Source organism: Peromyscus maniculatus, chromosome X (genome assembly GCF_049852395.1).
Source record: "Peromyscus maniculatus bairdii isolate BWxNUB_F1_BW_parent chromosome X, HU_Pman_BW_mat_3.1, whole genome shotgun sequence".
Lineage (NCBI taxonomy): Eukaryota > Metazoa > Chordata > Mammalia > Rodentia > Cricetidae > Peromyscus > Peromyscus maniculatus.
In genome coordinates, this window is record NC_134875.1 from 3694944 (window position 1) to 3983301 (window position 288358).

A 288358-nucleotide genomic window follows, 5' to 3' on the forward strand; every position below is an offset into this window, starting at 1 on the left:
TGGAATGAATGTAATTATGAAATGTTCCTAATTTTTTACAGAGATAAAATAGTGTGATTTCTGGGTCTCATATTCTCCATTAGTTTACATGTCTTGTTTTAGTAAGATCATCATTTTAAGTGTTTGCCATACTAAAAAAGACAAACAGCGTATGTTTTATCATATATTACTATCCAGATTTAAAAAAAAAACAGATAGGACATAAAAACAGAAGGATTATCTGAGTCAAAGAATAGAATCGGTGATTAGACAACAGAGAGTATTTGTGGGTCAATACATATGAAAATGTCACAGAGGAAGAAGTCTATTGTTTTGTATAATGAATATTTGATAGAATTATATGACTTAAGGAACAGTATTTGTTTTGAGAACATCTTCAGCTAAATAATTTGTATTAAGATATATACAAAGTTGGAAGGGCAGTGTATGCCTTTAATCCCAGCACTCTGGAGGCAGAGGCAGGTGGATCTCTGAGTTAAAGGCCAGCATGGTCTTCAGAGCAAGTTCCAAGACAGCCAGAGCAGTCACACAGAGAAACCCAGTCTCAAAAAAAACATAAACAAACAAACAGAAAAATATTATACTGTTGGTTTATTTTTTATTCAGTATTTTGTACAAAAATGAAAAGTTAATTGAAGTGGATTGAGTAGTGTCCTACTAAAATCCATAGCTGTTCATAACCTCAGGTTATAACTATGTCTAGATAGTAAGTCTTTGTGGAAGTTGTTAGTGATGATGAACTCATCTTGGGTTTAGTATGACTGTAAATTTGCACACACAGGGATGTAAGAGGAGAATTGAAGGCACAGGCAATGATTCGAGTGATGTTTCTGTGTGACAAGGAATGCCAGGATGCAACAGAAAGAAGAGACAAGTTTGAATTTCCTCCTAGACCTTGTGGAGGGAGTGTGGTTCTGCTAACATCTCAAATGGGCTTCTGTCCTTTAGAATAATGGCAGAATAAATTGCTGTTAATTTATACTATTGAAAGGATGGCTATTTATTATGGAAGTTCTAAAAAATTAACACCCCATCCTCATGATAGTTACATGCATTTTTATTGGGTTACTAACCCACTACATTAAGTGGACATTTGTATAAACAAATCTATATATAAGAAAATAGGAAGGCACTTGCATAGGTATCTGTTCACAAACACACTTTCTTTTATGCACAGCTTATTTGTTCTTTTGGTGGATAAATATGCTAAATCTGGAGTTAGTAGTCTAGATGTTGGTCCTGAGTCTACCATTAATGTACCATGATATTGTGTGTGATTTATTTTTCCTTTAGTCATGTTTGCTTTTGTACAATGCTGCTTATCTGTATGTGTTCTTTCAGCTCCATAACTCCAAGCTTATGTGTCTCCTGCTCCCTACACAATCAATATGATGATATATACTTTGACAGAAATGTACAGTTGTGCATATGCACTTTGGTGGGTAGCAGTAGAGAGTATTGGGCATTAATGAAAAGATAATAGCACTGTAGTTTAAATAGAAATGGAACACTATGAAAACTTTAAATACCTACTCAGATTTCAGTTACTGTTTCTTATTGAGGAATAATTAATTTCCAGTCAAATGTCCTTTAAGTTTCTCTGACTGAGTAGGCCAGAAATTACCATATGAAGGTTTGATTTTCAAAAGGTTTAAGGGAGTTGGAGAGATGGTTCAGTTGTTAAGCACTTGTTGCTCTTGCAGAAAACTGAGGTTTGGTTCCCAGGACATACATGGCAGATCACAAACTTCTGTAACTCCAGTTGCAGGGGATCTGCCACCCTTTTCTGGCCTCTCTAGGCACCAGGCACACAGGTGGAACACAGCCATACATGCAGGCAAAAACAACCATACACATAAAATTAAAAAAATGGTTTTAGGCTAATCATTCTGAATAAGTAGAGAGTGATTTTTTTGATAGCAGTAATTATTTACACTAATGTCCATATTCATGTTGCTTCTGAAACACACAAAACAGTGGAATGGTCATTGAAAACTTATTTTTGGAAAGCCTTTGAAATCTGGTTGTAGCATGAATCCTAAAGGGTCTTATAAATAAAAACAAACCTGGAGCTGGGTTTTGGGGTGAATGCTGGAAGATCAGAGAAGCAGAACAAGCCTCAGCTACCTCACCTCACCAGTTCCTCAGCTGATCCTGTTTCCTCAGACTGGAAGCCTCTCAGTCCTCATCCTGAATGAATCTCAGCTGAACTGTGCTGCTCAAAGCCTGAAAGCTTAAACAGGCTAAAAGCTTCTAGTTCCTGGTCCTCATGCCTTATATACCTTTCTGCCTTCTACCACCACTCCCTGGGATTAAAGGCTCACTTCTTGGGATTAAAGGCGAGTGTCACCATGCCTGGCTGTTTCCAATGTGGCCTTGAACTCACAGAGATCCAGACAGATTTCTGCCTCTGGGATGCTAGGATTAAAGGCGTATGTGCCACCATTTTCTGGCCTCTGTATCTAGTGGCTGTTCTGTCTCTGACCCTAGATAAGTTTATTAGGGTGCACAATATTTTGGGGAATGCAACACCACCACATCTGGTAATTTTCTTGCATATGTGAGTTTCCTGTCTTTAGGTCTTAGATTGCTAGATCTAGAATGGTCTTTTAAGACAATATACTTCATCACCTTTCAATTAGTCATTGATGGTTCTGAAGGCTAGATTGAAGAAATGAGTTGTTCAAGACAACAGCAATTTCCCCTCAAATCTAAGTTTCATTGTTTAATCTTTCAATCTCCTTCAACTATGTTACAGCTCCTTTATAATCCTCAGACTGCTCTTCCTCCTTTTGTTTTATAATTTGAATCAGTCAGTTTTCTTCTCTTGGGATTGCGTATTTTTTTTTCCATCACTATGGACCTGCTGTTGCCCCGTTTTCCCTAAAGGAAAGCTTCAGCTGACAGTTTTAAATTGGGTCCACACATCTTCTTCATTGGGGTGGCATGGAAGTTAGGTCATTAGGGCATCAGCATGGCTGGACTCTTTTCCTTAGTGGAGTGTGAAGAGTAACTTTTTTTTTAAAAAAAAAATGTATATTTGTTTTGAGCTCATTGTTATCCTCGGAGATGGAATCTGAACAGACAAGATTATCAAACCTTTATTCGGAGCCAGGGTTAGAAGGCACGCCCATAGGGATGGAAGGAAAAGAAGAGAGAAAAGGAGGAAGCTCACTCTTCGGTCCTGAAGAGGGAAGTAAGCATCTCACAGCGATTTGGTAATTCATACTTCCTTTATCTTCTATTTGCTCTCAGCCTTTTGCTCTTTCTCTCCGCTTTGCTTGTCCTGCTCCTCCCCTTCTCTTTGAGCTTCCCTTGATTTCTCTGCTGGAAACCTCAAAGAATGAAATACTACTTTAGTCTTTCGTAAAACAACCACAGATCTAAAGCGTTTGCAGCTCTGTATTTAGAACCCTAGCTTAGCCCTGTGCTCAGCACTAGGCAGTGGTAAAGCCAGTGAAGGGGGTGGGGAGAAGGGGAGGAAGGTTGGGAGGGAGGCAGAAAGGGAGGGAAGGAAAGAGGGAGGGAGAAAGGAGAGAGTGAAAGGGAGAGGGAGAGACGAAGGGAGGGGGAGAGAGGGAAAGGGAGGGAGGGGAGGGGAGAGAGAAAGAGAGAGATTAGACAGAGGGAGGGAGAGAGAGACAGAGACAGAGACAGAGAGAGAAGGAGGGAAGGAGGGAGGGAAAGAAGAGGGGAATAGCGTGAGCGCGCGCTAGCTAGCTAGCTGGCTAGCTAGCAAAGCAGAGAGAGACAGACTGAGATAGGGACTAAGACAGAGACCTAGAGAAAGAGAAGAAGCCTCGTTTTATCAAGGCTTAGGCTCCAACTTGTTTCAGTTCATTTATCCTTTTTTCTTCTCTGCTTCGGGGAAGTGACTGTGGCACTCGGTAAGAGACAGAGATGTTCCCTTCTTCCCCCTCCCCCAAGCTTAGGTCTCCTTTCCAGATAGCATCCCTCTCCCTTTAGGAGAGTCTCCTTGGGTTGGTCGGGAGGCGAGACATGCTCTGCAGCTGTGATGCTATCGTGGGTTTCCCAGTGGGGCTGGTGGAAGCCCAGAGGTGGCATTTGGGCTGGGAGGCGCTGGGGTAAAACCTGGTTTGAGGAAGACGGCGGGGGGTGGGGGGTTGGGGGGCGGGTTGCGATGTGGTCATAATATGCGCGATTTGCTTCATTGTCAGTGAATTGTTGTGTTCCTCTTTGGAAGCAGGTCAGCATTGACCTTGCAAATTGCTTGGGGGGCTGGACAGCTGCTGCAGAAAGCCACAGAGTGGCCCCTAGCCAGAGCAGACAGCACTGTCATGACCCCCTAGACAGCCCTAGGCACCAAGGATGGGGTAATGGCTGGAGCTCCCTCCTTTAACTCTTTCTCTGCAGCTGTGTTTGGCTGCTGGAAATCAAAAGGAAGGAGGAGACTAAACAGCCCCTTTCCCTCTCCCTATTTCAGTCCCTAGATGCAAGTGAGTAGAAAGTTGTAAATAACTGCTTCCTTTCAAGCAGATGGAGCCCTCTCCCCATTCTTTTAGAGGTTCACTGTGGGGTTGGACCCGAGTCCTTCTACAAACTTGGGAAGCTTTTCTTGCTTCAGTGAGGGAAGCCCCACTGCCAGCCCACCCCTAATCCCAGGTAGCTGTGCTGCCAGCCTAAACCATGAATTCAGATTTCACATACCCCGCACTGGTGGGCATCCTCTTAGGTTCAGATATGTCCTTGGGAGGAGGACAGAAACACCTGATTGTTTGAAGAGCTTTCTTCCCAATAGACTGCCCCGAACTGTGTCTGGGGAGAGGGGCTGCTGGGCAGGAAAGGAGAGTGTGAGGAGCTAGAATTTCCATTGTGAACGGTATGGATTATTGAGGGTTGGTTCCTCAGGTTTGGTTTGTCTGAAGCTATGAGAGGACTGGCTGAAACTATTGTATCCCTGCTGAACTTGTAAAGGACAGGGTCTGGTTGCTTGATAGAGGCTTCTCTCTGGAGTTAGTGACATTGTCATGCCCCTGGTAATGATTGCAGAACAAATTGTACCATTTACTAAAATTTTAAGTGTTTAATGTTTCTGAGTTGGGCTGTGGGTTTAATATGTATTACCTCATTGAATTTTTATGTCAAACCTATGAAGCAGCTGATTGCTATTATCTTTGGTTTACTGATGAGGAAACTGAGGTATAGCAAGCTTAAGTAGCTTGTTCAATGACAGAGCACAGTCACTTCCAATGGGAAATGAAAGCACAGGCCCCTGGATCACCAGTGCTTCTCTGTTGGCCAAGTGCAGGAGCAGCAGAAATGACAGCTCTTGGCTTTGAGGAGCAACTAGAGACCTTGTGTAGAGCAATAGGAACTAGGAGTGGTATAGAACCTAGGCTTCCTCCCATCTATTTTCTGTTTTAGTTTTACTTTACTTTTCCATGGTCACAGCTACAGTCATTCTGCATCTAGCTTCAGACTGTATCGTTTAGAACTGGAACCTGCTATCTGAGAGCTTGGCCAAATATTTGTGAATTGTAGAACTTTCCAATTAGAAGGTTTCCTAAAAGCCATTAAGCTCTGATTTGCACTGAGTTCTTAAATTTGTCCTCAGCACCCCATTTGTTGACTGCTGTCTATGTAAATTCCCTGCAGTGAAAGGGAATTCATTAGGTGGTTCTTTGTATTTTTGAGCAACCATGTCAGGGATTTTGTAAAAATTACATATGACTTCTTTTCATTGTTTCTTTAGAAGTGTCTGGAAGAAATTTGCTATTTCTTAATAATTTTTCTTCAGCTCGTTGAAGATGGTGATCATACCTTCTCCTCAAGTTTTAAGTCTGACAAGACTTACAAATGAAAGGATCAGGGCTGACTTCTGGAGACTTTTAATTCATGTTTGTCAGCTTCAAACTCACATCCCACAGCTTTCTCAAGAAGCTATGATAGTATAAGTTCTGGTCCTTGGAAGAGCTAGCTATCTGCTGTCATCTGGACTGCTGCAAACAAAGTTCTCTTTTGTATTTCTAAAGACCAAGGACCCTTTGGCACTAGTCATTCCAAAACTACAGAAGATCAACATAATACTAGACAATAGGTATAAGGCATGGGGGATTCTGGAGTCAAAGATTAAGGAAAAAATATTAGAAAAGAGATATTTGAAATGGTGATGACTTTAAGATTCATACATGATATGGGAGCTAGAAGAAAAACTGTTAGAATGACAGCTGTCACTGAGGGGATTCAGTATAATCAGAAAGGAAGGAAGTTAACCCTGCTAGAGCAGAGTGCAGGTAGCAAACCTGAGTTCTACTCCTAGCTCTGGTGATTTGCCAGCCCTTAGACACACTTCCCCTCCAAGCATCTCAGTTTTTCTATTCACAAAATGATTTGGTGCATGATAGCCCCCAGAGTATTTCACATTTCAAAGTCGTGGTCTGAAGTTTATAAAATCTCAGAGGTGTGAAGGTCTTCAGAAGTCATCCAGGGCCAGTGCTTCTCAGAACTTAACATATACTAATGCACAATAATGCCCACTGGGGTGGTTTTAAAATGCTAGTTCTGACCTGAGGTTTTAGGGTGGGGTCAGAGAGTTTCAATATGCTGTTGTTTCACTGATCACAGTTCAAGTAGTAAAGTTCTAGTGTGGTCTTTGTGAAATTATCTTCATCAATTCAGTTGTTTATAACTTGTTTATTTCTCACTATCAATGCATTTGGTTATAGTTAGCCATTGTGCAGAGGCTAATAAATGTGAACAAAAGAGACATGTTCTCTTCTTGTTTGAGGTTTATCATTGATAGGGAAGAGGCTGGTGCTCATGTAATCACACAACTATGCCATTTTAGTTAGTGGTGAATGCCATGAAGCATAAATATGGGAGTGAGTTATGAGAATATATAATTGAGAACTTGGAGTTTAAGCAAAGCTTAAGGATATAGCAAGCTTATCATTTCCATAAGGAGGAGGTATTGAAGCTACATAGAGATGCATAGAATCAGGATGGCTCTGGTGAAGCAGTTTTGTTGATGGACACAGAAGGGGTATGGAGGGAGTGGGGAGAAAAAGAGGAAAAATATATATTGGGAGCTGAGATGAGAGATATATAGCCTTTTGAAGGAATTTCAATCTTTGGTCAGGAAGCATGTTGCCTGATAAAAGGGTTTTAAGTAGGATTACTGACATAGTCTAAGCTGGATCCATTTGACATAAGGTTACTAAGGGTCTACAATAGTCTAAGAAAATGTGGGAGACACAGAATAGGTTAGACTTAGTCTCTGTTCTCTGAGAGGACAGAGTCAAGTAGGAAAGAGAAGAAAAATGCAAGCAATGCAAAGGGCTTCAAGGGGAGCAAAGACAACTCCTGGAAGTGAACTGTGCATTGAAGATCAGATAGACTTTAAACAATAGTGCTTGGGAATAGTCAGTTGTACATGATGAAATAAGATACATGTGCAGAATGTTTGGCAAATAGGTGGAAAACTTTACTATAAGCAATATTGCAGGTTAGCTTGGAAAAAGGATTTATATGCAAAAAAGATGTGGTGGCACTACTTGTGAGTAATCTGATCTAGACAGGATGAATGGCTTGATTTGCCTGAACTAATGCAGATAGTAATGCTATTGCTGAATCCCAAGAAGAGCTGTTGAAATGCAGGCTTGGAGCTCAGCAAAGAAGCTATGTGGAGACAGCAGTATGAGAGTTGGTGCCTTGATTTTTGAAATAGGAAAAGAGATCCAACTTTGGTATTTTGGTTAATGTTTATCTTTAAGTTATAAGGGAAGGAGATAAACCCATATAAATGATAGAAAAGGAGAAAGGGAGTAAAGTTGCAAGAGAGGTTTGGCCTCAGCCACTCACTATTTGGACAGATATTCATTTAATGTATATCCTTTTCCTTCAGTGGAGAATATGGTGTTGAACAAAATAGGGCTACTGTTGCCACCTTTGTTTTGATGGGGAAAAAGGACTTTTTACAAACTATTGAATGACATGGTTATAATTTACATTTTTATGTGGACCTGCTCTAAGAGGGAAGATGTGATCACCATTAGTATATTTTGCAGAAGAGTTGAGTACTGACAAATGATACACAAATTTGTGCAAATAGTCCTTTATACTCTGAATCTCACATGATCACTAACATTTAAGCTGGATGATGCATAACCATTTTTGTAGATATCTGGTAGGTGATAATACATTTTAGGCTTTGTCCACAGAAGCATAACTTTACTTTAAAATCAGATGATATGTATTAGCTTAACTTATACTCTCATAGTGCCCATGATCTCCTTAGATCCTTGACTTGGTATAGTCAGCAATTTATAGAAAAATGCGCATGACAGAGAAAAGATTTTTGTGAAGAATCATATATTTTTAAAAAAAACTCTCAGCCTGGCGGTGGTGGTGCACGCCTTTAATCCCAGCACTTGGGATGCAGAGGCAGGTGGATCTCTGTGAGTTCGAGGCTAGCCTTGGCTACAGAGTGAGTTCCAGGAAAGGTGCAAAGCTACACAGAGAAACCCTGTCTCGAAAAAACCAAAACTAAACCAAAACAAAACAAAAAACAAAAAAAACCCAAACAACAAACAAACAAACAAAAACAAAAACAAAAAAAAAAAAACCTCTCGCAACATGGATTTCTGATAGCCTAGTTTATAATTTATTCCTGAGGTGGATACTGACTTAATTTCCGATGACAACTTATTTGTCTTGTGTGAGCTTCAGTTTTGAAAACTATGTGATTAGTGGGGGTTGAATTATTTATAAACACTTTCTTAGCTGTAAGGTTCTGAGGTTACTGTCATGCTATATAGAATATCATGTTCCAACCAGTTTATGCACATATTACAAGTTTAGCCACTAACTGACACAACATTGAACATTTTGAAAGAGTATTTTGAGGCTTTGGAGGAGGCAATGGGGAGGTCTCTTTGTTGTTGTATTCCTAAAATGAATGAAATTGTGACTGTCCTGAGAGCTAAAAAAGAAACTTTCTCCTAAGATCTGGAGTAAAGCTAGATATTAGCTGCTATTTCCATTATGGGCATTTTGAAAGCAGTGAAAGTAATTGTAAAAAGGTGCAGGACACTGGGAAACAGAAGTGCAGTGGAATGTCCCAGGTGTTCTCTTCCTAGGGGGTTATGCTGGTTAGTAATAGAAAAAAATTTTTATACTTGTACTTGAAACATGATTTTAAAGTTATTGATGTCTGCACACAGTATGTCTCCTCACTATCCAAATAAGGAAGAATAAAAATCTCTAGGCTGTGTATTTAGAGGGGAGATTTTCTTTCTTGAAAGGAAAGGGTATTACATAGGGAAAGGACGTGCTTGCAGACAGAATTATGTAAGTGATCATGACATAAAATAACTGTTCAAAATAGTACAAGATGGAGCTCGGAAATGGCATGATCCTTAGTGATCATGTACAGCACTCTTATTACTGAGTGCACATGGACACTTGTTTTCAGTGTGAATGGTTCCAGAACTATTTGATGATTTAATCACTACCCAGTGGTATGTAGTTGTTTTTGTTAGCAAGTTAATTTTCATTTTTACTTGAAACACGTTTTCTAAATCTAACCTATTGGCCTTGCTCCATGAAGCAATGGCAATGCTAATTTCTATTTCCTTTCCTATAACAGCCTTTTACACAGTGAAAGAAGGTTCAGTCCTCTTCACACCTTTCCTCTGCTCTATATACCCCTAGTTGCTGTTGGATAATGCTCTTGTATACTGTAAATATTTGTCACTCATACTGGTTTAATAAAATGCTGATTAGCCAGTAGCCAGGTAGGAAGTATAGGGACAACCAGACTAGGAGAATTCTGGGAAGAGAAAAAGCAGAGACAGAGTTACCAGCCAGATGCATAGGAAGTAAGATGAGAATACCATACTGAGAACAGGTACCAAGCCACATGGCTAAACATAGACAATAATTATGGGTTAATTTAAGTGTAAGAGCTAGTTAGTTATAAGCCTGAGCATTAGACCAGACAGTTTATGTTTAATATAAGTCTTTGGGACTGAACAGCTGCAGGACCAGGTGGGACAGAAACTTCAGTCTACAACTGGTGCTCACCATCAGGCATTGATCTACATAGACCTGATAAAGCTTAAAAAGGATTCTTAACACACAGAAACGGAGCTGCACAGGGCTTCCTGGTCTTGAATTCTCATGCCAGAAACCACACCTCCCAACAACTGCCTGAGAGATGGAGATAAATGCTAAACAAGCATGGTGTATTTCTTCAGTCTCTCTCACAGGCCATGGTACAAAGAGGATTCTCCTAGCTGCTGCCTATGAACTTGAGAGTGCAGTAGTGGGCTTAAAAACACAGGCATGCTACTTAATACTGCTTCCCAGAATTGGGGAGATAAGCGTTACTCCTTGGTACCTGCACCATGTTGAAAAGGTGAGTGGGGTGGAGCCAACAGCCAGGGCTGTCACTTCGATTCTAGCAGTATAAAGCATGGTCAGAAAATGATTATAGATACACACACACACACACACACACACACACACACACACACACACACACACACACACACACAAACAGATTCAGATGGATAAAAACCCTAAACGGGTTACAGTATGTTTAAAAATATACATAGGCTTGAGAGAGAGAGAGAGAAAGAACATGGTAGAGAAAGTCCTTAGAAAGAAATAGAGTACAAAAAGATGGAATATACACAGAGAATCTAAATGTTGTATATTATTGTGTTGTCTTTGGCATTTTTAACCGCAGAGAGACATTTTATTATGGGGACTGCTAAGCTAAACCAACATATATATTTTAAAGGTATCTTAACTTGAAAATTTGGGTCTAAGGACATGTTGCTTTGGAAAGAAGTTCTGCTTTTGTTTCCACAGAAGATGAGAATCTGTAGATTGCTTCCAGGTTAATATGGTTTGATCAAGGAAGACATCCTGAAAAATCTACAATGGGAACAGATGGCCCAGATGATTCAATGTTTCAGAGCACCTCTGTTGCAGTTTCCTCTGAGTTCTGCATCCAGAAAGACTTCCAGGCTGCTGGCTGGGATGATCCAGCCTCACAGACTACTCCAGTCAGGACTTGACAATAATCCTAAATTTTCTTTGGGTCCCCATAAGATTACCCATGCCCCCAATCAGCAGGAAGTAGCCTAGAAAACTATGTCCACGTTCCCAAAAAATGGATTATGGATGTTTGTATTTGTTTAGAATGTTGGTTACAAATTGTTATGGATAATGGTCAGGGAAAAAGATGAACAAAGGAGATTAGATTTAGGGTTTTTGTTTGTTGAAAAAAAAAAGGGGAAATGCTGTGGGATAATGCTCTGATACACTGCAAAGATTTGCCACTCATATTGGTTTAATAAAACGCTGATTGGCCAGTAGCTGGGCAGGAAGTATAGGCGGGGTGACCAGACTAGGATAATTCTGTGAAGAGAAAAGGCAGAGACAGAGTTGCCAGCTAGGCATGGAGGAAGTAAGATGAGAATATCATTTTGAGAAAAGGTACCAAGCCACATGGCTAAACATACACAAGAATTATGAGTTAATTTAAATGTAAGAGCTAGTTAGTTATAAGCCTGAGCAATAGGCCAAACAGTTTATAATTAATATTAAGTCTCTGTGTATTTGTCTGGGACTGAACAGCTGCAGGACAAGGCAGGACAGGAACTTCTTTCTACACTCAAGTCCTTCAGCTCATATGCTATATGGTTTTGGAATACCTTCTCTATTAGTCCCTTAATTTCCAACATGTCTTGTTTGTTTTTAATATACTTTAATTGATTGAGAATTTAATATAACATTTTAATTATATTCACCCCAACTCTTCTTATGTCTAACTTCTCTACCTATCCACCTTTGAATTTTCTTCCTTTCCCACCAAAAATTAAGTCCAGTTTGGGTTGACCAACTACTTGGGAGTGAGGACTGCCAGAAGTGCTGTCACCTTACCAGAGTACTGTCATTAAAGAAAGCTGCCTGCCTGTCTCCTAGTACCTATCAAATGTCAATAGCTCCTCGGTTAGTGGTGAGATTTTGTGCCTACCTGTCATCCTCCATGCTGGCATTTGTCTGGTTTGAGCTTATATAAGTCTTGCACCTGCTATCACAATTTCTATGACTTCATATGTGCAACTGTGTAGATGTAACCAACTGCCTTATTAAAATAAGAAAAACAGAACCAATGTAAATGAGAAAGCCAAGAGGTCAGAGCTCAGAGCTAAAACCTTACCCTTCCTCCTGGGGTGCTCCTACCTCTCTGAAAGAGAGCTACTTCCTGTGTGTTTGTCTTTAATATAGTATTTCTGTTCTGCCTTCTCATTGGTTGTAAACCCAAACACATGACTGCCTCATCACTGCCTGTAAGTACAGCCCTCCAGGTCTTAAAGGCATATGTCTCCAATGCTGGCTGTATCCTTGAACATACAGAGATCTACCTAGCTCTGTCTACCAAGTGCTGGGATTAAAGGTGTGCACCAACACTACCACACTCTTGCTATGGCTCTAATAGCTCTGACCCCCAGGCAACTTTATTTATTAACATACAATTAAAATCACATTTCAGTACAAATAAAATACCACCATACAATTGTCCTGTTGTATCCAGAAAACAGTTTTCTTGATGTCGTCCACATAGGTTATATGGTAAGTAAAAGGATCAACATGACTCTTGATGTGTGATGGCTAAATCTGACCCATTCCCCTATGCACAACTTCCCAGAAATTTAATTTTAAAAGTCCTGGACAACTTTCAGTATACTTCAAGACTGTAAAGTCTACCTTTATATTTTTTTCATGGTGTAAAAACAAAATAAACTTAAAGTGGGGATTTAACAAGGCAACTTCACATAGTTTATCTGGTAGTTAAAAGGAGGTTTATTTTAGGGTAACTTACAACCAGTAAAGGGGCCAGTTATAGGATCTAGGAGAGGTGAGGTGCAGTCCAGTGTGGTTCTCTGGAGAACTCTGACTTGGTCTATGATCCAGCATCCTGGATCACAAGGAGCCAAGAGGGCCAGCATGTATGGATCTCAGGTCTTAAGGGTCCTCATCTCAGCCACACCCCAGGGGCAGGTCATCAGTAGGCATGGCAGTTACCATTTGCCTCACTAGGGGCAGTGTTTCAAAGTCAAAGCTGGAACAGCTACCCACTTCATAAACACATTAAAAAAATTTAGAAATTGTGTCTAAGATCCAACTCCAGAAATAACTGGTAATGCTTCCTTCCAGATTATGTTTCTGTGTTTACAGGATCATTAGGTGTGTGTGTGTGTGTGTGTGTGTGTGTGTGTGTGTGTGTGTGTGTGTGTGTGTGTGTGTGTGTGTTATTTTTCATTAACACTACATTCTGAGAATTTCTACCTCATTAAGCAGCTTTCCAAAATTTTTAACAGCTGCATAATTTTTATGCCTTCATTATCTGACAGCCACAATATTGACTGTTGAAATTGTTTTCAATTGTGAGTAGCTCTGCAGTATATTTCTTTATGCATATCATATATCATTATTCTTTGAACTTTACCTCTTTAAGGTCTCCACTCAGATGCTGCTGTGATGAAGTATCTACAATGAGCTTATGTAAAAATGCAAATTCATCTCCCCCAAAATGAACCTCCTTTTTTTCTTTTCTTCTTCTTTAGTTTTGCATCATCACTCAACTAGGTTCTATACTTGATGTATACGTTAGAAAGCAATAACAGGATTTCCCCCATTTTGCTGATAATTTTATCCCGTAATATCTAAAAATTGCCTAAATGTACATAATAAGTACTTTTTAAATGAATCATTGAGATGGGTTGAGAGGTGGTGGGCCTCAAGATGCTAAATTTTAAAATCACTTGATGTTCATATGAGATCACTGTGCTGTATAAAACAGGCTGTGTCTGTTTATACAGCTGCACCAGAACTACCCTTTTATATTTTTGCCAACCTGACATGCGAAATAGTAACATCTCTTTAGTGTTTGTTCTTTTTATTATAGTAGATGTATTTTTTTTATATTTCTCTATTTTGTTTCCTTTTTGTGTACATTGTTTCTGTGAGAATTTAAATGATTTTTACTCATTTTTCTGTATTTGGTACACATAAGGCCATTCTTACCACTGTGAAAATATCTTTTCTGTCTGCATTTTAAAAGAACTTTTACATATAGCAATCTTAATTTGTATGTAATTGTATCCATCTCTCAATTTATAATTTCTTCTCATGAATTATATATATTGCAGTTCTTCATTCAAAATTTAATAAGTACTTGAATAGATTTTGTTTAGTTTTCATTGCTTCTGCTTAATCCCGCTGAATTTTATGTTGCTGTATTATGGTGTGAGGTAATTTTTTAAGTTGCTTCACAGCAGCAAATATTGAATTATTCAATTTTTCCCACTGTTGTGGAAGATATCTAAATTATTATACAGAGTATGCTCTTTGGGGGGAATTTATCTACTTTCCATTCCTGTGGTCTGCCTCTTCTTGTCCTAGTTATAAAGTTTAAATATTATTGTAACTTTTAAATAATTTCTATCATCTCAGCTCTCCTACTTACTGTAATTTTTGTTTGTATTGTATATATAATACACCATTATACCTTTAATTCTGTAAAGGAAAACTTTCTACTCTTGTTGCAGTTAATTGCATATTGCTGGTCTACAAAGAATTTGATATTAATAATTTAATTTCTATTTTCTCACATTGTTCAAGTGTATTATAAGCTTATGGCTTAAAAGTTTATCTTTTTATATTTTGAAGATCAAAAAGTATGTAGAAAAAAATCAATGTTAGCATTTTTAATTTTTTTTTTGAGACAAGGTCTTTCTAGCATAGTCCTGGCTGTCCTGGAACTCACTCTGTAGACCAGGTTGGCCTCAAACTCACAGAGATTCTCCTGCCTCTGCCTCCAAAGTGCTGAGATTAAAGACATGCACTGCCACAACCAGTACTAAATTTTTGTTTTTGATGTTTTAATATAAATAAAAAATTTCAGGCAAAGTTTAACTTCTCCTAAAATTAATAGGTTTTGTTTTAATTTTAGTTTTACAAGAAAAATTGTAAACAGAATTTCAGAAGGTGACTATATAAAGACCCCTCCTTAGTTTTCTGTCATAGTAAGTGTAGTACATTGATGTGTAGTACATTTCTTAGGTTTGATGAACTGATATGTTATTACTAACTAAAATCCATAGTTGGCATGTGGGATAAGTATTTCATGCAGTTAAATATGAGTTTTAATATGCATATTGCCATATAGTTACCACTATATTACTTTATTGACTAGCTTTACAGCCTCAAAAGTTTCCTGTGACTTACCTATTCATTCATCTCACCCATCTGAGCCTATACCTATTGTTGATGTTTTGTTTTTTGAGATTATAATATAATTCCATCATTTCACCCTTCCCTTTCCTCCTCCAAAACCTCCCATACATTTCTTCTTTTTCTCTTTCAAATGCATGACATTTTTTCATTAATTTTTGTTTTACACACACACACACACACACACACACACACACACACACACACACACACACATGCTTAAATGACTAAACACCTAAATAAAACGTACTCAGGCAGTGTAATGTTACTTATATGTAGGCGTTTTCAGCACTTTTTTTTTTTTTACTAAATATTATATTGTACAAAATAAGTTTCATTTTGACATGTTATCTTCTCTTGTCCTCTTCCCTCTTCCTACTGGATGACTCTTTCTTCCCAAATACTTCCCATTTTGCTTTCATTTTTTTTTATTTTGGATTATAAGATAAAATATGACATGAGGCACTTGTCATTTATTTCCTGTATACTTTTGCCTTTTTCAGAGTAATTTTTTTCACTTGTCAGTATGGGTTTAAAGTTCTTTAATGTCTTTACTGGACTGGTGGCTCATTTATTTCTCTTTATTAAAGAGTAATATTCTACTAAATTGGGGTGTTACAGTATTTAAAATAAACTATTCACCTATAGAAGGACATTTTGTTGTTCCCATGTTTTGACAATTAAGAACAAAAGTGTCACTAACATTTATGTTTAAGTTTTTTAATTCATTGGGTGAACTGTAAGGAGTTCAACTGCTAGGTTACATAGTATAAATTTGTATAGATTTTTAAAATATTATTTAAAAACATATATACATTTAATAACAATTAGTGAAAAAAGAGGCCATGAATTTGAAGGAGAGTGGGAAGAGATATATGGGAGGGTTTGAAGTGAGGAAAGAGAAAGGAGAAATGTTGTAATTAAATTATAATTTCCAAAATAAAAATAAATAAAATAGAAAGATAATACATCTATGATAGTGCATATGTAATGATATTATAATAATTTCTCCTTAATATGACATAACAGAATATGAAGGAGAGGAATAAAAAGTAGAAAATTTTTCTCATTTTATATCCCATCTACTACTACCTTTGCAAAAAATAATAATATGCACATATATGAAAAATTTTATATTTGTGTGCGTGTGTGTGTACGTGCATATACACATGCCAGAGAGCCTACATGTGGAGGTCAGAGGCCAACTTGTGGGAGTTACACAGTGTGTGTGTCCTGGAGGTTGAACTCAGGTCATTAGGCTCAAGCCTGACAAGTGCTACTGAGCCATCTCATTGGTGTATTATTACTATTGTTTTTATTATTTTATTAATACAATAAATAACATTGTATTTTAAAATTTCATTGTTGCTATATTAGAAAGCAATTGTCTATTGTGTATTAACCTTACATCTTGACTTGTCAGTCTTTCTAGTGAATTTGTAGTTATAGCTCATGGTTCAACTTGTATTTCCTTGTTTCCTTATGATTGAATATCCTTTTATGTCTTTCTCAGCCATCTGCATCCTTTCTTTGGATAAATGTCCATTTAAATAATTTACACATTAATGTTTGGAATACTTACATTATTGCTATACACATACACATTATTGTTGTACACATGCACACAAACGCTTTAAAAGCTGCATTCTTTGAAAATATTTTTCCCTTCTGTGGTTTATACTTCCATTTTCTTGATTTTTTTTTAGTATGACTGTTCTATTTTGGGTTCTGAGAATTGTTTGCCTTGATGGTCCCCTTGACTGTTGTCTACTCTGAGGACTAGAGAGTATATTGCCCTCCCCTTTACAATGAACTCTGGCTATTTTCAATATCAAAAGTCTTGGACTCAATTCAAAATGCCTGCTCACTTTGTTGTGGAATTCTTATAGAATTGCTTTTTAAGTCTCTGATTTAGGTTCAGATAAATTATCCATTCATCTATTGATGGACACTTGGGTTGATTTCATTTTTTGGTTAGTGTTATCCATTCATCCATCAACCCAAGAGTTGATGGATTTGGGTTGATTGCATTTTTTTTTTTTTTTGGTTAATGTGAATGCTATTACAGTGCATACAGTATAAGTGTTGACACACTGGTTTCTGCAGCATGAATATTAAAGAGTTCTTATTAATAAAATCAAACCCAGAGTCAGGTATTGGGGTGAATGCAGAATGATCAGAGACGCAGAACAAGCCACAGCTTCCTCTCCTCGCCAATTCCTCAGCTGGTCTTGTTTCCTCAGACTGGAAGCTTCTGAGTCCTCATCCAGAATGGATCTCAACTGAACTGTTGCTCAGAAGCCTAAAAGCTTAATCAGGCTAGTTCCTGGTTTTCATGCCTTATGTACCTTTCTGCTTTCTACCATCATTTCCTGGGATTAAAGGCTCACTTCCTAAGATTAAAGGCATGAGTCACCATGCCTGGCTGTTTCCAGTGTGGCCTTGAACTCACAGAGATCCAGATGGATCTATGCCTCCGGAAGGCTAGGATTAAAGGTGTGAGTGCCACTATTTTCTGGCCTCTATGTCTGTCTAGTGGTGTTCTGTTCTCTGACTCCAGATAAGTTTATTAGGGTGCACAATATATTGGGGAACACAATATCACCACAAGTTTCATTTACTTATATATACTTAGTGGTTGTCTAGGTGAATCATATGGCAATTCTGTTTTTCAGATGTTAAGGAACATCTATACTGTTTTCTGTAGTAGTCATACTAATTTACATTCCCACCAAAAATCTGTTAGCACTCATCATTATGTGAGGACTGAGATGAAATCTTTTTCAGGGTTTTCATTTGCATCTCTCTGGAGATTAGTGATATTCAACATTTATCTACATACTTGTTGAACATTATTTACAGATGTCTTGTCAAATTCTTTGCCAACTTTTAATCAGACTCTTGGTATTTTTGCAAGTTAATTGAATTCCTCATATATTTTGAGTTAAATGAATTCATATATTTTGCATATTAATACCTTATTACATATATAGCTTGCAAATTTTTTTTGTTTTCCATTTTGCAAGCCATTTCTTTACTGAATGGATTTGTTGTGTAAGTTTTATTTTGAGGGAATTCCATTTTGTTTATTCTCACCTTAGTTGCTCATGCTTTTGAGGTTATATTAAATGTGGCACAGAATAACTCCATGGCATTCTTTCACTGTGCTTTCTGTAAGGGTTTTTATAGCTGCAGTTCTTACATTTTCATGCTGAATGCACTTGGAGTTGATATTTGTATACGGTGTGAGGTCAAGATCCCTGTGTTTTAGATTTGCTGGGTGCCTGTTTGACAGCAGTTGTGGCACTCTTTGGAGGTAGTGGAACCTCTAAGTGGGACTTAGCTGAAAGCACTTATATCATTGGAAGCACCACTCTGAGAGAGATTATGACCTTTTTCATGGGGACATCAGCTAGTTACATGAGAGTATAGTGTTATAAAAAGAACAAGCCTGGTCACCACTTATTTCTCATTGTGGTTTCTTCTACCTCTGAACCTGCCTTGGTGATGCCATCACAATGAAACTCTCACTAGTGGCTCTTTGGCAGGGTTTCCTAATCTCAGACTTTCAGCCTCTAAGTTCTATATGATTAAATTTTCTTCTTAAGCTTCAGGATTGATATTTTGTTAGAGAAATACAAAACAGAATAATACAGAAAATTGGCACTAAGAGTCAAGTAATTACTATAACTGTCTGAAAACATGGAAGCTCCTTTGGAATTGGATATATAAGCAGTGACTGAAGTTGTCCAAAGGAGCTGGTTAACAAAAATATAGAATTCTGTAAATAGCATTACACATAATTTTCATGAGGGTTCAGAGGATACAGAGTTCATGTAATCAAGTCATATACAAATGAGAATATTAGAATATTAAAATATTAGAAGATTTTATAGGTGCTTAAGATTGCATTCAGCATGGTTTTAGAGTTAAAGGGAGCAGAGCATGAAGATTTAGGATTATGACTTAACCAGGGAATGTGTTAGGAGAAGGTGTGCAAGTGTGGCCCAGTAACTACTTGCTAATGACATAACCATGGGTAAAATGTCAAGAACTATCCATGAAGACAGTGGACTGAAAGGCACCTCAGAAATCTGTGAGGTATCCCTTTTATTACATGCATTATATTAAGGAACAGGCCCAAGGGCTTCCTTTGATTTCACTGCTAGACAGCTCCTTTGAACTCATCCAGTGGGTCCCAAAAGCAGGTGCAGAGACTGAAGAGACTAGTAAGTGATTAAGGCACTTGGGATGCTTCCCTTGATGGCAAAATACTAGCATATTTCTCACAGGAGCCAAATTAGTTCCTGTGAGTGCAAATCATTGTAACAAGAGCAAGATTGGCACCTGAATCTCTTTGACTTTCTTCCGATCTCCCTATTCAGCTTTTACTACATTCCCTCCAACCTATAGGAGGATTTCACCAGAGGCTAATACGTGGGGCTGTTTAGTGTTGGGCTTTCAGCCTCCAAACTTATGAGCTAAATAAGATGCTTTTTTCTTTATGAACTATTCAGCCTCAGGTATTTTGATCTAGCAACAAAATCTGACTCATATGGGTGTTGAACTTCAATCTGCATCTAGATATTTGGTCATAATAGTGTCATTAACTTTCTCCATCATATCTTCTTGGTACCTTTATCAAAAACTCCAGTTTTCTCTAGATACATGAATTTATTTCTACCTTATGTATTATGTTCCATTGGGTTATGTTTCTGTTTTAAATCAGTACCTTGTTGTTCAGCTTGCTAAAGCTCCAAATTACAACTTGAAGTCAGATAGTGTGGTGCTTCAGCTTTGTTCTTTTGGTTCAATATTGCTTTGACAATTTGGGTTCTCTTTATAGTTATTCCGTGGCACTTTTTGTCTATTTAGTGATGTCATGTTTTCTTGATTGCACCTGAACTTTGTTCTCCTGCATTAAGTCCTGTGTGATGAAGAATTAGGTACTTACACCAGTCTTTTCATTCTAATATTGTCTGAGACTCTCAACAATAAATCTGTCCAGAAATTCTGGGCATGTTGTTTGTTGTGTGGTTTTTAAGCCCACCACTACAGAAGCTAGTGCAATACTAGGGGCTCCCTAAATACAGGACCACTGAGACCCATGCCATACCAGGTTGGGATCTAAGCTCTTAGCTGCTTAGGTCCTTGGGCTGAAGGCTATTCAGAGCCTAAGGTCAATGTCCTGGCAAGAGTGTGGGTTGGATCTCAAGTCTGTCTTGCAGCAACAGTTCCTGTGTAACACTGGGAGGTGTTTAGAGGCTCAGGCTGTGTGTACTGACATGGACTTACTAACTATGAAAGGGTGTTCAAAGAAGTTTTTTTCTGTGGTATGGCCAATGTTGGGAATTATGATTTAAAATTATGTTTGGCTATTTTTTTTTGTCCAAAGTAAGTGATCTCTCTTTGTCCAGCCTATGCTGCTTGGGGTTGGTTGAGTGCTGATATAGGTAATATGAGATAGTTCTTGTTCTCTTTAGTACACCTTTTCTTAGTACTATAGTATTACCAGGTACTCTCACCTGATTGTATGCAACTTTTATGAAAATATTTTTATGTGTGGATAGTTGTTGAAAAGGATACTTTGTGGGAGGGAGTGGTAGATAGAGAGTCTAGACAACCATCTTTCTCTGCCTCATGTCAAGTACTGCCTGCTTTCTAATGCCATGATAAGTGACATTAAATATTTCAACTTATGAATGTTTATCATTATTGTATAAATCGAATTCTATTTTGTGAACTGACTATACATCTTATGAAGCTCACTTTTTGGTTTTACTGTCTTTTTGTGTTCTTACTAATTTCTATATGGATAGTTAAGCTGCCCAGCAACAAAGATAGCTTTATTTATTTTTTCAGTTTGTATCCATCTGTCTTACTATCTTTCTCTCTCTACCTCTCTTTATATATGTTTATCCATCTGTATGTCCATCCATCCATCCATCCATCCATCCATCCATCCATCCATCCATCCATCCATCCATCCATCCATCTACCTTTTGCTCTACTGTATTGTAGCTGGAGAGAATATCTATTAGGATGTTGACTAAAGCAAATCTTGCCTTGTTCTTGATCTTATTGCAGGAGCTCAAGATGGCTGTGATGCCAACTTGAAATTTTTCTTACTTGCCATTGCTGAATTTGTGGAAGGTGACTTCTAGCCATTGTTTGCTAGAGGGTTTGGTTATGAGTGTGTTGAAGTTCTATAGATGATCTTCCTGTATTTCTGGGATCTACTACTACAAGGAACAGTGATTTTTAAAGTGATGAACCACCCTTGTATTCTCTGGCAAAACTCTGCTTGGTCAAGATATATCATGCTTGGTATATATTTCTGGGATCTGTTGACTACCTCTTTGTTGGGGCATTTTTTGCATGTGTTTGTTGGGTATGTTGAACTTTTTATGTAATGAATTTTTAGTTTTGTACAGAGTTATTCTGGCCTTATAAATGGAGCTAGAAATGTTCCTGCTTAGATTTTGTACAAAGGTTTGAGTGTAAAGACAGTATTATTTCTTCTTCAAAATCTTCACATAATTTGCTACTCAAGTCAAGGATTTAAACCTTGGAGTTAGGTATAAGTTTGTTTTCTTTAATAGATAAAGTGCTGTACAAGTTATTTATTTCTTCTTGAGTGAGAGTTAACAATTGACAAGAAATTTCTTCATGGGATTTCCTTATCACCCTTGTAATGTTTGGAATGTATAGTGTCACACTTCCATTTCTAATAGTGGTGATTTTTATTTAAGTTGGTTTAGTCTGGTAGTGTTGAAGATTTGGATTCATTCTTGGAGTTTGATTCTTGTCAGGTATATGTTTTCACAGCCTACAGATATCTATCATTCTATCCTTTAATATTCTTATCTTGATGCATTAATTTTTCTTAACATTTTTTGGATAGACTATACAATTTAATATTGATTAGCCATAGGAATAGAGAAGTCCTCTCTTGTTCCTGCATTGAGTGACATTATTTCTAATGTGTCCCCATGGGTGTAGGATTTGCTGTAATTTTTGGTAGTTCTCATTTATCAAATGAAGAATGTTTCATTGTGTTTGTAATCTGCTAAAATTTATTTTCATAGCTGAACTAATCTATTTTCATGCCTTTTCACCTATTGAGATGCTTATGTACTTATTTTCTTATAGCATGTGCATATATTTTAATAATTACTGTGTTCTATTCAATGCCTTGCTTCTCTATGTGGTTGCTGGGAATTGAACACAGGTCCTTTGGAAGAACAGCCAGTGATCATAACTGCTGAGTATTCTCTCTAGCCTCCCACCTTTATGCCTTAATTTAATTTTGTTTTATTTTATTTGCTTTTTTGAGGCAAGGTCTCTCTACAGAGCACTGGCTGTCCTGGAAGTTGCTGTGTAGACCAGGCTGGCCCCAAACTCACCTGCCTCTGCCTCCAATCTTCTGGAATTAAAGATGTGTGACACCAAGTCTGGCCTAGATACATTTAGTAATATAGCTTTAATGAATTTTAGCCTTGTAGAGTCTTTTCTTTCCAAATTTCTTATAAAGAAGTATGTTTGGTCTTTGTTTTTCATGTGAGAGGCTTTCCTGCTGTATCCTGTGTTTTTTCTTTATGTGTTCTTATATGCAGCATCCTCTGAATGGAAGGAGGCTGTTAAGGGTCAAGAAGTTAAGAAAACTTACCAGGAAGGCCAGAAACTTACAAGATCTGCAAGGCCCCTACACAGTGTTATGAAAGCAATGAACAATGTCTGGGGAGCACAGACTCTCTGATTCTCCTTGCAGAGCTGCCTGCCAGACACTGAGCTCCAGAGATGCAGCTTTTATGAATCTTCGTTCATGTGAGGGTGGGTTTTTCAGCGATGCAGCTGCTTTTGAGTCACCCATGCTCTTGAACAACCTGTCACTCCTGCTCCTCCTGTAAGTACCCAAAGAAATTCATTATCTCACCAAGCTACACTCCGGTAAAATAATGTTTACCATTGGTGCTATATTCATTAGATTTTTTTGTTTGTTTTTGTCAACTTGACACAAGCTAAGGCTACTGGGAAGAAGGCACCCTAACTGAGAGAACATACCATTGGATTTCCCTGTAGCAAGACGGTGTGGCTCTTGGTTGTTGATTGATATGCAAGAGTCCAGACCTTGTGGGTGTTGCCACTCCTGGGTAGATAGTCCTGGGTTGTATAATGAAGTAGGCTGAATAAGCCATGATGGACAAGGCAGTAAAAAGTGTTCCACTGTGACCTCTGCTTCAGTTCTGGCCTCCAGATTCCTGCCTTGAGTTCCTTCATGATGAACTACAGGGTCTAAGCTGAAATAAATCCTTTTCCTCCAAAGTTGCTTTTGGCCAGAATGTTTTAGGACAGAAACAGAAACCAAACTAGAAAAGGTGCCCTCTGTGATATAAATACACATTTGTTTGTGTTTTCTCAGGAAAGGTTACACAACACAATATGAGTGAAACATTAAATACTGACTAGAATTATTAGAATTATCGTTAACTGCTGAGAATGGACTTTTAATTTTTTTTTTATGTAGTGCAAATATCTTTAGATACTTTCTCTTGGAGTGAAAAGATTTAAAATATATGGATAATATATGTGTCATTTTCAGAGAAACAGACTTATTTTTTGCATTCTTGGTGATAAGGTTGGAGGTGTCTTAAACATTGTTATTTTGTTGTTGTTGTTTGATTCATTTTCCTTTCTCTTTATCCTTATTTGTTTGTGAATTAAAATAAATTGATTTACTGTCACTTCAGTGTAATTTTATCTTGAAACGAGCAAATTTAATCATTGTTAACTACAGATATTTCAAGGTTCTGTTGATAATATTTTGTAGATTTCCTTGTTATCTCTTACAGTAAGTTCCTCTTACCAATTCTGTAAGTACGTACACTCTTCTAGTTTGTCATGTATGCAAGTGTCTGTCTTTTTGCCACCACTACTGTTACATGATGTTTAAATCAGCATACAAGTTCATATGTGAGATTACACACACACACACACACACACACACACACACACACACACACACACACACATTATATGTATATACAGTGTGTATGCATGTGTTATTGGCCATTATCACTGTTCTATACCTACTATTTTCTATTTCTGGAACTCCTATTAGGCTTTGGTTGGAGTGTCTAAGTCTTGTCTAGATGCCTTAATTTCTCTTTAATTTTTATCAATTCCTCTGATGTGTTTTGTTTTAATTTTATTTTCAAATAGGTCTTAAAATTAACTAATTCTTTGGCTATATTAAGTGTGCAGTTTATGTTGACATTTGAACCTTTGTTTCAGAGTCTCCAGTCTTGACTTAGAGTATTCATATTTTTCATTTGAAAAATGAGCATTTCTTATTTCTGTGGCTTTTCTATTTTAAAACCTGTTGTTCCTGCTTTTCATAGCTCTTAGTCCCCTAGTTTTATGATGATGCAGAATCTATTTGCTGTTAAGTCCCTCCAAATGCTGTGTTTCTCCAGGATTATAATTTCATGTTTGTTGGCTATTATTTTCTCATGACATTCTTGGTAGTCTTGGCAATTCTATCTCATTTCAAATTGAAAAATTAATGGTTTTTCTTTCCCTAGCTGTCACTATTTTTATTCAATCAGTCTGTTAGTTCAGAAGCAGTTCTTATACTCACAGCTTGAGGCTTTTATTCCTTCAGGATAGCCAAAGTCCAGGTATTGAGCTCGTAGGTGGTGTGATGTGAGCCCTAGTTATATAATTATCTGTCTGACCTCCTAGACTGTACCTCAGTTGATTGCCTTGGCTTCTTGTATTGTTCATAACATATTTAAAGTTATTCTGTATAGAGGTACGTGCCTCATCTTCTGGCTTCTTGCAATGACTTATTTTTCCTAACCTGTCACTTTTTCAATAATACTGATTTATGGTACTCCACTCTGCTTTAGCTCCAACGGTGAGTGAGCTAATTTTTTCTAGCTTTGTGGATATGTTTCATTTCCTTCTTCTTTTACAATTGTGATTATGCTTTGGTTTTTAATGTATGCCTTATTATTTAGCAATAATTCCTATAGTTTATGTTTGGAGCTGACAAAGGGTATTTCTCCAGTATGAAATGTTGCTGGCTTGATGTGATCTTGGGATTTCTAGGTGGATAACAAATTCTTCAGATAATCATGACTCATTATCTGAGTCATGAATTAAGGCAAACTGCTCTTGGTTAGTTTTCTCTGTTGAACTTGCAATCACAGATACATTGTTCACATATCTGAACATTTATTGTTCTAGGGTGTAAAGCAAGAGAGACATGAGTCCACTGAATTTGAATACAAGCAGGTATTTTTTTTAACTATGGGAGAAGGAATATTGGGCTTGTCTGAAACTTGAGGCTCAAATTAATAGCAAGGAATTTTGGAAATTGGATGGGTGGCAATTCCTACCTTAGCAAGAAACATTTTGTGTAGAAGGAAGGAGAAATGACAAAAGTGTGGGAAAAATCATTGTGAGAGCTTTAAGCAGAAATAGATCTGAAGTAACTAATCCTTAGGTTGAAGGTAACTATTCTGGTTGGTTTAGAATGAGACTATTGGAAATTTTTGCTATAGTTTCAAGAAATTTCTAAATCGGCCAGACACCATGCTGTTGCAGTAGAGAGAGTGAAAGCAGTCTGGCATGAGAACTGAATTCAACAAGAATTGACTTCAAGATGTAAGATTTTGCTAATTCTTTAAGGACTTTGTGGGCCAGATTCAATCTTTCCTCCAAGAACAGTAGGGGGCCTTCCAGTTGTTTTAAGCAAGGGAGTAAAGTAATCTGATTTGCATTTTAATGGTCCCTTCTGGTTGCTGTGTGAAGGATGGATTAATGCAGCAGAAGGGTAGTTAGAATGAATGTGAAAAGACCAATAAGGCTGTTTTAGCTAAGGTGGCATGTGGAGAGAGAAGATAGGTTTGAAAGTTGGTGGCAATATCGAGTGGAATATTTGGCAAACACCAGGACGTCTGGTGTAACTGAATTTGCACTTTTGCTTGCATTTTTACTAAGTTGATTTCCTACCAGTTTTTCTGATCTTTCTGTAGCTGGAGTTTTCTCCATTCCTGTTCAGCACCATGGACCCCACAATTGCTTATAAAATAGTCACTCAGAAGCTTATATTAATTAAACTGCTGGGCCATTAGCTCAGGCCTACCACTGACTAGCTCTCACACTTAACTCAGCCCATTTCTGTTAATCTAGATGTCGCCATGTGTTCTGTGGCTTTACCTGTGTGCCATTACATGCTGCTCCCTGGATGGCAGGCTGGCATCTCCTGACTCAGCCTTCCTCTTCCCAGAATTCTCTTCTCTCTTTGTCCTGCCTATACTGCCTGGCTACTGGCCAATCAGTGTTTTATTTATACAGAGGGATATCCACAGAATCTGTCCTTAGCACTCATATCAACTGACTTATTGTTCTTTCTTGTCTTTAATTTTACTCTTTTTCAACATCAGCCTTTTGCTTTCTTCCACTGTCACAAGGGCTCAGCTGTGATTTTGTGCCAGAATCCCATAATAACATACTTGTTTTCTCTCTCTGCTTTCTACATTGGTCCATTAATAACATTGTTCATTTTCAGTGGTCTTTTTTTTTTTTTTTAATTTCCCAACTTCTTGTTTGTTTTCAATCCATTTTTCTCAGTTTCCAGCTGGAACTAGCTTGAAACAAACTCTCTTGCTCTTAGGGAGTGGGTGTATGCTTGCCAAATGTTTACAAGAACTATCTCATTGTGCAAGTGCCATTCCAGCTGCCTTAACACCCTGGCAGGAAGAACTAAACACTTAATTTTAGAACCCACTCTCATCTTTACTTGTGGAGTGATTTCTTCCTGTCTTCTGAGTGCTGGTACAGAAATCTAAAACTACTGCAGTCTCTAAAAGCTACAAAATTGCTCCCGGTTATATGCTTACTGGGCACTGGAGGCTGGAAATTCATATATATGAATGAGTCATTCCTCTCTTTTGTTTCAGGTCTACAGATTCCCCATTTTTAGATAAATGCAGGCTTCCTGAATTATATACATTACACATTCCCATTTATAGTCCCTGAACCCTAGGGACAAACTACAAATCTGTATTTACTCTTTAGTCTACAACGTCGTTGTCTCCCTGCAGCTTCATTTAGGACTACTATTGAAGGAAGTTTTTTTGGAATGGGGGTGGCACACCACCCATTGCATAGGCATAGCAGCCCCAGCTCTGAATCCATGTCTGCATGTATTGGAACCTGGGAGCTAAACTCCAATGGATTATGTCACTCAATTCACTCTTAGGAGACCAGTGGTAAATCAGGTCAGCAGCCTAAGGAGAGTGTGCAAATGAGACAGGGTGTTGCTCCTTCTTTGATGATTTAGTTCTTGAATTACTGTTTCTAATTCTTGAGTCTGTGAGTCTCTAGATTTTTTTGCTTTGCCAAGTACAGATAATTTAGCTGTTAACTATATCCTTATGTAAAGATATGCCATGTAAGATATGTATATGTGCTGTGGATATCACTCTGTATAAATAAAATGCTGATTGTCCAGTAGCCAGGCAGGAAGTATAGGCTGGACAAGCAGAGAAGAGAATTCTGGGAAGTAGAAGGCTGAGGCAGACACTGCCAGCCACCGCCATGAGATGTTAAGATATCAATAAGACATGAGCCACGTGGCAACTTATAGATTAATAGAAATGGGTTAATTTAAGATATAAGAACTAGATAGCTAGAAGCCTGAGCCAATGTGCCAAACAGTTTAAATAATATAAGCATCTGTGTGTTTATTTTATAAGTGGGCTATGGGACTGGCAGGGCTTGGCAGGACCCGGAGAAAAACTATTTAGATATATATATATGAGTGATAGATGTCAAGATACTTGGATGTGTTGCCCCCCAGTCAGAGTTTGGCTATATTATGGGTAGAACTGACAAACTCAATGTTCATTTTTTTTTTGAACTTCTGTGTGATTGATCTCTACAAACTTCTTAGAATATTCAAAATCTTTTTGGTTTTTAGTTTTTTTGAGACAGGGTTTCTCTGTGTAGCCCTGGCTGTTCTGGGACTTGCTCTGCAGACCAGGGTGGCTTTTAATTCACAGAGATCTGCCTGCCTCTGCCTCTGGAGTGCTGGGATTAAAGGTGTGTGCCATCATGCTCTTGGGACCCTTTTCTTCCTACTGGATTGCCTCCTTGAGCCTTGATATGAGAGTTTTTGCCTAATATTATTATAACTTGTTATGATATGTCAGTTGATATCCCTTGGAGGCCTGCTCTTTTCTGAAGAGAAAAGGGGGGAGTGGATTTGGAGGACAGGGGAAGTGGTGGGGGAGGGGAAACTGCAGTCTGGCTGTAATATATGAGAGAATAATTTTTAAAAACTACTCAAATTCTAATCATATTAATGAAATTTTTCTTGGGAATCAAACTTTTTCCCCTTCTCATCACCTCTTCATTGTATGAACTATCTCAGCATACTGAGTTAGACTTTGAGGAATTAATGGTAAATCAAATAGACCTACCTTCTTTCTGCTCCCTGGATCTTATCATCTAAAATGCAAGGGACACTTTGAACAAGGAATTTTCAGGTGATCTTAATGCTTTGGAGATGTAACAAAGGGTGTTCTAAAATAATAAAAATTCAGACCTAGCCTAGCTTGGGACACAAGAAGGCAGCACCATTTCTTACTGAAGTAATACTGAAGCATAGAATGTAAAGATCTTGAGCTTCTAGCAATTCCAGCAATCGTGGAAAAGGAAGCAGGTAAAAATATTTCAGGGAGAAAGGGACAAGCTCTGCAGAGGTTTTAATCATGGGAAACACAGATTACATTCTAGGTGGTAAGAGGATAAGTGTGGAGAGATACAGTATTATGCAAATCATGTCATGCAGTGTTTAGACTCTATTCCAAACTCATGGAGAGTCACTGAAGGGCTTCAAAGAGGGAATGCTATAGTCTAATTTGAAGTTCCAAAACTAATTATGGCAGCAAGGAATGAATTGGTTGTCAAGGTAGTCAAAAGTAGAAATGGGGAAGAATTAGTTAATGTGGTCTAATAGTGATACTTCTGTGTATGGTGGTGTTAGGGTGGATAGAGAAGAGGGAGATAATTAGAAGCTACTTATATTAAAGAATATTTTAGCCTACTCACCTAACAGAGTTATTGCAAGGGTCCAGTAACTTAGTAAATGCAAAGGGTTATAACAGTGTCAAATGCAGGCGATGTTATATCAGTTTTAAGAAGCGCTATTTTCTCTTATATTTTAACATTTCCAAAATCGAAACAAGTCTCAATTATCAATGACATCAATTATTCATTAGTCAGCATATTTGCTTTTTTTGGTGCTATATAAAATATCTTAAATTGGTAGAAACCCAGATTAGATGAAATATGATAGTGCTATAGACATGCTGCTGCTGTCATGATTTTATTGTATTATCATGTCAAAATTTGGTGACAGAAAAAAAATTCAAGAATGACAAGAAAGTACATGGAAAAGGAATGACAGAGAATGTGGATGTATACCTACCTATTTAGAGATACTGATTTTGATTTAAGGAAGCTTTCAGAAGGGAGATAGTGCTGACTTCTGTAACTAGAGTTTTCCTTCCTTGCCCACAGTCAGGACAAATCTCTGTCACGTGCCAGTTCCACAGCTGCTCAGACCCAACCAAGTAAACACAGAAACTTATATTGCTTACAAACTGTATGGTCGTGGCAGGCTTCTTACTAACTGTTCTTATAGCTTAAATTAACCCATTTCTACAATTCTATACCTTGCCACGTGGCTCGTGGCTTACCGGCATCTTCACATGCTTCTTGTCCTGGTGGTGGCTGGCAGTGACTCCTTCTGCCTTCCTGTTCTTTCTTTTCTCCTCTCTGTTAGTCCCGCCTATACTTCCTGCCTAGCCACTGGCCAATCAGTGTTTTATTTATTGACCAATCAGAGTAATTTGACATACGGACCATCCCACAGCACTTTCCCTTTTCTTTTCTTTTTTCTTTTTTTTTTTAAAGAGGAAGGTTTTAACTTTTACATATCCCCAAAGCCAGCTTGATATATCTGAGAATTTGGGTGTAGCTTCTCTTATTACTTCCTGCTGGAGGGGGAGTGCTGTATCTTATGGGGACACAACGAAAATTTTAGGATTATGGAGTAGTCCATGAGGGTGTATCATCTGAGCCAGTTGCCTTGAAATGGTTCTGGATGTTGGATCATCTGGGCCTTGGTGTCATCGGAGACCTTTCAGGGGGTCTTGGCTGGTCAAACCTGATGTATCTTAATCTGGAACAAATCCATAGCCTCTGGCTTTCTGTGGAAACAAAAGCAGAGCCTCCTTTCCAAAGCAACATATCCTTAGATCCAAATTTTGAAGTCAAGGTACCTTTAAAATATACATTTGGGCATAACTCAACAGCTTTTGCAATCAAATGTTTTTCTTCAATTACTAATATCAAAGGGAACATAATCCAGATTCTCTGTGTGGTAGCCATCTTTATATGGCTTATTTTTTATATTACCTTGAGCCTATTGCTTTAAACTGCAGCCTTCTAAGCCTGAAACAGTGCTGGTGCTGTGGCTGCTGGCTCTGCCCACTTCAGCTTCCCAACATGGTGGTGGTACATTTTCTGCCAAATCTGGGAACTATCAACTCTCAGAAATAGTGGGTCTATGCTTCTATCAAAGCAGCGTGTAGCACAGAAACCTCTTTTTGTTTTGTACTAGCAAAGGCTAAATCCACCACACAGCTTAATGTGCCACTTGCAAAGGCCTCATTCCTGCCATATTGCAGGTCAAACACACATGCCAGGAACCTGCCGTAGTAGCTCAAACACTCAGGCTGCTGCTAGCTTGAAAGAGACAACTAGGAACTGTTTTTAGCTCCGTTTTAGAATCTTTTTACTCAGGTTTTAAGTGGAAACTCGTGCCAACATGTTGGGTGCCATTTGTAGCTAGAGTTTTCCTGCCTTACCCACAGTCAGGACAAATCTCTGTCACTTGCCAGTCCCACAGACACTTAGACCAAACCAAGTAAACACAGAGACTTATATTTGCTAACTGTTCTTACAGCTTAAATTAATCCATTTCCATAAATCTATACCTTGCCACGTGGCTCATGGCATACCAGCGTCTTCACATGCTGCTTATCATGGCGGCAGCAGGCAGTTTATCTCCTTCCACCTTCCTGTTCTTTCTTTTCTCCTCTCTGTTAGTCCCGCCTATACTTCCTGCCTAGCCACTGGCCAATCAGTGTTTTATTTATTGACCAATCAGAGCAATTTGACATACAGACCATCCCCCAGCACACCAGTGTAGGCCTTGAGCCATGCTGTCTTAGTTTCTGTGCATTATTAATATGTGTGTAGATCATGTTGATTTGTGGGTCTTTTTTCTTGTTGTCCTCCATCCTCTTTGGATCTTACAATCCTTCTCCTTCTTCTAACAGGGTTCCCCAAGGTCTGAGGGGAGGGGTTTGATAGAGACATTATGGCTAAGTGTTCAAAGGTGTCTGATTCTCTATATATTGTCTGGCTGTGGGTCTGTGTATTTGTTTCCATCTGCAAGAACAGGAAGATTATCTAATGATGGCTCAGCAAGGAACTTATCTTTGAATATAACAAAATGTCATAAAGTCATTTTATTATTACATTTTTGTTGTTGCTTTTGTAGAATGGTAGTATTTGGTTTTACCCTAGGTCCCTGGGATATCTAGACTCAGACTCTTTGTCACTCATGCAGTGTTGGGTATGTGTTCCATCTTGTGGAGTGGGCATTAACTTGAATCAGATATTGGCTGGTTACACCCACAGAGGGTTTGTGGCTAGGTTGGTGTTTATGTTTCTTCTTTGGTAGCATGCAGAGTACCTTCCTGTACCAAATACACTAGCATGTTGGTGTGAAGGATTTATGTGGGCACCAGCTCATGTTCTCCATGTTCAGTGTACGCATTGTCTTTGGCAATAGGAGCTTCCTGTGAGTTTGTGGAGAGCAACCTATAGTCTTGGCAATAGCTTGGATTGTTTGAGGATTTCTATGGGACTCCTTTGGCCAACAACTCAATTTGTTGCAATCCAATCCAGGTACAGGAAGGTTAATTTGGTGACAAGAGATGGATAGTTGGGACTTTATCTCCTCTGTTACTTGGCAATTTCATTTATTTATTCATTCTTCTATTGAAAGACATCTAGGTTTTTCCAGTTTTGAGCTATTATGAATAAAGCAGCAATGAACATGGTTAAGCAAATGTCTCTGTGGTAGAATGGAGCATTCTTTGCATATATGCCCAAGAGTGGCAAAGCTTGATATTTGTGTAACATAAATTGCTAATCACTCTTATTAATAGAAAACCCAGAGCCAGATATCAGGGTGAAATCTGAAAGATCAGAGAAAGAGAGAAGCCAGCCACGTGCTTACCTCTATGAAATCCTTAGTATCAAGAGAATAAATTCTTGTTTCCTCTTGCCTTATATACCTTTCTCTGCCTACACATCACTTCCTGGGATTAAAGGTGTGTGTGTGTGCTTCCCAGCGCTGGTATTAAAGGTGTGTGCCACCACTGCCTGGCTCTGTTTCCAGTGTGGTCTTGAACTCACAGAGATCCAGAGTGATAGGATTAAGGGTCAGGGCCACCACTACCTGACCTCTATGTCAAATCTAGTGAATGGCTCTGTCCTCTGATCCTCATGCAAGTTTATTAGTGTACACAATATAGCCACATATTAGGGTAGATTGATCCCATTTTCTTGAGAAACCACCACACCATAGTGGCTATACAAGTTTGCACTCCCACCAGCAATGGATGAGTATTTCTCTTACTCCACATCCTCACCAACATGTGCTGTCATTTGTCTTATTGATCTTAGCCATTCTGATGGTAAGTCAGATGAAATATCAAAGTAGTTTGGATTTGCATTTCCCTGATGACTAAGGATGGGAACATTTCTTTGTTTCTCAACCATTTGAGTTTTTTGTTTTGTTTAAATCTGTATCTAATCTTTAATTGAGGTTACTTGTTTTCTTGATATCTAATTTTTGTGTTCTTTTAGATATTCCTAGATATATAGTGTTATGTGATACTATTATAAATACATTTAAAACTAATTTTCAATCTCTTTTTGTTATATACAGTTTTATTTTGTACCTTTATTTTTATTTTTTATTGTAATTATTAACATAAGTTTATTGGCTAAATGTACAAAATAAACGTTTTACTATGATAGTCCTATATATGCATCTTATGGGTTGAGCTAAGCATTTTTACAGTTGCATAGAAATATTACCAATTTTGAACAGTTGATCTTACGCTCAGTGATAGCAATAAATCTAATTACTAATGATATTCATTTATCTATAGTTTCATTGATTGTTAAAATTATTTTCTATATATTTCATATCATTTTGTTTCTCTGTCTTACTATATTGTCTCTGGCTTCCAGTACAATGTTGAAGATAAGTGGAGGTAATTGTCATCTTTTCATTTATTTCTGATCTCAGGGAAATGTTCTGTTAATTCATTATTAAATATGGATTTTGCTGTAACTTTCTTTCCCCTTCATTACTTTACATGAGATTCTGTTTTTGTTGGAAATACCTTTTAAAATTCATAAATGGGTATAGACTTTTCATACTTTTATGCATTGATTGAATTGATCATATGACTTTTCCTTTTTGTTCATGTGTGCATAACATATTTAATGTTTGTGTGTGTGTGTGTGTGTGTGTGTGTGTGTGTGTATGTGTGCGTGTGCATGTGCATGTGCAGGTATTAGTATGCATGTAGAGATCAGAGGTTGATATCAAGTGTGTTTCTTAATTGTTTTCTAATTATTATTATTTTGAGACAGCTCCTCTCACTGAACCTGAAGATTAAATTCAGATAGGCTGTCTTTTCAGTGAGTCCCAGAAATTTTCCTGTCTTACCTCCCCAGTGCTGAGATTAACAGGTACCTGCCACCATGTCTGGATTTTTCAGTGTTATCAAGAATCTAAACTTAGGATCTCATGCTTGTATTGTAAGCACTTTGCTGAGGGAATATGGTTCCAGGCTCTCATATTTCATCTTTAATTTATTAGTATGATAAGTCACAATGATTGATTTTTAAGGTTAAACTAGCCTTATATCTTTAATCTAACACTTGGTTTTTATAATAACTTGTGATGCAGGATGTGAAGTATGTGTGTGATGTGTGTGTGTTAGAATTCTTATGTTCATTCCATATATAAAATTTGATTACATTTTTACTTTTATATGTTAAATTTTTGTTAGGTTTTAGAATTAAAATCATGTTAGGTTCAAAATGAATGAAATTAATTAATTGTACATTTTAGAAGATATTATGTAATAGTGAGGCTATTTATTCTTTGAATGTTTAGAGGAACATACTTTTAATGCCATCTGGGATTCAAGTTTTCTTTGGGGAGTATATTTTTTTACAGAGTTGAAGGAATATTCAGATTATATTTTTTTATTTTGTCAGTGTTAACAGATTTTTGAAATGTCCACTCTAAAATTTCACATTTATAACATAAAGTTCATTTCATATGTGTTGGATCTTCAAAGATGCCTTCTTCCAATTCACAACACTGGGTTTTGTTTGTTTATTTATAAATCTTGAAGGTACCTTTCAATTTTATTTGTTCTTTTCTCTTTGATTGCAAGATTTTTATTTCATTAGTTTTAATTTAATATTTATTATGTTCTCTTTATTTTCTTTGGTTTTAGTTTGAATGTATATTTTTACTTCAAGTATACTTAAATAATGTATTTTTTATTTTTACTTTTCAAATATATGCAACCATGGAAATAAACTTCACTCTCATAATGAGTCTGTTTTTTCCCAGAAGTTTTGATTTGCTATATATCTGTTCTCATGTCATACAAGGTATTTTTGGATTTTATTTTCATTTCTTCTTTCTAACTGCTTAAATTAAATTATTATTCAAATTCATTTTATAACTATTTGTTTCTGATACAGTCTTGCTTTGTAGCCCAAGCAAGTTTAGAATTTGTTAGTAATGCAAAAACAGCTTTTAGCTTGCAATCTTCCTGTCACAGCCTCCCAAATACTGGGGTTCTAGGTGTGTGCTACCACCATAGATTATAATGGCATTTTAAAAAACAGTTGTGTATTGGAGATAGCTTTTTGCTTAGGTATAGCATGAATCTTAAATGGTGTTATTAGTAAAATCAAACCTGAGGCCAGTTATTGGGGTGAATGCTGGAAGATCAGAGAAGCAGAACAAGCCACAGCCACTTCACCTTGCCAGTTCCTCAGCTGATCCTGTTCTCTCAGACTGGAAGCCTCTGAGTCCTTATCCAAATGGACCTCAGCTGACCTGCTTCTCAAAACCTGAAAGCTTAACCAGCCTAGTTCCTAGTTTTCATGCCTTATATACCTTTCTGCTTTCTGCCCTCACTTCCTGGGATTAAAGGCTCACTTCTTGGGATTAAAGGCGTCAGTGACCATGCCTGGCTGTTTCCAGTGTGGCTTTAAACTCAGAGAGATCTGGATAGATCTCTGCCTCCCAAATGATAGAATTAGAGGCATGTGTGCCATCATTTTCTGGCCTCTATATCTAGTGGCTGTTCTGTTCTCTGACCCCAGATAAATTTATTAGGGTGCACAATATTTTGGGGAACACAAAACCACCACATTTAGGGATGTGAGTTCATGTCCACTTCCACCAATCAACAGTAGATTTCATCTGATTGGAACCTACACAGGCCCTGTGTATGCTGCCACAGGCTCTGTGGGCTCATGTGTACATCAGTCTTACTGTGTCTGGAAGACACTTCTTAGTAACACCCAAGCCCTCTGGCTCATGATCTTTCTGCCTCCTCTTCCACATAACTCCCTGAGCCATTGAATTCTCATTATTTTGTAGGTCATCAGAATAATACAGTACCTAGATTGTGTCTGAGACTTTGTTTTTGTACATAACACTTTTATTGGTTTTAAATTATTTTTTATAAGTTCTGTTTGAATAAGATTTTAAATGAAAATGGAAAAGGTCCTGGCTGATGAAATCTTTTGACTTGCTAATTTTGAAATAATAGATTTATGGAAACATGCATAAACAATTATAGATCCTTATGAACTCCACACCAATTTCACATTAGTGTATGCAGATATGTAAGAGTATTTTATGTTTAGCCTGTTTTTGGTATCTGTGGGTATACATTTATGCAATCTAGTAATGTGAATATACACACACACAGACACACACACATACACACATACACACATATGTAGCAATTATTACAATCAAGATACAGAACTGAAACTGTCATGTTACCCATTTCTAGTAGTATCCATCCCTTCTTTTTTCTTAAAGCTACTAATATGTTCTCATCTCTGTAGCTTTCCCAGTTTCATAATAGTATAAAATTTTAATGTCATGTAACCTATTTGAAATTGGCTTTTAAAAATTTAATAGACTATATTTTAGAGCAGTTCTAGGTTTACAGAAAATGGGGCAAACTGTAAAGGTTTCTGTATATCTTCTATACTTTTTTCTGTTATTAATATTAATATTGAATATTAATGTAGTATATTTATTACTATTGATGAACTAGTAATGAATGAGTACTGTTCCTCCATAGTCTTCACAAGCATTTGATGTTTTCAAAGTCTTGTATTTCAACCATTCTTAGAAATGGAAGAACTAACTCATGGATGTTTGAATCTTTATTTGCTAATGACATATAAAATGTTTTCTTATGCATATTTATCATATATTCTCTGTGATAAGATATTGATGTCTTATGCATGAGCCCCTTGAGTTACCTGTAAATTGGTACATGTATCAGTAGTTAGCTTTCTTTTCATTGTTGAGTGTTATTCTGAAGAAAGAGAATAGCAGAATTTGTTTATCTAGTCCCTCAATGAAATATTTTCTGTATTGTCCCAATTTGGGGACTATTAAGAGTGGAGCTAATGGAAGACACCTAACACTGCTGTCTGTCTTCCACATACAGATATACAAGTGATTAATATATATAATATTCACATATACACATGAACAAGAATGCATTTTTGTGCATATATTACACACATGCACACACAAAATCTAAACATATGTTTGTATGTTTGTAAAAATACTATAAAACTCCAAAAATTTACTGATTATCATCTATAGTGAGAGAAATATTCAAATATTTAAAAGCAGATTTAGCATTTTTTTTGGTGAACAACCATTTTAGAAATGTGGCTAGACAGTATTTGATTATAAAATCACTTTAATTTATGTACATATTGTTAACAACTAAGTATTAGAAGAATGTGTTCTTAAAACTCACTGTATTGTTAAATATACAGGGAAGTATACAAAAGTGAAAATAGTACTAGTATGAATTGCTGTGGGATGTTCTGTATGTTAAATGTGTTGCTTTGATTGGTTAAGAAATAAAACACTGATTGGCCATTAGCCAGGCAGGAAATATAGGTGGGACAAGGAGAGAGGAGAATTCTGGGAAGTGGAAGACTGAGGCAGAGAGACACTGCCAGCCACCACCATGAAAAGCGAGATGTAAGGTACCAGTAAGCCACGAGCCACGTGGTAACTTATAGACTAATAGATATGGGTTAATTTAAGATATAAGAACTAGATAACAAGAAGCCTGCCATAGCCATACAGTTTGTAAGCAATATAAGTCTCTGTGTTTACTTGGTTGGGTCTGAGTGGCTGTGGGACTGGTGAGTGACAAAGATTTGTCCTGACCATGGGCCAGGCAGGACTGGAGAAAACTCCAGCTACAATGAATATCAGTGTATAGACTTTTGTGTATACATGATTTCATTTCTTTGGACTCTATGCCCTGAAGTGTGACTCTATGTTTGGTAGTGAGATATAGGAATCTGACTTTGCTTTACTTTCATCTTTTCCATTCCCTTTCTTTCCACTTTGTTATACTGCTTGATATTCCAGTGTTATGGTAAGAGTTTTGAGAATAAATACTATGAGCTTGACTTTAATAGGAAATAACTCTTTATTTCAACATCAAGGAGGAATTTAGTTCATTTTCTTTCTTCAAATATTCTTTATCAGGTTGGGTATGTCCACCATTTACAATTTCCAGATTTTTTTTAAAAAGCTACTACACTTATTTATTTAATTTTTAGTATGTATACATGCATATCATGATATACTTGTAGATGTCAGACAACAACTTTGTGGGAGTTCTTTGCTTTCACCATTTGGGTCCTGGGGACCAAACTCAGGTGGTCAGCCTTGGCAGCAAGCATGTTTAACTGTGGAGCTATCTTGCTGGCCTACAATCTCTTGCCCCAATTTTCCACTGTTTTGGTCTTCCAAATCATGACTGATTTGTTCTCTAATTGCCTAATAGCACAATGCTTAAAGTATTGTTTAAGTTATTTAATTCTGACTTGAAACAAATGTTAGTTGTTCTTTTCTGTCCCTGGAAGAGATTTCCCTTTTGAAAACAATATCTCCTGTTCTATTCTTGGCATAGTATCAGTTACTTGCAATATAGTTAATAACTATTTAATGGGTTATCTCATTTATAATTTGTTATTATATTCGACTATCTACATTGTTTATTTTCTTTTATTATGACCATACAATTGTTCATGTTGGAGATTTCTGATCATAAGGATAGCTTAGACCTAGGAAAAGAGTGGTCATGTTCTTGTCTAATTCTCATGTGATGTACCTCTGACTTACATAATTTTAGACCTGGAAGTCTAGACCTTATATTACTTGAATTTTTTCATTAGTATGACCAAATTACTAACAATAGTATCTGGAGGAAAGGTGTTTATTTTGGCTCATGGTTTAGAGGTCACAATCCTGTCACTACAGGCAATGCATGGTGACTGGGAAGATAGGAACTTGATTTATGGCTTGCTCGTGTCTCAGCAGTTCAGACATAGAAAATCTCTAGCAAGAACCAGAAGAAGATAGCATCCTTGAAACTCAATCTTAGCAGCACACTTTTGCCATCTGGGTCACAGTCTCAAAGATTCCAGTACCACCCCCAAACAGGTCTATGAACTGAAGACCAAGTACTATACAATGTGAGCCTTTCGGGGACATTTTCCATCATTGTCTAGTTTGATTCAGTCATCCTTCAAACAAGAAAACTGGGATCTAGTTGAAGAAGTGAAGTGCCTTAAACTCAGAGTAAATATATAATCTACTCCATAAATTTATCTTTATAGCAAAAGAGATACATTAATAAAGGAATAAGCTTGTCTTTGCTATGTGGTAATTTCCTACCTGGGTATGCAGACAGGGTTAATGGTGGTGTAGAGATTAGCATTGGCTTAAGGCATTGATTAGTCTGCAGAGAAGGAGGAAAAGGTTTTTTTGTTGTTGTTTAGTGTGTGTATGTGTGTGTGTGTGTGTGTGTGTGTGTGTGTGTGTGTGTGTGTGTGTGTATCAGTTTCTGGGATAGCAAATTCTGCATTGGTTCACCATTTATCTTGATGCATACAGTATTCTTTGGGTTAAACTCTTAGTCTTGTGTTTTTTTTTTTTTAGATATATGAAAGTACCTTAGATAACTTTTGTGTTTGTTACCTATGGTTGCTTTATAGTTTCAAGTATCATTCTGGGTTTATATCTGAGATTCTTGAACTTTGAAATAAACCCATCTGTAGAGCTGTTGGGAGGGGTGTGAGAGTGAGTTGAAGAGGCAAGTAGCAGAAAAGAGGATTACTGGCTTTGGCTGAAACCTGGGTTTAAAAAACTACATGGTTTTGTTCTTCAGACAGCTATATCAGATTTTTAAATCCTTTAGTGCTGGTTTGTACATAGCCTTATCCAAATCTTTCTATCTTGCAGTCTCTGCTGCTCTCCTAGAATACTTTCCTAGCAGATCCACTGTGAAATTATATTTCTTGCACATGCTTAGGATTAATTTCTAGAGACTAGGCTGGTTCCTTGCTCTATGTGAAATATCAAATAGCAACTTGGCCAACAAGTATTTCTTTCCCTCTCAAAAGTATAACCAAATTCTCCATAAGCCTATGAACTCCTTCAATGAGTATTCATACTTTAATTGAACTACAGAAATAACATGTGGCCAGAAATTATTCTATTTGGGCTCAGCTATTTATATGGTATTGGTTTCTGAGCAAGCAAAAATCTCATGTTTAGATCTTTATATTTTGGGGTTGAAAAATTTTTATCATGCTCACCTATCCAGATTGTGATAAGGATAAAATATGACAAAAGATGCCAAAATACATCATGAATATAAAAATTATCAGTATAATAATATAATTTTAAGTGCTTATCGCATGCCTATTATGTATGGTCTACTCTAATCAATTCATATATTGTATGCATCTCTTAAATCATCATGCATTCAAAAGAAACAGAAAATTACCCTCCTCTCAGAGCTGAAAAAAGCAAGTCTATTAATTTTCTACTGCTGGTGCAAAAAAAAACCTATCACAAACAGAACACTTTAAAACAATAGACATTTTTTTAAATATGTGAAGTAAAACTTCTGTCAGCAGTGTGTTGTTTTTAGAAGTTTTGGTGAGAAATCTGCTTCCAGGCTAAGACTGTTGATAGATTTCAGTTTCATGTGATTGCTGAACTTAGTCCCAATTTTCTTGCTGGATGTTGACCAGAGGATTTTGTCAGCTTTTCAAGGCCACCTACATTTGCTGGCTCATGGACCTCTTCATCTTCAAATAAGCAGTTAGTTCTTACCACTCTTTGAATCTCTTCTGGCTCTTATTCTGCATTGTTCTCCTCCTTTTAATGATCCATGTAGGTATACTGGACCTACTTGGAAAGTCCAGGGTAATCCTGGTATGTTACAGTTATTAGATTACTATTTAATTCTATCTGCCAAGTCTCTTTGGCCATGTGATATTAACATATTCACAAGTGTAATACTAGGGGTTAAAGATCATGGGAAATATAATCTTGATACTTTGCTAAGAACCATTTTTGTTCAATTTTACTATTTATCTTTGTAGACATAATTAAAATAATATTATTAAAACATAAATTAATGCTATTCATCACTCAACACAATGTACTATGATTGCCCCTTAAGGCACTTAGGTTGCCTATTCATGTACTTTTTGCATTGTTTTGTTTTATAATTTTCTTTCTAATTGTATCATTGTCTACTTATACATAAAGATTGTCTCCCCAAGTATCATGGTTGTTTATTACAGTGACTTTCTATATATAATAGTGCACTTAGTACTCATGTATCATTACATTTTTCTCATTTGGAAAAAAAGATTACACCCCTATAGTCTTTAAGGTGTGCTTATCTTCTGCTATCTTTAACTAGTTTATCATTGTACACTAGTGTTACTGCATCACAAACAACAAAGTAAACAGAAGTTGTATATGATCATGTAGTCTCAACTGCTGCTGATGTATTGTGGTCATTTTAGCAGTCTCTACTATTGTGCAGCATCTCTACTTCAGCACAGTGACCTCATGAACATGCACAAATGTTACATGTCACGTTAATCTGAATATGATTATATGGGAAGTAGTCTGCATGCTTAAGCATGGTCATCTTGACACAAATCATAGGCAACTGACTATGTATTTCTTTATTTTTGTATTTGTATGAAAAAAAATTGACTAAAAATGGAGTACACAACTTTGTCTTACTCTTTATAGGGAGCAAGGATCCAATATTTGACCATAGTGTATTGTATTAACTACAATTTCAGGTTACTAAAAATAATTCATTATACACCTTTACTATTTTTGATTTTTTAAAAATAATTATTTTACTTCTTGAAATTAAAATATAGTTACATAATTTCCCCATCCCTTTCCTCCTTCCAGCCTCTCCCATGTAACTTCTTGTTCTCAAATTTACAGCTTCCTTTTAATTCTTGTTACATATACATGTCTCTCTCTCTCTCTCTCTCTCTCTCTCTCTCTCTATATATATATATATATATATATATATATATATATATATATATATATATATCTGTATATTCATAGACATATAAATACTACCTACTCAGTGTGTATAATGTTAGTTGTATGTGTATTTTCAGGTCTAACCACTTGGTATTGGATAACCAATTGGTGTGCTCTTCCCTGGGGAAGACTGTTTCTACTCTCAGCACTCCTTAAATGCCTGTAGTTTTCTATGTTGGATTGAGGCCTTCTTAGCTATTTCCCTTCCATGTTAGCATATCTATATGTGCTACCCTTGTTCAGGTCATATTTAGGCAGCCATGTTGGTGAGATGTCATGGGTGTAGCTTCTCTGACATTTCTAGTAGACATGGTCTTATGGAAAGCTTTCTGTCCATTTTGTCCTGTTTGTCAGGAGTGGATTTGAGGATACTTTGTTGCCCAGTGGCTAACTTTTGACACAATGAAAGTTAACTCCATATGCAGTTTCTTCAATGCCCATATTTTCTCTGAAGTAGAGTGGTACTGACAGGAGCTGATATGTCTCATAGTCATAACAAAAAAGAAAAATTTTCTAAGTTATTAAAACATTTTAAATGCCACATTCTGTAGATCTCTGAAGGGTTTGAAGATGACCTGTCTATCTAAAATATATCTGCTCAATCTTGAAAACATACCTAATATGACTACAAGTTCGATTGTAATGTCTAACTACTAACTTTCATTTCTTTATATCCTAATAGTTGGTAATAATAATATTCAAGGACCAGAAAATTGCATTATTGTTAAATGAACAGTATAAGTACAATATCTTGAACAAAATTAGAAATATACATATAGCATTTTCTAACAATATCAATTTCAATATATATATATATATATATGATTTGTATACAATATAAAAAATCCAATCCAATGTAAAGTATTTAAAACTAGTAATTGTCTTTTTTTAAAACAAGAACCTTAAATCTAATCTCCTTTGCTTAGCCCTTTTCCTAACCCTTGACAACAACTTGTAACCAACCCTCCTCAACAATGAAAATTATCCCAGGCCCAAAACCCATTAAAAGACCAAAACAACCACCCACCCCACACCACCTCTTTGGGAATGTGGGCATTGTATTCTTAAAATTGCTTCCTGCTGGGTATGGGCGAAGGTATCTTTATTCTGAAAAGAAAAATTTTGAGTTAATCGTCCAATTCTTGGATAGGTAGCTTGTTAATGTAACCAACCGTCTTATTAAATAAGAGACACAGAAACAATGTAAAAGAGAAAGCCGAGAGGTCAGAGCTCAGAGCTAAAATCTCACCCTTCCACCTGCGGTGTCCCAGCTTCCCGAAAGAGAGCTACTTCCTGTCTGTTCGTTTTTTTTTTATAGTATGTTGTTCTGCCTTCTCATTGGTTGTAAACCCAAACACATGACTGCCTCGTCACTGTCTGAATGTACAGCCCCCTAGGTCTTAAAGGCATATGTCTCCAATGCTGGCTGTATCCCTGAACACACAGAGATCTATGGGATTAAAGGCGTGTGCCACCACCGCCACACTCTGTCTATGGCTCTAATAGCTCTGACCCCTGGGCAACTTTATTTATTAACATACAATCAAAATCACATTTCAGTACAATTAGAATACCACCACAGTAGCTATATCTTTTTTTTTTGTGCAGAGCTAACAACCCAAGAGATCAGAGCAATAGGTAAAAGCTATTACCCTTTACTGCTGCTGCTGTCCTCAGCAAGAGTGCTACTTTCTGTGTATCTTTCTTGTTATAGACTTTCTGTTCTGCCTTCTTATTGGTTGCAAACCCAACCACATGACCTCCTTGTCACCCTTCCATCTATACAGACCTCCAGGTCTTCTATGGTTGGTATTGAGGTTAAAGGCATGTGTCTCCATGCTGGCTATATCCTTGAACACACAGAGATCTACCTATCTCTGCCTACCAAGTGCTGCGATTAAATGCATGCACCACCACCCCCCACCTTCTGCTATGGCTTGCTATTAGCTCTGACCCCCAGGCAACTTTATTTATTAACATACAAATAAAATCACATTTCAGTACAAATAAAATATCACCATTAGCAAAACATTCATACATATAGAGTGATATCCACAGGAAGACCCACTACTGCAGTTTATCTGATTGTACATTATACGTATACAATATTAACCACTGTTGTTTTCTGTCCATACATAATGGATACTACTACCTATCCTGAGTGTGTAAGAGACAAAACATCATGACTGGCTTCTGAATGCTGAATGATTACTTTAGCATGAATATTAGTTGTAATATTGTGGCCATTAAATCTTGTGCAAGAATCACTCAGTTTCTGTTTACTACTCCTGTACCATTTCTATTATCAGTTTTAATAGTTGTTCCCTCACATAATGGGATAATTTTGGTACATACCAGAAACAAGCACAAATCCACATATACCATGGCCAGTTTTCATAATGGATCATGTTCATATAAGTCTTCTTTTGTTTCATTGTCATCCTGTTGAACCAAAGTCATCCACTGCTTGTGTTGTGATATATTATTTGTGTTCTAATAAATAAAGCTTACCTGGAGATCAGATGAAAAAGCCAGCCATTATAAGTAAACACAAAATTCATGCAATGTTAGTACATTCCTTTAATCCTATCACTTGGCCGGCAGGGATCTGTCTGGATATATGTGATTTCAAGGTCACACTGGGAACAGAGCCAGGCGTGGTTGCACACACCTTAAATTCCAACACTAGTTAACCATGGAAGTCTGGAAGTCTGCACAGACAGATAAGAAGTGACAGACCTGGGTGGAAAGAGGAAGTGATATAGCTGGACAGAGAGAGCAAATCAGATGGCAGAACAACAAGGTATATAGGCATCGGTAGACAGGAAATATCTTGCATTTGGAAGCTGTGGAGTTGGTGAGGTGAGGTTAGCTGTGGCTTTCCCAATTTCCCTGATCTCTCTCAGGTTTTCACTCCTATATCTGGCTCCATGTTTTCTATTAATAAGACCATTAAGAAATTCATCTACATACTTGTATGTTTTTCTTGTTAGCATACGATATCCACCCAAATAATTATCATATCACAGTTTATTTCTGTATTATGTCCATATGTACTAGCATTATAATTGGTAGCTTATCTGTATGTATATGGCTATGCACCACAAATACATATTCAAATTATGGGTTTTTTTACATCTTAGTCATCTAAACACCTTACATCTTTTAGATATGCTCTTAGACCAACAGCATAATTCTTTCTTTTTAATCAGCTGAATGATTTCATTATTTTGTTATTTCTTGTGATATCACATGTATCCCATCTTTCATATGTGAATTGACCCATTATCTATAATAGTGATGTGTTTAAACACTTTTTGTCAAGTACTATGTTTGAAATTTTCATATGTATTTTCGCTTAAACACCAATATTTGTGAAAATACATAATGACAGTCTAGTATTTTTTTCAGAAACTGAATATTTTGTGCCTTTTATGTTAATCTGTATATTCACTGTATGTTTTGACAATAACATGGGTTTCTCTCTCCTTTGTCATTGGTTCCTACTTTGTAACATGGAATTAGCACATGTTGCAAGATGTTCTGTGTGTGCATTGTGGTCAATGCTCAGACTCCTGTGGTGGTTGTTTATGTACTGTGGATGTTTGAACATGTGCTATTGTATCTACATTTATAACATTGCCATCTGCTTCTGGACCAAGACCATTCATTTCTCTACTCTGTTTTCAAACTGTTACCATGTCTTTCTGTCAGGAGAATTACAGCATATTGTCATTTATTATTATATTTAAAAGGACAGATTATGGAGCCAAAATGTATGGGTTTCAATTTCAAATTATTGGCTTACTAACAATGGGATCTTGAACATCTCAATTTGCATTTCTGTTCTTTGGTTTCTGCAAAATGGCAAAGATAATACCTCATAAAATTGTGCAGATTAATTAGTGATTGCATATAAACTATTTCAAACACTGAGTATAATGTGAGGTATATGTGACAATGATAATTATGGTGATGATATCATATCCCTTGTTTCTTACATTGACTGCCAGCCTAAGTTCTGGAGCTAAATACAAGTGCATTATGGTCAAACAATGATACTTGCAATAGTATTTAAAATAGTGTAGTATGAGCTTATGCAATGGAGGACTGACTCCCTTTGAGTCAGTGCTATATAGAGTATTCTATTCTAATACTATTATTTTCTGTTCTTCTATCATCAGTTTCTCCCCTAATATATTTACACATCTTCTTTTAGGCTGTAGTCATAAATTTATTTGCTTGTAATGTCTGAGAACATACCATGTTGAAATGTTCCAATATCAGACAATTTTATAAATATGTGTTATTTTACTGCCTTTAGCATAATTGTGATGCCTTGCTGGCCTAATAATAGTATCCTTATGAATGATATTACCTTTATTCCTATATCTTGTTCATCTTGGCATATTCCTCATTAGATTGTTTGCTCATGTATCACATCCACCTACTATTGTATTACTATAACTGTATATATAGGTTTTTGCTCATGCACCATAATTGCCTGAGCGTACAACATGCTTGTCTGCTCATACCTCATGGTTCCTGTGCAGGAATTCTAACTGCAGGAAACAGTATTTTATGCATAACCTATATATAAGTTTATGTTTTCTGGTTGTTTTTTACTAGTACATGGATCTATGCTCCTGGAACATGCCTACATTTTCCTGTACCATTTCTATCAGTTCCAAAGTTAGAGATATTATCTCTTGTCACTAGACTTCCTGTGCATCAGAGTCCAGTGCTCAGATGCATCCACATACCATGACTGCTTAAGCATGTACAATGATTTCTCAGCTGTTTGATAAGTTTCATCTGCTCCTAGACTAAAGGGAACCATGATTTATTAATTTCAAAATGTTTGTATGTCTACTTCTTACAGCATAATTTTAATCCATATCATGAGATTGTATAACTAAGCAACATGATCAAATGCTCTAGTACAAATGATGCCTGTTTGTGCATCATGGTCACATGGTCATCTGGGCATATGCTGCCATGTCTCCCTTATCATATGTGACATCTACTCATGCAGTAAAGATTTTTGCTCCTGTGTCATGGATCACTTATAAAGCACAAAACCATCTGACTGAGCATCGCATCATGACTTTCTTCTTCCATACCATATCTAGTATCTTTGCATATCTATGCATCTTAGTTCTTGTGGTATAACTGCTATGTCATAGTATAGATTATTTTGTGGAGATTCTGATCAAATGGACAAACACTGCTCATGGCTTTCATCACTTCTGGATGTCCATTGGATCTCTTTATATATCTTGGCCACATGTTTCTGAAGTAAATGTTCATATATTGAGATTATTTTTCAGCTTCACAACTTATTCACTTGTGAATTACCTACTCATAGCTATTTTCTACTATACCTTGTCTCTTGGATCAATGTGTGTGTGGACTCATTTTCAATAATTATATGGCTAAGCATAGCACATTATGCTGTTTTATTGTGTTTGAAGTTTTACTATGATCTTGTGCTCATTCTTCATGATTACATGAAAATGTAGCCATCGTTGTCTGCTTTGTAATAAAGCTAGAAATTTCTTTACCTTGACTACGATTTTGCACACCTTAATTATTTCTTACTTCAATGTTTTTGCCTCCTGTTGCCTCCTCAGTATCTACTACTATAAAATGGATATCAACTCACATTGCAGAACCTTCAGTGTGAGCATCGTGGTCAAATGCTCAGATTCCTGTGGTGGCTGCTCATGCACCATGGATGTTTGAGCATGCACAACGGTGTCTACTTTTGCTACATTGCTATCTACTTCTGGACCAAAGCCATTTGTTCTGTGCTCTATGTTTTTGATCTTACCACATTTGTCTGAGGAACCATGACATCATCAGAGTAGATACAACGCAAACTCTGAAGCCAGACTCTTTGGATTTGAATCCTGGTTTTGTCATTTAACAGTTTGATGTCCTTGAGCAAGATATTTTTCTTTCCAGGGCTTATGGTTTTTTTCAACTTTAAAATAATGATAATAATATTATCTCATAGGGTTATTGTTAGGACTTGACAATTTGAATGTAATATGCTTGGCATAGTGTCTGACACATAGTAAATGTTAAATGCTTCCTGATATTGTTGTATTATTTGTGTCATATCTTGTTCTATATGGTCCATTAATATCTTAGTTTCATATTTTAGATGAGTATCATCTACTCCTTTTGCAAAGCTAATCATTGATTTATTGGGTTTTTTCATAACTGATAATGGTTCTCTGAGCAGAAAGAACACCATAGTTAACTACCATTTCTTACCTATATCATAATTCGTATCATGTGTTTAAAGCTATGTTTATGTGTATTATAATCAAACACTTGTACTGTTTTTCTTGCACATGGACATCTGATTATAAGTCATTGTGTCTCCCACTATATCTTTTGTTCCTGCACCAGCATATTCTTACCCTATTATGCTTTCTTGATCATGTATTATGATTGAACTAGCTCCTTTTCTAGTTGTTATCACAAAATACTCAGCAAAAGCATCTTAAGAAAGCAGAGGTTTGCTTGGCTTACAGTTTAAGAAGGTATACTTAATTTATCATGGTGGGAAAAGGATGGCAGCTGGGGCAGCCTAGTCTGTGGTTGAGATAATTTATAGAGTAGTTTGTTCTCATTTTGGCAGATCAAGAAGCACAGTGAACACTCCAGGAGCAAGGCCCACATATAACTTTCTCAGGCCCACCCCAGTGACTGATTTCCACCAGTCAGTTCTTAACTTTCCCCACAATGTGCCTCCACCTGGGAACCATATGTTTAACTATATGAGCCTGAGGGGAATATCATAGACAAGTGGTCATTCATGCTGATTCCATATCCCTGTACCATGGTTATCTCTTTGGGAAACTGGGGTTTTAATCACATTCTGTTTCTAATGGTATTGTTACTTTGGTGAAGTCTCTTCTTTCACTGAAAATATGACTTACTTATACCCCCCCAAAATTACTCCAGCCGGGTGGTAGTGGTTGCACCCCTTTAATCCCAGCACTTGGGAGGCAGAGCCAGGTGGATCTCTGTGAGTTTGAGACCAGCCTGATCTCGTCTACAGAACGAGATCCAGGACAGGCACCAAAACAACACAGAGAAACCCTGTCTTATAAACAAAACAAAAGCTACTTCAATTAATAGATGTAGTGATGTCTCATTGCTTTTATTGCATTTTTCAGTCTTAACAATGTCTTTTAAAGAAATGCATTGGTGTAATCAATCTTCAGTATTTAGCACTCATTGGACTTATTTTTCTGTATTTTAAATTTTAAAATATAAAATGCAGCACATATTTATAGTTACATAAAGATGCACATTGTTTAATAGTAGTTATAAATTGAACATATGTTCAATCACCATAAAAGTGAAGATCTAAAAATTTGTGACTATTCCTGAAGCTTAGAAGAAATACATCTCTGCTCTCAGATACTTGCTTCATCACTAGGAGTAACCATTATTCTTAATCTTATTTGTTTTCTTAAATTAGTTTATTACATGTATAATTAAATATACATTAATTTTTATAATTTTGAATTTGTGAATATATTTATAAACTTTGTAAGTGGTATCTGTTTGTGTGTGTGCGTATTTGTTTATGTGTGAGCATAGGCATACCACAGCATGTACATGGATGTCAGAGGAGATGAAAAGTTCTTACCTTCCATCTGATTTGAGATGATACTTTATTTATTTATTTATTTATTTATTTATTTATTTATTTATTTATTTATTTATTTATTTATTTATGTGTGTATGTGTGTTTGTAGGGCACAAATGCTGTGGAGGTCAGAGGACAACTTCTTGGAACTGGATATCTCCTTCTACCTTTACATTGATTCTAGGGATTAATCTCAGATTTCCAGGACCACATAACAACACCTTTACCTGCTGAGCTGTTTTGCTGGCTTAAGATAGTCTCTCTTGTTTACCACTGTGTAAGCCTGGTTAGCTGTCCTGTGAGATTCTGCATATTCTTTATCCACCTTCTATATCACCTTAGTAGTCTTGATGTTGTGAGGTTCCTGATGTGGGTGCTAGGAACTCAATCTAGGTCTTTTATTAAGAGCAGCAAGTATGCTTATCTGCTAAGCCACCTCTCCAGCCCCAGACTTAAGTTGCTTTTATGAATGATGGTTTTATGAATAGTTTTTCATAATTAACTTGGTGTATTTGTTCATGAGTTTCTTCACAGTTTATAAGTCATATAGAAATAGTGGATCATGGGTATAGATATTAATTTTACAATTCAATGCCAAATCGTGCTTCAAAGAAGTTTTGTATATGCTCAGCAAACTTATCATGAGACTTTACATTTTTTTGTCAAACTATGAGTATTATAATATGAGCTTATTTTGGATCTGATTTTCTTTTCATTTCTTTTTCAAGACAAGGTTTCTTTCTAGAACTTGCTTTGTAGATCTTCCTGTCTCTCAGAGATCCTCCTGCCTCTTGGTTATGATTTTTGCTATGTTTATTAATGAGGAAATACCCTTTATTATTAATGGTAACATGGAATCACTGTTTTGGGGAGTACATTTTCAAGTATTTATTTTTGTGGTGCTCAGTATGTAGGCCAAGAGCTTGTACAACATGCTAGGCAAACATGCTTTACCCATTTTCTACTGGATTTTCTTCTTTTTTTCTTTTGTATTTTGTACTGATATTTTCTTGTCAGGTGTTTCTATGGTTCTCTTATTGACTCTTTTCATTGTGTCTTTTCAAAAACAATGTTCTGGTTTTTAATACAATCCATCTTGACATTGATTATTTTATAGTTATTACTAATGCTTTCCTATTCCAGGTTTGTGAAAATACTTATTTATGCTGCATAGGTTTTTTTTTTTTTTTTTTTTTGGTTTTTTGAGACAGGGTTTCTCTGTGTAGCTTTGCGCCTTTCCTGGAACTCACTTGGTAGACCAGGCTGGCCTCGAACTCACAGAGATCCGCCTGGCTCTGCCTCCCGAGTGCTGGGATTAAAGGCGTGCGCCACCACCGCCCGGCTGCTGCATAGGTTTTTATCATTGTTTATATTTAGACCATCAACTCATATGTAGTGAGTTTTTGTATATTATAGATAAGGTTGTACCTATTTGTGTGGTGCTTAAAACAACTCATTGTCCAAGCACCATCTCTTGAAAATCCATTGTCTATATTTGCCTGTTTCTGAATTTTCTAGTGTATATTCTTTCTCCCTCTTTCATGACATTAATACCACTCTGCTCTAAATACAGTTTTAAAAATGTAATAATTTTCTTCTATTTCTGGTAAAGTGTCATTGAAGTGTGTATAAGAAGTACCTTGAGTCACTTTGGATAGTATGGAGGTTTTTCTAGTAGTCATTATTTCAATCTATGAATATGAGTTATCGTTCTATTTATTTGCATTTTATTTAATTACTTTAATCAAAGATTTATTGTTGTCAATATATAAGTATTTCACCTCCCAGATTAAATTTATATCTCAGTATCTTTTGTTGTTGTAAATTTAACTGGGATTTTTTTTTGGATCTTTAGACAGTTCATTATTAGTGTATGATAATGCTAATGATACATGTGAGTTTCTTTTGTATTCTTCTGTGTTACTAAATTAGTTATCATATCTAACAGTTTTATGACAGAGTCTTTAGAATTTAATATGTGCAATATTACATTGTCACCTAATAGAGTCAGTTGAGTGCCTTCTTTTCTATCAGGATACCTATTATTTATTTCTCCTGCCTAAATAGCTTTATTTAATTTCAGTACTATATTTGAAAGAAGTGGTGTACATGACTATCTTTGTTCTTAATCTTAGAGGAAAAACTTTAGAATGGGATATGAACTAGAGGTGTATCATATAGCTCCTTTATTGTGCTGAGGTACATTCCTGCTATACCTGGTGTGTTAAAAAGTTTCTTCCTTTGAATCATGAAAGCATATTTATTTTGTCAAATACCTTTTTGATGTCTATTGACACTATTTTGATTTTTACTTTTCATTTTGTTAATTTGCTATAGTATATTTACTGATTTGCTTTATGTTGGGCCATCTTTGCATCCCAGAGATCCTTTGATCATGGTGAATTACACTTTTACTGTTTGGATTTGGTGAGTTGAGGATTTTGTATCTGTTCATACCCCAACATTACAGAAGAACTTTGGGTGACTGTCCAGATAGCCAGCTGTCTCTATCATTCCAGATTTTTGGGAGTTGCTTACAATGCTCCTCCTGTTTACTTAGGTAATATTATATCTTTGGGGTCTTTGATGTAGTTGAAGACTAAATAGTTATAGTTATAATTTTCCTTGGTTATGATAAAGGATAAATTAGATATGAAACTTTAGACTCACAAATATAGGATAGATGATAAAATATTTTCTTTAATTTTGCCAAATACAAATAGACTAGATATTGTAACTGTAATTCTTGCTTGATAACTATTCTATTATATGTAATTTTACTATGTTAAAGTTAAAACTTTCCTTTAATTAAACAGAAAAGGGGAAATGCTGTGGGCTAATGCTTTTGTACAGTGGTTTAATAAAATGCTGATTGACTGGTAGACAGGCAGGAAGTATAGGTGGGGCAAAGAGAAGAGGAGGATTCTAGGAAGAGGAAGAGCTGATTCAGAAGTCACCAGCCAGACACAGAGGAAGCAAGATAACAAGGCAGAACTGAGAAAAGGTACCAAGCCACATGGCTAAACATAAATAAGAATTATGGGTTAATTTACATGTGAGAGCTAGTTAGTAATAAGCCTGAGCTAATGGCCAAGCAGTTATAAAATAATATAAGCCTTTGTGTGTTTACTTGGGTCTGAGTGGCTGCAGGACCAGGTGAGACACAGAAAAACTTCTGACTACAAGTATTTTCTGTTTTCTCTTTATTCACTTATGTTAATTGTGATATTTGAATTTATTCATTTTTGCTAGCCTAATCTGTTGAAAAATGAATGTTGTATTTGTTTACTTCAACAGCTCAATTTATTTCATTTATTTTTTCTTTCTGCATTTCTATTTTTGTTCTCCAGTAGTGCCAATGAGAACAGGAAGTTTTATGAGTTGCTACTAATATTGAGGGTGAATGAGAATAGGAAATGTACCTGTGTGTATTTCAAAGAACAGTGCAGTTCAAAATATATTCTTTCAGAAAATGATCACAAGAAATTTTTACTTATTTAGTCCTTAGTCTTCTAAGTTGCTCTTTATGTGTAAACGAGATTACCTTATTAGTTTTTATAATCATTGGGTCTTGTATACAGTGTTTTAGAGGAGGAAATATGTCTTCATAGTCCAAGGGAATTTATTGTAATCCCTCCTTTTGTTCACATTTCTCTCTCTCTCTCTCTCTCTCTCTCTCTCTCTCTCTCTCTCTCTCTCTCTCTCTCTGTGTGTGTGTGTGTGACATGTGTGCAGTTACCTGTGGAGGGCAGAAGAGGGTGTACCTGGAGTTTCAGGTGGTTGTGAGCCACCCAATGTGGGTGCTGGAAACTGAACCAGAATCCTTTGGAAGAAAAGTAAGCATTCTTAATCATTGAGACATCTCTTCAATCCCCAGAGTCTACTCTTAATACCAGTGTATATAATACAATTACCTTTAGACATTATAATTAGGCTTCACCCACATTATCTTTGTGAATCAAACATCACCCTCCCACTATCTTTTAGTGTTACTGCTCATTTTTAGTGAGCAATTGAAAGAAAATATTTTGAATTGCATTAATTCAGAGGATAGGGGTCTCAAATTTAGAAGTTATCAAATTAAAATCCATAAAAGGCATCCAAGAGAAATGAAATGAACATGGCATGACTCATATGAAGATGTTTTTGTATCAAGTGTTCATTGGAAAAAATACTAGATTAGAGAAAGGCGAATAAAAGCAAGCTGCCATAGAAACTGTTGTCATACCGATCAGTGAACAGAAATATTTACAACTTTTCCTTCACCAGTCCTGCTTTAAAGGCTGTTTTACCTACTGGGGTTCAAAATCTGAAGTAGTTTACCTGTTTATATAAATTTGGTAGTAGTGATGGGGATTGAGACCAGAGCATTGTGTATATTAGGCAAGCACTCTAAAACTGACAAAGTCAAGATGCTACTTTTTACTTAAAATTTTAAATCATTACCCCCTTCCTGGTCCTCCCTTCATCTCCTCTTCACTCTTTATCAAATTTGTTGCCTTTTATGATCATAATGATGATTATTATTCCTCATGTACATATATAAATGCATAAATATGCAAATACAACCTGCAAAGTCGATTTAGTGTGGCTTGTGTACCATGATTTCAGGACTGACCACTTTGTATTGGATAGCCAAATAGGGAACTCATCCCTGGGAGAGGCTATTTTCCCCCTCTCAGTAGTCATTAGTTACATATGGTTCTTCATTTAGGGGTGGAACCCCTTGAGATTTCCCCCTTCCACATTAGCATGTCTATTGGGGTTCTTATTTAGGTCTTGTTTAGGCAACATTATTGTTGCAGTATCATGAGTATAGTTCCCCTGATATTTCTAGAAGACAATCTCACAGCAGACTTCCTGTTCCTCTGGCTGTTATGATCTTTCTTCCCCTTCTTCCTTGATGTTCCCAGAGCTTTAGATGCAGGAATTGTGCTGTAGATATATCTATTGGGACTGGACACCCCAAAGTCCAGTTGTTGTCTACATTTTGATTGGTTGTGGTTTTCTGTAATGATGTCTGTTTGCTGCAAATAGAAACTTCTTTGATGTGAGATGAGAGCTACACTTATCTGTAAGTATAAGGAAACAGTTGGGAGTTATTATGGTTTTATGAAGTTCTCACCATTACCATTTAGAGAAAAAATGTCTGCAATGTGAGAGTCTGCCTATGATAAAAGTTTTGAACAGTTAAGAGGAAATAGGAAAAGAAATTCATTCATGAAAATTCAAATCATTCACTTGTATTGGGTGTATAGATGGTGAATATGCTGTGCAACTAATTCAAATAATTGTGTGATTTTCTTCAACCACATTCATCACAAACTTTGTATAAATTGATCCAAAAAATATATTCTAAGTAGGAGGTCGTTTATGCAAAATGCTGGTGAAAGAGTAGTTTAGATGATTTGCTATTGGATCTAGCCAGCCCAAGAGTCTGAAAAACATTAGAGGAATCAATAGATTATAATAGTAATTTCAAAGAAAAAAGACTGGGTTTACAAAATAGAAAAATAATAGAGTAAGGGTGTAGTTTAGAGATATTAAAATTTAAGATTTGTGACATGGAATATTTTTCATAAGATACACAAGGTATAAATATAGAGTGCTAATATAGAATGGGAGGATAATTACTAAGTATTGTGGAAATAAAACAACCATTCTATGTACACTACCGACACAGATAAATGTAAGATAGTGACAGTGACATAAGGACATGAAAACTGAGCTAAGCTCTGTTTTGGAATCAATGTGAGCATGTAGAGGAGAAAGGGCTTTGAAATTACATTGATATAATTATGATCATGTCTCCAAATTACATATATATATGAGGACACACATGCCATAATTCAGAGTAAAGCTGCTAAAAGAGTTATTTTGACAGAAAGCTTAAGTGTTTTTAATTTTCAATGATTTATTTATTTCTATTTTATGTGCATTTGTAGATGAATGGTCTTATTAAATGAGAAACACAGAGCCAATTGCAGAGTTAAAAGCCCAAGAGGACAGAGCAATAGCTGAGAGTTGAGCTTACCCTTCGCTGCTGTCCTTCCCCTTAGCAAGTTACCTACTTCCTGTGTGTCTGTCCTTTTTATTGACTTTCTGTTCTGTCTTCTCATTGGTTGTAAACACTACCACATGACCTCCTTGTCACTGCTTGTCTATACAGACCTCTGGGTCTCTATGGTTGGTATTGAGATTGAAGGCGTGTGTCTCCATGCTCTCTGTATCCTTGAACACACAGAGATCTGCCTAGCTCTGCCTCCCAAGTACTGGGATTAAAGGTGTGCACCACCACTGCCTAGCTTCTGCTATGGCTTGCTATTAGCTCTGAACCCCAGGCAACTTTATTTATTAACATACAAATAAAATCACATTTCAGTACAAATAAAATATCACCATATGCATTGGTGTTCTGCTCACATGTATGTCTGTGTGAGCGTGTCAGATCCCCTGGAACTGGAGTTAGAGACAGCTCTGGGCTCCATGTGGGTCCTGGGAATTGTACCTGGGTCCTCTGGAAGAGCAGCCAGGGCTCTTAACCACTGAACCATCTCTTCAGCCTGAAAGCTTATTTTTAAAGCAAAAATATTGGAAGGAAGGGGAATTGTTTTTCATAAATGAAAGATTTAAAGGCCCAGAAGAAGGTTTACAAGAGAAGACTATCTACAGAATTTATCTCTGAATAGAAAAGGGTAGTCAGAAGTGTGTAACCATGAATTCAGGAAAATACTCAGTAATTTTTCCAATAAATATTTTATTGAGTGGTTACCATGTGCCAGGCATTGGCTAATAGAACAGAGATGGAGATAAAAATCCCACACTAATGAAGCTTATATTTGGTAGGGGAAAACAGGCAATGAAGAAATAAACATTATTGTAGGTGATAACAAAGGCTTAAGTAAAATGAAACTGAATAAGTGGGGAGAGCAAACAAGTGGACAAGAGTGCAGTTTCAGATTAGAAAAGCATATGTGAAGTTCTGTAATCTGACTAGCCTTCTAAAGCAATTGAGAGGTTGATCCAAATTGATACATGAAGGAAGAACATTATGACAGAAGGAAGAACAAGGCAATGTGTCTAAAGCAGGAGCCATGGGCACTTTTAGGAAATGCCAGGAAAACAAGTGTGGCCTGGTGTTAAGGAGGAGAGTGAGGAATAAAGAGATGATTTTAGTGGGAGCTTGTGGTCAGATCATGTAGATGGCTCAGGTCATAGCAAGTACTGTGGAGCTAATGCAAATACACCATGCAAGCTTGAGAAAGGGTGAAGTAGAATCTCTGTTAACAGTGCAGACAATGGACTACAAAGGGGCAAAAGTGGAAGCCTAGTGACAAATTAGGCTATTGCCACAGTCAAGATTCTGCTGCTAACACAGAACTAGAACACCTGAGATGCAGTGACCTAGAAAGGAAAGTTTAATAAGGGTCGTGTTCTGAAGCCTGAGAAGTCTGGGAGCCTGGTGTCAAATCTGCTGTTTCTGAGTAAGGCCTCCTATGTCTTAAGCTCATGATGGAAAGCCTAAGACAAAGAAAGGGCTGTGTGCAGAGGAGGGCAATCACCAGAGTGGGCTTACTTTGTAGTAGCATGCTCTCATGGTACTAAATCAGTCTCGTGAAAGAAAAGTGTTATTGATTTATTTATGAGAGATCTACCTCCCAAACTCAGACATCTCCTATTATGCCCCACATCCAGTGTCCCAGTGTTCCAAATATCAATATGAATTTTAGTGGAAAAAAATCAACAAAGGAAGCTGTTAACAGAGAATAGAAGAGAAAACTGATGTATGTATGTAGATTGGACAGTGGATGGAGAAAGAAGACCTTGGTATATTATTTGTGTCTTCAATGATTCTATTTTTGGCTGTTTTGCTTCCTTGGAATGGTGCCTGGCTTATAAGATGGTGCTTCATAAGTTTTGAGCTAAGAATAAGAAGATAAGTTTCAGTGGGGTACAGGTGAAAATAATTGACAGTTATGGACCACTGTAGTTTACACATTAAGCTTGATGATTTAGTCTATATTTGATGTAGATTTATTATTTATTACTATGTGATTATTATAACTATCAATGTTTTATAGGTTATAATGTTGAATCATATAATTTTCCCAATATCAGATTTCTATGTGGCTTATTAAGGACAGTAACTAACATCTTATTGATTCCAAAACTTTGAATGACAGTGCTTTGAGGCTAGGGAGGATTGCACAGCCTTAGACAAAACTCTGGTGACAACCTTGGGCAAATAATTCATAATTTGGTTTGTGGTATCTGGGAAAATTCTAGCAGTTATAACCTCAGATCATAAAATCGGTGGAGTTGAAATACATTTTAAGAATTCCAGTGGAAGACTTGACTGTATCTGTGTTGTGTTCACAGCAGTTTCTCAAATATTCATAAGACATATTTGTATTTGTATGGGGATTTCTCAGTGTGCTCTTTTTGGTAACAGGTATTGGGCTCACCATATTATGTATGTTATTTTATCTATTCTTTATAGTCCTTATATTGCTATCTCTAATTTTCATTGAAGAAGGACAATCTTTAAAAGTCTAACATGGCTAGGATTTGTCAGTTCCCAATAGCTTCTGGATCAAGCAGGTTGCAAAGTCCACCCTGCAACCCCACCCTTTATAGCATCTTACTTCATTTATTCTGCATGTTTCATGATAACATCCATCTATTCAGTTGCTGTTCTTAAAATACTCATTATTTGTCAGGCACTCTCCTATGCGTTACTCATGCAGTAAGCTCTCTGTATTGGCAAGTTCTGGACCCACAGATTCAATCAACCACAGATTGAAAATATTTTCAAAAATCACATTTGTGCCAAATATGTGCAGACATTTCCCACAGATTCAATCAACCACAGATTGAAAATATTTTAAAAGTTCATGTCTGTGCTTATTGTGTGCAGATATTTTTTTCATTTTTCCTTCAGCAGTATAATGACTTGTGTTGAATTACATTGTAATATATGTGATCTAGAGAGAATATTTAAACTATTTAGGAGGGTGTGCATAGGTTCTAGGTAAATGTTGTGCCTTTCTGTGTAAGAAACTTGACTGTCTGAGGAATTTTGGTATTTGGGAATCCTGGAATGAATCACTCATAGATACTGAGGAAGAATTATGTATCTCTGAATAAAATAAATAAAAATAATAGTTCACACTGACCTTAAACTGTTCCATGGACAAGGATAATAACAAAACACAATTATAAAGGTGACATTTAAATAAAAATTTGAAGGACTCAAGGGAACAAATATTCCAGAAATTTCATAAAAAATGTTCTAGGTGAAATATATAGCATTGAAAATGCATTACGGTAAGAACATGCCTGATAGTGCAATGGATTGCAAGGAATCCACAGTGGCCAAAGTGAAGGGCCTAGCAGGATGGTAGACTAGGGTCAGATTTACAAGCTGCTAGGGGTTGAACTGTGTTTGGTCTTATAAATCATAGGTCAGTTCTAAAAATATTTTAAAGTTTTATGTTTATGCTGTCTTTTAAATTCAATATATATATATATATATATATATATATATATATATATATATTTCGTTTTTTGAGACAGGGTTTCTCTGTGTAGCATTGCGCCTTTCCTAGAACTCACTCTGTAGCCCAGGCTGGGCTCGAACTCACAGAGATCTGCCTGGCTCTGCCTCCCAAGTGCTGGGGTTAAAGGCGTGCACCATCACCACTGAGCTAAGATACAATTTATCTTGAGCATATCCACCCTCATTCCTCTCCTCCAACTTTTCCTAGATCCACCCATCTCATCTCCCTCCTAATGTCATATTCTCCTTTGTGATGATTTGTTTAATTATTTTTAATTATCCTTCCTGATCTACTTCATGGAGCTATCTCTTGGTTTTTTATTAATTTATGTATTTTAAGATCTTGAAAGTAATACATTTATTTAAATATGGACAAGTATATGTATATATTTTTATTTCTTTTATTTTTGACATTACAATATGTCAATATTGCATCATGTCTCTTTTCCATTTCCTCTTCCTAAACTATCCCATGTTATTACCGCTTGCTCTCTTTCAAATTCATGCCCTTTTTCCTTCATTGTTCTTGTGTTGGTGGTGGTGGTGGTGGTGGCGGTGAGTGAGTGTGTGTGTGTGTGTGTGTGTGTGTGTGTGTGTGTGTGTGTGTATGCGCACACGAGAGTGAGTTTAGTCATCTCTAAAAACCTACAAGCAATATTATACATAGTAAGGCTTTTGAAATAAAAAAAATGTCAGCTTTGGACAGCGTAAGACATGATCTAACTCAATAACCAAAGTTTACCTTGCCTCCTACATGGAGAGCAGATTTGCTGCTTACATGAACAAGGGCAGTCTCAAAAAATTCAAGGTATTTTGATAAGATGTAATGAATCAGATTGTATTGGAGGAGGTGATGACTACTGGTTTTATTCTGGATATGTTTCATTTAGAATAGAGCTGCTGATAAATTGAATACAAAGTATGAATGTAAAAGAAGTCAGGAATAGCATCAAAGTCTGCACACTGAGCAAATGAAAGCATGGAAATGCTATTACTTGAGGAAGAAAATTGTGAGAGGTCTAGGCCTGTGTAGGTATGGGTGGAGGGTAACTGAATGCCATGTTGAGCCCATATGGCCTTACTGTCTTCTATGGACTGTACTCTTATGAATGCACACCATTCTTGTCTCCATCTTACAATGTAGTAAGTTGACTTTGTCATACCAACTAAAAACAAATATTCTTTCTTTCCTTGAATCTTAGTTTTCTGAATGTTCATAGAATTATATGTACAACTACTGTAATTGACAATTCATTTGCCATGAATTTGTACATAATATTTGTATGTTCATACATTATAGGAAATTATTCACCATAGTCATTATTACCCTAAAAACATCATTTGTTCACTACAGCCACTTTTTATGTGTATCTGGGCTGTCTGCTCTTTTAAAAAAAAATGACCATGTCTGCTCACTCATGGATGGATACTGAATTTTTGTTGCTGTCTCATAATGGTCTACTGTCATGGCTATCTCCTCCTATATCATGTTGCCTAACTCCCGAGTTTTGTTATCATGATACACACACTGTGTTCCTGTATTATGTTGAGGACAAGTATACCAAATATTTCATGGATCTCAAAGTTTTCAGTTTATTCACTATACTCACTTGAAAAAAGCTACCACATTTATTGTAAATATTTTGGTTATTTTTCTACAATCATTTTCTTTGACTATGTAATAGTTATCTGAGCACATGCCTTGACTATATGTTCATCTAATGCTAACTGTTAATGTGAAACATTTCTCTATCCATATATCAGACATGAGTTCTGCTCTGTGAATATTTCCCCCCCCCAATTATACTTCAGAGCCCTTCATATAAAAGGTGTTATCTTAGCCATTTTTTAAAAAATAGTATATTTACTTATTTCTGAGACAGGGTCTCTCTCTACATAGCCCACTGTCCTGGAACTCACTGTGTACACCAGCTAGCCTCAAACTCACAGAGATCCACCTGCCTCTGTCTCCAAAATGCTGGAATTTAAGACATGCACCACCATGTCTGGCATCATCTCAACCATTTTTAAGTACATACTGCAGCAATGTTGAATTTATCCATGTTGTTGCCGGTTATTCAATTGCATGTTTTAATTATGCGTAATGACTTTTGTATGTATGTTTTTGGTTTGTACATCTTTGTGTGTGTATATTATGTTAATTTGATCTACTCTTATGATGTATACTAATCAAGCAAGTATAATAAACATTTCTTTATAATCAACCACTAATCACTTTTATGTAATGGAAATTTCATACTTGTCTATTCATTTGTGAAAATATTGTAGATTGAATGCATGATTATCCTACTGTGCTATAAAAAACAAGAAGTTTCCTCTTCTCTGTGTTTTGGTGTCCCTTATTATCTTCTTCTTGTCTCTCCTCCCCTTGCCCTTTCTATTCTCTAGTGACCACTGTTCCATCTTTTCTCTTTCTCTCCCCCCCCCCACATCCTAGCTGTAGTTCATCTCCCTCCTGCCCTCCCAGTTCCTCTCCCCTACCTCACTCTGTCACCATACCCCAATCTGTTGGGGACTATTGGGGTCCAGCCCCTAATAGTCTCCTTTCCAGGGTCCGCGGAAGGATCTATCAACCAGCTGAGAATCTATTCTTTAAGGTCGGTAAATCAGTCTATGCACGCAGAGTTCTTTGGTCCATTCGCTTTAATTCTCCTGGCATAACATCCTTTATACACAGCTTCAGTTCTGTTCTCATGTCTAGCTCCTTTCTTGCCTGATTTCTCTATATTTATCTACTGTCCCCTCTAGGTTCTATCTTAATTCCTTCATATAGTTCTGCCCCTTCTAGGTTCTCATCCATCTTGTTCCTTCCCATATCATCTCCTCTCCCGTCTCCTTCTCTCTCATCTGGCTCTTCCTCATCTTCCATCTCATTCCTCTAGAACTCTCCTGTAGCCCTTCAATCTACTTCTTCCCCATCTCAGTTTGTTCCTCTCAAGTTCTTACCCATCTAGTTCTTCCATTCTCTTCTCTCTCCTCTTCCTGTCCTCTGTTTTACAGTTATATATCTCCCCAAAATCACAATCCTCCCCTCCACCCAGGACACTCAGCCTGAACTTCCTCAGGCAGTGATTGTCCACTATCAGGATCAAATGGAGGGTTGATAAGAATTACAAAGAGGGGCACTAGTTGTTAATTACCATTTGTGACCCAAAAGGGAAGTGACTAATGAATTAACTAAAGGCTAAATATGGGTAATATCTAAGAAGAGGGATCTTACGTGCACAACTATAATCTTAAATGTGTTTGGTAAAGGATGTTAAAAAATCTATAAGTTGCTAAGTCAATGGGAGAAAATAAAACTGTCTTCTTTTTCCTGTGGCTCCTATCTGTCCAAGCTGTCTGCCGTTTTTCTGCAGGGTGGGGGAAAGTGAGCTCAGTCTCTAGGCAACCTGTGTACAGCTAGATGCCTCTGGTGATAGTTAAAGGGAGATCTGGAACTGGAGGTAAGGTTTGGGAAAGGAGGAAGTTAAGCTTAATTAGCACATCCACCAGGCCTTTTCAGACAGGTGGCCTGGATGCTTAAGTCTGTTCTTAGAAAGTACAGAGGTATCTCTGATAAGGTACTTTCCTCCATCCGGTGATGGACCTGGCCGGATGCTACCAATAATGATAATTACAGGGAGGCTTGAACTGGGAGTTCTGGCTGAGCATAGCTGTTAGCACAGAAGGTTATCTAAATATTCCTAGAAGTGGTTAGGTAAGTAGTTAGAGGTCTATAAAGTTAGTAAGGCTGTAAGAAAGGAGGGGTCTGAGCTAAATTGTGTAAAGCTATTACTTAATGTCTACCTGACCTAGGCGGTGTCCCCTTGTGGAATTTACCTTAAGTCAGGAGACTCACCTGTGGGTTGTTATTACTGTTAATCCTCGGAAATTGGGTGACCACCTGGGTGATGTCTCCTTTAGTCCTTGAAAGTGGGTAGGGGAGATATCTGATTCCAGAGAAAGCCTTTCCTAAGGCTGTTCTCCAAATGCCTGGAATGTGTATGTCTAGAGAGTGATCAGTCCACATTGTTAGCCCTTCTTAGGGAAAAATCAATTGGGAAAACTATGAAGGCACACATGATTTTCATAACAGAATACAGCTGATATATAACAAGCCAAGTAACACCAAAAACTCCTTGGGATTTGGCTTCCTCTGGAGGAATTCCCTGATTCCTCCAGGTAGTGACTTTGCCATAACCAGCTGAGTTCTTATGATATTCCTGCGGCCCGCAGCAGTTCCCCTTTTTTCATTTAGTTAAAAAAATTTTTTTTGTAGGACAGTGAATATGTAGATAAACTTAAGTTTGGAGATTTCTGAAAAATGATAAGTAATGATTAACACTGATATTTAATCAATATTGTACCTATGATATATATATTTATAATCAATAGTCTATATAGATGGCAGGCTGAGGATTAGTTTAACCATCTAATTGGCATAGCTGTATATAGTTAGAATAGCTCTGTCTCAAAAAGGGAGCAGGGGAATAACATAAAAATCTATCCTTAGCAAGTATTGCATGATATGGTCAAAAAGTGTCTGAATACTATGATTGTGACTTATCAAGAAGAAATGGTTAGTTTAGAACATTAACTGTATCTATTAATCTTTGGTTAGTGGTATTAATTTGGTTAACCTGTCTTTTAAGGAGGCATAGTTAAAGAGTTACCTGAGTAAGTCATGAGCACCTGTGGGACCAATGTTGCAGATGAAGCTTACCTAGTTTAAATTTGTAATCAATGCAATATTAAACCACTAGCTATGAGAAAACAGTAATAACCTGTGTCAGGGTATACATAGCAAGACTTACATACATATCATAAGTACATGAGGAGAATTATCTGATAGTACATACATTTCAGGATCATGGGCAAGACTTATACAATTGATAAGAGAGCATTTTTAAGGGCAGTCCAGCCCCTGGGCTGGAGAGTTCAGTTCACAAAGAGGGGTCCGTGACAAAGGGGGCTGTAGAAATCTCCCATGGTTGCTTCCTGCAGATATGGGGGCGAAGCTGGGGGTCTTGAGTCCTGGAATGCAGTGGAAACCCAGGAAGCACAGGCTGTCTCAGGCTCTGTGAGACAGGCAGTGTAGCAGAATTTTCTGTCTCGTGGGCTGCAGGGCGTGACGCAGGGTTGGGCCGGACAGCACATCGGTGTGGGTTGGAGGGTGGGGTGCAGACCTGCAGCTAGACAGCATGTCCATGGTCCAGAGGATGACAACCTGTAACTCTTTAAATGGTTAGAATTTCTGCTGGAAATAAATGTGTATTAATGGTAGAACATGCAGCCGAGGAGTTTTAAAGATGAGGAGTTTTAAAGAGGAAACTTTTTCTCTTAGGTGTACCTATAGGATATTAAATGCATGGTTAGCAAATGAGAGAAGGGGATACCAGGCCAGGGAGAGGGAAGGCTCCTCCCCCACCCAGAGAAGAAAAATTTTGTAAGTGGGAGATAAGAACTGTAGTTAGGTTGTATTCCTCCCAGTCCTTCTAGGCTTGTGAGCATTGGCAAATTTTGATCTCCTGAAGCTTATAAGAAACTTCTTAATAAGACAAAATCTTAGACATGTTAGCAATATAACAGTGGTAAATTTTGTAGAAGAGAATTATTATTTCTAATCATATTTCTATGAGTTTTATATCATTGATGAACAGTTCATCAAAAGGATCTGGAATTGTATCAATTTATTTATATTTAACACTCAATATTTAAGAATCTAGAGGTAAATAACAGTCTGTATTCAGTCTGGCAGCTTTAGAGCGCCTTTGTCCTGCTGTGGCCTAGTATATGGTGTGACCAGGCGATCCAGGATTCATAAAGGCAGGTCAATGTCCTGTGAAGACATGTAGGCATATCCTCCTCCTGACAGTATGAAAACATGAAGACCTTTTTAAATACCAGTGAGAAGATCACAGAGGCTTAGGTGTGACTTTGTGGCTTGGCCTGGGAGTAATAAGGAATGCCTGTAGTGGGAGATATGAAAAATCTAAGCTCCAATTCTTAAGAGTTCTTGAAGTATAAGTAAGGCTATTGTCTATATATGAGTTCTAGGCATTCCTAAAATTGAAAAGCAGTAAAAATAAATGGTGTATTACTCCTTATTTCATAAACAGAAATCATAAGGATGTAAGCCTCATGGTGAGCTTCCATAGGGAAAGAATTTGTAATTGTTGGACAGACATAAGAAAAGGTGCCAGTATATCCTGTAGTTATTTGCCATTCTATAGACTCATAAGTTTCATAGTTTGACATAAACATATCATCTGTGCAATAAAATTATTGTAAGATACACACACACACACACACACACACACACACACACACACACACACACATATATATATATAATTATTAGGTTGGGGGACTGTGAGGAAGCTATAACTGACAGTTAGTTCTGAAAGTTAATCTGTATTGATAAAATGAGGAATTCTGTTCAAAGAATGAGTCCTGGATAAACAGAACTCGCGTTTCCTGTTCTATATGTCGGCTTTGGCCTCCATCATGGCAGGGTGAGTAGCAAGCTACGAGTATTTGAAATGCTGACAATCTTTAGGGTGAGGAGGCATGGTAAAGAAGCAATCGTGTACATCTATGACAATTATTTTTTGGTTTCTGGGGATGGCCGTGGGAGATGGGAAGCCAGGCTGTGAGGTTCCCCTTGGCTTTAATAAATTATATTTAACTTCTTAAGGTCTGTAACAGTCTATAATCCTGATATTCCTAAATAAAAAGATATTGGGGTGATTTAAAGGCTGGTGGGGGGCTTTATATGCCCAATATTTAAGTTTTTCCTCCACCAGACAGGTAGCAATTACAATTCTCTCAGCATTTAAAGTCATGGCTTAACCCAGATAGGAGCATCAGATTTACAAGTAATGGGTTCAGCAGTGGACAGTGGCCCCTAGGATAAATTTTGATACTTTAGGCCACGTCTGTCATTTATAATTTCTGGAATAAAGGGCCCAATTATGCCTTGAGCTTGTTTACTCAAGTTCCTTTAAGTTTAAAACCCATCTAATGCATTTGAGATGATATTAGTTCATAGCAGAGATTAATGGTACATCCATTTGTTACAGTATGTCTCTTTCCCATAGTGTGTTAGGTATGGTGGATGACATGGGCAAAATATGTCATAATTTTATCTATCTGACCATCTTAATATTTTTGAGTTGCTAGCAATAATATTAGGTTGACCTAGGCCTATAAGAGATGAAGGAGTAATAGTCATCTTAAGTACTTGGCAAATCTTTTCCTGAAATATAAGAAACAACCGTGCTTATGCCTAGCAAGCCAATTACTTTTCCCCCTGTATTTTAAGTGTTTAGTTGGTTTGGAATATTTAATTTCCTGAACCCAGAAGGCCATATTGCTGGAATCCATACCAGCAGCTCCCTTAGGCGCTGCCCTGCATGAATCCTCCTCCATTTCTGTTTAGAAAAAAAAGCAGATCTCCCATGAGTATCAACAAAGCGTGGCACCTCCCCATGAATTGACACTGGGCAAGGTGACCCAGTATGAGGAGTAGGGTCACAAAAGCCTGTAAAAGAGTCAGAGACAGTCCCTGTTCCCATTGTTAGGAGTCCCACTAGAGGACCAAGCTACCCAACTGCAGCATATATGTAGAGTGGCTAGGTCAATCCCATGCAGGCTCTCTTGTTTTTGGTCCAGTCTCAGTGAGCCTCTATGAGTCCAGGATAGTTGATTCTGTGGGTTTTCTTGTGGTGTCCTTGACCTCTCTGGCTCCTTCCTCCCCTTCTTCTGTAGAATTCCCTGAGCTCTGCCTATTGTTTGGTCTGCATCGGTTCATCTCTTTATTTAGCAAGTTAGCTGGCTTGTTTTATTTAGCATAATTTATTATGTTTACAGTGGTCTGCCTGCATGTATGCCTGCAGGCCAGAAGAGGGCATCAGATCTTATTATAAGTGGTTGTGAGCCACCATGTAGTTGCTGGAAATTAAACTCAGGACCTTTGGAAGAGCCTCCATGGCTCTTAATCTCTGAGCCATCTCTCCAGCCCTATTTAGCAAAATTACTTCCCATTATATCCTTGTTGCTGCAAATGTCAGGATTTCATTCCTCATGGCTAAATAGTATTCCACTATATAAGCATAATACTATTTTATTTATCCATTCATTTGTTGAAGCATCTAGGTTGATCCACTAGCTTAGCTTTTATAAATACACTTCAATAAATGCAAGAGTGTAAGTATGTGGTACAAAGATTTCTACCGTTAAATAATACCTGATTTTGGTTCTTATTAAATTTTCTCTGGTGGTCGCTGAAATTGACCAATTTTCTTTTATTTTTTGGCTTAGTGTATGTCTGTTTAGTTAACCCTTCCATAGTTGTCTCTTAATTCTGTTAACTTTTTTTTTTGCTGTGTAGAAGTTTCTTACTTTTTCTGTTTTTACTTTTTGGGAGCTGTATGCACTATTCCTTGAAAGGGAACATGCCCACATCTCTACATCTTCTCTTGTTTTGTGATAATACAACTTGTGGACTATGATTTTCTGACATATGTGGTGACCAAATGGTTTTATTTCATAAACCTATTCTCATGCATCACAGTAACAATATTTGCTGACAAAATGGTATGCCCAATCCCTTCTGTTTATATATAAATGCATATATGCATAACACATAATGGTTATTTGAACATGTTTGTTAGTTATGATTTCACATGTTATTATTGCCTTCTTATGCATCATATGCTATATCATAATCTTGTAAGTCATGAGTAGTTATATCTGTGTAATTGTGTCATTTATTTTAGTATGATGGTTTATTGCTTTTTTAAGATCATTTATACATATCCCATAGTTACATACATTAATAGTATATTTGAATACTGATTGATGACATTTTCATTCATGTAGAATGTCTATCTTTTCTTTTAACCCAGGTTATTACTAATGAATCCTGAACATGCATCATGATTATATTGCTAGTATTCTAAGGTAGGGTCATCCCTGGGGATTCCTGGGAACTTCCCTAGCACCATATTTCTCCCTATCTCCATGATGTCTCCCTCTATCAAGATACATCTCTTTCATTGCTCTCCAACTCTGTCCCTTTTCCAGCTTGACCATCAGCATTCCTTAGCCTCTGCATTGTCTTAGTTAATGCTTTGGGTGTTGTGGTTAAGTTTTTTCTGATACTAAGATTTTGAACTCCTAATTGTTTAGGTTTCACAATCTTTCCACTTTCACCTTTTAAAAGTAACTTGTTGTAGGTTGCGCCCTTGCATAAATATATCTAAAAGTATGCTTTGCACTGTTGCATAATCTGCAAAATTCATTGTTTTAAAGAAAAAAAGAATAAGTGTATTTTTTTTTACATTTACTGATATAGGAAACAAATGTAATTTCTTTTTAAGATGTTGAAAACTCTGTTTGTCTTGTGTAATATATGCAGCTTTGAAAGTCATTTACAAGCCGGGCATGGTGGTGCATGTCTTTAATCCCAGCATCCCAGCACTTGCGAGACAGAGGCAGATAAATCCATGAGTTCAAGGCTAGCATGGTCTACAGAGTGAGTTTCAGGACAGTCAGGGCTACACAGAGAAACTCTGTCTCAAAAAAATCATTTAGCAATGTGTCATGCTTTTAATTTCATATATAAACCTCAATCTCCGGTAACTTTGGAGTGTTTATTGTTCCCTTGTGAGTAGATCAACCCTCTGTCAGATATGGGGTTGGTGAAGCTCTTTTCCCATTCTGTAGGCTGACGTTTGTCTTATTTACCATGTTGTTTGCATTACAGAAGCTTCTCAGTTTCAGGAGGTCCCATTGATTAATTGTTGCGCTCAGTGTCTGTGCTACTTGTATTATATTTAGGAAGAGGTCTCCTGTGCTAATGTGTTCAAGACTATTTTCTACTTTCTCTCCTATCAGGTTCAGTGTAGCTAGATTTATGTTGAGCTCTTTGATACACTTAACTTGAGTTTTGTTCATGGTGATAGATATGGGTCTATTTCAATCTTCTTCATGTTGTCATCCAGTTATGTCAGCATCATTTGTTGAAGATGCTTTCTTTCTTCCATTGTATAGTTTTCGACTTCTTTGCCAAAAACCAAGTGTTCATGGGTGTGTGGATTAATATCAGGGTCTTTGATTTGATTCCATTGATCCACATGTCTGTTTTTATGCCAATACCAAGCTGTTTTTATTACTATAGCTCTATAGTAGAGCTTGAGGTCAGAAATGGTGATGCCTCCAGAAGTTGCTTTGTTGTACAGGATTGTTTTTGCTATCCTGGGTTTTTTGTTTTTCAGTATGAAGTTAAGTATTATTCTTTCCAGGTCAGTGACAAGATGCATTCGGATACTGATGGGGATTGCATTGAATCTGTTGATTGCTTTTGGTAAAATTACTATTTTTACTATGTTAATCCTACCTATCTATGAGCATGGGAGATCTTATCATTTTCTTTTATCTTCTTCAGTTTCTTTCTTCAATGACTTAAAGTTCAAATACAAGTCTTTCACTTGCTTACTTAAAGTTATCTCAAGGTATTTTATATTATGTGTGGCTATTGTACATGGTGATGTTTCTCCGATTTCTTTCTCAGCCCATTTATCTGTAACACGAATTGCTAAATGCTCTTATTAATAGAAAACCCAGAGCCAGATATTGGGGTGAAAGCTGAAAGATCAGAGAGCAGAGCAAGCCAGCTAGATCTTATCTCTATGAAATCTTCGGTCTAAAGAGACCAACTTCCTGTTTACTCACACATTATATATCTCTCTGTGCTCTACCATCTTTCTTCTTTCCTAGTGCTTGGATTAAAGGCATGTGCCACCATGCCTGACTCTGTTCCCATTGTGGCCTTGAACTTACAGAGATCCAGATGGATCTCTACCTCCTGAATGCTAGAATTAAAGGTGTGTGCTACCACTGCCTGACCTCTATGTTTAATATAGTGGCTGACTTTGTTCTCCAATCCCCAGGCAAGTGTTATTGGGGTATACAATAGGTTGCCACATTTATCATTTGTATATGGGAAAACTACTGCGGGTTTTTTTTAAGTTAATCTTGTGTCCTGCTGCACTACTGAAGGTATTTATCAGTTGTAGGAGTTGATAGAATTTTTTGGGTCACTTATGTATACTATCATATCATCTGCAAATAGCTTCCTTTCCAATTTATATTCCCTTGATCTCCGTTTGTTGTCTTACTGCTTTAGATAAAACTTTGAGTACTATATTGAATAGATATGAGGAGAGTAGACAGCCTTGTCTTGTTGCTGATTTTAGTGGAATCGTTTTGAGTTTCTCTCTATTTAATTTGATATTGGCTGTTGGCTTGCTGTAAATTGCCTTTATGATGTTTAGATATGTTCCTTGTGTTTCTGATCTCTCCAAGATTTTTATCATGAAGGGTTGGTGGATTTTGTCAAAGGGATTTTTGGTACCTAATGAGATGATCATGCAGGTTTTTTTTTCTTTCAGTTTGTTTATATGGTGTATTACATTGACAAATTTTCATATGTTGAACCATCCTTGCATCTCTGGGATGATGTCTACTTTGTCATGGTAGATAATTTCATTGATGTGTTCTTGGATTTTGTTTGCCATTATTTTATTGAATATTTTTGCATCAATTTTCATGAGGGAGATTCTTTTTATTTGTTGCATCTTTGTGTGGTTTGGGAATCAGTGTAACTATAGCCTCATAAAAGGAGTTTGGTAATGTTCCTTCTGTTTCTATTATGTGGAACAATTTGAAGAGTATTGGTATTAGCTCTTCTTTGAAATTCTGGTAGAATTCTGCACTGAAACCATCTTGTCCTGGGCTTTTATTGCTTGGAAGATTTTAATGACTGTTTCTATTTCCTTGGGGGCTAGAGGTCTATTTAAATTGTTAATGTGGTCTTGATTTAATTTTGGTATGTGTTACCTGTCCAGAAAATTGTCCATTTCTTTCAGATTTTCCAATTTTGTGGAACACAGGTTTTTTAAGTATGTCTGTTATGTCTCCCTTTTCATTTCTGATTTTGTTAATTTGGATGTTCTCACTCTGCCTTTGGGTAGTTTGGATAAGGGTTTGTCTATCTTGTTTATTTTTGCAAAGAACAAATACTTTGTTTCACTGATTCTTTGCATTGTTTTCTTTGTTTCTATTTTATTGATTTCTGCCCTCAATTTGATTATTTCTTGGCATCTATTCCTCATGGGTGAGTGTGCTTCTTCTTGTTCTAGAGCTTTGAGTTGTGCTGTTAAGTCACTAGTGTGAGATTTCTCCAACTTGTTTATGTGGGCATTTAGTGCTATGAATTTTCCTCTTACCACTGCTTTCATAGTGTCCCATAAGTTTGGGTTTGTTGTACATTTATTTTCATTGAATTCTAGGAAGTCTTTAATTTCTTTCTTTATTTCTTCCTTGACTCATCAGTAATTCAGTTCAGCATTATTCAGTTTCTATGTGATTATAGGCTTTCTGTATTTTTTGTTGTTATTGAAATCTAACTTTAAGCCATGGTTGTCCGATAAAATACAGGAGGTTATTCCAATGTTTTTGTATCTGTTGAGATTTCCTTTGTGGTCAAGTATGTATTTGATTTTAGAAAAGGTTCCATGGGGTACTGAGAAGAAGGTATATTCTTTTGAGTTAGGGTGGAATGTTCTGTAGATATTTGTTAAGTCCATTTGAGTCATAACATCTGTTAGATCCTTTATTTCTCTGTTAAGTTTCTGTCTGGCAGATCTGTCCACTGGTGAGAGTGGGATGTTGAAGTCTCTCACTATTAATGTGTGGGGTTTGATGTGTGATTTAAGCTTTAGTAGTATTTCTTTTACATATGTGGGTGCCCTTGTTTTGGGGGCATAAATATTCAGAATTGAGACTTCATTTTAGTGAATTTTTCCTTTGATGAATATGAAGTGTCCTTCTCCATCTCTTTTGATTAATTTTATTTTGAAGTCTATTTTGTTAGATATTAGTATATCTACACCAGCATGCTTCTTAAGTCCATTTGATTGGAAAGTTCTTTCCCAGCCTTTTACTCTAAGATAGTGTCTGTCTTTGAAATTGAGGTGTGTTTCTTGTATGCAGCAGAAGGATGGATCCAGTTTTTGTATCCATTTTGTTTGCCTGTGTCTTTTTATAGGTGAATTGAGTCCATTGATATTAAAGGATATTAATGACCAGTGGTTGTTAATTCCTGTTATCTTTTGGTGTTAGTGTGTGTGTATTTCCCTTCTTTGGGATTTGCTGCTATGCAATTATCTATTCCCTGTGTTTTTGTGATAGTATATGATTTCCTTAGGTTGGAGTTTTCTTTCTAGTGTTTTCTGTAGGGCTAGATTTGTGGATAGGCATTGTTTAAGTCTGGTTTTGTCTTGGAATAGCTTGTGCACTCTGTCTATGGTAATTGAGAGTTTTCCTGGGTATAGTAGTCTGGGCTGGCATCTGGAGTCTCTTGGTGTCTGTAATATATCTTTTCAGGACCTTTTGGGTTTCAGAGTCTCCATTGAGAAGTTGGGTGTTATTCTGATGGGTCTGCCTTTGTAAGTCACTTGGCCTTTTGCCTTTGCTGTTCTTAATATTACTTCTTTATTCTGTGTGTTTAGTGGTTTAATTATTATGTGGTAAGGGGACATTTTTTTGGGATCTAGTATCTTTGGTGTTCTATTAGCTTCTTGAATCTTCATAGATATTTCCTTCAAGTTGGGAAAGTTTTCTTCCATGATTTTGTTGAATATATTTTTCTATGCCTTTGAGTTGGTATTTTTCTCCTTCTTCTAACACTATTATTCTTAGGTTTGGCCTTTTCATGGTCTCCCAGATTTCCTGGATGTTTTGTGTTATGACTTTTTTGGCTTTAGTGTTTTCTTTGACTGATGAGTCTTTTTCCTCTATTGCATCCTCCACATCAGAGATTCTCTCTTCCATCTCTTGCAATCTGTTGGTTATGCTTATATCTGTAGTTCCTATTTGTTTACTCAGATTTTCTATTTTCAGAATTCCCTCAGTTTGTGTCTTCTTCATTGTTTCTATTTCAATTTTCAGGTCTTGAACTGTTTCCTTCATCTTCCTTTTCTTCATTTTCTTAGATTTCTTTAAGGGATTTATTGATTTCTTCCTATTTTTTGTCTTTTTTTCCATCAATTTCCTTAAAGGAATTTTTCATTTCCTCTTTAAAACCTCTATCATCTCCATCAAGTTATTTTAAGGTGTCTTTCTTCTGCTTCTTCTATGTTGTGATGTTCAGGTCTTGCTGTTGTAGAATCATGAGGTTCTCATGGTGTCGTATTGCTCTTTGTGTTATGTGTATTTTTCCACTGGTGTCTATCCATCTGTTCCTCCAATTGTTGCAAGTGGTGTCTGTGTCTGAAGGAGCTGCTCTTGGTCCAATCTGTGCTTGCTGTGTTTGTGTGTCAGGGGCCCACTCTTCGTCCAATCAGACCTCTTGGTCTAATTGGAGCTGGCAGATTCTGTTTCTCAAGGAGCCCCTGAGATTGTAGGGTAGTGAGCAGGTTTGAGGTAGGTAGTGGGTCTTGTAGACTGCAGGGTCTAATGGGGGGTGTTTGTGGGGAAGCCTATCTGCAAGAGTCTTCCCTGATGGCCTGAAACTGAGGCAGCAATGTATGGGGGTTTGGGACTTTATTCATTTAATCAATCAGAATTCTTCTCCATATGGGGGTGTATTTTATGGATTGATCTTTTGCTTAAACCTTCCTTGAAAAATGTTTAATGTACCTACAATGTCTCTGAAATGTACTGATATGACTTAAAAAGATTAGTTTTGATGTGGAATGTTTAATGTTTCAAATGTGAAAAAAACAGTTTAGAGATAATAAGTAAGTACAGTTTCATTGGGTGTTTTCTTAACCTCATATATGTATTTTAAAGTATAGAGTTCATAAAACAATGCTTGTCTTCTGTACATAATCATTATTTATCATTGGTATAATTTGATAATTTAAGAAAGTCTATGCTATGCAGTTAGGCTTATATTTCTTTTTTTATGTTGTGAACCCTTTGTAAAGGACTCAGCCTTATCCTTGACTAACTCTTTATGGGGAAATGAATTGTTATTCAAGATCCATCATACTGTGTCACCCAGCATTTTTTTTTCATTCTGGGGATCTGATCTGTCTACTTAAGCTTTTCAATATTTTGGAAAAAAATTAACTCTAGAAAGATGAGAAACAATATTCACAATGCCATGAGGAGACTTCAAGTCTTAGTTTTACATATTTTTTGCAGTGCTATGTAGTTAACTAAATCAAAGTCCCCTGTGATGTTAAAGATCAAACAAGTGATTAAGGGAAATAGAAAAGAGACAGGAGAGATTATCTTTAAAAATTATTTTTAGTTTTAGTTTATTTTATGGGTATGGGTGTTTTGCTTACCTGTATGTCTGTGAAATGTGTGTATGCCTGGTGCCCACAAAAACCAGAAGAGCGTGTCAGAACCCCTGAAACTAGAGTTATAGATAGCTGTGAGCCACCCTGTGTATACTTGGGATTGAACACAAGCCCTTTGAACAAGAACATTATGCTATCTCTCTAGATTTATGGGAAACTATTTTAAGCTTTTATATTAAAAGAGGTAACTGAGGCTCAGGGAAGTTCTACAACTCACCCAGTCATTCAGGAAGCCTGGGACAGAGATGCAGCAGAAACTTCATTTTTCTGGTGACTGACCTAGAAGAGCTTTGTTCTGCCTTTTGCTCTTTCTTGGGAGAATTCTGTTATGTTCAGAAGAAACATATATTGGGAATGAATCTTTTTGACCTTGATCAGCTTTGGAATGTAAAGCAACTGGCTGGATACTAGAGAAACTTAGGAATTTTAAATCTTTCTAAACCTCTTCTTTCCCTTTGTTTTCTATTCTTTTGTTGGTCCCCTTCCCCTGTACCGTGGATCTCACAGGTCTCTCCAAGCTGCTGTCTAGTCTAAGAAGATGATAATCACACAAATGTGGCATTTCTATGTGACCAGATTTGGACTTCTTTTCCTGATTAGTATTCTCCCTGGAACCACTGGCCAAGGGGAATCAAGACGACAAGAACCTGGGGACTTTGTGAAGCAAGATATTGGCGGGTAAGAAAACTTAATCCTCGAAAGAAAATATGAATATTATGAATGCTACCTCCCAATTTACCTCTAGAGGGCCTAAATTACTCTGATCTCTGGTACTTATATATTACATTGCATTTGGAAAACAAATCATCAGTTCAGGCTGTTGTTACCTTTGAAAGAAATTTTGAAGGTCCTCTTGTACAACTCTCTACATCTCTCTAAAGACCATATTGTGATGTCATAAAAGCAGGTCTCTCCAGTCTTTTATTATTGATTTTATCTACTCTCTCTTAGAGTCCCTTTGGGGGATCACATCTACTTAGCATTGAAACAAGATTGTGAATCTCTCATTTTAAATAACTTTCTTATAGAAAATTCCTCAATTCTCTGCTCACTTTTGCATCCATGCTTCTTGAAGGAATGATATGTTTATCATCAGTACATTTCTCTCACCCATTCTTATACCCATTGATGTCAGAATTCTGACCATAGGCCTCTAAGGCAACTTCTGTAACTAAGATGGGTAATGTTTACTCTTGGTCAAATGAGCAATCAAATCCTCAAGTTACTCAATGTCTTTAAAATAAGTAGCAATATCCAATGAATTTTCCTACCTTAACTTCTTTCTATCATGAAATAAAACATGCATATATAAATGTACATAAATATGACCACAGAATAAAAACAATTCTTTTTGTTTTACTTATCTTTGACAGAATTCCTGGGTTTTTAGGATAGGTTATTTAAAGTAAGAGCACCACTCAAAGTCTCTGGAGCAAATGATTTGTAGAAGGCATGCTCTCAAGAACATAAGGGGAGCAAGGGCAGCAAGATACAGAAAGGGATAAATTAAAAGGGATATAGTTCTTTGTGAGTTCGAGGCCAGCCTGGTCTACAAAGTGAGTTCCAGTAAAGGCGCAAAACTACACAGAGAAACCCTGTCTCAAAAAAACAAAAAAAAAGGGGGGGGGGACATAGTAAAGTTGTTACCTATCATATCAAAGTATTACATTTTATTTTCTATTTTTGATGTCTTTTATATCCACCTTTCTTTTTGACACATCCATTTAGGTATTCCACAAACACCTCAAACTAAGGATGACTAAAGTATCTCCTCTACCTCTCACTCTTTTCCAAAGAGTAAACACAACAAAACACTCCTTTTCCTTTTCCTTTTTCATATTTGAGTTCATAATACTATCATGTACCCAAGTGTTTAAGTCAGAAAATTGTAGTCATTTTTGCCAATTTCCTATCTTTCTTCTCCAAATTGGAGCAGTTACAAAATCTGCCAATTTTACCTTCTATATCTCTTAGATTATTTTATTTTCCTTCTGCTATCCCAGTTTACTTCAATGCTGTTTTCCACTTGGACTCCAGCAAGAGATTTTAGTTAGCTTACTGCCTAAAATTTTGATTCCATTCATCTCTATTCTGTAGCTGTTTTCTTCAATAATGCACACTAAATTATATATTTAAAGAATTAAATGCCATTTTCTTGTCTTGAGAGTAAAACCAGACCTCATAAACATGATGTTATAGGGGTTTTACTTACCTTGTTAACCTTATATCTTAGTCCTCCTACCCCAAAACTGTTTTTCAACATTCTTTACTTTCTTTTTTCAGGTTTATTAATTTATTATTAGTGATATAAAACATGTTTGTTTTATTTTAATTTTAAAATATTTTAATTAAAATATAATTAAATCATTTTTTCCTTTCCAGCTTCTCCCAAGTCCTCTCACTATAACTTCTTCCACATCATTCCTCTCAAATTGATAGCCTATTCTTCCCTATTATTGTGTGTGTGTGTGTGTGTGTGTGTGTGTGTGTGTGTGTGTGTGTGTGTGTACAAGTACATAAATACAAACTTAGCCCATTTTTATTGTTTATTTGTATATGCTTTCAGGACTGACCACTTTATGTTGGACAACCAATTAGAGGGATCATCCATAGGAGAGGTTAACTCTCCCTCTATCAGCAATCTTCAGTTGCCTGTAGTCCTTTGTCCAGGAATATGGCCCCCTGAGACTAACTCCCCTCTCCTTCTACATTATCATGTCCATTAATATTGCTATTTCAGTCTTGTTTATATTAACATTTTTAGGATATACTGTTTCACAACAGACTTCCTAGTATTTTGGATCTTACAAACTTATCATCCCTTTTATTTGATATTCCCTGAGACATACCAAACTGCTGTGGATGATTGATTGATAAGTAAAATGCTGATTGACCAGTAGCCAGGCAGGAAGTAGAGGCAAGACAAGGAGAGAGGAGAATTCTGGGAAGTGGAAGGCTGAGGCAGAGAGCCGTTGCCAGCCACGGCGATGAAAAGCATGATGTAAGATACCGGTAAGCCATGAGCCATGTGGCAAGATATAGATTTGTAGAAAAGGGTTAATTTAAGATATAAGAACTAGGTAGCAAGAAGCCTGAGCCATTAGGCCAAACAGTTTAAATAATATAAGCCTCTCTATTTGTTTACTTTGCTGTGGACTGGTGGGTAAGAGAGATTTGTCCTGACTATGGGCCAGGCAGGACCAGGAAAACTTCAACTACACCAAACTCTTATCTGAAAACTATCACTGTTAGAAATGACTCCTTAGGCTTGGAATACTTTAGTATTATCATAATATTATTTTATTGGAAATGATTATTTAAATAACCTTATTTTGGGTTTTCATTTGTTTTGTTTTTTACCTTACATTTTTGTTAGCATATATTTAAAGAAATTATGACATTCTCATTCATTGTATATAATGTATTTTGTTTATACTCACCCCATTGCCCTCTCTTGCCCCTTTCTATCTCTTCTTACCAATTTCTTTCCTCTTCATGAATGGAATCTATTTTGCTTTCATGTATCTTTTTAAATTCTAGATCTCATACATAAAAGAAAACAGCTAGTATTTATCTTTCTGATTCTAAGTTTTAGCTATTTTATTCCTTGGTATTGCCCCTCTAATTTTTTTTTTACATTTGACTTGTCCAATATTCTTGGAAATGGAATTTGCTCCTCATTACTTTTGTGAGGATGGTTATTTTAATATATTCTGTTTCTTTCTATCTTTTATCAGCATTTTACAGTAATCTCTGGGTTTGAGGGACACAAGACTGGACTTGTATTCTTAGAATTTTTGCATATTTATAGTCCCAATATGGGAAATTAAACCATTTCTCTCTAATTAGTTCCTTTAGTCTGATTTTCCTGGACTAAGATAGGTGTTCTAATAAGGTAGAGATTCTAAATGAATAAAACTCACCTCTTTGAGTCTTGAAGCTTTTATACTTTCACTTGTAGGATCAAGTTTCTAAAAATGTATTACATATTTTCCTATTGTCTTAAAGACTTTGAACAGAGTAGTTCCCTTTCTTGGTTAATTTTTGTTCTAAGAAAGAGCATTTATTATATTTTCTCCCACAGCTGCTTCTTATTTTTATCCTCAGTGTTGTCACCTTTCCTGTTTATATTGTTTTCTAACATCCTGCTTGAGCTTAGAAAAACAGATATTCAAGCATCTTAGCAATTATGTTAAACAAGAGGAAAATAAATGCTTTCTGAAACAGCAGAATAAAGTGTTTAGTTTTACAGCAAGGGAAAAATGATTATATAGATACCTCTTCTTGTTTATGCTCTTTCAAGTTAAAAATAACTCATGTTTTGTATGGATGAGACTACCAAAGACTTGGGTCTGGATATTAACTTTGACACTCTTTATATTTACTAGAAATAAATGAACTAACTCAAAATATATGGTGTATATTGACAGTTCTCATACTTAAAAGAGCTATTGTTTCCTTTTGTTTGTTTTTATATCTTCTTTATTATATGTTCGAAAAAATCCATTTGCTATATTACTTTGTCATTTATTTTATTACATCTCCTGTGCTTGATCTTCTAGCAGCTTTGATAGTCAATAATGGCCTATTCACTAGTTCTTAACTTCAATCATATGTTAGTACCAATAATTCTCAGTGTTTGGTGTTTGCAATTCAGAATTTGGGTTGTATTTGCAGAAGGTTGTAATACCAAAACTTGGAGGAAACCTCCCAACAATTTGTATTCAACCAGATGATCCAGATCATTCTAATGTAAAGTATACTTTGGGAAGACAGTTAATGTTTTCTAGGAACTAACAGTATAGTCAGAAATACTAGATCCTGGAGCTTTAGTAGGGCAGTTGTTGAAAAACACACATACAATATCTAATTTAATCTTAAATTTTATACTTAAATTGAGACTTGTAGCTAGAGTTTTCCTGCCTTGCCCACAGTCAGGACAAATCTCTGTCACCCGCCAGTCCCACAGCCGCTCAGACCCAACCAAGTAAACACAGAGACTTATATTGCTTACAAACTGTATGACCGTGGCAGGCTTCTTGCTAACTGTTCTTATATCTTAAATTAATCCATTTCCATAAATCTATACCTTGCCATGTGGCTTGTGGCTTACTGGTGTCTTCACATGTGGCTTGTCATGGTGACGGCTGGCAGTTTTTCTGACTCAGCCTTCCACTTCCCAGAATTCTTTTCCTCCTTGTCCTGCCTATACTTCCTCCTGCCTGGCCACTGGCCAATCAGTGTTTTATTTATTGACCAATCAGAGCAATTTGACATACAGACCAGCCCACAGTAGAGGCTAAGAAAGAAAAAAAATTTCCTAAGACTTCATAGTAAGTTATTAGAAAAGTCAGATCTAGAGCATAGTTCTCTGATACTTTATTATAGAGCAATTTCTCCTGAGGTAAAACCTTTCATCTTTGAAGGAAGCTTGTTATAAAATACAATTTGAAAAGGAAGGTAAAATGAGAGGATGTTCTAAAAAAAGGTAAAACCCTTTACACTGCAGAGAAGTTCATTAAGTTCAAGATGTAAATAATGTAATAGCTTCAAGAAGTCTCTGAAACTGACTAGATTCACTAGGTCTCTCCCTCCCTTAGTGTATATAAATAAGCTCTAAAGACTGCTTAGAGACACTTTCAGACAAGGTGAGATATCTGGAAGAAGCAGAGACCAGCTGATCTGACCAGAAAAGGCTCATGCCAACTGAAGTAACTGGAAAGGACACTATCCAACCTGTTGAGTTACCTGAAGGTTGAGTAGTGCACTCCAAGTTTCCAGCTTTTGTGAACTGTCACCCATGCTGAGATGGGCTTTTGGTGATGCCATTGTGTAAGTAATTCCCATAAAACTCATTAGTTCACCACGTTACACTTGGGTAATATTCATACTTTGGTCTGTTGTCAGTTCCTATCTGAAGTCAGGAGATATTTATTCATACCTCTCTGGAATAGTTTCACACAACATCCCTACTGCTATATTTTTGAGGCAAAGCTACAAAAAAAAGTTCAGATTTAAGTAACAAATACAGTTTACTACTTCTATTTTCTGATTTGATAGTCTGGCCATCAATAAATTAGAACTATATATATAAATAATATTAAGTTTAACTATCATGTAAGTATTCTTTTCTGGATACAAATGATCAACTATCAGTAATTAAGTAAAGGTTCAACAGGCACAGTCCCAACTAGTAAGTGAGTACCAAATGAATGTTATATCAAGATTTTTCAGTTTGCTGAGTCAGTATAGATCCCAAATGAAAAAAAATGAGGCACTTCATTGGAAACTATTTGAACAGGGTGAATTTGCAAAATGACTCACTGTGGTGTAGGTATAAGGAAGCCACAAGGAATAGATCAAGAACTCAAAACAAGCAGATGATAGATCATGGAAAGCATGTTTTCTTATAAGGTATGGAGATCTTTAGTTGAGGGAAGGAGGGAGCATAAGGAGATTTGAAAGCTCAGTAATTGTAAGCCTTAATTTACCTTTCTTTATGCAACATTTTAGCCATGGTGGACAAACTAAGTTGAATTCAGGGAACCAAGGAGCCTTATTAATATATTTACCACATGCCAGAATTCTGGAAAGAGAAAAAAAGAAAAATGTATCTGTTTTCTGGGTATTGTGGCACATGACTATAATTTCAGCACTTAGTAGGTGGGAGCAGAAAAATCAGAAGTTTGTATATATGGCATGGGATATATAAGACCCTTTCTCAAAAATTGTATCAAGGAGGGTAAATGAAAAACACTGGGGACTAAGAATCATAGTTGCACAGTTCAATGTGCATTAGAAGCTATAATCTAAAGTGATGTGACACTTGCATCAAGATTATATGGTAGTGCTGGGTGGTAGTGGTGCATGGCTTTAGTCCCAGCACTCTGGAGGCAGTGACAGTTGGATCTCTGTGAGTTCAAGGCCAGTTTCATCTACAGAGCTAGTTCTAGGACAGTCAGGATTGTTATACAGATAAACCCTGTCTCGAAAAAACAAACAAAAATGATTATACGGTACTGGCTGATATTTTAAGTTGAATTAAGGTGATGGGGAGTTCATTATTTCTTGTTATGTAACATAGCCTGACTTGGTGTCATTGCATCTTGAAACTTATATTCTCATGGCTAGAGAAAGGTATTTGGGATTAAGAGTATGTATTGCTTTTACAGAAGACCTGAGTTTAGTTCCCAGCACCTACATCCAGAGGCCTACAATCACCTACAATTTCATATCTAGAGGATCTGGAATTATCTCCAGTCCACCCAGGCCTGCAGCCACTCAGACCAGTAAACACACAGAGACTTATATTACTTATAAACTGTATGGCTGTGGCAGGCTTCTTGTTATCTAGTTCTTATATCTTAAATTAACCCATTTCTATTAATCTATCTTTACACATTGCTTCTCATGGTGGCAGCTGTAGCATCTCCTGACTCAGCCCTCCTGTTCCCAGAATTCTCCCCTTTCTTTGTCCTGCCTATACTTCCTGCCTGGCCACTGGACAATCAGCACTGTATTTATTAAACAAACAGAGCAACACATTCACAGCATACAGATATCCACAGCACTTCCCCTTTTCTTTTTTTTTCAAAAAGGAAGGGTTTAACTTTAACATAGTAAAATTATATATAACAAAACAATTATCAAGCAAGAATTATAGTTATGATATCTACTTGGGAAATTAAAGAATATATATATATATATATATATATATATATATATATATATATATATCTTATATTTGTGAGTCTAAGGTTTTATATCTAATTTATCTTAATCATAATTAAGGAAATTATAACTATCTAGTCTTCAACTACATCAAAGACCTCAGAAGGATATAAGGTTACCTGAAAAATGTAAGAAGGACAAAAGCAACTTTTGGGAGTCTTGAGAGAGTAGACAGAGACGGCTTGCAGCCTGGACAGTCATCCAAAGTTCTTCTGTAAAGTTGGGGCATCTGTCTTCAGCCCACAGGCCTAGAGTCTCTCACTTGCTTCTCTCTGTGTCCTGTAGAATGTCTGGCAGTTTCCTCTGTGAAGCAGGAACCTGATTTTGCCAAGCAAAGTTCAGTTGTCACCTTCCTATGGGTCCTGCATGTCCAGTCAATCAAACAGTCCAGGCAATAACAGTTTATTTCCCAAATGACTATTTTTGCCAAGAAGAAGATAAACTCCATATAGAGTGTCTTCAATGCCCATCCTCCTCTCTGAGGTAAATCAGTTCTGCCAGGAGCAGACATGTCTCACTGTCCAGAAAGTCTAAATTTTTTTTAAAAATTAAATGCCATATTCTGTAGGTCTTTGACATGTTTGAAGATTAGCTACCTAACTGAATTATATCTATGTATTCCTAGAAAATTTAACTAACATGGCTACAAGTTTGACAATCATAGAAGACTAATTATTAATCTGCATTTCTTAATTATCCATTACAATCTAAATGAGTTACATAAACAATATCTCAAATGAGAATAGAAATATATATATATAGTATAACAAAATTACGTTTAAACTTGTATCAATAAACTAAAATCTGTACCAATGTAAAACATTTTAAACAAGTTGCTGTTCTTTAAAACTAGGTTCATTAATCTACCCTTTTATCCTACCATATCTATATCCTATATATCTATATCATACCCCTTTTTTCGTTAGAAAGAGATCACATTCATAATCAACCTGTTTTAAATAAAAATATTTGTTTTTCTCGGTCCTATGCCAGAGGGATCTTCTGATATGGGACACAAGAACCTCTTAACCTTTTCTTTTAGCAATATGCCTGGGTTTAGAGAAGGAGTGAGACAATTCCATCTCTAAAGCCAGCTTGGTATATTTGGGAATTTGGGTGTAGCTTCTCTTACTACTTCCTGCTGGAGGGGGGTGCTGTATCTTATGGGGACACAAAGAAAATTTTAGGATAATGGAGTATTCCATGAGGGTGTATCGTCTGAGCCAGTTGCCTTGAAACTGTTCCGGATGTTGGATCATCTGGGCTATGGTGTCATCGGAAACCTTTTAGGTGGTCTTAGCTAGTCAAACCTGATGTATCTTAATCTTGAACAAATCCATAGCCTCTGGCTTTCTGTGGAAACAAAAGCAGAGCCTCCTTTCCGAAGCAACATGTCTTACATCCAAATTTTGAAGTCAAGGTACCTTCAAAGTATACATTTTGGCATAACTCAACAACTTTTACAATCAAATGTTTTTCTTCAGTTACAAATATCAAAGACAACATAATCCAGATTCTCTGTGTGATAGCCATGTTTATGTGGTTTATTACCTTTACTGTTTCTTTAAAGACTTTATTTTTAAAAACTATTTGTTTATATAACTGTATATATTCATTTTCTCTCTCTTTTAAGCCTATGTACATTTTTTACACACATTGTAAACTATTCCATCTGAATCAGTCTTATTGTGAATCTATTGCTTTAAACTGCAGTATTCTAAGACTGAAACGGCACTGTGGCTGCTGGATCTGCCCACCTCAGCTTCCCAACATGGTAGTGGTATGTTTTTTGCCAGGTCTGGGAGCCTTCAACTCTCAGAAATAGTGGGTCTACCAAAGCAGTATGTAGCCCAGAAGACTCTTTTTGTCTTGTACTAGCAAAGGCTAAATCTTAATGTGCCACTTGCAGAGGCCATACTGCAGGTCGAGCACACACACCAGGAACCCGCCATAGTAGATAGTAGCTCAAACATGCAGACTGCTGCTAACTTGAAAGAGACAACTAGGAACTGTATTTAGCTCCATTTTAGTATCTTTTAACTCAGGTTTTAGGTGAAAACTCTTGCCAACATGTTGGGCACCATTTGTAGCTGAAGAATTTCTCTCCAGCTTCCACCAAGTCCTGCCAGTCCTGGAGCCCACTTATAAAATAAACACACAGACTCTTACATTATTTAAACTGCTTGGCCATTAGCTCAGGCCTATCATTGTCTAGCTCTTACTCTTATATTTAGCCCATTTCTATTAATCTTTACTTTGCCACATGGCTTGTGGCTTACTGGTACCTTACATCTTCCTTGTCCTGGTGGTGGCTCCAGGCAGTCTCCTCCTTCCCTTCCAGTTCCCTCAATTTTCTTCTCTGTTAGTCCCACCTAGACTTCCTGTCTGGCTACTGGCAATCAGTGTTTTATTTATATAGAGCGATATCCACAGCACAGATATCCATAGCATGACACATTTAGTCTTAGTGGTCTTCTGTATTCATATTCACATAACTCCATGCAAGTATACATGCATACATATAATTTCACAATAATTAAAAACCATATTTCTCAGTTCTTTTAATCAGCATTGTAGCATGAAACTTAGACAGTCTTATTAATAAAAACAAACCTGGAGTCAGGTATTGGAGTGGATGCTAGAAGATCAGAGAAGCAGAACAAGCCACAGCCACCTCACCTTGCCAGTTCTTAAGCTGATCCTGTTTCCTCAGACTGGAAGCCTCTGAGTCCTCATCTAAATGGGTCTTAGATGAACTGCTGCTCAAAGCCTAAAAGATTAACCAGGCTATAATTCCTCATCCTCATGCCTTAAATACCTTTCTGCCTCCTGCCATTACTTCCTGGGATTAAAGGCATGAATCACCATGCTTGGTCTTGAACTCACAGAGATCCAGGAATGCTAGGATTATTATTATTATTAAAGGTGTGTGCTACCACTGTCTAACCTCTATGTTTAATCTTATGGCTGTTCTGTTCGCTGACCCCAGATAAGTTTATTAGAGTGCACAATATTTGGGGTAACATAATACCACCACATAGCATAAACTGACACCTTTAGTCACCACTTTATTAATTATGATTTGGAGTATAAGGGTGAAAAGAACAATCCTTTTATAATCACAAAATCAATACATTAGTATGTTTAGCACTAATTTGTCAAACCTTAAAATTTCAAAACCAAACTTTACACCTAAGATACTATCAATACTTAGTATATTATCCTGTGTAGGAATATCTTCTGCATTATGCTCCAATGAACAGTAAGTTACATTGCTAGCACAGAGTGTAGCTTAAGCAGAGAAGTGGGAGGTATTTCCTATACTGATCTAAAGGCTGCTTTCTTACAGTATCTACCAATTACAGGGCCCCATACAATTTCCATATATTTCTATGTAATAGCTATAGCTGAAAGTTTTACTCTGTCTCACTTGGCCTGCGGTCAGGACAAATCTCTCCTATGCACAAGTCTCACAGCTGCTCAGACTCAAGTAAACACACAGAAGCTTATATTAATTAAAACTGCTTGACTATTAGCTCAGGCTTACTACTGACTATCTGTTGCACTTAAACTCAGTCCATTTCTGTTAATCTATATGTTGCCACATGTTCCGTGGCTTTACCTGTGTGCCAGTACATGCTGCTTCCTGGATAGTGGGCTGGCATCTCCTCACTCAGCCTTCCTCTTGCCAGAATTCTCCTTGTCTGCTTGTCCTGCCTATACTTCCTGCCTGGTTACTGGCCAATCAGCGTTTTATTTATCAACCAATCAAAGTAACACATTCACAGCATACAGAATGATATTCTACAGCAAATAGCTCTTAAACTTCCTCCTTACTTTGTAATCTGCTATAGTAATTCTCATTTCCTTCAGATCCTCTCCTGATGTAATATGGTTTATCCTAGCTGGTTACTACTTAATACTTTTGTTAATTAGAATTGAAAGGCCTGTTTTGAGACAAGGTCTTACGATGTAGCCCAGGGTGGTTTTCAACTTGCAATTCTTTTGGCTTAGCCAAACTAGTGTTGAGATTTTAGGTGTTGGTGCCACCATGCCTGGCTTTTTCCTAAAAAAGAAGCAAAGCAAAAGAAAAAAACCCTGTGATTTTTGATGTATAACCCATGATGGCTTTACACTTGCTATACAGTGTAGGCTGACCTCAATATTGGATTGATCTCCTGCCTTAGACTTTTGAATGTTGGAACTACAGACAAGCACCAAAGATCTCAGGCTTATAATTAGATTTTTGAAAATTCAAATTGAAATTTTATACTTGTATTTATAGTTTTTTTATTCCATCATGTTAATTTAAAGCTTATATTTTACTATGTATGAAACACTATTCTAAAGGCTTTCTATAGGTTCATCTGTATGTAATACAACAAAACAATTAGTTTGGTGATTCTGTTAGCCCATTTTAGAGATTAAATATGGAGATAGAAATTGAGTTGACATAGCTAAAGAGTTACAGAGCTCAGATTGAAACCGACAGAGCCTGGTGATAGTCCCTATTCTATCAGTCACTTACAGTGTTTTGTTTTTCACAATAAGAATTAGCTGATATATAGTACTCTTTCAAACTTGACTACTTTATTGTCTTAACCACATGACTTGGTAGAGTGTAGTTTTCCTATAGCACCTGGAGATCCAGGAAATGCCATTTGATTATTTTTACCTTGTAAAATGGAAATGTTGTATTTGTGATATAGTACAAAGATATGCTGTGGGATGTCTTTCTGCATGCTGTGAAGGTACTGATCTGATTGATTGATAAATAAAATGATGATTGGCCAGTAGCCAGGCAGGAAATATAGTGTAGGTGGGTTAAGGAGAGAGGAGAATTCTGGGAAGTGGAAGGCTGAGTCAGGAGACACTGCCAGCTGCCACCTTGAGAAGTGAGATGTAAAGATACTGGTAAGCCACAAGCCACGCGGCAACTTATAGATTAATAGAAATGCGTTAATTTAAGATAAAAGGAGTTCCTGGGCTAAGCCTAGATCCCATCCCTGGGCACCAGCCACTCCGGGGAAGACCTGCCCAACTTGGCCCCAGGTTCTGGCCACCAGGCAGGTTCCCTTCTAGCCCTACCGGGAAGGCTCCTCTTCTCCAAGACCCCCGGCAGACCCTGCAATCTCAACACCCTGCCCCCATGCCCATCATCGCCTGAGAACGCAGCCACTTCCTGAGGCTTAGAGACCAGCCTCCAGCTCCCATCCTGCCCTGGCCTTCCCATCTGGACAAGAGCTCCCATCCTGCCCCAGACCTCCCATCTGGACAAGAGCTCCCATCTGGACAAGAGAGAGAGACTTCCTGAATCTGTCAGCTCTGTTTGAACCAAGTGCGCTGATAAGACCAAGAATGAACCACTAGGAGATGGGCAGACATCAAGACAGAAGTACATACAACAAAATGAAGAGCAATACAGCATCACCAGAACCTAGCCCTCCTCCAACATCTAGAACTGACCATCAAAAAATGGAAGAAGCAGAAGAAACCAGCCTTATGAATAACATCATGAAGAAGGTAGAGGCTTATATAGAGGAAAAGACAAACAAAAAATGAGAAGAACTCTATAAATTTAAGATATAAAAGCTAGATAGCAAGAAGCCTGCCACAGCCATACAGTTTATAAGTAATATAAGTCTACATGTTTACTTGGGTCTGAGTGGCTGTGGGCCTGGGGAGACTGGAGAAATCCCCAGCTACAAAGATGGGTATATGAGGCCATGAGTAGGTAAGCTCCATAGATGATGCTTTGACTTCTTATTGCATAATGTCAGTTTTGCTGATGTTTCATTTGGTCATTTGTTTAAGGCAATGACTTTCAGGAATCTCCAGTGTAAGGATTTCAGCCTCTAGGATGGACTGAAAAGCTTTGAACTAGTGTCCAGCTTATTGCTTTAATCAGAGTGGTGGGTATCAGATAAGGATCAAATAGTGGTAGGCTAGATAATGCTTCTGATACTATAGCTTTCCTATTTTATATTATTTTTCTACACAGAAACTTTATTATAAATCATTTATAGATTGGTTTATGAAAGTTCTCTTATCAGAATGTTGCCTCATATATTAGTACCATTGTTATAATGATTCAGATAAAATATGAGAGACTTGGAAAATTATGCACCCCTATAGCAGTGTTTTAAAGTAAATAAACCTTGACTTCTTTGCAAACTTTGGATTGTTAGTCATTTGAAGTTGATCTCTGCCTATGTTTCTTTGTAGAATCATGTATCCACAGTCTGTTACTTTGCTGTTTCATCATCTACAACACAGAGTAGTTAAGTATTCCAGGGTGTTGGCCTCCTCTTGACCATTTCTCAATCCTGGAGATACCACTTGGGCACGTTCTGAATCCTAAAGCATAAATTGGAATTCAGTTCAAATGCCCAAATTTCTAGAGCTCAAAAACAAGGAGAAAAAGTAGAACAGTTTTCTGTATTTATTTCTAAGTAATGGAAAGAAAAGCAATTTAAATGAAAGTGAACCCAAATCATAACAATAAATTCATGTGATGTGTCATACTTTTGAGTTCATTTTTTGTTTACTTATTTTGAAGTTGACTCATGAAACTGCTTTAATAATGAATAACTTGTATTGACTTTTGTCAGTCTTTGTGATTATATACAGAAATTCCTTTTATGTGCATAAGAAAACATGAAGAATTTAGTCTTTATTTTAAATAAACTTGGAAAGACAAGTTAATGTGTACAGGTGGGGCACATGTTGAGTCGTTGTGTCTCAAGCCGAGTTTTCTAGCTTACCAGTCTGTGTAAGCTATTTACAAAAAAGAACAGCTGTTTTTGAGAAAGATCATATGTCACTTTTTGTCTCTGTGGAAAAAATACTGAAGGAAACAATTTAAGAGCAGAATGATTTATTTTGGCTCAGAGTTTCAGAGATTTTAGTCTGTGGTCACTTGGGTGCATTGCCTCTGTACCTATATGTAGTGAATCAGAGCATTATGGCAGCAGGATGTTGTGGAAAAGCCACTTATTTCATAGTTTCTAGAAAAGAAGAAAGGTGGGGGACACACACACAGACATAGAGGCAGAGAGAAAGAGATGGATGAGAGAGAGATACAGAGACACAGAGAGAGACAGAGAATACACACACACACACACACACACACACACACACACACACTCACACACTCACATACCATTCAATGGCAAACTCCTAGTGGCCTGTTTTCTCCACTAGACCCCAATTACTAATAATACACAATAAAAACTAATATAAACTATTCAGATCACTTTTCAATATGACTATCAGCTGAGGACAAAACCTTCAAAATATGAGCATTTGGGAGGACACTTTATATCTGAACCATAATAAGTTATATACACATGTCCTAGTCAAACTCCATTCATTCTTTATCAAATACCTTCTTACAGATAGTACAATGTGTGCAATTGGATTTCAGGTGTTTCTGATTACTACCTGAATAATGTGTAATGAATGTTCTTAGGGTTGAATTTTCAGTTTGATTTCACACTAATAGTAAAGACTGCTCTTGAAGAATGAAAAACTTGAGAATACTAAGAAATGAAATAAATTGACCTGTCTATAATTTCTGATCCAAATGTGAAGTAGTGGAATTTATAACTGTAAACATATATTCAGAACATATATAGAATGTTATGAATGTCAGACTAAGGAACTGGGATTCTATTTGATAATCCTTCAAAATTTGTGGAAGCCTAGGGAAAAGTAGAGAGAGATGATCTGCCCAGTATTTTAGAATCATTTTTTAATAAAAGTTTATTTTCTTCTAGGAGATATGCAGAATTAGGGAAATTGCCATTATTTTATTGAAATGCATTTTTCTTCTCACTGGATGGTTGTATGAACTGCATCAGCAACTCTACAGCTGTGCTTCTCTTGCTTTCCCTAAACATAAACACACTGTGATCCTTAATGAGGTTTAACTAATACTTGTGGTACTGGCATTCAGTATTTAATCTGTACATGGTCTATTAACTTTTTCTCATAGCCTAAAATTACACATATTTTAAAGGCTTCTCATTTCATTATTAAAAGTTTTGGGGTAGAAATTAAACAGTTCTCACTTGCAAAGTAATTTACTTACCCCTTCCCAAGCTTTCTAAAGTAGGGAATATTGTTTTACATGCAGTTGACCTGCCACCAAGAATGGGGGACATCTCTCAAGGCTCTATTCATAGGTGAAGAGCTACAGACAATTAATAGCTGCTGAGAGAAGGAGAATCAGTCTTCTTCAGGGATGAGGACCTCCAATAGGTTATCCAATCCCAAGTGTTTAGTTATAAACATATGCACATATAAGGAACATTTAGCATAGTATATTTATATGTACAGATGTACACCATATCCTATATAACTAAAGATTTGACAGGGAATATGGAGGACACAGGAGGAGTTGGGAGTAGGAGGCGGTGTAAATGATTTAAGTACAGTACTCACACATTAAATTCTCAAAATATAAGCATTTATTTTATTCTATTTTATTTATTTGTCTCTCATATAATACATCCCAACTACAGCCTCTTCTCCTTTTCCTTCTTCCAACTCTCTACCTCACTTCTCCCCCAGATCCATTGTTCTTCTGTTGCTCTTCAGAAAAGAGCAGGCATCTGTGGTGGTATTGTGTTCCCCAAAATATTGTGCATCCTAATAAACTTATCTGGGGTCAGAGAACAGGACAGCCACTAGATACAGAGGCTAGAAAATGTTGGCACTCATACCTTTAATCCTAGCATTTCAGAAGCAGAAATCTCTCTGGATCTCTGTGAGTTCAAAGCCACATTGGAAACAGCCAGGCATGGTGACACACGCCTTTAATCACAAGAAGTGAGCCTTTAATCCCAGGGAGTGATGGCAAATAGCAAAAAGGTATCTAAGGTGTGAAGACCAGGAACTAGACACTTTTCGCTGGTTAAGCCTCAGGCTTTTGAACAGCAGTTCAGCTGAGAGCCATTGGGATGAGGACACAGAAGCTTCCAGTCTGAGGAAACAGGATCAGCTGAGGAACTGTCAAAGTGAGGAAGCTGTGGCTTGTTCTGCTTCTCTAATCTTCCAGCATTCACCCCAATAACTGCCCTCAGGTTTGATTTTATTAATAAGACCTTCTAAAATTCCTGCTACAGGCATCCATGGAATATTAACCAAACACAGCATAACAAGATGCAATAAGACTAGGCCATATACCCTCTTATCAAGGCTGGACAGTTGGAGGAAATAGGTCCCTTGAGTAGGCAAAAGAGTCAGACACACCCCAGTTCCACTGTTAGGAGTCCAACAAAAACCCCAAACTAAAGAATCACAGCATGTATGCAGAGGGCCTGGTACAGACCCATGCAGGCTCCATGGTTGCCTGTTGCTGGAGAATTTCTCTCCTGCTCCTGCTGCCAAGTCCTGCCAGTCCCAGAGCCCACTTATAAAATAAACACACAGACTCTTACATTATTTAAACTGCTTGGCTATTAACTCAGGCCTATCATTGTATAGCTCCTACTCTTATATTTTGCCCATTTCTATTAATCTTTACTTTGCCACATGGCTCGTGGCTTACCGGTACTTTACATCTTCCTTGTCCTGGCAGCGGCTCCAGGTGGTTTCCCTTTCCTTTCTCCTTCCTCAATTCTCCTCTCTCCTTGTTCCGCCTATACTTTTTGCCTGGTCACTGGCCAATCAGTGCTTTATTTATATAAAGCGATATCCACAGCACTTCCCCTTTTTTCTTTTTTAAGAAGGAAGGTTTTAACTTCAACATAGTAAAATTACATATAATAAAACAATTATCAAGTAAGAATTACAGTTACAATATGAAAGAAGATATTTATCTTATATTTGTGAGTTTAAGGTTTTATATCTAACATCTTTTATCATAACTAAGGAAAATTGTAGGTATCTAGTCTTTAACCACATCAAAGACCTCAGAAGGATATAATACAGTCTCTGCAAGCCTTTATATTAAAAAAAGAAAGAAGCCATCTATATTGAGTGGTGGGGATAGAACTGACACCTTAATTATTATCAATTATCTTATTCTAATCCCCTGAAATAACTACCAATATATTTTTATGACTAAATAATTATTAAAATTGCTTAACCCACAGATAGTGTGTTGGTAGCCTAATTGTTATTATTTATGGAAAATTATCATTATCTTATTTGATCTAATCAACAGTGATAGATATGAAGAATAATGGTTATGGTTATGGCATCCATCTCATCAATTTAATATGCACATATCTCTGTATAGTTTCTTTCTTTCATTGGTGCTACTGTTTCCTAGGTAAAGGGAAAAGAATTATGTGATCTCTAAGGTCCTCAATTATCATGATGTACCATGGCTATTTTCCTAAATTATCTTTGGATAAGCAAAAGCTACAATATCTTGTTCTACTTCAGTTATTGAAAAGAAGGTTCCAATGAGTGTTCTACTATAAAACAACATTTGGTTCTCTATGCAAGAGAAAATGTATCAGTAAAAAGTATAAAAATCATAGAGAAATTAACTAAAAATATTTTTGGCTTGAATTTAGCATTGACATTTTATTAGTTCCTTGAGAATCTTGATCAAGTGTAAAATAGAGAAATTCACTGAGAATATTTGAGGCTATATTTAGCATTGACTTTTAAAAAAATATTTAGTTCTATGAGAATCTTTGATGTCTTGATTATACTCACTACCTACTTCAGCTGTTCCCAGATCCACTACTCTCTTCTGTACACATCTAATTTTGTGTCCATCTCCCTTCCTTTTTCATTTTTACAACCATCGAATCCAGTCTACACTACCCATTTATTCCTGAATACGTGGTCTTCCACTGGAGCATCATCAACCTATCAGGGGTCTCATTCTTAAAGAAAAGTGACTCTTCCTCTCTCAATAGTCAGTAACTAACAATACCTCCTCATGAAGTGGTAGAATTTCATGTTAACCTCCCCTCTTCATGCTGAGATTTGGTCTGTCTTGAGCTTTCACTAGTGTGCATGCTGTGAATCCAGATAAATTTCCTTGTCAGTCACCACCTCTAACACTTACAATCTTTCAGTCCCCTCTTCCACAATGATCTTGGAGCATTGGGAGGTGGAGATGTGATATTGATGTCCCATTTAGGGCTACAAATTCTACAGTCTTTTATTCTCTGTACCCTGATCAGTTGTATGTCTCTGTATTAATAGCTATCTATGGAAAATAGAAGCTTCTCTGCTGAGGGTTACAAGATGCATTAAGAATACAAACCCAATTAAAATTAGGTTATAAACCTGAACAAAGAATTCTCAAAAGAATACAAATGGATGAAAAAAATTTTTTTTTAAAATGACATCCTTAGCCATTAGGGAAATGCAAGTTCAAATTAATTTCAGATTTCATCTTACCCTACTCAGTATGGCCAAGATGAGAAAACTTAAATGAAAGCAAATACGTGCATGGATATGGGGAAAGAGGAACATTCAGTCACTGTTTGTGGCAGTGAAAACTGGTGCAGACACAATAGAAATAATATGGAAATCACTGTGGAGGTTCCTCAAAAAGCTAGAAGAAGATCCACCACATGATCTAGCTAAACTACTCTTGGGTGTATACCCAAATCTTGTATAATATTAGAGGGACCAGCCTTAATATTATACATCCCAGGGGCTCAGGAGAGAGAACTATTAACAGCTAGGACTCTTTTCGGGAAATAGAATCTCAGCACACGGAACTCTATAGTCCACTTGCTTTAATTCCTCTTGCATAACATCCTATATACACAGCTTCAGTTCTGTTCTCCTGTCTAGCTCCTTTCTTGCCTGATTTCTCTCTATACTTATCTATTGCTCCCTCTAAGTTCTATCTTAATTCTCTCCTCTTAATTCTGCCTCAACTAGGTCCTTTTCAGCTTGTTCTTACCAAGCTAGTATTTCCCTGTCTGGCTCTTCCTCATCTTCCATCTCATTCCTCTAGTACTCTCTTCTAGCCCTTCAATCTAGTTCTTCCCCATCTGTTTGTTCCTCTCAAGTTCTTACCCATCTAGTTCTTCCATTCTCTTTTCTCTTCTCCATGCTGTTCTCTGTCTACAGAAAATGCCTGCCTTTTCTTTCCTTGGGCACCTGGTTCCCTGCCTCCTTAGGAATGTTTTTTTTTATCTCTCACTTTGATATGTAAAAACTTCTTTTGTTCTCAGTCAAAATGCTCTGGAGAACCATCAGGCCTCCTCAAGGCCAGGGGATGGTCTGAGCTTCATTAGCACAGGAAACTAGGTGCTAGACTAGGTGTCTAGTCTCCTGCTAGCTTGTCTCCTAAGCTCAGCAGGGCAGTTAGTAACTTAGTCGGTTCAGCAAGTCTGGGAAGCTGAACTGTTTACCAATTGGTCTGGGCACACAAGGATTTCACAGCAGAAGACAGCTGGAATATTAAAGGCTGGGTAACACCAAATATTCATAATAAATGGCTTTTCCTTTTGACAGACTCTTGGCCGGTCAAAGTTCAGCTTTAATGCACAGCTGATTCTCTATGATATATTCTTGCAGCCCACAAGACCCAAAGGACTCCATTTCATACTATATAGATGCCTACTGCTCAGCAATGTTTATTGCTTCTCTTTTTACAGTATCCAACAAATGGAAAAAGCTGAAATGTTCAGTATCTGAAGAATGAATAAAGAAAATGTGGTACCTTTACACAATGGAATATTATTTAGTGATTAAGAAAAATAACTGTGACAAACAAACAAAACAATAATCCTTGTTCTCTCTAATAACACAAAGCTCCTCTTATATAGAGTAAAAATATCTATCATAGTGTTTGGGCATGATTATATGTTCAGAAAAGCACATGGTACTCAGAAGGGCTTTCAGAAGGCATCCAAATCAAAGAAGCAGGATGGAGTAGAAAATCAGAGTTTTCAATTATTGTCCTATCTCTGCCTCTGTTAGTGATGAGTGTGAGAAAATTTGGTTTCTTCTCTCAGCTTGTTTCTGCATGCATAAAATGAGAGAGAAGAGACAGTCTGTATTTTCTAAACTACTACTGGCTTTGGTTGCTGTCTCCATATGGTGGGGCCTGAGGGTAGTTCAAGGTTTTATCTGACTCTGTTCTGTGATCATGTGTCTCTCTGGACTATATTGGAGGTTAAGTTCTCAGTAATAACATTTTCTTCTTTAATTTGAACAATCAAATGTCTGCCAGGTATTGTTCCCAGCAGCATTGTGTCCAGGATTTCTGTTTGTTTGTCTGCTGCTGAGATGAGGCTGGAACATGTACCTGGCAAACTTCATGCAGATGTAGAAGGAACAATGCAAGTGTTGAGTACTGTTCTTCCTACACAGGCAATTATTGTAGCAAATAGAAATTGCTTGCTCTGTGGTCAAGACGTACAGCTATTAAATTTGCCTTGTCTACTTAGAATTCAAATGGTTAGTCATGTAATTGTTGCCTATTAAGAACTCTTATTTTCCTTTGCAGACTCTCTCCCAAGCATGCTCCAGATATTCCTGATGACAGCACTGATAACATCACTATCTTTACTAGAATCTTGGATCGGCTTCTGGATGGCTATGATAACCGGCTTCGACCTGGGCTTGGAGGTCAGTTATTCTTTGAAAAGCCCTCTGCTAAGATATTGCCCCTTAAAAAAGTAATAAAATGCCTTCTATTGACCATGGGGCTTAGTGTACAGATGAGTTTCTTCACTCTGAACATTAGAATTTCATTCTAATCTTTCACTTCAGTGAGTGACCTCGCATCTAGTTTTGTAGGATTTCATTAAGCAAGACAAATACATTATGCTATGGGTTATGTTGAATGGCAAGTATGCAGGTATATGTGTTTAATTCTCCCCAAACAATTTCATAGTCACATATAATATGCCTTTTATTGTTAAAGACTTCATTATATAATTCCACAAAACAAAGGAATTATTTTTATAAATAATACACATACAACTTAACCTAATACTCATTTCTAATTTGTGTTCCTATTCAAATTTCCTAATTATAACCAAAATGTCCCTAATAACAATGTCCCTTGATTTGGATTCTATCCAGGCTTGAATATCACCATGCCCTTTTAACCCTAAGGTATTCTTTGTTCATTTTTGGAAACAAAAGCACAAGAGCTAATTGGACCTTTCTTGGGGAATTATTCCAGGAGACTCTGTGTGTGTGTGTGTGTGTGTGTGTGTGTGTGTGTGTGTGTGTGTGTGTGTGTGTTTATGTGTGTGCGTGTGTGTGTGTGTGTGTGTGTGTGTGTGTGTTTGTGTGTGTGCATGTGTTCAGTATTTAAATCTTAATGTCTACCAGGTCATGTACCCTGGAATTACAGCTTTTCAGCTTATACTTAATAGTTAACATATGGAGAAATGCTAATATTGAGACTACTCTGCTCTTCTTCCAACTATTATCTTGCATAAACAGTGACAGTGATGGCTATAAATCCATTATATATCCTATATATTTTGAAGAGGGCATTATTAAAAGGCATCATGTGTATTTCCCTTTAGTTAATTAGCTAATCACCTGTATGAATTTTCTTATCTTAATGCATTTGAAAACAACATTATTCATTTTGGTGAAAAATTTAGCTTCCAATTTGCCATATTTGCCTACTCTGAATCATTTCAGTTTGGCTTCTGTGTTCTGTTGATATGGTTATGCCATGTTTTGAAAAATTGTTTAATAGAAGTCATGATTCATTTTTGACTATCTTGTGTATTGACTGATTCATCCTACCAATCAGTCACTTTTCAAAAATAGATCTTTTGTAAGGAGTTATATTCTGAGTGCTAGGTGTTCTTTTTGTAATAGTAGCATCATTGCTTCTGTTTCAGTGAACAGAACTTAGAAATGTTAGACATACATGTGTGTATGCACACATATGTGCATTGACATGCTATGTAAAAACCTATATATAGTTATAAACACATGTACACAAATAAGTACATATGCATATCATTGTAGATGTTTATGTATGGTGCATTTATATTGATAATACTAATTCCAGCATAGCATAGTAGTTTTATTATTTTATTTACTCAGTTTTTCACTTCATCTTCAAACAATTTTTGGATTTACTACACCCTACCATTAAAATACACATTTCCTAAATAAATTTAAAAACACTATTTCCAGGATTTTTGTTAATTGTTTTTAGAATAACTCTATATGACAGTTATGTGATAGAAATAATGCATTGCTGTAGGGCAGTATTGGAAGAAGAGACCAATCATACATTAATTGTATTTATCCTGGATAAGTGATTATGGGAAAGAACAAAGTTTGTGACAAATTGCAGAGTCAGAAAAGTAAGGTGTTAGGGGAAGAACAGGATCCCTTTTAGTTCTGGCTTATGTGATTCAGTAGCGTACACTGGAAAGGAATCACTGCTTTTTATTTTTTTTATTATTTTTTTTTTGGAGTTGTTGAACAGGGAATGTACTATGAAAAGGAAGAAGATGCAAGGTGGAAGGAAATTATCTACACCACAGAATTGTCCCCTGACCTTGAAACACATACTGTGTAATGTGTGCTCCACTCACAAAATATATAATTGCATGTTAAAAAATAAATGTCAAAAATATGAGATGAGATTTTTACTCTGGCTAAATTGAAAATACAGGGACCACATTTATCTTCTCATTTTGCACAACAACTGCAAAGTGAACAAACACACTGAGTAATGTTCTTCAGAAACTGAACAAAGGTAGCACATGATAGTGATTATTAAAATGCAGGAAACAAAGTGAGCTTCCCAATTGTAGCTGCTGACTGCTTGGGAACCCTAATAATGCCTGCTGGGCTCCTTAATGACAAGATAAAGTGGAAAGACTTGAGAAACTGAGGATATTAGCCTCTTTAGTCTAGGAGATGAAATCCTTACTACTAAGAACATAATGAAGTAACATGAAGAAGAGGGAGGAAGGCAGGGAAAGAGAGAAAAAGTAAGAGAAATAGTGAGACAAAGAACCAGAGTAAGACCCAGAAATCTGCAGAGGAGCCTTTGTAAGCTTTCAGGCAAGTATTTTCTGGTTATTCATACAATGCAACAATCTAAGGTAGGATGAAAGCCAACTTAAAAATAGGGAGGAGCAACAGAGTTGAGAGTAACTTATGTTTCTACTAAAGACATACTACATTGAGTACGAGGTAGGATTTTTCTGAAGGATAGAGACTCAATGAGATTCAATAATATTCTAATACTAAAAGCTGATCTAGTCATACATACCAAAGCTTAAAGTTAAGCTTCAAAATAACTTGATACCATAACAAATGTCAAGAATATCTATGTTTATAACATAAAACCTAATAGCTGGCCAGGCAGTGGTAGCACATGCCTATAATCCCAGCACTCAGGAGGCAGAGCCAGGTGGATCTCTGTGAGTTTGAGGCCAGCCTGGTCTACAGAGGGAGATCCAGGACAGGGACCAAAACTACACAGAGAAGCCCTGTCTCGAAAAACCAACAAAAAAAAAAAAAGAAAAAAAAGAAAAAAGAAAAGAAAAACAAACAAAAAAAACAAAAACCTAATAGTCAATGAAGAAGACTTCACAATGGCTACTGTCCAGTCAAAAATTTTTGAGTATGGAAAAAAATTACATGATTAGATAAAAGGTAGATTAGTGAATCTACTCTAGAAGAAAAATGATATACAAATAGTAGGATACAAGGTAGATTATTGGATGTACTCTGAAAAGGAAAGAGAGAGGATATAGATATAAGATAAAGGGTAGATTATAGAATATATTCTGAAAAGAAAAAAGAGACTATATATATGATAAGATAAAAAGGTAGATTATTGAATCTACTTTTAAAAGGCAACTACTAGTTTTAAATATTTTACATTGGATTGGATTTTTGTATATTGTATACAAATTTTGTATTGGAGTCACCAAAATAGGATAAATAATGAAATTTTTTGTCTGAATTTGTCAAATGTTAATGAATTGGACATTGTTAATGTAATTCTTGACAGTATATATTGTATATACTTATTGTACTTTTGTATATAGTTTTTCTTATAGTAGTTATAACTTTTTTATTTAGACAAAAAAAGAGGAAATGTGGTGATATTTTATTTGTGCTCTAACAAATAAAACTTATCTGGGAGTCAGAGGACAGAACAGCCACTAGATAGACATAGAGGACAGAAAAATGATGGCACACACACCTTTAATCCTATCACTCAGAGGCAGAGATCCATCTAGATCTCTGTAAATTCAAGGCCACACTGGAAGCAGAGCCAGGTAGTAGTGGCACACACCTTTAATCTCTGCACTTGAAATCTCATATCTTGCTTGGGAAGGACACAGGTCTTTAATTCCAGGAAGTGATGGCAGGAAGCAGAAAAGGTATATAAGGCATGAGGACCAGGAACTAGAAGCTTTTAGCAGCAGGTCAGCTGAGACCCTCAGAGGTGAGGACTCAGAGGCTTTCAGTCTGAGGATTCATAGATACAAGATCAGCTAAGTGAGGTGAGGTTGGCTGAAAAAAGAAGGCTAACACATGTCTAAAACACTAACACTTAAAGTCAGAAAGAGTCAAGTTGGAAGAGGTCAGGAAATTGAAACGGAGCATGAAAGAAAGTAGAGGTGGGGATAGAGGGGTGGGAGTGATGTTGATGCAGTGTACACACATCAATATAATGATAAATGGTAATTTAATAAAAAGTAAAACAAACTTTCTAGCTAAGAGAAAAGTACTTTAAAGTTAAAAATATTAGTAGATAAAATTAAAATGAGGGGATAACATGCACTATGTTAACACAAATCAAAAGAAGACTGGACTTATTCTTTTAATATCAGGAATACAAATAAAGTGCAAAGAACACTGATGTGAGTAAAGGAGATTATTTCATAAGGCTAAAGAATTACTTCATCAAGAAATATGATAATATAAAAGATTCCTGAATTGATATCTGAGCTTGTGGATAAATTAAGAAAAGCTGAGAAAGAATGGAGAAAGAACTACAGTTCAAATTTCAACCCTGTTTTCTCAAATGAAACACAGAGAACAAATATAAGCAGCAGAAAATTAGCACACATTAACAACCAATTGACTTAAATGCCATTCCAATCATCAATAACAGAAAGATATTCTTTTCAAGTTTCCTGGTAATATTTCCCAAGGCAGATCATATTCTGGTTTATAAAATTAAAAGAATGCTGATATGATGATTTCATGCTTGTAATTTCAGCACTCTGGAAGCTGATACAAGAGGATAGTAAGTTCAAGACCACCTTGGGGTTCATTGTAACATTGAGATTACTCTAGGATACATAGAACACTTGAAACCAGCCTAGGATACATGCTGAAACTCTCTCTGTCTCTGACTGTCTGTCTGTCTGTCTTTTGTGTGTGTGTGTGTGTGTGTGTGTGTGTGTGTGTGTGTGTGTGTGTGTGTGTGATACACATGTGCATGTGGAGGCCACATGGCAACTTTCTGGAATGCCATATATCTTTTGCTGGCCTGGAGCTGACTAATTAGACTATAATGGCTGACACTGAGGCCCAAGGATCTCTGTCTCTGTCTTCACAGCACTGAAATTACAACTGCACCCCTGTGGGAGCCCGTTCTCCGGTTCCTCGTGGCTTTACCCAGCAGGTCCACATAGAGGATGATTAGGACCACGGACCTGAGTGCAGGTGTCTGAGATGGTCTGCACTTGGCTGTGCTGGGGGAGGAGGTCTTTTGCTCCACCCCTTGGCATCTCTATAAAAACCCTGGGGCAGAGACAGTCGGGGCCCATTGGAAAAGGTTCCAGGCCCTCTCGAGGCTATCCTTTATTTTCTATCTGTTTATCTCCACAAGATTCTCCGCTATAAATCCTTCTATCTAATATTTCCTGTTGATCGCACTCAAGAAAACTCTTGGAAGCTGTGGGGATGGTGGGTAAATGCCCCACACACCCCAATTGTGCAACAATTTTTACCCGGATTGTGGTGCTTGATTTCAGGTCTTTATGCTTTGGAGACAAGTGTTTTCTTGACAAATCTCTCCCTAGCCCCAAGAAATGGTCTCTTTAAGTCCAGATTGACTATTGAAATAGAGGAGAAATTCACAATGTACAATGCTTGCTCTTTAGCCAAATGTAACTGAGAATACAGGGAAATGCAAATCAAAATGACTCTGAGATACCATCTTACACCTGTCAGAATGGCTATAATCAAACTGAAGACAGCTTATGTTGGAGAGGATGTGGAGCAAAGGGAACACTCCTCCACTGTCAGAGGGAATGCAAATTTGTACAGCCACTCTGGAAATCAGTATGGTGATTTCTCAGAAAATTGGAATCAATCTACCTCAGGACCCAGCTATACCACTCTTGGGCATATACCCAAGGAATGCTCAATCTTACCACACGGACACATGCTCAACTATGTTCATAGCAGCATTGTTTGTAATAGCCAGAACCTGGAAACAACCTAGATGCCCTTCAACTGAAGAATGGATAAATAAAATGTGGAACATATACATATGGAGTGTAGCATGAATCTTAAAAGTTCTTATTAATGGAATCAAATCTGAGCCAGGTATTGGGGTGAACACTGGAAGATCAGAGAGACAGAAAAAGCCACAGCTAACCTCACCTGGCCAATTTCTCAGCTGATCCTGTTTCCTCAGACTGGAAGCCTCTGTGTCCTCATATCTGAATGGCTCTCAGCTGAACTGTGCTGCTAGAAGCCTGAAAGCTTAACCAGCCAAAGCTTCTAGTTCCTGGTCCTCATGCCTTATATATCTTTCTGCCTTCTACCATCACTCCTTGAGATGAAAGACTCGCCCCCTGGGATTAAAGGCTTGTGTCACCATGTCTGGCTTTTTCCAATGTGGCCTTGAACTCACAGAGATCCCAGATGGATTTCTCCCTCTGGAATGCTAGGATTAAAGGCATGAGTGCCACCATTTTCTAGCCTCTGTATCTAGTGGCTGTCCTGTTCTCTGACCCCAGATAAATTTATTAGGGTACACAATTTTTGGGGAACACAATACCACCACAATGGAGTACTACTCAGTGGTAAAAAAACAATGACATCATGAAATTTGCAGGCAAATGGATGGAACTAGAAAATATCCTGAGTGTAGTAACCCAGACTCAGAAAGACAAACATGGTATGTACTCACTTATAAGTGGATTCTAGATGTAAAGCAAAGGATAACTAGACTACAACCCACAGCTCTAGAGAAGCTAGCTAACAAGGAGGACCTTAACATGAACATGTAGATAACCCAGCATAGGAGAAATAGATGAGATCTACATGACCAAACTGGGAGTAATGGGGGTAATGGAGGGCAAAGAATGGGGGATGAGAACATGAGGAAATGGAAGTTTCAAGCTGGAACAAGGACAGAATGGGAGAGTAAGGAAAGAGATACCATGATAAATGAAGTCACCATGGGAATTGGAAAAGGCAGGGTGCCAGGGAAATTGCCAGAAATCTACAAGGATAACCCCACCTTGGACTAATGGCATTGATTGAGAGGGTTCCTGAACTGGTCTACTCTGGTGACTGGATTAGTGAATACCCTAACTGTCATCATAGAGCCTTCATCCAGTAACTTATGGAAGCAGATGAAGAGATCCATGGCCAGGCACCAGGCTGATCTCTGGGAATCCAATCGATTGGAGAAAGGAGGGATTCTGTGAGTAGTGGATGTCAAGATCATGATGGGAAAATGTGCATAAATGACCAGCCACACTTGTGGAAACCCAGGAACTATGGACTAATAGCTGTGGGGCCCCCATCCCATAGGACTAGACTAGGCCCTTTGGATATAGGAAACAGTCATTTAGCTTGAACTGTTTGGGGGGTCCTCAGGCAGGGGATCCATCCTTAATGCATGGGCAGGCTTTTTGGAGCCCAGTGCCTAGGGTGTGATACTTTGCACAGCCTTGGTGCAGGGGGGAGGGGCTTGGACCTGCCTCAGCTGAACGTGCCAGACTCTACTGACTCCCCATCAGAGACCTTGACTTGAGAAATGTGGGGATGGGGGAGTGGATTGAGGGAAAGCCTAGGGGGTGGGAAGAGGGAAGAGGGGGGATCTGTGGTTGGTATGTAAAGTGAATGGAAAATTTCTTAATTAAAAAAAGGAAAAATAAATAAATAAAATAGAATAGACTGGTATGAATCTATTTGCATAATTTGTCACTAGATAGGAACTAAACTGCATACTTCTGTATAATCAACCTGAGTCAAAAAAGAGCTAGAAAGGACAAATTTAAGCATGTTCCATAGAAAGAAAAAAATATTACATAAATCAATGCTAAGAGGATGGATGCATTAGAAAAGGATCTGAAATTAATTTTTCAAGCCTTTACCTTTAGTAGGTAGAAAAAACAAATACTGAATCATTAAATATTACCAAATAATAGCAAAGATACAAAGTAAAATATACATTTTAAATATTTTGTCAGTTCTTTGAGAATTTTCTACAATGTGTTTTGATTGTATTTACCTCCCTCCACCAAATCTTCCTAGATCCAATCCCCATCCTTACCCACCCAACTTTGTGTCTTTTTTTTCTATATCTATCATATCCAATTTGTGTAGTCATATGTTCTTAGATATGTGGCCTTCTACTGGAGTATGATCAATGTACCAGGGGCTACATCCTTCAAGAAACTAAACACTGCCTCTTCCTCAGGAGCTGTCACAGTTGCTGACATCTCCTCAGCTAGGATGAAACTTCATGCCCAGCTACCCTCGCTATGCTGGGATTTGGTCCGACTTGAGCTCGTACCCATCTTGTGCATACTATCCTAACCACTGTGAATTTGTTCAGCTGTCTGTAACTGGGGGCTTTTCTCTGTCACACCCCATCCTGCAGCCATTTCTAAATAATCACTAAGAGGCTTATATTAATTATAAATGTTTGGCTGATGGCTCAGGCTTATTCCTAGTTAGCTCTTTCATTTAAATTAACCGATATTTATTATCCAAGTTTTGTCATGGTGTTCATTGTTTGTTACTTCATTTTCTATACATCTTGTTTCCTCAGCAGCTGGCTGGCATCTTCCTCACTCTGCCTTTCCTTTTCTCAGAATTCTCCTAGTCTGGCTTTCATGCTCAAATTCTTCCTGCCCAGCCATCAACCAATCAGCTTTATTATTAACAATGGGCACAATCCACATGATTTTCCTCTTTTGTCTAATTAAAAATGAAGTTTTAACTTTAACATAGTAAAATTATATATAACAAAACAGTTATCAATTAAGAATTAGTTACAATTTTCAGTCTATTTTCATTTGGCAAAATTAGAAAAAAATACTTTATCTTGTCCTGTCTTTGTAAGTTTGAAGTTTCATATCAAATTTACCTTTTTTCATAATTAAGGAAAACTATAATTATAACTATCTACTCTTCAACTCCATCAAAGACCCCAGAAGGATAAAATATTACCTGAGTAAACAGGAAGTGCATTGCAAGCAACTTCTAAAACTCTAGAAATGACAGAGGCATCTGGCTGCCTGGACAGTCACACAAGTTCTTCTGTAACAGTGTGGCAATCCATCTTCAGCCTATAGACCTAGAGTATTTGGCAGACTTTTTAGTGAAGCAGGAAATTTGAATGACTGTCCTGCCTATATTGGCAAAGTTCGTCAATCACTTTCCTTTTTGTTCTGCAGAATGTCCAGCAGTTTCTTCTGTGAAGCAGGAACCCTGAAAGATTATCCCTCCTTGTGTTGGCAAAGCTCAGCAGTCACTTTCCTGTGGGTCCTGCATGTCTAGTTTATCAATCAGTCCATACAAGAGCTTTGCCACATTGAAAACAAACTCCATAATGAGCTTCTTTGATGCCCTTCAACCTTTTTGAAGTAATTGGTGCTTCCAGGAGCAGATGTTTTATTATATGTAATTTTTTTACTGTGTTAAAGTGAAAACCTTAATTTTTGATTAGACAGAAAGGGGGAAGTGCTATGGGATAACCCTTCTGTATGCTGTGAATATGTGTTGTTACCATTGGTTAATAAAGAAGCTGCTTTGGCTTGTAGCAATGCAGAATAAAACTAGGCAGGAAATATAAGCAGAGATACAGGGAAAAGAAGGGCAGAGCCAGGAACAGACACCAGCCAGCCAGCTGCTGGAGGAGCAAGATATATTAGAGCACAGGTAAAGGCAGGAGACACATGGCAAAATAGTAATGGGTTAATTTATGTTATAAGAGCTAGTTAGCAATAAGCCTGAACAAGAGGCAAAACAGTTTGCAACTAATATTAAGCCTCTGAATGATTATTTTCAAAGCAGCTGTGGGACTGGGTGGGACAGAAAATCCTCTGTTTACAGCTGTCCTGCTGTGTCCAGAAGATACTATTTCATCCACCATATCTGACTCTTACACTCTATCTTCCCCCTTCCACAATTTTCCCTGAATCGTAGGAGGAGGTAAGGTTCTATAGATGTTCCCTTTAGGACTGAGCAGTCTGAACTCTCTTATTTGGGGCACTTAGTCCAGTTGTGCATCTCTGTGTTAATTACTATCTAATGCAAATAGAAGCTTTTCTGATAAGGGCTGATATATGTATTAATCGGTTAGTATAATAAATCATTAGAAATTGGTTTAATACTATGTCCATTTAGCAGAATAATGCTAACAGTTTCTTCTTTAGGTACTGTGGCCTATCTAGCCATATTTTCTTTGCCTAATAATGATGCCAGGCATGGAATTCATTTTGTACATTGGGACTTAAAAATCTAATCAGAACATGGTTTCTTTCTTCCATGACTTCCAGAAGATGACACTACTATTTCACAGTGGGCATGTCTTTTCCTAGGCTAGTCATTATTGTAGCTCACAAGGTCCACAGCTAGGTAAGATTGATGATTATTTCTCTTCTCCAGTAGTATGCATAGCACCTTGCAGCACTCTGGTAGGAATGAAGCTTTAAGCTGTGTACCAGCTAGATTTTTCTATGTTCTATGACTCAAGTATGTGGTGTCTTCAGCTATAGGGTCATAGTGTCAATTTCAGTGGGGTAACCAAGACCATTGATAATAGCTTTTAATATTTGGAGATCTATGGAATCTCACTGTCTAACAATAATGAAACAGAGAACCCATTTGTGGAACTGGGCTTTTTATTTGTTAGCCTGCGTGCCTAGTTGGGACATTGTTGATCCATTATAATTGGGTGATTTGGGAGTATTTTGGTGTCTCAATTGTTTAAATTATTTGTGTAGTCTGGATATTATGTTCCTATCTGAGGCATAGGTATCAAAGATTTTCTCCTTTTCTCTGTCCTGCCTATTTTTATATCCAATAAGTGTTCACATTGGTGTTTTCTTAGTAATTTTGTACTTTCAAATCTTGCTTACTTGAAAGTCCTTAACTTCTTAAGGATTTTGAGTTGCATTTTCTAACTACTGATAGTTATTAATCCAATTTCATTCCTGGTATCCAATTTTTCTAGCATCATTTAATGACAATACTACCCTTTGTTCCAAAGTGGGTGCACAGCACTTGTTTTTCAAATCATTTGAATATACTTGCATGTGTTTAGTACAGCACTCCATCTTCTGTCCCATGTGTATATTTTATGTCAGTGCATTTATTTGTTGTTGTTTCACGACGTTTTTGGTACCATAGCTTTGTAGTATACTTTGGAGTCTGGTAGTACAATACCTCTTGCTTTGTTCATTTTACATGAATTTGCTTGCACACTTCCTGGGATATTATGAGACATCATATGGATATTAGGGTTATTCTAGTTCTTTCAAACACTTAATTGATATTTTTATAAGGTGTGCATTGAACTTGCAGAAGATTCTGGGTGTATGCAATTCTTTCAATCCATGAAAATGGAATTAATTTTACTTTTTGTATACTTTTCAACTTTTTTCATCATTTCTTTTTGTAGTTTTCACTATAGTGATCCTTTGCCTCTTTGGTTGAATTTATTGCTAGGTCTCTAAATTTTGTAGCTGTTAAAAAATAGAACTGTTCTATTACTTATTCAGTCATTTGTAAGTCACTATTGACATATAGCAATTCTGTAGATGTCATGCTGACTGTAGTTGCATTTTTTTTTCTATATATAAGATCATGTCACTCACAAGCTGTTACAATTGGGCTTCCTCATTTCCAGTTTGGATGCTCTTTATTTCTTTTTCTTTCCTAATTGCTTTGATGAAAGTAGCATTTTTTTTAGCTTATTCTAGATCTTAAGGAGAAATCATTCAGCTTCTCCTTATTCAGCATCATGGTTAAAGCAGGCTTTAAAAAATACAGTCTTTATTATGTTCAATTCATTTCCTACTATACTTATTTGTTCACAGTTTTTTTACATTACGTGATAGTGAATTTTATTAAATGTATTTTCTGTATCTATTAAGATCTTTGATTTTTAGACAAGATCTCACTTTGTGGACCTTCTAGGCCTGGAACTCACTATGTAGTCCAGACTGGCCTTGAACTCATGAAAGTCTGCCTACTTTTGCTCCCTGTGTGTTAGGATTAAAGGCATGTACCATTATGCTTGGCTAATCTTTTAAGCATTGTTTTTTTTTCTAGACTCAATAAATTATTATGTTGTGATGTCTACAAAAGAATATCACTCTGCTACTATAATCTGAATTTTCTCTCTGCATCTTTTTAATGAGGGCATTATGCAAAACTCAATCCATCTGGAAGAAAAATTAAAGTACATCTGTGACTCTGAGTTGCCTCTGTAGCAAACAGATCTCTTATTGAAGGTGTTTACTAGGGAATTGGAGAAACAATTGAGATTCCTTTGAGACATGTTATTATCTGACTCTTAAAATGAATTTTCTTTAAAATATTGAAATAAACTTCTTGAAACTAGTTTCTGGAAATTATAATACAGTGTCCCCTGGAGAAACTGAATTAGAAACCTGGCATGTTTCTAGGGGTTCAGCTCACTGTTTTTTTTTTTTTTACTTTAATTAGCTGTTCTTGTAAATTATAACTCTACTGGTCTTATTGGTTTCCTGCTCTCACTGAATTTTCTTTGATGTGAGAGAGTCACAACAGTTACACAAAGGATTCAAGTATTCCTAGATTTGTATGATATTTAAGGGAAACATTTCCCATTGACATATTATATTGTTGAACTTCTGGGATGGGAGAGTGATTTGTCAGGCAAAAGGGTAGAAGCTTACCACTAACATTGAATATGATTCTCTGATTAGTAAAAGGGATTTTCTTGGTTGTTAAAGAATAAGAATTAGCTTTATTCAATAAATTATGAAACATCTAACCTGGGAAAAAACACACTCCTTCATCATTTAATCTTGACTACAAGTATCATTGCTAGGAGCAAAGGACTAAAGAAATAATGTAATATAAAGAATCAAAGGCATGTGGTAGTATATTACAACAAACTTGTTTAATTCAGATTTCATCAATTACCCTTTTGGGGACCAACAGTTTCTCCTCTCCCCTGATGACAGTACTGTACTAAGAAAATATTCTTCAAAAACTGTTGAAGGTCTGGGGAAGATGGTTCAACTGGTAAAGTGTTTGCTGTGAAAGCATGAGGAACTAAGTTTGATCTCTTAGAACCCACATATAAATCCAGACATACAGTGCAAGTATGTAATTCCAGTGGTGGTGGGCAGAGACAAGAGAATCCCTGGCTGAATTGGCAAATGTGGGGTACAGTTAGGAAAACATTTGATGTTTACTTCTGGCCTCCTTATGCAAGTGAATGCTCTGGCTACAATATTTCTTCTAATTTTCCCTTTCCTGGTTCCTCTAGCTGGTCTAGAGTGTAGCCTAATTTCCTATAAATCTTTCTATTTCTATCACATTGTCTTTTATTATGATCTTCAGTGTTTTGTGAATACATCCTTATACCGAATTTTTCCATACTTCAATGCAAATTCAGTGAATTCTTTTGGGGGAGAGATGTAATGTTTTCTGTTCTTGGCCTTGAGAACATTATTGAAGCTTTTTTCATAGCTGACTGTTAAGCAGCAGCACACTATTGTGTAAGAGGCATCTTCATTATACTAGTTGAGGTCTTGGTTTTGGAGTGTTAGAAGTGAGCTAGATCTTATCAGCTTATAGTTTTCAGCCAGAATGAAAGGCATTTGGAGCTACAAATTTATATGTATGCTGGAGTCTCCATCTCATGAGTAGAGGCTAGGAAGACAAAGGGAATACCCACTTCCAAGCCAGAGTTTCCCATCATTCAGTTTCAGCAACAGGTAGCACTGGTTAGAGTGAGAAATGCTGCCATCCTGTCCTTGTGTGGAGAATAGCCCTCCAAATGAAACATGGACTCCACAGGTCTGGAATGCTTTCTGTCTCACTGAGGTAGGAGGGGAGCAGGCAAGAATAGCTCTCACTTTAAGTATTATGGGCTCTTGATTTCCTCTCTAAATTTTAGTAGATTATCTTGAACACATTTTTTTCTTATTTTCTGTATGCCATTAGGACCATCTCTAGAAACTTCAAGTGTTTATTTAAAAATAAATATCCATTTCAAAGAAAAGTGGGTTTGTAGAGCCACTAGTGCTCTTGTGCCATAAGTAGAATTTGAGTAGTTTTTCATAAATTTCATCAGATTATACATATAGATGATTATGTCATGTGAAAAAACAATTTCCTTGCTTCCTATACATGGATTCTCATATTCTTGTTTTATCATACTACCTAGATTTCATATACAATGGAAAATAGTAGAGAAGTAAGCAAATAAGATCAGACACCATTGTATTGTTGCTGATCTTGTGGGAAGAACTTCCAGTCTTCTCCCTTTACTATGGTATTCAGTGAAGGTGCTTCCTAGTTTGAGTTTTCCAATTTCATAACATTTTAAAATCTTCCCTTTTCCCCCAAAGAAATCATTTGCTATTGTTTTTTGTTTTGCTTTGAGACACAATTTCTCTGTGTAACAGCTCTGGCTATTTTGGAACTCACTGTGTAGACCAGGCTCACCTAGAACTCAAACTCACTGCCTGCCTCTGCCCTGAGTTCTAGGATTAAAGGCATGGGCCACTATGCCCAGCTTCTTTTATGTTTTTTAAGAACTGATTTTTCTCTCATCCCTCAGTTGACTCCTTAGGTATCTCAACATCTGCTAGGACAATCTATCTAAAAATTGGACTTGTATAACTGCTGAGAGATGATTAAAAATGATAAATTGCTAAACCATGTCTCGAATAGCCCAACACATCTGTACCTCATCTCTAATTCCAGAATATATCAAGGATCACATCAAGGAAATTTCCACAATTTTTTTGATAAGACAGGGTTTCTCTGTGTATTCCTAGCTGTTTTGAGGGCTTTCTCTGTAGACCAGGATGGTCTTGAACTCAGAGATCCACTTACTTCTTCCTCTGAGTGTTGGGATAAAAAATGTGCACCACCATGCCCAGCTACAATCTTCTTTTCTACTCTTAGCTTCCTGAAAAATTTTAACAGAAAAGTTATAGTTTTTCAAATTCCCCTTTGTGTGTCATTTATATGTTTCTTTGTTTTTCTTGTTAGTGTATTGATGAGCTGGTAAGTGAGGCACAGAATGTTCTTGGAGTCCCGAAGGAACTTGAAACTTTTCTAAAGCAACAGTCATTCTAGAATGACAATAACTGCCTATTTATCATCTCTGAAAGTTGACTATTTAGATTTATTGTGAATAAATCTAGCAAGAAAGACAATGTTGCTACTTTAATAACCCGTCTTAAAACATTCTGCATATAGTTGGTCATGATTATGAAGGACTTGTGCTGTGGGATGTTCTGTATGTTAAATGTGTTGCTCTGATTGGTCAATAAATAAAACATTGATTGGCCAGTAGCCAGGCAGGAAGTATAGGCGGGACAAGGAGAGAGGAGAATTCTGGGAAGTGGAAGGCTGAGGCAGAGAGACACTGCCAGCCACCGCCATGACATGCAAGATGTAAGGTACCTGCAAGCCACAAGCCATGTGGCAACTTATAGACTAATAGAAATGGGTTAATTTAAGATATAAGAACTACATAACAAGAAGCCTGCTGTGGCCATACAGTTTGTAAGCAATATAAGTCTCTGTGTGTTTACTTGGCTGTGTCTGAGCGACTGTGGGACTGGTGGGTAAGAGAGATTTGTTCTGACCATGGGCCAGGCAGGACAAGAAAAACTCCAGCTACAGACTTGATTCATTTTCTTGTACTTGAGAAGTACTCTTCACAAGATAAACCTCTGAAAATTATATTTTCAGTGTCTTCAAGTATTTTTTTATATTATCTGCTTTCAAGGTCTTTCAGAATCCTGATCACTATCCCACTCAAGCAGCATTCTCAAATTGTATTCTACTGAAGCTGATGTGATCCTGTTTAAAAACAGGATTTTATTCTTTCAAATATTTGGTATTTTAACAAAGTCAGGTTGATGTTTAATGCAAAGAGAAAATATAGATTGATTATTGCTGTAAGGGTAATGGGGAAAAACTTCTTAATGCTAAATGGGGTTTCACTTTGGAAAGATGAAATATTTGGGAAAGAAATGTAGGTGATACTTATACAATATTATGAATATACTATATGTAGTTGGAGTAAATAGAGTAAAAAATTAGGCTATATGGATTTCATCACAATGCATTATCTAAAAATGTGTCATCTTTGGCCGGGCGGTGGTGGCACACGCCTTTAATCCCAGCACTCGGGAGGCAGAGCCAGGCGGATCTCTGTGAGTTCGAGGCCAGCCTGGGCTACCAAGTGAGTTCCAGGAAAGGCGCAAAGCTACACAGAGAAACCCTGTCTCGAAAAAAAAAAAAAAAACAAACAAACAAAAAAAAATGTGCCATCTCTGTATTTATTCTATAGTTTTGTCTCCATAAACCACTAACAAATGATTTAGAGTTGCATATGAGTCATATTTGTTCCAGCATAGTATTTGGTTTGTTAATTTTGATTTTCTGTTTCTCTGTTTTAAATCTTTAAGTTTCAACTCTAACACAATTAGCAGCAGAATACCAGTGAACAATGAGCTGTAACTTAAGGGGCCTGACTATGCTCCTGGAACTGTATCCACTTCAGGAAGTTTCCAACTGTAGGGCAGGACAGCACATGCAACAGATATGAGGAAATAACATTGTTTTGACACATTCAAGAGAGCAAGAAAAATACAATCTGTGAGGTGGTAGTGCAGTGAGGTTCAAAGTGATTAGAGTGTATTTGATATAGAAGTCCAACTTGTGGGGCAGGAATTCCAAAAAAAAAAGCCACTTGGCCTTGTGGGCTCCAGCTTGGCCAGAGCTGCATGCTCCCAGAGCTTCATTTGGCCAGAGCTGCTTGTGGCCAGAAATGCATGCTGCCAGAACTGCACATGGCCAGAGTCTTTTGGCTTTCTTTGTCACCTGGTGGGTGGTGGACTCTCTCTTGATTACCATTTCAGACTACCACCACACTAGGTAGCTGCTTTGAAATTCCCTCAGACTTCTACTGTTCTACATAGCCAATAGACTTTGTAAGTCAATTAAGATATCATAAAGGGTGAAATTAGTTAAGAAAGATTTTTTTCCCCACATTAAAAAATTTTCATAATGGAAGGAATTTGGTCTGTGTTTCATAACACATTAGGCAGTCAGAAAGAGGAACAATTAAATGAGAGGATAATTATTATTGATTTGATGTATGTAATATCAATTATGAATATTATTTGATCATTTTTACTTTAGCATTAAAAAGGTTGGTTAATTTCAGTGCCAAGATAAAATCTTTAGAAAAACCTGTTAAAATGAATCATAGAGGAATTTAGACCTAGAGTAAAAAATTAAAAACTTATGTGGAAAAGATCTCTGACTTGATTTTGAAAGGAAAATTGAGACTTCATCAATTAGCAGGAATAGACCCAGCAGAAAGTGTAGTACCTTTAACTAAGGATGACATAGACAAATTATGAGCAGAAATGAACCTTGACAAAGACCTTGCAGTAAGTTTTTGGGAAAGATTAACAGCAAATATCCCAAAAGTGATAGAATTCAACTTTCCTAGAGAGCTGATTGGATTATGCCTTGTGTTATTCAGTAAACACTCATATCTGGACCCTGTACATTTTATACAGATACAAAACAAAACAAAACAAGAAAAGGCAGGTTACAAGTCCGAAAATTTAAGTAAAGTGGTTCAAAGTCCTTATAATCCAGTTGAAAAATTGAAATTGTATGCTATTCTGATGGTATTAATGAATTTTTCAGAACCTCCCAACATAGTTACTGACTCTCAGTATGCTGAGAGAGTGGTCTTACATATTGACACTGCAAAATTTATCCTTGATGAGTCAGAATTTACTTTATTTATTCAGTTACAAGATATATTCAGGAATGGAAGAATCCCTTATATACAACTCACATCTGATCCCATATGGGTCTGCCAGGACCTCTAACACAAAGTAATGAGAAGACTGATAAACTATTGATAGGAAATGTACTAGAGGCCACATAATTTCATAAAAAATATCATGTCAATAGTAAATATTTAAAAAAGGATTTTTCCATAACCTCACAACAAGCCAAGGAAATTGTAAGAAAATGTCCTACTTATTCTTTTTACAATCAGACTTCACTACTAGCAGGATAAAACCCAAAGGGTACTCAGGGGAATGAAATCTGGCAGATGGATGTGTTTTACTTTGCAGAATTTGGAAAACTAAAATATGTACAACACACTGTAGATGTAACCAACCATCTTATTAAAATAAAAAACACAGAACCAATGTAAAAGAGAAAGCTGAGAGGTCAGAGCTCAGAGCTAAAATCTTACCTCCTGCAGTGCTCCTAGCTTCCCGACAGAGAGCTACATCCTGGGTGTCTGTCTTTAAATAGTCTTTCTGTTCTGCCTTCTCATTGGTTGTAAACCCAAACACATGACTGCCTCATCACTGCCTGTAAGTACCGCCCTCCAATGCTGGCTGTATCCCTGAACACACAGAGATCTACCTAGCTCTTCTACCAAGTGCTGGGATTAAAGGGGTGTGCCACTGCCGCCGCCGCTGCCGCCACCACCACCACCACCACCACCATGCTCTTCCTATGGCTCTAATAGCTCTGACCCCTGGGCAACTTTATTTATTAACATACAATGAAAATCACATTTCAGTACAAATAAAATATCACCATATTTTCCCTTTTCTATTTTAATAAAAAGAAAAAAGGCAAAAGGTTATAACTAACAAAAGAAAAACTATATATAAAAGTATAATAACCACATGCAATATATAAAAGTAACAAATACCTAAACGATGTCTAGTCCATTTGTATTTGACATATCAGAGAAAATAATTCCCTTATCTATCCTATTTTGGTAAGTCCAAAATGTACCTAATTCACTTTCTATCCTAATTAATCTTCAACTATAACTAACTAAACTTCAACTCCCTCAGAGACCCCAAAAGGAAATAATATTAGCTAACAAAAATAAAATCAGGAAGTGCATGCAAGCAACTTCCAAAAAAATTGTGAGTTGACAGAAACAGCCAGCTGCCTGGACAGTCACCTGAGGTTTCTCCACCGTGTTGGGGCATCATCTTCAGCCTATAGGCTTAGCATATCTGGCAGACTCATTTGTGAAGTAGGATGTACACAAGGTCAACAGTTCAACCTCACATTGGGTGAGAGCAGTCCATGTACCAGAAACACCTGAATTCCACTAGTGTTCTGTCATGATTCAGGATTTTAAATTCTGGAAATTGTTGACAGTTTTTGAATTCAGCTGTCCATTCTTCTTGGCTGTGTATATATGGCTTCATCTCACCATCCCCTTCTTCTCCACATCCCTCTATTAAATGCTAGTCTACTATTGAGAGGCATGAGTTTTCAGCTGCTGTTCCATTGCACAACAGAAGCCATCGGCCCACTGCCTGTTCAGCTGCCTTTGAAGAAAAGGGCACTGTACCTTTTCCGGATTGCTAAGGCCACTTCAGGGATGGGGCCATATTGTCCTTGCCTCAGAAGATGCCTTTTGATAAAGTCATAACCACACTTGTTTTGGCAACAATCAGTAGTCCTTTGTTTCATGTCCTGTCTGTCCATTTTGTCCTGTTGATTCAAGGATACTTTGTTGTCCAGTGGCTAACTTTTACCACAATGAAAGTTAACTCCATATGCAGTTTCTTCAATGCCCATATTTTCTCTGAAGTAGAGTGGTACTGCCAGGAACCGACATGTCTCAAAAAAGAAAAATTTCTAAGTTATTAAAACATTTTAAATGCCATATTCTGTAGATCTCTGAAGGGTTTGAAGATGACCTGTCTAAAATATATCTGCTCAATTTTTAAAACATCTAATATGACTACAAGTTCTATTGTAATATCTAACTACTAACTTTCATTTCTTTATATCCTAATAGTTGGTAATAATAACATTCAAGGATCAGAAAATTGCATTACATTATTAAATGAATGGTATAAATACAATTAGAAATATACATATAGCATTTTCTAACAATATAAATTTCAAATTTGTATACAATATAAAACAATCCAATCCAATGTAAAGTATTTAAAACTAGTAATTGTCTTTTTCTTTTCTTTTCTTTCTTTTTTTAAACAAGAACCTTAAATCTAATCTCCTTTGCTTAGCATTTTTCCTATCCCTTGACAGCAACTTGTAACTGACCCCCCTAAACAATGAAAATTATCCCAGACCCAAAACCCATTAAAAAGACCAAAAAACCACCCGCCCATACCACCTCTTTGGGAATGTGGGTGTCATATTCTTAAAATTGCTTCCTGCTGGGTATGGGCAAAGTTATCTTTATCCTGAAAGAAAAATTTTAGGTTAATTGTCAAATTCTAGGAAAGGTAACTATATCCTTCATTATCCAGTCTGTGTATAATGCCAAAGTTCAGGGTTTATCTCAAGTCCTTATTCAAGTAGTCTTTGAGACTGGATCATTTCAGCTAGTCATCCCAAATTTGCTCTGAGCACCTTGTAGTTTAAAGCTGATCTGTAGGCACCAGATGTAGATGTAACCAACCATCTTTTTTTTTTTTTTTTGCTTACAAACTGTATGGCCGTGGCAGGCTTCTTGCTAACTGTTCTTTTATCTTAAAGTAACCCATTTCTATAAATCTATACCTTGCCACGTGGCTGGTGGCTTACCGGCGTCTTCACATGCTGCTGGTCATGGCGGCGGCTGCAGTGTCTCTCCGCCTCAGCCTTCTGCTTCCCAGAATTCTCCTCTCTCCTTGTCCCACCTACTTCCTGCCTGGCCACTGGCCAACCAGTGTTTTATTTATTAACCAATGAGAGCAATTTGACATACAGACCGTCCCACAGCACTTCCCCTTTCTTTTTTTTTAAAAAGGAAGGTTTTAAGTTTTACATATCTCCAAAGTCAGCTTGGTATATTTGGGAATTTGGGCGTAGCTTCTCTTACTACTTCCTGCTGGAGGGGGGCGCTGTATCTTACGGGGACACAAAGAAAATTTTAGGATCATGGAGTAGTCTGTGAGACCGTATTGTCTGAGCCAGTTGCCTTGAAACGATTCTGGATGTTGGATCATCTGGGCCATGGTGTCATCGGAGACCTTTCAGGTGGTCTTGGCTGGTCAAACCTGATGTATCTTAATCTTGAACAAATCCATAGCCTCTGGCTTTCTGTGGAAACAAAACCAGAGCCTCTTTTCCAAAGCAACATATCCTTATAGCCAAATTTTGAAGTCAAGGTACCTTTAAAATACACATTTTGGCATAACTCAACAGCTTTTGCAATCAAATGTTTTTCTTCAGTTACAAATATCAAAGAGAACATAATCCAGATTCTCTGTGTGGTAGCCATCTTTACATGGCTTATTTTTTATATTACCTTGAGCCTATTGCTTAAACTGCAGCCTTTTAAGCCTGAAACGGCGCTGCGGCTGCTGGCTCCGCCCACTTCAGCTTCCCAACATGGCGATGGTACCTTTTCCGCCAACTCTGGGAGCCATCCTGGGTCTATGCTTTTATCCAAGCAGTGTGTAGCCCAGAAACCTCTTTTTGTTTTGTACTAGCAAAGGTTAAATCCACCATGCAGCTTAATGTGCCACTTGCAGAGGCCTCATTCCCGCCATACTGCAGATCAAGCTCGCGCACGCTAGGAACCCGCCAGTAGCTCAAACCGGCAGGCTGCCGCTCCTTTGAGAGAGACAATTAGGAAGCTGTTTTTAGCTCCATTTTAGAATCTTTTCTCAGGTTTTAGGTAGAAACTTTTGCCAACACATTGGGCGCCATTTGTAGCTAGAGTTTTCCTGCCTTGCCCACAGTCAGGACAAATCTTTGTCACCCGCCAGTCCCACAGCCGCTCAGACCCAAACAAGTAAACACAGAGACTTATATTGCTTACAAACTGTATGGCCGTGGCAGGCTTCTTGCTAACTGTTCTTTTATCTTAAAGTAACCCATTTCTATAAATCTATACCTTGCCATGTGGCTGGTGGCTTACCGGCGTCTTCACATGCTGCTGGTCATGGCGGCGGCTGCAGTGTCTCTCCCGTAACCAACCATCTTATTAAAATAAAAAACACAGAACCAATGTAAAAGAGAAAGCTGAGAGGTCAGAGCTCAGAGCTAAAATCTTACCTCCTGCAGTGCTCCTAGCTTCCTGAAAGAGAGCTACATCCTGGGTGTCTATCTTTAAATAGTCTTTCTGTTCTGCCTTCTCAATGGTTGTAAACCCAAACACATGACTGCCTCATCACTGCCTGTAAGTACCGCCCTCCAGGTCTTAAAGGCATATGTCTCCAATGCTGGCTGTATCCCTGAATACACAGAGATCTACCTAGCTCTTCTACCAAGTGCTGGGATTAAAGGGGTGTGCCGCCGCCGCCGCCACTGCCACCACCACCACCACCACCACCACGCTCTTGTACTCTTGCTCTAATAGCTCTGATTCTCGGGCAACTTTATTTATTAACATACAATGAAAATCATGTTTCAGTACAAATAAAATACCACCATAACACACCATTGACACCTATAAAGGATTTCAGTGGGCAACTGCTTTGAGTTCAGAAAAAATCTGATTTGGTAATCATGCATTTGCTTGAAGTTATGGCCATCATGGGTATGCCTGCACAAATTAAAACTGACAATGCTCCAGCATATGTCTCTGATAAAATGAACCAGTTTTTTGCTTACTACAATATAAAGCATATTACAGGTATATCACATAATCCTACAGGCCAAGCATTTATAGGAAGATCAAACAGAACTCTAAAGGATATGCTAAATAAACAGAAAGGGGTAACAAAAACCCCCAGAAATAGATTACACAATGCTCTATAAACTTTGAATTTTCTCAGTGCTAATGAGAATGGAACAACAGCTGTGGAGAGACATTAGAAAATAGAAAAAACTACAGAATTAAATCAACCTATATACTTTAAAGATGTGCTGACCTCAGAATGGAAACCAGGATATGTGTTATGTTGTGGACAAGGTTTTGCTTTTGTTTCTACAGGAAAAGAAAAGTTATGAATACCATCAATATTGATAAAGGTTAGATTTGAACAAGAGAGACCTCTTAATTAAAAGAGGTGATAGTTCATCAACCAGCATGATCATCCAATTTAAACTAACTTATACCACTAACAAATGCTTTTCATTTAATCAGATAAAACTTGCCAAAAGGGAACCTATGGTGATATTTTATTTATACTGAAATGTGATTTTAATTGTATGTTAATAAATAAAGTTGCCCGGGGGTCAGAGCTAATAGCAAGCCATTGCAGAAGCTGGCTGTTGGTGGTGCACGCCTTTAATCCCAGCTCTTGGGAGGCAGAGCTAGGCGGATCTCTGTGTGTTCAAGGATACAGCCAGCATGGAGACACACACCTTTAATCTCAATACCAACCATAGAAGACCTGGAGGTCTGTACAGACAGGCAGTGATGAGGAGGTCATGTGGTTGGGTTTGCAACCAATGAGAAGGCAGAACAGAAACACTATAAAAAGACAGACACAAAGGAAGTAGGTCTCTTTCAGAGAGGTAGGACAACAGCAGCAGTGAAGGGTAAGGTTTTTAGCTCTTAGCTATTGCTCTGACCTCTTGGTTTCATCTCTGTATTGGCTCTGTGTTTCTTATTTAATAAGACGGTTGGTTACATCTACATTTGGCACCCAATGTGACAAGAATCCACTAAAAACTGCTTGGCTTGGCTTGGCAGCAGGTCCAGTTTCCGGCCTGGGTGGCCTGGCTCCCTAGCTTGGGCCCAGGTCGGCTTGGTCTCAGGTCGGACTGACCATAGCCCCAAGCAGTTACACTCAGCTGGAGCTACTTCCTTAAAGCCAGTGTTACAAACAGCTCAGGCCTGCCCTGCCGAACAGGGCCCCTGCCTGTAAAGCCAATGCACATGGTTGGAGCTTAAGGAAGCCAGAGCCCAGGCTTGAGTCAGCTCAAGCGGGAACACGTGGCTGCATTTAAGCTTTTAGCCAGAACTTGTAGCTATGCTTTCTTGCTCTCTCTCTCTCTCTCTCTCTCTCTCTCTCTCTCTCTCTCTCTCTCTCTCTCTCTCTCTCTCTTTCTCTCTCTCCCTCTCTCTCTCTCTCCACACCTCTGACACTAGGTGGCTGTTTTGAAATTCCCTTGGATTTCTACTGTTCTATGCAGATTTGGTAAGTCAATTAAAATATCAGATATTTTAAAGGAAACTATTTCAAAATTTTTTTCCACATTAAAAAAATGGATTTTATTTGTACATGGGAAGAAAATTGGGCTTTGTTTGAAATTTTAGGCAGTCTGACAATGGAACAACTATTTGAGAAGATTAATGTTGATCGAATTATGCACTTTATTTTCTTATCCTCATTTTACTATTTAAAAAGATAGTCAATTTAAGTGCCAGGATAAAAGTTTTAGAAAAACCTGTTAAACCTGTAAAAATGAATTATACAGAAATTCAAATTCAGACAGAAGAAATTAACAGTGAAGTTGTTTCAAGGTTGGATCATAAGGTCACAGAAAGAAAGCCTGTTTTCACACAGTCACCCTTAATTTATCCTGTAACTGTACAGCAGCTGCCTGATCAAATGACTACACAAGATATTTGGACTCCAACTGAAATGCTAGGTTTAAGGAGGCAATAGTATCTTATAGCATGCATTCCCCATATGTAAAGCAAATGTTAAACACCCGGTCAACTTTTAATAGAATTATACCACAGGACTGGTGGGAGCTGGCACATGCTGTTCTGGAACCCAGACAACAGCTCCAGTTGCAAATGTGGTTTAAAGATGAGGGTAAAATCATAGAAAAACAATGGAGGGATAAAGGAACACAAATCTGCCAGGATCAACTTATTGGAGAAGGTCAATATGCTTCAGTAAAAACACAATGTTTATATGATGTCCAAACCCTAATTCCATGTCGAACGGCAGCCTTGAATGCATGGGACAGAGTTGAGGAACCAGGAAAAAACTGAGTCATTTATAAAGGTTATACAAGGCCCAAAAGAATCTTTCACAGATTTTTTACAAAGACTGGCTTCAGCAGTAAAGGGAATGGTCCCGGATTCAGAAGCTAGTCAGATAATAATTGAATCTTTGGCCTTTGAGAATGTGAATGCAGCATGCAAAAGAATAATCAGGCCATTAAAGGCAAGATCTGCACCCTTGAAAGATTGGATTAGAGACACATTTAAAGTTGAGGCTCATGACCATGATGATATGTGGGTAGGAGAAGCAATTTCAAAAGGTTTGAGGAATGTTACAGATCAGCTTTGAACTACAAGGTGCTCAGAACAATTTTGAGAGGGCTAGCTGAGATGATCCAGTCTCAAAGATTACTTGAATAAGGACTTGAGATAAACCCTGAACTTTGGCATTATACACAGACTGGATAACGAAGGATATAGTTACCTTTGCTAGAATTTGACAATTAACCTAAAAGTTTTCTTTTTGGGATAAAGATACCTTTGCCCATACCCAGCAGGAAGCAATTTTGAGAATATGACACCCACATTCCCAAAGAGGTGGTGTGGGGAGGGTGGTTTTGAGTCCTTTAATGGGATTTGGGTCTGGGATAATTTTCATTGTTTAGAGGGGTTGGTTACAAGTTGTTGTCAAGGGTTAGGAAAAGGGCTAAGCAAAGGAGATTAGATTTAAGGTTCTTGTTTTAAAAAAAGAGAAAAATTACTAGTTTTAAATACTTTACATTGGATTGGATTGTTTTATGTTATAAACAAATTATATACATTGAAATTGATATTGTTAGAAAATGCTATATGTATATTTCTAATTGTACTTATACCATTCATTTAATAATGTAATGCAATTTTCTGATCCTTGAATGTTATTATTACCAACTATTAGGATATAAAGAAATGAAAGTTAGTAGTTAAACATTATAATAGAACTTGTAGTCATATTAGGTATGTTTTCAAGATTGAGCAGATATATTTTAGATAGCAAGTCATCTTCAAACCCTTCAGAGAGCTACAGAATATGACATTTAAAATGTTTTAATAACTTAGAAAATTTTTCTTTTTGTTATGACTATGAGACATGTCGGTTCCTGGCAGTACCACTCTACTTCAGAGAAAATATGGGCATTGAAGAAACTGCATATGGAGTTAACTTTCATTGTGGCAAAAGTTAGCCACTGGACAAAAAAGTATCCTCAAATCAACTGCTGACAAACAGGACAGACAGGACATGAAACAAAGGACTACTGATTGTTGCCAAAACAAGTGTGGTTATGGCTTTATCAAAAGGCATTCTCTGAGGCCAGGACAATATGGCACCATCCCTGAAGTGGCCTTCACAATCCAGGCAAGGCACAGTGCCCTTTTCTTCAAAGGTAGCTGAACAGGCAGTGGGCCGATGGCTTCTGATATGCAATGGAACAGCAGCTGAAACAGTTATTCTTGAAGAGTAACTAAGCTCATGCCTCTCAATAGTAGACTGGCATTTAATAGATGGATGTGAAGAAGAACGGGATGGTGAGATGAAGCCACATATACACAGCCAAGAAGAATGGACAGCTGAATTCAAAAACCGTCAGCAATTTCCAGAATTTAAAATCCTGAATCATGACAGGACACTAGAGGAATTCAGGTGTTTCTGGTACATGGACTGCTCTCACCCAATGTGAGGTTGAATTGTTGACCTTGTGTACATCCTACTTTACAAATGAGTCTGTCAGATACACTAAGCCTATAGGCTGAAGATGATGCCCCAACACTGTGGAGAAACCTCAGGTGACTGTCCAGGCAGCTGGCTGTTTCTGTCAACTCACAATTTTTTTGGAACTTGCTTCCATGTACTTCCTGTTTTTATTTTTTATTAGGTAATATTATTTCCTTCTTGGGTCTCTGAGGGAGTTGAAGATTAGTTAGTTATAGCTGAAGATTAGTTAGTTATAGTTGAAAATTATTTAGGATAGTAAGTGAATTAGGTACATTTTGGACTTACCAAAATAGGATAGATAAGGGAATTATTTTCTCTGAATTTGTCAAATACAAATGGACTAAACATTGTTTAGGTATTTTTTACTTGTATATATTGTATATAGTTATTGTACTTTTGTATATAGTTTTTCTTACGTTAGTCATAACCTTTTTCCTTTTTTCTTTTTATTAAAATAGAAAAGGGGAAATGTGGTGATATTTTATTTGTATTGAAATGTGATTTTATTTGTATGTTAATAAATAAAGTTGCCCAGGAGTCAGAGCTATTAGAGCCATAGTAAGAGCCTGGCGGTGGTGGAGCCCGCCTTTAATACCAGCACTTGGTAGGCAGAGCTAGGTAGATCCCTGTGTGGTCAAGGATACAGCCAGCATTGGACACACATGCCTTTAATCTCAATACCAATCATAGACGACCTGGTGGTCTGTACAGACAGGCAGTGACTAGGAGGTCATGTGGTTGGGTTTACAACCAATGAGAAACCAGAGCAGAAACACTATAAAAAGACAGACACACAGGAAGTAGGTCTCTTTCGGAGAGGTAGGGCAACAACAACAGTGAAGGGTAAGGTTTTTAGCTCTTAGCTATTGCTCTGATCTCTTGGCTTTCATCTCTGTATTGGCTCTGTGCTTCTTATTTAATAAGACGGTTGGTTACTTCTACAGGAACCTCCCCAAAGTTAGGCTTGGGGAATTTTTTTTTTTTTGTTTTTTGTTTTTCAGGAGAATGAAGGTTAAAGAATCTGAAGAACACTGGACAAATGAGACATCTGAAGAAATAGGACAAATCACCCAGAAAAAAATGTCCCAAGAAAAGGTGTAAATTGGCCTATTGGTATATCACATATAATATTTCATAAGCCTTCCTAAATGTTTGTTTCTTCTCTTCTCTATAGACACTTAACACAAATGTTTTTTATGTGGTCCCAGTTCAATTAAACATTAAAGCTGACTTTGGAGTTGGAGAATGGCTCTCTTCTTCTCTAAACACAAGCATGTTTGCTAAAAGGAAAATGTTAAATCTCTGTATCATGTCAGAAGAAAGAGCCATCTGATATGGGACAGAAGAAAACCAAAATTAAGGGACTATTCTATTGCCACTAATCTCAATTCTTTGCTTCTATTTTGATTCTTTAAATGTTTCTTAAGGTATGACTTTTATATCAAAATTTATATGATTAGTGTGTGGTGATAATCTAATTAGTATGTATACATATATATTTGAAACTTTTGTTATGATATTAGTGGTCATATAGAGTACTAACTAATTCTAGAAAAGAAGGCTTCATTTAGCTACCTATACATGTTTTTGTGTTGGAGTCTCTATCAGTTTTCTGCAGGAAATCATGACCAGGCCTAACAGCAAATTTGAAGTCTCCAGAAAGATGATGGGGCTCCACAAAAATAATTCCACATGGACAATAGTAATACCACTAAGCTGACAAACATCACCCAAAGATCAGCTTTGGACAATTTTGAGATGGCTAGCTGAGATGATCCAGCATCACAGACTATTTGAGCAAGGACTTGAGACAAGCCCTGAACTTTTGCATTCTGCAGAGACGAGACAACAAATGATATAGCTACCTCTCCTGGAACTTGACAATTAACCCAAAAATTTTCATTTCAGGTTTTCCTAAAGATGCCTTTGCCCCCAAACAGCAAGAAGCAATTTTAAGAACATGACACCCACATTCCCAAGAGGTGGGGTCTGTGGTTTTTGGTCTTTCAGTGGGTTTTGCATTTGGGATAATTGTCATTGTTTAGGAGGGTTGGTTATAAGTTGTTGTTAATTGTCAGGAAATACACGAAACACAGGAGATTAGATTTAAGGCTCTTGTTTGAAAAAATTTTGTTATTGTTAATGGTCACAAAAGGCTAACCAAAGAGAATAGATTTGAGTTTCTTGTTTGAAAAAAAGAAGAAATATAAAAGAGGTAGGTTATTGAATCTACTCTGGAAAAAGATAAAAATGATAAATCAAAGGATAGATTATTGAATATACTCTCAAAAGAAAAAAATAAGGATATAGATATGACATAGATAAAAAGGTAGACTATTAAATCTACTTTTAAAAGGCAACTACTAGTTTTAAATACTTTACATTGGATTTCAGTTTTTTATATTGTATACAAATTATGTATATTGACACAAGTTTGAGATTTTTTTTTAGAAACTACTGTACATATATTTCTAATCTTGTTCAAGGTATTGTACCTATTCATTTAACAATGTAATGCAATCTGCTAATCCTTGAATATTATTATTACCAACTATTAGGATATAAAGTAATGAAAGTTAGTAGTTAGACATTACAATCAAACTTGTAGTCACATTAGGTATGTTTTTAAGGTCAAGCAGAGTTATATTTTAGATAGACAGGTCATCTTCAAACACTTCAGAGATCTACAGAATATGGCATTTAAAATGTTTTAATAACATACATTTTTTATTTTTTATGTATATGAGTCCATGTCAGCTCCCTGGCAGCACCAGTCTACTTCAGAATAGATATGGGCATTGAATAAACTGCATATGGAGTTAAATTTCATTGTGGCAAAAGTTAGCCACTGGACAAGAAAATGCCCTTGAATTGACTGCTGACAGTATGCTGTCCAAAATGGACAAGCAGGACACAAAACAAAGGAATACCGATACTTGCCAAGACAAGTGTGGTTGCAGTCGTGGCAAAATTCATCCTCTAAGGCCAGGACAATATGGCAGCATTGCTGCAGTGACTTTTGCAATCCAGAAAAGGTACAATGCCACTTCCTTCAAAGGCAGCTGAACAGGCAGTGGACCGGCTCTTAGTGTGCAGTGGAACAGTAGCTGGAACAATTATTTTTGGAGCAGTACCTAGGCTTATGGAGTCTGGCTTCTCAATGGTAGACTGGTATTTAATAAAGAAGATGAATCATCCCACAAGCTGAGAAGAATGGTCAGTAGAATTCCAAAAATACCAGCAATTTCCAGAATTTAAAATCATGAATCATGACAGGACACTGGTGGAATTCAGGTTTATCTGGTACATGGAATGCTTGGACTGAACATGAGGTCAAGCTGTACGCCTTTTGTACATCCTACTTCACAAATGAATCTGTCAGATTTGCAAAGCATGTAGGCCAAAGATGATACTGTAACGTGCAGACAACCTTGGGTGACTGTAACACAAATTTTTAAAACAGTCTTCTTAATAAAAACTCAGGGCCAGATATTTGGCTGATAGCTGAGAGATCAGAGGGACAGAATAAGCCACAGCTACCTTACTCACCATCTTCTCAGCTGATCCAGTTTCCTCAAACTGGAAGCCTCTGAGTCCTCATCAGAATGTATCTCAGCTGAATTGCTGCTAAAAGCTTAAAAAGCCTAAAAATCTCTTGTTCCTGGTCCTCATGCCTTATATACCTTTCTGCTTCCTGCCATCGCTTCCTGGCATTAAACTCGTATGTCTTTACCAAGCAAGACATGAGATCTCAAGTGCTGTGATTAAAGGTGTGTGTCACCATGCCTGCCTTTTTCCAGTGTGGCCTTGAACTCACAGAGATCTGGATGGACCTCTGCCTCCCAAGTGATAGGATTAAAGTTGTATGTGCCACCATTTTCTGGCCTCTTTGTCCATGTAGTGACTGTTCTGTTCTCTGACCCCAGATAAGTTTATCACCATAGGTGACTGTCTAGGAAGCTGGCTGTTTCTGTCAACTTACATTTTTTAGAAGTTGCTTGTTTGCATTTCCTGTTTTACTAGGTAATATTATTTCCTTCTTGGGTCTCTGAGGAATTTGAAGATTAGATAGTTGTAGTTATAGTTTTTCTTGTTAAGGAATTCAGAAAGGAAACTCACTAAGAGGAGTTAAGTGTATAAGTTTGAAAGACATCATAAGGTAATTTTCTGTTGGTAATACAAGATAGGATAGACAGTGAATTTGGTACATTTTGGACTCACTAAAATAGGATAGACAATGAAATATTTTCTCTGAGTTTGTCAAATGCAAATTGACTAGACATTGTTGATATATTTATTGCTTGTATATATTGTATATAGTTATTGTACTTATTATACATAGTTTTTCTTATAATAGTTATAACTTTGTTTTACTTTTTATTAGACAAAAAAAGGGGAAATGTGATATTTTGTTTGTGCTGAAATGTGGTGATATTTTATTTATGCTTTAATAAATAAATCTTGCCTGGATATCAGAGGAAATAGCAAGCCATTTTAAGTAAACAAAGAAGTCGGTCAATGGCAGCACATGCCCTTTATCCTATCCCTTGGCAGGCAGGATCTCTGTGTGTTCAAGGCCACACTGGAAACAGGCATGGCCTTAAGTTCCAAAACTGGTTAACCATGAAGGTCTGGAGGTCTGTACAGACAGACAGAAAGTGACAGAGCTGGGTAGGAAGAGGGAGTGATGTAGCTGAATGGAGAGAACAAATCATGTGGCAGAACAGCAAGGCATACAGGCATGGGTAAACAGGAAGTCATGGCATTTGGAAGCTGCATAATTCTTGAGGTAATGTTGGCTGGCGGCTTTCCCTATTTCCCTGATCTCTCTAAGGATTTCATCCCTATATTTGGCTCTGTGTTTTTTATTTATTAAGACCATTTAGAAATTTGTCTACATAAGATAGGCTTGGTTTTCATTCAAAATAGGTTATAGAGGCATCACAATGCTTTAAAACAGATTAATGATAAGACCTTATAGGTTGATGGTTGTTCTGGAGAATGAACAGCTTGACAGTTTAATTTCTTCATTTAATTAAAAAATTATTTATTGATCTCTTTTGCTGGGTTCTTAGTACACACACATAAGTAAAAGATGATTCTTGCTGTTGAAATGCTAAATGTCATGGACACAGCAAAAAACAAAACACATAAAACTGTTACATTCTAATGTGCATCTAATATAATTAAGGCAATAGAAGAGAAATGGTGCTGAGATCAAAGACCAAGGTTTTATCTAATGGAGTACTTCAAAGAGGAAAAATGTGGATGTTAAAGAAAAGTAATTGTTTGATACAAAGAAAGGTTGAAGAAAGGTATTCCAGATAAAGGAGAGATAAAAAGTATATATATAATGCTACTCATGTACTCACTCATAACAAGAGTAGCTCAAATGGACTCTTCTCATGAAACTAAGATGCTAACAGTCATCCTGTTGGACTGCATGACCTGCTTTATCAGGTATATTTTACATCATGCTCCATCTTTTACATTGTCATGCATCCATATTCCTTTGACTTCTGACTCATCATTAATATTTAGATATCTTTGCTTTCTGCATTTGGTACATGAACAAAAACTCATTTTTAACTTACCCTTCCAATAGTTTTCATAGGTATTTCTGATTCTTTCTACAAATAAGTTATCTGTATATACTTCTTTTTAAAAGATCAAAGACTTATCTATTACTACCATTTTGTTAATAATTCATCATCCTCTTGCTATAATTCTTCTTTAGATTATTTCTTTTGTGGGAACTAATTAATAAGGAGAAAGAATGTCCTATCAGCCATTGTTAAAGAAGGCACAGAACTAGATAAATGGGATATATTCAAAGTTAGGACTAAAGAAATTTAATTATACTTCCAAATTCAGCACTGCATTATTATATAGGCAGAAATAGGTGCCTTGTCTTATATTACAGCAAATTATGCATTCATCACATGAAAAAAAAACTTTGTGTGTAGAAACACTACAGAATAAAACTTACAATTATGTTTCAGAGAACCAGAAAAATATTTCCATATCCTGGTGATAATTTAGACTCCCCAGATGGTCACCAATGTCTCTGTAAATATGAAAGGAAGAAATAATAGAAATTACTAAAGACATTCCCCAGAGTGAACTTTCTGAATGTAAGTACATTATCCCTAAGCTCCAGTCTTAGTTTGCGTTACTATTGCTATAATGAAACATCATGACCAAAAGCAAGTTGAGGAGGAAAAGTTTTATTTGGCCTGCACTTTCACATCCATAGTCCATCGCTAAAGGATAGAAAAATAAAAAGGGTGTGAACCTGGAGGCAGGTGCTGATAAAAAGGCTATAAAGGGGTGCTGCTTACTGGCTTTCCATGACTTGCTCAGCCTGCTCTCTTATAGAATTCAGGACCTGGATGGTCCCACCTACAATGTGCTGGGCCCTCCACCATCAATCACTAATTAAGAAAATGCCCTACAGTCTTGCCTACAGCCTGATCTTACAGAAACATTTTTTTTTTCCATTGGGATTCCTTCCTCTCTGATGACCCTAGCTTGTGTCTAGTTGACATAAAATTTGCCAAAATAGCCCCTCATATGAGACATATGGGCATAGTCAGGGTTAATATTTTTGTTAATATCAGATGAACTTTTTCAGTTGTATTTGTCATGTGTGATTGTTTTATAGTCTATCACTAGAATCTCTTAGTTTTATGCAAAAGAGTAGTCAAAGATGTGGAAGTCATCAAGAGAATAGATGCAAATACTGAAAATAAGGATGCAGAGAAAAGGCACTCCTATACATTTCTTGTGTGAATGTCAACTAGTACAGCCACTAACTATGTAAATCAGTATTTGTGTTCCACAAGAAAATAAAAACTACTGTTTGATCAGGCTATATCACTCCTATGTATACACTTCTTAAAATTAATGTCAGCTTACTGTAAAGATACCTGGATACTTATATTTATTGCTTAAATATTTATAATAGCCCAGCCTAAGTTCCCATGAACAGTTAAAAAATGTGGTATATAGCTGAGAATGTAGCTCAGTAGTAGAGTACTTGCCTGGTATGCATAAGGTCCTGTAGTCAGTCCCCGGTATCTATGACAATAACAACACCACCAAATAAGAAAATGTGGCCTATACATATATAATAGGGTTTTATGTGGTCATAAAGAATGAAATTAATGCCATTTGTTAAAATATGGGTAGAACTGCATTTTTTATGCTCAAAACTCAGAGAGACAAATATGACATTTTCTTTCATTGGCAACATATACATTTATAATACAACTATCTGTAAAACATCAAAATAGAAGGGAGACTAGTCAGGGGTAGTAGAGAGACCAGTAAGAGAATGTAGAGGCAACAAGGGAGGGTGATGAATATAAAAGATATGCACAATGATGTGTTGTGGAATAGAATATTCATTTAACTATGTAAAGATGTGTTGCATTTGTTTATGCTGCATTTGTTTAACTGTATAAAGATGTGTTGCTATTTTACCTTGCCTGTCTAAGGCACATGTTTCAGCTGATCTGGCGGCAGGGATACCTGCTTTTCCTGGTTTTGATGACTTGCTGTTGACCATGCTCAGCTTCCTTTGTGAGCTCTGTCTACCATACTCTTTATCTCCCATTGCTTTTATCCTTTCTCTTGTTTATGCTATTGTCCCACCCCTATTATTCTTTGGTATTGTTGCAATTTTCCTCATGTTGGTCATCATCTTTCTTTCTATTTATTTTGAGAACTTTATCATTCATCTTAGGAACTGCACAAGGATTTGAAGAAGCCCAGCTATGGGCATCTTTAAAGCTATGTTTTCAGCTTAACAGGATGTTTACTGTTCAAAATCATATAATTTCTTTAAGAACAAATTTCTAGCATGAACTCTTCCATCATGGACTAGTAAACCTTACTTTTCAACTTTATCTTACTGTTGCTGAGTGACCTTAAACAAGACATTTGACCTCTCTTTAACTTTAATGTCTTTCTTTGGGTTACAAAAGTGGACATAATTACTATACCTTTCAATTGCTTAAGAAACTTGACTGTACTTTCTAATACAATACACTAATAAACACTGTTGGCATTATTATAATATTACCAAATTTCACCAGTTTACAAAAACTCTATGTTATACTAGTTTTCTCTGAGTGACCATTTGCACCCAAATTCTTACATGGACTTGGACTTACTTGAATGGCATTTTCTCGTTGAGGCCATTTCTAGTGAGTGATCCTATTTAAACATTTTATCCTATGCTTGGCTTCATTATTCTTCATTATACCTGTTAGATTCTAATGATATATTTGCATTTTGAGGGATTTCCTTCAACTTGAATGTTAACAGAAAATGATTTTTAAATATTTGGATGACAGGTAAATTACCAAGTACTACCTAACTCATATTAAGTTCTTAATAATTGATAAATAAACTAAGATCTTATAGATTTATTGTAGCAATCAAGTAAAATATATTTCAGAAGGCTTCTTCATAAGATTAACACTATAAATGTGAATTATCAATTCTTTCAGTTGTAATTGACAGTTGCTCACAATCTAAAACTTACATTTCTGCAGGCAATGTCAATACCACTAATTTCTCTGATTTGGTGGTTATATAATGACCTCAAACTCAGTTCAGCATTTTTGGTGTCTGATGTGGATTTTGAATTAATGATTGTCAGAGTATGAGGACAAGAATAGTCTGAAAGCAAATGTAAGACAGAGGAATTGGAAGTAAGACCCTAAGCACAGTGTTCAACTTGAATGATGATTACTGTTATCATGAATTGCACAAAATAATTAATATTCATGAAACTTTGACCATTGCACTCAAACTTGGGGTGGAAATTCATATAAATTGATAAAGGCCATTGTCATCTTATTGTCACCATTTACCACAAAAGATATAATATTAATCCTTATGGCCGGGCGTTGGTGGCGCACGCCTTTAATCCCAGCACTCGGGAGGCAGAGGCAGGCGGATCTCTGTGAGTTCGAGGCCAGCCTGGGCTACCAAGTGAGCTCCAGGAAAGGCGCAAAGCTACACAGAGAAACCCTGTCTCGAAAAAACCAAAAAAAAAAAAAAAAATATTAATCCTTATGGAGAATCTGGTTTTCTCAGGAAATGACCAGTCACCACCTTATCACTCATAGTGATTAGTTCTAGGAAACTGTGAGGGTGGAAGCTCACATTGTCATGAAAGGAGATGCTATAACTGCAGTAGTGTAACAAGTTGTTCTGTGAGAATTATTTAGTGGTGAAGTATGTGGATGACTAGCAGTATCAATGTTACTACAGGAACAGAGTCACTGGAGGTATTCAAATCCCAGAGAGTAGTGGGAACAGAAAAGAGTGAGGTTACTTTTGTTCATTTTATTATTAAGAAATTTTCCATTCATTTTACATACCAACCACTGATTCCCCTCTCCTCCCTCCTCCCGCCCCCCAGCCTTTCTCCCCAACCCACCCTCCATTCCCACCTCCTCCAAGACAAGATCCCCCATGGGGTGTCAGCAGAGCCTGGTACACTCAGTTGAGGCAGGTCCAAGCCCCTCCCTCCTGCACCAAGGCTGTACAAGGTGTTCTACAATAGGCACTGGGCTCAAAAAGCCCACTCATGCACTAGGGATGGATCCTGAACCCACTGCCTGAGGTTCCCTAAACATTTCAAGCTAAACAACTGTCTCACTTATCCAGGAGGCCTAGTCTAGTCCCATGGGGGCTCCACAGCTATTGGTCCATGCATTTCCACTAGTTTGGCTGGCCATCTCTGTACATTTTCCCACCATGATCTCGATGTCCCTTACTCATAGAATCCCTCCTCTCTCTCATCGATTGGACTCCTGGAGCTTGGGCTGGCACCTGGCCATGTATCTCTGCATCTGCTTCCATAAGTTACTGGATGAAGGCTCTATGATGACAGTTAGGGTATTCACTAATCTGATTACCAGAGTAGGCCAGTTCAGGTACCCTCTCGACTATTGCTAGTAGTCTAAGGTGGGATCATCCTTGTGGATTCCTGGGAACTTCCCTAGCACTCTGTTTCTCCCTGTTTCCATGATGTCTTCATATATCATGATATCTCTTTCCTTGCTCTCCTACTCTGTCCCTGTTCCAGCTTGAACCTCCCATTTCCATATGTGCTCATCCCCCATCCATTGCCCTCCATTCCCCCCCTCACCCCCAGTTTGCTTGTGTGGATCTCATCTACTTTTCCTTCCCTGGGTGATCTATGCCTCTCTCTTAGGGTCCTCCTTACTAGCTAGCCTCTCTGGAGCTGTGGGTTGCAGACTGGTTATTCTTTACTTTATATCTAGTATTCACTTATGAATGAGTAACATACCATGTTTGTCCTTCTAAGTCTGGGTTACCTCAATCAGGATATTTTCTAGTTCCATTCAGTTGCCTGCAAACCTCATGATATTGTTTTTCTCTGCTGAGTAGTACTCCATTGTGTATGTGTGCCACATTTTCTTTATCAATTCTTAGGTTGAGGGGCATCTAGGTTGTTTCCAGGTTTTGACTTTGGTTTTATATGAATATATAAAATGACTTTGGCAAACCTGATAACAGTAAGTAGTAACAAATGGTATCCTACTCTTATGGGAATAAAGAATTGAGATGAAAACAAATTAGGGAATGCTGTAGTCACCTGTCATGACATTGTTGTCCCAAAGTAATAATAAAACATTGGTGATTTTTCTGATGTGTTAGTCAGTTAAAATCCCTAAGAGCTATGTTCATTATTTTAAAGTAGTTAATTCACTAACATATCCTGACAGAATACTTAAATATAGTCTTTCCTATTTAAGAATCCACATGCATTGACTTTTTCAATACTCTATGCCTATAAGTAGTGTCTCCTACAAAAACACGAGTATCTATCTGGTGATATCACTCTGTATGTGTGTGCTAGACTCTTCTAAGAAAACATGTAGAGTAAAAAAGACATACAATTTTTAAAGCACAGATCACTTACTTTGAAGCTTTTAGTAATACACATCAGGATGGTAATCAGTGTAGAGCAGTGAAGAATGAACCATCCACAGCTAGTGTGGTAGTTTGAAAGTAGTTTGTTTATGGCCCTCATAATCTTATAAGGAATGGTGCTATAAGGAGGTGTGGCTTTGTTGGAGTGGCTATGGCCTTGTTGGAGGAAGTGTGTCACTGTGGAGGCAGGCATTGAGCTCTCTTATGCTCAGAATACCACCCAGTGTCTCAGTCGACTTCCTGTTGCCTGCAAGATGTAGGACTCTGAGCTACTACTCCAGCATCCATGTCTGCCTGCATGCTGCCGTGCTCCCCATTATGATGATAATGGACTGAAGCTCTGAAACTGTAACTGAGCCATGTCAATTAAATGTTTTCTTTATAGGAGTTGCCATAATCGGGGTAGGGGATTTAGCTCAGTGGCAGAGAGCTTGCCTAGCAAGCACAAGGCCCTGGGTTCAATCCTCGGCTCAAAAAATAAAAAAAGAGTTGCCATAATCGTGATGTCTTTTCACAGACACAGAAACCCTTACTAAGACAAGTAGTATTGGTTAACCTAAGAACTGAGTACATATAATTAATCTCTGAACCTTACTGGTATCCATAGCCCAGGTTACTGCCAACAAAATTTTGTCTTTGCTTTTGATAAATGAGTACAAGTGAGCTGCCTCAGTAACTGGGAGTTTTCCAAGTTGGATGAAACAAAGGCAATTGTCAAATCTAGGAACCCACCATTCTGGCTTATTTGAAAATAAGATTTGAATAGCTGTTTGTGTTACTACCAACCTATACCCAGAGTACAAAGATGGGAAGTGCAGCTGCTCTGGGGGACAGTGAATGAGCTTTCTCTCTGCAGCAGGCAGTGTTCTTGAATTATCTGACCTTGCTTGCTGTAAGCTTTTCACTAGATACTTGAGAACTGTAAAAATTAATTTTGACAGGTATGCATTTTTCTTTTGTGGCGGACTAGAACCTTGAAATTTCTTATTTTGCCAGTTTGGGGCACAACACTCCTGTCTTTTTCCTTATGTTCATAATTCTTTCCTCCCCTATCAATTTCTGGTCACTCAAGACATAGTTTCAAGTTTTTTTTCACTGTTCCCCTGAAATAATTTCCCTTGAGCCCAAAGAACTAGTAGAAGTATAGACTTTCTGTTTTTTCTCATCTTTTATTTATTAGTTCTTTGATAATTTTGTATAATCTATTTTTCATGGTACTTTCTTTTTATAGTATTTTTTAAAATACAATATATTTGGTAACATTTTTTCCCATCCCCAACTCATCCAAGATCTTACCCACTTCCCTACCCACACAATTTCATTCCTATTCATTTTGTACTGGCTAGGTTTATGTCAACTTGACACAGCTAAAGTCATCTGAGAGGAGGGAACCTCAATTGAGAAAATGCTTCCATGGGATCAGGCTGTAGGCAAACTTGTGGGGCATTTTCTTAATTAGTCATGATGGGAGAGGGCCCATCCTATTGTCACTGGGTTCATCCATAGACTGGTGGTCCTGGGTTCTATAATAAAACAGCCATGGGTAGCAAGCCAGTAGGCTGAGAATCCATTAAGAGCAGGACAATTATCAGCACCCCTTCATGATCTCTGCATCAGCTCCTGCCTCCAGTATCCTGCTCTGTTTGAGTCCCTGCAGTAACTTCCTTCAATAATGAACAATGCTCTAGAAGCATAAGCCAAATAAACACTTTTTTCCTAAGTTTCTTTGGTCATGATGTTTCATCATAGCAATAGAAACCCTGACTAAGACAGAAATTGGTACCAGGATAGTGAGGTACTACTGCCTGGATGGTCAGGAACCAGAGACTGGATAGCCCAGAGACCAAGTGTAGAACCATCCATGACTAGCAAAAGGAGGCAGAAGGAAGAAGGAAGAGGAGGAGGAAGAAGAGGAGGAGGAGGAGGAAGAGGAGAATCAATTAAATGAATCCTAATGATATTCTCCTATACTCATATACTCATAGGTTGGTGCCTTGTTCAGTCATCATTATAGAGGCTTCCTCTGGCATCAGATGGGAGCAGATATAGAGACCTACAGTCAGACATTCTGTGGAGAGAGAATCTAAATTGGAGGTCTCTATTGGGTCCAGCCCCCTGAGGATCAGGTAACCCCATAGAAGAGGGGCAGTAAGATTGTGAGAGTCACAGGGGATGGAGGACACCAGGAGAACATGGCCCACTAAATCAACTAAGTAGGTCTCACATGGACTCATAAAGACTAAAGCAGTAAACATGCGGCCTGCATGGGTTTTCTCCATGGCCTCTGCATTTATGTTATGGTTGCAAGCATGGTATTCTTGTGGGACTCCTAACAGTGGTAGCAGGTGTATGTAGCAGGAATCTTAAAGAGTTTTATTAATAAGATCAGACCTGTGGCCAGTTATTGGGGTGAATGCTGGAAGTCAGAGAAGCAGAATAAGCCACAGCTAACCTCACCTGGCTAATTTCTCAGCTGGTCTTGTTTCCTCAGACTGGAACCTTCTGTGTCCTCATCCCAATGGCTCTCAGCTGAACTGCTGCTCGAAAGCCTGAAGCTTAACCAGCCAAATGCTTAACCAGCCAAATGCTTCTAGTTTCTGGTCCTCACGCCTTATATACCTTTCTGCTTTCTACCATCACTCCCTGGGATTAAAGGCATGAGTCACCATGCCTGGCTGTTTCCAATGTGGCCTTGAACTCAGAGATCCCAGATGGATTTCTGCCTCTGGAATGCTAGGATTAAAGGTGTGTGCTATCACTGCCTAGCTAGTGGCTTTTCTGTTCTCTGACCTCAGATAAGTTTATTAAGGTACACAATATTTTGGGGAACACAATACCACCACAGGTGTATCTCTGACTCTCTTGCCTGCTCTTGGGACTCATTTCCTCCTATTGGGTTGTATTGTCCATGAGGTCTTTCACCTTGTCTTATTGTTTCTTATTTTGTTCTGTTTGGCTCTCATCTCATAGAAGCCTGCTCTTTCCTGAAGGTAAATGGAGGCAGAGTAGATGAGGGAGAGGGAAAGTGTGTGTGGGGGAGTCTGAGAGGAATATAGGGAGGAGAAACTGTGGTTGGGATGTATTGTATAAGAATATATTTTTAATAAATAAATAAAAATAATTCTGGAATTGATGGTAATTTTATGGAAAAAAATGTGAAATATGTGCCTATCTTCTGTTCTCTGTGCACGTATCTTTCAAATATTAAATGTTATTTTCCCATATCTTCTTTTTTCTAGATTTTCATTCAATTTTCTATTTATAAGCCTGATAGGGTTATGATATGTCTATCTATGGCTTCATAAATTTTTTCTGTACTAATTTCTTTGCTTTGGGTACATTAATGCTCTACATATTGACCTAACTATATCATCTGCAATTTCCATCAACTTCCCTTAATGTTCACTGGCACTTTCTTTTGTTATTTCAATTCTAATAATGAGACAGTGAATCTCTTTTCTTTTTGTGATTTCATTTTTTAAACTTTAATTTGGTTATCTTCTGGTTTCTCATCTAAGACCTTCTATCTATCTATCTATCTATCTATCTATCTATCTATCTATCTATCTATCTATCTATCTATCTATCTATCTATCTATTTATTCATTTATCTTTCTATTTAAATCATGGGATATAGTTATAATAGCTACTTTAAAGTCTTGATCCCTCCAACATCAGGATCATCTTATAGTTGAAACTTATTATGTCTTTTCCCCAAATAGGTAGTAAAATTTCCCTGGTTCTTGTTAATTGGGGCATTTAAAATACTTTATTATGAAGTCTGGGTCCTCTTATCGTACTCTGGAGAAGTTTCTTTTTTTTCATTTGTTTTAGAAGATAAGTAACTCAGCTTCTGCCTTATACTCTATGACTGATAGTCTTCATTGCTTAAAGTTTTAAGACTTTGATCTGCTGCATTACTTTATCTGACACATGTACCACTTAGCAGACAGTCTAGGGCCATGGTTGAAATCCAAATTCATTTTAAATTCTCAAAGTCTACCATGAAGCTATAGGTCTGTTCCATACTTGTGCTGCTCATGAATTCATGTGAAATAAAGGTGATAAATTAAATTGTAATGTTCTTCTCAAACCTTTTGGTGTGCTGCCTTTAAGTTGGGCCCAACTGAGATGATTCACAGGCAGAATTACTGGAATACTTTCCTTGACATTCTTCATTCTGGAATTGCCACACACACTCTCTATCCTACAGGAATCCACTTTTCTGTTTTCTCTAATAAGATAATGAGGTTTCTGTCAGAATTTCAGCCACTTGTGCCACCCTCCCCCTCATTGCAGTTACTCCTTTGGAGAAAACTTGCAAAGGGAAGTGAGAAAAATTAGGAGACTTACTCCTCCATGGGCTGTTCCTTCAAATTTTTGCTTACCTCATAGTTCCCTGTTTATTACCTTCTAGCCAAGGTAGGTACTTAACATGTTTTCAGAGATTTTATTAATAATTGGTGAAAATGCCATAATGCCTTATTTACTTGTTACTGTTTTTGAGACAGCATGGCACTATGTAGTTTATTTAGTATATACGCCCCCAACTCCATTGCCAAACAAAACTCATTTTCCTCCTTCAGCCTCTGAAGTGCTAGGATTTTAGTTAAGCACTACTAAGCCTAATTAGTTCTGTTTTGATTTTAGTGGGGTTTTATTTTTTGCCATTTTTCTCTCCATTAAGTAGATTTTTTTTGGTTATCCTTTTCCTTTACTTCATTCCAAAGTCACTTTATAAGATCATTTTAAAATGTTTTCTTTCATTGTGACTTTGCTGGTCTACAACTTTTGGCCCAAAACTCATTGAGCTCAGTTCATAATTCTGTGACATATTTTTTGCTTATTGTACCTATGCTACATCCAAATATAGCCTCAAATATCATATCCCACCTATAGAAGCAGTTCAATATCATCATTTCCAGTCTCTGTTGAAGAACAGTTTTGGCTTCCATTCATACGCACTTACACTGCCTCCAGTCTTTTCTTTTTCTTTTTTTGGTTTTTCAAGACAGGGTTTCTCTGTGTAGCTCTGGCTGCCTGGAACTCTCTCAGTAGACCAGGCTGGACTCAAACACACAGAGATCTGCCTGCCTCTGCCTCCAAAGTGCTGAGATTAAAGACGAATGCCACTACCACCTGCAGTTGGAAGAAACAAGAGGCTTTTTTTTCCCCGAGACAGGGTTTCTTTGTGTAGCTTTGCACCTTTCCTGGAACTCACTTGGTAGACCAGGCTGGCCTCGAACTCATAGAGATCTGCCTGCCTCTGCCTCCGAGTGCTGGGATTAAAGGCGTGCGCCACAAGAGGCTTTTAAATAGTTCAGCTGAGATCCTTTTGGGTGAGGAGACAGAGGCTTTCAGTCAGAAGAAACAGGATTGGCTGAGGAGTTGGTGAGGTGAGGTTGGCTATGGCTTGCTCTGCTTCTCTGATCTTTCAGCTTTCACCCCAATATCTGGCTTAAGGATTTTTTTTTTATTAATAAGACCATTTAGAAATTCATGTTACATTTGGCACCTAACATTTGTGGCACAAATTCATGGAAAACCGACTTGCCTGTGGCCTTGCAGTCCCCAGCTCAGGCCTGAGCTGTACACAGCTGGTTGTGATGGTGCATGTTGGTAGGATTTGTTGAAGGAGGCAGAGGCCGGAGGATCCCAAGGTCAAGTCCAGTCTGGGAGGCTTGCTGAAGAGGAGCTACTGCCAGGGCTGGGCCACAAATGGTGGTGGCAAGACCATGGAGGTGTTGTCTGCTGCTCCCAGTTGCCAGCTGCTTCTCATCATGTTGGTGGTGGTGGTGATGCTGCTACAGGGACAAAGGGTTTACCACTGATGTTCAGAGAACAATTGCCAGGACCATTGAGTTACAAGAAAGCATTGGCAAAGGTCGGTTTGGAAAAGTTTGGTGAGGCAAGTAGCAGGGAGAGTTTGCTGTGAAGATATTCTCTTCTAGGGAAGAACATTTGTGGTTCTGAGAGTCAGAGATTTATCAGACTGTGATGTTATGCCATGAAAACATCCTAGGATTTATAGCAGCAGACAAGAAAGACAATGGCACATGGACTCAGCTGTGGCTGGTATCAGATTTCCATGAGCATGGATCCCTTTTGGATTAGTTGAATAGATACACTGTTACAGTAGAAGGGATGATCAAACTTACTCTGTCCATGGCAAGTGGTCTTGCCCATCTTCACATGGAGTTTGCTGGTACCCAAGGAAAGCCAGCTATTGCTCACAGAGATTTGAAATCAAAGAATATCTTGGTGAAGAAAATGGAACCTGTTGTATTGTGAACTTGGGACTGGCTGTGAGACAGGCTTCTGCCACAGATACAATTGATATTGCTCCAAACCACCAAGGAGGCATGAAAAAGATTTTCTGCAGTGAACCATATCTAACAGCAATCTGAAGTCTCCAAAAAGATGGTAGGATCCCACAATGATTATTTCATGGAGTATGATAAAGCCATTAAGCTTATTAACACCACCCAAAGATCATCTTTGGGCTACAAATGGCTCAGGACAATTTTGTAATGGCTAGCTGAGATGATCCAGCCTCACAGACCACTTGAACAAGGACTTGACACAAGCCCTGCACATTCCCATTAAGCAGAAATTGTACAATAAATGATATGGCTAACTGTCCTAGAACTTGACAGTTAACCCTAACATTTTCTTTTCAGGATCTCTAATGATGCTGTAGCCTCCAGACAGCAGGAAGTGATTTTAAGAAAATTATGCCCACATTGCCAAGAGTATGGGTGGTTTTTGGTCATTCAAGAGGTTATGGATAATTGTCCTTGTTTAGGATGGTTGGTACAAGTTATTAATTAATAATGGTCATAAAAAAGCTGAACAAGGAGATTAGATTCAGGGTTCTTGTTTGAAAACAATAAGAAAAAAAGAAGATATAGATAAGAGGTAGATTATTGAATCTACTCTGAAAAAAAGAGATATGGAAATAATAGGATAAAAAGGTAGATTATTGAATCTACTCTGTAAAGAAAAAAGAGAGGATATAGATATGATAAGATAAAAGATAGATTATTGAATATACTTTTAGAAAGCAACTACTAGTTTTAAATATTTTCATTTGATTTGATTTTGTATATTATAAAAATTTTTGAATTGGAGTCATGAAAAGAGGATAAATAAAAGATTTTTTTGTCTGAATTTGTCAAACGTTAATGGACTGGACTTTGTTAATATAGTTCTTGACTATATACTTTATATACTTATTGTATATAGTTTTTCTTATATTTGTTATAAACTTCTCTTATTATTTTAGACAAAAATGGGGAAATGTGGTGATATTTTATTTGTGCTCTAACAAATAAAACTTGTCTAGGAATCAGAGGACAGAGCCAGCCACTGGATTAGACATAGAGGCCAGACAGTGGTGGCACACACCCTTAATCCTATCACTCTGGAGGTAGAGATCTGTCTGGATCTTTGTGAGTTCAAAGTCACACTGGAAACAGAGCCAGGCAATGGTAGCACACACTTTTAATTCTAGAACTTGAGATCCCATTCTTTGCTTAGGAAGGACACATGTCTTTAATCCCAGGAAGGGATGGCATGAAGCAGCTTTTTCAGAACTCAGAGCAGTTGCCCATTGAAGTTCTGAATAAGTATCAATGGTGTGTTGTACATATTTCAATTTTCCAAATTCTGCAAATTAAAACACATCCATCTGCCAGATTTCATTCCTTTAGTACCCTTTGGGTTACATCTTGCTGATAGTGGGGTCTAAATGTAAAAAGAACAAGTAGGACACTTCCTTATAATTTCCTTGCTTATTGTGAGGTTATAGAAAAATCCTTTTTTAAATCTTTACTATTGGCATGATGTGTTTATGAAATTATGTGGCCTCCAGCACATTTCCTATCAATAGTTTATCTGTCTCATCTTTACCTTGTGCTAGAGGGCCTGGCAGACCCATATAGGATTGGATGTGAGTTATATATAAAGAATGCTTCCTATTCCTGATTATATCTTATAACTGAATAAATAACAAAGTTAATTCTGACTCATCAAGGATAGGTTTTGCAGTGTCAATATGTAATACCACTCTTTCAGCATACTGAGGGTCAGTAACTATGTTGGGAGGTTCAGAAAAGTTCATTAGTACCAACAGAATAGCATACAATTCTGAATTTTGAACTGAATTATAAGGACTTTGAACCACTTTACTTAAATTTTCTGATTTGTAACCTGCCTTTCCTTGTTTGTTTGCATCTGTATAAAATGTACGAAATCCAGATATGGGTTTTTCCTGTACAATTCAAGGCAGGATCCAATCAGCTCTCTTTATAAGTTGAATTCTATCACTTTTAGGATATTTGCTGCAATCTTTTTGTCTATAATTTGTCAATGTCATCATTAGTTAGAGGTACTACAGTTTCTGTTGGGTCTATTCCTGCTAATTGATGAAGTCTCAATTTTCCTTTCAAAATCAAGTCAGAGATCTTTTCCACATAAGTTTTTAATCTTTTACTCTGTTTATTCAGCAGAAATATCCATTCCAATATATCTTCCCTCTGCATTAAAATTCCTGTAGGAGAAAGCTTAGAGGGTAAAATAACCAAAATACAATCAAGCTTTGGATTCACATGATCCACATGTCCTTACTGTACTTTCTTTTCTACCAAGACAATTCTCTCTCAGCTTCAACATGTAATTCTCTTGGACTATTTAAGTTCTTGTCACCTTCTAAGGTTTTGAACAAATTACTCAGTTTATTTTTACCCCAACCATAGTTTGTAGATGGGAAATATCTCTGAATAATCTTTGAAAGTCATTAAGAGTTCATAATTGATCTCTCCTAATTTGTACTTTTTGGGGTCTAATTTTTTGTAGACCTATATTATTTCCTAAATAATTAATAGAATCTGCTCTTTGTATCCTTTTAGGAGCAATTTCTAATCCCCAACAGGGCAAAATTTTCTTTATTTCTCCAAACATTCTTACTAAAGTATCTGCATTTGAGTCAGCTAGTAAAATAGTGTCCATATGATATATTATAGATATAGCAAATTTTTGATGTATTACTTCCAATGGCTGTTGTACAAAATATGGCATAGGATTGGGCTATTCAAAATTCCCTGTGGGAGAACCCTCTATTGATATCTTTTAACTGGTTGAGAATTATTATAAGTAGGCCCCTTGAAGGCAAATCTTTCTCTGTCTTATTCTTGTAAGGATTTTGAGAATGAACAGTCTTTTAAATCAATAACTATAAGAGGCCATTCTTTAGGTAACAGAGTAGGCAAAGAAATTCCAGATTGTAGAGAGCCTATTGGCTGAATTACCTTGTTAATTGCTCTTAGGTCTGTTACAATTCTCCATTTATCATTTTTTCTTTTTAATAACAAATACAGGAGAATTCCAAGGGCTAGTAGATTCTTCCATATGCTGAGCACTATACTGCTCTTGTACCAGCTCTTCCAAGGCCTGCAGTTTCTCTGTTGTTAAAGGCCATTGCTGAACCCACACAGGATTATCTGTTAACCATTTTAAAGGTAGAGCTGTTGGTGTCTTTGGAAGATCAGCAGTTGTTGTGTCCTGTTTTGGTGAACACTCATTAATATAAAACCTTCTAATATTTCTCTCAGAAAAATGTGTTAGTTTATGAGTTGCTTCTAAGGTTGGAGTAATGTTAATCTGAGTATTCCATTGTTTTAATAGATCATGGTCTCATAAATTCATAGCTATATTAAACACATATGGCTTTAATTTTCCTCTCTGTCCTTCTGGACCTATACATTTGAGCCATCTTGCACTGTTTCACTTGAGATAATGTTCCAATCCCTAACAGCTGAACATTTACCTCCTGAAGAGGCCAAGTTCAATGCCAAAATTCTGGTGCAATTATTGTCACATCTGTACCTGTGTCTACTAAACCGTCCAAGATAATAACATTTATTCATATTTTTATTTGGTCTTTGTTCATTTACAGAAGTTTGCCAAAAATTTTACTTTATGGGTTCTTCTGAATTTACTTTTTTCTCTGGTATAGTGGTTCTATCACCCAGAGCAGCCTATTTTATTCCAATAGGCATTTGGTTATTTAATTGCTCTGAGTAGGGGTTTCTTCTATGATGGCAGGAGATGTCTGAACTGAATTTGCTGTGGGGTCTGCATGAGACCCCTCTGGCAGTTTCCCGCAGACCAAGTCAAAGGATTACCTTGTCTGTTCCTTGTTGATCTACATTCATTAGTCCAGTGTTTTCCCTTACCACACCTTCTGCATACTCCAGAAGGAAGGGGCATTCTGTTGCCATTGTTCCTTGAAGAAACATTGTTTCTAGGAATGCCCTGTTTACCCTCCCTTTTCAAATGACTGTGTTTTCCACATCCAAAACATCTGACATTTTCCCTCAAACCTTTTGAAATTGCTTCTCCTATCCACATATGATCATGGTCATGAGACTCAACATTAATTTTGTCCTTGATCTTATGTTCCAAGCATGCAAATCTTGCCTTTAACAATCTGATTATTCTTTGGCATGCTGCATTCACATTCTCAAAAGCAAGAGATTCAATTTTTATCTGTCTAGCTTCTGAAATTGGTATCATTCTATTTATTGCTGAAGACAGCCTTTGAAAGAAATCTGTGAAGGATTCTCTGGGGCCCTGCATAACTTTTGTGAATGATTCAATTTTCTTTCCTGCTCCCTCAGTTCTGTCCCATGCATTTATGGCTGCCATGGGGCATCGATTTAAGGTTTGGTTATCATATAAATATTGTCTTTGTATATCAGCACTTTTGCTTTCTCCAAGAAGCTGATCCTGGGAAATTTCTACACCTCTAGCTCTATTTTGTCTTTCTATTGTTTTAGCCTTGTCCTTAAACCAAGTGTGCCACTGTAATTGTGCTTCAGCCTTAGGACAGCTGTTACCAATTTTTTCCAGTCCTGAGGAATAATTCTATTACAAGTTGACCACAAGTTCAACATTTGCTTTATGAATGGAGAATCCATGCCATAGGATACTGTAGCTTCCTTAAATCTCCTCAAATCTAACATTTCTACTAAAGTTCAGTTAGCTTGTACATGCCCTTGATCAGTTAGTTGCTGTATGGCTACTGGGTAAATTAAGTTTGATTGTTTGAAAACAGGCTGTCTCTCTGTAACCTTATATTATATTCAATTCCAATATAATTTTAGCTTTAAACTCTTCTGTCTGGGTCTCAATTTCTCCATCATTAATTTTAACAGGTTTTTCTGAAGCTTTTATCTTGGCACTTAAATTGACCAACATTTTTCATAGTAAAATAAGGATAATTAAACAAATAATATGCACAATTGATGTTATATTCATCCCATCAACATTAATTATTCTCTCATTTAATTGTTCCACTTTCAGACTACCTAATGTGTTATCAAACATAGACCAATTTCCTTCCATTGTAAAGATATTTCCTATTTTTAAACATGGGAAAAAGTTTTCTCTTTTAACTAGTTTCTCCCTTTAAGATATCTGATATCTTAATTGACTTACCAAGTCAACGTAGAACAGTAGAAGTCTGAGGGAATTTCAAAGCAGCCACCTATTGTGGTTGCATTCCAAGATGGGAATCCAGAGAGAAAGAAAGAGAGAGAAGAGAGAGAGAGAGAGAGAGAGAGAGAGAGAGAGAGAGAGAGAGAGAGAGAGAGAGAGAGAACCTACTACCTACTAGCAGAAGAAAAAAAAGCAAAAAGCTAATGTCCAGCCACCTGTTCTGACTTGAGCCATTTTGGGCCTGAGCCAGGGGTCTGTAAACCCACAGGCAGTCTAGCTGTTTTCAGCTCTGCCCCCTTGTAGCTCCAGCCACATGAGTTGGAGATCTGGCCAAAAGCAGCTCCAGCTGCATGTAGCTAGATGGTTTGTAGCTCAGTCGGGCCAGGGGCCTGTAAGCCCTGGCCTGCAAGGCCACAAACAGATTTTTAATGATTTCTTGCCACATGAGCACCAATTGTAGAAGAGTTTCTAAACAGCCTTATTAAATAAGAAACACAGAGCCAAATACAGGGCTGAAAGCCATAGAGATCATAGAAATAGTGAGAATCACCAGCTAACCTTAGCTTACCATGCTGCTGTAGCTTCCTTAAGAGAACAGCTTCTTCCTGTCTAACCTGCACTTTTATTGCCTTGCTGTTCTGCCTTCTCATTGGCTCTTAGCCCAGCCACCTCACTTACTTGTTACTGCCTGTCTGTACATACCTCCAGGTCTCTATGGTTGGTAATAGGATTAAAGATGTGTCATCAAGCTTGGCTGTGTCCTTGTGATCAGATTAAGGGTATGTGCTACCACCGCCTGACTTTTGTTTATGGCTGGCTATTTATGTCCTCTGATCTCTAGGCAAACTTTATTTATTAACATATAAATAAAATATCACCATATTTCAGCACAAATAAAATATCACCACACTGTCTCAAAAACAAAAATTAAACAAAACAAGACAAAGAACCAAAGCAAATAGCAGGGTGGTAGTGGCATAATCCTTTAGTCCCAGCACCCAGGAGGCAGATGTGGGTGGATCTCTGTGAATATGAAACCAGCTTGGTCTACTGAGCAAGTTCCAGGATACCAAATCTATGCAGAGAATCTGTGCATAAAAAAGAAACAAACAAAAAATGAAACAAACAAAAATAAAAAAAGCAAATGAGTAAAATAATTAAATAATTAGAAATTTAAAAATTACACATGAATGGTGCCCACCAGAAGTTCTGGATTAAGATGGGAATGCAGGCAAGGAACCAGATATCATAATCAGGGAAAACTGATGTATGTATATCATGTGATATCAGGTAGCTCCAAAAAAAGTTTTTTTTTCCATTAACAGTGTCCTCTGTGCATATACTTTGATGGTTGAGCAACTGTCCTCCTTGGGATCATCATCCTAGACTATTCAGTCTGGTGGCAACACCACATCAATGTGTATTTGTATCCATGCTCACCATGGGATAGAGGGTTTAGTATTAGATATTAATTGTTCCAGTAACTTACTATCTCTGGAAACATTTGCCATTCCCCTCCCTGCTTCAGTTTTAGGGAAGTGGGGATGCCACCATTCTGTGTTCCTACATGTAGGTGAACATTAGATTTTGCACTATTTTAAGCTACCACAGGTAAGGATAAGCCATTGTGAGAGGCCAGCAGGTATATGTACAGGGGTCTTTAACAGCTTCCTCTAAGTTTTGATATTTGGAATTCCACTGTCATTTTCAGTGTTATCTAAAAGTATAAAAATTATACTTGAATCTACTTTGTATTCTGTATAGGAACAGCACATGTGAGAAGTAGGGTTTTTTTGAGGAGAGGGGTATGTGACAATGTTAGATACTCCTCAGAAATAGCAATCTGGTTATAGTTTAGAGTACATCTGCATTGCACTTTCTGATCTAAGGAGATCCTGTTTCTTGACATTCTGTTTTTCTATATTATTTCACTCAGATGCAGTGACTGAAGTGAAGACAGACATCTATGTGACCAGTTTTGGTCCTGTTTCAGATACTGACATGGTAAGTATAGTTCCTGAAAAGGAAAAAGAAAAAGATGATTGAATAGGTGAAAAATAAATTGTCATTTTCCACAGTAGAACACCAATATGTTCTAAGGAGATATCTTTTCTCATGAAATCCTTACTAGCTTGTTTTTGGATGTGTGCCTTTTCAATGCTCTCTTCACCTATTTCCGTAAACTGTACTTAGCCACACAGGCGTACCTGTCTCTTCTTCTACTCCACATCTTTAAAAATTGGCTTAGTTCTGTATGTGCAGTTATCTACCCCTTCACACTTTTTTGGCACTCTACCTATTTGTTCAAATGGGTCATTTAAAGAGAGCAATGCAGTAGTTAGTATTGTTGACCAAGTAACCAGTAATGCTATCCAAGTATGTTGTTCCTTGCAATTGGTCTCCATACACTGAGGACATGGATGGACCAAATATTTCAGTGCTTGGATTTAAATCACTTTTAAATACTGTTTGTTTTATAGATGTGAGTAGCTGGGGGAGTTACTGTAGATGTAACCAACTGTCTTATTAAATAAGAAACACAGAACCAATGTAAAAGAGAAAGCCGAGAGGTCAGAGCTCAGAGCTAAAATCTCACCCTTCCTCCTGCTGTCCCAGCTTCCCAAAAGAAAGAGAGCTATTTCCTGTGTGTAAGTCGATTTTCCAGTCATTCTGCCTTCTCATTGGTTGTAAACCCAAACACGTGACTGCCTCATCACTGTCTGAATGTACAGCCCCCTAGGTCTTAAAGGCATATGTCTCCAATGCTGGCTGTATCCCTGAACACACAGAGATCTATGGGATTAAAGGCGTGTGCCACCACCGCCACACTCTGTCTATGGCTCTAATAGCTCTGACCCCCGGGCAACTTTATTTATTAACATACTATCAAAATCACATTTCAGTACAATTAGAATACCACCACAAGTTACAGCACTAGCAATAGGACAGAGGTTACATACAAGTAGTACTGAGGAGCTGCTGCATGCAAAGATTGCTTCTCCTCCCACCATTCTTTTTTGATGTACAAGCAAACTATCTGATGAAGGTTTAAATATCAGATATTGGGTTGTATGTTTTTCATACAGAGAAAAAAATGAAGCCATTGTTTACTTAGTGTGTCTGGGATGTAGCAGATGATCAGTAAAATTTTGTTGAATGGTCTTATATTGAGAATAAATTTTTGAGTTAGTTTTTGAGAATGCATACTTCTATGTATCTCAGGCTGGACTGGAACTCACCATGTAGATCAGGCTGACCTTGAACTCATGATAATCTCATTCTTTTGCTTCATGAATGTTGAATGACAGTTATGTACTACTTCATCAGGCAAGGTATGAAAATCTTAATATTTTTCAAAATAAGTTTAAATAAATGTTCTTTATCATCTATTTTGATATCTTCTATTTTGCTGTCTGGGGAGACCAGCCTTCAGTAGCACAGGGCTTAAAGGGAAATCCACAGAGTCAGTATACTATGACTTTTTTTTTATCTGAGGAAATAAGGGGAAAAACATCCAAACTCTCTTGATGGTTTCCTTTTATATTCTTCTTCAGTAGTCTCTATTCATTATTTTCTTAGTGATTTCTTTCTCTCATTCTTGATGATTTCCTTCTAACTCTATCTTTATTCTTTCCCTTACAGCTTATATAACCCAGCAAAATCTTTCAGGCAATATAAAAATTACAATGTGGTACATTCTATTTTTCAAGTGAATAACTGTAATGAATACAGGTAAAAACATAGTTTTCATCTCCCTTGCATGATTAAAATGAAGTTATCCCAACAACCCATATACATTCCCATCTAAGAAATTTGTTATAGATTAACAGAGTGTGAACAAGTAGGATATTTTTCTCAGCCATCTTTTACTGACAGGCTGCATATTGCAGTTACAAAGAGTCAATCACTTTATTACTTATCTTGAAAGGTAATCTTAGAAGGAATCTTAAAGGAATCACAAACAAACTTTTTTACATGAAAAACAATCAATCAGCTCTACTTTAAATCTTTAGGGTGCATGCCCACTCATCAATAGTTTTTTATATCAGGAGATTGAGGGCAGAAATGGGTACAAGGCAGAGATGACCAGCCAAACTAGTGGAAACACATGAACAGTGGACCAATAGCTGTGGAGTCCTCATGGGACTGGACTAGGCCCTCTGCATTGGTGAGACAATCGCTTAGCTTGAACTGTCTGGGGGTCCCCCAGGTAGTGGGATCGGGATCCATCCCTAGTGCATGAGCAGGCTTTTTGGAGCCCAGTGCCTATAGTGGGGCACCTTGTACAACCCTGTTGCAGGGAGGAGGGGCTTTGACCTGCCTCAACTGAATGTGCTGGGCTCTGCTAACTCCCCATGGGAGACCTTGCCTTGGAGGAGGTGGAAATGGGGGTGGGTTGGGGGGAAGGTTGGGAGTGGGAGGAGGGAGAAGAAGGGGATCTGTGGTTGTTATGTAAATGAATAGAAAATTTCTTAATAAAAAGTACAAATGGGTATAAGAAATTAATCCTCACCTTTGATCATCAACCAACCCTAACAAGAAAATATGTCAGCTATTAGCAGTTGGGCTGCTTTGTATTTTTAATCTAATCTAATGAATCTATCACTCAGCTATGTGTCCTTGTGAACTTTATATTGTTTTCTAGGGTTTTTCTTCTCAAAGTTACTATCAAAACATCTAATGTAACCTGAAGTTTTTTCAAGGCTTTGTTTTAGCTATGATGCACTCTGAAAACTATGAACACATCTCCCAACATTAAGATTAAAAGAATTAAAGCTAGCTGGACTACTCGGACTCAGTTGCTTTTCGTAATCATTAACCTAAGCCACAGTCTATATGACTCTTCAGTAGAAACTCCTGTGTTCTGTGACACTTGCTTGATTTATTTTTAATCCTCTCCAGCCTCTGCTTTATCAGAGGCAGGGGCAACATTTTATCCTACCTTAGCCTATGTTAAATTTTCTGCTAAACTAACCTCTATCATAATCCCTTACTATATTTATTAAAGACCCTCAATCATCAAAATCCTATTTAAACTAACACTATTATTGTATAAAATCATTGCTGCAGTTAAACAGTACAGCTTAGGATGAAATCATCTTCATAATAATCCACAGGTGAAAATGCCCAGTAGAGCAGGATATTTCCATGAGATAAACATACTCTATTACTAACAGTGAGGATCTTTCCACACTCATTCACACCATACCAGATACCAGTGACAAACATGTAAAGGCACAGCAGAAGCAAAAGACATTCCAGGGTCTGCGATCTTGGGGCCTGCCTATCTGTGATTCACCCATCGGAGATTTGTTTCTTGGTGTGCCGATCCCCTGAAGACAATTGCCATCTGCTGCTCCTCTTACATGGCCACTGGCACTTCTGTATGTCTGTTTTTAGTGGGTCATGCCCAGCCCTTTATGTCAGTGCTGAGGATCTGAACTCATGTCTCCCTGCTTTACAGCAAACTCTTTACTAAACTGTCTCTCAGCCCCAACAAATTTAACCCTAAAATGAAAATTTAACACATTCTTTTCTCTTAACACTACACACACACACACACACACACACACACACACACACACACACTACATTTGCTCATTGCCACTCATTCATCATCACCTATAAATACATTCAGACAAATGTACACATAAACATCAAACACACATAGAATGTGCACTACCTTAAACAGCCTGAAGACATACACATGCAAACAGGTACTTGAACCCAGAGATACCAATGAAGCACTTTTTCCCCACCAGTGTGTATGCAGGGGCTCTGGACACATTTCTGCAAATCTAGATATTGTCTCTTTCTCTTTTCAAAGTTTGATTATTTCACTTGTTTGTTTATATTTCTTCAATAGGTTTAAGTTAAAGCAATAGAATGAGTGGATCTTTCCTGGTCAGGAGGAAATGCTTGGATCAAATATATTCAATATTCTTTTAGCAGTACTCCCATCTCTTCTTAAGACTGTAGTTCATGTGAGTGAGAAACACATTGCTGTTGCTTTTGAAAGGTTTCCTCTCAGTGTTCTTGGTAGTGTGAAACAGTTGACCCCAAACAGTCTGACTTTGGTGATGAGTAGCAACAAAAAACATAAGAATGCCTGATAACAGAATACATGAAAAAGTAAATGAAGTTTGAGTATAAGAAATGAGTTGTAAACTGTATAATAGGGATTTTATAGTTGCCATGATTGAACAGGTTATGATAACTCTGTAATAAATGTAGTGAACTACTATGTGGCTCTTCAGTAATATTAACACTGAGACAGCAAGAGACTTTGTGCCTTTCTGCAACTATCTACCCTTAGGAATGCTTAGGTCATTTTTTTTGATTGGATATACAAAAAGGTGGTAGAGAGGTGGCAATATCAGACAGAACGTTTAAAAAATTTAGTACATTTAGGGAAAATGTACTTTCAGACTAGGATTGTCTATCCTTAATAGTGAAAACCAGATCTTGGCAGATGGAAAAATTCCCCATGGTATCTCAAGATATTTCATTTAAAGTTGTTATTATTGTTGTTGTTGTTGTAAAATCTGTTTTCTTTCTTAATTTTTATACATTTTGATAAAATATAGTTTCATCACTGTCCTGTTTCTTTCCTCTCTCCAGCACCTCCCAATCCCTATAAACTCCTTCCATGTGCCCCTCCCCTCAAATTGATAGCCTCTTCTTCCCCAATTATTATTGTTAAGATCCTTTGAATTATAATGTATATCATGGAGGCTGAGGAACTGTTAAGCAGGAAAGTTTAGATATCAGTTCTAGGTGTTACTTACCCTTTCCTGAAAGATACTTTGACTGCTGAAAGGTAACAAATGCTGTAAATCTTCAACTGAGAAATTTCCTAGGAAATACAATGGGCAGCCAAGTAATGATGCAAGTAAAACAGTACAGTCATAGAAATGACCACCTAGCTTAATGGGAAAAAGAAAAAAAAGGAATGAAAATCCATAATGGATATTAACAGTCATAATTCTTCGTAATATATTCAGGTATCATATATTCTGTTTGGACAAATCTTAAGGAAATTGTGCAAAGTTATCAAAACATCTAAATATTACACAGAATAAAGTGGTCATTAAAAAGAAAATAATAGTTCAGGGAAAGTGACTTTACTGGTAAAGGTGAACTTGAAGTCTTTTCTTCTCTAGCATTAGAAAAAGAAAATATGTCCACTTAAAAGTCCTTCCTTACTACAGACCCAGGTACAGAATGGTTGCCTATTTTGAATGCCTCTTAGGAAGTCAATTTCCTTTCATTTCCTTGTCAAGTAGTGTATTTCCAGATGCAATCAAATAATGGTTCTATATTCACAAATTTCTTCCTAGGAGTCCATGATCAACTATTTCCTGGGATTTGTGTAACATGCATATCCAGGCCACATGCAAATGCTTAGAAGAACATTTTAAGAGTCATGCATCACTGAAATATTGCTGTGGATTAGCTTTTTCAAATGGAGAATGATGGAGAGATAGGAAAGGGGAGAAGGTACTTAAAATTGGGAAAATGACAAGATCTTCATTTTAATTCAGTGTGTGTGTGTGTGTGTGTGTGTGTGTGTGTGTGTGTGTGTGTGTGTGTGTGCCAATACAGAGATGAAAGCCAAGAGATCAGAGCTAAGAGCCTTACCCATCTGCTGCAGCTAGCCTCTTCAGCCAAGAGAGACCTACTTCCTGAGTGTTGTCTTTATATAAATCTTCTGTTCTGCCTTCTCATTGGTTGTAAACCCAACCACATGACCGCCTTATCAATGCCTGTTTGTACAGATCTCCAGATCTTCTATGGTGAGTATTGAGAGTAAAGGCGTGTTTCTCCAATGCTGGCTGTATCCTTGAACACACAGAGATCTACCTAGCTTTGCCTACCAAGTGCTGGGATTAAAGGCGTGCACCACGAACACCCAGCTCTGCTATAGCTGGCTATTAGCTCTGACCCCCAGGAAACTTTATTTATTAACATACAAATAAATCACATCTCAGTACAAATAAAATATCACCATATTCAGTTAACTGATTTTATTTTATTTTGAGACAGCAGTTCTCTGTGTAGCCCTGGCTATCCTGGAATTCACTCTGTAGACCAGGCTGACATCAAACTCATAGAGATACTCTTGCCTCTGCTTCCTGAGTACTAGGATTAAAGGTGTGCTAAGTCATCAGTCTAATTGTAGGTTCATGAAATGATAAAAATTTCGGAGTTGATTCTTAGTTTTAAAAGGTAAGATTTGCAACCATAAGATATCCTTGAAAGGTCAAATGTCAGATAACTGAGTAGAGAACATGACAACACATTCATTCTTTATTCCATTCTGACTTTCATAAGAGATATGAGTGTGTTTATTTATAGACATAATTGAAAACATGCAACTTCCCTTTGACGTCTATTAAGATAATTTTTTCTCCTCCAATCTTTGTGTTTGCTTGAATTAATACATAATCCAGTATTAGAGTATTTTTACATTTCTTGGAAGTATGTAGCTTGCATTTGATGTGATTTTTATTCATTTCTTAATTTGTTATACTATTTTATGTATAACCTATGATCACAGGTTTCTACTGCTACCACTCTTGTCCATCCCACCATCATTTTTAGCATGTTTAGTTAAAAGAAGTTCTTACCTGACTTCCTTGTTTCTATTTTTATTTTATTATTTAATGTACATATGAGTTATAGTGAGATAATTCAGCACATACAGATGATGTGCAATGATCAAATCAAGTCCAATTTTAATTCCTTACTCCTGATTACTTTATAATCTTTTGGTGCTCTCTTTCTACCATGATTTTACACTTGTTTCTTTTTCTTCATTAAATTTGGGAGAAGTTTAAAAACTGGTAGTGTTTTCAAAGCCACCTTTGGCTGTATATATGTATGTATCACTTGTACTTTGTGTTTTTATTTAATTTTTTAAATTAAAGACATATATCTTTATGTTTCCTATTGAAATTTTTGCTTGTGTATGGATTGTCCCTTTCTCCACTTTCTTTGCCTGTGCTTTGTGGTACTTCCAGAATCTTGAGGTACATTAGAATATTGATTTTTCTTTATCTTGTCAGTGTGTTTAAATCTTTTGTATCAATTTCACACTAAGTACCACTTTAGAAAGCGAAAACAAAACTTCAGATGTAAACATTTATCACTTTTAAGCAGAGATTTTTGCTGTTGTTTTACTATGTATTAAATAGAAAATCTATATGTATAAATTAGTTCATACTTATTCATTGGGTTTTAATTTTTATCAATAAATTATAAATTTGATTGGGCTTTTATTTATTGAGAACGTGTGTTTCTTGATTTTTTCATGCAATTTAATAATTATATAACCAAACATATACATTTTGGTTATATAATATTAATTCATGTATAATAGAACTATATTTTGTTATTGTGAAGAAAAATAACAAATTATAAGGATTTTTGAATTTTAATTTATTTTTCAAGAATTTCATACATAAATACCACATTAATGTAATTTCTACCCTATCTTCCCTCTCTCAGCTCCTCTCACGTTCCCTTACTCGCTGTTAAATTCATGACTTGACTTACTTTTCCTTAATTACATACACACACACATATAACCTACTGAATTTACATAGTATTGTTCAAGTGTGTGTGTGTGTGTGTGTGTGTGTGTGTGTGTGTGTGTGTGTATTTAGTGCTGACCACTTGAGATCTGACAACCTATCAGATTATCAGGAAGCTCATCCCTGAGCAAAAAGATTTAAGATGACACTAGAAAATGGAAACATCTCCTATACTCATAGATTAGCAGAATTAATATTGTGAAAATGACAATTATACCCAAATCATTGTACAGATTCAATACAATTTGCATCAAAGTCCCTAGACATTCTTCATAAAAGTAGGAGAAAAAATCCTAAAATTCATATTGAACTACAAAAGACCCTGGAGAGTCAAAGCAATGCCAAACAAAGTGAAAAATGCTGGAAGGATTAGCATTCCAGATTTTAAACTATTATTTCCAATAGAGTGATCAAGGAATGTCTCTGATGTAGTGACTTTCAAAGGACTTGTATTTTCACTTAAAAAAACTGGAATGATACTTTATTACAAAGGCAAAACTGTTTACTGTATAGTCCCTTTTGTCTGTATTGTATACTTTGTTTTGATCATCCTCAAACACAGCTGAATCATTCCAGTCCTTCTCTTTTATGTCTTCTGAGGTTTACCTTAATCTCTTCTGTTTTATTTTCTCTTCTCTTATTTCCATAAAATTGAAACATTTTTTCCTACTTTTGTATTTTATATCCTCTCAATTACATTCATGATTGATTACCTTAAATGTTTACATATATATTTGACATGAGAATGGCATTTTATATCTTCACTCTTTTTCCAAATCTGATAAGAATGTATTAATTTCCACATTTTACTCCCTCCTTCTATATAGCTTGTTCTAATTTGTTTTTCTAACTTATTCTCCTCATCCTTATTAGCCATTTTTAAAGCTTATGAATGTACTTTTCAGTACATTCCCTGTTTTATATTCATAAGGGTTTCACTTTCAACTGCAGGAAAGTATTCTTTTAGAAGTCATTTTGAGAAGGCTTATTTAATCATTTACTTATATTTGTGCATAGAGTGTATACTTCATCTTAGAGTTTTAGATGCGAAGGAATAGCAGTGAACAGAAAAAAGTCCCTACTATAGTGGAATTTACAGTCTGTTGTGTTGAAAGAAATGGTAAACAAAGACATTTTTGTCAGTGCTGTGAAGAAGAAAAGTAACAAATGGTCAGGAGAAGGATTGGTAATTGTTTATGGTAAGATGATCAAAGAATTTCTCTTTACTGTACAGTCCAATGGGACTGAAGGCTGCAAAGAACCCAGCCATAAGAAAACTCAGAGTTAGAATGATCCTTGAGTACTAAATGCTCTGTCTTACTTTACATGTGTAAAATTAGCTTTATGTTGACCTAGCTCTATCAGCTATAGAATTCTGGAATAATGATTATTTCTTTTTCCCTTTGGAATTTCCGAGATACATTTGCATTAACTTTTTGACTTGTCTTGTTACCTTTAAGATGTCTGATGTCAATCAAGTTGACAGCTCTTTGTTCATCTCCTTTTTGGTATTCTTTGAGTCTGCTTTGTGCTGGGTTGGCTTGGCTCTATTTTAATTTATTGACTTTGCAGCTCATTATGGTTCTTGAACCTAAGAATACATCTATTTCAGTAGTTCTGGGAAAGTTCATCCATTAGAATATTGAAAATTGTTCCTCCCTCACTTTCTCCATTCTCTTATGTTTAGAATTTTCAAGAAGATTCTCTGAACCTTTCCTGCTTATTCATGTTAAAATGGTAGGAAAGATTTATCTTCATATTTTCTCCTGTTTATCTGTCTGAGCAGTTTTTTCCCCATATATTTATCTCTCTTTGGTAATATCAATTCTGATTGATTAATTTTTTTTTCTGGTAACTCATTTTCTTATATAGTATGGCACTTCACGCAGGTCCTTTTTCAAACCTTTTTTTTTTTAATTTTTCTATTCCCCCAAATCTTTATAATTTAACAGCAGATCTTTCCTAATCTCTATATGATAATTATATTGTATAAAGTCTGTAAAGTGAGTCTAATTCGGTTATATGCTGTATCAGATAACTGACCATTTCCTTAGGTATTTTATTGTGGATTACAATATTCTTTTCACCAAGCATTCATTTATAGGGTTGTCCTTCCAGAGTGTTTTTGTGATACCTTATCTCTTTGCATCTGAGACCAATTTTTATGTTAATTTCTCAATTTGAGAGTTTTAGATGAAGCAGACAATGTACATTCATTTGAACATCAATCCAAGATTAGATGGGGCTGAATTTCAATAGAAAAGTCTTTCCTTTCCCTCTAGCCACTTCCTTTTTGAACTTTCATGCTATAGGCTTATTCTGTCTTGCAAATTTTATCTAGTTCATTCCTGTTAGTGTGGTTGGAGCTTTTTAAGATTGTGGCTTTATGTGGGAGTTGAGTTGCAGTTTATAGGCTGGCAGAGTCCCGGTTTATACCCGTTGTCCTAATTACTTATAAAGCCTTTGGTCTCTCTCCAAAAATATTCCAGTTCAGGCAACAAATTGTAGGATCTTCCCATTCTTAGGCAGGGACGTGAATGGGATCCTGAAGGAAGGAAAGATCTAGACTTTAACTGAAAGAAAATATCTCAAATATGAAGGCAACAAAGTATGTCAGGGAAGAGTTTATTCAAGGTATGATCAGAAGCAGTCAGTGGATTGGATTTTCATATACTTCTAGTTGCTATTTCAGTTTTTTAACCTAGCTAGCTGAAGGTATCTCTGTGCCTTTTGTTCTTTTTTAGTTTAATTTTGCTTTTATTTAGAATTCAAAACAAAATCAAAAATTGAATTAAAAATATTTAGTAGAACAATATATAGCATTCTAGCTGTCACTCACCTATCAAATATAACTAATTTAATAATTTTAAAAAGCAGAATGTAGCAGGAATCTTAAAGAGTCTTATTAAAAAAATCAAACCTGAACCAGGTATTGGGGTGAACACTGGAAGATCAGAGAGATAGAATGGGCCTCAGCAAACCTCACCTGGCCAACTTTCTCAGCTGATCTTGTTTCCTCAGACTGGAAGCCTCTGTGTCCTCAAATCTGAATGGCTCTCAGCTGAACTGTGCTGCTCAAAACCTAAAAGCTTAACCAGTCAAATGCTTCTAGTTCCTGGTCCTCATGCCTTATATACCTTTCTGCTTTCTGCCATCACTACCTGGGATTAAAGGCGTGAGTCACCATGCTTGGCTGTATCCTTGAACATATGGATTTCTGCCTCTGGAATGCTAGGGTTAAAAGCATGTGCTACCACTGCCTATCCTCTATGTTTAATATTGTGGCTGTTCTGTCTCTGACCCCAGATAAGTTTATTAGGGTGCACAATATTTCGGGGAACACAATATCACCACACATAAAGTCTGTGAAATATATTTTAAAAGTCAAAATGATTTATTCAAATAGCCTTTCAATGCTTAACTTTATTGAAATTTTTAGTTCTTTTTTTTAAGTATTTTTTTCTTTTCTTTATTTTATTTTACAATGCTATTCAGTTCTACATAACAGCCACAGATTCCCTTGTTTTCCCCCTTCCTGCCCCCCTCCCCTTCCCCCCATCCCACCCCCCATTCCCACCGTCTCCAGATCGACCTGATAGACTCAGTCTACGGCAGGCCCTGGGTGGAGCACTGGGAGTCTAATTAGCGAGAAAGAGGAGGGTTTATATGAGCGAGAATTGTTGAAACCAAGGTTGGATAAAGCACAGGGACAGATAACCAAATGAATGGAAACACATGAACTATGAACCAAAGGCTGAGGGGCCCCCAACTGGATCAGGCCCTCTGAATAGGTGAGACAGTTGATTGGCTTGATCTATTTGGGAGGCATCTAGGCAGTGGTACCAGGTCCTGGGCTCGCTGCATGAGATAGCTGACTTATACAGGGATGCTTGGCTCAATCTGGGAGGAAATTTTTAGTTCTTATATAATATGGATATCTGTAACCTATTCTTATTGGCATTCTCATTGTATGTGAATACTTTTCCCTGCTTTTTGACCCTAGTGACTTACTTTCTTTGAAAAATATTTCAATTTTCTAAAAACATTTTTCACAAAATAAAATATAATAAGATAAAACAAAAACCATCACATTGAAGCTGGACAAGTCAAAACAACAAAAGGAAAAGAGCCCCAAAGGAAGACACTAGAATCAGAAACTCACTCATTTGCACATTCATGAGTCCCATAAAAATCCAAAACTGGAAGCCATAATATATACATAGACCCATACATGTTGCTTCAGTCTCTGTGAGTTCATTTGAGTTTTGATCATGTTGATTCAGAGCGCTTTGTTTTTCTAGTGACCTCTATCCTCTCTGGCTCTTACATTCTTTACACCTCCCTTTTCCTGGGTTCCATGAGCTCCAAGTGAGTGATATCCTATTTAATAACTAGTCAAGGATTTAACTGGAGTCTGTAAACAGATGCAGGATTTATATTCTCATTGGGTCTCTTGCTTTAAGAAGCTGACCAGCAGTTGTAGGTCATGTTCTTGGTCTGAACCTTTGCTGTGACACATTAAGCTAATAAGATTTTAGAGTTTTACCAGTTGAGTTGTGATAGCTTGAAAAATGTCTTCTGTTTAAATAGTATCAAACTCACAAACATCACCTAGCATATATTTTTGAGCTAGTGGAGGACTGCTCCATTTTTTAAAACCTGCTTTTTACTGGAACATATATTTATGGGTAATCAAATAATTCTGCCAGGATTTAAAGTTGATAACATACTCATATTTGGGGGCCCATCCCTTCTGTGGCACTCTTCCTTCAGGAGTATCACACCCAGTATTCTAGATTTCCTGCCAACTTGGCCAGCAATGTTGTGTATGCCAAGAGAATTATAGATTTGGAGCTAGTACAAGAACGAAAACAAAAAGAAGTGGCTGGGGAAATTTCTCACTCAGTGAACAGCTCACTTTATATGTTTGAGGACCTGTTTGAATTCCTTGAACACATGTAAGCTAGAGTTCAAATGAAACTTGTATTAAAATATGGAGTTTGCTTTTATGGCTATGGTTATAAATGTATTTAATGTTCTATGAGATCATTCATCAATAAAGACAAAGAGTGTTTTTTTACTAGAGATGTCATAGCCTAGAGAAGAAAAGTCTTCTGCTCAGCTTATATTGTATGTGGGTCAGTGTTGTCAATGGTTTTTCAAATAAAATATGTTATATATATGATTAGATTTATGTATCATCAGTAATTGTATATGTATTAGTTAACATGGCAATAATTTTCAGTCATTATCACTTGTCATACTCTCCAGTAAGTACTTCTAATAGACTTCTTCTCTATATCACAGGTAATATTTCAATTAATATTTGCCAATGGCATTGTGGATACTCATCATAATCCTAACTGAAACATTGTTTCTCTTTTGTTCTCTCTGTTCCAGGAATATACTATTGATGTATTTTTTAGACAGACATGGCATGATGAAAGACTGAAATTTGATGGTCCCATGAAGATCCTTCCACTGAACAATCTTCTGGCTAGTAAGATATGGACTCCAGACACCTTCTTCCACAATGGCAAGAAATCAGTGGCTCACAATATGACCACACCCAACAAGCTGCTCAGACTGGTAGACAATGGGACCCTCCTCTATACAATGAGGTAAGAGAATGGTAACCCCCACTCAGTATTTTGGAGCTAGGACATGTATTGAAAGTAGGAGGTTTTAGGTTATACACTGAAAATTCCTTTGGTTTATCACACAGACACACGTCTTGTATTTTAATATGTACTAAGTAACATATACATATATATGAATTTAATAGTTTTATATACATACCATTCTTTCGAGTTTATAGATTTGTATAGTATATATTTTGAAAAGCAAATATGTATATATTTCAAGTACATATATTTATATATACATATCAGTGCATAAGCATACTTTCAACACATTTACATGTGTACAGACATGCATGCATATTCTATATTCCATATAGTTAGTTACACATATGAACATTTTGAGACACAAAGAAGTATAAGTTATTTATATTGTATAAATATGTATATCTTCAAAGACTTATATGTTTGGATAGAGGCACATATGTGTTCAAAAACACTTAAATATACAAACTTACAAAAGCAATAGTTCGAGCCAAACAACTGTCTTCTGTGTCAAGAGGGCCTAGTCCAGTTCCATGGGAGCTCCACAGCCACCAGACCACATTTCACGGGTTTCCACTAGTGTGGTCCATCATCTCTGCACATCCTCCCATCATGACCTCGACATCCCTCGCCTACAGTATCTCTCCTTTCTCTCATCAATTGGATTCCCAGAACTCAGCCTGGTGCCTGGCCATGGATCTCTGTATCTGCCTCCATCTGTCACTGGACAAAGGCTCTATGATGACAGCTAGGTTATTTGCTAGGCTGGTCACCAGAGTAGACCGGTCCATGCACCCTCTGGACCACTGCCAGCAGACCAAGGTTGGGTCAACCTTTTGGATTCCTGAGAGCCTCCCCAGCACCCTGCCTCTTCCTATTCCCATGATGTCCTCATCTATCATGGTATCTTCCTACCTGCCCTCCCACTCTGTCCCTGTTCCAGCTCGACTCTCCCATTTCCCTATGTTCTCATCCCCCACTCCTCGCCCTTTGCCACCCCTCCCCACACACACCCAGTGCATTCATGTAGATCTCATCCACTTTTCCTTCACAGGGTCATCCATGTGTCCCTCCTAGAGTCTTTCCCTGTTAGCTAGCCTCTCTGGAGCTGTGGGTTGCAGTTTGGCCATCCCTTCCCTCCCATTTAGTATCAACTTATGAGTGAGTCTGGGTTACCTTACTCAAGTTAACATTTTCTAGATCCATCCATTTGCCTGCAAATTTTATAATATCATTGTTTTTTTTACTGCTGAGTAGTACTCCATTGTGTATATGTGCCACATTTTCTTTATCCATTCTTCAGTTGAGGAGCATCTAGGTTATTTCCAGATTCTTGCTATTATGAATAATGCTGATATGAACATAGTTGAGCATGTGTCCTTGTGGGAAGATTGAGCATTCCTTGGGTATATGCCCAAGAGTGGTATAACTGGGTCTTGAGGAAGACTTATTCCCAACTTTCTGAGAAACCTCCATACTGATTTACAGAGTGGCTGTACAAATTTGCATTCCCACCAACAGTGGAGGAGATTTCCCCTTGTTTCACATCCTCTCCAACATAAGCTGTCTTCAGTGTTTTTGATCTTAGCCATTCTGACAGGTGTACGATGGATTCTCAGAGTTGTTTTGATTTGCATTTCCCTGATGACTAGGGATGTTGAGTAATTCCTTAAATGTCTTTCAGCCATTTGAGATTCTTCTGTTGAGAATTCTCTGTTTAGCTGTGTAGCCCATTTTTTTTAATTGGATTGTTCAGTATTTTGATGTCTAGCTTTTTGAGTTCTTTATATATTTTGGAGATCAGCTCTCTGTCAGATGTGGGGTTGGTGAAGACCATCTTTTCCCATTCTATAGGTTGTCATTTGGTCTTATTGACCATATCCTTTGTTTTACAAAAGCATCTCAGTTTCAGGAGGTCCCATTTATTAATTGTCACACTCAGTGTCTGTGCTACTGGTGTTATATTCAGGAAGTGGTCTCCTGTGCCAATTCATTCAAGACTACTTCCTACTTTCTCTTCTATCAAGTTCAGTGTAACTGGACTTATGTTGAAGTCTTTAATCAACTTGGACTTGAGTTTTGTGCATGGTGACAGATATGGATCTATTAGCAATCTTCTGTATGTTGACATCCACTTATGCCAGCACCATTTGTTGAAGATGCTTTCTTTTTTCCATGGTACAGCTTTGGCTTCTTTGTTGAAAATCATATGTTCATGGGTGTGTGGATTAATGTCAGGGTCTTCAATTCGATTCCATTGGTCCACATGTTGGTTTCTATGCCAGTACCAAGCTGTTTTTATTACTATAGCTCTATAGTAGAACTTGAGATCAGGGATCATGATGCCTCCAGAAGTTGCTTTATTATTCAGGATTCTATTAGCTATCCCAGGTTTTTTGTTTTTCCATATAAAGTTAAGTTATTGTGTAGATGTAACCAACTGTCTTGTTAAATAATAAACACAGAAACAATGCAAAGAAGAAAGCCAAGAGATCAGAGCTAAGAGCCTTACCCTTCCTGCTGCAGCTAGCTCTTCCACCAAGAGACCTCTTTGAAAGAGAGCTACTTCCTGTCTGTTTGACTTTATATAGACTTTTTGTTCTGCCTTCTCATTGGTTGTAAACCCAAATACATGACTGCCTCATCACTGCCTGTCTGTAGAGACTTCCAGGTCTTCTATGGTATTGACATTAAAGGCATGCGTCACCACCGCCACGCTCTTGCTATGGCTCTAATAGCTCTGACCCCCGGGCAACTTTATTTATTAACATACAATTAACATTTTAGTACAAAATAAAATATCACCATAGTATTGTTCTTTCCAAGTCTGTGAAGAATTGTGTTGGGATTTTGATAGGGATTGCATTGAATCTGTATATTGCTTTTGGTAAGATTTCCATTTTTACTATGTTGATTCTATCTATCCACGAGCATGGGAAATCTTTCCATTTTCTGATATCTTCTTCAGTTTCTTTCTTCAGAGACTTAAAGTTCTTATCATACAGGTCTTTTACTTGCTTAGTTAGAGTTATCCCAAGGTATTTTATGTTATTTGTGGCTATTGTAAAGGGTGATGTTTCTCTGATTTCTTTCTCAGCCCCTTTTTCATTTGTATATAGGAGGGTTACTGATTTTTTGAGTTAATCTTGTATCCAGCCACTTTACTGAAGGAGTTGATCAGCTGTAAGAGTACCCTGGTAGAATTTTTGGGGTCACTTATGTATACTATCCTATCATCTACAAATAATGAAAGTTTGACTTATTCCTTTCCAATTGTATCCCCTTGATCTCCTTATGTTGTCTTATTGCTCTAGCTAGAACTTCAAGTACTATACTGAATAAGTATGGGGAGAGTGGACAGCCTTGTCATGTTCCTGATTTTAGTGGAAATGCTTTGAGTTTCTCTCCATTTAATTTGATGTTGGCTGTTGGCTTGCTGTAAATTGCCTTTATTATGTTTAGGTATGTTCCTTGTATTCCTGATCTCTCTAAGACATTTATAATGAAGGGGTGTTGGATTTTTGTCAAAGGCTTTTTCAGCATCTAATGAGATGATCATGTGGGTTTTTTTCTTTCAGTTTGTTTATATGGTATATTACATTGACAGATTTTCATATGTTGAACTATCCTTGCATCCCTGGGATGAAGCCTACTTGGTCATGGTGGATAATTGTTTTGATGTGTTCCTGTATTTGGTTAGCCAGTATTTTATTGAATATTTTTGCATCAATGTTCATGAGGGAGATTGGTCTGTAGTTCTCTTTCTTTGTTGCATCGTTGTGTGGTTTGGGTATCAGGGTAACTGTAGCTTCATAAAAAGAATTTGATAATGTTCCTTCTGTTTCCATGGTGTGGAACAATTTGAAGAGTATTGGTATTAGCTATTCTTTGAAAATCTGGTAGAATTTTGTACTGAAACCATCTGGTCCTGGACATTTTTGGTTGGGAGACTTTTAATGCCCGTTTCTATTTCTTTAGAGGTTGTTGGTCTATTTAAATAGTTTATCTGGTCTTGATTTAACTTTGGTATGGGGCACCTATCCAGAAAATCGTCCATTTCTTTCAGATTTTCCAATTTTTTGGAGTACAGGTTTTTGAAGTATGAACTGATGATTCTCTGGATTTCCTCATTGTCTGTTTTTATGTCCCCCTTTTCATTTCTGATTTTGTTAATTTGGATGCTCTCTCTGTGCTTTTTGGTTAATTTGGATAAGGGCTTATCTATCTTGTTGATTTTCTCAAAGAACCAACTCTTTGTTTCATTGATTTTTTGTATTGTTCTCTTTGTTTCTATTTTTATTGATTTCAGCCATCATTTTGATTATTTCCTGGCATCTGTTTCTCCTGGGTGAGTTTGCTTCTTCTTGTTCTAGAGCTTTCAGGTGTGCTGTTAAGTCACTAGTGTGAGATTTCTCCATCTTCTTTATGTGTGCATTTAGAGCTATGAGTTTTCCTCTTAGCACTGCTTTCATAGTGTCCCATAAGTTTAGGTATGTTATATATTCGTTTTCATTGAATTCTAGGAAATCTTTAATGTCTTTCTTTATTTCTTCCTTGAGTCATTGGTGATTCAATTGGGCATTATTCAGTTTCCATGAATACAGTATTCATACCATACTGTTTGCTTTCTGTAATTTTTGTTGTTGTTGAAGTCTAACTTTAAGCCATGGTGGTCTGATAAGACACAGGAGGTTATTTCAATTTTTTTTTGTATCTGTTGAGATTTGCTTTGTGACAAAGCATGTGGGCAATTTTGGAGAAGGTTCCATGGGGTGCTGCAAAGAAGGTATATTATTTTTTGTTAGGGTGGAATATTCTGTAGATATCTATTAAGTCCATTTGAGTTATAATGTCTGTTAGTTCCCTTATTTCTCTGTTAAGTTTCTGTCTGGCAGACCTGTCCGTTGGTGAGAGTGGGGTGTTGATGTCTCCCACTACTAGTGTATGGAGTTTGATGTGCGATTTAAGCTTTAGGAATGTTTCTTTCACAAATGAAAATGCCCTTGTATTTGGGGCATAAATATTCAGAATTGAGACTTCATGTTGTCAGATTTTCCCTGTGATAAATATGTCATGTCCTTCCTGATCTCTTTCAACTGATTTTAGTTTGAAGTCTATTTTATTAGATATTAGGATAGCTGTACCAGCTTGCTTCTTAAATCCATTTGATTGGAAAGTCTTTTCCCAGCCTTTTATTCTGAGGTGGTGTCTGTCTTTGAAGTTGAGGTGTGTTTCTTGTATGTAGCAAATGGATGGATCTTGTTTTTGTATCCATTCTGTTAGCCTGTGTCTTTTTATAGGTGAATTGAGACCATTGATATTGATGGATATTAATGACCAGTGACTGTTACTTCCTGTTATTTCTTGGTGGTAGTGTTGTATGTTTCCCTTCTTTGGTATTTGTTGGTATGGGACTATCTATTGCCTGTGTTTTCATGGGTGTATCTAATTTCCTTAGGTTGGATTTTTCCTTCAAGTGCTTTCTGTAGGCCTGGATTTGTGGAGAGATATTGTTTAAATCTGTTTTTATCATGGAATATTTTGTTTACTCCATCTATGTTGATTGAGAGTTTTCTTGGGTGTAATAGTCTGGGTTGTCATCCATGGTTTCTTAGTATCTGCATAACATCTGTCCAGAACTTTCTGGCTTTTATAGTCTCTATTGAGAAGTCAGGTGTTATTCTTATGGGTCTTCCTTTATATGTTACTTGGCCTTTTTCCTTTGCAGCTCTTAATATTTTTTTTCTTTATTCTGTATGTTTAGTGGTTTGATTATTATGTAGTGAGGGGACTTTTATTTGGATCCAATCTATTTGGTGTTCTGTAACCTTCTTATATTTTTATAGGCATTTCCTTCTTTAGGTTGGGAAAGTTTTCTTCTATGATTTTGTTGAATATATTTTCTGTGCATTTGAGTTGGTCTTCTTCTTCTATCCCTATTATTCTTAGGTTTGGTCTTTTCGTGGTGTCCCAAATTTCCTGGACATTTTGGGTCATGACTTTGTTGGTTTTAGTGTTCTCTTTGACTGATGAATCTATTTCTTCTACTGTATCTTCAACACCAGAGATTTGCTCTTCCATCTCTTGCATTCTGTTGGTTATTCTTGCATCTGTAGTTCCTGTTCATTTACTCAGTTTTTCCACTTCCAGCATTACCTCAGTTTGTGTCTCCTTTATTGAGTCCATTTCTATTTTGAAATCTTGAACTGTTTCCCTTGTTTGCTTAATTGCTTTCTCTTGGCTTTCAAGGGATTTACTGATTTTCCCCCATTTTTTGTTTGACTTTTCCTCGATTTCTTTAAGGGAATTTTTCATTTCCTCTTTTAAGATCTCTAATATCTTCTTAAAGTCATTTTTATGGTAGATATCTTCCATTTCTACTGTGTTGGGATGTTCATGTCTTGCTGATGTAGGTTCTGATGGAGCCATATTTGTTTTTATGTTGTTGACTGTATTTTTGCACTGGCATCTACCCATCTCTTTCTCCACTTGGTGCAAGTGGTGTCTGTGTCTGAGGGAGCCTCTCTTGGTCTGATTGATACTCTTGGTCCAGTGGGAGCTCTTGGTCTAGTCGATGCTGATGGACATTTTGTCTCAGGGATCAGCTCTTAGTCCTACTGGCGCTAGTAAGCTCTGTCTCAGGGAGTAGCTGCAGTCTTACCATGTGGTAGATGGTGGTAGTCTGACCTGTCTGCAGGATGTCTGCCTGTCAACTGGCCTCTTAGTCCATTTGGGTGCTGGCATGCTCTATCTCAGGGAACAGTTGCAGTCAGGGAGGGTGGGTGGGATATGGGGGAGGTAGGGCTTAGGTTACAGGATCTGATGGGGGATGGGAGTAGTCTGACCTGTGTGCAGGAGATCTGTCTGCCAACTGGCCTGAAACTAGAACCGTAATATGTGGGGGTGTAGGGGTGCAGGTTGTGCCCCTGGGCCCAAGCCTAGGGGTGGGGGTGTTTGGGTATGAGGATAAAGACTTACTTCTTAGTCCAGTCAGGTCCTTTATGCTTATTTTGAAATATAGTATCCAGACAGAATAGAAGTAGAGGGTTGATGAAACCATTATTTTCCTAGCACGGAAGAGGGTACACCTTAGATTCCAGAAGGTGGGCAGGAAGGTGGGCAGAGGCTCAAAACTCCAAGATCAAATCCTGGCTCTTTTATGGCTCTTCAAGTGACTTTCTAGTGACCTTCACAGTCACAAGCTGTTTCCTTTGTTCAGTTCTTCATTTAATAACAGTAGCTGCTGCCTGCCTTACTGAAACATAGAAAGTAGGAATTGAATAAGGCCTGCAGACCATTTAGAATTTCCCAGAAAGACTCATTCTGTAGCACTGTTATTATTATTGTAATGTTCATTAGTTTGATTCTGGATTCTATTGGAAAACTTTGAATGCTAGCTACTTGGAAAAATTGAACCAGGTCTTTCATGAGTATAAAATGTGGACAGTTATGGAACTTTTGCCTTACCTCATCTTGGAACTTCAGAATGACCATGAAATGTAGGCTTAGCCTACCCCTTACCTCAGCAGCACACATACTAAAACTGCAACAACACAGAAGTTTCACAGAAATAGCTCAACGTAATATACACATTCATGAACTCTTCTAAACTACCCAAGATAGAGTATGTAGTGAACCCTTTTTTCATTAATGATATAATACTTACTGATGAAACAAAGGATAAATATGTAATATTCATCATACCTGATGTTAGTAATATAGTAAGAATCCTCTTGAGCTTTTTAATAAGATGAAAAGTACTCATAAAATTTAACTAGATTTTAATCCATTGAATCATCTGACTAACAACATATTTATAAGACCTTCAGATGTGTAAGACTCTGAGATGTACCAAGCTACAGAGATAAGTAAGACACCTCTTAACTCATAAAGGTTTCATAGTATTGTATGGACTGGAGAAATGGCTCAGTGCTTAAGAGCACTGACTTTCCTTCCAGAGGACCCGGGTTCAATTCCCAGCACCCACATGGCAGCTCACAACTAAGGGAGATCAATGAATCTACTCTGAGAAAAAAGATAAAGAAATAATAAGATAAATGGATAGATCATTGAATCTATTCTAAAAAGAAAAAGGGGAAGATATAAAAATAACAAAAGGTAGATTATTGAATTTATTATGAAAAGAAAAAAGAGAATATGGATATGATAAGATAAAAAGATCAACTATTGAATCTACTTTTAAAAGGAACTTGTAGCTAGAGTTTTCCTGCCTTGCCCACAGTCAGGACAAATCTGTCACCGGCCGGTTCCACAGCCGCTCAGACCCAACCAAGTAAACACAGAGACTTATATTACTTACAAACTGTATGGCCATGGCAGGCTTCTTGCTAACTGTTCTTATAGCTTAAATTAATCATTTCCATAAATCTGTACCTTGCCAGGTGGCTCGTGGCTTACCAGTGTCTTCACATGCTGCTTGTCATGGCGGTGGCTGGCAGTGACTCCTTCTGTCTTCCTGTTCTTTCTTTTCTCCTCTCTGTTAGTCCTACCTATACTTCCTGGCTAGCCACTGGCCAATTGGTGTTTTATTTATTGACCAATCAGAGTAATTTGACTTACAGACCATCCCACAGCACTTCCCTTTTATTCTTCTTTTTTTAAAAGGAAGGTTTTAACTTTTACACATCTCCAAAGCCAGCTTGGTATATTTGGGAATTTGGGCATAGCTTCTCTTACTACTTCCTGCTGGAGGGGGGCACTGTATCTTATGGGGACACAAAGAAAATTTTAGGATTATGGAGTCGTCTGTGAGGGTGTATCGTCTGAGCCAGTTGCCTTGAAACCGTTCTGGATGTTGGATCATCTGGGCCTTGGTGTCATCAGAGACCTTTCAGGGGGTCTTGGCTGGTCAAACCTGATGTATCTTAGTCTGGAACAAATCCATAGCCTCTGGCTTTCCGTGGAAACAAAAGCAGAGTCTCCTTTTCAAAGCAACACATCCTTATATCCAAATTTTAAAGTCAAGGAATCTTTAAAATATACATATTGGTTTAACTCAACATCTTTTACGATCAAATGTTTTTCTGCAGTTAAAAATCCCAAAGACAACACAATCCAGATTCTCTGTGTAATACTCATCTTTACGTGGCTTATTTTTTATATTAATTTTATTGTCTCTTTAAAGACTTTATTTTTTAAAACTATGTATTTCTTTATATAACTATATATATATATATATATATATATATATATATATATATATTCCTTTTTCTCTCTCTTCCAAGCCTACGTACGTTTTTACACACATTGTAAAGCATTTAAAGTCTTGTTCCATCTGAATGTCTTATTGTGAATCTATTGCTTTAAACTGCAGCATTTGTAAGACTGAAACAGTGCTATGGCTTCTGGCTCCACCCACCTCAGCTTCCCAACATGACAGTGGTAGTTTACCGCCAGCTCTGGGAGCTATTGTGAGTCTATGCTTTTATCCAAGCAGCATGTAGCCCAGAAACCTTTTTTGTTTTGTACTAGCAAAGGCTAAGTCCACCATGCAGCTTAATGTGCCATGCAGAGGCCTCATTCCCGCCATACTGCAGGTCGAGCGTGCACACCAGTAACCCACAAGTAGCTCAAACTGGCAGGTGCTGCTCATTTGAGAGAGACAATTAAGAAGCTGTTTTTAGCTCCGTTTTAGAATCTTTTCTCAGGTTTTAGGTAGAAACTCTTGCCTACTCGTTGGGTGCCATTTGTAGCTAGAGTTTTCCTGCCTTGCCCACAGTCAGGACAAATCTGTCATCCGCCAGTTCCACAGCCACTCAGACCAACCAAGTAAACACAGAGACTTATATTGCTTACAAACTGTATGGCCATGGCAGGCTTTTTGCTAACTGTTCTTATAGCTTAAATTAACCCATTTATATAAACCTATACCTTGCCATGTGGCTTGTGGCTTACCAGCATCTTCACATGCTGCTTGTCATGGCGGTGGCTGGCAGTGACTCCCTCTGGTTTCCTGTTCCCTCCTTTCTCCTCTCTGTTAGTCCTGCCTATACTTCCTGCCTTGCCACTGGCCAAGCAGTGTTTTATTTATTGACCAATCAGAGTAATTTGACGTACAGACCATCCCACAGCAGGAACTACTTGTTTTAAATAGGATAAGTAATGAAATTTTTTTTGTCTGAGTTTATCAAATGTTACTGGACTGAACATTGTTATATATTAATGAAGTTTTTCTTCTGAATCTTTCAAATGTTAATGGACTAGACATCATTAATGCAATAATTGACTATATATTTTGTATACTTATTGGATATAGTTTTCTTGTATTAGTTATAAGCTTTTTTAAATTTTAGAAAAAAAAAAGGGAAATGTGGTGATATTGTGTTTCCCCAAATACTATGTACCCTAATAAACTTATCTGGGGTCAGAGAACAGAACAGCCACTAGACAGACATAGAGGCCAGAAAATGGTGGCACACACACACACATTTAATCCTAGCCTTCTGGAGGCAGAGATCCATCTGGATTTCTGTGAGTTTAAAGCCACACTGGATACAGCCAGGCATGGTGACTCACGCCTTTAATCCCAGGAAGTGAAGGCAGAAAGCAGAAAGGTATATAGGGCATGAGGACCAGGAACTAGAGCTGGTTAAGCTTCTAGGCTTTTGAGCAGCACAGTTCAGCTGAGAGGCATCCAGTCTGAGGAAACAGGATCGGCTGAGGAATTGGCAAGGTGAGGTGGCTGTGATTTGTTCTGCTTCTCTGATCTTCCAGCTTTAATCCAATACCAGGCCCTGGATTTGTTTTTATTAATAAGACTGTCTAAGTTTTGTGCTACACACAACTGTCTGTAGCTCTACTTCTAGGGTACCCAACCCCCTCATACAGACATACATGCAGGCAAAATACCAATACACATAATTTAGAAAAAAAAGACTTTATAGTATGGTAGTTAATAATACAAAACCCCTTCACAGAGAGATACACAAAATATCATGGAATCATAGGATAAGCAGAAAATAAAATAATACCCAAGCATCAAAAAACAAACAATAAACAAAATGTGATGCAGAGGCCATGAAAGAATGCTGCTTACTGGCTTGCTCTCCACGACTTGGGCAGCCTCATTCCTTATTCATGTCAGGGCCACCTGCCTTGGTGTGACACCAGTCAAAATTGGCTGGACCCTCTGACACCAATCAATTAATTAAGAAAATATACCACAGGCTTGACCACAGACCAATCTGGTGGGGATATTTTCTCAATTGAGTTCCCTCTTCCCAAAAGACTCTACCTTGTGTTAAGACAGCATAAAATTCCAGCATAGTAAGAATGTAGCAGGGACAATAAAATTAGCCTTTTTGCACATCTAAGGTAAATCCTGTGTGAAATTGCAGTTTCTTTTGAGATAACTTCTCACTAGGTGGTCTGGAGCTCACTATGTAGATCAAACTGGCCTTGAACTCCAAGTGCCACACTGACCTCTGCCTTTCTAGTGATGAAAGGCATGTATCATTGTGAGAAACCACTTTTAAACTTAGGTCTAAGAGATGTATAAAAGTAAACTATATCCAGAGACAAGGGAAAAATAGTATAGAAATGGTAGAGTAGGCATATAGGCCTGTGACATAAGGGAATGAGTTAGTGATAATACACTGAATATTAGTGTAATATGACCAGAGAAGAGTTAGGTAAGTGGTCTGGCTTGGGGAAAGACACCTACAAGATATATTGACAGAACAATGATGGTAATTCATGGAAAAGCAGAACTTAGAGGAAGAAATCAAACAGATTTACACTTTAGATAAAATACTCTGAGAGCATGAACAAGTCAGATTGAAGGGAGGAAAAGATTATGAAGAAGGTGCTTAAGAAGTAAGCTACAGTAGTACTCATCTAATAACAAATAACAGCTGAAAACTGCTGAGTCCTGAATGCCTACTATGTGCCATGCACTTGTTTATATTATCTTAAATCTTAGCAGTAACTATCCAATATATATGCTTTTAGATATTTATTATGCTTATTGAATTGATATAGAACATGAAACTTAAAAAATACAAATGGGTTTCCCAAGATGTTGCTGTTGTTTGTTATATACAGGTCTATTAGGCTTCAAGATACTTTTATTCTAGCAAATAAAATTTTGATGTAGTATATTCTAGAAGTAGCATTCACAGTACTTGATGCCTGGTCAGAGGCTTATATGGTTTTATAACCAAAGAAGTATCTTAAGAAAATATAAATATTAGCAGCTAAGGAGCTTGCATGGGACTAACCTAGGCCCTCTGCATGTAGATGACAGTTGTGTAGCTTGATCTGTTTGTAGGGCCTCTAACAGTGTGATCAGGATCCGTCCCTGGCTCAATAGCTGACTTTTTGGTACTCATTCTCCATGCAGAGATGCTTCCTTCAGCCTTGATGCAGAGGCAGGGAGGAGCTTGGTCCTACCTCAACATGATATGCCATGCTTTGTTGACTTCCATGAGAGGCCTACCCCTTTCTGAACTGAGGAGTAGTGGATGGGGGGGATAGATGTGAGGAAGGGGGATGGGAGGGGAAGAGATGGGGTAGAGAAACTATGATTGGTATATAAAATAAATGAAGAAATTTAATAAAAAAAGAAAAAAATGTGAAAAATGATCCAAATGTTAAAATTCCCATTGAGTGCTGAAGAGAAATGTACTTTTGGATAATAACAGTAATAGGAAAGGGTAGAGGTTAGAGAGAGGAAAGGGAATAAGGAAAACAATGTAGTTATATTTTAATTTCAAAAAATAAAAAATAAATAAAAAGAAAGGGTAGAGAAATATAGCCAAATGATGTTACTATTTGAAAGGATTTCTGTATGAGATACAGAATATCTTTGTCCTATAATTATGGAAAAAATTTTTTGTAAGTGATGTGCTACACATGACCACATATTCCTGTAATTCCAGCACTTGGGCATTAGAACTTCAAGGCCAGCCTTGGTGACATAGTGAAGCTGTTGTTATATTGTTTGTTTTAATAATGTGGCCAAAGAGCTGGCTCAGAAGCTAAGAGCACTTGCTGTTCTTCCAGAAGACCTAAATTCAATTCCCAACAGCCACATGCTGCTCAGAACCATCTGTAACGCTAGTCCCATGGGATCTGATATCTTCTTCTAGCCTCCCTGGACACCTGGCATGCATGTAGTAAATAGATATATATGCAGGCAAAACACTGGTACAAATAAAATAAAAATAAAAGAATAACAAAATAAAAAGAAAACAAATATGAGTGACATGATGAGATTCTTTGTGCTAACACAAACAGCTAAACCCCAAGATGTATGAAAGTTCAAACGTGATCAATGGGATGGAAATATATTTCTTCTTCTTTCAAGTTTAAAGCAGATATTCTTCATTGACAGCATGTTCATTTGTAAGTGATGTGTTCAAGGACTCAAGGTCCACTCATCTTGTGACTCTACCATATTAAACACATAATTTCCACCAGCACTGGCTTGTTTGTATGAAGCGAGTCAAAGAGGAAGAACAGAGATTGGTATGTGGGAAATGACTGTGGATTAGTTAGGCTTTGAGAGCATACTCATTTCTAGTAGCCTTTTTTTTTGGTAGAAAGGGTTATCTGTATATGTTTTACTAGCAAGCCAAGCTAGGGAAAGAAATACTACTGTGTACAAAAAGAATTCTAGATTTGTTTTAAAATTAAAACATCTGGTTGTACTCTTCAAGGATCAATTGGCAATGAGGATACTGGTTAGTGGAGTATTCATGGTCCATGGAATGACAAGGCCCTGAACAAAAGTAGTAAAACAAACAAAAATGAAGGAGATTTTCTGTAGAACTTAGATGCCAAGTACAGTATTGAGAAGGAACATTAAGAATGTATGTGATATATTTTTCTGGACACTGAATAGATTGCAGTTCTTCTAGTAAGAATAATAAAAACAAACTCTCTAAATATTAGAAGAATTCAATATTTAGCTAACAAGATGAGAAGGCTATAAATTTTATACTTCTTGAGGATTTTCAATGTGACAGACACTGTACTAGATGCTTTATACATAATTGTCTCACTATCTCATAGCAATCATCATGTACATTTAGTGCTGAGTCATAGTACAGCATCATGATTTTGATTAAGGAAAAATATTTCACAGTAAGGGAGTTCTTAGACCAGTCTCTGTTAAATGACATGAAGTAGCCAATAGCAAATGTGATAAGGTGTAAAAACTGTGTGATACATCCTGACATGTGGCCACTCTCTGGAGGTTTTTATTTTGTTGTTGATACCATCAAACTTACAGTAAAGGTAGAACCCTAAAAGAAGAGCTATACAGAAATCCAGTTCACAGTTAAAGCAGATTTTCTTTCTCACACTATCAAGAAGATGCACCACTTCTTGAAATACAATGATGCTTGAGGACTACTTTTAAGTAATGAATATGAGCTGGACATGATGAGCTGCATTGGGAAATGCAAGTCTGGAAACCAGGAGAACTTTCACATAGCAGGGGTTTGTAAAATATAATATATTGTACAAAGTGTCATTTATGTGTTGTGCTATGCAGTAATAATGTCCTATAATTATCTAAAAAACAAAGGAAAAAGTCACTGCTGTCTCCATAGTGTCATCAAGAGGAAAGTGATGTTTTGAACCAACTGAGAGATGATATCTGTCATGATGAGATTATGATTCCTTCTTTTGTTCTTTGATTGTATGATTGAGTCAGTTTTGCTAATGTACTTGGGATGTGTTAAAGATAGATTGTTTGAATGTTAAAAACTGCATTGTGCCAGGAACTTTCTCCCCTAAACTTTAATAGCAATGCTCCTCTCTTCCTAGTTTAGATGCTAATACATTGCCCCCTTGAGTTATCATTATAGAGAGTGCCTCTGAAATGACCAGAAACAAGGGTAACATTTTAATAGTATAGTATTTAATGTAATCAGGGCAGCCAAGCATTGATAGCTTTCTTTCACACAGTCCTTTTTGTAATGGCTTTTGCTCTAGGAGAGTCTACCTGCAGTTCCTTATGCTCTGAACCACATTTAGTGAGCTTTACTCTAATAAACAGCAGCAAGAACATAGAAGAGATAATGTCTCATTTGAAGATTTGAGGAGGCTTAGAATGAGGCAAGAAAGAATAAATAAATAAATAAATAAATAAATAAATAAATAAATAAATAAATAAATAAATAAATAAATAGGAGAATTCTCAGTTAGTCACAAATGACTCTGTGTCCTGAGTGCACCCATACACCAAGAAACACATAGCAATGGTTGGCTATGTGTCAACTAGTATCCTAGATATAGGTTACCATAACAAACAGAAATCCTCTGTCAGAAGCCAGGCACCCAGACACTTAGAAACCTTTATGTTAAGGATTATGATATTTGTACAAAGTGCTCTGGCAATTTTGGGAGCTGGAGGAAATCATAATGTCCATATTATATTAACAAAGCATCATGTCATATGTAGTATTAAAGCATAGATTAGAAGGAGATTTGTTGTGCATAGAAAGAACAGGCATCCAGGCAGGGATCAATCTTGATGTAGATTCTTCTGTGAAATCTCAAGTATTTGCTGTTGAATGGAGAGTTAGTGAAAGTAAGAATTTCATAAAATGAGGATGGAGTTACACCTCTAAGGTAATTGTTGAGCTCACATGTTCCCTCTGAAGGCTTCAACAAGTGATAAGGTGATGGCCTTCCTGCCTATGCAATGACTCTTCTGTCTCTAGCTTGAAGATTTAATGGTTATTCTGCAGGCAATTGGGATTCTGGTGACTAATGTGCAGCTAGGTTTGGGTGTTTGGGAGAGCGTATTTCAAGTGATTCATCTTGTACTGATAATGGCTATTAGTCATTTACTATCATTTCTTTTTCATCATAAATTCCAGATCCTGTCCTTCACTCCACAATTACAGAAATAGTCTGCCTGGCAACTCTTTCTAGACAGTGTTGCCCATCCTTTAGATTTTAGAAATAATGTCCCTCTAAACACAGAGCAAATTGCTCCATTTCCAAAAAGCCTAAATGACAGATTGTCTATAGTGGGGCTGACACTGCACTCCAAAGACCCTGTTATCCTGTGGAGTATAAACTGGGAACTCCTGTGTTTATTACTCTGAGCAGAGCTTTCTCTTGGTCAAACAGCCAGGTCATATATATGTATTCAATATTCTTTAGTCTCTTGAACTTGTCATCCCAAGACATTTTATACTTCAGTTTTCTCTAGGGTTTCCCTTAGATTGTGTCAACACTTAGCAAAATTCTAGGAATAATTTAAATATTTTTCCTGTAGCAGCTATGATATAGTTGATCCATTTGCAATCATATTAATTCTATAGTTTAAATGAATGAAAATGCTGTGGCAAGTTCCACAACATTCTGCATAATGAACACTAAAGATTGCAGTATAAGGGAGGTACTGAAAAGGGCAAATGCTTTAGGAAGGCAAGAGTTATTATCAAGACATGAGGACCAGAGCCTCATCTTCCAGAGGATCCCTGTACTTGTGCCAACAGCAAATGATCACGGTCTTAATCGCCTCAGCTAGAACAAAAATGTTGCTGTGGGTAATTTATAGGCAGCCAAATTTATTGTTCAGTGTTCTGGATAATTAGAAGTCCAGATCATGGCTCCACCAGATTCATTGTCTGACCTAAGCTAACCACTTCAAAGATAATGCCTTTTTGCTATGTCCCTACATAACTGCAGTTGCTAGCAAAATTCCTTCAGGTATCTTTTATAAAGGCTCTAATTCAATTCATGAGGGGTACAGTTCCTATGACCTAATAACCCCTGAAAGGTCCCAACTAAACACTATCTCCCTGAAAAGTTTGAACATATGAATTTCAAGAGAACAAGAAGAAATCATATTGAACTCTGAAACTAGATTCTATAGCTTTGAGGCTTGCTTATTTTCTTGCTGTGTTAAAGCTTTTGAGTGTATTCCAATCTAACATCAAATGGTTTACCCATGGTATTCAATCTAGTTCAAGAGACAAGATATATGCATTTACTCCCAAATCCTAAAAAATACAAAGCACAATATGATAAATACTAGGGAAATACATGGTTTTGCATGAATTGTATAGTAAAAAAATCCAGCAAATACAATAGTAAGAATAATCATTCATAGTTGCATTTATTTTGAAATTGTATTTCCAGGGAGGATGCAATCAGTACACTAAATAAAAAGTGATCAGTTCATAATAATTCATAACAGATTGAAAAGAAATTAGTTACTTAGTGGTGTTAAGGCAAGAGCAAGGACTCTTAGCTCAGTAATATGGCCTGGTATTACCACTGGAATAAACACCTAAAATTACCATATTCTATCTCTTTCTTCTTACCCAACTCTATTCTCATTTTCACTTTGAGATTCTGATACATATGTCTTCTGTCTGATGTATCAGCTTCCTCAGGCTGTAGGGAATGGCTGAAGTGTTTAATATCACTCATATCTTGAGTTTGTAGAAATACATTAAGCCCATGGGGTGAATCTTCATCTTTAAATCCAAATTCTTCTGAATCTATGGTTTTTCTTTCTACTAAAATCCATTCTTAGAGCTTGAACTAGCATCTGAAAAATGCTAGTGAAAAATGGGGCCTAGCATGCCTTCTAGCTGGCAGAACTGGGTTTGAAGTCTAGAGGTCTGATTTTGTAAATTGACAAATAAAACTTGATTGCATCTGTGGCATATAAAATCATATTTTAGGTAGGTATACAGTGAGAATTAACCAAATTGAGCTAATTATCAAATGCCTTATCTCATTTATTTTATGGTGGTAGCACTGATTCTACTTGGCAACTTTCAAATTTGAGATGTATTACTAACTGATTATTCTTTACAGTATGATTTTGATGTTTTATTTACTCTTTAAAGTTGTTTGTATGCATGTGTGTGTGTGTGTATACATGCCCACATGTGTGCATGCGCAGAGAAAGAAAAGTACACAGGAGAAGCACATGTGCCACAGCTTGCATGTGGAATTCAAAGGACAGCTCTCAGTTGGTTCTCTCCTTCAAAGCTATGGTTCCCATGATTGAACTTGGGTTGTCAGGCTTGTATTGAAGCCATACCTTCATTCCTATTGTGGTATTAACTTGTATGCCCTTGATTAGTGATATTAAACAGCTTCTCCTACACTGGTTGTCCTTTTTTTTTTTTTTGAGAAATTTGGATTTGGATGTATTGCTCTTTAGTAGATTAAGTTTTCTTGCTATTGAGTTGGCTTGGTTCATTATATTTTTGGATATTAATCCATTGTGAGATGTATGTTTCTAGATAGTTTCTCCCATTTTATATGCTCTCTCTTTAGTGTGTTGATTGTTTCTTTTACTGTGCAGTAACTTTTTAATTTATTGTAAGCCAATTAATCTGTTTTTGTTTTCTACCTGTGCTTTTGAAGCCATGTCCAAATATTCACTGTGCAGAATAGTGCCATGAAACTTTCCTCTATGTTTTCTTCCCGCAGCCATAGTTTTAGGTAGTGTGCTTAAGATTTTAGATTTGACTTTAAGTTTGTAAGTTGTATGAGATAAGAATCTTGTTTCATTTTTCTGTGTATGGATGTACAATTTTCATACTACAATTTGCTAAGGAGAATGTCATTTCTCCTTTGTGTGTTCTTGGCATCTTTGCTGAAAATCAATTAACCGTGAATATATGAATTTATTTCTGTGCTCTCTATTTTGCACCATTTGTCTATGCATCTATTTTTAAGTGAGTACCATGCTCATTTATTAGCAAATGTTTATGGTATATTTGAAGCTATATAGTATAATGCCTCTATCTCTGCTGTTTGTGCTATTCAAGACAATAATACTAATTTGAATTTTACGGCTGTTTGTGAAAAAATGTTATTGGTGTTTTGAAAAAGCTTTGCTGAATATATAGGTCATTTTGAGTAGTAATTTTAGTCATATTAATTCTCCCAATCTATGAATAGTGGATATATTTTCAATTATTTTTACCTTTTTCAATCTCTTTCATTGCTGTTCTATAGTTTTTAATATGTATATTAGTTGGGATTCTCTAAAGCAACAGAACTTATAGAATGAATAAGTCTCTCTTTGTCTTTCTCTGTCTCTATCTCTCTCACTCATCATATATATATATATAAATATATTAAATGTATTAAATATATTAATGTATGTATTAAATGACTTACAGGCTGTAGTCCAGCTAGTCCAATAATGACTATTTATGACAGGCCCAAGGACCCATTAATTGTTAAATCCACAAGGCTGGATGTCTTAGCTGGTCTTCAGTATATACTGGAATCCCTAAAAAGTAGACTTTAATGCCAATGAAGGAATGGAATTGCTAATGAGGTGTGAGAAAGCAGGGAAAGAGCAAAAAATTCATTCATCCCTATATAGGCTTGCAGAATAAGGAATGGCTCTAAGATTAGAGTTGGGTCTTCCTACCTCAAAAGATTTGTATTAAAGGTGTGTCTTCCTATCTCAAAAATGGATTACAAATGGATCTTCGAACTTCAGATGATACAGTTAAGCAAGAAGTCCCTTAACAAGTATGCCCAGTCATTCTTTGTATTTTAGCAATTCCAGATGTTGTCTAGCTGACAACCATGAATAGCCATCACAGTGGGTATATCATCCATTTCCTTAATTAAATGTATTCCCACATATTTTATTACATTGTAACAATTGAGAATGAGGTACTTTTGTGTTTTCAATTTCAAGGAGTTTATTAAGGCATGAAAATACTGGTTTTTCTACATTTATTTTGTATCCTACAAATTTAATGAATTCTTTTGTAAATTTTAGTAGTTGGTTGGTGGAGTCTTGAACATTTTCTGTATATAATAGCCTGTTGTCTGAAAATAGAGATAATGTGAGTTCCTTCTTTCATATTTGGATGCTTTTTATGTTTTTATTTTGACAAATGGATCTGGTTATATCTTACCACAGAAGTGACAGGTGGACTCTTTTCCTTCCTTCCTTCCTTCCTTCCTTCCTTCCTTCCTTCCTTCCTTCCTTCCTTCCTTCCTTCCTTCCTTCCTTTTCTTCTTCTTCTTCTTCTTCTTCTTCTTCTTCTTCTTCTTCTTCTTCTTCTTCTTCTTCTTTTTCTTTTTCTTCTTCTTCTTCTTTTGGTTTTTCTAGACAGGGTTTCTCTATGTAACAGCCCCGGATGTCATGGAACTCATTTTGTAGACCAGGCTGGCCTCAAACTCATAGAGATCTTCCCTTCTCTGCCTCCCAAGTTGTGATGATATATTGTATACCCTAATAAACTTGCCTGAGGATTAGAGAACAGAGCCAGCCCTAGATTAGACATAGAGGTCAGGCAGTGGTGGCACACACCCTTTATCCTATCACTTGGGAGACAGAGCTCAGTCTGAATCTCTGTAAGTTCAAGGCCACACTGGGCTACATGAGATTGATCCAGTATAGGAGAGAAAGAGAACTAGGCAGTGGTGGCTCACACCTTTAATCCCAGCACTTAGGATCTCATTCCTTTGCTTGGGAAGCACACACACCTTTAATTCCAGGAAGTACTATGACAGGGCAGAGAAAGGTATATAAGACATGAGGAAACAGGAACTCACTCTCTTTAGGCTGAAGATTTCATAGAGGTAATAATTAGTGGCTGGCTATTCTGCTTCTCTGATCTTTCAGCTCTCACTCTGATATCTAGCTCTGTTTTTTTTTTATCATAAAACCATCTAAGATTCAAACAACATCTTTCATCCAACTTGTAGGGCATGAATTCATGAAAAAGCTGCTTGCCTGTGGCCTTGCAATCCCTGGCTCTGGCCGAAGCTGCACTCAGCTTGAATCTCCATGCCACCTAGCCTGGACTCACTATCCCACTAAGTTTCTGTTGCAGCCTCTCTGCAGCAAACTTTCCAGGCCCAGGCTCCAAACACCAAAGAATTTGTTGCTTTCACATATTCCCCCGCACAAACTTCTGGCTCTCTAGTTTCTTCCCTTTGGCTTTCTCTGGGCCCCCTCCTTGGGCTGCTACCAAACCATCATCTGAATCATCATTGTCAGCAGACTTGGTGAGTCAATTGGGATTTCTTAAACTGAGGAATTAGTTGTAGGAAAGTTTTTTTCCCACATTAAAAAAATGGGAAACATTTTTACAATGGAGGGAATTTGATCTCTGTTTGATAATATAATTGACAGTGTGAAAATGGAACAATTAAGTGAGAGGATAATTAATGTAGTTGGGATGTGTATAATGTTAATTAAAAATATTTGTTCGATCATTTTTGTTTTATCTTTTAAAAAGTGGGTTAATGTGAGTGCCAAGATAAAAATTTTAGAAAAACTTGTTAAAACAGTTCATAGAGATATTCAGATTCAGACAGAATAATTTAAAGGTGAACTAATCTCAACATTGCATTATATGCTTACAGAGAAACAGCCTAAGGCTTTCAAACAGCCAACCTTAATCTATCCAGTAATCTTACAGGAACTGCCAAATGCTCAAGGCTGTGTAAGAGCTAACTGGACTCATGTGCAAATGTTAGATTTGAGGAGATTCAAAGAAGCTGTAGTGTCATATAATATGCATTCCCTGTTTGTGAAGTAGATGTTAAACTCATGCTCAACTTGTAATAGAATGATCCCTCAAGACTGGAGAGATTTGGTTACAGCTGTCCTAGAAGCAGGTCCAAATTACAGTGAAGGAGCTGGTAGAAGGATGAGGCTAAGACCATTGAACAATGAAATAGGGCTAAGGTAATAAAATAGCCCAAGTTCAACTTCTTGGAGATGGCAAATTCAGTTTAGTAATTTCTTGTCATCATGGAAGGAACTCCTTCTCAGAGCAATTAAATAACCTAATGCCTATTGTAAAAAAAACCTTACTGCTGTGGATTATAGAACAGCTTTAGAAAATAAAACAAAAATTTAAAGAAAATTATAAATCAAATTTGATAGAGATTAGATAAGGAACCTCTCCAAAGTTAAGGTTGGGGAAGGGTTTTGTTTTTGTCTTTCAGGAGAATGAAGTCTAAGGAGTCTGAAGAACACTGGACAAATGAGACATCTGAAGAAAAAGGACAAATTATCCAGAAAAAAAATGTTCCATTAAAAAGATTTTCTGCAGTGAACCATGACCACATCTAACAGCAACTTTGAAGATTAGAAAAAGGTGATGAAGCCGGGCGGTGGTGGCGCACGCCTTTAATCCCAGCACTCGGGAGGCAGAGGCAGGCGGATCTCTGTGAGTTCGAGGCAGTCTGGGCTACCAAGTGAGCTCCAGGAAAGGCGCAAAGCTACGCAGAGAAACCCTGTCTCCAAAAACCAAAAAAAAAAAAAAAAAAAAAAAAAAAAGAAAAAGGTGATGGGCCCACAATGATGATTCCATCAGGATGATGATAATACCACTAAGATGACAAACGCCACCCAAAAATCAGCTTTGGACTACAAACTGCTTATGACAATTTCAAGATGGCTAGCTGAAATTATCCAGCCTCACAGACTACTCTTGAGACAAGCCCTGTACTTTCCCATTATGCAGAGACTGGACAAATGATACAGCTACCTCTCCTGAACTTGACAATTAACCCAAAATTTTCTTTTCAGGATCCCCTAAAGATGCCTTTGCCCCCAGAGAGCAGGAAGTAATTTTAAGAACAAGATACCCACATTCCCAAGAGGTGTGGTGGTGGTGGGGTTTTTCAATGGGTTATGGATAATTGTCATTGCTTGGGCTGGTTGGTTACATGTTGTTAATTGATAATGGTCAGGGGAAAAAAGCTAAACAAGATGATTAGATTCAGGGTTCTTGTTTGAAAAAAAAGAAAAAGAGAATATAGATTATTGAATCTACTCTGAAAAATGGAAATATAGAAATAATAGGATAAACGGGTAGATTATTGAATCTACTCTGAAAAGGAAAAAGGGGAGGCTATAGATATAAGATAAAAAAGTAGATTATTGAATCTACTTTTAAAAAGCAACTACTAGTTTTAAATATTTTACATTGGATTGAATTTTGTACATTGTATACAAATTTTGTATATTAATACAAATTTGAGAGTATTTTTGGTGCAACATCCTGTATACATATTTCTTCTCTTATTCAAGGTATTGTACCTATAAAACTCATTTAACAATGTAATGCAAATTACTAGTCCTTAAAAGTTATTACCAACTAATTAGGATATTAAGAAATGCAAGTTGGTATTTAGTCACCTGTTAAAATCCAACTTGTAGACATATTAGGTATGTTTTCAAGGTCAAACAGAAATATATTTTAGATAGATAGGTCATCTTCAAACACTTCATAGATCTACAGAACATGACATTTAAGATGTTTTAATAACAGATTCTTTTTTCACAACAATGAGACACGTGTGCTTCTGCCAGCACCAATATACTTCAGAGAAGATGATGGGCATCAAAGAAACTCCATGTGGAGTTTACTTTCATAGTGGCAAGTTAGCCACTGGGCAAGAAAATGCTCTTGTCTCTACTGCTGATACTATTCTGTCCAAAATGCACAGGCAGGACACAAAAGAAAGGATTGCTGAATATCTTGCCAAAACAAGGTAGGGAGATCCTTTAGAAAATCCTGCTTCACAGATGAGTCTGTTAGATATGCTAGGCCTATAGGCCAAAGATAGATGCCCCAATGCTGCAGAGGAACCTTGCGTGACTGTACAGGCAGCCAGCTGTTTCTGTCATTTCTCATATTTTTGGAAGTCACTTGTTTTTCACTTCCTGCTTACTCAATAATATTATTTTCTTTTTGGATCTCTAAAGGAGTTGAAGAATAGATAATTATAGTTATAGTTTTCCTTGTTAACAAATTCAGAAAGGAAACTTACTAAAGAGGTGTAAAGTATTTAAGATTGAAAGACATCAAAAGATAGTTTTGTGTTATAATACAAGTTAGGGATAGAAAGTAAATTAGGTAAATAATGGACACATGAATTTTTATCAAGAAGCCAGAATTACACACTGGAGAAAAGATAACATTTTCAACAAATAGTACTGACCCAACTGGATAGCTTTATGTAGAAGAATTCAAATAAATCCATATTTATCACCTTGTACAAAATTCAACTCCAAATGGATCAAAGACTTCAATGTCAAACCAGGTACATTGAATCCGATAGAAGAGAAAGTGGAGAATAGCCATGAACTCATTGGCATAGGAGATAACCTCCTAAACAGAACACCAATAGCACAGGCACTAATATCAACAACTAATAAATGGAATCCCATGAAAATGAAAAGCATCTGCATACCAGAGGACATCATCATTTGAACAAAGTGGTAGCTACAGAATGGCAAAAGATTTTTACCCACTACCCATCCAATAGAGGGCTAATATCCAAAATATATAAAGAACTGAAAAACTAGATATAAAGAAAACAAATAACCCAATTTAAAAATGGTCTTCTTGTGGGACTTCTAACAGTGGAAGCAGGGGTTGTCTCTAACTCTTTTTCTGGCTTTTGGGACCATACTCCTCATAATAGGTCACCTTGCCCAGCCTTAATACAAGGGGGTGTGTACTTAGTCTTACTGCAACTTGATATGTCATGTTTTGTTGATATCCATGGAAGGTCTGTCCTTTTCTCAATAGAAATAGAGGAGGAATGGATGGGGGACAGATATGAAGTAGGGGGAGAGGCTAGGAGGAGAGGAGGGAGAGAAAACTGTGGTCCAGATGTAAAGTAAATAAATAAATGAATATTTTTAAAAATGAGGTACAGACCTAAACAGAGAAAGCTCAAAAGAGGAAACTCAGATGACGGCCAAGAAACACTAAGAAATGTTCAATATTCCTAGTCATCGGGGAAATGCAAATCAAAACTACTTTGAGATTTCATTTTACCCCTGCCAGAATAGCTAAGATCAGTAAAACAAGTGACAGCTCATGCTTGGGAGGATGTGAAGTAAGGGGAACACTCCTCTATTGCTGGTGGGACTGCAAGCTTTTATGCTATGGAAATGAGTGCAGTACCTTAAGATACAGTAATACCTCTCTTCTGGGCACATACGCAACAGCTGATTCATCCACCCACTGAGACACTTTCTCAACCATGTTCATTGCTGTTCTGTTCATAATAGCCAGAAATTGGAAACAACCTAGATGTCCATCAACACATGAATGGATAACAAAAATGTGGTACATTTATATAATGGAGTATTACCCATCCATTAAAATGAATGAAATTCACAGGTAAATGAATGGACTAGAAGAATATCATCCTTAATGAGGTAATCCAGACCTGAAAAGACCAGTATATGTATTCACTTATAGATGGATATTAGCTTTTAAGTCAATAATAAGCAAGCGGCAATGCATAGAACTATAGAGGTTAGGCATAGAATTAGGGGCTGGGGGTAACAGATAGATCTCCCTAGAAAAGATGTGGAGGTCCTTGAATGGGAGGATCAAGGGGGAAGGGGGAGGGAAAAGAAGGATGTGGGAGGAAATACAGGGAGAGACAGCTAAAATTAAAGGCCATTTAAGGGGTAGTATTGAAACCTAGTATAGTTGAAGCTTTCTAAAATATATACATATATGAAGGTGATCTAAATGAAATAGACAAATAATGGAGGAGGCAGAGCCCCAATTGGCCATCTCTTGTCTCTAAATGAAGCTTCTAGTACTGGGGTTAGGTTACACCTAATTGAGGTGTTGGTCAAAAGGGTTCCATGGGAAACCCTAAAGAACCCAGGCTATTGTAGAGACTATAAGTTATTTTCCTAAAACTGACAGCAATGTCCCATTGCTAAAGACAAGACCTACATAACTTATTGAACTTGGAGACGTCCAGCTGTTGCCTACATAGAGCCTTCACTCCTGTGTAATAGCATCTTTGGTACAGGGAAGTTATCTGCATACTACCAAAGGAAAAACATGAACACAAACCCAGCCACAAACCTTTTGATCTACAATTGTGTCCTGCCTGCCAGGTATGGTAGTGTAATGGTGACACAAAGCTTGTAGGAGTAACCAACTAGTATCTGATTTGATTTAAGGTCCATTCCACAAGATGGAACCTACAACCCATCATTTAAGTGAATAAGAACCTGAGACTACATAACCCAAGTATCTAGAGTGAAACCAAATACTACTGTTCTAAATATATATATAATTTCTTATATAATAAAGTGAAAAATATAAAAGGAACAATAAAATGGCTCCTAATGATGTTCTGCTATACTCATAGATCAGTGCCTTGCTCAGACATCATCAAAGATTCTTCCTTCTGCAGCATATAGTAGCAAGTATAGAGGCACAAACCAGACATTATGCAGATTTTGGAACACTCAGCCCCAAATGGGATGTCTCCATCAAATCCCTTCCCTCAGGGCTCAGGGAACCCTACAGAAAAAAAAAAGCAGAATGTGTAGCTGAAGTTTTGCTGTGTTCTGCCTGGCCTGTGGTTGGGACAAATCTTTCTCACTTGCATCCCCCAAGCAAACACAAAGGCTTATATCAATTAAAACTGCTTGGCCATTGGCTCAGACTAACTACTGACTAATTCTTACACTTAAACTCAGCCCATTTCTGTTCATCTATATGTTACCACATGTTCTGTGGCTTTACCTGTGTGCCATTACATGCTGTTTCCTGGACGGTGGGCTGCCGTCTCCGACTCAGCCTTCCTCTCCCAGAATTCTCCTTGTCTGCTTATCTCTCCTGTATTTCCTCCCTGGCTCCTGGCCAATCAGCTTTTTATTTATTAACCAACCAGAGAAACACAGTCACAGCATACAGAACATCTCACAGCAAGAAATAGTGTAAGAGCCAGAGGAGATGGAGGACACCAAGAATACAAGGCCCTCTGAATCAACAAGATTACCACCCTTATAAACTCACAGAGATTGAGGCAGCATTCACAGGGCCTGCAAAGGTCTATATCAAATGGAGTTCTAGAGCTGAAAGAAGTGGATGCATGCCACAATCCCTAACCCAGAAGCAATCTCCAATTGATAGCCACTTGCAAATGAAAATTTAGTTTCCTCCAAGAGAGTATCCATGGAGAATCAAACTACTCTTAAGGGTAGGCTACATGCCCAGCAGTAGATGGCCAACAGAAAATAAACTTAAAGACATTTTTGAAAATTCCTTTTCTCATGATGCCATATTCAAAAAGTTTTCCTTTTTTCTTTTTAATTTTATCTTCATTTTTATTTTATTAAATATATGTTTTTCTCTCTCCTTTTACCCTACAGGTCCTTTGTGTATATATTATGGCTTCCAGTTTAGTGGATTTTGTTTGTTTTTATTTTTTCATTTATTATTATTATTTTTTGAGATGAGCTTTCTCTGTGTAACAGCCCTGGCTCTCCTAGATTCTGTCGATGAGACTGGCCTCAAACTCACAGAGATCCACCTGCTTCTGCCTCTCAAGTACTGGGATTAAAGGCGTGTGCCACCAACACATGGCTCAGTTTAGTGTTTTTATGGGATTCCTGAGTATGTGAACAAGTTGGTCTCTGTTTCTCTTGTGCTCTTTTCTATTTATTTGTTTTTGTCCAGTTCTGATGTGTTTTTTTCTCATTATATTATATTATTGTATGAGGATTTTTATTGCTGTAGAGAGACACCATGACCATAGCAACTCATAAAGGAAAACATTTAATTGTGGATAACTTAGAGGTTCCTAGGTTTAGTCCATTATCATCATGGTGGGACATGTACAGGCAGACATGGTGCTAGAGAAGGAGCGGAGGGTTCTACATCTTGATTTACAGGCAACAGAAAGTAAACTGTGTTCTACACTGGGTGTAGCTTGAGCATAGGAGACCTCAAGTCCCACCCCCACAATGACACACTTCTTCCAACAAGGCCACATCTATTCCAACAAAGACACACCTTCTGATAGTGCCACTACCTATGTATACCATTTTCTCTCAAACCACCACAATTATATTTTACTGTTATCTCATGAAAGCCTGCTTATTTTCTAATGAGAGACAGAAAGGTTGTAGATCCTAACAGGAGGGAATTTGAGGAGGAAGTGGGATGAGTAGAGGAATAGGAAACTATAATCAGGATATATTATGTGAAAAAAAGAAAATAAAAATAAAAATTTATTTTGGAGAAAAAATATTATGCTACAAGTAAAGCTCAGTTTTCTAGAACTTCAGAAGTATTTGAAATCCTTTATTGTCTAACTCATAACTCCTCAATACAAGATTTCAATAGAAACATATACTTTAATGAATGAAAAAAATATAGTAATTCAATGAACTAGGTTCTTGGCATGCATTAAAACAGATAAGAATTTCTAACGTACAGTAAATAAAGCAAACAGATAATACACAGAAAAATAAAGTCTATGGCCCAGCATATCTTAGATAATATGAGAAAAGAAAGAGTATGGTAAAGTTTATTGTCTATGGAGGTGAAGGATAGGAAGGAGAGTTCATTCCATGCAGACCTCCTTTAGAAACTAGTAATTAGCCTAAGGTTAAAGGAAGTTCAAAGGAAGATTTCTGACTACTGAGAAATGAACTCTCCATCAGGTTTGATTTACCAGTCTGTTTAGCTGGACTGTTTCCTTGGCTGAATAGCTAAAATCTAGATCAAAATGTAGCCTATACTAAATAAAGTCAAGATGGCAAAAGAAAAAAAATAAAATAAAATTAGTTATACAGCTATTGGAAAGAGGAACATTCTGGTAAGACAGCACACAAATTCAACAGCCATGGTATCAGAGAGTCTGGACAGAGCCAGAACCCAGTGACCCAAGAAAGTAAACAAGAGGGGAGCATAGGGTAGGATCACTCTAGACTCTGAGTAGACATAGACTTTGATTCTGAACAAAGCAGGGAGTATAGAGAATCTTCTTTTAACAGAGTAGCAAGTTAGGAGGCCATAGTAGTAATACAACATGGACTTATTACTATGGTGGCATAAAAATTCTGCTTAAAGCAAAGGATTGGGTGACAAAGGAACAATAGTGCCAAAATACAAGTAAAATGAGGGCATTTTAATAATGAGGGGGGGTTGTATGGGCATATCCACGCATGACTTGACTTTAAAAGGCTTTGAATTCCTATCTGCATCTGCCTCCCCTAAAGGAGATAAAGGATTATCTCTTCTTTACTGCTTGGTATTTACATAGAAATAAAAGCAGCCAAAACCCCGGATCATGACTGAAATTCTATGATATTGGTATTGTACTTTGAAGAGTCTCTGATCTTTCTTTTTGAAAAGCCCATTAAAAACCTGTAGGTAATATAACCTGCTGTGTTATTCAGTGTTGTTGCTCGTGTGTGTGTGTGTGTGTGTGTGTGTGTGTGTGTGTGTGTGTGTGTGTTTAGGGCTGACCACTTGGGACTGGACAATAGATTAGGGGACTCATCCCTGGAGAGGACTGTGTTTAAATAAATAAATTTGTGTGTATATTCTCCACAATGCCATCCTTTACTTCATCTTGCTTACCATTGTGGCTTCATCCTGGTTGATCCTGTTCTCATAAGGTCTTCTATGGTGGCCTTGTACAAAATAATTCTTTCCTTTTCTCTGTACTTCTCAGAGAACTTTATGGGTTGTTCTGGAACTGGATGTATACATTTTTCAAATTCCTCCCAAACAGTAAGCACATCTAGGAGTGTGTCTTTTAGCAAATACCTACATGGCTCTTATTTTTAGTGTGCCATTTAAACAACAAAAGGTTGGAACCAAATGATAAAAAGGATCCTTGCAGTTCTAACTAGTCCCTTGGATGTTGTGGAATAAAATATTTATTTAACTATGTAAAGATATATATGTAAAGATGTGTTGCATTTGTTTTGTTGCAGAATATTTTTTAACTATGAAAAGATGTGTTACACTTGTTTATGCTACATTTGTTTAACTATTTAAAGATGTGTTCCTGTTTTAACTTGCCTGCCTAAGGCACCTGATGAGTCTAATAAAAAGCTGAGCATCAACATTTGGAAGTATAGGGATAGTCAGGGCTGGCAGGTGGAGAGAAAAGGGAAGCCAGCCAGCTAGCCAGGATACAGCCAGCCAGCCAGCTGAGGGACAGACAGAAGAAGCAGGAAAGCAGGATGGATAGTACATAGATGTGATAAATGAGTCTCAGGGCAACACATAGATTAATTGAAATGGGTTAATTTAAGTTAAAGAAAGGCTAGCTATAAACAAGCCTAAGCTAAGGCTTAGTTAGCATACATAATTAATAATAAGTCTCTGTGTCATGATTTGGGGGATGGTGGTCCGTGAAAGCATGCTACACTTGGATATTTAAAAAATTTTCATGTGTCTTGAAGAAAACCTCAATTTTAAGCCAGCCTGTAATATCCCACCAATCTGACTTTTAAAGGGCATAAATAGGACTTCAAAATTCACATTAGAAGACATAAGAGAAATATATTTCACAGAGAAACCTACCCCTCATGTTGGATACTGAAAAGTTTCCACGAGGATTTAATAAAATCGTGTTCCTTCTCTCCACTTACATTATTATTTCCAAGATACTGCCTCTTATGAGTAATGTCAAGAGGAAATTATTTTATGTCTACTTGGCAGTCTTTGTGATGTAGAGAATAAGACCATAGCAAATAAATTATAAAGGCAGGATGCAAAGGTAGTGATTTCTGATTAGGAACAGAACTGATCTATAATAACTTTCTTATCTTCTTTTCTATCCATTTCTTACCCATCCCACATAACCAAAGAAAAAAATGCCTGGGTGTATGTGGGCAGAGTTTGTTATTAGTCTGGCTATGCTGTGTGTGTGTGTGTGTGTGTGTGTGTGTGTGTGTGTGTGTGTGTGTGTGTGTGTGTGTATAGTTCTTAGACTAATAGTATTATAATCCCTTCAACATTTTTCTGCAAAAGAAAAGACCATTACTGTATCCAGGCTAATGGTCACAATTACTGCTCTGTATTAGTGGATTGGCCACATATGTAGGTATTATTTTTCTCCTCCTATGCCAGTGATTTCTGCTGTGGGATGGTCTGTATGTCCTGTGGGAGCCCTTCTTGGGTTCCTGGTGGCTTTACCCAGCAGGTCCACATAGAGGATGATTAGGACCACGGGCCTGAGTGCAGGTGTCTGAGATGGTCTGCACTTGCCTGTGCTGTGGGATGGTCTGTATGTCAAATTGCTCTGATTGGTCAATAAATACAACCTGATTGGCCGTGGCTAGGCAGGAAGTATAGGTGGGACTAACAGAGAGGAGAAATAAAAGAACAAGAAGGCAGAAGGAGTCACTGCCAGCCGCCCGCCAGGACAAGCAGCATGTGAAAATGTCGGTAAGCCACGAGCCACGTGGCAAGGTATAGATTTGTGGAAATGGATTAATTTAAGCTATAAGAACAGTTAGCAAGAAGCCTGCCACGGCCATACAGTTTGTAAGCAAAATAAGTCTCTGTGTTTACTTGGTTGGGTTTGAGCGGCTGTGGGACTGGTGGGTGACAAAGATTTGTCCTGACTGTGGGCAAGGCAGGAAAACTCTAGCTACAGATTTCTGTGAGGGCAATAATTATGGCTTATGCCTGTCTTATTCCTTCATATTTTCCCACAACTACTTTATACACAGGAAATGTTTATACAAAGGTAAGCATGGGTGATTGAAGATTCCCTCACATGACTAATACCTTCCACAGGAGATGAAGAGCTATTTACCCTCTAATGCATAGAAAGTAGCTAATGTAGCAAGACCTTTGGACTTGCTCCAGATTTCCATGTTGTGTTTCTGATCAAATCACACAAAGTCTCTGTATTTGTCTCTCTGAAACAGAGATAATAATGTTGCTCCCAATATATTCCTTACAAGGCCACCATGGCGGTCAAATAGAGTGAACATTCTCTTTTGTTCCAGGCAACCAGGTTCCCTATGATGTAAGCAGACTTGAATGGAATTACTCAATGTGAATGTGTTTTAGAACTTGTAAAATGCTGTGAATAGCTCAAGTTACTAGCAATGATCCTTATAATGATAATAATTACACATAGTACCTCCTATGCCTTCCTAGATGTATGGATATCTATAATTTGACTTTAAATATGAATGTTTCCTGGTATCTCACTCATTCCAACCAAACTGGAGCAGTATTGGGCAACAGTACTCTGCCCATAAGCACCTGCTGAGATTTTGCTATCTGACACTGTTATAGTAGCACTGTGGTTAGGAAGAGTAGTGAATGAAGACTCTATATATTGAACTTCTTACACACCCCCTCTCTCTCCATTGCCTTGACATGGAACAAAACAAATTCCTTTATGTGATATATTGATATTCTATTAAGCAGGAAGTATAGTTCCAAGGAAAATCTTGGTGCTATAAAGCCATGAGCAAAAATGCCTCTGTAAAGAAGGAAGGCATTGGGAGGATGAACAAAATTCTAATTGATGACCAGCTTCTCAGCACATTAAAATACCATGAGCATGACAGAAACTGTTTCCCATATGCATAGGAGGTATAAAAATTAGATAAAAATATAACCTATTAATGCCAGGTGCCAAGCAACTCTAAATGTTTACTGTGTGGGCATTATTTCTGTATCTATGTATCTATATATGTATGTGTGTGTGTATATATATGTCTCTCTCTCTCTCTCTCTCTCTCTCTCTCTCTGTGTGTGTGTGTGTGTGTGTGTGTGTATTTATGAGAATTCTGTTGGAGCCAATGGCAGCTCAGCCTTAAAAGATTGGCAAAAATTCATAAGGAAACACTGAAGTAGATTACTTTGACAGACTAGTGCAAGGAAATAAACATATAAATATGACAAACCATACCCCATCATATTTCCACTGAGGAATTTAAGCATGATCTTTCCTGTTTATGTTTCTGTTGAAAGTTCTTCAGATTTGACCTTTGAGGTTTTTGATTCCCTCCATTATCTTTGTATTTTTTGGAGTGGTGTATGTGTGTGCATGCACATGTGTGTGCACATGTGTGTTCTCCTACAGCAATGTGTTAATTTTTTTCTCTGTTAAGTCATAACAAGTATACTCTTTCTATACCTCTCTTCCCTATAATGTACTCTTTAAATTGGCTACCTCATATAATAGCCTGCTGGGAAGAATTCCTTCTGAAATAAGTAAGCTCTGATCAGAAGTAAATGAATCAGGACTTGCTGTTTCTATGCTTCTTGACAGGTAGCTAAGAAGTACCATTACGCCAAATACATATTTTTTTCTAAAGGTTGTAAGGTAGGATTCACATCAGCTGTAACTAAAAACAAGCAATACTGGCTGCTGCTTTGAAAAAGTCCCTAGCTCACTTAATCCACTGTTTGTTAGCATACAGACCTCACTTGCAGTGAAAATAAGCAAGCAAAATCCCATGGTATTCTAAGAAGTACTCCAATGCTGTTGAGTGGGAACTGAACTTTATGTTTAATAACATTAATCTTGGCTGTATTTCATGTTCTGTTATCTCCTTTTTTTAGGTTAACAATACACGCTGAATGTCCTATGCATTTGGAAGATTTCCCCATGGATGTGCATGCCTGCCCACTGAAGTTTGGAAGCTGTATGTATTTTCTAAGTTTTGTTTGTCTGATCTGCTTCCAAAAGAAATATAATATATTCTGCTTTGTTCCTGGGAAGTTCCTAATACTAACTTTAATTCTTGCTATTATGGAGTGGGTCAGGAGACTCGGGTCAAGAAGTACTAACTGATCAAGAGTAGTAGACTTTTTAAAAAAAGCAAATTTATTCCATTATTAAAAACAAAATTATTCCATTATTTCAGAGTAATTGCTGTCATTAGATGGGAACATCAACATTTGTCCTTTTCCAGAAGACAGAGCAAGGACTGATAAAAATGTTAGCTTCCTAAGGACAAGAGAATGTGAAATATTTTTGTTAATGTCCATTCTACCTGCACCTCCACTTACTATTATCCAGTTCCCAACAATAAATGGTAAATAGGAGGCACAGCTATGGAAATTTGCTCATGTTTTAGAATACTGCCTTTCCCATTTGCTGTAAATCTTACAAAGAAGACAATAGAGTGCATTTTCAAATGAATTACAGATGTCAAAATTGAATATACTTCAGAGAAGTTTTGAACGTAAGAATATCTGAGTAAGTTATCAGAGTAATATATCAAGATCTGTGTTGATCACATCTGAATGATATTGAAATAGAAACTGCATTTGAAAAGTCTCAATTATATCAATTATTAGTTTGTAAAATATTTATAGACCATCTCTTGTGTAACAGCCTCTATTCTATGAGTTTGGAATGCAATTCATTAATAAAACAAAATCCCTAGCCTTATGGAGCTTGTATTATTCACAAGAATATGATAGTGAAATATAAAATAAACATTGAATATAAGTAAGGTGAAAGTAAGGAGAACCATGGAAAAACTTTGAATACATAGTAACTATACACATGTATATGATGTAGTATTATATTTCAGACACATTTATAATATAATTAATATAATATAATATAATATAATATAATATAATATAATATAATATAATATAATATAATATAATATAATATAATATAATATAATACAATACAATATAATGATATGATATGATATGATATATGATATGATATGATATAATATAAAATTAATTTAGGGTAACTAACATTTCCATCATTTATCACTTCTTAATGCTAAGAGCATTAAACATCTTCCATTAGCTACTTTGAAATGTACAGGCATAACACTTGCAAACTATAGTCTCTCTGCTGAGCTATAGAAAAGTATGATGTTCCTAGCTGCATTATGACAGCTGTTAGATATCTATACCCTTAATTTTACTTACCTGTACATTTTTTCTAATAAGGCAATCCTGACCAGTCTGTTTTCAATTTCATTGACAACCAAATATATCATCCAGGGAAGCACAACTCACTTTCCTTATTCTTATTATGTAGAAATTAAAATATTTTTAAAAATTACATAAGATTGGACATTTTATGATGAAGCGGGGCAAATGATGCAGAAATCTGAGGAAATAATGTTTTAGGTATTATAGACACATCTCAGGAAATAAGATCTGAATTGAGAAAAGTTTTTGGCTTGTTCAATAAACATCAGAGCACCCATGTGGCTGCCCAGTGGGCATAAGAATGAAAAGTACTAGGTAGAAATGAGGCTATAAATTTAGCTAGAGCCTCCAGAATCTTCTAGAACATTGAAGGACCTTGGCTTATCTTCTGTGGGTAAACAGGGAATGAGTAGAACGTTTTGAATTAAAGGTTGGTATTGTCTGACTTATTTTGAAAGAGGAATGTATTAGAGGTTTTAAAACTTGTTAATAAAGAAAATATAATTAGAGTCCAGTGAAGTTTATATTGCAATATTTAAGGTGAGATATGGTGATGGAGGTTATTGAAATCTTTCCAGTGATGATGGCTCAACTTACCTGTGATAGTAATAAAGGTCATGAGAAGTGTCTATGCTGTGAAAAGACCTACAGCAAGATCCCCTGATGAGAATTAGTTGTGTAGTAGAGGGAAAACTCAAGGGTAACTAAGAGACAGTAATCCTAATGAATTTGAGGTCAAATGAGACAAGTAGTGTTAGAAATCAGAGCAGCAGGTTTAAGAAGGGAGCTGACTTGAAATTACCCTTCAGAAATGATCCTTATTAGAAGAGAGCAACTCATTAATGTGATCAAGACTTGAGGTGAAAGAGCAATTAGAAGAAATAGAACACACACCATAGGCAACACAACAGGGCCCAAATGGGAAAGAGAAACTTCCCTTAAAAACCTGGAAAGGAACTTCATTAAGCTTAAAATAAAAAGAGTATAAGAGATAGCTTAAAGTGAAAGAGTAAGAGAGATAGGCACCATGGATAGAGTGGCAGGGGTGTGAAGGACCCATGAGGAAAAAGGCAGGGAGAAACAGAATAGCCAGGAAGTAGTTAGGCAACCTTGCCATAATTCAAAGCCAGTGCTGAGAAAGTGTCAAAGTTGTTTCCTGAGACAAGAGCAGCAGAGATAAGAAAGAACACCTCTTTTTCTTTAACTTCCATAGAACCAGAAACTAGAGCAGGAGATGGATGGCTAGATTGCTCCAGGCTGAGTATCTAATCTCTTAAGGTGCCAAGCATCTTAAAGGACAGGCCCATGATCTAATGGAGAGTTATTTCTGAAGAAAGGGAAGACCCTCCTATAGATTAACTTGTCCCTATGGTTTCTCCATCCCTGGGAATGTTTGCTAGTTCTTACTATGATTCACAGCTTGGTCTACATTCATCCCCATGAAGAAAGGATGAAGTCAAAACCTAATAGGAACAACTTTAAAAAAACAACATTGCCTTTTCTATAGTTTCTCTATGCTAAAAAGAGGAGTAGAAGGGGGAGGAGGAGGGAAGTGGGGGAAGATATGGAAGAAGATGAGGAAAGAACTCATCAAGCCATCAGCTTTAAAACTTAAAGGACTATGTACTAACTATAAGGGAAGGGCAAAAACACATTAAATTCAATCAAAGTTGTAATCTATCTTAATCCTTTATGGAAATAAGGTGGTAAGTCTTTCACACTGTCTGCACAGGCAGGGAAGAATGAACTATCTATGTTTGAAATGTGGCTTCCATCAGGAAACTTTAAGGTATTATGAACCCTGTTTAGAATTAAATAAAACTAAATTATTAGATATTGATGGGTATTGAGTTATGTTCTGAAAACAAGATCTAAAAGCAAAATCACAATGTACACAGAGACATATAGGTGAACCTAATCCTAATACCAGAGTTTATGGACAAGGAATTTAAACTTTTTGTGGCAATATGTGGTGGCACACACAGCACAGAGGGGTTGTGTGGGAGACAAGTGGATCTCTACAGCTCTCTAGTCAGCCAATATAGGCCAGTTGGTGAACTGCAAGTTCAATCAGAATTAAAATTAATTAAATTTAATTAAACCCTAATTAAAATTAGTAATAATGTGGCACATGACTGAGGCACACAATGTTAACCTCTGACTTCCATATGCATGTACACATAAAAAACACAGCCATATACATATAACATATGTGGGTACTGTCTTCAAGACAAAACAGATAAATATGAATTAAACAAATAAAAGATAATTAGAACAGAAACTTGAAATCTATAAAAATAAATTGGAAAATATTGACAGAAAAGTACAACTAAAATTCATAGTTCATGGATAGATAAAATAGAAGACAGGATTAGGTAGCTAAAGAATAGGCAACAGAAAATAGAGAAATAGAAGAACAGAAAGAAAAACACAGAAAAGAATAAGTAACAAATTGAGAATGGTGAAGAAATTATTATGTGTAACTAAAAATGTATTGTGAAATTTTCATATATGTATATTTTGCAAAAGAACTTTTATGTTTTTTTCCATTTTTTTAATTTTATTTATTTTATTTTACAATACTATTCAGTTCTACATAACAGCCACAGATTTCCTTGTTCTCCCCCTTCCTGCCCCCCTCCCTTTCCCCCCAGCCTACCCCCCCTTTCCCACCACCTCCAGAGCAAGGCCTCCCCTGAGGACTGAGATCGACCTGATAGACTCAGTCCAGGCAGGTCCAGTCCCCTCCTCCCAGATTGAGCCAAGCGTCCCTGTATAAGTCCCAGGTTTCAAACAGCTATCTCATGCAGCAAGCCCAGGACCTGGTACCACTGCCTAGATGCCTCCCAAACAGATCAAGCCAATCAACTGTCTCACCTATTCAGAGGGCCTGATCCAGTTGGGGGCCCTTCAGCCTTTGGTTCATAGTTCATGTGTTTCCATTCGTTTGGCTATTTGTCCCTGTGCTTTATCCAACCTTGGTTTCAACAATTCTTGCTCATATAAACCCTCCTCTTTCTCGCTAATTAGACTCCCAGCGCTCCACCTGGGGCCTAGCCATGGATGTCTGCATCCAGATTCCTCAGTACTTGGATGGGGTTTCTGGCACAACTATTAGGGTGTTTGGCCATCCCATCACCAGAGTAGGTCAGTCCCGGCTGTCTCTCAACCATTGCCAGCAGTCTTTTGTGGCGTATCTTTGTGGATTTCTGTGGGCCTCTCTAGCACTTTGTTTCTTCCTTTTCTCATGTGGTCTTCATTTATCATGGTCTCCTATTCCTTGTTCTCCCTCTCTGTTCTTGATCCAGCTGGGATCTCCTGTTCTCTTTCCCTCGACCCTCGCCCTTCATTGCTCCCACTCATGTCCAGGTTGTTCATGTAGATCTCAGCCATTTCTCTGTCATTGGGTGATCCTTGTGTCTTTCTTGGGGTCCTGTTTTCCAGGTAGCGTCACTAATGATGTGAGTAGCAGTCCAGTCATCCTTGTTCCACATCTAGTATCCTCCTATGAGTGAGTACATACCATATTTGTCTTTCACATATACACAATGGAATACTACTCAGCAGAGAAAAACAATGACATCATGAGATTTGCAGGCAAATGGATGGATCTAGAAAAAATCATCCTGAGTGAGGTAACCCAGACTCAGAAAGACAAACATGGTATGTACTCACTCATAAGAGGATACTAGATGTGGAGCAAGGATGACTGGACTGCTACTCACATCATCAGTGATGCTACCTGGAACTTTTAAAACTGATGAAAATTATTAATCCAAAGTGTCAAGATGCATACAGGTAAATATAAAGAAAACAATGCTGATTTTAAAGTTTATATGGAAATATTAAGATGCTAAGAATACTTAAGAGTCTTGAATAAGAATAAATCCACAGAACTCACAATGATACCAAACCTACTTGAAGCTATAGTAATTTAGACAAGATATTACTGTTACAAAGATAAAAAATAGTGTGGAATTAATGAGACAAGGAGGGAGATCTTGAATGTTATTATATATATAAATTCCAGATGGATTGAAAATCTAAGTAACGAAAAAGAGGATATCAACTTGAGGAGAGACATAAGAGGGATTTGAGGGGGTGTTTAAGAGGGGCTCAAGGAAGACTATCTGGGGAAGGGCTAAAGGAGGAAAGTAATGTAATTCTATTTCAATTAAAAACACATTAAAAACCCAGAAGTTTAAATGAAAATATAGGAGAATATCCTCATGAATTGGAGAAGGTAGAGATCAATTGAACAAAGGCATTGACTGAAACAGAGAAGATATCTGGGATATATTAAATATTAAGGATTTCTACTTAATCAAAATATCATTAAGAGAACAATAAGGCAGGGTGGGAAGGGCAGAGTATGATGGCGCAAGCTTATAACTTTAGCACTCAAGAATCTGAGGCAGAAGGACTGATGTGAGTTTGAGGCTAGTCTGTGATACATAGTGAGTTCCAGGATGCCTGAATTATAAAGTAATATTCTGTCTAAACAAAAATAAATAAATAAGCAAAACAAACAAAGGGGAAAAATCAAAACAAAAGACACTAAGAAAGCTTTTCATAGAATGATAAAAACATTTGTGTTACATACAATTTGTTTTATGACAAAATGTTCAAATGCATAAGACTCCCTACAAATCTCTAGGAAGCAATAAAAAACCTTAGGATTTCTTTGTTTCTCTCTCACATAAGGACTTATTGAGTAGCTGATGATTACTTTAGCAAAGAAACAAAGATTCATCCAAAGTGTACTACTATACATTCAATACAGTAGTTATTATGAAAAACTCAGGAAATTCCATACATAGGTGAGGTTTTAGAGCAACTCCATACAGTCCTGAGCTATGATAAGTATGTAGATTTGTAGCAAATTTGGGGGAAATTGGTCACACCTCATAATACTGAACATATACATATGAAAACTTTGCATTTCTTGCCATCAGTATATAAATGTTTATCAATATTCATATAAGCGACAGCTATAGCAGAACTAGTTGTAATATATTCACACTAGAAACTACCTCCAGGCCATCAGAATGAATTAAAAATGTGAGGTACACTCACACCAAAATACAATAATATTATGGCAATTATGCTCGACAAGTTAAATAACATCACAGATATCTTACTGAGAAAAGCCATATATCTAAGTACACCTGCAGTGTGGTTCTATTTCTGTTATATGCAAAAACAGGGACCATTAATCTGTGGTAGAAGTCCTCAGTAACTGACGTATAATTGCTCTTGATACCATTTCCAAATTCCTGATACTAACATACATTAGGATTAATCCTACTAATTAGGATTAATGTAGTATAGGATTTACATGTTAGATGCTGCAAATGATATGAATTTTAAATAGAACTAGAGTCACAGTTCAAAATTTCTAGTTTTACTTCTAAAATCTACTATCTCTTGGGAGAATACCCTCAGTGTTTGGATATACTTTACTACTGTTTTAATTTCATTTCAGTTGCTGTGATAAAGTGCTCTGACAAAAACAACTTAGGATAGAAAATGGTTTGATTCAGCTTACAATTCCATGTTATAGTGTATACTTGTGAGAAGGTCAACTCAGGAACTTCAGTCAGGTAGTCATATCACATCCATAGTCAGAAGCACAGAGAAATTAATGCATGTATGATGACTTATTTGCATGTGCCAAGCTCAATTCCTCCATTAATACAGTTCTAGAAACCCTGCCTAGGGAATTGTGCCACCCACAATGTGATGGATGTTCTCACGTCAATTAAGACAATTCCCCACAGACATGCTGCCCTAGTTTGCTTTCTACTGCTGTGATAAACAACATTCTGAACCAAAGCAACTTGGTGAGGAAAGAGTTTACTTGGCTTATAGTTCTTGATCACAGTCTTATCTTTGGAGGATATTAAGGTAAGAACTCAAGCAGAAACCTAGAGGCAGGAATTGATTGAAGGAGAGATTGTGGAGGAATACTTCTTACTGGCTTGATCCTCCGGGCTTCCTCAGTTACTTTTCTTATACAACTCAGGGCCACTTGCCTGGAGCAGCACCACCCATAGTGGGCTGGGCCCTTCTACATTAATCATAATCAAGAAAATGCCCAATAGACTTGCCTCAGGCCAATACAATAGAGGCATTTTCTCATTTGAGATTTCCTCTTCCCAAATAACTCTAGCTTATGTCAAGTTGACAGAAAATTAACCAACACATACACCCTCAGACCAGCCCAATGTAAACATATTATTCTAGGTTGTATGAAGTTCAGTTTAAGGTAACCATCACAACTACACACACACACACACACACACACACACACACACACACACACACACATAAACATATATAATTTTGAAGAATAATTTGCCACTAGCAGCATATAGTACTAAAGGCACAACAGAAACATATTAAATAAAGTCAAGTAATCAGATTGTGTACTAGGTAGTCTTAGGTCAACTTGACACAAGTTAGAGTTATCTGAAAAGAGGGAACACCATTTGAGAAAAGATCTGGTTGTAAGGCACTTCCTTAATTTTTTATGGGGGAGGACCCAGCCCATTATGGGTAGTGCCATCCCTATAGATCCTGGATGCTATAAGAAAGCAGGCTGACTGGGGACACTCACCAACCTAAGACAGAGCACCTGTGTAGCCTGGGTAGGGGTCTCTATGATAGGTAAAGTGACCTGCTGACTTCCCATTCAACATAAGTCAGAAGCTCATTTTTTAGTAAAAGGGGGACCTGTAGGGCCCTGGCCCCCGTTTTGGGTAACCATTGACTTGCTTGCTGATCTTGACCTTGATATCCTCCCTATGCTAATTCCCTGCCGGGTTCTGCCCTCCTGAATGCTTAAGGGAAGTTCCTTGTCTGTGTATCCTGCATATGGGCATTAACAGCTTAGTGCAAGATTGTAAAACATCAGTAGCAAATTTCTGCCCTCCAGGGTTCTCCCATTGTGCTGTAAGCCTATATTTAAGACCTCCTCCCACCGGGCAGTGGTGGTGCACACCTTTAGTCCCAGCACTCGGGAGACAGAGGCAGGTGGATCTCTGTGGGTTCGAGGCCAGCCTGGTCTACAGAATGAGTTCCATGAAAGGCAAAGCTACACAGAAAAACCCTGTCTCGAAAAACCAAAAAAAAAAAAAAAAAAAAAAAAAAGACCTCCTCCCTCTTTCAATAAACGGCATTTGGCATTAAAAAAAAAGAAATAAAGAAAGAAAGCAGGCTGAGTGAGCCATGATGAGCAAGCCAGTAAGCAGCACTTCCCTGTTGCTTGATATTTCCCACAGTCAGGACAAATCTCTGTCACCAGCCAGTCCCACAGCTGCTCAGACCCAACCAAGTAAACACAGAGACTTATATTGCTTACAAACTGTATGGCCATGGCAGGCTTCTTGCTAACTGTTCTTATAGCTTAAATTAATCCATTTCCACAAATCTATACCTTGCCACATGGCTCGTGGCTTACTGGCATCTTCACATGCTGCTTGTCATGGCAGCAGCTGGCAGCATCTCTCTCACTCAGCCTTCCACTTCCCACAATTCTCCTCTCTCCTTGTCCCACCTATACTTCCTGCCTGGCCACTGGCCACTGTTTTATTTATTAACCAATCAGAGCAACACATTTGACATATAGAACATCCCACAGGACTCCGCCATGGCCTCTTCATCAGGTCCTGCCTCCAGGTTCCTGCCGTGTTTGAGTTCCTGTCTTGACTTCCTTTGGTGATGAACAGCAATGTGGAAGTGTAAGCTAAATAAATCCTTTCCTCCCGAACTTGCTTTTAGGTCATAGTATTTCATTGCAGCAATGGAAACACTAGCTAAGACAGATTGTGACCACATAAGTCTTAAATATTCCTGAAAATTTCAAAACTTTTGACTCAGTGTGTCAGTTTCTTCCCTTTCTTTTTGATTTTATACCATTGGTTTCTTCAAATTAACAATAACTATATCTATTGCTAAGATCTGATTCTGATAGGAAAGCACATATTTAAAACTTTGCTCATTTCTAATTTCTCTGAAAGATCCAGAGTAGCTGTTTAATTTAGTTGTTGTGTGTCCAAATGGTATGGTGGGTTTAGTAAAGTAATGACTGTAAACAGAGACAAGAATAGGATCAAGGACTGGAGAGGCTAGAGAAAAGACATTACTACAATAAATGCTAAAGATATGGTAGGTGAAATTAAGGAACATTATCCTGGAAGGAAAAATGAGCACATCAAGAAGGAGTGAATGATACATACTCTTAAATCATTGTGTGCAGTGTGGTGGTGTATTGTCAGGCAGTGGTGGCATACACTGTTAATCCTATCACTCTGGAGACCTCATGCCTTTGTGTAGTGGGTAGCCATTCCAGTTTTGATCTGGAAGTTCCAACCCCCACTGAGGCTTCAGTAACTGTCACACCTACAAGGCAGGGCCAAGAGAGGGCCCTGAAGACCCAAGATTGAGATACGCCATGCTCTCTCTGTTCCTGGACCCTGGACGGTGAAGGTTGACTGAGCAAAGTTCTCCAGAGAACACCACTGGACTGCGACACACCTTCCCCAGATTCTGCGACCTACCTATCCCTTCATTTGTAAGTTATGCCACTAATAAACCTCCCTTTTAACTATGTGGAGTGGCCTTAATAATTTTACCAATATCTGGCACCCAACATGGGGCTTGAACCCACGACCCTGAGATTAAGAGTCTCATATGGTAGATTATTGTATATACTAGTAAACAAATTTAGTAAAATAACAGCTTTAGATAATTTGCACTGTTATAGATTCTTATATGTTGATACAAATGTAAACTATTTTTATATTCCTGTTTAAGATAATTTGAATATTGATAAAAATACAGAACTATATTTGTTATAATGTACAGATATTTCTACTCTTATTTGAAATATTTGTATATTGATGCAAATGTAAATTTATAACTATCATAGTTTATGTATGTTCTACTTTTGTTTAGGATATTCTGTATAATGATATATATTTAAGATTATTGTCATATTGCATATTGCACTATATATTCCTACCTCTGTTATAAATATCTTGTGTATTGTCACAATTTTGAAATCATCGTTCTTTACCATATATTTGTTTATAGACTGTTTACCTTGTTTACATGAAGCCTTAGTCCTTAGGTTATTTCGGTAGATAACACTTATGGATTTATAGTCACCTATGCTTGTCATCTCTAGAGCTATGTTAGTTAGGTTATCCAGATTTACAGATACATAGGTCAGATGGACAGGTAATCTTCAAACTCTTCTTAGACCTAGAGAATATGGCATTTAAATAACTTAGAATTCTGTTGACGTGAGACACAATTGCTCCTGGCAACACCAATTTGATCCTGAAAGAATGTTGGGCTTCTAAGACATTTCCATTTGGAAGTTTGTCTTCTTGGCACAAAATGGCCTATGGGGCAAAGAACTGCCCTTGCCTTGATGGCTGACAGTACGAATGTAATGCTGTCCTTTCTGGACAAGCGGGACACAAGGAAAGCGACCACTGTACTCTGCCAAGACAGGGTAAGATGGTCTTTCAGAATTCCTGATTCTGAAAATGGTCTGTCAGATACTCTAGGCCTGTAGCCAATTTAAATGCACCAACAATGCTGAGAAACATTAGGTGACTGTCCAGGCTGCCAGCTGTCTCAGTCTACTCTTACAAGATTCCTGAAAGTTGCTTACATCCATCTATCATTTCTCAGGTACCATTATATTACTTCTCAGGTCTTTGATGGGATTGAAGACTAACAGTTATAGTTACAACTTAATATACATATAATATCTTAGATAGAACATATTAAGTATTAGATTCAGGTTCTTTAAGATAGGTCACCTTTTGGAATGATCTTTGTAACATACCATTTACCTACGCTCTAGACTTCTCTGGATTTTAGTATGTGTTTCTTGCTTGATATTGTTTGCATTGATTATAGTCCCAACTTATCTAGGTCATTATCCCTCATTACTCCTAGACAATATTTGATAACCATTCCTTTGTATATAATCTTGTATTAAGTTAGAACCTTCTTATTTAGACAAAAAGGGGGAGATGTAGTGGGTAGCCATTCCAGCTTTGATCTGGAAGTTCCAACCCCCATTGAGGCGTCAGTAACTGTCATGCCTACAAGGCAGGGCCAAGAGAGGGCCCTGAAGACTCAAGATCAAGATGCGCTGTGCTCTCTCTCTTCCTGGACCCTGGACGGTGAAGGTTGACCAAGCAGAGTTTTCCAGAGAACACTGCTGGACTGCAACACCTTCCCCAGACCCTGTGACCTACCTATCCCTTCATTTGTAAGTCATGCCACTAATAAACCTCCCTTTTAACCATGTGGAATGGCCTTACTAATTTCACCAATATCTTTGCTCGGGATTAAAGGTATGTACCACCACTGCCTGGCTCTGTGTCTAATCTAGTGACTGGCTCTGTCCTCTAATCCTCAGGGAATTTTATTAGGTTACACAAAATATGTCACCATAGTATAGTTAATACAACCTCAAATGTTACTGCTGACAAAAACATTTGTTGAAAGTTTCTTCTGAAAAACTTTGCTTCCAGGCCTCCTGCATGAAAGTAGTGATAGGATTTTCTCAAATTATCAGAAGAGTGTAGCTTCTGAATTACTAGGAGACACAGTCTCACAAAAACTTCCCAAAAATGTGGCTCCTACAATCTTTTTGCCCATTCTTCTAGAGTGTAACCTGAGTCTTAGGAACAGGAGATGTTTTATAGATGTATCATCCAGTGGAAGTGGGCTCCACAATTCTACCTAAATATGAGCTGAACAAGGACAACATCAATGGACATGACAAAGTGGACAGGAAAAAGCCCATAAGGTCTCAACCCCACACAAAGAACTATGGGCAACTAAGGAATGCTCAGATCTGGGGAAACAGTCCTCTCCATGAAAGAGTGAATCTATTAGTTGTTTAATTAAAATGGCCATCCCTGAAAACATTCAAATGTGTAACATTATACAGACTAAGAAGTTTATATGCATATTTACATGACAACAATTAATGGAAAATGGGGTCTTGAATTTGAAAGAAAGTGGAGAGGGGTACATGGTATAATTTGGTGGGAGGAAAGCAAAGAGTGAAATGATGAAATTATAACTTTAAAAATAAGAGTAATAAATTTCTTAAAGTTGTCAAAAGAAACTTTAAGCAACTTTCAAAAATCAACAAAATGCTCACAGTAATGTGAAGAGTATCATTTTTTAAAACAATAAATTTAGTGTTCACCTCTAGTTTCAGTTAACACTTATTTTTCCTGTACTAAGTTGTGTACTTTTTATGTCAGAATTGCATTACAACTAGCTCTCTTTGTCTCCTTCAAAAAATAGCAGTCTCCCTGCTGAGGGTTACAGCATCTGTCTTTTTACTAGTGTATAGTAATTGTACAAAGTAAAGGGATACATCCTGACAGGTCTTTATACACATACAATGTACTTTAATTATACTTACTTCCTTTCTGATTTCCCTTCCACATTTCCATTCTCCTGTCTCTATAGTAGTTCTCAATTTTTGTTTTCATGTTATTTTCCCCACTAGATTTGACATGTGAGAAAACAAACAAACAACAAAAAAACAATGCTATATTAACTTTGTTTACTAGTATAGAGTCAAGCTTCAAGATTTAGTTGGAATTTGGGAGTTAATATTCACTAATGTCTGTTCTACAATTCAGTTTAAGTTAAGAAATCTACCAAGAAATGTATTTCCTTTTTTAGGGTTAAAAATGTCTTCTATCACCTACCTTTCACTTAAAAAGAAGTTACATGGTCAAAACTATTTTTGTATTTTTCTCTAGTTCCTTCTCTATTTTGTACATATGCTTAGAGTACACCTATTCTTAAACAGAAACACACCTGTTTGTATCTTCACATTTTTGCTATTCAGTAGTCCTAATGTCTGTTCAAAGGGCAATAAATAAGAAAACAGAATACTGTGAAATCACATTCCTCTAAGAGAACTCTCTCTCTCTCTCTCTCTCTCTCTCTCTCTCTCTCTCTCTCTCTCTCTCTCACACACACACACACACACACACACACACACACACACACACACACACACAATGTATATACCAGAATGTTTCTTGGTGTGCACATGAAAGTATTTGTAAGAAATACTCCCTTTCTTTTCAGTAATAGTATTTTAAAGAGCTACAACTAGAATACTAGATATGTCATAAACAACATAGGATATTTTTTTCCAAAGCTGAATCACAACAAACCACCATCATCTAAAGAAGTAAGTCTCCTGAAGGGTTTCAAATTGGAGCTGTAGATATAACATATTTGATCCATACAGTATTAAAAAAAATGTGTACCAAAGGCTGGGAAGGTAGCTCAGTGAGTAAACTGCTTGCAGTACAAGCATGAGAACCCAAGTTTAGATTCCCAGTATCCACACAAATATCAAGGCATAGATGTACACACCTGGAACTCCAGCATTAGTGGGGAGGAGGTAGCATGACAGGAGAAAATAGCATCCCTGGAGCTCTCTGGCTGCTAACCCAGCTGCCAAATTCTAAGTTCCCATATTTATTACGGCTTTATGAAATTAATGATCTGATAACACTCAGCTCAAATCTTAGAGGGTTACAACGAGCTGAGGCTCTGTGGTGACTAGTTCTTATAGATGATTGATGTGGGCTCTCACATTCCTCATAATCACTCTGAATATAGGGTTTAATATAAATTGCTATTATTAACTTCCTTAAGATACAATTGAAATAATTCTTATATTTATATCTATCAGGGTTTGAGAATTAAAAGATAGAGTGAGGCAGCTGTGCTTCTACACATATGGGAGAGTTTTCATCTCCTTGTAGAAATGGAAATTATTTTAGGTATGTGTACAAAATATTTTTTTAAGTAATTAAGCTTCAGATATAAAAATTGTGTAGTGTATTAAAGGAAACTATAATTAAGATATAGCATCCCCCTTATCTAGAGGAATATGTTCCGAGACTATTAGTGGATATTGTAATCTGTGCAATTGTGTGTGTACAGTTTTTTCCCTATGCACAAATATCCATGAAGAAGTTAACTTTTTAACTTGGACACAGTGGAGATTAATAAGGATAACCACTAATAGAAAAATCGAACTTATTTATTGTACCTGATCTCCTGCTTCTTGTGATGAAGTGATAACACAATGACATGATATGAGGTGAATGATAGCATTAGGCTACTGTGTAATGTTCCATGAGGCACAAGCATTATGATACTACAATTGATTTGATAACAAAGAAAACTATTAAGTGATTAATAGATTGGTAGCATGTACAGTATGCATATGCTAGATAGAGAAAAATTCATATCCCAGTAGGAAGGAATATAATAGCAAAGAAGTCCACTATGTTACTTTAAAGGGCATTTGACTTAGCTTTTGTGGACATTTTATTTCTGGAATTTTCCACCAATATTTTTGGAGTGCTTTGACCACAAGTAACTGACTCTTTGGAAAGAGAAACCACTGATAATAGGGGTGAGGTGCTAGTGCATAACAAAGATGTGCAATTAAGATCTAAATTGCAAAAAATAGGGTAAAGTTCAACAAGTTTCATATTTCGGCACATGTAAAAAGTGTGGCTACTGGGAAATTCTAGGCATCAAAATATTTAATATATTACCAAGATATGAAAATATCTACTGAGGCTGATGAGATGGCTAAATGGTTGAAGAAACTTGCCTTCAAACCTGACAACCTGAGTTTGATCCCCAAGACTTTGGGAGGGAAAAACTGACTCCAAACCAAAGAGGTGTCCTCTGACCTCTACATGCACACTATGGGATGTGTGTGGACACTCATTCATGAGTGCACACACAAACATATTCACAAATGTAAAATAATTGTATGACTAATTATGTGTCAGTGTGAAGTATTGCTATATGGAATGATTGAGACAATTTTTATGAGCAATTTATGTGGAAAAGTTAAATCTCTTGCACAATATTCTTTTTAAAATATTATACGTGTACACATGCATGTATGTGGAAGACACAGATTGGCACTGGGTGTCTTCTTCCATCATTCTCCACCTCTCACTTGAGACAGTCTCTTAGTGAATATGGATGTCATTGATTTGGCTTGAGAACTAATCATCAAGCTCAAGTTCCAGGTATCCTTCTGTCTCTCCCGTAGTAACACTATAAGCATGTACATAGATTTTTATATGATAGATGGGGGATCTGAACTTGGGCCCTCATGATTATGTGGTAAATGCTTTAAAAATTGAGCCAATCCACAATCCCCACATACAAAAATACAGAATTATACATAGTTAGTCATGGTAACAATGAGAATGTTGATGTCAATGAGTTCTTGGCATGTTGTTCGTTATAAGTAAATCATAGAATGGCTTACTTATTTGAAAACAAGTCCTAAATAAAATGCATGCAAATCACCATATACATGAGTAAATATTAATGCCAGATTTGCTTACGATTAGTATATTCAGTATTGTAAAATTTTACAGAGACCCAGAGGTTACATTGGTTTACTAGAAGGTTCAGCAGTAATTATTTGCTTTGTGGTAAACTGTTTAACTACAACACATTAAAGATACAGTAGGTGCCATCATGAGATGGAGACACTTTCCCTCTTTGACTTCAACAACAGACAGCATAAAACTTGGAGGGAAGGGGCAAACTATATGGTAATTAGCTTCCCTTTCTGAGCCTAGGTACTTGAGTTAGGGTAAGGTGCTCACTCTAAATATGAAATTCAGTGTATAAATTTCCTAGGAAGGAATCAATAATTCACTTAAGACATTGACAAAAACTTTGTATCTCTACCCCATCTCACACTTTGGTTAATCTGTAAAAAATTCTGTATTTGACATTTTAATTTCAAATCAAAGAGAAAACATTGACAACCTGTCATTAAAGAAAACATGTAGAAATCTGGTTTGTATATTAAAGTGGTAATAAATAAGTTATGAAAGAAATCTGTAATCATTAATTATTGCTATTTTAATTTAATTTTTATTTTAAACTTAAAATACTATTAGTTTGAATTTTTGTCCTAATCTCATGTGTTCATCTTATCATTAATTGAAGAAAATTTTATTACATTCCTGGCAATTTATTTTTTATTACCAGCCTGATTCACTCACTTCAGGTATGTTTCCTACTCCTGTCTCCTTTGAGTTTTACATTTGTAAATGAGGTGATAGTTTATTTATTCTTTTACATCTCCACACATTCTTTCCTCCAAGGAAAGGAAAGGTGTCAGTCATTAAAGGTACAAAATATGTAGTTTTATTTTGTGAATATTATACACATTATACTAAATATTTACTGAGTAATTATTAGAGGAGTGGATGGATGAATTGAAGGGTGGATTTATGTGAGAGACATGCATGTATCTAGAAAGCTTTGTGGATGAAAGCTGTACTAAATTAAATATTATTAAATCACATACATATTTAGTATGATAGGAAATCATTTTCCTTTTCCTTAAACTTTGTTTTCACCCAATTCTGCCATAGATGCCTATACTAAAGCTGAAGTGATTTATTCTTGGACTCTTGGGAAGAACAAATCTGTGGAAGTAGCACAGGATGGCTCTCGCCTGAATCAGTATGACTTGCTTGGCCATGTTGTTGGGACAGAGATAATCCGGTCTAGTACAGGTATTGACTTATTTATTGATTAAACTTCTCTGTAATCTGTACCATATGCCAACATTGTATTTATAACTTATTTAATATTTAAAACAATTTTGAATACTATTACAGTGATGAAATTGAAGGAATTCAATCATTTGTTCCATTTTGTTAATTAGTGTCAGAATCAAACTGTGAACCCAAGCAGTAAACTTTTAAGTCCCTCTGAAGCCCAGTGCTCTGATACCTGTAAGGAGTGGGGCAGAAGGTAAAGGGAATGTGATAGAAATTAGAAAGGACCTAGTGATGAGGTCACTGAGCTTAAATCAGAAAGGGTTCATTAGTGCTGAGGCAGTAAGTTATTAGCCCTACTAGAGGTTTGAGAGTAGTCAGCAAATTAGTTTCTTCACTAGATCACCCACCTCAGAGAAAATGTTTTTTTGACAAAACGTGTGAAGTCTTCTTAATAGCGTATTTTTATATAAACAAATACTTCTTGAGAGACTTGTTCTGTAGTCTACCTGAATACTACCTGATTCTAGGGATACAATCAAAATGGAAATTTACTTGAAATAAAAAAATACCACAAAAAGAAAATAGAGTAATTGGAATAACGTAATAGATGCTGGGTCCCACTTGTCACATAATAATAGTTTGTGCTATTATAGTGTAGAGGTGTCAGCATTACTTTTCAAACACCAGTCTCTGTGAGTCCACCATTACTGATGAAATTGGGTACCTAGCCATTCTTTCATTATTTGGACATTATTTGGCTATGACTTCATGGTGTTATAGCCATCTTGACTGTTCTTCACTTTAGGACCAGAGGAGAGTATAACATATTAGAAATGCCTTTGCCCAAGGCTGTGGATTTCCTATCCTCAGGAGTGTATTCTACACCAGTTAGTTGTATTCCCTGGACCTTTTCTAAAACACCTACTTGGCATCAAATTTGAAAATCAATCTTACTGGTTATCCAAGCAGCCCAAGATCTCATTTCACAGTTTAAATCACTGTTTCAGTTTTACCACATGGAAAATACATGTTCATAATGAGAACATTAAAAATGCATGGAAAAATCAATAGAGGAAATTTGGATACAATCAACCCCATGTACCTGTGGGCTCTGTATCTGCAGATTCAATCAAGTGAAGAATGAAAATTTGTTTTAATTGTGTATTAATATGTTTAGAAGTTTTTTTGTCATTCTCTATACAATATACTATAAGAATTCCTTGTATGTGATATTTAGTTTTAAAGTATAGCATAGGTGAACATGGGTTTTATACACATATCATTCAATTTTATGCAAGAGACTAGAAAATTTGGGGATTTTGCATTAATAGGGACTCCTAAAACCAGTCCACCAAAATTACAGAGTTACAGCTTAACTATTTAATTGCACTACCTTGAAAAAATTCACTAAGCAACTGAAGAGACACCTCAGTAGTTAAGAGCACTGGCTGGTCTTACAAAGGACCTGGGTTCAATTACCAATACATATACAGTAGCTTATAACCCTGTAACTCCAGTTGCAGGTGATTTGACACCGTCTTCTGACCTACACAGCATCCACAAGCATGTGTGCATACACACACATACATATACACATAAACACACACACACACACATACACATACACAAAGACACACCCCTGAGAAATATGTGCTAGGGGGAGGGAGAAGAAGATAGGCAGACAGACACAAACACAGAAATAAAAATAAAAAAATCTAAAATAGAATTTTTTTTCTGATATACTTACACAATTTGGCTACTTTTTTTTACAGGCTTGGGCCATAATTTTATTGTCAATGGATCTTCATGGAAACCAAAATTATTCAGATGACCTTTACATTTCAAGTGACCTTGCAACACTGTAGGCTTTGACAACACAGCCAGTTATGCACCTAACAGTCTTGTGTGTCTTCTTTCCCTAAAAGTCGAGTCTCCTTTCATCCTAGTTGGCATCCCTTTGTGGAAAATTCATTGAATATTTGCTTTTTCTTGATAACTAGAGTCATATTCAATGGGACTTCCTCCATATTAATCTGTTGCATATTTCTCTGAAAATGAAATACATTCTTGTCAAAAGGGCTCTCAGCTTTGCCCTACATGTAAATTCAAACCTATTTCAAATTTACTTTTTACCTGTGTAGAGGAGGAAAGTATACTCATTCTGCCCTGATTGACAGTTGCATGTTCAAATGGAGGATTGGTATAGGAAAATTTTTCTTAAAATATTTAATAAATTGATTCGTACATGTTGATATATAGGAGAATTCCCTTTGCATTTTTCAGTAACTCTAAAGTTTAATTAAATGGCATTTTGGAACACCAAAATGTATCAGTATTAAAGCACTCATATCATTTATTCAGTTTTATATATTTATCTGCTTTTAATATTATAATTTTTATGAAGTTTTCATTCATTAGATATACAGGAACCAAGCAAAATGCACATATAATTCAATAACAATATACTAACAATGGCAATAGAGGCATTAATACTTGTTTTGTTTGCTTTAAATAAAAACAAAGTAATACAATTCTCTCAAGGCTAGAGAATTCTTGGCAATTATTTGTGTTTTTCTGTGGAAAATGTAGCATTTCATTGCTGAAACTCAGCAAAATAATAGTTTCTTTTGTAATGACATTATGTAGGGCTCATAGCCTACTTAACCAATTGTCTACCATTATGCTTTGTGTTTAATTCTATAAACAATATTTGCGTAGACCCTCCTTTTCCAGACAGCATTTTGCTACAGTGTAATTATCTGTCTATGATCCAGACAGAACATTTTGAAAATAATACATGCTCTGAAAGTTTAACCAATTTCCTTTTCCACTGTCCCTGTATGAGCACTCTAGTTTTCCTTAGCAAAAATTGGTATTATAAATTCAATTATCCCCTCCCACCACTACCAAAATATGTCAACTTGTTAACTATATTACCTCAGAATATGACCTTATTTGGGAATAGTGTCATTATAAATGTAACCGCTGAAGATGAGGCATATTACAATAATGTCATGTAATTGGTGTTCTTATGAAGAGGGGAATTTTGGACAGAGTGAAGAGTGAACATGAGAGACTATATGAACACAAATGCTGTGATCAGGTGGATGTTTCCATAAGCAAAGAGCTGTCAAATTTTGCCTGCAAACAAGTTGAGATTAGTAAGAGGCAAGGAAAAAATTCTTTACAGGTTTTAAACAGAGCCTGGCCCTACAGAAACATTCATTCCAATCCTCTGAGGTGATACAATTTTCTTGTTTTAACACATCCAATATCTGGAAATTTGTTGTGGTAGCCTCAGCAAATTAGTGCAACTGAAAATTCTTATAGTGGTGAAATTAATAATGATTAATTGTTGAGCATGTAATATGTGCCAGACACAGCACTAAGGATATGTATTAACTAATTTTAACCTCGAAAGATACTGTGAAGTAAGCAATATTGGTCCAAGTATCTGGATAAAGAAACCAAGGATCAGAAAAATTCAGTGCCTTAAGCACTTATAATTTAGTTACCTCCATGCTTATAATGTGCTTATACTGCTATATCTTTTTACTTTTAGCAATATAACATGAATTCCTTTGTGTCAAGTATATGAATGCATAGTGTACTTCACTCACCAACTATCATTCTGTTCCCATAGGAGATTCTTGTTGACTGTGTATAATAGTCACTTATGTTTCATGTGCTGTCATTCCTTTTGTCTTCATTTCCTTGTCTTCTTTCTTTCTAGAAGATTAAAAGATATATTTAGTTATTTTGATGGTGAGAATGCACACTAAAGATGGCACATCCTAATCTCAGAATCTGTGAGCATGTTAGGTTATGAAGAGGGTGGTTATGAAGGTAAAATTAAGGTTTTTTATATGGCATTTAAATAAAGATATAGTCTTGGATTATGCAGGTAGGACTAACATAATTATGAAAGTTTCTTCATAAAGGATAGGGGGTCAAGAAAACCAGTCAGAGAAAAGAAAAGCAGGGTTACCAATCAAGAAATACTAGTAGCCTCTTCCCTCGATTTAGCAGAAAGAATGCAGCTTAGCCAATGGTGTATGTGAGTATCAAAATATTATATGTTTTCTCATAAATATGTATATTTTTGTATTTTATGTATATCACTAAAATGTATTTAATGAAAGTGTGGAGTTTTTAAAATCCTATTTGAGATTTCTTACCTTCTGAAGTTTGAGAGAATAAATTTGTTAGAGGACTTATAAGAAACAAATATAGCTCTCTGTTCATAATTAAGATTTTAAAAATAGGTTTTAGAAGTTTAAACAGGGCAAGAAACACACACAGGAAATATTAAATAATGTCTTTTTTGTTGGAATTGCATTTCTTCTCTACTGGGCACCATCCATTTCAATTTAGTCATTTCCCTGTAGAAAGAGCCTACAAAGGCCTTTGGGAAAAGGTATTCTGGTTTGATTTCTTTGGGCAGAGAAAGCAAATGTCTCAGTAGCTCACTGTGCCTGCACTATGCTGCTCTATTTGCTGATTCTTAACTTGTTATCTTTCTTAGGGATTCATAGTCATTTTGTGTCATTCATATACTGTGTTTGTTATGCAGTAAATCCACATTTATATAAACTTAGGTCCATGCATAAATTTTTTTCTCTTTTGTTTGTTCTCTCTATTCTTTCTGAATCAACTTATTTAATAATAATGGATGTATATTTTCCAGCAAGTTTTATCTATCATACTGTGTGTGTGGGTGTAATAAATTTAGGGAAATAGACATGCAACAGTTAACCATGGTTACTGGTAGCAAAGAGAAATAAGATGACTAAAGGGGAACACTTTGATGTACATGCTTTTATACCTTTTGATTTAAGAACTATGTAAATATTATTATCTCACATAAATGTGGCAGTAATTCCCTTCTAAATGTTGAACATGTAGTGGACTCCAAAAAGCCAGGTCATGCATCAGAAATAAATCCTAGTCCTACTGCCAGGAGCCCCATAAGCAGACCAAGCCACAAAACTGTCACCCACATTCAGAGGGCCTGGTTTGGTCACCTGCATGTCCCCCCTGCCCCCCCCCCCCGCTCATACATTCCCTCCTCCCTATCTTCAACTGGACTCCAGGTGTTTGGTCCCGTGCCTAGCTGTGGATGTCTATGTCTGCTTCCACCAGTCACTGCATGAAGGCTCTATGATGACAGTCAGGCTAGTCCTCAATCTGATTACAGGGGAAGGCCCACTCAAGTACCCTCTCAACTATTGCTAAAGTCTTAGCTGCAGTAATCCTTATGTGTTTCTGGAAGTTTCCCTAGCACCAGGTTTCTCCCTAACTCCATAATAGCTCCTTCTATCAAGATATCTCTTTCATTGCTGTCCCTCTCTGCCCCTCCCCCTACTCAACTGTCTAGTTCCCTCATGTTCTCAACCCCTAACCCCTCCCCTCTCCCCCCTCTAAGTATACCCAGGAGCAGGGAGGGGCTTGGTCCTGCCTCAACTTTATGTGCCAGACCTTGTTGACTCCCCATGGGAGGCCTTGCCCTCTCTGAGGAGTGGATGGGAGGTGGGGGGAGTTGGGGGGGACGGGAGGAGAAGAGGGATGGGGTACTATGGTTGGTATGTAAAATGAAAAACCTTAAGGTAAAATAATATATAAAAATAATTTTAAAATGTTGAATATGCCCCCATGGAGGCTCCATTATGTGACTTGGAATCTGGGCAGAGAAGAGGCCTCTGATCTACAGCTGTTGTGTTCAGTATGGCTGAATTGTGTCCAAACACTGTAAATCTCCATTCCACTATGATGTAATTTCAAACAGAGTTTCTTCTTTTGGCTCCAGATTCATATATCTGTAAAATAAATGAATAAAATTCTTCAAGCTTGTTGACTAGTTATTGACAACAGTTTCTTTTTCAATATTGATTCAGTTTCCTGCCATTTGGAAAATTATTGTATTAATTATTAGGATAGTCAGCATTCATGATTTTTTCAAATCTCTTTTAGATGTTTAACCTTTTGCTATACCAGTTTATTATAATTGCAATTGTTTATGCTGTCTCTACGTGTAGAGAGACTGAAAGAAAGAGACATAAAGGAAACACAGAGAAGGGGAAATGAAAAGAATACAGAAGGCAAGATAAAGAATAAGGAATGGATCTAGAGAGGTGAAAAGATATCAAACATAGATTCAAGGCAGGAATTATTTTCTTTGTATATTGAGTTAATTTGTGAAGATGTTTTTTTAAAAATTCTCTGTGTATTTCATAACTCTCAATAGCTAAGTTGTTTACAATGTAGCTTCAAATATTTCACACATAGCTCAGATGGAGTTTAATAGGCTGGAGATCAAAAGCAGAGAAAAATTCCCCAAACCACTTATGTAGTCATCATCAGAAAACGAAGAGAGGCAGCAATAGAGGCAAAAGGAAGGGAACATACCAATCCACCTCAACATTAATTTGGCAAACTGTTACATTTCTAGCTTGAATAATAGATAATAATTAATTTGCAAGCACACTATCATATTTACTATTTCACAAACAACAGAGATGGTACTTAATAAGCTTAACAAGCTGGAGCTCACCAGTGAAAATAGGATGAAAGAAGATGGAAAAATCTTCCAATCTCATGAAAGGCTGAGTTCTCACTTGGACAGATAAAAATAGAGAGAACGGATAATAAAAACGTTGGTAATGTATTTGAAAAGAACTTGTCAGTGAATTAGTACAAAGGATTAATTTGCTAAATATTTGTGAATTGCTGAAGTGGCCTTCCATTTTCCCCTTGGTCTTTTCCAGTGGATCCAGATAATCTGCAAAAAAATTAAAAGGCAGAAATAAGTGACGGCTCCTCAACTAGTACAAGGCTTTAGTTCTCAGTAATAACTAAAGAACTCAGTAAGAACATCTGGAAAACAGAAAGCAAAGCCTATAGTGAATGAAGAAAAGGGAGAAAAGTATGAAGAAAATATATTCAGTTATTTAAAACAAATGGTCGATTTGATAAACATTTCACAAGTATGTTTGTCTTCCTTTTCAGACTCATAGAATACAACTGTGAATATTAAGTAGTATATAGTAACATTAATATATCAATTATATTTTATATGTTTAGATATTTCACATGAATCAGAAATATGATTGATAAGTATGGGGAAAATGGTCAAGTCAACCAAAGTCCAATTCTTAGGAAAAAATAAGTCCTCAACTCCTTATCGATAAGAAAGGGTGAGTGACATGCAATGGAAAAGGAGAATAAAGGTGTGGGAAGGAGAAGAAGGGAAGGAAGGAAAAAGGAAGTCAGATATATGAAAACAAAGACAGAGACAAGGGGAGAATACAATGCCAAACATTTTGAATATTTTAAATTTGGGCTTAGACACCAGAGAACTGCTAGTTTTTGAGATGGGATAATCTGTTGGTAGGATCCGTTTGGAATAGAATAGGGAATAGAGAAAGTAAAATGTCAAAATTTCTGTTAGATGCCCAAATTGTCATGTGAAATACATATCTAGCTATAGTTGGGAACCCCAAGACTCCTATAACAAGTTATTACCATCTTGGTGGCTAAAAACAGGCTAAATTTCTTATCTCTCAGGTTTAGAGTTTAGGAATCTAAAATCAAAGCATTGCCAAGATTATTTCTATCTAGAGATAGTGAGGAAGAATCTGTCCCTTTCCTGTTTGTAGCTTCTACCGATGGCCAGCCATCTTTAGTGGTACTTGGATTAAGGATACATCATGCTAATGGAGGGTTTACCTATGTTGAATGCTATTGAAAAATACAGAAGCCTGAGAATTACTGATTGATGATTGGATGATTGATATTAACAGAGTAATAACTGCTATGAACTGTTGTTTTACTTTGTATCAGCAGCTCTATTGAAGGGAATGGGGTAATATAAGCCAGGTCATATTCTGCTATGTGAACTTTAAAACAATTTATAGATCCGTGTGTGTGTGTGTGTGTGTGTGTGTGTGTGTGTGTGTGTGTGTGTGTGTGTGTGTGTGTATGCATGTGGGGCTCATAGAGGCCAGAGAAGAGTGTAAGCTGTTCTGGAGCTTGAATTTCAGGAAGTTGTGTGTTGCCTGATGTGGGTGCTAAAAACTGAAACTGGGTTCTCTGCAGGAACCTATGCATGATCATTATCACTGATCCTTCTTTCCACCCCTCATGTGATCTTTTGGTTCTAATTAAATAATGCCTATAGAATACCAAAGCATGATGTTGAAAATAAAACACTGTGGATACAACCTATGTGAGCTTAATTTTTGATCACTACTAGTTACTAACTGGGTACCTGTGCAAGGTGTTCAATCCTTTGTTTGAGTTTCTTAACCTATAAAATGAGGACCACAGGAGTCCACACTTTATAGGGCCATTGTGAAGATTTATTGTTTTAATAAAGTGTTACATGAGTTGTAGTAAGTGCTTTCTTTATAAAAAACATTATTTCTCATTTCTTGAATAAAAACATGATTTGAATAAACTTGTCTGAGTTGCTATGAGCAACTTGTTATAGTATACTGTTAGTGTATCTTTCACATCAAAATATCATTATATGATTTTAATTATTAAGGAGCTTAAGAGTTTGGAATGCGTTAGTATGTCTTAATTTGAATGTAAGATTGGAGATCTCTGGGAACAGAGATGAGGCCCAAGTTGCTTTAACGATGTTTGTATGGCTCCATTCTGCCTAATTTTATTCTCTGTCCAGGAGAATATGTCGTCATGACAACCCACTTTCATCTGAAGAGAAAAATTGGCTACTTTGTCATCCAGACCTACTTGCCATGTATCATGACTGTCATTCTGTCACAAGTGTCTTTCTGGCTTAATAGAGAATCTGTCCCTGCCCGCACAGTCTTTGGTAAGTGTTGCTTCATGGAGAATGGGGAAGAAGCACTTGCATAGTCATAGTAGAGGCAAGAAAGGTAGAGGAATGAACCACTGCTGCAGATACAGGATGCTATCCAAGTCCAGTAGAGGTAATGGCATCGTCAGATGCTGGGATTTCAAGCAACTGAATTCTTAACAAAGGAGCAGGGATGCGATTGATGCAATAGCGTAATTACTCAAATGTCCCCTACCTCATTTTGTCCTGGGAACCAAGAAGAAATTGAGTCTTCAATGAAAAAAATATATGAATTTAGTGCAGAGAGTAGAAAAAGTCAAGGGTGGAAAACAGAGAACTAGATTGGGCTTTCTAAGGTACCTTTTTCATTTTAAAATTATTTTATTTTATGTTTATGAGTGTTTCCATGTATGTATGTATGTATGTATGTATGTATGTATGTATGTGTACTGTGTGCGTGCCTGGTGCTTATAAGATCAGAAGAGCATATAAGATCCACCTTGAACTAGAGATACAAATGGCTGTGATCTATCATGTGGGTGATGGGAGCTGAATCCAAGTCCTCTGTAAGAGGAACAAATGCTTTTAACTGCTGAAACATTTCTCCAAACCCCAGGAACAATTTTCTGTTTACATTTATGACTTGTTGCATCTGCTCCAGATTTTTGAGAGCAAGAATTCACTGATATTCAGTAAAGGCTGCAAACACATTAAATTGTTTCTTGAGCAGTATGTAAAATCAGAGAAATTTACTTCAGTATAAGGTTACTTTTATCCAGGAAGAAGTTTGCATGTCATTGACCTTGTTTTCCTTAGAGACTTAAAGCATACAAACATTTTCTGGCTGTTTTTCCCACAGCAAGATTTTTGGATTACAAAAAATAATTCTTTCAAGCTATTAAACCACTTGGGAAACAGAGATTGTGAAGCATATATTCAGATATGCTAGATACCCGTACAGAAGGCATTTCTGCCAATATCTTGAAGCTATACAATGTTGTTACATCAATAGTAAATGATGTTTCAAAGAGAAGTAGCACATTGGGTCATGTTCAGGAGGAAATAGCAGTAGAGAAAGAGAAAGTACAAAACATAAAAATGGTACAACATTAAAGAAGTCAAGAGGGAAGTATTTAGTGGCAGGAAATAATCATGTGGGCTGAAGGGCCACTGCAAATTTTCATAAAACACAGATGGAAGCTATCTGTTGATTACTGTGATATACTCAGATGTTACTGAGGTAAAAGAAACAGAAACTTTATGGGTGTGGTTAAAAGTCGCCATTATTAGAAGAAAACCATGATCAGAATATATTGTATCAAAAATTATTTTCAATAAAAAGTGACTATTTATCTGGGTTACTAGTTTTAGTCAAGAAGTATCTGAATTTTAAAATATAAAAGAGAGTGCTGAGCTTCAACATTATTACAGATTATAACTAAAGCTGTGGGATACTGAGTAATATCCTCCAAAAATTCATCTCCAAGTTTCTGGGATGTGGAAATATGAATATATATGGTGAAAATGAAGCTAGATGTGATGAAGTTGAAGATTCCCATATGGAGATATTATTCTGTACTGGCCAGGTATTTAACTACAGAAGAATAAGTGTTGTGATAAAGGAAGCAGGCCAGATTGGAAGATGTTCTGTTGATGTCTTATAGAAAGAGGAAAAGGCTCACTAGCCAAGAAATGCAATTGATGTAGCTATGAAAACTGCAAAAGGCAATAGATTATTATTATTACACTGAAGCCTTCAGAGGGAGTGGGGCTCTGGTCAAGCTTGACCTTAGTAAAAATAAATTCAGGCTTATTGTGCCTAGATCTGTAATTACAGGTTTGTGGTGTCTTAAGCCACTAGATATGTGATAACTTGTTACATCAACCACAAGAAATTAAGACAAAATAAATTCCACAAATCCAATACCATTGAATGGTTGTGACCTCAATGTAAGAGAAAATTAAGAAATTACACATAGAATAGAGAGACAATGTGAAAAAATTTTGGGTTTGGCCTGGGCTATGTGTAAAATACAGGTTTCCTTGAGAATTTATTATTTTTTATTATAGTATTTTTATTTTATAATTAACTTAATTTCACATATCAGCCACGGGTTTTCCATCCTCCCTCCTCCCACCCCCCAGCCCTGCCCCCAATTCACCCCCCACTCCCACCTCCTCCAAGGCAATGTCTCCCCCAGGGAGTCAGCCCGGGCAGGTCCAGTCCCCTCCTACCTACACCAAGGCTGAGCAAAGTGTCCCAGCATAGGCCCCTCTAGATAAGTGAGACAGTTGAGAATTTATTCTTTTATAGTATAAACTTGGCCTCATACTAATTAGAATTCTTATTTACAGTAATTGCATTGATGAGAAAACCTCCAAGTTGAGATGTTAATTTAAAAATTAAAGACAAAGAGCCAAGAAGAGTCAATACCCTTTTGAATAAGAACAGTATGGAGAGACATGCTCCATAGGGTGTCAAGATGATTAAAATGCAATAGTCATTAAGGTATCATTGCATTGGCATAAAAAAGAAAAATAAGTAAATTAAATACTATAGTGAGTTGAAAGTATTCTCTTGTATATGGAAACTTGATTTATTACAAAGATATCATTGGAGAGAATTAATTGAAAATTATTCATGGACTTAAATACAAAAATCAAAATATCGTACTCTTGGAATAAAGAACAAAAAATGATACAATATCTAATAATATGTACTTTATATAAATTGGTCAAACATTTTCCAAAGTGGTTATATCACTTTGCATAAATCCCCTAATCTGGATATTCTTCATATATATATATATATATATATATATATATATATATATATCCAATTGAAATGAATAATGTAATAAAATGCATTAAGTAAAAGTTTTTCTATAAGAATGTTCATAAATTTCATTTACAAAAATATATTGATGGCTAACCGTATATTGATACAATTCTATACATTGCTCCAAAGAACTCAAGTGTGAAAGATATTTTCATCTTATTGTATATGAATTACACCACAAAAATATAGACTTGTAGGACTATAGATGTTAGAGTAATCAAACAGACTTTCAAATTGCCATGATGAATATACATAACTAAATGAAAACAAGGAGGAAAACTGCAGTAGAAAGACTAGGGGAGAGAATATATTGAACATATTGGTTATCATGGAACTTGAAAATGCAAATGAATACTCATTTATTTAAACATAGTTATGTGGTGATATATTGTGTACCCTAATAAACTTGCCTGAGGATCAGAGGACAGAGCTAGCCACTAGATTAGACATAGAAGTCAGGTAGTGGTGGTACACATATTTAATCATATCACTCAGGAAGCAGAGATCCAAGTTCAAGGCCATACTGGAAACAGAGCTAAGCAGTGGTGGCACACACTTTTAATCTCAGTACTGGGAAGCATACATGCCTTTAATTCCAGTAGGTGATGTCTGGGCAGAGAAAGGTATATAAGGCATGAGGAAACAAGAACTCATTATCTTTAAACTGAGGATTTTATAGAGGTAAGAACTAGTGGCTAGATGCTCTGCTTCTCTGATCTTTCAGCTTTCACCCTTTTATCTGGCTCTGGGTATTTTTTATTAAAAGACCTTCTAAGATTTAAACAACATCTGGCACCCAACATGAGTCACAAACCCATGACCCTGAGATTAAGAGTCTCATGCTCTACCAATTGAGCTAGCTGTTACCCCTGAATTGAAAGATAAATCATGGGAGCACACGGACTCTGGACCAACAGTTAGGGAGCCTGCATGGGACTGACATAGGTCCTCTGCATATATGTGACAGTTGTGTGGCTTGGTCTCTTTGTAAGTCTCCTAGCAGTGAGATCAGGACCTGTCTCTGGCACTTAACTGGCTTTTGGGAACCTGTTCCCCATGCTGGATTACCTTGCCCAGCCTTGACTCAAGGGGAGAAGCTAGGTCCTGCTTCAACTTGATGTACCATGCTTTGTTCAAGCCCATAGAAGGCCTGCTACTTTCTGAATGGAAATGGAGGAGGGGAGCAGGAGAGGCCGATAGGAGGGAGGGGAAACTGTAGTCAGTATGTATAGTAAATGAAAAATGTTATCTAAACAAAATAAAATATAAAAGAAAGATAGATCAAAAGAAAATACCTAAAAAGACAAAAATGAAATGCACAGAGATAAATGGCATGACATTTACTGAGAAGGCATAACACAGTAGAATGATGGAAGTGAAAGAATGGTTGAGACAATTTTGAAGAGATAATAGCCTAAAACTGGCCCTGTATAAAGAAGGCTATAAAGTTATAAATAGAGGGAAATATATAAATCCCAGCAAGATAAGCTGAAAGAATGCAAATTTGTGATTGTTATCATTAGACTTTCCCTGAATGAAATACCAATGGCCACCAGTGCCCAGTAGTGGTATATGCCTTTATTCCCAGCATTTAAGAGGCAGAGGTGGATGGATCTCTGAGTTTGAAGCCAGTCTGGTTTACAGAGAGTGTTTCAGGATAGCCAGAGCTGTTACACAGAGAAACCTTATCTCAAAAGACAAAAAAGAAAAGAAATACTGATGGCTGTTCACTAAATGAAAGAAAAATTATCCTAGAAAGAAGGTTGAAATTATTATTTATTTATTTATTTATTTATTTATTTATTTATTTATTTATTTATTTATTTATTTATTTATTTATTTTACAATACTATTCAGTTCTACATAACAGCCACAGATTCCCTTGTTCTCCCCCTTCCTGCCCCCCTCCCCTTCCCCCCAGCTCACCCCTCATTCCCACCTCCTCCAGAGCAAAGCCTCCCCCCGAGGACTGAGATCGACCTGGTAGACTCAGTCCAGGCAGGTCCAGTCCCCTCCTCACAGACTGAGCCAAGTGTCCCTGCATAAGACCCAGGTTTCAAACAGCTAACTCATGCAATGAGCCCAGGGCCTGGTACAACTGCCTAGATGCCTCCCAAACAGATCAAGCCAATCAACTGTCTCACCTTTTCAGAGGGCCTGATCCAGTTGGGGGCCCCTCAGCTTTTGGTTCATAGTTCATGTGTTTCCATTCGTTTGGCTATTTGTCCCTGTGCTTTATCCAATGAATGAGTCATGGTGACTCTATATTAAATTACAAATTTATCTATAAAGAAAATACTGTGGTCTAATTTAATGTATGTAAGTTGATGTGGAAAAATACAAAATATTCTACATATTTTCATTATTAATAGACAAAATATCAATTAGCATTAAATTTTTATAAATCAAGGATACATAGTGACTGAGAATTGTGTGTATCTTCTGGGACTGTTAAATGTACAACTACTTTAATAAATTTGACAATGTCATATAAACTTAAACATTCATACCACATAATCTTGCAGTTCCATCCCTAATTACTTATGAATAGAAATGAAAGCATACTTACCTAAATACTTAATGCCTCTTTTATTATGTGTTGAATATTGGAAACATCCAGATGCCCAGTAATAAGTGAATAGATGAACAAAGTAGGTTACACTAAAACTATGGACTCACTCTGAAATCAAGAAGATTACTCTCAAGATGTATGAAACATGAATAAACCCAAACTATTACACTAAATGAATGTATCCAGACACAAATAAGCACATACTATATGATAATGATATGAAACTGGATGTGGGGCTGAGAGCAAGGAGGGGGTGTTAGGGACATAAAAGAGTCTATGAGAAGTAGTCATATCAGTTCACTTCATCATGCAGTTTGGTAGAACAAATACATCTTAATAAGTAAGTGTACTAAAAGTACTCATAGGAAACAAGGAGGTCAGTCAGTTCTACCTCAGTCCTTGAAGAAGAGCTTTCTGGAAGAGTCTTAAAACATAATCACTATTAGGCTGGCTCCCTTTTTAAAAGCCGAGATACTCTATGAAGTATACAGAATGTTTGATTGAGAGCCCCTGCAACTCTGACCAGCTAAGAGCTCTCCATAAAGTGACAATTCTAATTAAGTCCCAAAGGCTAAAGCTCAAAAACTCTTCATTGAGATATGACACAGAACACTTCAGGTACAGTACAGTTGCTATAGATGTGCTCAGGTGGACATTTGTTCATAGCTATGAATGAGATAGCTTATTTCTCCCATAAGGCCTACTTTCTTTTTCTCAATTTAATTTTTCTGAGAACTTCATACATGAGTAAGTACTGAGTCTATGTCACTCATAAACTCTTTTCTTTGTATATTGATGAAGTTTTGGTCTATTATTAGTTTTTTGTTTATAAGTACTAACATTGTATTTGATCCTCACATTGTTTAAGCTGTGTTTTTGATACTCAGCTCTGATGATAAGTTTCTGCAAAGATGTACCTTTAGGGTCTTTGTTGCAAATTCTTCTCCAGTCTAGATTTTCATGTATACAGCAAATGTGTAAGTAAGGAATTCGAAGAAGCAAGGCAGGAGAAGAAGCGCCAGGGTGGTCGCTCACAAGGCTTACTCTCTCAATAGAGTTAATAGAGCTAGTGACTCCTCTTGTTGCCTTACACTGTAGCATCTCATCCAATCATCATTTAATTCCATACCCCCATTTGACCCATGCACTGATTTCTCATCCTCTTCAGTCTTACAACAATCAGAAAGATTGTGATCATTTCTTCTTCAAATCTGATTGAGTTTGGGAATATGAAAGTCCCAGGTTATCTGATACTCACAGATGGGGAGAAAGAAGGCACAGAGGGATTAAAGGAAATACCAAGATACAAAATGAGTAAGTGGAAGCCAAAAAAGTTCTAGTTCTACAAAAGCTCACAAGATACAGCTTTTGGAATAGTTTTGATTGCCCAGAAAGCTCAGTTGAGATCTAGAACTTGATACAGTTATAGAAATACGTTCTATAGTAGTTTGTTGTTTTATTAGAAGAACATCACAAAAAGAGAAGTAGAAACCAGACTGAACTCAGACCTGTGTTCTGAATCATGGCCTCAGTTTCAGGCTTGTCAAAAGAAAACTACCAGGACTGAGAGAAAGGTTAGCAAAAGGAGGACATGAGGCAAACACTGATCTCCAGTACTCTGAAGATGAAAAGGCTCTTCTTGGGTCTCTACAGGCCTATCCTGGAGATGAGAGAGTACATTTTCTCTTCCAGACGGGTCACAGAAAAAACATTGAGATCCATTAGTAGGCTGATTAGAGGAAGCAGATTTAGCTCAAAAGTAAGTCTTTCTAATTTAGAAGCTCTCTTACAACAAACATTCTTCAGCAGAAATGCTTAGTCAGAGGCTAGGGAACAGCTATAGAGGTACTGCACTGAAGATTCTGATTCTTATGGCAGTTGGAAGCAAAGGGGAAGTACAGTTTATTACAGAAAAGTATAGCAGCCTACTCCACAGACAACACAAGTTAAGGGGACTTACCAAGTGAGGTGAAGTACTTCCTTTCAGGTGGGAAGTTGGTGACTCCATCAAGTACACTGCCAGTGTTTTCTAGTTGCAACTGGTTCTTGACTTTTCTCTCCATAGGTGTCACCACTGTTCTCACTATGACCACCTTAAGTATCAGTGCCAGAAACTCCTTACCTAAAGTGGCATACGCGACGGCCATGGACTGGTTCATAGCCGTCTGTTATGCCTTTGTATTTTCTGCACTGATTGAATTTGCCACTGTCAACTACTTCACCAAGCGGAGTTGGGCTTGGGAAGGCAAGAAGGTACCAGAAGCCCTGGAGATGAAGGTGAGTTGCTGCAAAGGAAAAGCTAGGAAGCACTTCCTGAGAGATCTATATTGGGACCAGAAGTGAACAGCCTGTAGCTCACAGGAACTGAGCAGGGCTATGTGCTATTCACTGGGGTCATCAATCCAGTTCTCAACTGGAGTGTTTCTTGGCAACCTGGAGTTCAACTAGGAACTACGAAACAAAGGCTAATAGCATGTAGGGCTTATATCTTGCATTGAGTCAAATATAAATATGATGCTGCTAGACTCTGGGGACATTGCTATTTAGAAACCTACCCAGAAGCTTGGAGTCTTATCTACATCTGAAGAACAGTCTCCAAGACCACTTTTACCTCCCTCTCTGGAACATTCACATTCCAGTCAAAATGAAGTGCTTATCATTAATTCCAAGTCTTTGTGTATTTTGTGTTCTCTATCTGAAATGCTCTTTTTTTCTCTCTTTCTGGTAAGACTTATTCATTCTCCCAAACCCAAATAAAACATTACTTTCTCTGTGGAGCTTATTAGGAACCATGGAGACAGATTTGGCTTTCCTGTGTGTGAGTACTCTGATATTAAAATAATTTAGTTGTATTAAGATAAGAGTACTCATTTGCCTCTTTACTAAGTTATGAACATCATGATTATTGTGGCCTTATCTTAATCTTGGCACAGCATCTGAATAAGAATGAAAGCTAAAGAAATACTGGATAAACAGGTAGATATAGAGACAAGATAAACGCAGTGGATCAATAGGAATTAGCCATGAATGAGATCACATATATCATCACTAAATAGTTTGAATGAGTTGAGGTATCTAGACCTAAATGTATATTACATAATATTCTAAAAAGGACTGGAAATATAATCCGAAAATTACCCTTTAAAGAACCATAGAAAAGAGAAATGGTGCTGAAGCCTTTTCAAGCTGGGGTAAAAGATATATTTCATAGAACAAAATGTCAAGTTAGCAATCTTTGAAACAGACTATAATTACTTATCTAAACAGAACTAATTAATGGTGTAAATGAAGAAAAACTATATTTCCTCCATTTACTCTACCATAAGATTTTTTGTTTATTTTTTATTGTGGTGTCTCTAGTTATTATAATTTTATCTTTGGCATATTGACCCTTTTATATATTTATTTGTCAGTTATTATCCAACAATGTTAACCTCATCTACAAAACATAAGGAAATTGGTATACTTATCCTACTTCTCACACTTTCTTCTCTATTTGATGCTCAGCTTTGTACTAGTGATATTGAAGCCTTGTCAAGTTTTATATTGATATCACTTTATGCAACCATAATTCCTATTGGTTTTTACTCATAGTTTTACATTTAAATGTGATATTTTCTCAAAAGTCAATATACCTATTTTCCATTAATTTCTTAGTTATCTCAAAGCTGTTGTCTAGAAGTTTTTAAAGGTCACATTGGAACTGCATTTCCCACTTTCTTGCATGTGCAAAATAACCATCAACTGTCTTTGTACTGAATTATGCTTGTGATGGTGTTAAGTTTGTAGTTCATATCCTCTTTCTCTAAGACTTTGTAGGAATCAATTGCTATTCTTAGTGCTGGAACTGAATGATGTTATCCAGAAATAGAGCCAACCTGGAAACTTCTCATACTATAGAATACTTGGTTTTATGGTATAGATTTTCATGTAAATATACCTTTCATTTGTGAAATCCACTTGCTGTACACTACATGGTCTTCCAATGGATTTCATTAGTGCTCTGATAGTTTCATGCAATGTGTTTTGATCATGTTCACCTCCTTCCCCTACTTCTTCCCAAATATGCCTCCCCTTACCCATCCACCTAACATTTTTGTATCCTGTTGTTTTTAAACTCTTCAAGATCAATTTGTATTGCCAAATACTCTTGCTTGTGTGGTCTTCTTCAAAATAGGAAAAAAAATATTTCCAAATTCTTTTTATAAAGCCACTATTACCCTGATACCAAAACCAAAGTTTCAACCCCCCCCAAAGGAGAAAATTATAGGCCAGAATCTCTGGTGAGCATTGATGCAAGAAAAAAATTAATAAAATACTTAGATATACACAGACCACCAGCTTTCTTTGGACCACCAGCTCCCAAATAATGACACAGAGATTTCTTATTAAGTATGAAATCTTGGCCTTAGCTTAGTGTTATTCCCAACTAGCTCTTAAAATTTAAATTAATCCATTTATATTAATCTATGGTCTGCCATGTGACTCATTACCTCTCCTCAATACTGTGTGTCCCACTTCCTCTACATCTTGCTGGCAAATCATCCACCTCTCAGATTCTTCCCCCAAGTTCTTCTCTCTCTCTCCCTGGAAGTCCCACTTATCCTCTCCTGCCTAGCTATTGGCCATTTAACTCTTTATTAAACCAATCAGAAGGTGCCTTAGACAGGTAAGGTAAAACAGAGACATATCTTTACAGTGTACAAAAGATTATCTGACAACATTTTCCCTATTTGTCTAAATAAAAAGAAAATGTTTTAACTCTAACACAGTAAAGCTATATTCAATAAGAACAATTATTAGTTAAGAATTACATTCACAATGTCAAGTCCATTTGTATTTGTCAAGTTTGGAGAAAATATTTTATTATCTATCCTATCTTGCTGAGTCCAAAGTTTTATACCTAAAACATTTTCTATCATAACTTGTATGACCAATCTAAAAATACCTTTTCAGATGTTAAAACATTTTCTTAGATAAAAAACTTAAACTTTTATGTCTCTCAACCTTTATAAACTTTACATCCTTCTGTGAGTTTCTTTTCTGAATTTGATAACCAGGAAACCTGTAAAACTATAACTATCTAGTCTTCAACCCCATCAGAGACCTAAGAAGGATATATATTACCCGAGTAAACAGGAAGTGTAAAGCAAGCAACTTCAAAAATATCATGACAGAGACATTTGGCTGCCTGAACAATCAAACAAGGTACTTCAGCAATATTGAAGCATCCATCTTCAGCCTACAGGCTCAGAATATCTGAGATACTTTCCCATGAAGCAGGACTTTGAAGGACTAGACTACCTTGTCTTTGCAGAATTTTGCAGTCAACTTCCTTTGAGTCTTGCTTGTGTAATTTGGACAACATACCATCAGCAGTCAAGGCAAGCTCAGTTTCTTTCCCAGTGACTAGCTTTGCAACATTTAAAGCAAATTCCATATAGAGTTCCTCTGACACCCATCTTTTTAAAATAGATTGGTGCTGCCAGGAACAGACATGTCTCACTGTCGTAAAAAGCCTTATGTTATTAAAACATCTTAAATGTCATATTCTGTAGATCTCTGAAGTGTTTGAAGACTACCTACCTAAAATACATAAGGTGAAATAAAGTTTATTTCTGTCTACCTCTAAGCCCTTACTACAAATTTGATTTTTATTTTAATTATCCATTTGTATTAGTAGCTTTCAAAGACTAAAACTTTACATTGCAATTTTAAATGAGGGGTATATGTATGATACAGTATGCTGTTACAAAAATAACATTAAATTAGTATCAATATACAAAGATCTATACTAATGTAAAATATTTGAGACTAATAGTTGCTTTTTAGTTTAAAAGTAGATTCAATAATCTACCCTTTTATTCTATCATTCTTATATCCCTCCCCCAATTTTTCACTAGATAGGAAGAGAAAGAAGGATAGAGGAAATTGAAAGAAAGGAAAAAACTTCCTTAATTTAATCCCCTTTGTATAGTTTCTTCCCTGACCATGACCAATAACAGCTTGCAACTAACCCACCTAAACAGTGAGAAACATCCATAACCTACTGAATGACCAAAAACTACCCAGTCCACCTCTTGGGAATGTGGGCATCATGTTCTTAAAATTACTCTCTGTTGTCTGTGGGTTATGTCATTTTTAGGGGACTCTGAGAAAATTTGGATAATGACCAAGTTCTTGGAGAGCTAGTTGCATCATTTGTTGTCCAGTCTCTGTGTAATGGGAAAGTGCAAGGCTTATCTGAAGTCCTGACTAGAGTAGTCTGTGAGGCTAAACCATCTCAGCTAGCAGCTGAGATGCTAGCATCTCATTGTCCTCATTGGTGTCTTATCCTTTTTTGTTTTTTTCTGAATACACATGAACTTTTAAAGGTATCATATATATCAAGTATAGAAGACCTTCCACTTGCAGACACTGGCTGGGAGCCACATTTACCTGCCCTAGCTCTGGAAAGTTGCTGAACCTGTACTGCAGCAGGTGTTTCTACCTAGTCTCCTGCTAAGTAGCTTGCCAGCTTCTTACAGGCCCTGTACTTGGATTTACACGCCTCCACGTTGGACACTACTTGTAGTTGGACTTTATTTGAACCAGCAGTTCTCTAATAATGACACAGAGAGTTCTTGTTAAGTACAAAACTTTGGCCTTAGCTTAGGCTTGTTCCCAACTAGCTCTTAAAACTTAAATTAACCTGTTTATATTAATCTATGTTCTGCCATGTGGCTCATTACCTCTCCTCAGTACCATGCATCCCACTTCCTCTATGTCTCACTGGTGAATTCCTTGCGTCTCAAAAAATTTCCCCCATGTTCCTCTCTCTCCAGAAGTCCCACCTATACTCTCTTGCCTAGCTATTGGCCATCAGCTCTTTATTGAACCAATCAGAAGGTACCTTAAACAAGTGAAGTAAAACAGAGACACATCTTCACAGTGTACAAAAGGGTTATCTTATCCCACAACACTTATATACATAATTTAAATAATTTCAAAAAGATTATCTACTGTATTCAGCTAGGCTTTATCCCAGTGATGCACAGATTGTTCAATGTATGTAAATCAGTAAATGTAATTTACAACTTATTACAACAAATGTAATATAAACTGAAGGTCAAAACCAATATATGATCATATCATTAGATTCAGAAATGCCTTTGACAAAAATCCAACATCCACCATGATAAAAGTCCTAAAGAGACTAGGGATATAGGGGACATATCTCAACTTATTATAGACAATATATAGCAAGCTCCCATCCAACATCATCATGATGGGAGAAAACATCAAATAATTTCCACTAAAATAAGATTGCCCACTCTCCTTATTCCTGTTCAACATGATACTTGGTCTAAGCTAGAGCAATTTGACAAGTGAAGGAGATCAAAGGAAAACTAAGAAATGAAAATAGGAAATTCAAAGTATATTTGTAGATGATATAGTTTTATATTTAAAAGTCCCTGGAGACTCTACCATGAAACTCCTATTGCTGATTTAAAAAATTCAGCAAAATAGCTGGATAGAAAATTAAAAGACATTTTCTTTAAAAGCTGTAAAATCTTGGCCTTTAATCTAAGGATAGCTTTAATATCACAGATTTGTTCTGCTCTTTTCCTAGAAGTACCAATTATGTGTACCATAGAGATTTCTGTCATGTTCTATATCTACCATTTCTTCTCTAATAATTTTTAAATCTTTATTATTTTTAATTTAATTTTATTGGCATTTTTCCAAGCCTATTTTCTGTGTCTCTCACAATTGTCAAGAATTCCTATTTACCTTCATTTTGTGGCATCTTCTTCAATCACTTATACACCTTACCTTTGGAGACAGTCTCTTACTCAATTCACCAATTTGACTAGATTTACTGGCCAGTGAACTCTAATAATCTTCTTTCTTTACCTCCTTAGTACTGGTATTACAAGTGTTTGATTCCGTCTCTGGCTTTTTATATGGATTCTGGAGATAAAACTCAGGTCCTCATGTTTGCATAGCAGCCAGTTTACTGACTGAGCCATCTCTCAAGCCCTAATTGTCTTAACATTAATTTCATGATCTTTTACAACTTGTTTTCATGCCTTTCATGTTTCTCTTGTGTATTCTCCAACAATCTTGATTGTTCATCTTCCTCCAACTTGCAGCATATTTTGCATTAGTTATTACTTTAAGTTGCAATAGAGCAATTCTTTACTACCTGTTATGTGTGGAAACATCCTTTTAGGAAGTGACTCAGAGGATGATTAGAATAGGGCTGAGCACTTGAAAGTGAGTTGTAATCTTTATAATTTCAGCATCATTTTCTGTCTATATAAATTCTCCTGGTTATTAGAACTTGTAATGATTCTGCTTTTAAGCAGCAAGAAGTTTCCCTTGCTCACTGGAAAGCACTCTATATTATAAATGCACATGTACATGTGTGTGTATACCTCCATGTGCCCATTTAGAGCTATGACCTTAATTTTCCATTCTTTGACAATATGTAGTGATCAAACTTAATCCTTGGATGTTATTACTACCAATATAAAATTGAATGTGCTTAAAGATAAGGATAATTTGTTTCTTTTCCTGGCCTATGCTAACCACTTGTTGAAATTCTATTTTGGGCCAGAACCCTAAAGCAACAGACATTTTAAGTGTCATCCTGATCTGATTTCTAGAATGTTTTTATATCAAGGTTATAAAATTCTACTTTCACAAAAGATGAAGCTTTAGGCTTGTGATTATAACTCTGTGGTAGAATGTTTGTTCATCTTTGACATCAAAGTCCCAAGCTTGAGTTTAGCACTATAAAAAGAGAAAATAAAATTAAACAAAGCCCCAAAAGGTATTATTATTTTTGGTTTGTTCCGTAGAATAAAGATGTCCCAGGTCTCATAAGTAAAAATTTCCAGAATATATTGTTAAATAGATATTTTCAGAGAAATTGTTTCAGTAACTGATATAAGTAGCTGAAGTTTCTCCAGTCCTGCCCAGCTTGCACTCAGGACAAATCTCTCTCACCCACCAGTCCTGCAGCTGCTCAGACCCAAATAAACACACACAGGTTTATATTAATTAAACGGCTTGGCCATTAGCTAACCACTGACTAGCTATCACATTTAAACTCAGCCCATTTCTGTTAATCTTTATGTCGCCATGTGTTCCGTGGCTTTACCATTGTTGCTCCCTGGATAGGGGTCTGGCATCTTCTGACTCAGCCTTCCAGCCTTCCCACAATTCTCTTTGTCTGCTTACCCTGCCTGGCTACTGGCCAATCAGCATTTTATCAACCAAGCAACACATTCACAGTATACAAAGAGATATCCACAACATAAGTTCACTAAGGACAAATTATGACAAATTGACCTCTAATAAATGTTTAATGAACTGATAGAACAGGAAACGGTATAGAGTTTATCAAGATAACTTATTAAATTAAACAATTATTTTATGTGTATGACTCTTTTACCTGAATGCGTGTAAGTAGACTAATGCATACAGTGCTTTCTAGAGGCTAGAAAGGAGTATCAGATCCCCAATGATTAGAATTGTGAACTATCTTCTGGGTGCTGAGAATTGAACCTAGGTCCTCTGCAAGAACAGTAAGTCATCTTAAATGGTGAGCCATTGTTTCAGCTCCATTGATTAACTTTCTATTATGTCCTAGAAAAACACTTAAAGTAGTACATTTAGACTAATAAAACTGGTTGACCAATTAAAGTCAAATAGAATTCATCAGTGGACTGACATTGACCTGAACTAAACAGAGGCTCCTGGAGATAATTCACAGGATTGTCTTTTACTCTAATCTCTCAATATGATGTCCACTGAAGCTCAAATGAAGAAATATAAGGTAGAAGATTCAAATCCATATTGTTGTTAGGAGATGATTAACTTTTGAAATAATCAGAAAGAATGTATAAAGTTTTGAAGGACAGGCTAAAATGAACAGACTAAGACCAAATATAAATTCAATTCTAAGAATTAGTTCTGGGGCTGGAGAGATGGCTCAGCGGTTAAGAGCACTGACTGCTCTTCCAGAGGAACTGGGTTCAGTTCCCAGCACCCATATGACAGCTCACAACTGTCTGTAACTCCATTTCCAGGGGACCCTCAGACAGACAGACATGCAGGCAAAACACCAATGCACATAAAATAAAAATAAATAATTAAAAAAAAAGAATTAGTTCTAGTACATGAAAGCTTAGCAAAAAATTGACTCTGAGTTAAGAATGCTCTGATACACACACACACACACACACACACACACACACATGCATGTGCTTCATGTTACTTCCCTTTTGCTGGGATTGGAATATTGCTATGTTGCCCAGGATGACATTCAGCTAGTCATCCTTTTACCTAAATCTCCAAGGTAGGTGGGGTTTTCTGTCATTTATCAATATATTTAGCTTTGAAATCCCCCATTTAAACTTTTCATTGACTCCTCTCAACCCATAGTTACACTGTCTATGACCCTTGAATACATCACTCCCATTTCAACCACAAGATGCTTTGTGAGCACCAGTCTTCCCTGAACTTTGGTTATTAAGATCTTTTAAGAGTTTGTTTTCTCTTATTCAGGTCTTGGATCACCTTCTTAAAGATACTTTTTCTAGCTAGCATTCACTATCCTACTCTAGACTGATCTGCCTTATGTGTTTCAACTCTAGTTGTTATTACCTGACATTGGTGTATGTGTTTGATTACATTTCTATTACATGTTCCTTTCAGTGGAATGTGAACTTGAGGACAGAGATCATGTTTTACTCTTCTCTGGTGCATTCTAGGGATGCCATATAACAGACAATTTTGAAATATTTAGTAATTCAATAACTTGAAGTCTTTCAAAATCTGATTTCTCTATTTTTTGTTTCTTTATCCAGTATAGTTACAATAATATATGATTACAGTTACTTATCAGCACCCATAGACTCCCTAGTCACTTCAGTACAAGGTAGATTTTTGTTTTTACTGAAAAAAATATAGCTATTAACAGGTTACTAAAGGTTGGGAGCTTATATACTTAAATTCTGCTGGTCCTTCATTCAGTATCTGCAGGCCTTCTCTGTTTCAGTATTCATTTCTATTTCTTATAAAAATCAAATCTAAATATTTTTAAAGATTTATTTTATTTTTGATTGTGTGTGTGCACATGTGTGTGCGTGCACGTGTGTGTGCACTACTGGTAGAGGCCTGTACTGCAGAGTGTATTGGTTCCCCTGGAGCTGGAGTTAAAGGCAGTTATAAACTAACTGTTTGATTTGAGTACTGGGAACTGAACTTGGGTCTTCTGCAAGCATAGTTAGCTTTCTAAACCACTCCACCATATCTTTAGCCTCTTAATTTAAATTTTAAATATTTATTTTATCGTCTTTCTAGGGAGTATGGAAACCATCATATGACATTTACAATTTCTTGTGTTTCTTTCTTCTCAAAACACTGGTAGCATCTGAATCTCTTCCATTCTTTCCTTCTAAGCTGTAACTTGAACCTGGATAATTTCCCATGTATGCTTTAGATAACTCCCATTCTTTTAGGAAGCTGGCCTTCCATCTTAATTTTCTTTCCTTTCTGTAGGATTAACTGATCCTTATAATTTGATCTGCCTTCCTCTATCATTCTTTACGTCAGTTTTTGAGACAAAGTCTATCACTGACCCAATACATTACCAATTCAAACAGACTGTCTGCCAGCAAGCTACAGGGACTCTCCTGCCAGCCCTCCCAGCACTAGGATTTCCATCTTGTTTGTGAACTGCCACACCCAGTTTTCACAAGAGTGGTAGCAGGATTAGCTCTGGTCTCACTGATTAATTTCCCCATCCCCAAATTGTCTCTTGTAATTAATCTTTCTTTCTAAGTTCTCTCTCTGATTTTTCTGAGAGCAAGGTCTTAGATTCATTATATGATTTTTTTTATATACAAATGTGTTATGTAAAGTAACTATCATAAGCAACATAGCATATGCAGTTAAAATTAGGTAGTTCTAATTAGAGCAATATGATTCATTTTGTTACTTAAATAAATGCAGGTGTATGTACTAGTTAGTTCACAATTTCAGGTTATAGCCCAGCACTAGAGAATAGTAAAGGGACAAAATCTTGAAGCTGCCAGTCCCATCATTCACAGTCAAGAGCAGGGAGAAATGAATGCATGCATACCTACTGCTCAGTTCATTTTCTATACTGTAAAACAATTTAGGACCCAAGTCTAGAGAATGGTGCTACCCACTTTTAGGGTGGATATTCCCATATCAATTAACAAAATGGACAATTATCCACAGATTGCCCATGGAGTAACCTGATATAGAAAATCTCTTATTGAGTTTGTCTTCCCAAGCCATTCCAGATTGTGCCAAGTGGACAATTAAAACTATCACATATAGATGTATGACATTTAAATTACGGTAAAATTTGCTATTTTTATTAATTAAATTTGTTTTTTATAATTTTATATATGTATACAATACATTCTGATTACTCTCACCCTCACTTCTTTTTTTTTTTTTTTTTTTTTTTTTTTTTTTTTTTTTTTTGGTTTTTGAGACAGGGTTTCTCTGTGTAGCTTTGCACCTTTCCTGGAACTTACTTGGTAGCCCAGGCTGGCCTCGAACTCAAAGAGATCCACCTGCCTCTGCCTCCCAAGTGCTGGGATTAAAGGCTTGGGCAAACACCACCTGGCTACTCTCACTTCTTCATATCTCCTTCCCACCCATGTATTTTCAAACAATTAAGTGTGTAATTCAATAATGTTAAGCACATTCACAGTTAATCTCAAGGATACTTTTTATCTCTAAAGCTTAAAATTCTCTACTCATTAAAGAACAACTTCTCTGCATCCTGCTCTATGCTGTAACATTCAATTACATTTCTTTTTTTTTTTTTGACAATACAGGTAGGAATATAGTAGTGATTAAAATGTCATATTGGAAATGATGTGAGAAACTAAAAGGTAATTTTACTTTACTATTTAAATAGTCTGTGATTAAAACACCTGCTGCTTCTCTTCACTTATAGAACATAAAGTGGCTGTGGAGGTAAAGAAAGTGTTTGTTGTCCCAAGTGATTGTTTCAAAGACCTAGTCATAACCAGCTAATAAGATGACTAAATGAAATAACATGCAAAAGCTTTTAGCAAAGTCAGTGTAAAGTTTTCTTCACTTTCTATTTTTTTTTGGGGGGGGAGCTTTTTTTTGTCTAACCATGGAAAAAATGACTAAGCAAGTTAATAAGCAGGCAAACAAGCAAAGCACTGTTTTATTTAATAGCAAAGGCATTTAGCAGTGGGACTCTATTCACACAATGACTTTGCTAATTATAAATGAGCCTCATGCAGTATTTAAAGTATTTATAAGGTTCTTAGGAGGCTTTGAGTTTTGTACCCCTTCTGCTTGTAACAATGTGACTACAATCTTCTAACAAAGAAGAAAAGTATTGCTTTTGAAATATCCTATTAGTCAGACTGTTTATTTACTTAAATGAACACCCCCTTATCTTACACATTCTCCCACCCCTCATTTCCAACACTCCCTGCCCCTGACTGAGAATGCTGATGTCAACATAGGCAGGCAGAATGTGGTACACAAGGTTTTTTAAGATTTGGCATTTTCTTTTTAAAAATTATTTATTTATTTTACACCCTGACCACAGCCTCCCCTCATTTCTCCCCTCCCACTCCCTAGCCCACCTACCCTCTGGTCCCCCTCCTAATCCACCCCTCCTCCTTATTCAGAAAAAGGCAGGTCTCCCATGGGCATCAGCAAAACACGGCATATCGAGCTGCCTTAAGACCAAGTACATGCCCCTGTATTCAGGCTGAGCAAGGCAATCCAGCATGAGGAACAGGTTCCCATGAACCAGGCTAGTCTTTTGTGTGGGTTTTCCTCTGATGTCCCTGACCCCCCCTGGCTCCTGCAATCCCTCTTTCCTCTCCTCAGCAGGGGTCCCCTGAGCCCATTGTTTGGTAATGGGTCTCTGAACCTGCCTCCACCAGTCACTGGGTGAAGGATCTCTGGGACAACAGGGTAATCACCAATCCAATCACAGGGGTTGGCCCAAAGATCTGGCCTTTTCTATCCGCACCTTCAGTTCTTACAACTTGTTTGTTGTGCTTGCTGTGATTCAGCCACAGCAAACTCCCTGGCATCCTCCAACAGTGTTCTAGGCATGTGCACTGGCCTTTGCTGCATTATCATTTGGTGACTTCTGCCCATAGTTTCCCCTCCCTCCTCTCCTCCCTGTCTCTTCCCCCACCCTCTTTCTTTCTACTTCCCAAATCTACTCCTCTTTTGTTCAGGAAAGGGCAGGCCTCCCATGGATATTAACAGAACATGGCATATCAAGTTGCAATGAGACTAAACACCTCTCCATGTATTAAGACTGGGCAGGGTGACCCAGTATGAGGAATAGAGTACCAAAAGCCAGTAAAAGAGTCAGAGACAGCCCCTGCCCCCACTGTTAGAAGCCCCACAAGAAGATAATTTTTAAATTGGGTTATTTTTTACTGTTCAAGTCAGACTGGAAACCTCACAGCCTTCCTTGAGCTGCCTTTCCCACACCTGCAGGCACACTGATAACACTTTACTCAAAACAGGACCCAGGTTACACATTATGACAATCATGTGTTCACAGGGTTCTCTCCAACAATAGGCTGTGAGCACCTTTGGAGAAAGGGACTGAAGTATAAATTCTAATTTTTCCACTTAACCTTAAATATCTAGCATATGTTTTGGCCCTGTTGATATTCAATAAATGTACAAAAGTGATTATTTGGATCAGGAAAGGAAATGGTACTGTGATTAACTTCGGAAGAAGAAAAGGTAGATGAGGAGAAAGGAGCTATAAAAGAAAGCAGGAACAGAGAAACTTAGTAAGGAAACAAGTAAGGAACTGAGAGAGTAAAGAAGTTAATTCTGAGAAGCATCAAGAAAGAGATTGAGGTATCTGAAGAAGAGCTGAAGGGAAGACATGGGAAGAGTTTTTACATCCTGAACTAGGCCACTGCCTTGGGCTGCAGTTAGGAGCTAGCTTGCTCCTTTGGTCACCATGCCATGCAGCATCTCTGTTCCAATCCAGACCTAAGCATTGGCAACCCCAATGTGGCGCCACATATACATGAGCACTTTTACGTGGAAAGAGAAAGGGGGAGCACTTTTTACTGTGTTTTGAGAATAGTTTATGTTGGGGGAAAAAATCTCCCAAAGGGCAATGCCATAACAAGCTTCCTGCTGTCTTTACTTTTGCTGTATCAGAAGAGGTGTTTCTTCAGCTCTGTGGGGAGGCTGTGGCTCCTGCTAGCAGCCCTGAAAAAGTGGAAACCCTTTGTACATCCCCTAATTTGCTAAGCACCTTTATAGTGCATGAGGTCAGCATGCTGTTGTGATAATGCATGTAAACATTCCATCGTATTTATTATAATGTTTAAGACAGAATGACTTTGCAGATTCACCAAGCTCTCTTCTTCACAGGAGGTGTGCCCCTTGATGGCAGCAGCCTTTTTGGATTTTTTTTCCTCGGGTAACCAAGAATATCTTGTGCTATAGAAAGCAGCACAGTGTATCTATGGAGAAAAGTCAGGAACTCAGATTGATAGTATGTGTTCTCCCATTTAATCTGAAGCTGACTTACATATTAAATGTGAACAATGTCACCTACTTGATATGGTTATTGTGAAGGATGAAATCATGCAATCTATAAAATCTCACATTTCCTAGTAATTCCCACTGCCATTCTCTCCTCTCATCCTCTCAATAATCTGCCAGCTATTTTCACCTTCAGTTTGCAAATGAAGAAACTGATGCTCACAAAGGAGGAGTGATTTGTCCAAAGACACTTATCTAGAATTTTCTAGTTTCCTTTGCTGTTGCTGTGATAAAACCCTGACTAAAAACAAGAGGAAAGGGTTGATTTGGTTTACATTACTATGTCGTAGTCCATCATTGAGGGAAGCTGGGTCAGGGACTCAAGCAAGAACTTGAAACAAAAACTTCAAAGGAATGCTGCTTGCTGGCTAATCTGAAGGCCCATGCTTACATAGCTTTCTTATACAGTCTAGTACCACCTGCCTAAAGACTAGTGATGCCCACAGTTATCTAGACCCATCTATATCAACAAACAATCAAGAAAAGTCCCCACAGACATACCCCCCAAAAAAAACAACCCTGATGTGGGCAATCCCTTGACTGAGACTCTATTCTCAAGGTAACAGTTGGGACTGACTAGGATAGTTCAAATGGTGCATGCAGGTTTTCTGTTTTCCAAATAGAAAACCTCTCTATATACAAACCTACTACTTAGTAGGTTCTTTAATGCCCCCTCATGGATCTTTCTCCCTGCACTCTCCAAAAGTACTTTGTACAATGAATTCATCATCTTTTATTTTATTCCCCTTTTTTTTTCTGGCTCTAGAAGAAAACACCAACAGCCCCAACAAAGAAAACGAGCACCACTTTCAACATCGTGGGAACCACCTATCCTATGAACCTGGCCAAGGATGCTGAGTTCTCTACCATCTCCAAGGGTGCTGTTCCCAGTGCTTCTTCAACTCCAACAGTCATTGCTTCACCGAAGGTCACTTATGTTCAGGACAGCCCTGCTGAGACCAAGACCTACAACAGTGTCAGCAAGGTTGACAAAATTTCCCGTATCATCTTTCCTGTGCTTTTTGCCATATTCAATCTTGTCTATTGGGCTACATATGTAAACCGGGAATCAGCTATCAAGGGCATGATCCGCAAACAGTAGATAATAGTGGTGACATAGCAACCACTGTATACCCTGTGAAGCATCCAAACACCCAAAATCCAGTGTTCCCTTTATGTGTTTCATGATTCTTCTTTTCAACCCTGTTCCAAGTTGAGTGTAATCACTTTCTCAATTCATATTTATAAACTTCAATGAAAATGTAACAACAGAAAAATGACTTGTCCCTTGAACATTGCTTGGATTGAGCCAAACACTGCCATTTGTCCAGTTGCTTATCTTAGTGTGCCAGTCTCCCCTAGCTGAGGACACTGCATGTGTTTAATTTCACTCTGCCCAACAAAGAAGGAACAGGAGACTCTACTTTTTCTAATGGAAACCTTGGCTGTATGAGGTTCAGGGTGTTGAGATCCAGGAGCATATTAACTGGGCTGCATTCAATGATTCTGACTCACTATGGAGTTAGGCCCAGCTGTCTCATATAATCTTATCAATCTGCCCCCCCCCATGCTCCAGCAAGGCCTACTAGATATATGAACTGGTAGAATGGGAAGGAGCCTGTGCAAACTTCTGAAGTGACCCCTAAATAGTTCCTTGCCTTAGAAGTTAGTGGAGACAATTAAGGCTCAACTCTGTCAAACATGTATGATCAAAAGAGAGAGAGAGAGAGAGAGAGAGAGAGAGAGAGAGAGAGAGAGAGAGAGAGAGAGAGAACTAGTTGGTTCATTCCTGCATTAAAAGTGTGGGTTCTACTCTAGTTTCAGCCAGCCCCTCAAGAAAGTAGCATCTCAATATATGTCTCCTTCAGGAAAGCCTCAACAACACAGAGTCCCTTATAGCCAACTGAGTATTGCTTACTGTGGATTCATGGCTGCCTGCAAACTATTCAGGAAAAAAATGAACAGACACTTTTAAGCCAAATTTAAAAGGTACACATACACACAAAATTATCTAGATCAAATGCCTATATAAGAATTGTTCAAAGATGGGGTATCTAAGAAACTCACCTCCCTGCCAATGCAACTTGTCAAACAGTAGATGGAATAAGATGGTTGGTAATGTTTGAAGGCTGAAATCTGCCTCAACAAAAAGGGCCACAAACAGGAGAAAGCAAAACTTTTCCTTCTACATTGTACATATTGTGCTCCTCTTTCAGGCTCAGTCCACTTTGCTCCCATTATGTCAAGGACTTCTTACCCACTTTGGATGCTGATTGCAATGAGGGGTGAATTGCAGATTCATACAAATATCTCTACTTATTTTTAAATCAGTTAAATCATTAACTTTATTACCAATTTTATAATGTATTAGAGGCCATTTAATCTCAGTTTGTTCTTAAATGTAAGCAAAAAGAACAGACATAAACACACAATTTTTATAGTAGTCCCAGAAGTTTGAATAATTTGCCTAGAGTTCTTAGAAATGTCTTTAATAAAGAAGTATCCTATGCCCATTTCCAAAGGCCAAAATGAAGGAATAACTGAGAAACCAGGGCCATTCTTAACTTAGAATGAGCACAGCCACAGTGGGCCCTCTGGGTCATGAAGACAGTTTGACACTATAAAGGTCTTTAGAAAGGTAACAGTATATTACCCAAGATCACCTTTAGTAGTAATGACTTGAAGTAATGAGACTGTTTAATACAACAGCCCCAGCCACTTTGGATCTGAATAGCTCAACTAGTCCAGAGTATCCAGAAGGTCCAAAGTAAAGCCACAAGTAGCACCACAAGCAAATTCTCTGCCCACACTGACAAAGCTTCTAAGGGGTGTGTCATTAGCTGCTGGTTGCCTTTTCATTCATCTTTCCCTTATCCCTTGCTTCCTTGCCATTGCTGGGATAATGCATGCCAGTCCCATTATTCTTAAGACTGTGTCTGTAGGTAAATTTATGACTAGAAGAGTGTAGTCTTGTGGATGTGTAGGGATGGGGGGAGGGTGGGGGGCTGTTAATGATTGTCTTAAGGAATTTAGAATGGAACTTTGACCTTTGCCTCTCTGTAGAAATTGTTTCAAAATGCTTTGGTGCAATGTTTAGTGGCTGTTTATTAAAACTCTTTATGAATTGTACTTGTGCTGGAATACTTTCATTGTTTAGTCTTACACACTAATAAGTACTATATTCTTGACTTTGATACCCTCTCTGGTACCCTAAACTTTCCACTTCTTTTTTTTTTTTTTCATGGTCAAAATTCTCACCTTAATCTTTTTTTTTCATTTTTTTATTTTATTTTACAGTACAATTCAGTTCTACATATCAGCCACGGATTCCCTTGTTCTCCCCCCTCCTGCCCCCCTCCCATTTCCCCAGCCCACCCCCCATTCCCACCTCCTCCAGGGCAAAGCCTCCCCCGAGGACTGAGATCAACCTGGTAGACTCAGTCCAGCTGAACATTTATGCCCCAAACACAAGGGCACCCACATATATAAAAGAAACATTACTAAAGCTTAAACCACATATAAAACCTCACACATTAATAGTGGGAGACCTCAACACTCCACTTCTTAACATCATTAGAAAATACTAGAAGAGGGTATCTCTAGCGCATGAGATCAGTTATAGTGATCCAAAATGGATTCTGTGTAAAAACATAGTTTTGATGACTCTTTACCCAACATGAAAGAGAAAGAAACAGTATTTTCATTATAGTTCTAGACATGTTTCCCTTTTCACTGAGTATCATTTTCATTTGGCAACATTTCAATTAAAGTGATAGAGGGCATCTAATTAGTTAAGCCATGTGTTAGGGCATGCATGCCACCATTCTTTTTCATAGTGTTCTGGGAAATCTTAGAGGAAATCTCAAGAGATATACATGAGAAATTTACCTGGCCCCTGGAAATGGGAAAAATATCCTTGGGAGAGTGTTGCACTCTCTCTCTCTCTCTCTCTCTCTCTCTCTCTCTCTCTCTCTCTCTCTCTCTCTCTCTCTCTCTCTCGCATGCACAAAAGCATTATTCTCCAAAATGAAAGAAGGACTTGAGTGGTCTGACCACTGAGACTCATTCCAGCTCTATGGTCATGTGATAGATGCTATCACTACACTAATCCCTTGGTCCAGGTCCATGCAGTTCAATCACACCTCATAGTGATATGGCGAAACGCTGGAAGCAGCCATGCTTTGAAAATTACTTCACACAATTTTGAAGTCTTATTGCTTCCTTAAGAAACTCCTGAAATCACTTTGCCTCTGACAACTATTTACTTAGTCTTAGGGGGAAATCACCAGGTATTACCATCAACATTTCTGGTTTAGGGAATCAGTAAATCTAGATTTGAACATCTTATGGTGCAAAAAAACCTGTGTGTGTGTGTGTGTGTGTGTGTGTGTGTGTGTGTGTGTAGAGGGAGGGATGGGGAAGAAGAACAGAAAAGGGGGAAAGAGAGAAAAAGAGAAAGAATAAGAAGAGAAGAAAAATAGGGGAAGGAGATCCCCAGAGCATTAAATATAACAGGGTACATGTACCTCCTAGCTCATGGTAGGTACACAATAAATGTTTACTTGGACCAATTCTAACTCTAAGTTGACTCTTAGTTTCCCTATTAGTAAATTCTGATTATAGCCAGGCATAGTGGCACACGCCTTTAGTCCCAGTGCTCCAGAGGCAGAGGCAGGTGGATCTATGTGAGTTTGGGGCCAGCCTGGCCTACAAAGTGAGTTCCAGACAGCCAGAGCTACATTTTCAAAAGCCAATTCATATTACAATAGATCTAAGTCAGTGTAGTGTTCTTTCTAGTAGTTGCTTTAGTGACACACTCTATGTCACCAGATCCTGGGCCACATCCTGATTCTACTGTTGCTTTCAAATTAGCCTACTCTAGAAGCACAAAACCCATTAAAAAAAACTTCTGTAACATAATTAGATAATTTGTCAGCTTCAGCTTCAAATGAATTTTCATTAAATGCCAAGTAAATTCCATGAGGAGAGACAGGGGCCATATTTACAGATGGAACAAAGGTCTCTCCAGATTTCTGCCTTCACCCTCACATCCTTGCACTGAGCTATAGGTCTCATGTTTGAAGAGATGCAGGATGAGTATGGTTCAGCTCCAATCCATGGATGGGAAAAACTGGATGTGCAGCTGATAAGATTAGGGGGGTCTGGCAGTGGTAGCATACACCTTTAGTCCCAGCATTCAGGAGGCAGAGGCAGGAAGATCTCTGAGTTTCAAGGCCAGCCTGTTCTACAGAGCGAGTTCCAGGACAGCCAGGGCTGTTATACAGAGAAACTCTGTCTTGAAAGATCAAAAAATAAAAATAAAAAAAGATTAGAGGAATATTGATAAAAGACAGAGTGAGAGGGAAAAAAAAACACCTCCTTTTGTTTTGACCTCAAAAATCTTAGCACAGGATAGAAAAGAAATCCTCAGAAGGGAACCCCTTGGACTTATATTATTATAGACTTGCAATATGCAGGTACCACTTCTCTTCTTTTATCACAGGACAGAGGCCTCTCTTTGGTCTAAAGCCATCCCCTTCTTTGTTCCTCCTCTCTGCTCTCTTTCTCAGTGAAACTGTTCTTGCTGAGTCAACACTGTCCTCCTTCCTAAAACCTAAAGGCTTTCCCCACTTCTCTTATTTGAGCTGTCAACAGCATTTCACACTGGTCACAACTACTTTATCTTTGAAATCTACTCTGGTTCCATGACACCACACTCTCCTAAGAACCGTGTGTGTGTGTGTGTGTGTGTGTGTGTGTGTGTGTGTGTGTGTGTGTGTGTTTTCTGGCTCAACTTTTCCTTTCCTTTAAGTCTGTGGTTCCCTATGGTGTTCTTTATTTCCTTCTTCACACTGTCCCTGAGTGATCGGATGTCTCATGATGGCTTAGGTTAGCACACACTCTAGTTATCTCTTGTTTAACAAAGCACACTAAGTGAAACAACTCCTCTTTATCTCACCCATTTATGAAGAGAGTCTAAAGAGCACACCAGGTATAGTGCAGATGAATTTCTAAACAGTCTTATTAAATAAGAAACACAGTGCTAAATACAGGGGTGAAAGCTGTAGAGATCAGAGCAAAAGTGAGAGTCACCAGCTAACCTTAGCTCACCACGCTTAGCTTCCCAAGAGAACCAGCTTCTTCCTGTCTAACCTGCACCTTTATTGCCTTGCTGTTCTGCCCTCTCATTGGCTCTTAGCCCAGCCACCTCACTTCCTCATCACTGCATGTCTACATACACCTCCAGGTCTCTATGGTTGGTACTAAGATTAAAGGTGTGAGTCACCATGCTTGGCTGTATCCTTGAACACACAGAGACTCTGCTTGCCATGTGATTGGATTAAGGGTGTGTGCTACCACTGCCTGACTTTTGTTTATGTCTGGCTATGACCTCTGATCTCCAGGCAAACTTTATTTATTAACATACAAATAAAATATCACATTTCCCCTTTTTTTCTAATAAAAATAAAAAAGAATAAAAAAGTTATAACTAATATAAGAAAAACTATATACAATAAGTACAATAACTATATACAATATAAACAAGCAATAAATACATCAACAATGTCTAGTCCATTTGCATTTGACAAATTCGGAGAAAATATTCCATTATCTATCCTATTTTGGTAAGTCCAAAATGTACCTGATTCTCTATCTTTTTTTAAATTTTATTTATTTTTTTTTTGTAATTCAATAAATAATAATTTATTTACAATCACTCAAATAGTTACAGACAACACACTTAAATCTCCAGTTTAGAATAACCACTTGAAAACATCTCGGTTCTGTAAAGTTCATTACAAACTCCTAAGATACCTTTGATGGTTTTTTTTTTTTTTTTGAGCTTTAGATTTTTTTATTATTATTATTATTATTATTATTTTACAACACCATTCAGTTCAACATAATAGCCACAGAATCCCCTGTTCTCCCCCTCTCGCCCACCCCTCCCCCCAGCCCACCCCCCATCCACGGCTGGGCCCCTGGTGGAGCACTGGGAGTCTAATTAGTGAGTATGAAGAGGATTTATATGAGCGAGAATTGTTGAAGCCAAGGTTGGATAAAGCACCGGGATAAATAACCAAATGAATGGAAGCACAGGATCTATGAACCAAAGGCTGAGGGGCCCCCAACTGGATCAGGCCACCTGAACGGGTGAGACAGTCAGTTGGCTTGATCTGTTTGGGAGGCAGCTGTGCATTGGTGCCAGGTCCTGGGCTCGTTGCATGAGTTGGCTGTTTGAATCCTGGGACTTATGCAGGGACACTTGGCTCGGTCTGGGAGGGGGGAATGGACCTGCCTGGACTGAGTCTACCAGGTCAACCCCGGTCCTCGGGGGAGACCTTGATTTTTAAATTTTATTTTACAATACAATTCAGTTCTACATATCAGCCACGGATTCCCTTCTTCTCCCCCATCCCGCTCCCTCCCCCACTTTCTATCCTAACATATTGCTAACGAAGAACTATCTTATAATGTCTTTCAGATTTATACACTTATACCTCTTTAGTGAGTTTCTTTTCTGAAGTTCTTAACAAGGAAAATTATAACTATACCTAATCTTTAACTATAACTATAACTATCATCTTCAACTCAATATAAATACAACTATCTAATTTTCAACTAACTTTAACTGTAACTATCTAATCTTCAACTCCCTCAGAAACCCAAAAAGGAAATAATATTACCTAGTAAAACAGGAAGTGCAAACAAGTGACTTCCAAAAAATGTGAGTTGACAGAAACAGCCAGCTGCTTGGACAATCACCAGAGGTTTCTCTGCAATGTTCGGGCATCATCTTCAGCCTATAGGCTTAGAAAGCAATTCTCACATTGTACTGTATCAGAGCATATTTGTGAAGTAGGATGTATACAAGGCCTCAGTATAGTTTGTCTCGACTTCATGGTTTCTGGAGCCACAGACAGGGTGACTCAAAAAACATTGGGGGACTTTATTAACCAGAGTATCTGAGAGAGATATCTTCTCCTTGGAAATGCCTTGGACTGTATGCACTGAAATATAAACATATTAGTTGCCAAACTCCAGTTCTGTTCAGAAGCAGAAAAGTTGGATCCTAAACCAAGAAGATCAAAGATATTCCAGATGCCTGATGAAGGGGTCAGGATCTTAAGTCACCTTCCTTCTGAGCAGATTGGAACATGAAGAGTTAAGGACAAACTCATCTAGGACTGTGCACCTGCACATTGTATGACTTTGCACAGCATGGCATCTGGGTTCTGAAAGGGAATGTCTCCAGAGGGAGCATCTGGAGAACAAACATCTCAAAGGAAACCAGTAGAAGCTATAGGAATTTTTACTGCCCTGTGTTGGGAAACACATAGAATATCAAAAACCAGTGAAGAATGAAAAAAAAGGGACACAAAAAATGCTGAAGATGTCATAAGTATGAGTGAGGGACTTGCCCTCACTTTACCCTGGGTACTCTTGAGGAGAAAGGGATAAGAAAATATCAACTAGAGAGACCTAGTTGATGAGAAGAAAGACAGAGACACAGCTTAGCTTCAGGAGGACCTGGGTCAATAACCAACAGCCCAGAACTTTATTCAAAAGAGCTTCTTATAGCAATGCCAAGGGGCAAGGCAAAAGACCCCCCCTTTCAAAATCAAAGCATAACATACAGCAAAATGCAGACCCTTCCAAACACCTGGTAACCACACCTGTGGTCAAATCATCCCATTATGCAACCCTGTTGGGTAAAGCAAGCTCAGATTCTCTAACCTTGAGTCATTTGTGCCTCCACAAGTATGTATGAAAACCACAACACCTCTTGTATGTTGATAACTGCCAAATTGATACTTTTAGCCTAGTTCTTTCAAATGAATTCTTTTTTTTTAATGTTCAGAGGAACCCCCATTAAACATATACACAAACACACTCACTCATACCTTCCCTTGATTGTTCTTTTATCAATTAATAGATGAATTATTTACCAAGATGCTCAATTAAAAAAGTTAAAGGTGATATTTTCCATAAATCTGTCTTGCATCTTTATGCCTAGCACATTTGAAAGTCTTATATTCAGCCTCCTACTTAAATCCTATATTGTACCCTCTCCTTCCTACTTCCATTATCTAAACTTTCATCATGAGTCTCCTTGATTACTATAGTCATGCCTCTTAAAACTATAAAATGTATTATGCCACTTGCCTGTAAAGTGCCCTTTGTTGGCATCTTGCTCAGCATAGAATAAAGTCCAAAATGTATCCCTGGCCTTAAAAGTCCTGTGTAGTATGTTCTTGATTACTTCGCAGTATCCTGTTTGCAAAACTGCTGTTTCTCACTTACAGTGCACGAGTTGTGTGAACCACATATCCACTGTTCACTCAGTTCTCATTTTCTACACTACATGTTTAACCATGCCATGTACTTCTACTCCACTCTAACCTAATGTTCACCAGATTTTGTTCCAATTTCCCACCAGACTAAGCTTTGTAATGGGTAATTGTCAAAGTATACCATAGGGTTTGACCAAAGATAGAGTCAAAACTCAAAAGAGGGGATGTATAGATAGCTTAGTAGTTAAAGAGATTGCTGCACATGGATGAGGACCTAAATTTGGCTCCTCAACATATACATAAAAGCCAGGCATTTAGGTGCATGTTTATACCCATACAGGGAGAGGAGACAAATGGGGACTTGATGATCAGCCATTTTCCAGGTTCAGTAAGTGAACTTGTATCAAGAAAAAAAGTGTGGAAAATGATAAAGGAGGATTCATAGATTTTGTTTCTCTGTCTTTCACACATACACACACAGAAAAGCACAAGCACAAATGCACATGCATACAAGACAAAAAACAAAATAAAAGAGAGAAAAAGAAAAAGATTACTGAATGTAATGAGTTGTGAGCTGACCTTTAAAGGTGATGCCCCTTCCTCAGGCAGGGAAGAATATTGACAACAGAATAAACAAAGGCTCAAATATTTGAGAGACAAAAGTTAGTTATATAGCGAGATTTGCCAAAACTGTCCAGGCTGACTATTAGGATGGCAGGTGGATATAATAGCTCAGAACCTAAGAAAGTGGCATGAGAGACAGGCTATCATCTATCTGATAATGTGGCCACATGCCACCATCAGTTTGCCTTGAGATCCTAGAAGGTTAGCTCACAAAGATGATTGTAGCAGGAATCTTAAAAGTTCTTATTAATAAAATCAAATCTGAAGCCAAGTATTGGGGTGAATGCTGGAAGATCAGAGAAGCAGAACAAGCCATAGCTTCCTCACCTTTCCAGTTCCTCAGTTGATCCTGTTTCCTCAGACTGGAAATCTCTCAGTCCTCATCCAGAATGGGTCTCAGCTAAACTGCTGCTCAAAAGCCTGAAAGCTTAACCAGCCAAATGCTTCTAGTTCCTGGTCTTCACGCCTTATATATCTTTCTACTTTCTACCATCACTCCCTGGCATTAAAGGCATGTGTCACCATGCCTGGCTGTTTCCAGTGTGGCCTTGAACTCACAGAGATCCAGAGGGATTTCTGAACTGAAATGCTAGGATTAAAGGCGTGTGCTACCACTGCCTATCCTCTATGTTTAATATTGTGGCTGTCCTGTTCTCTGACCCCAGATAAGTTTATTAGAGTGCACAATATTTCGGGGAATACAATACCATCACAGATGATAGCAACACACATAAGATACTTTGAGGAAAACAAGAACTAATGTCACTATTCCAAGTAAACTTCCTTCAGACCCAGTATTTTAGAGTTTCTCATCCTTTCATACTCTCTTCGGCTTCACTGTTCAATAAATTCTCTCACTCACAGGCCCTTTTGACATAAATAAACTTCAAATGAAATGAGAAGGAATTACATTAAATGTATTAAAAATACTGACCATTTTCCCTGCAAATTGCTTTTTAATCAGTCTCAAAATGACCCTTAAAGCTACACTAGACTGGGACTCTGCATCCCAGGAAATGAAGTATTATGTTTGGTTCACTTCCTAAACTACAGCTTCAGATCATACTAGTCTCCTTCCTGCCTTTTAATGGAGGAAATTTAAAGAAATTTAATGAATGTTCTTGAAAGTATAGAGCTATTGACTTTCTGGTTGAAATAGTACCAGCCAGTGAAATCAAATCTCAACCACTACATGTTGATATCAGAAATAGTTCCTATTGACACTGAAACTGTCCAGTCTCTTCACACCATATTCATGCTCAGCTTGTGTCCTGTAGGAGTAAAGTTTTTTTGCTGACTGCTAGAGGTCACATTCTCCCATGGCCTGGCAGTTTATTTCAATAGCTTGGCAACATGGAAATTCCCTCCCTCTTGCAAAGCTTCCTGCTTTCTACCTGCTCTTATCTAAATGCTGTCCCTGGGTCTGTAGGACTGACCTTATCTGAAAACTGTCTCTAAACCAGATGCCTGACATCTTTAGCTTGACCCTTGGTACAGACTCCTGTTAGAAGACTCGTGCTAGGAGCTCTGCTATAAGACCCTTATTGGTGAAATTATTAAGGCCACTCCACGTAGTTAAAAGGGAGGTTTATTCTTTTTTTCATCTTCTATTTTATTTTATTTTTTAAATTTAATTTTATTTTATTTTACAATACAATTCAGTTCTACATATCAGCCACGGATTCCCTTGTTATACCCCCTCCCGCCCCCCCCTCCCCTTACCCCCAGCCCACCCCCCATTCCCACCTCCTCCAGGGCAAAGCCTCCCCCAAGGACTGAGATCCACCTGTAGACTCAGTCCAGGCAGGTCCAGTCCCCTCCTCCAAGGCTGAGCCAAGTGTCCCTGCATAAGCCCCAGGTTTCAAACAGCCAACTCATGCAATGAGCACAGGACCCGGTCCCACTGCCTGGATGCCTTTCAAACAGATCAAGCCAATCGACCGTCTCACCTATTCAGAGGGCCTGATCCAGTTGGGGGCCCCTCAGCCATTGGTTCATAATTCATGTGTTTCCATTTGTTTGGCTATTTGTCCCTGTGATTTAGTGGCATTACTTACAAATTAAGGGATAGGTAGGCTGCAGGGTCTAGGAAAGGCATGGCGAAGTCCAGCGGTGTTCTCTGAAGAACTCTGCTCGGTCTACCTCCAGTGTCCAGGGTCGAGGAACCAAGAGAGATGGCGCAACCAGATCTTGGGTCTTCAGGGTCCTCTCTTGACCCTACCTTGTAGGCATGACAGTTACCAAAGTCTCAATGGGGGTTGGAACTTCCAGATCAAGGTTGGAATGGCTACCCACTGCAGACCCTAACTGCCACAAACTAGACCTTGTGATAGAAGCATGACAGTTAATGCAAATTAAGGTTTGTCCCCAGGCTCCCCAATCCTATATATTACTTACACTCTGGAATAAAGTTGAGCTGACTCACTGAAGTCTGTCTCCCAGAGGGCTATCTCTGTTAGTGCTCATGGGCCCTGTACAAAGCTTTCTGTCACTGCTTCTGCCCTTTGCCCTCTTGGACTGATGGCCAACAGACTGAGGAGGGAAAGGAGAGGACCACCACAGTGTGAGGAGTTACAGTCAACTTTTCTGGATTTATGTGGTGCTAGTAGGGTATCTCTAGGTTAAGTAAGTAGGAGATGGTGTCCAAGGCTCAGTGATTGCTTTCATGCTCATTTGGTTGCTTCAACTAGAAATGAGTTTTAGATTCAGGTCTTTGGATAATGGTCATTGTACAATTTTCTTGAATAATCCATAGTGATAGATATGGCTTGGCAAGAACCTTGAGCAGGTTATCATTTCCTTTTTTGACTATTAATATGTGAACATTGAAGAGAGTTTTTTTGGTGTACATGATGATATATGTGTCTGTATAATATGTGTATATGTTGTATGTGTGTATACAATGTATATGTGTGTGAGCGCAAACATGTGTATGCCAGAAGTGCACATATGGAGGCCAAAAGACAACCTCAGGTGTTTGTCCTCACCTTCTATCTTAAGACAGTATCTCTCTTGTAGGACATTGCTTCATATGCCAGATGAGCTGACCTATGAGCTTCCAGATTCCCCTGTATCTTCCTCTATGTCCTTGTAGAGGTGCCAGGATTACAGGTGCCCAAATTTTTCTTCCAGCTTTTACATGGATTCTGAGGATCTTAACTCAGGTCATGAGGCTTGCACAGCAATTGTTTTACCCATACTTGTGAGTTGGGGCAACTCATTTAACCTCTGTAACATAAATATAGTAAGAAAATATTTATAACAATAATTAAAAAGATTCAATGAGAAGATTATTGGAACTTCTAATTGCTATTTCACCTTCAATGAATATTTTGTCTAATCTCAACACTGTTCCTAACTTAGAATAGGTGCCCTCTATCTCTAGGTATCAAATATAATGAGAATCTTGAACTACATGAGCTTTAAGGGCTCTACTGATACTGATAGTGCAGGCATCTTGCTAAATTTATCAGAGCTGAAGTCAGTTGTATTATAGCCCAACAAGGTCTGGAATTGTTTTTTGTTTGTTTGTTTGAATTGTTTATATGTGTAGGGTGCATTTTGGGTGCAAATGGCAGCAAACTAGGCATTGGAAGAAGAAAAAGCCAATGTTTCTGAAATCCCAGAGCCCCTGTGCCTAGCAGGGTAAATACTGACTGCCATGCTTGTGTTTATCCCTTGAGCTGTAATCAAATCTGTGCAAAGTGTAAGGTATTATCATAATTCTCAACACAATTATATGCTTCCCAATATGAGTTAGTAGTTTGATTTTTAAAACTCATCTTGGTTGTTTCTGCGAACAAAATCTCTTCCTGAGAAAAGAAAAAAAACTACATTTAGAGGAAGAGGACTATCAGAATTAGAACCAAACAGACAATATGTATTAAACACCTAATGTGTAGTAGGTATTTGAGTCTCCTCTCCATTCATATTAATCTCTACATATCCATAGACACCAGTAGAGTGCAAATGGCTCATGAGTGAACAAATTAATATACTTTTCCTAAAATCTGAACCAAGAATAAATTGGGAGAGAATGAAAGAATTACAGATAAATATGAAGTCTAGTTAAATAAAGTGATGGGCTTTAAGAGATAAGTATGATAACAAATTGTACACACAGAGCTGCCATCTACCTGTTGCCTGATAGGAACCAGTTACTATGCTAAGTACTTCTAATTGTCCTGTGGAATGGATACTATTATTATCATTATTTTATGGACTAAGGAACTGAGGCTTGAGGATGTCATGTGATTCCCATCAAGCCCCATAGATTAGACAAAGCTCCATCTCATTGACCTAGCATTTGAGGTTAGGAAAATCATTGGTGCCTCTTGAAAGCTGACATAACTCCCTGAGGCATGTTATGTAAGACAGGGCCAGCAATTCTAAGTGAAATATAGAGGCAGAAGGAAAGACAGGATGACTGCAATCTGAGCAGTCCACACTGCTTTGCTTTGCTTTGTTATATGACAGGGTCATATTATATATACCAGGTTGGTCTCAAACTCACTACATAAATTAGATTGGTCTCTATATCAAGATCCTACTGCCTCAGCCTTCCAAATGCTGGATATTGCTGGCTTTGAAGGTGGTAAAAGGGAGTCAGGAGACAAAGAGAGAATGCAGGTAAATGTTAGAAGCTGAAAAGGATGTGGAAACAGATTTTACATAGACCTCCAGAAGAAACAACCCAGTGAGACTCATTTTGGACTTGTGACCTCCAGAACTGGAAGGTAATACATTCATGTTTCAAACCAGCTATGTGTACAGTCATTTGTTGAACTAGCTGTAGGAAAGCAGTATACCTCCTCTCACCTTTATTCTAGTCATTAGGAAATAACCCAGACTCCACTGATGCTTCATAAGCATGGGCAAATGTTTAAAGTTCTCAGATTCTAAACCTTTCATGCAAATTAAGTTACAGCCTCTTATATTACAGGATGTTAATTTTACAAATATCCATACATATACAGCCTTATGGAAGGTAATGGGAATAAAGCAGAGAAGGAAACAGACAAGGCTGAACAGCACTAATACAGAAAGAGTTTCCTAGTAACAAGCGACAATAATATTACATACAGCACAGGTATCCAATCATTAGATTTTGATCTTTAGAAAAACCCATTACAGATCAATGATTTTTACAAGCAATGATGTTGGACACATAGAGGAACAAAAAACACCTTTAAGATGCCACAGGAAAAACAACACAGGTTTGATCTTGCTAAATGTCAGAAGTAAAGGATAAGAGACCAATGCAAGTAATAAATGAGTCAAAGCTCCAGAGGCAGCTGTCTGAACAGGCAGTAGAATATCTGAGTATTTGCCTGATCTCTGGATATGCTGTCCTACTTCTACCACCTATGCTACAAGCTTTGGTTTATTAAGTTACATAATAAGCATTGGTTTTCTTGACTACTTCTCACAAACTGGGTTCTTTGAAGGGAGTGAGTTTTATTTCTGCATTTCTCAGGTCCTTGTATGTGAGATTAGTCAATGTCCCCTGCTTCTAAGAGACACAATATAAGAAATTAGAAGCCACAATATAAGAGGAAGAAGGTGATAGGAGGAAATGTGACTGAGATAGAGCTAGGGAGACAAAGATTCATTCTTTGCTGTTTTGGACAGACCTCCAACCTTCCTCCATTGTTCATATTTTCCTTTTTCAACCCACCTCATAGTGAGATTGACAACTAAATGAATCTCACTTGAAAGATATCATCAACAAGCAGTCTGGGAGAGGGAGGAATCCCAGCAACTAAGGGTGAAAAAGCAGAATCAGCTACATTGAAGATCCTGGGGGAAGCCTTTGAGCTCCAGATTCTAGACAGGATGCTTACTTCTTTAATCACTTAAGACCTCAGATTTTTACTTTAAAACAGAGTCAAGAAACAAGAAAAAATGGGCTGGGGAATAGTATCTTGAGTACCTCCACAAGCCCCCCTGAAGTCTTGGTACAGGTCTGCTAAGTTGGCTAACAATCATATTTTATCAGTCTAACAGGTCAAGAACAATTTTTTAAATAAAAGAAAATGATATCTGAAGGAAGACAGGACTAGTGTTTTCCTGTTGTGACTTCTGAAAAAAAACTTTAAATAAGAGCCAATGACTGCTTCATTTTATGACACACACTTATCACTATTAGTCATATATGAACATTTTTATAGTAAAACTTTGATGTAAACATAAACTGAATTGATGCATAGAATGAGCTTTAAAATTGTCTTGCACAGGATGATTCAATCAGAGAATCAGACCAAAGTTGCTAGCAAATGAAAACAGTAAGAAAAACAACAACTACAAAAAGGCACTTAGTCATCCATCTACTCCCTGTCATTTCTGTGCCCCTTTGCTTGGTAAATCTCATACCTCAGGCTATCAGAAGTTTCACTTTGTTCTGCAGGGGCTTGAAGCCAGGAATAACAACCATAATAGATGCAATTTGAAACCAAGTAAGATGTGTCATAAAGCCTTTTCTGGGAGCTATGGAGAAACATATTCATTTCATAGCAATGTCCCAGTCACTAGCTTGCTCCCAGACTGCCCACTGAAACCATCTTTCATGTGATTTCATTTAGCTGTCAATCATTTGACAAGACAGTGGAAATTAAAATGGAAGAGGAAGTTTGTGGGCTGACAGTAGAGAAGCGAAAGAAAGATTAAAAGTAGATGACCTTCTCTCTCTTCTTTCAAGGCTACTTAAACATAGCTATTTTCTTCTAGTTGCAAAATTTAAGATAAAACTTGAGCTAAATTCTTCAAAATGTGCCTCATTGTTCCATGTGCACCTGTGTCCCTAGTTTGAAATACTCTGTGATGGTCTATAATAGGAGAATGTAGTCATTCTTTAGGAAACATGTGTAAGCATGGCTTCAAATGAGACTCAGAGTAGAAAACAGAATGGATGGTCACATGACAGAGATTTGAGGTGCAAAGAAAGACAGAGCTTAATGTGGCACAGTAAAGAGTATGGATTTTATCTGAAGAACATCACTGAGATACATTAGAACACCATGGTCACATGAGATTTAGAAAAGTTTTTTTGCTGCCCCTAGAACTGAATGGTATGAAGTAAGAATGGTAGCAGGGAGGTCATTTAGGATACTAGTAAAGTCACTGAGTTTTCTAGACAAAGATACTGAAGATGGGAAGTTCAGCCTCTGTAAGACCCTAGCCAAGGACAAACAGGAGGAATATTCATGAAATTCAGTTCTCTAAGTTCTGTGACTCTAGAGAACCCTGACTAATACAGGAGGTTTATAACATTCATCTCCCATATCTGACACTGGGTGACCAAGAACCTGAGACTAGATAGCCCAGGGACCTAGGGTAAAACCAAATACTACTGTTCTAAAAACAAACAAATATAATAGTAATAAAATTACTCCTAATGACATTCTGCTATACTCATAGATCAGTGCCTTACTCAGTAATTATCAGAGAAGCTTTCTCTTGCAGAAGATGGGAACAAATACAGAGACCCACAGCCAGACATACTGAGAGTGAGAGACCCTGGAACACTCTGTCCTAAAGAGTTATCTCTATCAAATCTCTCCCCTCAGGGCTCAGGGAATACCACAGAAAGGGAGGCAGAAAGAGTGTAAGAGCCGGGGGTATGGGTTGGAGGACACCAAGAAAACAAGGCCCTCCAAATTAAGATGATCAAAGTTCATATAAACTCACAAGACTGAGGAAGCATGCACCGGGACTGCATGACTCTGTACCACATCCTTTGTATATATATTATGGTTCCAAATTTAGTGGTTTTTTTTTTTATGGAATTCCTGAGTGTATGAATGAGTGGATCTCTATTTCTTGTGCTTTCTCTTGGGCTGTTTTCCTTCTGTTTTTGTTGTTGTTGTTCAATTCTGAGGTGTCAGTTTTTTGTTTTATCTTATTATATTGTATTTATATTAAATTAAAATAGTGATGCTAAAGAATGGTTACCCTTCAGAGGGGAAGGGCAAAAGCAAGTTTTCTGGAGTGCTGTAAATGGTCTATGCAAGGGGTCACCGAAATACAGCTCAAGGGCTAAAATGAACATACCATCTGGTTTGGTCAGATACTGTGGGACACAGACATGGACATAAATATACAGATTGTCTATTGCTGCTTTTTCACTGAAAGAGTTGAATAGATTTGAAAGAGAGCCTAGAATTTGTAGTCAAAGGCATTTGGTCCTTTACAGAACTTTTGATCTATATCATTATCTGGGTTTGTGTTGTGATACCTTGCACACACACAGAGAGAGAGAGAGAGAGAGAGAGAGAGAGAGAGAGAGAGAGAGAGAGAGAGAGAGAGAGAGAGAGAGAAACAGGCAGACAGACAGAATTAGCATGTGATATCCTTCAAGGCTCCAACAGATGGTCCCACATCTGTGTACATCATGGCAGCAATGAGTAGACTTAGTGATTCTTTTTTTTAAAAAGAAGAGCACACAAAATGGAGAGGTAAGAGTGGTGGGGAGATGGAGCAGAAATGGTGGTATATTTGATCAAAATGTGTTATATGCATTTATGAACTTCTCAAACAATGAAAAATCAATTTATATAAACTTTGAACTTTAATCAAGTCAAACATAAATTCTCACATTTCATCACTTCTTTTTTATTGAAAATATATTTTTTCATACAATATATTCCGGTTACAGTTTCCTCTCTCCCAACTCTTCCCCAATCATCCCCACTTCCCTACCCATCAAAATCTACACATTCTCTTTCACTCTCTCATTAGAATACAAACAAGTATCTATAATAATGATGATGATGATAATAATAATAGTAAATAACCATAATTGAACAAAGCAAACAGAAAAAAAGAGCCAAAGAGAAAGTACAAGAAACACATACAGATGATGAGGCACACACATTCCATTCATACACAAAGAAAACATAAAAACAAATCAGAAACCATAATATATGATATGTAAGCAAAAGATCTGTAAGGCTTTAAAAAATTCCCAGACCAAGCACTGTGAGACAAAAAAAACCCTCCAAAGATGCCATTGAGTTAGTTTTGTGTTGGTCATCTACTGGGCATGGGGGCCTGTCCTTAAGTGTGGTTTGTATACCAGATGAGACTTCACTAGAAAAAAAGTAGCTTTTCATTTGTGAGCAGTTATCAATTATAGCTAGCTTCTGGGTTAAGGACAGGAGATTATATCTACTTCCTCTCTTAGCATTGGGACCCTATGTGGCTTAGCTCTGTGCATGCCTTGTGCATACTGCCAGTCTCCATGAGTCTTTCTGCCTCCTCTTCTACATAGTTCTCTGAGCCATGAGGGGAGAAATTTGATGGAGACATTCCATTTAGGACTGAGTATTCTAAGGTCTCTTACTTTCTGCACATTGTCCAGGTGTGGGTCTCTGTATTTCTTGCCATGGACTGCTGGAGGAAGCTTCTTTGTTGGTGGCTGAGCAAGACACTGGTCTATGAGTACAGCAGAATATCATTAGGAGTCATATTACTGCTATTCTCCTTTAGCATAATAATTGTATTTGTTTTCCCCTGGGTGTATGGCCTATCTAGTCTTTAATACTTGGTCACATGAGCAATGTTAGTGATGAGTTCCAGCTCATAGAATTGGCCTTAAATCCAGTCAGATAGTGGTTGGTTACTCCCACAAGCTTTGTGCCACTATTGTACCAGTGTATTTCACAGACAGGTCACCATTGTATATCAAAGAGTTTATAGCTGGGTTGGTGTTTGTTCTTCTCTTCTGGTAGCATGCAGAATACCTTCCTGTACCACAAACTCAGTCAGTAGTAATGAAGGCTCTAGGTAGGCTCCAGCTTAACTTCTCCATGTTCAGAGAGTTGTATAGATGTTGTCTTCAACAATAGGGGCTTACTATAAGTTTGTGAAGAGCAACCAATAGCCTTGGCAATAGCCTGAGTTGTTTGAGAGTTTTCGTGGGGTCCCTTTGACTAACAAAATGATTAAATGTAACCTATTCCATCATGGGTTACATAAAAAATAAAAACAACAAGTTAATACAAAGAAAGGGATTCGAGTACCTGGAAGATATATCTAGATATTTGTATTTTATCTCTGGAATGTTCTGCACATCAGAGTTTTATGAAACTCCCAAGGTAATTCCAATGAATTAGAAGATTGTGAACCACAGAGTTAGATCTTCACTCATATCAGTGAGTAATCAAGGATTGCCAAATATTTAAAGAAAACAAATAACATGAATTCAAGGCACTATGTGGTTAGAAAGAACAAATCTCTGAAGAAATAGTTAATGTCAAAAGCAGACAAATTTAAAATACACGTCATCATTATTCTCTGAATAAAGGAGTACTAAGTCCACTAAGAGCAGTCAGCATTTCAGAGGAATCAGTTATTTTAAGCTAAATATTGTTTAGAAAAAGTCTCAGTAGAATGGTTAAATTGCAGAAAGATAATATTATATATATTAATAACTTGGGAGGTTAATGGGAAGTAATGTGGTGCTAAAACAGCCCAGGAAAATCAAGGTAGAAAAGTAAGGAGATTTGGACAACACCTAATTGAGCAAATGTTTATGTAGTCAAAGTAAGAAGGAAGCAACAGAGAGAATGGAATCAGTGAACTAAATGTTCTCTAAGTTAGAAAAAGGCTTCAGTTTTAAAATAGGAAGTACTTTAAAAATAAAGATTATGACATAGTTACACAATTCCTAATCCTCCAAATTGAAAAATGTTTCAGAATAAAATGACATCAAGTTGTCAGAGTGGGGTGACAGGAGCTGTGCTGGAAGAAATAGGAATCACACAAATGTTTCACATATGCTTGAATTCAGATTTTTAACTACTGGGCTAACATGAGACTCACAAGATCTAAGAAACAAAGAGTTCAGAGAATGCATGGCAAAAGAGTGTTATTGGTGGACCAAATACAGCTACCTTGCTGGTATTTCAACGGAGTATTTGCATGTTTGCTACTTGCAGATACATATGTTCAACAAATGCCCAAGTGAATGAACAAACTTTGCTAATGAAGAAAAAGAAAAAAGAGCTGGTGAGTTGGCTAAGTGGGTAAAGAGTGAGTACTTAACACTAGCCCTGAAGACCTGAGTTCTATTTCTGGGACCAACCCCTACAAGTTTTCCTCTGACTTTTATGTGGGCATAGAATAAATAAAATAAAATTAGTAACTATAATAACAATTTTTTAAATTGAAAGTGCCTATCAAAAGAGAGTATAAATCCCTAAGCAAAATGTAAATTGAAGGGGAGAAATGGGAAAGGTTTAGTTAATAAAACTAAGCTATGTTAAACTGAATGTTCCCCTTGTTACTGTGGACAAGAGAAGATAAAATACAATTGAAGTTCTACTACAATCTTCAAGTAAAAGTAATACAAACATAGAAAGGGAAAATGAAAATGGTTGAAAACTTAGTTGAGTGTTGAGGCCATTGTTCATGAGATCTCTACAACTTTTGAGTTTTCTTGATTATTTGATATTTTGTATGTGTTATATAATGAAATATGAGCATTTCCAACTGAAACTTTGTAGTTCACTATGGACACACCAACCCCAGGTAGGATCAAACTTTTGGACTCAACCAAATCTATGTTTCCCTGTTAACTCACCTTCCAAACAAGGGCTCCCTTCCTAGAACTACCCAAAGACTGAGACCACACTCAGGCCCATTCTTACAAAACAGTGTTAGTAACAGTTTCTAAGTTGTGAGTCTGGTCATTCCCAGCTGCTTTGTGGTTGAAAGATAAATATAGTCACTATTTGTATTTCAAAGTTGTTTCCCAGATTGTAACCTGCATTACTTATTTTTCTCATCCATGTAACAAAATACTTGAGAGCCACTGAATGAAGGAGAGGTTTACTTTGGCTCATAGAATCAGAGGACATCAGTTCATCACAGATATTAAGAGAACTCCAGAAACATTTACCTTTGGAGATTTGTACTATCATTCAAGAATGAATTTGAAATCTAGGAATATCCTATAATTTTACCCAGAGAAATTTATTCATATGTCAAAAGGCTGTAAAGAGATGATATCCTTCCCAAAAAGTAAGGATTTTCTCTTTCCATTGCAGCTTTCCCTTTCCTACAAATGCCCACATGCATTTTCGTGTATCTTGCTTGCAGTACAAATTCTGGCTATGTGAAGTGACATTCTACTCCCAAGGCACAGAGGATCCACATATTAGATTGTATTGTTTGAAAAGTAGTAATAATTCCCTTCTGCTCCAGAATACTTTATGTGCACTCTGTATGGTATTAATAAATAGAGAAATATTATGACCTGGATCTGAAAAGTTAAATTTACCTTTCATGATAGATCAATCATGTCTGACAACAAGACCCTGGATTTGAATGGAGGGGACAGAAGGAAAGAAATTAGGAAAGAATAAAGCAGGGAGAAAAAAAGTAAAAAAGACATGACTAAACTGCATTAGTTACAGTAGGTTTGGATATGATGTAGTGCTAACATACCTTAGATCGCAGACCTTAACCTGTCAAAGTGTTGTTTTCTCTGTGTGTTCACTGACCATCAGCAGAGGAACCCTTAATCACCCTGTAATCATTCAAGTAACCATGATGATGAACATCTCACAGAACTCCTGCTTCCATGCTTACAAATAGGGTAAAAGAATGTAGAAAATCTCAGGCTTACTCATGATCTTCCATCTTTGAGTAAAAATATATAACTTTGGCTTAAATTTCTTAGGCAATGCATATTGTGTCTCTACTCCTAACTTCAGAGAGTAAGAATAACAGTGTTACCATATTCTTAAGTTTTCTTTTTAGAACTAAATCTTCATTTGGGCACAAAACACTTTGTTTTCTTCATGGAGAGCATATCGATCACACCCTGTGACAGAAGAATAGAAAAGTTTTATTCTGTTTCTCTTTTGCTTTCAGAAATCTAAGATCTCTGAGGGTATCTGAAATCTTAAAGTCTCTTCTGGAGATTTCCTGTCTTTATCAGATTATAAATTGAATAGTTGTTTACCCTCTTGAATACAGTGTATGGTGATGGAGCAAGGAAAAGATAAGCATAAGAAAGCATTTACTGGAGGCGGGAATGGTAGATCCATCACAGGCACTTCTAAAAAGCAGTTCTGAAATCCCACTAGGCCGATCCAGAGTCTCCTGTTCAGAAGGTGGGGGTTGTTTCTTGAGTTTTCTATACACCTTATCTCTACAATAGGAAGGTTTCCTTCATTTTCCTCACCCAGCTGACCACATTTGAATGAAACATTAACATGTATCTCCCATTCATCCTATTTAGAGGCTAAAAATCTCCACAATTTTCTTCCTGTTCCTAGGATGTTCACAGTCAGAGTTATTTCAATGCCAAGTGGTCATGGTTAACTTAGTCAAGATTATCTTTCACTTAGTTCCACTCAGTTTCAAATATTAATAGCTACATCAGCAACTCATTTCTAAACATACTTCATAGATTTCTTACATTTCCTTTCTTGTTCTTTATCTCCCACAGTTAAAGTATGGGGATCTTGAGTCTATAAAGCCTTTTTTTTTAAATGGGAGAGTTGCAAATGAAGCTCATTTCCTCTAAAATATTTTGTTCAATGAAAAGGACTTACTTGTGACAATAGCTTTAATTTTGCTATTCTTTTGAGTCAATAGTTTATTACAAGTTTTACCCAATGATTAGCTGGCCATCCCATGATTTAATTCCCTGTACTCTGAGTTCCAAAAAAAATTGGTTGCCAAAAATATCTCTGTTGTCTGCTTCACCTACTGGTGCTGAGAAGCACTAATCTCTTCTAATTCTGCAGATCCTCACATCTCTGGAGTTTGTATTCATTTCCATCATTGTTTGTAAACCAGATGATTCTTTTCTGATCTCAGCTTTTCCAACAATAACTTTAAAGAGGTGGTCAAGAGTATTTACCTCTAAGTGCCAGTATTCTCTATTTGGCTCTCTTCTTTGGGAGCTATACATTCTGCCTTCAAATTAATGCAACAGCTTCAGCAAATATTTAAATACTACAAGACATGATTTCTTCCAGCTCCAGATGGTAGTTTACTTAGTACTCACTATCCAGTACTCCAGTCAGTGCTACATATGTACTGTTATTAGTGCTAGTATTGTTATTACTATTGCTTGTTTTGTTACAGTTATTTACTACTTCTGGGTGATAATTTTTGTTTCAGTATGGATACTAGACTATATTGTAATATTAGAAAAGACAAACTTTTCAGTGGCTTAACACAACAAAATGTTTATTTCTTATTCATACAGACTGTTCAGTGCTAGGCAGCAGAGAAATCTCTGCTTATTGCAGTACTAGTTACCCAGAGAGCAAGCTTACAGAGGTTTCAGATCAATGTGAGCCTTTGAAGTCACTTCTGCAAAGGGAGAAGTATGTGACAAATTGAGCACTCTTAGTTCTTCTTCATGGGTATAGTGCCATCTCTTAGCAAGTCATATTAACCAATATATATCACATGTAACTCCAAAGGGGTGGGAAGCAAGTCTACCCTGTGTCTAAGAGGAGAACAAAAAGCATTTACAAAACAGCAATAATTTCCCAGGACACATATTCATGATTATTTATCAAAATTTCTACGAAGAATGAATGCCTAAAATATGCATCTGGCTCTTTTCTGACTCCTTGTGTCAAAAGCAAAATATCAAAAATAATGCATTATATCTACAATCTGGTCAGGGGAAACTTGTTTCAAACTAGAGTACTCTAGCCAGAAAAAAAAGTGTCAATTAGAAAAAGTCTATTTCAGAGACAGTTGGCCCCAGGAAACTGACAACTTGTTCAACTTGTTCAGCACAAATGGAATAATTATTCTGATGTATACTTTGGCAAAGGGAAAACAGAATCCAAGCAAAGAGAATGTAAAATATTGTTCAATAGGAAGTTCTTTAAATATGCTTTTTAAGGCTATCAAACATGAAAGATTTTAAGACTGTTGATATAGGTAAAGGGACCACAAAAATAGAATCTTTAGATGCAGGCTAGACACTATATTCAATACTGATTACAGCATGAGCATGGGGAAATTTATAGCCAAGGAGCAGGATGGGGCCAGTAGACAGAATTATTTAGAGACTCAATCATGTATAAGGAGGAGTCTGGCTAAACTGACCTAAGAGAATTTTTATTGAAGATAGGTCAGGACAATCAGACATAGCCCAAAGGATGCTACAAGATAAAAACTGTTAGGATTCTGCCCTTAATCCAGCTGCATGACCACACATGTGCAATTCAGGAGTTAAGCAAAAGGTCTTGCATCTTACATCATCAAGTGTGTGCTGGCGACTACATACGTGACTTACAAAGCCAGACGCAGACCAGACCCCACTCCTTCCCTGCTCTGCTCTGCTCACCTCTCCCTCCACCCCAACATCTTTTTCTCTCTGCCCTCCACACGTGCTTTCCTCTCCAGGCCTGGTTTTCCTCTCTCCCTTACCCCCCTTTCCCTTTTAATAAAGCTCTGAAAACTAACACTGGGTTCTGTTGTGATCATGACCTTTCCATGCAGTAACCAGTGCCACCACCAGCACCGTCTATCATCCTTTCAAAAATGTGAACAGATATGAAGAATGATCAGATATTGAGTATGGAGGGTTTTTTAATTACAGAAAGCTGAACTTTACAATGGAGTGAAGAAATGTGCCTAACATAAGATTCAAAATCCTGACTAAAGTGGGACAAAGTAGAGAATTTTTGTCAAAGCTAAGTGATACAGGTGAGATAAGAATAAAATTTAAGAGTTTCCAATAAATAGTTACTAGCAATAAAACAAGAAAATTTAATTTTATATGGTATTTTTCTATTGCACAAATACTTTAAATCTTATCAGTCAATTAACACTGACAGTAGTAATTAATAAATATACAAATAAAATACATATATACTTGTTGACATTTTAATTATTTAAAGATATAGGAAGACTTTAGAAAATGTAATCACAGCATTCACAATGGTAATAATGAAATTCATTGTGTCTCAATACAGCACAACAGGGAACCCACTCTCAGAGTAAAAGGCTGGCCATATGGGGATTACCATGCACAGAAGCTGCAATCTTTAGTTACCTCCTTTAGGGAATAATGCATAGTCTACTGCTGGGAATCACAAGTCACATTGCTGCCAACACCAACACTTAGGTAGGAAAAGGTGACAAGGAACCTTCAGGTAGATAATGTATGCCAGATCCACTGGTCACATTTAGCCCTAATTTGGGGCTGTGCACTCTAATTCTTTGCTGCAAAAAACATAGGGCATTAGCATGCTGACAAAATGAAATGTCTCTTTCTGAAACCAAGACAGACCCAACAAACTGACTTGGACACCTTAATTGTCCAATAGTCCACATTACCCTACATCCATCAGCTTCTAGATTGTGATCTGGAGTAGTGGTAGATCAGAATTCTTAGCATAATGTTCTGAAGACAGCTCCTGGAATTTATAGTCTGCTTCCTGGGTTTGTTTGTGACTGTGCAAACAGTATTGATCTAGTGAGCATGGGAGGAGGGTCTCTTTACAAGACTGAAGAGCAAGTTTAGCCAAGTGCATCAGGATGCCCATATGGTCAATGAGGCAGCCCTGCATGTATGCAACAAAACAGTGTTGTGTGAAGAAGGAAGATGAGCCCAACTGTATCTGTGTTTTCTGCTTTACACAAAGTTGTAGGAAGTCTGAGAAATGTAATATAGTGCACAGGACTTGCATATGCTAGGTGAATGTTCTACCACTGAACAACCTTGCTCAGAGAATTATCCTCTTTCATTTTATTCCCTTTAGCACCTTTCCTGCTATTTTGAGTGATGAAGATCAAGAAAACTAGGAAGATGGCTCAGTGGGTAGGAGTGTTTGTTCTGCAAGCATGAGGACCTGAGTTCAAATCTCAAGCACCCACAAAAAATGTGTGTGTGTGTGTGTGTGTGTGTGTGTGTGTGTGTATGCACACGTGCACACATGTGTGTGTAATCCCAGAATGGCAGGGTGGAGATGTAAGGATCCCCAGAGCTCACAGGCCAGTGAGACTCTGTCTCAAGGCAATGAAGCAGAGACTGATAGAGAAGGGCACCAAGGTCCTCACATAGTCTCTGCATGGGCACAAATAACCATATATACACCTTCTCTCTCCCACATAAGCCTCAACAAAGGCAAACCTCAGAACCTTAAGCATGCTAAGTTCAACTCCCAGAATATGGTCTGAGAATTTTAATTTGAATGTAGACTTTTGGGTTATAGTGAAAGTAGATATTTATGGAGTGTTTCATAAAATAGAAATGGCACACTGTTTAAACAATAGTTTGAAATAAAGAACAAGAGAATCACAATATGCAAATAAGGTGAGAAGGGCAGAAAAGAAAAAATTCTTAAAGTCTCTGATGGATAAGCTAAATCTTATGTAATATTCTTTTTATATAGGAGATCATAAGTTTAAATATGTTTTCTAGAAGTTTAGGAAAATAAACCACAGAATGGAGATAAATAGTAGAACTGTCAAAACAATGGGCTCTAGTACAAGAGATGTGGTGATATTTTATTTGTGCTGAAATGTGGTGATATTTTATTTGTGCTTTAATAAATAAAGCTTGTGTGGAGATCAGAGAAAATAGCAAGCTATTTTAAGTAAACAAAGAAGTCAGGCAATGGTAACACACACCCTTAATCCTATCACTTGGCAGGCAGGATCAGGATCTGTCTGGATTTCTGTGAGTTCAAGGCCTCACTGGAAACAGAGTCATGTGTGGTGGCACATACCTTAAATTCCAAAACTAGTTAACCAGGGAGGTCTGGAGGTCTGTAAAGACAGACAGGAAGTGACAGAACTGGGTAGGAAGGGAAAGTGATGTAGGTGAATGGAGAGAGCAAATCAGATGGCAGAACAGCAAGGAATACAGGCGTGGGTAGACAGGAAGTAAGTGCATTTGGAAGTTGCAGGATTGGTGAGGTAAAGTTATCTGTGGCTTTCTCTATTTTCCTGATCTCTCTAAGGCTTTCACCCCTATATCCGGCTCTGTGTTTTTTATTTAATAAGACCATTAGAAATTCGTGTACAAAAAGAGATATATGTTACTTGCTTAGCAGATTAAAGAACAGGGAAGAAATTTTGCCCATTTGTGCTGGTCTATCAGCATGAGTAATTAATTCATAAAGGAGAGGGGTTCATTTGCCCCACCTAGGAAGGTTGAGAAATCCAGGTTGAAAGGTTCCAGTGCTGTCAGGCTGTGTCTGGTGAGAGAGTTCTTTTTACTTCCTCACAAGGTAAAAGGTATGGAAGTGTAAGATGAATTGCTAAATGGTCTTATTTAAAAAAAGAAAACCCAGAGCCAGATATTGGGGTGAAAACTGAGAGCTGAGAGAAGCAGAACAAACTACAGCGAATATCACCTCACCAACTCCTCAGCCAATCCTGTTTCCACAAGTCCTCATACTGAAAGCCTCTGAATCCTCACCCCTGAGGTCTCAGCTGAACTGCTTTAGCCACTAGCTTACCTCTACAAAACCCTCAGTCTAAAGAGAGAGCTCCTTCCTGTATACTCACGCCTGTATACCTTTTTGTACCCTGCCATCTTACTTTCTCTCTCCGCCCAGTTACATTGCTTTCTCTTTCTGCCCATCTCATCATTTCCTGTCTTTTTGAACAGACCTCCAGACCTCTATGGTTAACTAATGCTGGGATTAAAGGCATGTGCTACCACTGCCTGACCTCTGTATTTAACATAGTAGCTGGCTTTATCTTCTGATCTCCAGGCAAGTTTTATTTGTTAGAGCACAAATAAAATATCACCACATGGAAGGGTAAAGAAGAGGGCTGTAAAGCAGAAGAAAAGAAAATGAGCCAACTCTCCCAATATAAGGAAACTTTATGAGGAGTCTACCCTTATGACCACATCACCTTTCAAAGGTGAGGCTCCACTTATTATTATCATTATCATATTTGTTATTATGTTTTAACATCTGAATTTGGTGGATATTCATATCATAACAAATATATAGAAAGAAATGACACAGAAAACAAGATAAACATTAAAATTAAAACTAAGTAACAAATGACAAGAAACAGGTTGTAATTCTTACACTGATAGCATGATGGAATTCCCAGAGAAATAGGTTAAAATACTTTTAAAAGAATCCCTAAAAATGGCCCAAAAGACATAAAGAAAATGAAGAAATTATACAAAATTGTACTGACATTTGGCTACAAAGGTTAAAGGCTGGCAAATTTTAACTGTCGCCTACTCCCTATCATCTCTTTCCCTCCTAACTCCATTCCAGGTGGATTCCCTGTTGAAGGTATCTCCTCTAAAATGCCAGAACATCAGGTCTCATTTCAGCCAATGACTGTTAGTTGCAGAGGCTCACTTGCAGGAGAGTATAAGTTTCTGTCTCCCCTCAGTCCACACTTAGGATATATACTCTGTCCTTGTCACAAGACAATGAGAATACTGAGGCTAGATGATCTTTATCTAAGTTCATAAGGCAGAGTCCCTTTCCAAACAGATATGAGATTATTGACATTCTGTGTTTCCCCTTCCCCAAACATTATGCACCAGACTCTTAAAGTAGCTACTGGTGTGGTGGTATTGTGTTCCCCAAAATATTGTGCACACTAATAAAATTATCTGGGGTCAGAGAAGAAAATAGCCACAATATTAAACATAGAGGATAGGCAGTGGTAGCACAGGCCTTTAATCCTCACATTCCAGAGGCAGAGATCTACCTGGATATCTCTGTGTTCAAGGATACAGCCAAGCATGGTGACTCACGCCTTTAATCCCAAAAAGTGAGCCTTTAATCCCAGGGAGTGATGGCAGAAAGCAGAAAGATATATAAGGTGTGAGGACCAGGAACTAGAAGCATTTGGCTGGTTAAGCATTCAGGCTTTCGATTTCAGCTGAGATTCATTCTGGATGAGGACTAAGAGGATTCCAGTCTGAGGAAACAGGATCAGCCGAGGAACTGGCAAGGTGAGGTGGCTGTGGCTTGTTCTGCTTCTCTGATCTTCCAGCATTCAACCCAATAACTGGCCTCAGGTTTGAATTTATTAATAAGATCTGTTAGGATTCCTGCTACATACTGGCTCTATTGCCAGCTGCAGAGCAGCTCATGTTTTGACAATGGGAGAAGCAAGGTATAAGATCAGAGATTTCTGATGCTGTTCCTAAGTGAGCAACTGACTTCAGTTAGTACACCTGAGAGTACACCTGATGGGAAGTTTTAAGCATAAAAATACTCTGAAAAACAGGAGTTTTTGGATAGATGGACCAATTAAGGGGTCACTGCTTGTCAAGGAATAAGATTTTTTTAAAAAGTCATAGAGGAATATTTTATGTTTACTTAAAAGTACATACATGTATTTTTGTATGTAGATATGTATGTATTATTTTAATGATGTTTCCCCATGTGAGATGATAATTATCCTCACAAGGGCCATAGACAAACAAAAAAAATCTAGTGTCAGGCATGAGATACAATCCCTTGAATTGTTGGTCAGAAAAGTCTAAGAGACTCCTAAACAATATAGGATATTGCTATTGCCCTTGGTTGCCTCCCAGAACTTGAAGATAAGTCCTTATTGCTGAAGAGAATATATATCTCATACACAGAAATTGGAATAATCAAGCTGGGACTGACCAGGAAATCTCCTTGAGGACTAGTTTTCATGTATTACCAGAAGGTAATACATTAGATGCCAAGGGAGTAAAACAATCAGCAATAGTGTCCAGCTAAAAAGCCTACAAACCACAATAACCAGAATGCAAACTAAATCTACCTCTATTCCTTATTGTAAAATAAGTAAATGAAGATACAAAATATCTTATCAAACAGATTTTTAATAAAATATAAAAATGTCAACATAATGGACCATATAGAAATTCTAGAGTTAAAAAACAAAACAAACAAACAAACAAAAAAAATCAAATGAGAATTTTACTAGAGGTTCTCCACAACATATTTCAAATGATAGAAAAATGTGTCAACAATACAAAAAAATGTATCTATAGCTTCTGGGGGAGGGAGAGTTAGTTTTCTTTAAGAGAGTGACCACTGGTAAGTTGACCATGCTTCATTGCATACTCACACACCCAGTAGCACATGTTTGGCACAATGTAGACTTGATGGGAATTTTAAAAATGGGAACACAAAGTTGGGTTGGTAGGAAGTAGGGGTGGATTTGAGGAGTTGGGGAAGTGACTGAATATGATCAAATATATCATATTAAGTACTTAAAAATTAATAAAAATTAAAATGCATTAGCAAACTGAAAGGAGGCCCAGCAGAAATTATGCTGTCTGGAAAACAAAGAAAATAAATTAAAAAAAAATGAAGACAGCCTTGGAAAATGTTGAAATATGATAAGGCACATTGGCATATACATACTATAGTACTAGGTGTAAAGAAAAGACATGAAGAAAATGTTCAAGTAACTAAAAATATTCCATATTCATGACAATTTTTATTTAGGCACTTAAGAAACTACATGAATTCCAAATGGGATGGTTATAATAATACATGTAATAGATACATCATAGCAAAAAAAATCTGCCCACAACTCCAGAGAAGATAGCTAACAAGGAAGACCCAAAGAGGAATGCATGGATAGCCCTGGGAAGGGGAAATAGATGAGATCTCCATAAGTAAACTGGGGGTGAGGAGTGGGCAATGGAGGGTAGGGGATAGGGGATGAGAACATAAGGGAATGGGATGGTTGAGCTGAAACAGGGATGGAGTAGGAAAGTAATGAAATAGATACCATGATAGAGGGAGATATCTTGGGGATAGAGAGAAACCCAGTGCTAGGGAAATTCTCAGGAATCCCCAAGGATGACCCCAGCTTGGACTATTAGAAATAGTTGAGAGGGTGCCTGAACTGAACCGGCTTACCCCAGTGACCAGATTGGTGAATACCCTGTTATCACAGAGCTTTTCTCCAATGACTGATGGAGGCAGATGCAGAGATTCACAACCAAACAGCAGGCAGAGCTCCAGGAGTCCAGCCAAAGAGAGAGAAGAGGGATTCTATGAGCAAGTGCATCAGGATCTTGATGGGGAAACCTGTACAGACAACCAAACCAAACTAATGGGAACTCATGAAAGTTGGATCAATGGCTGTGGAGCCTGCATGGGACTGGACTAGGCCCTCTGCATAGCCATACAATTGTGTAGCTTGATCTGCTTGGGGGACCCCCTGGCGGTAGGATCAGAATCCATCACTGGTGCATGAGCAGGCTTTTTGGAGCCCACTACCTATGATGGGACACCTCATGCAGCCTTAAGGCAGGGAGAGGGGCTTGGACTTGAGTCTACTGGATGTGCCTCCCCATGGAAGGTCTTGCCTTCTTGTGGGGGTGTGTGTGAGGTTAGGTTGGGAGGGGCAGGCTGGGCTGGCGGGAGGAGGGAAGAGGAGAATCTTTGATTGGTATGTAAATTGAATAAAAAATTTCTTAATTAAAAAAAGAAAAAATCTGATAGGCAAAGAAAATGAGACTATCTTGAAAGCTAGAAGAAAATGATCCCTCATTTACAAGAGAAAACTAAAAAGATTAATAAGTGATTTTATATCAGAAATAATATAGGTCATATGACAGCGATATAATGTATTATAAATACTTAATAAAATGATCAACAAAGAATTACATATTCTTGAAAGGCATCTGCCAAAAAATCAAGTAAAAATATTAATAGCATTGTTCTTATGTACAAATAGATTAACTTCATTGCTAGCAACACTATCTTTCAAAAATATTAAAGAATGTTCTAAGAAGGGAAGCAAGTGATCCCAAATAATAATTCAAACATATGCCAAAATTTAAACTAGGAAGAGAAGAATTAAGTAAATATAAATATTAATATTAATGAATTTATTCCTTGTGTAATCTCTTAAATAATCAGGAAATATTTGGATAAAACAGTATGCATCTAATTATATTGTTGGGCCTGTAACAAAGAGAAGTATTTTCTTGTAATGGCATAGGAGAAATAAATGAAAGTGTGAAAGTGAGATTATCCTGGGTTAAGAGAATAACAGATGCTAATTTGGATGCTCAGGATCAATCTGAAGACTTAAATGTGGAAAATAAGAAAAATGAGAATAAATTATACACACCTGCAAGCTCAGCACTAAGGCAGGTTCTGGTGTAGAGACAGGAAGATCACTGGGACATAATGGCTGCTAAACACTTAGCTGAAAAACTTGGGCTCCAGGTCCAACAAAAGACCCTGTTTCAAAGAAAATAGATGGAGTGTGATACAGGAGGCTGCTCGATGCCCTGCTCTGCCTCTCTGCACACACAGGCATTTGTAAACTACACATCCATACACCTCATACCCATATGTACCCCACACACACATTAGGCAAATTAACATATGTACCCCACACACATTCCACTTAGGCAAATTAACAGACCTGAGCTACACTCGGCCGGTTGTGGTGGTGCACGCCCCTAGGATTTACTGAAGGAGGCAGAGGCAGGAAGATCCCGCGAGTTTGAGGCCAGTCTAGGAGGCTTGCTAAGGAGAAGCTTCAGCGGGGCAAGCCACAAACGGTGGTGGTAGGACCATGGAGGCAGCGGCTGCTGCTCCAAATTGCTGGCTCCTTCTCATTATGTTGGTGACTGTGGTGATGCTGCTAGCTGGGAAGAAGGGTTTACTGTTGCTTGTTCAGAGACCAATTGCCAAGACCATCGTGTTCCAAGAAAGTATCAGCAAAGGTCAGTTTGGAAAAGTTTGGCAAGACAAATGGTGGGGAGAAATGGCTGTGAAGATTTTCTCTTCTAGGGAAGAACATTCATGGTTATGAGAGACAGACATTTACCAGACTGTGATTGCTCCAAACCACAGAGGAGGAATGAAAAAAAAAATTTTGCAAGGAACCATGACCATACCTAACACCAACTTTGAAATCTTCAAAAGGATGATTGGACCCCACAACAATGATTCCACATGGACTATGGTAAAGCTATTAAGCCAATTAACACCACCAAAAGATTGACTTTGGACTACAAATTGCTCAGGACAATTTCGACATGGCTAGCTGAGATGATCCAGCCTGACAGACTACTTGAACAAGTATTTGAAACAAGCCCTGCACTTTCTCATTATGCAGCGAGTAAACAAATGATACAGGACTTGACAATTAACCCCAAAATATTCTTTTCAAAATCCCCCTAAAGATGTCTTCACCCCTGGAAAGCAGGAAGGAATTTTAAGAAAACAATGCCCACATTCCCAAGAGGTGGGGTGGGTAGTTTTTTGGTTGTTCAACTGCTTATGGATAATTGTCATTGTTTATGATAGTTGGTTACAAGTCGTTAATTGTTAATGGTCAGGAAAAAAAGCTGTACAAGGGCATTAGATTCAGAGTTGTTGTTTAAAAAAAAGAAAAAGAGAATATAGATATGAGGTAGATCATTGAATATACTCTGAGAAAAAAGATGAAGAAATAATAGGATGAATGGGTAGATCATTGAATCTACTCTAAAAAGCAAATGGGGAAGATATAGAAATGACAAGATAAAAGGTAGATTTTTGCATCTACTAAAAAAAAGAATATGAATATAAGATAAAAAGATTATTGAATCTACTTTTAAAAAAGGAACTACTTGTATTAAATAGGCTAAGTAATGAAATTTTTTGTCTGAGTTTATCAAATATTACTGGGCTGGACATTGTGAATATATATAATGCAGTTTTTATCTGAATTTGTCAAATATTAATGGACTAGACATCGTTAATGTAATTATTGACTGTATATATTGTATATATTTATTGGATATAGTTTTTCTTGTATTAGTTATAAGCTTTTTTAATTTTAGACCAAAAAGGGGAAATGTGGTAGTAAACTTATCTGGGGTCAGAGAACAGAACAGCCACTAGATATAGAGGCCAGAAAATGGTGGCACACACACCTTTAATGCTAGCATTCTAGAAGCAGAAATCCATCTGGATCTCTGTGAGTTTAAAGCCACACTGGAAACAGCCAGACATGGTGACTCATGCCTTTAATCCCAGGAAATGATGACAGAAAGCAGAAAGGTATTTAAGGTGTGAGGATGAGGAACTAGAACCTGGTTAAGCTTCAGGCTTTCAAGAAGCAGTTCAGCTGAGATTCATTCTGGATGAGGACTGAGAGGCTTCCAGTCTGGGGAAACAGGATCACCTGAGGAACTGGCAAGGTGAGGTGGCTGTGGCTTGTTCTGCTTCTCTGATCTTCCAGCATTCACCCCAAAACCTGGCTCCAGGTTTGTTTTTATTAATAAAAGTGTTAAGATTCATGCTACAATTCATAATACCAAATTTGTAATTTCAGAAACAAGGAGTCTGAGAACAGCAGATTGTCCTGAGTTCAAGTGAGTTCCAGGCAGACCTGTGTTCCATAGTGACACCCTGTCTCAAAAATATTAGTGACAAATTTCAAAACAAAAGAAAACAACAAGTACAATATGACCATTACACAGTCAGAATGTATGTCAATGCCAAATTCACTAACTGTATTTGAAACACCTCATTGATATTGTGCCTTAACATTTATTAGTCTGACAGTTTTACTATGAAAATATGCAAAGTGAAAACTTCAGACATGCAAGGAAAGATGAAAATATTAATAGTAAAAATAATTTACCAGTTCTTCCTCAAGAATGAACACACTGAGAAGAAAATCTAGTAAAAGCAATACAATATTTAATAAACTTTAGTCAATGTGTGTGTATGCATGAGTGTGTGTGTGTGTGTGTGTGTGTGTGTGTGTGTGTGTGTGTGTTTGTAAAGTATCCACGCATACTGTGACAGGCTACTACTCCTGGATATTTAGCTAGAGATTCCCCATTTTAACCTTCACTTACTTACATAAAGCTCTGTGACCAAATTCCTCCTAGCAGAATTTAAATAATAATGGTATGTACAAATTATGCCTCCATCAATAAAGTACAAATTATGCCTGCATCAACAAAATAAAAGTATTTGTATTGGACATAACTCTTTCTTATTTTCAACATATGGAACAAAGAGGTTCTTGAGTCCTAGCTCAAATGAATATACCTAGATAGCATTCAAGGGATAATGGAGTAGTGAAATAACTGGATCATGGTTGCTAGACTGACCAAATAGAGAAAAAACTGTTTATAAAGCTGAGTTACATAGATTAAGTCCATTATTGGTAAGAGACACAAAGTTAGATGATAGAGAATTAGTTATACACAAAAGCATTTTACCCAAACCACACACATGTACATGATTGCCTTCAGTTGTGTACTCACTGGTGAGTCCATTAGGCTCCCCTGGATGGTTCCAAACACATGCATACACAGATAGCCCTGGTTAAACTTGGTGGACAACAAAACTAAACAACAACAAAAAACCCATGAACATGAGTAAGGAATATGTAGGATTAGAGGAGAGTGAGGAGTGTGAATAATAACAATGCAATAGATACATGTAAGATATTATCAACAAACAAATTGAATAAAAATGCAAAAAATGGAGAATACAATGAGATTGTTGTCAAATGATAAATGTTGACCATATGATAAATCACTGGATATTCCTCAATTTTTCTAAACACAAATCATATAAGCTGTAATCTTATATGTTAATGGGCTTCAAAAATAAACAAGTGACAGGCTGAGAAAAACACCACATGAATTATGGTGATGAAGATAAACAGATGATATATAGATACGTACATAAAAACATACTTGTAAAATAACTGAAAAATAGTTCTATGTGCTTAAATACCCTTTGAATAGAGAAAATGAAAGCTCAAATATTTGAGTATGTGAATATGAAGGGCAATAAGATCTTCATGTATATTTATCTGCAGAATTCAAGTAAATAGAATTTTCAGAGAAAATGTATAGTGCTTTTGTGAGAAATTATTTAAAAACTAGAAAAAGAACAAAATATTTATGAAATAAATATACATGAAAGGAAATAAACTAAATCAGAAACTGATGAAAGAGATAATGTACAAACAACAAAAACAGAAATAATAAATAAAAATCAGATATCCAGGTAGTCCTTAAAAAGTAAGTCATACTTCTGGTAAATCTTGATAAATAAAATTATAGTAGACATGAGCCGGAAAAAAAAGTGACAAATGAATTAGATAAAATTAAAAAAGCAAGATTTAATAACCAAAGAATAAAATATAACAAAGATAAGGTAGTCAGAAAAAGGTAATATATAAGCATACCTGATAATTTATGCCTAAGAGACAGTTTTAGAAAAATAAATCATTGACATACATCCAATGTTGGGTCAAGAAGTGAAAGATGCACCTAGATGTTGAAATAATCTCTTACTGTGAAATTACGCAGAATACGTACATACATAAGTACAACATGCCATGCATTACTGGTAGTGCCAGATTTTTTAATAGCAAAAGAATACAAATTACCCAAGGATGGTAATGCAGCCCTGCAGTAGAGCATTGGACTAGCATGTATGAGGTTCTGATTTTGAGGCATAGCTTAGTAATGAAAAGAATAGGAAAATTTTAATGCCATACTTACTAAGACCATAACTTCATTTCTTCTGAGTATATTGGGTCTTCCCCAGATTGGACCTAAACATTTTTTAGTCAACCCTTGACTGTCCTGAGACTTAAATTTCATTCCCTCAAATTATGCTACATAGTGGTTATAAGAATATTTTCAAAATAAAAACCTGATAGTGACTATAGAGGGTTTTTTTTGTAATCTCTTATTTTAAAATTTTATTAAAATAAAATTTGAATTTTATTTAAAATGTATCCCATCTTTACAAGGGAAAAGGCTGAATAAGATGAAAATTGATGACTTTTCTTTTTTTTTATGTAACAGAGGTATTACATGGAAAACTGCCTATCTAAAACAGAGAATGAACAAGCACAAACATAGCTAATGCCAACTGACTTGGCACAGAAACCACTCAGTCTATGAATCTGTAAGACCTGCCAAGATGTAAGTAATCCTTATATACATATTATTCTGTAAACATAGTCCATTGGGAATTAGTGGACTGTGTATGCCTCCACTCACATAGAATTTGGTTAAGGGAAAATTTATTTGGAAAGCAGAGAGTAGTGTAAACTGGTTAATCATAGGAGACTTGTTAAGACTGTGAAGCTATTTCATGATAGTTTAATGATGCACATGCAGTACACTTTTTTTTTAAGCCACAAAAATTTACAACACAAGGAATAAACTATCTTCTCCCTTTGTGTTTAAGAAGATGAAAATCGGGACCTTTCATATGAAACTTCTTGCATTAAATTTTGAAAAAATATTCCAAGATGGAATGCATAATGTTGGGGAAATATTCTAATTATGGAAGACTACAGAAAGCACAACAGCATCACTAAAAGGCATTAGGAAGAATTTCCTGCCCTAAGTAACTTGGTAATGAATGTCACCAGGCTAAAGTAAAAGTGTGTGTGTGTGTGTGTGTGTGTGTGTGTGTGTGTGTGTGTGTGTGTGTGTGCGCGCGCGCACGCGCGCACGCTTGTGATATGCTCTAATAGTAAAGTTTCTCCTACAGGAGAACAGGATAACAGATATGAAACCTAGTATTTAAGTATACTGAGGTTGAACAGTTAAATGAATACATGAGTGAATGATGTGAGGCAGATTCTTTACTCTTGGAATGGATTATTGCAAATAAGAAAAGGGAGGAGACTGGAATGATCTTTGTGGCAATAAATTAGAGTTTATATAATCAGCATAAACTGATGTCCAGTTTAATATAGATATAGGCAACTGGTATATAAATATTTTAAATATGTATATATGCATAATAATATTAAGTATAAAATATTTTATATAAAACACATATAATTATTTCATTCTGTGAGCTGAGAAAGCCTCCAAGTAACAACTCAAACACTGAGAGCTAAGTTTCAGACTAATTGTCCAATAAAAGGAAGCAGGGTGCCTTGGATAAAAGGCTGGTTCTACACAATGAGCCTGCAGTATCTCATAGTGTGAGAACATAGGACACCGTAAGTGTTGCATTCAGCAGAGCTCACACTATGGGATACTGGACAGAATTCAAGTTTATTAGTGCTTATTTTACTTAATTGCCAGAAAAAAAGAAGTAATGAAATAAGGAATCAGATAACTTATAAAATTAAGGAACATAACAAATAATTGTCATGACTGTAGAGTATTTTGACATTGAATCAAATACACTATCTATAAAACAACTTGTGTACCAAAGATTCAGGTACATTGCAGGATAAGACAGAAAGATTTTAAGAGCCAGAGGATCAAGATGTTTTCTGTGAGACTGTGACTCCTAAGGATGTCAGAAGCTACAGCCATAAAGTCTCACCAATATGGCTGCTTAAACATAAATATGCCAAAGCAGATGGAGGAAAGCAAACAAGGCTTCAACTCTACACAAAGGACTACAGGAAACTAAGGAACACTTCTCCAGGGAAGAGAAGACCAATTGGTTATCCAATACCAAATGGTCAGCCTTCAAAACATACATACCAGTAATGTTGTATAGCTTGAGAAGATTGCATTATGTATTTAGGAGTATATGCATATACATATATGCATGTAACAATAATTAATGAAAAAGTGGACATTAATTTGAAATTGAGCAAGGAGGGTTATAAAGGAGGCTTTGGAGGGAGGAAACAAGGGAAAATGATGTAATTATATTATACTCTCAAAAAATAGAATAAAATGCATGTCTATGGGGTAAATATGAAGAACATCTGAGAATTTGATGGTTACTTATTTCAATTATTTATGTTTGTTTTTTGTATACACACAAACATGCACATGCCACAGCAGACACATGGAGATCATATGTGAGGAGTAAATATGTAATAAGCAGGTGAAGTTCTGAGTGAATGTGTATTATTGGCAAGGACCAAAGCCTCAGACCCATGGAAATTCACAAGTCTTCCTTGAGTCAGGAAATCAGCAAAGCCTTCCTCTGGCCTGTGTGCAAATGTTGACAGAGTATACAGAAAGTATTTACTACTGTAGCTTCCTCCTCCTGGATGTTTAAAGCTTGAGGTTGCTCCCCTAAAGAGTTTTCCCAGGGAGACTAGCTAATCTCTCCTTCTTGTGCTGTACTAATAAATGTGCTGAGGTTCTGGGATGTTGCATAGTTGGTGGCAGCTCCGTCAGAGCAAACACGGCTCACCTGATCCCAGATTTTCTGTACCTGTGTCTGTCCTGTCTTCATTTCCTCATTGCCCCAGTCAAGTGTCCTGAACCAAGCCATACTGGACACAACAGTCAGAGGACAACTTTGTTGAGTCTATTCTCTCTTTCTACTATGTGGTTTCCAGGGTTTGAACTCAGATACTCAGGCTTGGCTACAGGCTAGTTTACATGCTGAGATATTTTGCTAGCCCATCAATGATTACTTAATTTTTAAGAAGTATAGTTACATTGGATTCATAAAAGTCTTATCATTTATACAAAGTACAGGAAAAACTTAGAAATAAAATCTTATAGCTTGATTTACTTCAAATTATTCCAGCAGCAAGAGATGAAAGTAGTTATGCATTTCTATAATATGTTATAAATATTTTTCTCTTAAATATTATATTATGGGCTTGCAACATATAATCACCTACATGAGATTCTGGATTTGATCCCTAACACCACACACACATACAATATAGATATATAATATATATGTGAATTATATTTTAAATACATTATATCTTTTATTAAACTTGCAATTCTAAGTGAAATTGGTCATTTAAATATTTGATGCAAAAATATACATTGAAACTCTATCTAAAATGTAAGCCACCACCAAATGTTCCAGGAGAAGGCAGTTTTTGAGTACAGTTCTACAAAATGGTCTAGGAGAAATATATTACCATCATATAAAAACTCTGCCAAAGCATACAGAATTATGTATACAGAGTTGTTCAATTTGCTAGACCAGTACTCCTTAATTCCAATACCAGATGAGAAAATCATATGTAAATAAATTTGAGCCAGGAGCTCTCACATAGAAGCAAATATTCTAAATAATTGAATAGCATATTCAGCATTGCTATAAATTAAATGAAAAAACAGTCCAGTTTCAATGGATAAAATATGATTTAATGTTAGAAAATGCTTTCAATTTAAATTCCTGTGTACAAATTAGATGATTAAAAAAAAAAAAACTTGATCGTGTTGATGGCAACCAAAAAGCTTTTAAAATAAATTGAATAATTTCCTGAGTTAAAAGAGAAAGTAAACTAACAGTAGAACACAAGTTGGTTTCCATCTTTATTTTCTTTTTTTACCCATTCATCATTTGGTAATATGTTGTTTAATCTCCATGAATTCACAAAATTTCTACAGATTTTTCTGTTTTTTATTTCAAGTTTTATTCCCTTGTAGTCAAATAGAATACGTACTGGTGGCAAAAGATCATCTGGAAATAACACAGAATCATTTTTTGTTAGGATGGTTCAAATGAAAGCAACACTGAATAATACCATCTATTAGAATAATAAAAACTGAGAAGACAGACCATACCAAGTGTTGGTGAGGACAGTTTGGAACCCTTATACACATTGAGTGTTGTCATCCTGATTTAAAATGCTTAAAAACTTAGAAAAAAAATGAAATGTAAGCATGATGAAAGTGTTGATCATTTCTAGATTTCTAGTGGAATTTTGCGAACTCTTATGTGTTGTCATCCTCATTTGAGTAATTTTCCTATTTGACCTCTTGAGAACTTTGTTCTCTTATCTAATTACTCTAGCCAGGGCTTAAAAACCACTATGCTGAAAGAAATGGGACTAGTGAGCAGACCTGTTTCATTCCTGATTTGAATGGAATAACTAAGTTTTTCTCCATTTTCATTTTAATATGTGAGAAATACGGGCATTGAGGTGTAAACATGACTTGTATAAGGTCATTGATGAGGCCTATGCTTTGTCTTCTTCCCTGTGGGACCTTTTCTACAGCTATTATCATGTCCTGGCTGGACCAGCCATATTTCTCTCTCTCTCTCTCTCTCTCTCTCTCTCTCTCTCTCTCTCTCTCTCTCTCTCTCTCTCTCTCTCTCTGTAGTTGGATATTCCTCAGGTCCCGCCAAGCTCCCACAGTCCCATGGCTGTTTATAGTATAATCACTCAGAAGCTTATATTAATTATAACTGCTCTGCCATTAGCTCGGGCTTATTACTGACTAGCTCTTACACTTAAATTAACCCATAATTCTTATCAGTGTTTAGCCACGTGGCTTGATACCTTTTCTCAGGTCTGCCTGGCCATCTTGCTTCCTCTGTCTGTTTGGCAACTCCTGACTCAGCCTGTAGATGTAACAGTCTTATTAAATAAGAAACACAGAGCCAAATGCAGAGTTAAAAGCCCAGGAGGTCAGATCAGTAGCTAAGAGCTGATACTAAGAAAACCTTTCTTACCCTTCACTGCCACTATCATCCTTCCCCTAAGAAAGAGACCTACTTCCTGTGTATCTGTTTTTTTATTGATTTTCTGTTCTGCCTTCTCATTGATTGTAAACCCAACCACATGACCTCCTCATCACTGCCGATCTATACAGACCTCCAGGTCTTCTATTGGCTGGTATTGAGAATAAAGGCATGTGTCTTCATGCTGGCTGTATCCTTGAACACACAGAGATTGGCCTGTCATGTGATCGGGATTAAAGGTGTGCTCCACCACCTGGGCTTTTGCTATGGCTTGCTATTATCTCTGAATCCCAGGCAACTTTATTAACCTACAAACAAAATCACATTTCAGTACAAATAAAATATCACCATATCAGCCCTTCCTCTTCCCAGCATTCTTAGTTTGCTTACCCTGTGTATACTTCCTGCCTGGCTACTGGCCAATCAGCATTTTATTTATCAACCAATCAAAGCAACATATATTCACAGCATACAGAACAACATCCCACAGCACTTCCCCTTTTCTGTTTAATCAAAAAGGAAGCTTTTTTTTTTTTTGGTTTTTTCGAGACAGGGTTTCTCTGTGTAGCTTTGCGCCTTTCCTGGGACTCACTTGGTAGCCCAGGCTGGCCTAGAACTCACAGAGATCCGCCTGGCTCTGCCTCCCGAGTGCTGGGATTAAAGGCGTGCGCCACCACCGCCCGGCGGAAGCTTTTAATTTTAACATAGTAAGATTACATATAACAAAACAGTTATCAAGCAAGAATTACAGTTATAATATCTAGTCTATTTGTATTTGGCAAAATTAAAGAAAATATTCTATCTATCCTATATTTGTGAGTCTAAAGTTTCATATCTAATTTATCTTTGATCAAAACCAAGGAAAATCTTCAACTACATCAAAAACCCCAGAAGGATATAATATTACCTAAGCAAACAGGAAGTGCATTATAAGCAACTTCCAAAAATCTAGAATGACAGAGACAGCTGCCTGCCTGGACAGTCATCCAAAGTTCCTCTGTAACTCGGGTCATCCTTCTTCAGCCCATAGGCCTAGAGTCTCTCAGTTGCTTTTCTCTGTGTCCTATAGAATGTCTGGCAGTTTCCTCTGTGAAGTAGGAACCTGAGGGACCATCTCACCTTGGAAAGTTTCAGTGGTCCCCTTCCTATGGGTCCTGCATGTCCAGTTTATACAAAATTTTGTCAATCAGTCCAGGCAGGAACTGTTCTTGCTTAAATGGCCAGTTCTGCCAAGAAGAAGATAGACTCCATATAGAGTGTCTTTGATGTGTTGATGTTCATACCCTCTCTGAAGTAAATTGGTGCTGCCAGGAGCAGACATGTCTCATTGTCAAGAAAGTGTAAGTTTTTAAAACATTTAAAGTGCCATATTCTGTAAGTCTTTGAAGTGTTAGAAGATTACCTACGTAATTGAAAAATATCCATGTATACCTAGAAAATGTAACTAATATGACTATAACTTTGATTATCATAGATGACTAATTATTAATCTGTATTTCTCAACTACACACTACAATTTCAAATGAGTTACCAATCTACTTTAGAGAAGATATGGGCATTGAAGAACCTCCACATGGAGTTAACTTTTATTGTGTCAAAAGTTAGCCACGAGGCAAGAAAATACCCTCGCATCGACTGCTGACAGTATGCTGTCCAAAATGGACAAGCAGGACACAAAAGAAAGGACTACTGATCCTTGCCAAGACAAGTGTGGTTGCAGCTTTGGAAACAGGTATCCTCTGAGGCCAGGGCAATATGGCACCATTGCTGAAGTGGCTTTGCTTGTTTTTTTTTTTTTTTTTTTTTTTTTTTTTTTTTTTTTTTTTTTTTTTTTTTTTTTTTTGTTTTGTTTTTCGAGACAGGGTTTCTCTGTGTAGCTTTGCGCCTTTCCTGGAGCTCACTTGGTAGCCCAGGCTGGCCTCGAACTCACAGAGATCCGCCTGGCTCTGCCTCCCGAGTGCTGGGATTAAAGGCGTGCGCCACCAACGCCCGGCTATGAAGTGGCTTTGCAATCTGGAAAAGGTACAGTGGTCCTTCATTTGAAGGCAGCTGACAGGCAGTGGGCCAATGGCTCCTGATGTGAAGTGGAACAGTATTAGGAACAGTTTTTCTTGGAGAAGTAACTAGGCTGACAGAGCCTGGCTTCTCAATGGTAGATTGGCATTTAAGAAAGGAGATGAAGCCACCCACAAGCTGAGAAGAATGTAAAGCCCAATTCCAAAAACACTAGCAATTTCCAGAATTTAAAATCCTGAATTATGACAGGACACTGGTGGAATTCAAGTTTATCTGGTACATGGAATACTCACAACACATGTAGGGTCGAGCTGTAGGCCTTGCATATATCCTGCTTCACAAATGAGTCTGTCAGATATGCTAAGTCTGTAGGCCAAAGTGATGCCCCAACATTACAGAGAAACCTTGGGTGACTGTCCAGGCAGCTGGCTGTTTCTGTCATAATTCACATTTTTTAGAAATTGCTTGTTTGCACTTCCTATTCTACTAGGTAATATTATTTCCTTCTTGGGTCTCTGAGGGAGTTGAAGAGTAGATAGTTATATTTTTCCTTGTTAAGAAATTTCAGAAAAGAAACTCACTAAGAGTTATCAAGTGCATAAAGTTGAAAGACATCATAAGATAGTTTTCTGTTGGTAATATAAATTAGGATAGAAAGTGAATTAGGTACATTTTGGACTAAACAAAATAGGATAGACAATAGAATATTTTCTCTGAATTTATCAAGTGCAAATGGACTAGACATTGTTGATATTATTTATTGCTTGTATATATTGTGTATAGTTATTATATTTATTGTATATAGTTTTTCTTATATTAGTTATAACTTTTTATTTTAGACAAAAAGGGCAAATGTGGTGATGTATTGTGTCCCCCAATATCTGTGTCCCCCAATAAAATTTATTTGAGGATCAGAAGAAAAAGCCAGCCACTATAGTAAACGTAGAAATCAGGCAATATTAGCACATGCCTTTAATCATATCTCTCAGGGGGCAGGGATCTGTCTGGATCTCTGTGAGTTCAAGGCCACACTGGGAACAGAGCCAGGCATGATGACACATGCCTTAAATTCCAAAATTAGTTAACCATGGAGGTCTGGAGGTGTGGTAATATTTTATTTGTGCTGAAATGTGGTGATATTTTATTTGTATGTTAATAGATAAATTTTGGATGGAGATCAGAGGACACAGATAGCCAGCCATAAGCAAAAGTCAGGTGGTGGTAGCACACACCCTTAATCTGATCACATGGCAGGCAGAGTCTCTGTGTGGTCAAGGACACAGCCAAGCATGGTGACACACGCCTTTAATCCCAGTACCAACCATAGAGACCTGGAGGTCTGTATAGACAGACAGTGACAAGGAAGTGAGGTGACAGTGCTAAGAACCAATGAGAAGGCAGAACAGCAAGACAATAAAGGCACAAGTTAGGAAGAAGCTAGTTCTCTTGGGAAGCTACAGTGGCATGGTGAGCTAAGGTTAGTTGGTGGCTATTCCTATTTTTCTGATCTCTACAGCTTTCACCCCTGTATTTGGCTTGGTGTTTCTTGTTTAATAAGACTATTTAGAAATTTGTCTACATGGAGGTCTGTACAATCAGACAGGAAGTGACAGAGCTGGGCAGGAAGAGGAAGTGATGTAGCTGGACCAACAGAACAAATGAGATAGCAGAACAGAAATGCATATAGGCTTGGGTATATGTGGTTGATATAGCTATAGGTATACAGGGAGTAGAGTAGAGTAGATCTCTTTGGTGGAGTTGGTGAGATGATGTTAGCTGTGGCTTTTCCTATTCCTCTGATCTCTCAGCTCTCAACTTCAATATCTGGCTCCATGATTTTTTATTTAATAAGACCGTTTAGAATTCGTCGATCTCTCTCTCTCTCTCTCTCTCTCTCTCTCTCTCTCTCTCTCTCTCTCTTTCCCTCTCTCCCTCTGTCACACACATACACACACATATGCACACATACATTAAAAAACATTGTTTATGTAAAGAAACAACTGAGTGGCTCCTGCTACTCAACTGCCTTAGATCGCCTCTCTGTAGATGGCCTGAGGTTCTTTGCTAGAAGTGTGGAGGCAACAGAGTAATAGTGGTAATGGACCAAAAGAAATTTTTGAATTTGATTGGGTCTCTGAATCTATATTTGTTACTTGTGCCTTTTCTTGGGCTATTTTCCTTCTGTTTGTTTTGCACTATTCCGATATGTTTGTTTTTGTATTAATTATATTATATTATTCCTTAGATTCCTATTTGTTTTCTAATGAGAGACAGAAAAGGGATGGATCTGGATAGGAGGGGAGGAAGGGAGGGACTGGGAGAAATAGAGGGAGGGGAAACTATAATCAGGATATTGTATGAAAACAATATATTTTCAATTTTACAAAAAGAGATTTAGAATGGATGTATTCCACTTTTAGTTTGGCTCCCCTGATTGTGCAGCCTTGTCATAGTCCCCTTTGTCTTTTGAGCCTGTCCTCTCTGGTTTACCAGGGTAGCCACATGGGAATCTGGATCAGTCAAGAACTGTTTACTAGGTACTAACTTCATATTACTTTGTCCTACACACAAGGAAGATGCAACTCAGGCATCTTACAACTATTGAGAATAGGTGGACTACATAAATCAATGGCAATCCTTATTTCTTTCAGGCTTCTTAGGCATTCAAACTAGATTTCATAGGAAATATGGTGGCAAGTGTAAAGGAGCCATGAAGGTTTTAGGAAGCAGGAGACTGAAGAGTTCACACTCAGAGATAGACATTTGGGAACTGCAGGTGTATAAGGAGTCATTAAAGGGCACTGGAATATATCAGACTTTGGAATAGAGTCTGGGAGGTTTCCAGCAAGAGAGAAAAATAAGAAGGCTTAGAAACTGAAGCAGAGGGTAGACTGAGTAAGCCCATTCACATATAGAGGATTCCCAGAATACAGTCCTCCTTTGTTGTCAGCCCTGCATAGGGCACAGGCAAGTAGGAATGAGGCCCTCCCCATGTTCAGTAGATGGAATGCTAGTAGGCAGAGTCTTGGCCTGAGGAAGTCTCTACTCCAGATGCACCATAATGCAGCTTTCACATATGGTCAGAATGGTGCCAGACTGGGACTCACTTGCATGAATGACCTGGTCTGTCTGCAGGAAACTTTTGTGGAAGAACCAGTTCTGAGATTGGAGAGTGACAGACTTCACCTAGAATCAAGATGAAAGCTTAGGCTAGACTGTAGAAGCTTTAGTCCAAGTAGACAGTTCCCAAATAATGCACCTGATCCACTGTGGTAAAAATGGAATAAAATCGGGCCCCATTCATAAGAACAAGCTTACAACTCCTTTTGCATCATGGGACCCTGTGCATGGGGGCCATTTCTGGAGATTCCCAGAGTGAAGAGAACCTGGTGTGTTTCAGAGACAGGATGAGAGCTGAAGGTGGATTATGGGAGCTGCACACCAAATGTACAGTCCTCAGTCAACAGCCAGGAGAAGGATGGTCCTCTACCAAAGAGGGCTGAATTTCAGTAATGAACCCATCTCCAAGCTGCTCTATCTGCATGCACAGACTTAGATGAGTTGGAGCCTTTTGTGAGGATCCTAGAATTTATGTGATAACTTAATGCGACATGCAGTAATAAGTCTCTCCTTCACCAATCCACATCCATGTCCAGGCACTTGGGGGACTTCGAATCATTTTGAGGTTCCTGAAGGGAAGATGGT

The 288358-nt window shown here is 37.2% G+C and overlaps 1 protein-coding gene and 1 pseudogene across 6 annotated transcripts; both read left to right on the plus strand.

Moving 5' to 3' along the window:
* The first annotated feature begins 3106 nt into the window (after positions 1-3106).
* On the plus strand, positions 3107-243507 carry Gabra3 (gamma-aminobutyric acid type A receptor subunit alpha3). 6 transcript variants are annotated; one of them, XM_042268889.2, is made up of 11 exons: positions 3509-3887; positions 22887-23176; positions 75306-75476; positions 95968-96089; positions 146949-147016; positions 160009-160229; positions 193553-193635; positions 210400-210543; positions 219215-219367; positions 226829-227040; positions 241145-243507. In XM_042268889.2, the coding sequence occupies exons 3-11, from the start codon at positions 75337-75339 to the stop codon at positions 241478-241480; spliced, it is 1479 nt and encodes a 492-aa protein (XP_042124823.1). In that variant the 5' UTR covers positions 3509-3887; positions 22887-23176; positions 75306-75336; the 3' UTR covers positions 241481-243507. The 6 variants fall into 6 exon arrangements, with proteins under 6 accessions (XP_042124824.1, XP_006991927.1, XP_042124823.1 ...); XM_042268891.2 differs by having other exon boundaries at positions 3624-3887; positions 23042-23176; XM_042268890.2 differs by lacking the exons at positions 3509-3887; positions 22887-23176 and adding an exon at positions 3107-3218.
* Positions 139249-139920, plus strand: LOC143270920 (TGF-beta receptor type-1 pseudogene; annotated as a pseudogene).
* Positions 243508-288358: the final 44851 nt, after the last annotated feature.

Coding starts and splice junctions, on each gene's coding strand:
- Gabra3 (XM_042268890.2), top strand. CDS start 75,337: ATGATAATCACACAAATGTGGCATTTCTATGTGACCAGATTTGGACTT. Junction 96,090..146,948: donor GCTTCGACCTGGGCTTGGAG/GTCAGTTATTCT, acceptor TATTTCACTCAG/ATGCAGTGACTGAAGTGAAG. Junction 193,636..210,399: donor CCCACTGAAGTTTGGAAGCT/GTATGTATTTTC, acceptor ATTCTGCCATAG/ATGCCTATACTAAAGCTGAA.